This window comes from Bubalus kerabau, chromosome 10 (genome assembly GCF_029407905.1).
Source record: "Bubalus kerabau isolate K-KA32 ecotype Philippines breed swamp buffalo chromosome 10, PCC_UOA_SB_1v2, whole genome shotgun sequence".
NCBI lineage: Eukaryota > Metazoa > Chordata > Mammalia > Artiodactyla > Bovidae > Bubalus > Bubalus kerabau.
The window spans coordinates 5,529,674-5,818,031 of NC_073633.1; the positions used below are offsets into that span (position 1 = coordinate 5,529,674).

The 288,358-nt window shown below is 40.3% G+C and overlaps 3 protein-coding genes and 3 long non-coding RNA genes across 16 annotated transcripts; 1 reads left to right on the forward strand and 5 right to left on the reverse strand.

The window, feature by feature from the left end:
• Positions 1-1,693: 1,693 nt before the first annotated feature.
• Positions 1,694-3,562, reverse strand: LOC129620381 (uncharacterized). The gene is made up of 2 exons (XR_008698500.1): positions 3,421-3,562; positions 1,694-2,042 (listed from the first exon to the last, which is right to left on the reverse strand). It is a non-coding gene; the product is annotated as an uncharacterized LOC129620381 (long non-coding RNA).
• Positions 3,563-6,327: 2,765 nt separating this feature from the next.
• On the forward strand, positions 6,328-48,112 carry REEP5 (receptor accessory protein 5). Its single transcript, XM_055536488.1, has 5 exons — positions 6,328-6,569; positions 7,231-7,324; positions 27,143-27,281; positions 44,068-44,236; positions 47,915-48,112. Exons 1-5 carry the CDS (start codon positions 6,452-6,454, stop codon positions 47,962-47,964), a joined length of 570 nt encoding a protein of 189 aa, XP_055392463.1. The 5' UTR covers positions 6,328-6,451; the 3' UTR covers positions 47,965-48,112.
• On the reverse strand, positions 35,575-53,154 carry LOC129620784 (uncharacterized). Of its 2 annotated transcripts, XR_008698694.1 has the most exons (4): positions 52,457-53,154; positions 51,980-52,083; positions 42,005-42,135; positions 35,575-35,709 (listed from the first exon to the last, which is right to left on the reverse strand). It is a non-coding gene; the product is annotated as an uncharacterized LOC129620784 (long non-coding RNA). The 2 variants fall into 2 exon arrangements; XR_008698693.1 differs by lacking the exon at positions 35,575-35,709 and having other exon boundaries at positions 41,912-42,135; positions 52,457-53,147.
• A 4,763-nt stretch (positions 53,155-57,917) lies between these two features.
• Positions 57,918-66,098, reverse strand: SRP19 (signal recognition particle 19). Its single transcript, XM_055536489.1, has 5 exons — positions 65,934-66,098; positions 65,197-65,272; positions 63,159-63,230; positions 62,956-63,067; positions 57,918-58,462 (listed from the first exon to the last, which is right to left on the reverse strand). Exons 1-5 carry the CDS (start codon positions 65,972-65,974, stop codon positions 58,329-58,331), a joined length of 435 nt encoding a protein of 144 aa, XP_055392464.1. The 5' UTR covers positions 65,975-66,098; the 3' UTR covers positions 57,918-58,328.
• A 7,134-nt stretch (positions 66,099-73,232) lies between these two features.
• APC (APC regulator of WNT signaling pathway) lies at positions 73,233-205,881 on the reverse strand. 10 transcript variants are annotated; one of them, XM_055536492.1, is made up of 17 exons: positions 205,514-205,651; positions 148,103-148,255; positions 139,685-139,769; positions 138,317-138,518; positions 131,754-131,862; positions 129,041-129,154; positions 116,843-116,926; positions 110,503-110,607; positions 99,437-99,535; positions 96,900-97,278; positions 95,159-95,254; positions 93,804-93,857; positions 90,106-90,245; positions 89,371-89,448; positions 88,723-88,839; positions 82,402-82,616; positions 73,233-80,836 (listed from the first exon to the last, which is right to left on the reverse strand). In XM_055536492.1, the coding sequence occupies exons 2-17, from the start codon at positions 148,235-148,237 to the stop codon at positions 74,239-74,241; spliced, it is 8,610 nt and encodes a 2,869-aa protein (XP_055392467.1). In that variant the 5' UTR covers positions 148,238-148,255; positions 205,514-205,651; the 3' UTR covers positions 73,233-74,238. The 10 variants fall into 10 exon arrangements, with proteins under 10 accessions (XP_055392467.1, XP_055392466.1, XP_055392473.1 ...); XM_055536491.1 differs by lacking the exon at positions 205,514-205,651 and adding an exon at positions 169,968-170,076; XM_055536498.1 differs by lacking the exon at positions 205,514-205,651 and adding an exon at positions 169,968-170,075 and having other exon boundaries at positions 96,900-96,975.
• On the reverse strand, positions 192,160-205,504 carry LOC129620787 (uncharacterized). The gene is made up of 2 exons (XR_008698695.1): positions 205,229-205,504; positions 192,160-192,341 (listed from the first exon to the last, which is right to left on the reverse strand). It is a non-coding gene; the product is annotated as an uncharacterized LOC129620787 (long non-coding RNA).
• Positions 205,882-288,358: the final 82,477 nt, after the last annotated feature.

The window sequence follows — 288,358 nt, forward strand, 5'->3', positions numbered from 1 at the left end:
CTACATGGAAAGAAAAGTGAAAAAATGCACACCACCCTGCAGGCTATGAGGTAAATCTGGATTGCTCTCTATGGTTGGAAACAGACCCCAGGGTCAGTGGACAATCTCAATATGGAATCCAAATGCCATGGTTTGTCCAGAACTGGCCTAACTGGTCTTGAACATAGAGAAACAACTTACCAGTGACTTATTTTCTATTTATCTCCTGTGCAGGCATTATGAGAGAACTGGAGGGGTGAAATGGACTGCACATTTTATACCTAGTGAAAATCTCTAGATTCATATGCAATACCAATGACACATGATATTCAATTTCAGACTATAAGTGTTTTGATGAACAAAAGGATATGCCTAGGTTGACTTATTTTCGCTTGTGAGAAGTTATTTTCTAGAATTCAACTTTTTGTATATTGTCACTCTGCTTATTTAATGTATATGCAGAGTACATTATGTGAAATGCTGGACTGGATGAAGCACAAGCTGGAATCAAGATTGCCGGGAGAAATATCAATAACCTCAGATATGCAGATGACACCACCCTTATGGCAGAAAGTGAAGAGGAACTGAAGAGCCTCTAGATGAAAGTTAAAGAGGAGAATGAAAAAGTTGGCTTAAAGCTCAACATTCAGAAAACTAAGATGATGGCATCCAGTCCCATCATTCCATGGCAAATAGATGGAGAAACAATGGGAACAGTGAGAGATTTTATCTTTTGGGGCACCAAAATCACTGCAGATGGTGACTGCAGCCATGAAATTAAAAGACGCTTACTCCTTGGAAGAAAAGCTATGACCAACCCAGACAGCATATTAAATAGCAGAGACATTACTTTGCCAACAAAGGTCCATCTAGCCAAAGCTACGGTTTTTCCAGTAGTCATGTATGGATGTGAAAGTTGGACTATAAAGAAAGCTGAGAGCCAAAAAATTGATGCTTTTGAGCTGTGGTGTTGGATAAGACTCTTGAGAGTCCCCTGGACTGCAAGGAGATCCAACCAGTCCATCCTAAAGGAAACCAGTCCTAAATATTCATTGGAAGGACTGATGCTGAAGCCAAACCTCCAATACTTTGGCCACCTGATGTGAAGAACTGACTCATTGGCAAAGACCCTGATGCTGGGAAAGATTGAAGACGGGAGGAGAAGGGGATGACAGAGGATGAGATGGTTGGATGGCATTACAGACTCAAGTCTGAGCAAACTCCGGGAGTTGATGATGGACAGAGAAGCCTGGCGTGCTTCAGTCCATGGGGTTGCAAAGAGTCGGACACGACTGAGAGACTGAACTGACTGAATTTCTTGTTTGATAAATGGGAACACATAATACTTTCAGTAGAAAGTGTTGAAGATTAAGATAAATGGATTTCTTTGGAAGGAATGATGCTAAAGCTGAACCTCCAGTACTTTGGCCATCTCATGCCAAGAGTTGACTTGTCAAGAGTTGACTCATTGGAAAAGACTCTGATGCTGGGAGGGATTGGGGGCAGGAGGAGAAGGGGACGACTGAGGATGAGATGGCTGGATGGCGTCACTGACTCTATGGACGTGAGTCTGAGTGAACCCCGGGAGTTGGTGATGGACAGGGAGGCCTGGCGTGCTGCGATTCATGGGGTCAGGAAGAGTTGGACATGACTGAGCGACTGAACTGAACTGAAGACAAATGAAGCAAATAAAATGTAATTCGAATGTATTCAATGAAGGACAATAATCTTCACTTTTTATTTCTTTCAATAATCTTTCTTAAATTCTACTAAACCTCTGCATTTTCCTCCTGTCATCTGGAAAGTCTGTGCCTCAGGTTTTGTTTCCTTTGTCTTTTGCTCTTTTTATTTTGATGATGTCACCACTAACCTCCTCCAGCAGAGGGATGGGGGTTGTGAGCAAACAGGGCTGTGTCCACAGGGTCGGAGGGTCTCCTGACTGAGAAGGCTAGCCACCGCCTGGGTGGCAGGATCCAGGAACATGCAGGGTTCCGCCTCCATATTTGCGGTGGAGGGAGGGTAACAAAGAGATTACGAGGCAAACTATGCACTGCAACTTCTTCCTAACATATATGAGAGGTAGAACAGAAATATATTAATAACTTCAAGCAGTTAAGAAGTTATCTTAACCTGAAGATACAGCTCGTGGAGAACTAAAGTGACCTGATTATAGGTCTCTGGCTGAATTTTGTGCTGTAGCTCAGAAAAGGGTGGAGTAACATCATTTGCATCATCCCAGGTTAGCCTGACTTCCTTCTTAGGAACTGCCAAAGTCAACCTGCTTCAGGCCAGCCTGCTCCATGGCCTTCCAGACAGAGACCTGGTCTGTCTGGTTCTCAGGTCTGTCAGCATCGGGCATCCAGGATATACTCCATGAATATGAGTAGGTGAATGGTCTGAGACCTAAGGCTGAGTTCTTATCTTCTGCATCTCTTTTCTTATCCCCGAAAGAGTCTAAGCTTTGTGGTGATGACTGAAAGAGCTAAGGGTCCCACATTGCCTAACTTGACTGTAACTTCCTAAAGGCAAGAACTATGAACTCCTTTATCTCAATTTTAGCATCAGGTTATGTTTGTCCTTCTTTCTTTCTTAAATTACTTAAGAAGGACTACCAGTGGTCCAGTGGTCAAGACTCCATACTTCCCCTGCAGTGGGTATGGGTTCGATCCCTGGTCAGGGAACTAGAGACCCTGCATGCCACGCAGTGCAGCCAAAAAATATTTATATATATTTAAGAAACACTTATTTTGGCATCAGGAACTCTTCCCAAAATTCTAGAAATAGCAGCTCATTCAATCATCATGACAACCCTGTGAAATAGATTCTAATGTCACCCCTAGAGGCACTGAAAGCTTATGTAACTTGACCAAAGTCACACAGCTAAATGATACACTGGGATTTCACCCATATAGGCCACGTCCAGAGGCTGTGCTACACACACACACACACACACACTATGCCTTACTATGCTGACTCATCTTGCCAGTGTTATAATGAAAGAGAGAAAAACTTGCAATCTAACTTCATAGAAAATTGGGAAAAATTTTAGAATTTTAGAAAATTGTAGAAAAATTTCTACAAAAGAATTCTAAATGAATACTATGCTTCTAGATACGTCATGCATAACTGATATACTACAAATGTTGACACAATATGAAAAGTTGAGATAAAAATATAGGTTGATTTGAACACTTAAAGGACATTGCTCCTTGGCTTAAAAAATAATAATACTATCAAATTGTGAATCATTTGAAGTTCTCAAAAACATGACCTTGACTTCCAGACAAATGAGTAATTACTGTATTTACTTAGGAAATTAAATTCACAACTGGCTAAAAACTTAAAATTCAGTTAATCTGGTAGCCAGTTGTATCGGTTAGGGCTGCTGTAACAAAGTCCCAGAAACTGCCTGTCTTCAATGAAAGACATGTATTGTCTCACAGTTCGGACGCCAGATGGCCAGGATCAGGTGTTGGTAGAGCTGGTTTCCTTCGAGATCTATGAGGGCAGGTCTCTCTTTGTGGCTTGTAGAAGTCTGGCTTCTCCCCATGTGTCTTCACCTTGTATTTCCTCTGTCGATGTCTGTCTCTATCTCATCCAAATTTCCTCATTTTATAAGTACACTAGTCATACTGGATTAGAGCTCACCCAGATAAACTCATCTTAATTTACTACCTTTATAAAGATCTTACCTCCAAATGAGAAGGAGATTATCACTCCAGCTTATCTTTTTTGAAGACACTATCTGACCCATATCAGCAGTACATTGGATGAATCACAAGCTGGAATCAAGGGAGAAATATCAACAACCTCAGCTATGCAGATGATACCACTCTAATAATGGCAGTGAAGTGGTATGGTATGCCTCATTTCCCTCCTTTAAATGAGGATAAAACAGTATCTACCCTATGCTGTCATGAGAATTATGTGAATCCGTGCATGAAACACTTAGAATACTTAGTAGCACAATGCATGTTAGATATTCATTAATTCAACAAATTGTTACTGAACACCTATTAAGTATCAGGTACTATTCTAGGGGTCTGAGATACAGACATAAAGAAAACAGCCCAAAACACCCCATTTTGTGGATCTCATAATTTAGAGGGGGAAGAAAAAAAATACAAAAAGTAGAACATAGAATGTCAGAGAGTAGTCAGTCTTGTAGAACAAAAAAGCAAAAGCAAGACACAGGTTAGAGAGTGTTAGGGCTGCAATTCTGGATCAGAGGGGACCTTATAGATTCATCATTTGAGCAAGGACCTGATGAATGGGAGAAGACATAAGCGCTTATCTGGAGGTTTTAGATAGAGAAGGGCTTCCCCACTTCAGCACTACTGACATTTGGGGCTGGATTTTTCTTTATGGGGGCCTGACCTGTGCATTGCAGGATGTTTAGCAGCATCCCTGCTAGATGCTTTTTGCAATTGAGTAGCATCTGCCACCCTAGTTGTGACCACCTGTCTTACAAGCAAAGATGTCTCCAGACATTGTCACATGTCCTGGGGGAACAGAATCACTGCTGGTTGAGGACCACTGAGGTAGAAGGAAAGTGAGAGCTCCGGGGCGGGAGAGTGCTCAGCTTGTTTGAAGCACAGCTAGGAAGCACACAATACGAGATGAGATCAGAAGGGAGAAGGATGAACCATACACATACCACCTGTAACTTTGAGGCCATTCTTTCCATCAACAGAAACTACTGGAGGGTTAAGAGCAAAAAGACAGCACAAATTGACCCACAATTTAGAAAGACCCGAGTAGCTGCCACACTGAGAATTGTCCATAGGTAGAAAGACAGAAATGGACACCTCAGCAGGATGGTAATCACAGTAATCTTATTATATATTTGCTTTTTGTTTGTTTAATTTGGTCACTGATTTGGCTGGGTAGTGATGGGACTAGTGAGAGAACTGAGCTAAGATCTGGGGAAGAAAAGAGGAAGGAGAATTAGCATAAAAGGAAAAGCCTAAGAATGGGCAAGGGAGCTTTTCGTGGAAGTGGAAGGCAGTTTGAAAGAGGGTGAAGAGAGAATGTTGGGGGCCGGTGAATGCTTTCCTAAGGAATCGTAGCTCTGGTCTGTAAGGGATGGGGAAACGTTGAAGCTTAAGCAACAAGGAAAACTCTGCAGCAGGGTACAGGTCACAGGAGTCAGAAAGACTACTTTCCAAGGGAGTTTCCTGAATTAACATGCTACTGCTGCTGTTAAGTCGCTTCAGTTGTGTCCGACTCTGTGCGACTCCATAGAAGGCAGCCCATCAGGCTCCACCGTCCCTGGGATTCTCCAGGCAAGAACACTGGAGTGGGTTGCCATTTCCTTCTCCAATGCATGAAAGTGAAAGTGAAAGTGAAGTCGCTCAGTCGTGTCAGACCCTTAGCGACCCCATGGACTGCAGCCTACCAGGCTCCTCCGTCCATGGGATTTTCCAGGCAAGAGTACTGGAGTGGGGTGCCATTGCCTCCTTGTCACCATTCCTAGGGGTGCCATAGGAGCCATAAAAAGAGCTTATATTTAGGTGGATGAAGAGCAGGAGCCGGACCTTCTGAAGGAAGAAAAGCGAAGTCCTGCCCTAAGACTTGGACCTATTTTCTCCAGAGTAATTTTGCTTCTAGGCAAGAACGGGGCTTCCCTGATGGCTCAGGAGTTTAATGCTTGAGTCAGGAAGATCCCTTGGAGTAGGAAATCACAACTCACTCTGGTATTCTTGCCTGGCAAATTCCTGTGGACAGAGTAGCCTGGCGGGCTACAGTCCATAGGGTCGCAAAGAGTCGGACAATGACTGAGCGACTAGACAACCACAAGGCAAGCAAACGTTACTGTCTCTGAGGCTAGAAACATTTCCGTGGTATCAGAGATCGAGCGAATGCCAAGCCCACCATGAAATGGTTTAAGTTGTGCAGTACTTTTCTTGGAAATGGTGTCCCCAGAGTAGGGTGTCTTGTTTCTTCAAGGGTTTTTTCAAAAAGACTGTTATCTGTAAGTAAGAAAAGCTATGCCGAGTACCGGCCATGAAAGAAAAAGCAGGTCTGCAATCAAACAGTTCTTGGGGGTTGGTCGTGCATTTCAATTTTTAAGTGGAAAATGTGTTAGTAGATATAACACAGCAGTGTAGGTCCATCAAACCAGTCCTCCTACTTTGTAGGTGGCAGCAACAAGGCCGCCTGCCTCCACTTTCCTTCTGTCCTTCTGTCCAGTCCGATTTCTGAAAGGGGCTCACTCAGTTAACAGAGGTGGGGGCGGAGGGGCGGCCGCCGGGCAGGGAGCCGCGGGCGCCCGGCCGCAGCCCAGGGTGTGGCGCCGGGCGCGGCGCCCGGGCGCGAGAGGGGCGGGCAGCGGGCGGGCGGGGCCGGAGCGGGGCTGCGCAGAACCGCCGGGGACGCGTCAGTCGCCCGCCCCGCCGCCCCGGCGCAGTCACCTCGCTCTGCGGCCACCGGCACCAGGAACAGCACCAGGCGGAGCGCGACGGTCCCCGCCATGTCTGCAGCCATGAGGCAGAGGTTCGACCAGTTCCTGCACCAGAAGAACTGCATGACTGACCTCCTGGCCAAGATCGAGGCCAAGACCGGCGTGAACCGGAGCTTCATCGCGCTCGGTGAGTGCAGGGCCGGTGCCCGCGGGGTCCTGCCCCGCCTGGACCGGGGGCAGCTGTCTCATCCGCTGCCGGGAAGGCCCACGGGGACCGCGGGGTCGGTGACAGATGGGGGCGAGCGGCGGGCACCTTCAGGGACGGGACTGGCTGCCTGGACAGGCCAGAGCCGCCCGGCGAAGGGGCGCCCAGGGCGCCGGGCGCAGGGACCGCTGACGCTGACGTGTCTGCCCCGCGGCCAGACGCCAAGCGCAGTGGCGGAGCGCAGGGCTGGCGCGGAGCGGCGCAGCCCCTACGGGAGGGCGCGCGGTGCCCGTGGCGGAACACCGGGTACTCGCCAGGCTCGGGGCCGGGAAGGGGTGTCCCCGCGGGAGCGGAGGGGCTGCGGGCCGGCCAGGGAATCCCGACTTCTCTAGACCCTCGGGGAAGGAAAGAAACGGCTCCTCCAGCTGGTGTGCCCCTTGAGGGGAGGATAGTGGAAGGAAGGGCACAGATAGGAGGCCTGCCGGGTATCCTCAGACCCGAGGCAAAGCCCTGCGAAGGCGCAGGCCCTGCAGTGGTGCGGTTTGTTTTTCTCCATCGCCTAGAACGAGCCAAGCAGTGCGCTGTGGGCGGGGGCTGCGGCTGCAGCGTGCCACCCGACCCACTTCTGTCCTCGCGTCTCCAGGTGTCATCGGGCTGCTGGCGTTGTACCTGGTGTTCGGTTATGGAGCCTCTCTCCTCTGCAACCTGATAGGATTTGGTTACCCAGCCTACGTCTCGTAAGTGACTCTCCCTGCAACTGTCCCTTCCTCCCCTTCCCCCATCCAGAGTGGTCCTAGTTACTTCACATCCCCATTTTCCAGGAAGAGTGGTCAAAGGACCAGAGAGGAGTAACTCACCGCTTAAGGTTACACATTTTAGAGGCTTAACTTGACATCTGATTTCCTGATGACTAGCCAAAATGTATGTTTCATCAGCTTATAGTGGCAGGGTGTGTGCCTTCTAACAGCTCCATAAGTGAAAGGTAGAACATAGTGGACCTTTACTTTTGCAGAGATCTCACCGGGTACAGAGAGTGGATTATTGTTGTATTAGTTGCTAAGTCATGTCTGGTTCTTTGCAACCCCATGGACTGTAACCCACCACCCTTTTCTGTCTTTGGGGTTCTCCAGGCAAGAATACTGGAGTGGGTTGCCATTTCCTTCTCCAGGGGATCTTCCCTTACCAGGGATGGAACCCACCTCTCCTACATTGGCAGGCAAATTCTTTACCATTGAGCCTCCAGGGAAACTCATACAGAGAGTGGATTCCTTCTCCCTAATAGTTATTTAAATGTGCATTTCACCTTATATTTATGTACATAGTAAAACCCCATCATTTGGAGCTGGAGAAGGAAATGGCAACCCACTCCAGTATTCTTGCCTGGAGAATCCCATGGACGGAGGAGCTTGGTGGGCTACAGTCCACAGGTCGCAGAGTCAGACACGACTGAGCGACTTCACTTTCACTTAATTCAGATTTACTCTACAGTGTGTTTAATTTTAAAATATTGTCCAATTTCATTTTTCCCCATTCATTGAAATAGGAATTATTCTTTCCCTTAAATGAATTTTGTTTTACTCTACAGCTGTTCCTGAGAACTCTGATGGGTTTTACTTTCATTGAGTTGGTCTCTACAACTTTCCTCAACCATAAAGATAAAAATAAAGGAAAAAAATTTCAGCTGGAAGACTAAGACACCAATAATACATGATTACACCTTGTCTATCATAGACCTGGCTAGAATTTAATATGTGACTAGAAAGTGGAAATGTGTTTTAGGAAAATGTTAGTTCTGACTTGAACAGTTAAATCGAAAGTGCCTAAGTAGTAGTTACTGAATTAGTCAGGTACAGACTCTTAGTGGCTCCAGAAAATCTAGCTACAGATAGGCTACTACTTGGTTTTGAATTTGGAGATCCTCCCCAGCATTGGAGAAGGAAATGGCAACCCACTCAAGTGTTCTTGCCTGGAGAATCCCGTGGACGGAGGAGCCTGGTAGGCTGCCGTCTATGGGGTTGCACAGAGTCGGACACGACTGAAACGACTTAGCAGCAGCAGCAGCAGCCCCAGCATTATGTGCTAAAGTACCATACATATTGTTTGTGTATGCCAAATGGTGAAGACCGACCAGAAAAACTGGATTGACTTTCAGATCAATGAAAAATTATCTCCTGTGCATGCTCAGTCCTGCTCTTTGTGACCCCATGGACTGTAGCCTGCCAGCCTCCTCTATCCGTGGAATTTTTCCAGGCAAGAATACTGGAAACATTTGCCATTTCTTCCTCCAGGGGTTCTTCCCGACTCAGGGACCAAACGCTTGTCTCTGGGGAACACTTTTGTAAGGTTTAAAAAAGCTGCTTGAATTGTTTTAAACTAGCAGAGACTATGGCTCTTTAAAAATACCGCAGAGCTTAAAAAATGTTTTCTCCACATCAGTGCCATTTGATGTATAATCTTGTGAGAACCATAACCTTGTCTGTTGGTGTGATTAGATCTTTGGTATAGGCTTTAGAAAAGTAAAAATCTGTTTCTCGGTAGGGTGTGTAGACCTGTGTATATGGAAGTGGATGTGACTAAAGGCAGACAGAGCTTGGACAAGCTTTTCCTTGGCCTACTGAATTAATTCTAGCCATTTTTAAAGTCATATTTTAAAGTAATTTCAAGTGAGTCAATTTAAGTTTTATCATTTGTTTAAAGTCATTTTTTAATTCATTTTCTACATAGTCCATTGAATATTATTGGCTGTTTTTATTTAGAAGAAGCTAAATGTCCCTAGGAATTCTTTGAAATGGTAGACATGATCATATTTCTGAGGTAAATGGGCTTTATATATTTTAGAATTTCTCTATTCATCAAGTAGACACACTTTATTTTCTTTTCTATCTGAGTACTCTGAGGCAAAGTGACATTTGTAGTACATTTTAACAGGAGTGATGAGTATTAGAAATCTAATAAAAGGGTTTTAATGACTTAAATAAAAATTCAGGGAATAATTGATGAGTACCTACATCTATTAGTATTTGTTCATAGGGTGTTTCCTTTTGGTAGATCCAACTCTTACTTTTAAAATGAACATGGTTGTTCAGTCACTAAATTGGTATATGACTCTTTGTGACCCCGTGGACTACAGCACATCAGGCCTCCCTGTCCTTCACTATCTCACAGAATTCGCTCAAAGTCATGTTCATTGAGTTGGTGACGCCATCCAACCATCTCATCCTCTGTCACCCCCTTCTCTTCCTGCCTTCAATCTTTCCTGGCTCCAGGGTCTTTTCCAATGAGTCAGCTCTTTGCATCAGGTGGCCAAAGTATTGGAGGTTCAGCATCAGTCCTTCCAGTGAATATTCAGGGTTGATTTCCTTTAGGATTGACTGATTTGATCTTGCTGTCCAAGGGACTCTCATTTAAAATGAATACAGGATTCTGTATCATTAAGTGAAGGTTGGTCTCTGTGGGTGCTTAGATTCTTCCCTAAGACTGCCCACTGGAAGTATCTGAGGAGCCTTAAAAATGACTGATTCCTGGGCCCTGCCCCTGAAGATTATGATGTAATTACTCTCAGGTGCAACATGGGTTTTGGAATTTTTAAAGGAGTCTCATTTTTAAAGGTCATGCTGAGAAGCCCCAGTATAAAGCAGCAGTGTAGCTTGTGCTTAATATACTTGAAGAGGGGGATTGAAGGGGTGGAAGAATGGCCCGCAGACCCTGGGGAGGGTCTAGAGGCCCACCTGGCCTCTGCTTTATGAAAGAGATTCAAGGAGACTGTAAGCACAATAAAGCATACAGACCCCCAGTTAGGAAACACTTGAGGCAATCACTGTTACATTAGCCTAATAAGTCTGTTCATTGCTTAACCAATGTGACGGTGTAATTGTCAGAAAGAAAGTCCTTGCAAATGGTGCTATTCGTAGCACCTAAATCAGCGTTACTCAAGATGTGATCTGCCATCACTCTAATTGTTCTCGTCCGATGGAATTCTTGCCAGCCAGAGTGTTGTTTTTTTTTTAAATACAGGTTCATCTAGTAATATTAAGCAAACACCAAATGCTACCCATGCACCGTGGCAGCATCTCAGATACACAGGGACTAAGGCGGACATAGTCCCCATCTGTGCACGGATAGACCACATAGTAAACTGCAGTAAATAATGAAATAGTGACCGTGCGGTGAGTCCTCCACAGAGCACCCACAGGGAGCTGTGGGAGAGGCTAACAGCAGGGACCCCTGCAGATTACTCATCTGAGCTACTATTGGAGTTAAGACTTGATGGATGGGAAGGTGCCAGCTGAGAGCAGACCCTGGAGGGGGAAGCAATGTGCGCCAGGCCCTGGAGGCACTGGTGCACTGGGAGCTCTGAGAGGGAAGAGGGGCGAAGGAGGGCCAGAGGGGGCACGTGTCAGCCAGCCACGGCTACTGGCTGACACGTCCAGTGTGCAGGTTATTTCAGGTAGTTGTGGGGAATTTGCATGTTTTCTGACTGCCTTGGATGGGTTCGAAATAAGAGGTGACGTGAAGATTTACATTCTTAAGGTCATTCTGGCTGCTGTGATCTCTGGAAGGAATTAGTGATCCCGCCAAACTATTGCTAATCCCTTTCTTTCTCACCTTTCCGTGTTCACTCCTGCCGCTTCATCTCCTTGGGCCATCAGATTGTGCTATTTAATGGTCCCTGTTGGGTGGCCAACAATGGTCAAGCTTGGTTGACCAAGAGGCTGCAGGGTGCAGAAATAAAATTTGGGAAAGCTCGTCTGTCTTCCCAGCTTTTCTCATGGCTCACTACCTTGGGAAATATGTGGGTGGGGCTGAGGTGCTCCTGGCTTCCTGCCAGGTCTTGGCGGCGTGTTGGAGCCAAAGACAGCTAGAGGCCTGGCCAGCCCTCCATGCAGTGGAACCAGCTTGTTATCAGGAGGCCCCTTCCTACTGGTTACTCTTATTTTCTGTGCAGATAATTTCCCTTTGAGAGCAGGACCTTTATCCTCTTCCTCTACGTTTCCAGACTTTTTGGCCACCCTGTATAGGCAGTTTGAAATGTCATCCCAGCCTTCTCATTATCAAGAGCTGTTGACAGAAAGACTTTAATCTCCCTACTTCCTTCTATTACTGATAAGAGAAAGCAGACTACTGGATAGTCATAGGAAACTTTATTACCACAGTGGACCTGCCCTTCCCCCATTTTTTGCTGAGATAGAAGTCTCATGCAACCCTTTTAAAGTATACAGATTTAGCAGTTAATATATTTATAAAGTTTTGCAACCATCTTTGTTTCTGGGGTGGCCCTGCATTTATTAACAAGTCTTTCTGAGAGACCTCTCAGGAGTGTATACTACACTAAAGCATCAGAGTTGGAGCTGAGACCCAAGACAACCTCCTCCCAGTGGTCCTGGAATGTGGTGGCTGTTCTTGACTGCTTTTTTATTCAAGTGGAATAGGAGGGAAAGCCTAATGGCTTTGTTTTCTCTTTTTGTCTTTGTCCTGAAGATAAGGGAAAGGAGGAGGGCTTGCTTTCTGTACAACCCAGCAACCTATTTGTTTGAAATTCTATTAAAACATCTATTACTTTTTCTCCTTTTTATTTCATATTTTTCTTAGGGATCAGGTGGCCACCTTCCTGGGACTATCAGAGTTGGGCCTTAGCGTTCAAACGGGTAGTCTGATCATCAACGCTTTTCAAAAGATCCAGAGAGAGTTTAGAAGGTTTTCCAAGGTCACACAGAGGCTAGGCTTGGTCTGGAGCCTCAGTTAAGTGCGCAGGAATGTTAAAGCACGTTCAGGAGTATTTTAGCGCCAAGCTTGAGAAGATACTGGATGCTCTGAGTCCAGCATTTTAATGTCTATATTTAATCTAATGTTTGGCAGCATTTTTCAGATCTCATACCCACTGGGTGATGCGTCATTTTATCTTCTGTGTGTCCTCACCAGCCCGATTTAAGCTTTTGCTATCAGTACAAGCAGTGTGACTGCTTTTAGCTCCTTGTGGAGCTGTTGAATAACTGTGTGGCACTTAATTTAATAAACACTTAAATATCTCTGTTTAAGTGCTTTACAAATATAGCTCATTTAATCCTCATGACAGCCCTGTGATGTAAGTATTATGATTATTCCTGTTTTACAGATGAGGAAACAGAGAAACAGAACTAATTTGATTATGGTCTCACAACAGTGGATGATTAAACTGATGTTTTAGCCTAGGGAGTCTGGCCGCAGAGTCCATGTTTTAAACTTCTGTTATATTGCTTCCCATATGGCTCTTTAAGTGTCCCACAGAGGCCAAAACTTTCCATAGGGATGAAAATTAATTGTTGATATAACTTTTTCTTTATCCATATGACACTGTCAATGCAAATACATCAACTTCATGCAGTATGTTTCTCAAGGTACTGCCATTCCAAATCATATCTGCACACACAATAATTTGCAGTGTGTTATAACTGTGGATTAGAATATATTACTAACAAGTTCTTTCTCTTGTCTGATGTGATGTAGCATTGATTTATGATGGCAGCGCTATACATCGTTATATGCAGAAACCTCTTTTTTAACTGTGCACAGCCAGATGGCACACTGCATTGGGTCTTCTAAGCAAATGCGGCTTGCCTTCAGTTCTTTGTCAGGAGGCAGCACATCTCAGGGAGGCGAGATGTTTGGGGATGATCTGTATGAAGTCTTATACTTCTCCATCAGAGGGCCGACAAACTGAAAAACACAGTCACAGAAAACTCACCAATCTAATCACATTGACCACAGCCTTGTCTAACTCCATGAAACTATGAGCCATGCCCATGGGGCCACCCAAGACAGGTGGGTCATGGTGGAGAGTTCTGACAGAATATGGTCCACTGGAGAAGGGAATGGCAAACCACTTCAGTATTCTTTCCTTGAGAACCCCAGGAACAGTATGAAAAGGCAAAAAGATAGGACACTGAAAGATGAACTCCCCAGGTTGGTAGGTGCCCAATATACTACTGGAGATAAGAGGAGAAATAACTTCAGAAAGAATGAAGGGATGGAGCCAAAGTAAAAACAACACCCAGTTGTGGATGTGACTGGTGATGGAAGCAAGGTCTGATGCTATAAAGAGCAATATTGCATAGGAACCTGGAATGTTAGGTCCATGAATCAAGGCAAATTGGAAGTGGTCAAAAAGGAGATAGCAAGAGTGAACGTCAACATTTTAGGAATCAGCGAACTAAAATGGACGGGAATGGGTGAATTTAACTCAGATGACCATGATATCTACTACTGTGGGCAAGAATCCCTTAGAAGAAATGTCGTAGTCAACAAGAGTCCAAAATGCAGTACTTCGGTGCAGTCTTAAAAACAAAGGCATGATCTCTGTTCATTTCCATGGCAAACCATTCAAATTCACGGTAATCCAAATCTATGCCCCAACCAGTAAAGCTGATGAAGCTGAAGTTGAACAATTCTATGAAGACCTACAAGACCTTCTAGAATTGACACCCCAAAAAACTGTCCATTTCACTATAAGGGACTGGAATGCAAAAGTAGGAAGTCAAGAAACACCCAGAGGAACAGGCAAATTTGGCCTTGGAGTACGGAACGAAGCAGGGAGAAGGCTAATAGAGTTTTGCCAAGAGAACATACTGATCATTGCAAACACCCTCTTCCAGCAACACAAGAGACGACTCTATGCATGGACATCACCAGATGGTCAATACCAAAATCAGATTGATTATATTCTTTTATCAGCAAAAACAAGACTGGGAGCTGGCTTTGGCTCAGATCATGAACTCTTTATTGCCAAATTCAGACTTAAATTGAAGAAAGTAGGGAAAACCACTAGATCATTCAAGTATGACCTAAATCAAATCCCTAATGGTTATACAGTGGAAGTGAGAAATAGATTTAAGGGACTAGATCTAATAGACAGAGAGCCTGATGAACTATGGACAGAGGTTTGTGACATTGTACAGGAGACAGGGATCAAGACTATACCCAAGAAAAAGAAATGCAAAAAAGCAAAATAGCTGTCTGAGGAGGCTTACAAATAGCTGTGAAAAGAAGAGAAGCAAAAAGCAAAGGAGAAAAGGAAAGATACACCCATTTGAATGCAGAGTTCCAAAGAATAGCAAGGAGAGATAAGAAATCCTTCCTCAGCGATCAATGCAAAGAAACAGAGGAAAACAATAGACTGGGAAAAACTAGAGATCTCTTCAAGAAATTAGAGATACCAAGGGAACATTTCATGCAAAGATGGGCTCAATAAAGGACACAAATGGTATGGACCTAACAGAGGCAGAAGATCTTAAGAACAGGTGGCAAGAAGACACAGAAGAACTGTACAAAAAAGATCTTCACGACCCAGATAATTATGATGTGATCACTCACCTAGAGCCAGACATCCTGGAATGTGAAGTCAAGTGGGCCTTAGTAAGCATCACTATGAACAAAGCTAGTGGATGTGATGGAATTCCAGTTGAGCTATTTCAAATCCTAAAAAGATGATGCTGTGAAAGTGTTGCACTCAATATACCAGCAACTTTGGAAAACTCAGCGGTGGCCACAGGACTGGAAAAGGTCTGTTTTCATTTCAGTCCCTAAGAAAGGCAATACCAAAGACTGCTCAAACTACCGCACAACTGCACTCATCTCACATGCTAGTAAAGTAATGCTCAAAATTCTCCAAGTGAGTCTTCAACAGTATGTAAACCATAAACTTCCAGATGTTCAAGCTGGATTTAGAAAAGGCAGAGGAACCAGAGATCAAATTGCCAACATCTGCTGGATCATGGAAAAAGCAAGAGAGTTCCAGAAAAACATCTATTTCTGCTTTATTGACTATGCCAAAGCTTTCAACTGTGTGGATCACAACAAACTGTGGAAAATTCTGAAAGAGATGGGAATACCAGACCACCTGACCTGCCTGTTGAGAAATCTGTATGCAGGTCAGGAAGCAACAGTTAGAACTGGATGTGGAACAACAGACTGGTTCCAAATAGGGAAAGGAGTATGTCAAGGCTGTATCTTGTCACCCTGCTTATTTAACTTAAATGAAGAGTACATCATGAGAAACACTGGGCTGGATGATGCACAAGCTGGAATCAAGATTGCCGGGAGAAATATCAATAACCTCCAACATGCAGATGATACCACCCTTATGGTAGAAAGTGAAGAAGAACTAAAGAACCTCTTGATGAGTATGAAAGAGGAGAGTGAAAAAGTTGGCTTAACGCTCAACATTCAGAAAACAAAGATCATGGCATCTGGTCCCATCACTTCATGGCAAATAGATGGGGAAACAGTGTAAACGGTGTCAGACTTTATTTTGGGGGGCTCCAAAATCACTGCAGATGGTGACTGCAGCCATGAAATTAAAAGATGCTTACTCCTTGGGAGAAAAATTATGACCAACCTAGACAGCATATTAAAAAGCAAATACATTACTTTGCCAACAAAGGTCTGTCTAGTCGAAGCTATGATTTTTCCAGTTGTCATGTAGGGATGTGAGAGTTGGACTATAAAAAAAACTGAGCACCGAAGAATTGATGGTTTTGAACTGTGGTGTTGGAGAAGACTCTTGAGAGTCCCTTGGACTGCAAGGAGATCCAACCAGTCCATCCTAAAGGAGAGCAGTCCTGAATATTCATTGGAAGGACTGGTGTTGAAACTGAAACTCCAATCCTTTGGCCACCTCATGCGAAGAGCTGACTCATTTGAAGAGACCCTGATGCTGGGAAAGATTGAAGGCGGGAGGAGAAGGGGACGACAAAGGATGAGATGGTTGGATGGCATCATTGACTCAATGGACATGAGTTTGAGTGAACTCTGGGAGTTGTTGATGGACAGGGAGGCCTGGCGTGCTGCAGTCCATGGGGTCACAAAGAGTTGGCACGACTGAGGGACTGAACTGAATTGAGCTGTATGAAGTCAGATTGGAAAAGGGGATGGTGAAGGGGAATACAGTCAGAATAACTACAAGGGTTGTACTACAGTCAATCACAAGTGAAAGCTATAGCATTTTAGCAGACAGTACACAGCAGATAACACGAGGAAAGGTAGGCTAAAAAGGGTTGAAATCTAGCTAGTTACAGTCTGCAGTGGCAGACCCCTGAACAGAGGTTCACCACCCAGAGGGGAGTTTAGGAAGGTCGCCGTGGTGTGACTGACAGTTCTGAATCACTTTCCGTCTCACGAGAGCAAGTCTTGTGAACCAGAGCTAGGCTTCCCTAATGGTGCTGGAGGATGTGTATTTGTGTTTCTCTCATAGACTTATTAGTAAGGAATGTGTTTGTTTTCTTGTGTTTTTTATATAACTTGTAATTATCTTTTTTCTTTTACATTCATGAGCACATGGGAGCAGATATATTTTCCACTCAGCTGCTTATGTCCCCATTACACCCGGTTTTCTCTCTGCAACTGTGTGTTCCTTGTTAGGAGAGCTGCAGGGCAGGGCGGCGCATGCCCACACTTTCCTTCTCTGGCCTACTGGGTACTTGGACCAAAAATACAACTGACAGTCTGTAAATGTTGCCTTAAGCACCACTGAGGTCGTAAAATTTACATTTGTCAGCTGTTTGCTGGTTGTTTTCACTTTGTATTATGGTTAGTATTACTGAACTATTTTAAGATGAAGGAGTTATGGAGAAAACTGTAACACTAATAAGTTATCCTTATAGGCACCTGTGACTATTTTGTAGATAATTACAGCCAGTACTTTGGTTATGTTTTTGCTTTTTTCCTTTCGCCTGTGTCATAGAGAAAAGAAAGTTTTGAGGAGCGAATAAGATGAATGATTTGAGTGATTTATTCATAATGTAGTTTCTGGGCTCTGAAGCAGTTGTAGAGGGAGACTTCATTCCAGACTCTGTTCTGGAGTGTTCCCTGTGAACTTTATTTTTTTTTTTCTTTTTTTTTTTTTTTTTTTTTTTTTTTTTTTCCCTGTGAACTTTAATGAACTGTTTTTTTGTTCTCTTCATGGAGGCCCTGGAGATAAGATCTATTTGTTCTTCCGAGCTGCCTTCCTCTTCCCCCTGTCCTAGAGCTTTCTTTTTTTAGGACTTTGAATGAGGACTCCATTTTTCAAGTTAATATCCTTGAATAGTATTTAAAACAAGTATAGAGACTTTGCTGATGGTCCAGAGGCTAAGACTCCACACTCCCAATTCGAGGGGCCCAGATGCATTTCCTAGACGGGGAAGTAGATACCACATGCCATGACTAAAAGACCCTGCATGCTATAACTAAAGATCAAAGCTCCCCATGCCACACTAAGAGCCAGGACAGCCAAATAGATAAAAAAATATATTAAAAAATAAAATCAAACAAATATATTTATGGGACACTTTTAAGATATTTAATGCCTATCAATAATATTACCAAGTTTTGAGAATAAATCAGTATAGCAGAAGTTTAAAAATAGTTTCAAAAATTGCTAATGAAATTACTTTTCTAGCAGTTGAAATCTAAGCAGGGGCTGCAGAAACCTACGTTGACTTCATACTAGCACTTCCTGGTTCTTGGGAGTGGGGCTGCCATCTGTCCCTCTCACAAGGCCACTATATATATCCTACAACTTCTGCTGGTGTGGCCAGGTGACCTAGTGAAGGGATCACTTACATGGCAGAGGTAACTCTAGATTGCTCTCTGCATCTTGATGTGGCCCTCTTTCATCTGGGGAAGGTCAGTTCAGGTTGTTCCTGCAGAGGTTGTAAGGGTGCATGAGTGTAAGTTAAATTTTCCAGTACATACCTGACATAGATATTATATTTACAGAGCCATCAGTTTTATCAGCAGAGGGTTGTCCCAGTAGAATCTGCATCTGCTGGTGTTTTCTGTTTGTTTATTGAAGTATAGTTGGTTTACATTGCTATGTTAGCTTCTAGTGTACAGAAGGTGATTCAGTTTTACATATATATATTTTTTCCATTATGGATTATTACAAAATACTGAATATAATTCCCTGTGCCATATAGTAGGACCTGGTTGTTTGCATCTGCTGTTTTATTGCTTCGGGCATTCATCTTTTAATATTGCCTAGTGAATAGTCTAATGCTTTCTGTTTGGAATTATAAAATGTGGTCCATGGGGTTGCTAGGAGTCGGACACGACTGAGCGACTTCACTTTCACTTTTCACTTTCATGCATTGGAGAAGGAAATGGCAACCCACTCCAGTGTTCTTGCCTGGAGAATCCCAGGGACAGGGGAGCCTGGTGGGCTGCCATCTCTGGGGTCACACAGAGTCGGACACGACTGAAGCGACTTAGCAGCAGCAGCAGCAGCAGCCAGAAGAGGTCTTAGAGATCAAGCTGCTGGAACTGTAGCTACCTTTAACATATTTGGAGACTAAAGTGACAAAATCAGGTTTTACGACTTAGTTCACAAGTCTGTTGAGGCAAAGTCAGGTGTAGGGAAAGGGTATCTGACTCCCCTGGCCTGCCCACTGCCAACATTCCTTATGCTTTATATTCAGCCATTACTGACACTTCCATTTTGCATTTAAAAAAAAGCAAACAGTTGGCAGATATGATCACCATAATTAAACACCAAAATATTTGACCACTAAAAGACTGCTTTTGGCTTTTTTGTATTTCAACTTCCATTAGAGTTGTTTTATAGAGTCATCTTGATATACATTTGCCTGCAAATTTAGCTTATATTATATTAAGTAGTTCATTAAGTCGGTCATTTTGTACTATAGGGGAACACTATTAAAAATTAAAGGAACATGGTATATTTTTTCGTTGTTCTTGTATAGTCATCTTAGAAGACAGTTTCTACATATTTAAGAAGCAGATTTACTGTAGTGATTGTATCCTTCTTTGGGGTAGGGAGGAGGATTGGGTACGACACAAACAGTAAAGAAGCAAATTGCTCCTTTACTTCTTTACTTGTTTAGTTTTTTCTTTGTTTATCTCTTTCTCTGTTGGTGTTCTCTCTTGTTTTGAAAGTACACCTACTCGGCAGCAAAACAACAAGTACTTTTCTGAGTGTCCATAGTTTCTGATCTTTATTTCCATGAACAAAAATCTCTTCTTTCAGTTCACTTCAGTTCAGTTCAGTTGCTCAGTCATGTCCGACTCTTTGTGACCCCATGAATCGCAGCATGCCAGGCCTCCCTGTCCATCACCAACTCCCAAGTCCACTCAAACTCACTTCCATCGAGTCAGTGATGCCATCCAGCCATCTCATCCTCTGTCGTCCCCTTCTCCTCCTGCCCCCAATCCCTCCCAGCATCAGAGTCTTTTCCAATGAGTCAACCCTTCACATGAGGTGGCCAAAGTACTGGAGTTTCAGCTTCAGCATCATTCCTTCCAAAGAAATCCCAGGACTGATCTCCTTTAGAATGGACTGGTTGGATCTCCTTGCAGTCCAAGGGACTCTCAAGAGTCTTCTCCAACACCACAGTTCAAAAGCATCAATTCTTCGGTGCTCAGCCTTCTTCACAGTCCAACTCTCACATCCATACGTGACCACTGGAAAAACCATAGCCTTGACTAGATGGACCTTTGTTGGCAGAGTAATGTCTCTGCTTTTCAATATGCTATCTGGGTTGGTCATAACTTTCCTTCCAAGGAGTCAGCGTCTTTTAGTTTCATGGCTGCAATCACCATCTGCAGTGATTTTGGAGCCCCCCAAAATAAAGTCTGACACTGTTTCCACTCTTTCCCCATCTATTTGCCATGAAGTGATGGGACCAGATGCCATGATCTTCGTTTTCTGAATGTTGAGCATTAAGCCAACTTTTTCACTCTCCTCTTTCACTTTCATCAAGAAGCTCTTTAGTTCTTCACTTTCTGCCATAAAGGTAGTGTCATCTGCATATCTGAGATTATTGATATTTCTCCCAGCAGTCTTGATTCCAGCTTGTGCTTCTTCCAGCCTAGCATTTCTCATGATGTACTCAGCATAGAAGTTAAATAAGCAGGGTGACAATATACAGCCTTGACGAACTCCTTTCCCTATTTGGAACCAGTCTGTTGTTCCATGTCCAGTTCTAACTGTTGCTTCCTGACCTGCATACAGGTTTCTCAAGAGGCAGGTCAGGTGGTCTGGTATTCCCATCTCTTTCAGAATTTTCCACAGTTTATTGTTATCCACACAGTCAAAGGCTTTGGCATAGTCAATAACGCAGAAGTAGATGGTTTTCTGGAACTCTTTTGTTTTTTTGATGATTCAGTGGATGTTGGCAATTTGATTTCTGGTTCCTCTGCCTTTTCTAAAACCAGCTTGAACATCAGGAAGTTCACGGTTCACGTATTGCTGAAGCCTGGCTTGGAGAATTTTGAGCATTCCTTTACTAGCGTGTGAGATGAGTGCAATTGTGCCATAGTTTGAGCATTCTTTGGCATTGCCTTTCTTTGGGATTGGAATGAAAACTGACCTTTTCCAGTCCTGTGGCCACTGCTGAGTTTTCCAAATTTGCTGGCATATTGAGTGCAGCACTTTCACAGCATCATCTTTCAGGATTTGAAATAGTTCAACTAGGATTCCATCACCTCCACTAGCTTTGTTCATAGTGATGCTTTCCAAGGCCCATTTGACTTGGCATTCCAGGATGTCTGGCTCTAGGTAAGTGATCACACCATCGTGATTATGTTGGTTGTGAAGATCTTTTTTGTACAGTTCTTCTGTGTCTTCTTGCCACTTCTTAATATCTTCTGCTTCTGTTAGGTCCATACCATTTCTGTCCTTTATTGAGCCCATCTTTGCATGAAATGTTCCCTTGGTATCCCTAATTTACTGGCATGTAATTTAATCTCTTCTTTACTGGCATGGAAATAAATACTGTTCATGTCTTAAAATGTGTGTTTTTTTCCTTCTAATTTGTATGTGTGAAATAATATTTGAAATGACAGACTCCTAAACAGAGGTAATAGGAAATAGGAAAAACATTTTGAGCTGTCAGGAATTCCTACTTCACATTCTCTGATAAATTCTGGCATAGGAGTGCCAGAAGCACTGCTGTGCATAGTGGTCATAGTGCGTGTCTGCTGTATCGGAAAGGATATTAACATTCTGGTCCATATTCTTCATATTCATGCTTCAAATAATACACCTTAAACTCTGGAATATTTGTTTTTAAATGTAACTTACCACATTTGAAATAGAACAAAGCAAATGGACCAGAAGTAGATTCCTTCCTGTTCCTTACAAACAGCACATCTCAAAGCTTTTTATTGTTATAGGCCTTTTTCACGAATGGTTTTTTTTTTTTTTTGATGTCCTGTCAGTCTGGAAATATAATCAACTTATTAAAATTAAAATCCTATTGATGAGCACAACTAGTTTCAGTAGTAAAGCCAGTGCTCTGAAGACATTTAATATTAATACTTAATTTTACATCATTTGGCTAGTGTGAACTATAGTGACTAAGTTACATGTGAACCACATAGAGTCTGGGTAGTGTGTACACAGGTTTCTTTCGTGTGAGTGATCAGAAGCATATATAATGCACCTGATAATTACTAGCTGAATTAACCTTGGGCAAATAAATTAACTTTTATAATATTCAATTTTCTCTATGTAAAAGGAGGGGATAATTTAAGTTAAACACTAACAGAATCAACATTTTAGGAACTTCTTAATTAAGGGTGGTTACTTTTAATTAACCACCCTTATGGCAGAAAGTGAAGAGGAACTAAAAAGCCTCATAATGAAAGTCAAAGAGGAGAGTGAAAAAGTTGGCTTAATGCTCAACATTCAGAAAATGAAGATCATGGCATCTGGTCCCATCACTTCTTGGGAAATAGATGGGGAAACAGTGTCAGACTTTATTTTGGGGGGCTCCAAAATCACTGCAGATGGTGACTGCAGCCAAGAAATTAAAAGACACTTACTCCTTGGAAGGAAAGATATGACCAACCTAGACAGCATATTCAAAAGCAGAGACATTACTTTGCCAACAAAGGTCCATCTAGTCAAGGCTATGGTTTTTCCAGTGGTCACGTATGGATGTGAGAGTTGGACTGTGAAGAAAGCTGAGCACCAAGGAATTGATGCTTTGAACTGTGGTGTTGGAGATGACTCTTGAGAGTCCCTTGGACTGCAAGGAGATCCAACCAGTCCATCCTAAAGGAGATCAGCCCTGGGTGTTCATTGGAAGGACTGATGCTGAGCCTGAAACTCCAGTACTTTGGCCACCTCATGCTAAGAGTTGACTCATTAGAAAAGACCGTGATGCTGGGAGGGATTGGGGGCAGGAGGAGGAGGGGATGACAGAGGATGAGATGGATGGATGGCATCACCAACTCAATGGACATGAGTTTGAGTAAACTCCGGGATTTGGTGATGGACAGGAAGGCCTGGTGTACTGCAGTTCATGGGGTCACAAAGAGTCGGATACGACTGAGCGACTGAACTGAACTGAACTGAACTTTTAATTAACATACAGGGGAAAACTTACTTAATCATAGTCATGGTTCTCTTACTCATGTCATTGAACTTAAATGATTAAGGAAAAACCTCTCAAGTCATATTTTAACTTATTTTTGCTACTGATTGTTTTTTGTTCCTTGTGTTATTTTTTCCTGTACTTAGATATCAGCAGCTTAAGACATCATTGTTTAAGGAGCAATAAGGTACAATAAGGTTTTGTTTTTCCAAGTTATGAATATGTGTTATGGCTAGTGATTGTCTTCTGTTTTGGTACAGTAGTATACTTGTTCCTAAGCACTGGGCATAATTTTTACTAACAGTTTTTAAATATTAAATCTATTTTTTACTTTGTTTTGCTTCCAGTGACGTTTCTAGTTTGTCTTAACTCATTCAGTGGACCGTTCCCCAAGCACACCTGTGCTGCTTACTTAAGAATGGAAGTATCACTTGACTGTTTTTGATTTTCGGCCCTGGAGCGTCACTGTTTTGGCCCCAGAGCTCAGTACAGCGTCATGCATGGTCAGTGCTCCGCATATGCATGCATTTGAACAGGTCTGTCACTGGTAGTCATGGTGGATTACCTAGACAGGGCCTCTCTGGCCATTTTACCACCAAGAATTGAGTGGAGAAAAGTAATGCTGGTTTGGTTTGGTTTGGTTTGTACTGATGGTAAAGAATCTTATGTATTTTTTCATTGCCTTTTTATCTTAAGAAAAATTACAACAAAGAAGATTAAGCCAGACAGTCTTATTCCCTCTTAGAAGTTACTTTTAAAGTAGCTCATTTAAAATATAGAACATAGGAATAAATAATTGCAAAATGGCTTAACTGGCTTTTTGCATTTATCATCTATATTATGCTTCCCCTTCATTGTAGACATATGCATATATAATACTAAATATAATGTACACACAGCTTATACTCCATACTATTGTAGAAAATGGACATTTTTAACTTAATGACTTGAATGTATTGAAATACTCATTAACCAGGAATAAACTTTGAGTCTGAAAAAGTTATTATAGTGTAAAAAATGCTTAACTTGCAGGGGCTACCTGGATAGCTCAAACGGTGAAGAATCTGCCTGCAGTGTGGGAGACCTGGGTTCGACCCCTGGGTTGGGAACATCCCCGGGAGAAGGGCATGGCAACCCACTCCAGTATTCTTGCCTGGAGAATTCCATGGACAGAGGAGCCTGGTGGGCTACAGTCCATGCGGTCTCAAAGAGTTGGGCACAACTGAGTGACTTTCAATTTCACATCAACTGTCTTTAGTTTACATGATTTCTTTCTAATGAAGTACTTAGGGAATTTACAGTTTACTCATGTCTGTGGGTCACAGAATACTTAGATTCTCTGAATGTAAGTATTTGGAGGGAGAGTCTTAATTTGGAGGGAGAAAATGCTGATAGACCGTATCTACTCGAACTTTGGTTTTTTTACATCTGTTTAATGCTGTGCTTTGGCTGGTTTTGGTTCCTGATCTTACTTTCAGAAGCAGCAGCAAAGCCACAGACGATTCAACAAGGTGGAGGCAGCCAGCGCAGGCACCAGGGCTGCGTGGTCCGGATGAGGGCGGGCCGGTGGCTGCATCTCTGTCCGTGCCAGTCCAATACCAGTGTCAAGACTTTCGGCCAGTCTCCATGTAGACCTGAAAAATGCTTTAAGCAGCGTCCAGGTTTATTACATTGACCTGCAAATAGGATTTTTGGATTTCACCCAACCCTGTACTTTCTGTAGCCTTTTGGATTTGGAGAGTGAAGTACAATTAAAATCCCTGAGTAATTCTCTAATCTCCTCTTTCCTGAATTAACAATGCTATTAATCCTTTATGCTCTGCTTAGCCAGAAGGACTGGAGTGTTCTTATTGCTTTCTTTCTTTTTAATCCTTTGCCTCCTATGATAATAATAAATTATCACCATATTATAATTACTACCTAATAAAGCAATATTTCTGAGTGCTTACCCTGTTTAAGTGCTTAACATGTATTAACTAAGTTAATCTTCATAGCAACACAGTGAGGCTTATCATCCCTACTTGACAGATGAGCTCACTAAGGCCCAGAAAAACTAGCCCAAGGTCACGTATCTAGTAAGTGGTAACACCAGGATACAAGGCTATAAGCCAAGAATAGTAAAATAATGTAAAGACAGATGAGCATTGGGAAGAAATGAAGGGGAAAGCCTGGCTATTTCATAATTCAATGAAATTAATCATCTTTTACTAGTTTTCTTTTTATAGTAGGAAATTCAGTTCAGTTTAGTTTGGTTGCGCAATTGTGTCTGACTCTTCGCCATCCCATGGACAGCAGCACACCAGGCCTCCCTGTCCATCACCAACAGCCGGAGTTTATTCAAACTCATGTCCATTGAGTTGGTCCCATCCAACTATCTCATCCTCTGTCATCCCCTTCTCCTCCTGCCTTCAATCTTTCCCAGCATCAGGGTCTTTTCCAATGAGTCAGTTCTTCGCATCAGGTGGCCAAAGTATTGGAGTTTCAGCATCAGTCTTTCCAATGAATATTCAGGATTGATTTCTTTTAGGATGGACTGGTTGGATATCCTTGGAGTCCAGGGGACTCTCAAGAGTCTTCAACACCACAGTTCAAAATCATCAATTCTTTGGTGCTCAGCTTTCTTTATAGTCCAACTCTCACATCCATACATGACCACTGGAAAAACCATAGTCTTGATTAGATGGACCTTTGTTGGCAAAGTAATGTTTTTGCTTTTTAATATGTTGTCTAGGGTGTTCATAACTTTTCTTCCAAGAAGCAAGCATCTTTCAATTACATGGCTGCAATCACCATCTGTAGTGATTTTGGAGCCCAGAAAAATAAAGTCTGACACTATTTCCACTGTTTCCCCATCTATTTCCCATAAAGTGGTGGTACCAGATGCCATGATCTTCGTTTTCTGAATGATGAGCTTTAAAGCATAGCAGGAATTAAAAAACCTCCCATGTAACGGATGTACATTTGTTAGCTCTTTGGTTCACATGCTTGCCTACTTTTTCCTTTGACTTCCTATTACATCAGCTAGTTTCTACCTGAGGAAAGCTAAAACACAGACACAGTCTACATGTGACAAGCCATTATTTTATAATTAGCTCTCTTCAATTTATTTTGTGATTCTGTATTTACTCTTGATGTTCAAAACACGTTCACTTCATCGTCCTCTCCTCGCCTTTTCCCCATGTCATTAGCAGTCATTGCAGTCAGCTATAATTTTCCCCCACTTGGTCATTTTCTTAAAACACACATGTAGGCAGGCACACATACACCCATGGCTGCTTCTGATTAATTCAGAGGCTTTCTTAGGGGATGATTCAGCATGATTCATCAGACTGTTTCTTTGGCGAACCCCTGTTACCAAGTAGCCAATGTATTTTCAGTAGTTAACTCATTGCATAAGCTAAACAAGATTCATATTTCTTCTAGTTTACTGATGCAGTCCAGCTCAGTTATAAGTATCCAGACATGTCAGGATAGGATAAAAAATTATGGAATCGGGTCTTAGAATGAAGGGATTTTTAGGACTAGAAGAAATTCCTCTGATTCAGAACTAAAAGAAGGTTATTCTAAATTTAGTTCTATTTATTTACATAATGAATTTTGTTTAAGAAGGTAGTTGATACTGAGAAGGTCCTAGTGTTAACTGATGAGGGGAGGAAAGTTCACCGCCTGAGGATCACGTGATGACAGTCAGAACCAATGTTAGTTTTCACCTGTTTGTTACGAAGTATGTTATGAACTCTGGAAAGCGTTCTGGAACTGTGTTTCCCAAGATATTGTCTATCGAAATGCCTACTCACTCATGATGTACTTCAGTTAAAGTGCATAAGAACTGAAGTACATGAGTGAATTCTTAATACGTCCCTAGCGGCAGGACCCCACTTGAAAATGGGGATCACTCTAGTTTCCAGTCATTAGTGCTATTTCCTGGAGCTGTGGTGGAGGCTCAGGCAAGGTGGAGACTCATGGGACAGCTGGTGCTGGCATCTCTGGTGACCAGAGGACTGGTAACAAGTGGTTATAATAGCTTGTCTTGATATTTCTACTTTGCTGTCTGTTTTCATGTTGAATTCACGCATCTACTGTCATGGTACATATATTGCCTGAGTTTTTCAGTTGGTATTAGAGGGCAGCGTGAAAGTATAATGATCAAAATTGTCTCATTGAGATCTTACTACATAATACACTTGCTTTTGTATTGCCTTTCAGAATTAAAGCCATAGAAAGCCCCAACAAAGAAGATGATACCCAGTGGCTGACCTACTGGGTAGTATATGGTGTGTTCAGCATTGTTGAATTCTTCTCTGACCTCTTCCTGTCCTGGTTCCCCTTCTACTACATGCTGAAGGTACGTTGGCTTTTCCTGAACTGCCGTGTTTTCTTTCATCTGTTTTAGTTTTGCTCCCTACCACTAGAATAAACTCGATCTCAGGACCTCTATACAATGAATAGGAACAGATGCTTGAATGTTAGACATCTCTGGCTCTGCCTCAGATTATGTAAACAGGAAGAAAGAACTCAATATAGCTAACTATTTTGTGTATTACCTTGGAAATAGCCAAAGCAATTATGTCTGTAACATGTGTTTGATAATACTGAAAGATGGAAATACTGTGAACTAGCAAAGCATTGCTCTTTGCCAAAATCCTATCTTCATGTGCTCTTGTCTGTGTTTGATGCATAAACATTGCAAATTTTATCAATCCATCAGTTATTCACAGTTGTGGGCTGGAGTCTTTATATCTGGACAAAAAATACTCATTTCTTATATAGGTTTGGAAAAAGAAGATGTGAAATCAGCTGAGGAAGTCATGTTAATAACTCTGGCAGGTCCATTAGTCTGGCATCAGCCCTGCCACACCTTGTGTTTGGCAGAGGACTCACTTTCGTTACAGCTGTGTGAGGAAAGGCAGTAGGAAGTTGAACTTTTTCCTAATGGGGTCTGTGTCAACTCTGGACTTGCATCAGAGGCAAATGACAATGAAGAAGTTCACACCTTTTAATAGAGTAGTTGCTTCTTTCTCTCTAAATGGTGAGTCCTCGAATGTCTTCTGTGGAAGAGGCTCTGCTTCCCATGAACGTCATAGGATGCAGTGCCTCGGGCTCACTGAGCCAGGCTGCCAAGCTGCAGGGGCTTTAAGTCCAGCTCTTACGAATTATGGGTTCTCTTCTTTCCCTTCATACTCTTTAAGTATTTGTTTTAGTAAGAGTTACAAGTGAAAAAGTTTAAAGACTCAAGTAAGAGTACACGTGAAGTTACACAAGAAATAGTTTGAGTTACATATGAAATAGTTTAAAGACTCAAGTAATTCTCTAAGAATTTTGAAGATCTGCATTCCTGCCCCCTATACTGCCTCTCTTAAAAGTTATTTTAGTTTCCCTCAAATCTAATTGTTTCCTTTGTATATTTAGACCTGTTTTGAGTGTCCTTGTTATTTTAACTTGTCCTAAATGTCTTCATTTTTTTTACTTTCTTTTTAGACTTTTTTTCCTTCCTACAATTTTTTCTTATATATATATATTTTTAATTAATTTATTTTTTATTGAAGGATAATTGCTTCACAGAATATTGCTGTTTTCTGTCAAACCTCAAAATTAATCAGACCTAAGTATACATATATCCCCTCCCTTTTGCAACTCCCACCCCTCTAGGTTGATACAGAGCTCCTGTTTGAGTTTCTTGAGCCATACAGCAAATTCCCATTGGCAGTCTATTTTACACATGGTAATGTAAGTCTCCATGTTACTCCTTCCATACATCTCACCTGCTCCTCCCCTCTCCCCATGTCCATAAGTCTATTCTCCATGTCTGTTTCTCCACTGTTGCCCTATAAATAAAATCTTCAGTACCATTTTTCTAGATTCTGTATATATGTGTTCAGTTAAGATCAGTTCAGTTGTTCGGTCGTGTCCGACTTTTTGTGACCCCTTGAACGCAGCATATCAGGTCTCCCTGTCTGTCATCAACTCCCGGAGTTTACCCAGACTCATGTCCATTGAGTCGGTGATGCTATCCAACAATCTCATCCTCTGTCGTCCCCTTCTCCTCCTGCCCTCAATCTTTCCCAGCATCGGGGTCTTTTCAAATGAGTCAGCTGTTCGTATCAGACAGCCAAAGGATTGGAGTTTCAGCTTCAGTCCTTCCAATGAAAATTCAGGACTGATCTCCTTTAGGATGGATGGTTGGATCTCCTTGCAGTCCAAGGGACTCTCAAGAGTCTTCTCCAACACCACAGTTCAAAAGCATCAATTCTTTGGCGTTCAGCCTTCTTTATAGTCCAACTCTCACATCTATACATGACCACTATACATACCAAAAGCCATAGCCTTGACTAGATGGACCTTTGGTGACAAAGTAATGTCTCTGCTTTTGAATATGCTGTCTAGGTTGGTTATGATTTCCCTGGTGGCTCAGACGGTAAAGTGTGTGCCTACAATGCAGAAGACCCGGATCAATCCCTGGGTCGGGAAGATCCTCTGGAGAAGGAAATGGCAACCCACTCCAGTACTCTTGCCTACAAAATCCCATGGATGGAGCAGGTTGGTCATAGCTTTTCTTCCAAGGAGTAAGTGTCTTTTAATTTCATGGCCGCAGTCACCATCTGCAGTGATTTTGGAGCCCCCAAAAATAAAGTCTGACACTGTTTCCACTGTTTCCCCATCTATTTCCCATGAAGTGATGGGACCAGGTGCCATGATCTTAGTTTTCTGAATGTTGAGCTTTAAGCCAACTTTTTCACTCTCCTCTTTCACTTTCATCAAGAAGCTCTTTAGTTCTTCACTTTCTGCCATAAAGGTGGTGTCATCTGCATATCTGAGGTTATTGATATTTCTCCCGGCAATTTTGATTCCAGCTAGTGCTTCATCCAGCCCAGCGTTTCTCATGATGTAGTCTGCATATAAGTTAAATAAGCAGGGTGACAATATACAGCCTCGACGTACTCCTTTCCCTATTTGGAAGTAGTCCGTTGTTCCATGTCCAGTTCTAACTGTTGCTTCCAGACCTGCATACAAATTTCTCAAGAGGCAGGTCAGGTGGTCAGGTATTCCCATCTCTTTTAGAATTTTCCCCAGTTTATTGTGAACCACAAAGTCACAGGCTTTGGCATAGTCAATAAAGCAGAAGTAGATGGTTGTCTGGAACTCTCTTGCTTTTTTGATGACCAGCAGATGTTGGCAATTTGATCTCTGGTTCCTCTGCCTTTTCTAAAACCAGCTTAACATTTGGAAGTTCACAGTTCACGTGTTGCTGAAGCCTGGCTTGGAGAATTTTGAGCGTTACTTTATTAGTATGTGAGACGAGTGCAATTGTGCAGTAGTTTGAGCATTCTTTGGCATTGCCTTTCTTAGGGATTGGAATGAAAACTGACCTTTTCCAGTCCTGTGGCCACTGCTGAGTTTTCTAAATTTGCTGGCATATTGAGTGCAGCACTTTCACAGCATCATCTTTTAGGATTTGAAATAGCTCAACTTGAATTCCATTACCTCCACTAGCTTTGTTTGTAGTGATGCTTCCTAAGGCCCAGTTGACTTCACATTCCAGGATGTCTGGCTCTAGGTGAGTGATCACACTGTGATTATCTGGGTTGTGAAGATCTTTTTTGTACAGTTCTTCTGTGTCTTCTTGCCAGCTCTTCTGAATATCTTCTGCTTCTGTTAGGTCCATACCATTTCTGTCCTTTATTGAGCCCATCTTTGCTTGAAATATTCCCTTAGTATCTCTAATTTTCTTGAAGAGATCTCTAGTCTTTCCCATTCTATTGTTTTCCTCTGTTTCTTTGCACTGATTGCTGAGGAAGGCTTTCGTATCTCTCCTTGCTATTCTTTGGAACTCTGCATTCACATGGGTGTATCTTTCCTTTACTCCTTTGCTTTTTGCTTCTCTTCTTTTCACAGCTATTTGTAAGGCCTCCTCAGATAGCCATTTTGCTTTTTTGCATTTCTTTTTCTTGGGGATGGTCTTGCTCCCTGTCTCCTGTACAAAGTCACAGATCTCCGTCCCATAGTTCATCAGGCACTCTATCAGATTTAGTCCCTTAAATCTATTTCTCACTTCCACTGTATAATCATAAGGGATTTGATTTAGGTCATACAAAGCCTTTGACTGTGTGGATCACAATAAACTGTGGAAAATTCTGAAAGAGATGGGAATACCAGACCACCTGACCTGCCTCTTGAGAAACCTGTATGCAGGTCAGGAAGCAACAGTTAGAACTGGACATGGAACAACAGACTGGTTCCAAATAGGAAAAGGAGTACATCAAGGCTGTATATTGTCACGCTGCTTATTTAACTTATATGCAGACTACATCATGAGAAACGCTGGTCTGGAAGAAGCACAAGCTGAAATCAAGATTGCCAGGAAAAATATCAATACCTTCAGATATGCAGATGATACCACTCTTATGGCAGAAAGTGAAGAGGAACTAAAAAGCCTCTTGATGAAAGTAAAAGAGGAGAGTGAAAAAGGTGGCTTAAAACTCAACATTCAGAAAACGAAGATCATGGCATCTGGTCCCATCACTTCATGGGAAATAGGTGGGGAAACAGTGAAAACAGTGTCAGACTTTATTTTTTGGGGCTCCAAAATCACTGCAGATGGTGATTGCAGCCATGAATTTAAAAGATGCTTACTCCTTGGAAGGAAAGTTATGACCAACCTAGATAGCATATTCAAAAGCAGAGACATTACTTTGCCAACAAAGGTCTGTCTAGTCAAGGCTATGGTTTTTCCAGTGGTCATGTATGGATGTGAGAGTTGAACTGTGAAGAAAGCTGAGTGCCAAAGAATTGATGCTTTTAAACTGTGGTGTTGGAGAAGACTCTTGAGAGTCCCTTGGACTGCAAGGAGATCCAACCAGTCCATCCTAAAGGAGATCAGTCCTGGGTGTTCTTTGGAAGGACTGATGCTGAAGCTGAAACTCTAATACTTTGGCCACCTGATGGGAAGAGTTGACTCATTGGAAAAGACTCTGATGCTGGGAGGGATTGGGGGCAGGAGGAGAAGGCGTTGACAGAGGATGAGATGGCTGGATGGCATCACTGACTCGATGGACGTGAGTTTGAGTGGACTCTGGGAGTTGGTGATGGACAGGGAGGCCTGGCATGCTGCAGTTCATGGGGTCGCAAAGAGTCAGACATGACTGAACAACTGAACTGAACTGAATGGTCTAGTGGTTTTCCCCACTTTCTTCAATTTCACTCTGAATTTCGCAAAAAGGAGTTCATGGTCTGAGCCACAGTCAGCTCCCAGTCTTGTTTTTGGTGACTGTATAGAGCATCTCCATCTCTGGCTGCAAAGAATATAATCAATCTGATTTTGGTGTTGACCATCTGATGATATCCATGATAGAGTCTTCTCTTGTGCTGTTGGAAGAGGGTGTTTGCTATGACTAGTGCGTTCTCTTGGCAGAACTTTATTAGCTTTTGCCCTGCTTCATCCTGTACTCCAAGGCCAAATTTACCTGTTACTCCAGGTGTTTCTTGACCTGCTTTTGCATTCCAGTCCCCTATAATGAAATGGACATCTTTTTTGGGGTGTTAGTTCTAAAAGTTCTTGTAGGTCTTCATAGATTCTTTCAACTTCAGCTTTTCAGCGTTACTGGTTGGGGCATAGACTGGATTACCATGATATTGAATGGTTTGCCTTGGAAACGAACAGAGATCATTTTGTCATTTTTGAGATTGCATCCAAGTACTGCATTTTGGACTCTTTTGTTGACAATGATGGCTAATCCATTTCTTCTGAGGGATTCCTGCCCACAGTAGTAGATATAACGGTCATCTGAGTTAAATTCACCCATTCCAGTCCATTTTAGTTCACTGATTCCTAGAATGTTGATGTTCACTCTTGCCATCTACTGTTTGACCGCTTCCAATTTGCCTTGATTCATGGACCTAACATTCCAGGTTCCCATGCAATATATGTGTTAGAATATGGTATTTATCTTTCTCGTTCTGACTTACTTCACTCTGTATAATAGGTTTTAGGTTCATTCCCCTCATTAGGACTGACCCAGTGCATTCCTTTGTATGGCTAATATTCCATTGTGTTTATATACCACAACTTCTTTACCCATTCATCTGTCGAATGACATCTAGGTTGCTTCCATGTTCTATCTTTTTTAAATAGTGCTGCAGAAAACAATGGGATACATGTGTCTTTTTCAGTTTTGGTTTTCTCAGGGTATATGTGTAGGAGTGGAATTGCTGGGTCATAAGGAATCTCCATACCATCTTCCATAGTGGCTGTATCAATTTACATTCCCACCAACTGTGCAAGAGCATTCCCTTTTCTCCACACCCTCTCCAGCATTTATTTTTTGTAGACTTTTTGATGAGGGCCATTCTTACTGGTGTGAGGTGATATCTCATTGTAGTTTTGATTTACATTTCTCTAATAATGAGTGATGTTGAGCATCTTTTCATGTGTTTGCTAGCCATCTGTATGTCTTCTTTGGAGAAATGCCTGTTTAGGTCTTTTTTTCGCTTTCTGATTGGGTTGTTTGTTTTTCTGGCATTGAGTTGTATGAGTTCCTTGTATATCTTGGAAATTGATCCTTTGTCAGTTGTTTCAGTTGCTATTATTTTCTCCCATTCTGAGGCTTGTCTTTTCACCTTGCTTATAGTTTCCTTTGCTGTGCAAAAGCTTTTAAGTTTACTCAGGTTCCACTTGTTTACTGTTGTTTTTACTTACATTACTCTAGGTGGTGGGTCATCCAATTGGGGAATAAAGCAATAATAAAACTAACAAATATTTTGAGAGGAAAGGAGATTAAGAAAAGAAAGAATAGATATGCCAAGTTAAATAGAAGTAGATAAAGAAGATTTACATATGTTAAAGATTAACAGCAAGGGGGAAAGAACAGTAGGAAAAGCAAACAAAGGAATAAATGTAGAAAAAATAATAATAGGTTTAAAAAATTAAAATTAAAAAGAGAAGAAATAAAAGAGGAAAACTCCACAGAACTGTAAAAGGCCAGCATAGAGGCAGCAGTTTATGACAATGAAAATGTGACTGAGGAAATAAAAAGAGGCTCAAAAGCTTAATTGGATTTCTCAGTGTCAATAAAATCGAGAACTACAACAGAGGAGGAAAAAAAAGGAAAAAAGAAAAAAAATCCAAGTGAATGTACAGAACAAGTCAAAACCTGAAAATAATAAAGGTTTATCTTGAATCACTGCTGTCAGAGTCCTTTCCTGCCCTGGGAATCCCAGTCCACCTTGCCTCCCTAGGATGCCCTCCAACACTGCTGATCATGGACCTGCTGTGGGGCAGCTCAGATTCTCATCTGGCCCTACTCCTGGGTTTTCTTGCCTCCAGTGTCCACAGCTATCAGAGCTGGTGCGTTTTCTTTTGTGGGCGCTCTCAGTGGCCTTTTATATATTCCATAGACACAGAGTCTGCCTAGTTGATTGTGTGGATGTAATCTGCAGCTTGTACAGCTGGTGGGAAGGTTTTGGGTCTTCTTCCTTAGCCACACTGCCCCTGGGTTTCACCTGTGGTGTTATTTCTACCTCTGCACGGGGGTTTAGGTCCTGAGGCTGCCCTGGAGGACTCGGGTTTGCCCCTGTGGGGACCAGGTGTGGAGGTGGTGCAGCTGCTTGGGTCGCAGGGGTTCTGGCAGCACCAGGCACCCAGGGGGGTTGGTGGCTAGGGCAGCAGGAAATATAGCGCTCTAGGAGGGTACAGCAACCAGTATTGGCCAATACGTTCCAGTATTCCTGTCTGGAGAACCCCCTCTCTGACAGAGGAGCCTGGCAGGCCACAGTCTACAGGGTCGCAAAGAGTCGGACAGGACCAAAGAGATCCTGTGCGCATGACACATGACATTTTTTTTTTGCCTGTGGCAGCTCTGTCCCAGTGAGGGTTGAGCGTGAAGGTGGTGCAGCTGCCTGGATTGGGGAGACCGTGGCGGCGCCAAGTGTGCAGGGACACAGACTGCCTCCGCGGCAGGAGTTATGGCCCGATCAGAGGCTTTTTTCCAGCCTCTTGTAGCTGGTGCTCAGGGGGCCTCTTTGGCCAGTCTTTCTTCGTATCTCCGCCCGTTCAGGCACTTAGAGGGATCCCTTGCCTGGGGTCCTTCTCTGTTGTTCAGGCTTCAGGCACTTAGAGGGCCACCCTGGGTGGGGTCCTGCTCTGTAGTTTGGTACATCAATCACTGAAGGGGGCACCCTGGGTGGGGTCCTGCTCTGTGAAAGTGAAGTCGCTCAGTCGTGTCCGACTCTTTGTGACCCTGTGGACTGTAGCCTACCAGGCTTCTCCATCCATGGGGATCCTCCAGGCCAGAATACTGGAGTGGGTTACCATTTCCTTCTCCAGGGGATCTTCCTGACCCAGATATCGAACCCGGATCAAACCTTCCAGTAGATCTCCATTCCTGTCCGGCATATGTATGGTTGCGGCAGGGACTGTCTGATTCTCACTCCATTTAGGCTGCCACAGATCAGCTGTTTCACTCTCAGCCTTAAATGCTTCTCGACAGTTGCCCCGCTGTGGGGATCGGACCCCCGCTTCATTTCCCCCACCCGCCCAGGGCATGTCCAGTCCTGCTAACACTCCTGTTTTTCCCCCTAGTTCCTTCGTCCTACTGAGTTTTGCATGGTTCTGTGTGTTCTTTTCCACTGGTCAGGTCCTCCTGTCCTCTCTCCGCTGGTGTGCTGCATGCACTTCTGTGTCTGAAGGTGTATTCCTGGTGTATCCGTGGAGAGAGATGTACTCCACGTCCACCTACTCCTCCGCCATCTTGTTCTCTCTCTCTCTTTAGATTTTTTATCTAAAAAATAGATACAGGAAATTGGATACCAGAAACTCGCTCATTCTTTGATTTCCCTTGCTGTAACCACCACTACATTGATATTATCTTGATTTTTAATTCTGGGTAATTTGTATGTATTTTTTCTTTTCCTCTGGCCTTACCTATTTTTCAAATATATTTATTTGTGTTTTCCTGCTTTCTGGGAGTTTTTCTCAATCTGATCTTCCAGTTTCAATTTTGTTCCATTTGATCTTTATGCTATACATTGTGTTTACTTCAACTATTTTATTTTTCATTCCCAGTAATTTTGCTTGGTTCTTTCCTATGTTTTTTTGTTCTTTCATGTCACTGTATTTCTTTTAGTACGCTGCTACTGCTGCTAAGTCACTTCAGTCGTGTCTGACTCTGTGAAACCCCAGAGACGGCAGCCCACCAGGCTCCCCTGTCCCTGGGATTCTCCAGGCAAGAACACTGGAGTGGGTTGCCATTTCCTTTTAGTGTAATTTAAAATTCTTGGTCAGTCACTTCTAATATTTCTGCTGCTGATAGGTCTGTAGTTGACTGTGCTGTCTTTGTTTTGAACTGGTTGTACTCTCAAATACCTTATTACTTTGGCCTGTAAGTTCGTTTTTCTCCAGGCATATCAGCTGTTCCATTGGGTGCTGGAATGGAGGTGGCCACACCCCGATCCATGCTAGTTCTGGTAGACTCAGGATAGGGGGCAGGTGGGGAGCCTGCCCACCCTAAACTAGGGTGGGGAGCCCCAGGCAGCAGAGGAGCCACAGTTAATCACCCTTCCCTCCCCAGAATAGCTCCTCGGGTGCAGGCATCAGCCTTTGGCTGCCCCAGCAGCACTCGAAGCAGGTGCTCCTGGGCGGTCATTCACAGCTCTAGGGCTTGGAGCAGGGGCGTGAGGAGAAACCGCCCTGGATACTCAGTCCGCGGCTGTTTTCCTCAGTCCCTCCCAAGGCAGGACTTCTACACCAAAACCTCTGCTTTAGAAAAAGTATAGGAGAATGTTTTTTAACTTGGAGGAATAGAAATTAGACAAAAATTTCTATATAACAGTGGGCAGCATAAACAAAGGAAAAATAATGACAGGTGAGGAGGATGTATTTACATTCCTACCAGATATGGAATTAATATCCAGAATATATAGAAAAACTTACAGGGAAGAAAAAGAGAAAAATGAAACAAGTCATATAGAGATATTTCACCTAAGAGAAAAAATATGAGTAGTCAGCAATCTGGGAAGTGTGAGTTAAAATACTCAAATAGTGTAGCTTCCTCATTAAATTGGCAGTTATTTAAAATGTCTACATTTCTGTTTACTTTCTTTTTAGACTTTTTATCTAAAGAAATGTAGATACAGGAAATTAGATACCAGAAGCTCTCTCATTATGGTAATTACAAAAAAACCCTGAAGGGTCCATCAACAGGTAAATGATTAAATGAATTAATAGTATTGTACATCCATCCAGGCTTCCCACTATTAAAAGAAATACTTCATTTATTGAGATACAGAAGTTTTGCATAATTCATTATTTATAAAAATTATAGATTATATACAGTATGAAACCATTTATGGTAAAAAAAAAAGAGCTAGATAGTTAAAAATTTAAATGAAAAAGTGAATATTCTTTTTAAAAAGCAATTCTTTGTTTATTTGGCTGCAGTGGGTCTTAGGTGTGACATGTGGGATATAGTTCCCTAACCAGGGATTGAACCCAGGCTCCCTGCATTGGGAGCACAGAGTCTTAGCCACTAGACCACCAGAAAAGGCCCTGGATATTCTTTTAAGTTTGAATGATGTTACCACAGAATGCCTTGTAACACAGCTGAAAAATTTTCCTTTCAAAAGAAATGGGAAAAAAATTGGTCTATCAGAAGATTTAGATTTCATAGGCTGCTGGATTTTTCATGGTTTTGTTATCCAAAGATATTTCAGATCAGGTCAGATCAGTCGCTCAGTCGTGTCCGACTCTTTGCGACCCCATGAATCGCAGCACGCCAGGCCTCCCTGTCCATCACCAACTCCCGGAGTTCACTGAGACTCACGTCCATCGAGTCAGTGATGCCATCCAGCCATCTCATCCTCTGTCGTCCCCTTCTCCTCCTACCCCCAATCCCTCCCAGCATCAGAGTCTTTTCCAATGAGTTAACTTTTCACATGAGGTGGCCAAAGTACTGGAGTTTCAGCTTTAGCATCATTCCTTCCAAAGAAATCCCAGGGCTGATCTCTTTCAGAATGGACTGATTGGATCTCCTTGCAGTCCAAGGGACTCTCAACAGTCTTCTCCAACACCACAGTTCAAAAGCATCAATTCTTCGGTGCTCAGCCTTCTTCACAGTCCAACTCTCACATCCATACATGACCACAGGAAAAACCATAGCCTTGACTAGACAGACCTTTCTTGGCAAAGTAATGTCTCTGCTTTTGAATATGCTATCAAAGATATTTAGCATTTATAAAAATAGCTTTATAGTCTTTGATGTGGATGTCCATACTTTAAACTTCAAATACTTCTGAATCCTTTAAGACCCGTCTAGTGGCGGTGATGTCACACTGCAGCCTCTAACAGCAGGCAGCCGGGCTTTTGCCTCGGGCCCGCTGCTTGCCCCCAGCTCTGCTGTCAGCAGAACCACTACACCAGCACCTGACCTCAGACTTCTGAAATGTGAGTGGTCTGACGGCAGCCTGCTCGTGATCACCTCTGCTAATGGAGGCCCCTTGAGTCAGAAAGGCTCCAAAATACAAGATAATCAGCAAGTCATTTATATTTGAAGTACATTAGAAAAATTGCTGTGCAGCAAGTTTTCCTCCCTAATAGTGAAATGAACGTGCATCCATTAGTAGTGAGCGCCCAGCTGTATGATGGCATGGCATCCAGAAAGAGGGAATTTATCCCGTATGTTCCAAATAGATAATATACTTGAGATGATTAAAAATTGATCACGCTGTCAATAAAAATGCTTTCTTTCTGTATTAGTGGTGAATTCTGAGTGGCTTCAGTGAAGGTCTCTGAGTTGCAGGGAACTGTACGTGAGAGCCCATTTTAAGGACTAGCTGGGTCCTCCCTGTGCTACTGCTACAAATCACACGGTAATTGTTTGGGAGGATGAAGAAAAGACCTGCAACTAAGGCCAGGTTTACTATTTTATCTTTTGCAGAGTTAATATTGTTGACCTGTTTCCCCCATTTTTCTAAAGTAGCCTCTTAGATTTAAGGAATGTACGAGGAACTAATGATTATGCATCGAAAGTTGGTTGAGAAGATACTGTTCCATGTATTGAGCTAGAAAAAGTGGATCCTGCCTGTTTAGAGCTTTGATCTGAGCTCTGCCTTGGAACAGGAAGGTTTAAAAATAAATGTATTCATTTAAAAATAATTTCTCTGTTTGTGAAAGTAGTATATCTTCTTTACTCAGCAGATATTTATTTAGAACCTCTGTGTGCCAGAATGTGTTTTAGGTCAGGGGGATTTTGGTGAATTAATCCTTGCTGTTATACTGTGTGCATCTGTGGTTGTGTGTATGTGTGCCTGTGTGTTGGGGCATGTTTTATGTAGAAAATAAAATAGTATTTTAAGACTCCCACTGTTATCATCTTAGGGTAGTCTTCCTATTTTTTAATGTGCAAATAAATTTCTTGATACAGTGTATACACACAGAGAATTGTGTATGTTATTGCTTTACCCAACTATGTATGGTTGAGACCATATATATCATATATGATTCTATGTCTCACTTTTTTGACTACAATACTATGAGTATTTTCTCATGTTATTCAATATTCTTTGACCTAAATGTCTGATCCATTATAGGTAAGAATTCACTCATTCCTCAGTTACTAGACATTTAGGACATTTATCTTGCTGTTATAACTAATGCTGCAATGAATACCTTTGCACCTCATCGTTATTCTCATTTAAATAAGTTTCTAGATTTTTCAAACAAGGTTGAATAAACTTTGGCAAGTTTAAGTCCTGATCCAGACTGTTACCTGTACTGCTGGACCCACTGATAGAGAGCATAGCATTTTTCTTCTTAACTTTGTAGAAGGAAAAGAAGATAGAAAAGTCTTGCCCTTCACAAGTTTGCTTTCAGCTTTTATTAGTGCATGCCGAGCATTACTGTTCTTGTGGCTGTGTCGCAAAGGCTTCCCAAAACTTGTTTCTGATCAAGTGATTGCAGCACACCAGAAGCTAGTGTTGAAATACATTGTTTTCAGACATTAACTCTCAGGTCTCACCAGGCTAGTGCCCAACTGTGCATATTAAATATATCCCTACCTTGGAAGCGTTTCTACAGGGAAGCTGAATAGTGGCAGCATTAGAATCACAGACACAACTCTGGCCTGTTGTAATTTGAGGATTTAGTATGTGAGTGCTGCTAGCGCTGAGAGTTAAACTGAAATAGCACAGACTCTTCATCTGCACTGCGGGTAAGAGTGGGCTTATGTTTGTTCTTGGGAACACCGTGAGCTGCCCCGATTAAAAGGATGGTCAGATCTGTGTATTTCTGGGCTCTTGAGTAGGTACATAGGTTGAGAAAAGGGAGTTGTAAAAGCTGGCAGCTGAATATCACCCTTGAGAGCTGAACTGTAATTAACTTTATTTTTAATACAAGAAAGTTATTTCATTTGAGAACTGGAAAATGCTCAGGATGTAGGTAAAGAGCAGTAATGACTTTACAGTCTCAAGACAATACCTAGAGGGAACTGGGAAGAACTAAATGAACAGTCTGGAGTTTAGCATATAAACTTAATCACATTGGAGAGGTACAAAAATGCAGGCTCTTGGCTCTGGCCCTGTCTGGTAGCCATGCTTAAATCATCCACAAAAGGTGAACAAGTCAACTTCTCTGGGTTGCTTAGGGTTGTTAGATGTAAAGGCAGATAACATTTCAGAGATTTTCAACACCAGTAAGAACTGTAAGACTTGGTAATATTAGCTGTATCTTGTGTACTTTCTTCATGTATATGTTTTAATTTCTGAGTTTCCTAAAAAATCCTGAAGAGAAAATTGACTCTTTGAGAGGTTGTTTGATTTACTTACAGTCATGAAATAGATACCAACTCTCCTCTGATTCTTTTTTTTTTTTTTTTTTAAATATTTGGAATACCTCTTTTACATGCCTTAGGAGTGGTGGTTTAGTTGCTAATTCGTGTCTGACTCTCACAACCCCATGGACTGTAGCCAGCCAGGCTCCTCTGTCCAGTCGATTCTCTAGGCAAGAATACTGGAGTGGGCTGCCATTTCCTTCTCCCCAACTCTCCTGATTCTTAACCCAGTGAGTCCTTTCCACTTCACTTTGAGGCTATGTCTACATCAGTAATATTCCTGACAATCAGATATTCTACATAGGAATACCAGCCAGGAGACTATTTTCTACAATTTTAAATAGTAAAAATTAAAATGTATCACATGCCAATTTAAAACTTTATGCCAATTTCCTAAATATTAATTGTTGAGTCGCACAATTGTGTCTGACTCCTTGCAACCCCATGGACTGCAGCACACCAGGCTTCCTTGTCCTCCACTATTTCCTGCAGCTTGCTCAAACTCAACCATCTCATCCTCTGTCGCCCCTTCTCCTCCTAAATAATAAATACAGCAAAATGCCTGGATGTAAATAACAAGTATATTGGATGTTAGATGCTAAAAACTAAATCCAAATAGTTCTTCTCTTCAAATAGTTAATATAGTTGGTAGGAAACTTGCTTTGTATGCAGTAGTACATGGCACATTCCCTTGGCCACCACACTGCATTCTCTTCAAAATGTTCACATAGAATTCTGATGTTCTGTCAAGAATGTAACTTTTCTTGCACATCACTTTGATTAAATTGCTCTATTGACTTTTAGGTGTGTATGTGGTTATATTAGCATTATCTTTATAAGCAACTGATGGAAAATATGAATGTTTGGGTATCAAAAAAGCATAGGCTCTAGGCGCCAGGCCTCAGTAGTTGCAGCTCGCCGGCCTTAGCGTGTGGGCTCGGTAGCTGTGGTGCGTGGGCTTAGCTACTCCACGGCAGGTGGAATTTTCCCAGACCAGGGATTGAACCAGTGGCCCCTGCATGGCAGGAAGATTCTTATTCTCTGCACCACCAGGGAAGTCCAAAATACATTTTCTAAATAAAGCACTTTTACTTTATTCTTTCTTCATATTCCAGTTAGAAACCTTTTTTTCCCATAATTGTATGTGTAAGCATCTCATGACTTTGAATTTCATTTCAGGCAGTGAAAGGAGAGGTAAGAACAAAATAATTGTTTAAAAAGGGTGTATGTTGGTCCTGAGATCTGATTTTACCTGACTTAAAACTCTAATAGGCAGCCTGCTTCTGTCTCATGGATGTTGGTAGAAGACACAGTATTCTTGGGACAGGGACAGAGCCCCTGCTAGGCTAGATGCTCCAGATGTTTCTTATTTTCTTACAAAACCTGTATGAAATAGATTTAAAAATTTTTTCCATTTATACTTTTTTTTATAGAGTCAGAACAGGCTTAAGCAAATAAGTAACTTGCATAAGTTTTGCCCAGCCAGTAAGTGGCAGAGCCGAGACTGGAACCAGTGTCTCTGAGCTCCGTTCTTTTACCTCTATGTTTTGTAGTATACAAATCTCTTAGGTCTCAGGTTGTTGGGTGGAGAGATCTGTATATATCTTTAGATTAAGATTTTAAATTTTGTGTATTTTCCTATGTATTCTTACTAATTTCTAGTTTTTTAATATATCAGTTTCTGATGGAAATATTAAAAAGCAATTGATCATGGATTTTGTCCATTGATCTATATAATTCTGACTTTCAAGTTTATACAGTTCGAAACTATTATGTATTTAGAAACTACATATAATTATAAATTACATAATTATAAAACTAAAATTATATAAGTATCAAAACAAAAAGAAAGTGAAGTTGCTCATTCGTGTCCTACTCTGTGACCCCATGGACTATAGCCTGTCAGACTCCTCCGTCCATGGCAAGAATACTGGAGTGGGTTGCCATTTCCTCCTCTAGGGGATCTTCCTGACCCAAGAATCGAACCTGGGTCTCCTGTACTGCAGTTAGACTCTACCATTTGAGCCACCAGGGAAGACAAAAACAAAAGTATATATAATTTACATAGGTCCAAGATACATAGGTTCAGGCCAGTTATTCTTCCTAACAAGTTGTTTTCCTTCCTTATCATTTTGTTCACTTATTTTTCCTTGTGTTTATGTACTATTATTATATGAGCTATTTTGAGAGTTGGTATCTGTCAGATACATCTTTTTTTTTCATCTTATTTTCAGTGTTCCTGATTGGTTTTGTCTTAGGTGTGTTTCTTGCAAGAACTATATAGCCATAGTTTGGGATTTTCTTTTTTTTTTAAATCCAGCCTCGTTCAGTTCAGTTCAGTCGCTCAGTCGTGTCCAACTCTTCGTGACCCCATGAATCGCAGCATGCCAGGCCTCCCTGTCCATCACCAACTCCTGGAGTTCACTCAGACTCACATCCATCAAGTCAATGATGCCATCCAGCCATCTCATCCTCTGTCGTCCCCTTCTCCTGCCCTCAATCCCTCCCCACATCAGAGTCTTTTCCAATGCCTGGTAATTCCTGTCTTTTAAAAACTCGCCCCCTATAATCCGTTTAGAACCTGCATTTTGTTATGTATTTTGAATGTCACAGAAGGGCACTCAGTATCGGTGCTCTGTGTGCGTTTTAACTCAAGCTCTGTCATTAGAAGTAGCCCCTTAGCAGGTTTGCATTTCTAGAGCTCTCGTGACTCACAACTAAAAAGTGGTCCAAGTTAGCAAGGAAGTTAAGCGCTGGACTTGGTGTATTTTGCCTTTGTCAGTCTGTTTTTCCTTCTGTGCTTAGTTGCTGAGTCATATCCGACTCTTTGCGACCCCATGGACCGTAGCCCACCAGGCTCCTCTGTCCATGGGGATTCTCCAGGCAAGAACACTGCAGTAGGTTGCCATGCCCTCCTCCAGGGGATCTTTGCAACTCAGGGATTGAACCCAAGTCTCCTCCATTGCAGGTGGATTCTTTACCAGCTGAGCCACCAGGGAAGCCCAAGAATACTGGAGTGGGTAGCCTATCCCTTCTCCAGGGGAACTTCCCGACCCAGGAATCGAAGTGGGGTCTCCTGCCTTGCAGGCAGAGTCTTTGCCAGCTGAGCCACCAGGGACGCCCTGGCAGCCTTTCCTTACTAAGTCATTATTTGTCATGTTTTCTCCACCAAGAAAAGTGCACCTAACATCCTGCAGAAACACCGGTGATGCTGCTGGAGCACGCAGCAGAGGCGGCGCTGTCCTCGGATAGAGGCGGCAGTGCGTGTGGTCCGTGTCACCCCCTCTGTAACCATGCTGCTTCTCCTCCATGCAGTGTGGCTTCCTGCTGTGGTGCATGGCTCCCAGCCCCGCCAACGGAGCGGACCTGCTCTACAAGCGCATCATCCGGCCTTTCTTCCTGAAGCACGAGTCCCAAGTAGACAATGTGGTGAATGACCTGAAGGACAAAGCCAAAGAAACTGCAGACACCATCTCCAAGGAAGGTATGGCTTGGGGGCAGCCTGGCTCAGTGTGCGAGGAGCCATGGGTCATACTGGCCCAGATAGCAGGCTTCCTCACTTCACGTCCTGTTGGCTTTCCTCAGCCATGTGCCAAGGCTGTTCTGGGATTTCTCCACCAAGGCTTTGTCTGTTGCCTTTACTGTTCCCAACATTCTTCTGCCATGCCACGAATAACACATCATTCACTCAGCACATTAGGAAAAGTGACTTTCCTGTGGTGGGTGGAGATTTTAGGGGTCATCTGTATTTGTATACAAGTCCAGTCTCTCTAATTCATTTCAGGTTGAACTGCTTGTTATGCTGCTGTTCAAATGGCTTTTGTGAGAGGTGCAAGAGAACGCCCTCTCTCTCAGCCTTTCTCATCCATTCATTCAACAAATACTTATTTATTGAGGTAACTTAATTATGTGCCAAGCATGTTCATAGCACTGGGCATGAGCCAGGGAACCAAACAGACCAGCAGACCATACTGCATGAACCCATGAAGCTTACAGTCTTGTTGAGAGAGAGAGAGAGAGAATACAATGAAAAAGCAAGTTACATGGTATAGTTAGCACCTGATACAGAGAAAAATAAAACACATCGAAAGATAGGGAGTGCTCAGGGGCTGAAGGGAAGGTGACAGTTTTAAAGAGTAATTTAGGAAATCCTCACAAAGGAGGCAATACTGCATCACATTTGAAAGTGTTAAGGGAAGGAACCATGGGGAAGAAAGCCCCCGTGGGAGAACTAGCATGTGCAAAAGCCGAGAGCGGGGAACGTATGACTGGAAGGTAGTGGCCCAGAGGGGGAGCTGAAGGAGACCAGGCTGCAGAGCAGCTAGAATGGAACATCCTGGTTACTGGAGTGGAGGACCCAAGCGCCCAGGATACTGGAAGAATACTGAAATCAGTGATAATTCAAGGAACAGCAGTGCTCAAAAGTGATTTTAAGTTTGGAGCTAAAATCTTAAAGAAATGAGGCAGCACAGCCCAAGGGTCAGAGAGAATTGGAAAAAAGATGGGCGGCTGGGAAAGGTCATCTGATGCCATGAGATTCTGAACACAGCCATGAAGATCAAAGACAATGCTTCCTGGACCTCCAGACCCGGAAGTACCAGGGTCATGGAAGGAAAACGCATAGGACACTTGAGAAGGCAGTATCCTGGGGGGCAGGCAGGTCTCTGTAAGAGCAACAGGAAGAAGGATTCATTCGGAGAAATGGGTGAGGATAGAGGTCTTCCTGATGATGGGTCGGTAGTTCCAGAGGGCACAGTAAGGGTTTTAGCCGATGGACAGTGGGCATAGAACTAGGGAATTAAAATAAAAAAAGGGTTCTACACTCTTGAGGAAGTGGGAGACGAGAGGTGAGCTGGCCTCTGGGGAAGGAGGACCCCCAGATGGCCCGCTGCAGCCCTGATGCCCCAGCTGGTGTGTGTTCTCCTCCTCCTCGCAGACTGCGTCCTCCCCAAGCCCTGCTCCCGGACACAGCTCCAGTCTCTTTCAGTGCGTTCCTACGTTTCTTCACATCCTCCCACTCTGGGATCGCCAGTTCCTTTTTTTTTTTTTTTTTCACTTTCACATGCGGATATTATTTAAAAAAAAAATGTGGTAACAGATCTAGAACCTTTGGCAAGCTAACGAATGAGAAATCTAAATATGAATAATAAACTTTGCCCTGCATGGTGATTACCGTCCGGTATTTGCTGTGAGAGCAGTTGAACTCCTCATTGTTAAAGAGAAATAATCCTTTCCTCTCTGAAACATTTGTGAACCATTCAGTTGGGTGTGGTGAATAAAATACTTAAGGATCTAATACATAAAAATGCAATAGGCAAAGCACATTATTTTTTCGCTCCCTTTCTCAAAGGATGGAATATTTTGTATTTGCCCTGATTTTATGTCTTGACTTCATGCACCATTGTATAGTGACATTTTTAGTTGAAATACAGTAGGACTAAAAATATTGATAGAATACTAATAAATCATGTTGGTGTGTGTGGTTGTCACATAGGATTCACAGGAGATTTAAATTCACAGTTGTCAATGTAAAGGATTCATGCTATTTAGCTTCTTCATGAATCTATACCACAAAGGAAGAGCTTTTCGCAACATATTTCACTGAGGGAACTACAAGGATGATAGGCGTAATACTATGTGTCAACTCATGGATTTCTAAGCATTGCTCACAATACAGATCTGATTTTCAACATCAGGGTTCTTTCAGTGTCCTTGAACAGCATTTGTTTTTCTGTTCAGTTCAGTTCAGTTCAGTCGCTCAGTCGTGTCTGACTCTTTGCGACCCCCATTGAACCGCAGCACGCCAGACCTCCCTGTCCATCACCAACTCCCAGAGTTTACCCAAACTCGTGACCATTGGGTCGCTGGTGCCATCTAACCATCTCATCCGCTGTCATCCCCTTCTCCTCCTGTCTTCAATCTTTCCCAACATCAGGGTCTTTTCAAATGAGTCAGCTCTCCAAAAACTGGAGTTTCAGCTTCAACATCAGTCCTTCAATGAACACCCAGAACGGATTTCCTTTAGGATGGACTGGTTGGATTTCCTTTCAACCCAAGGGACTCTCAAGAGTCTTCTCCAACACCACAGTTCAAAAGCATCCATTCTTCTGCGCTCAGCTTTCTTTATAGTTCAGCTATATATTCGTCTGCTTTAAGTCCATCAAGTTTGTCCAAATCAACGTACATCTCCTTATCATTCCCAGGCGAAGTTCAAGGGAAGCTGTGATGCTCCACTGTCCTTGAAGGAGTCCACATGGAATGAAGAAGTACTGTGGGAAGTCTATTAGTAACCACTGTGCCTTGGGTCTAGGAGGGCCATGATATTCTATAGATCCAGCCACCAGTTCCTTTTGAAGAGGTTTCTTAACTGTTCCTCTCTGCTCTTAACCAAACCAGCAACCTCTGGTGATGTCATTTCTGTCTAGTTCACCCACATTTCTCGGCCTTTGATTCTCTTAGATCTCAGTCCTCTAAAATCCTGTTTTACTTTGATAGGATACATTCATAAACCGAGGTGTAAGAGTGAAAATAAGAGGGATTTTGAGGCTGACACATTTTAGACTCTGAGTTTCTGGATTCTCCAGGAAGTACATTTTTGCAAAGAGCTAGTTGAGAGCCTGCAGTGTCTTTGTAAACTTTAGTCCACAATTTTAAGTGAGTGAAGGGAGAGCCGCTGTCGGGCAGCTGGTGCATAAGGCGGGCAGCCTTGCCTGGCACCCGCTCAGGGCTCCGAGAACAGCTGCGGTCTGGACTCTCAGGAGGCGGCCCTCAGACACATCACACGAGTTCTTAGAGCACATTCCAAGCCAAGTGGTAATTAGGAAGGCCAGGGAGGACCTGGAATTTCTTGACTGTACAGAGGACACTATACACTCAAGGAACCTCTGCTGCTTACGATACTCGGAGGGGACAGGACACAGTGGCACAGGCAACGCGGTCACTCTAAGGGGCCAGGTCCTCAGTAACTTTGCTGCAGTGCTCAGGAGCTGCGTTTGAAGAGTTCTCAGGTCCATTTCCTGGAAACTCTGCTAGCCCTGCCCACAGACCTCCGTGTGTCCTCATCTGAGTGTGAGTCACCCATGGCATCACCCACAATAGATGCCACATCAGCACACAGCTGGGTTACAAACAGCTCTGATACAGTTTTCTCTCCTTATAACAGCCAGGAAAGCCGCCGTGAGTTTACTGGGCGAGGAGAAGAAGAGCACCTAGACCACTGTCTGGCCGGAGCCTCCCTGGCGCCTCTGCACCTCCCATTGGAGCTTGATACCGTATTAGGGGCTGTGGTGTATGATCGTTTTAATAATGTTGCCTTGGAAACATTTTTGATATATTAAACAAAGGAATGTGTTGTAAGGTTTTTTGCTTACTTTTACTGTTTATATACTTAGGGAGCATTTACATTTAATGCAATGGGCAGTGTCCAGGTTTTCAGAAAATATATTATGCCTCTGGGTAGGAAAAGACCTATGTTACCATCCTGTAGGAAATATAAACTTAAAATTATATATCCCACAGGCTTTGTACTGCAGTGGGCTCTCTCTGCATGCATTTTCTCTGTACTTACCCTGTACTTACATTTTAGGATACTCTTTAAGAAAATGTTTCAATGTTTTTAATGTATCTGTGCATACACACATGTAGGGAAATGTTACTGCCTATAGCCTGCATATTGCTTATGGGGAGCACCAGCCAGAGGCTGAAGGTTCCGTTGTGTTGGTGTGATCTGCTGAATAATACTTCAGAAAATTAATACAAATGAGCAGTGTTTCAAAGGAACAGTTAAGTGATAAATGAGGCAGAAGCGAGATTGGCCTTGTGGTTTCCTAACACTGTAGCAGCTGAATACCAGAACAGCTCTGTGAGGCAGTCAGCTAAGTGACAAATGGGGAAATGTACACACACATCACAGTTCCCAGTTCTGTTAGAACTAGCAATATTGTCTTGTAGCTTTTAAAAAACTGGCTGATACGCTTTGTTGTGGAAACCATCCCTGGTTTCACTTTCATAGCTGAGTAACATGTTGGTTTAGTCTTGTTTCTTTTCCAGTCTTTTGAAAAGCCTCTACTTTAAGGACTCTCCACTTGCCCACCTCTCATTACATGTATGTTCTTGTTTGTATCATTAGCACCTACATGCTCATGGTGACACCAGGCTCGAAGAGCAGTTCTCAGAGAAGTACGACATGCTGCACAGTCTAGTTGCTAGCGGTTAAGACAAACACCTTTACCTTCTTTCCCTAGACTTTAGGGTCAAACAACAGAGGCTTCCCTAGGTTACAAGTCACAATCATTTGCAGTCCATTTACATGCTTTCGTCTATATGCTTTGTTTTGATGATAAACTATGAGGTTATATGCAGTTTAAGTACAAAATAAAAAGTTAAAATTAATATTACTAGCTTGATTAGCCAAATGGCTTATAGGGACCTTGACAACTTGTCCATACTAAAGAATCTAAGCTTTGCACTGACCATACTGCTAGGATCCTTCTTCTAAAACAAAAACATTGCAAAACTAACAACCAGGCCTATAAAATATTTTAAGGCAAATAAAGATGATTAGTTCCCTTTTAGAAAACAATTAGGTAAAGTCATAAGGATGTGTCACAATGTAATACAAAAATATGTCAAAGGTATCAAAAATAAGGAACAATATCACCCCAATATAACAATATGGATCAGGGCCTTTTTGGGGAGAGAGGAATGTGATGATAATAAAGTACCTTATTAAGCTTATGTTAAACCATAAAATCTTTCAGAAAGCAAACAGCTACTTGTTATTGGAAGAAAATCAAGCCTTAGGTTAAAAAGTTTTAGAAGTACCTCTAGGAGTATTTAAATCCCTTTCCCTATAAATCAAGTATGCTTTCTTGGTGGTAAAAGAATGAAAATTAGCAACTTCTAGCATTCAGACTATATAATCAGACTGTTAGTATACAGAATATGTAACTTTTAGGGTACAAAATATCAGGCAAGATGGTGAAGCATGAAAGTTACTATTGCTTATAACTACTTACAGGCTAATATCAATTTAGACAGAAATTTCTGAATGCTAATTTTTTTTTTTGTTACTATAGGTTTCTCTTGCAGTACATTCTGTAAGAAATTTTAGTTACTCTTTTTGGCAGTCAACATGTACATATTAATGACAGGAGAAGCTATGAGTTGAGCAATTCTTGTCTCAGTTTAGATTTCCAAAAAAACATACTGCTGTGGCTAGAGTATTTGAAAAAGTAATTGAGCCTGTGTTCAGCTATAAGACAAATATTTATTTGTACATGAATGGTATTTTGGGGATATGTGAAGGCTAAGAATTCTTACAACAAGACAGTTACCTGGGGAGTCTTCCACCCACAGCCTGAAGAATATGAGCATAACCTTTAAATAAGTTACCATCTGTCCTGAAGATGTGATATATTAAATGGAAATAGATGTAAATAAAATTTTGTTATCTCATGGAGCTTTTATAGTCCATTTTCTTTTATGGGGCTTAAAATAAAATGTAAGAAGAACCTTAACACAGATAAATAACCCTTTACCACTGCTGTTCATGGACCATGTTTCTCACCTGGCCTGTGGTTTTCCCTGTGGTGGTGACTACCTGTCAGAGCAAAGACTGTCCCTAAAAACAAGCGAGGGGATATAAGTGTACATATAGCTGATTCACGTTGTTGTACAGCAGAAACTACACAACATTGTAAAGCAATTATACTTCAATTAAAAAAATAAAAAATATTTAAAAGCCAGAAAAAAAAATACCAGTCAAAAAGAGTTTCTACTAATTAGCAATAAATGGAGAGGAAACCCAAACTCTTCTTGACCTTTGAATAACACAGGTTTGAAGTGCATGGGCTCACTTACAGATTTTTTCCAATAAACACGCACTGCAGTACTACACAATCTGCGGCTGACTGAATACCCGGGTGCTGCAAAGTCATCACCGAGCGGTTGCCTGAGGAGTCAGCTCTAATGCTGGCGTAATGCGTTACACACAGTCTCACACGGCTACTAGTCGGTGCTACTATTTCATATATCTTAATACAGTAAACACACATATGCCTCCAAATCACTCTGTATTTTTAGACTAAGAAAAGAAGAACTGAGGATTTTATTAGAAACGCCTGCCTTTGGAGCGTGCACTTCGGTCAGCATCCGCTCCTGCGTCTGCCTTTACATGTCTGTATGTCTAGAATCATGGTGTTTAATTAGAGAGTAAGAGATACAGTTCACATCCTTAACCAAATATTAGTTGTGTATGATATAGCAGGAGAAAGTACATATATCTGAGAATGACCCTAAGTTTTTCAGGCTGCTTACTACAGTATTAGCTTATAAAATCTGTCACATACACGCCTCCGAGAATTAAGAGCAATAAAGAGGTTCTTTGCTCAAATCAGAGGCTCTCAAGTGTTAGTGTGCATCAGGATTTCCTTGGGGAGGGGAGGAATTGGTAAAAGATTGCTGGTCCCATCCCCGATTCAGGAAGTCTGGGGTGGGGCTGAAACATCTGTATTTGGAACAAGATCCCAGGTGATGCTAATGATACAGAAACCACACTTTGACAGGAAATCACTGAGTAAGGTTAATGGTGTCTTTATACTCAGTATAGAGGTTTTCAGGCCTGGCTGTACATCACCATCATCTGAGCAGCTTTCAGAAAATACTAGTGTCTGCCTCCACTACCAGACATTTTAACAATAACTATATACCCAGGTGCCAGTATTTTAAAACTCTTCCAATGTATAACCAGGATTAAGAAAGTAAATGAAATTCATGTTTTGGCAAGAAAAATTTAAACATAAAAATTCTTCTTTGCTGTTTGGCCTCCCCTGTCCCTCCAACTTCAGCTTCCCTGATAGCTCAGTTGGTAAAGAATCCGCCTACAATGCAGGAGACACTGGTTTGATCCCTGGCTCAAGAAGAGCCACTGGAGAAGGGATAGGCTGCCTGCTTCAATATTGTTGGGCTTCCCCTGTGGCTCAGCTGGTAAAGAATCCGCCCACAATGTGGGAGACCTGGGTTTGATCCCTGGGTTGGGAAGATGCCCTGGAGAAAGGAAAAGCTACCCACTCCAGTATTCTAGCCTGGAGAATTCCATGGACTACATAGTCCATGGGATCGCAAAGAGTTGGACATGACTGAGCAACTGGTACTCCCCCAATTGTGCATTGTATATCCACATTATGCATTGACCAAACCTCCCCCGTCAGCAGGAATACCTACTCACCATAACCAGCAACATTCTCTCAGCACAAAGACAGCCCTTTAAAAGACAACATTCCTTTTTGAGCTTGTAAAAAGTCACATGACCCACCATGATGGTGCTTACACCTGGATTATGAAAAATACGAATACATCATTTAACGTACTGCCCTCTGTCTCAAAAAACGTATATAAATTGTCTTGACTTTTAATGGGCAGAACAACTCTCTGAGCTTTCTGAGGTGCTCTTCCCAGGCTATAATCTTCAAATTTGGCTCGAATAAAATCTCCCAATTTTTCTTAGGTTGACTACTTTTTGATGACAGCTACTATTGGAGACTACTGCTTAGGTCAAGATGCCAAGGTCTGGACAGTTTCTCTTAGCTCATTAGTTCAGCTCGTGTGTGAGTTTCCTGTTATTGCTGTAACATATCACCACATATCATTAGTGGCTTAAACCAGCACAGATGCATTAGCTTATAGTTCTGAAGGACAGACATACCAAAGAGGTGGGCAGGGCTGCATTATTTCTGGAGATACAGGAGAACCCATTTTCTTGCTTTCAGCTTCCACACTCTGCCTGTATCCCCGTTTGTGGCCCGCTAGTACACTGAGCCCTGCTTCCCTTTTATAAGCTTGTCTGTGATTACACTGGGCCCACCTGGATAACCCAGGATACTCTCTCCAGCTCAAGATTCTTAATCTCACATGCAAAGCTTTTTGCCATGAAAGCAATATATTTACTGTTTTTTTTTTGCGAGGATGGATGTGGTCAGGAGAACAGCATATTCTGCCTACCCCACCTAGTCTCTCTTTGGGTACAGAAATTTTGTTATCATTACCACCAATATAAAAATAACTGCAAAGAGTATCTTAATGTTGGGAGGGAACTAAAAAAAGAGGAGGATTTAATGAAGAACTACCTTATTCACAACCATGTAGACTGGAGGTTTATCCTCTGGAAAGAGTGGGGGATCCTTGGAGAGGGGGCACGGGCAGAGTTAAGGGAGGGAAGTTGCATTAAAAGCATGACTGAGTGACCAAATGCTGAGACCCATTTGCCCACTCTGCCTTCTCCCACTAGGCGCCCAGATCTTTATCCTGGGAGCTTGTCAGCCTTCTCTCCGGGGAAGCAGATCAACCTTAGAGAAAACATCTACCTGATACGGACAAGCTTTTTGAAAGGACATTTTGACAACTGATAATTCATCAAATATTCATAAAACTAAGCAAATAAAATTAGCTCCAAGGAAAACAAAAATAACCATAGCATACTAGAGAGTGTTTCCGGAGATAAGCTAAATCTTCAAAACGCATCTGAATTCCAGGCTGGGGCCAGCGAGTGTGAAATTTTCACAAGCTCCTTGGGGAGTCCTGTACTGTTGCACACCAACCACACTATTTAGCAGCAAAGGTACTGCATGATTCAGCTATGAATGAAACACAGAACAACAATGTTCACTTTAAATTGTTGTTCAGTCGCTAAGTTGTGCCGGACTCTGTGACCCCATGGACTGCAGCACGCCAGTCTTCCCTGTTCTTCACTATCTCCCAGAACTTGCTGAAACTCATGTCCATTGAGTCAGTGATGCCATCCAACCAACTCGTCCTCTGTTGCCACCTTCTCCCACCTTCAATCTTCCCCAGCATCAGGGTCTTTTCCAATGAGTTGGCTCTTCGCATCACATGGCCAAAAGTACTGGAGCTTCAGCTTCAACATCAGTCCTTCCAATGAATATTCAGGGCTGATTTCCTTTAGGACTGACTGTGGTACTGACTCCAGCACCACAGCTCAAAAGCATCAATTCTTCAGCGCTCAGCTTTCTTTATGGTCCAGCTCTCACATCCATACCTGACCACTAGAAAAACCATAGCCTCGACTACACGGACCTTCGTTGGCAAAGTGATGTCTCTGCTTTTTAATATGCTATGTTTGTCATAGATTTTTCTTCCAAGGAGCAAGCATCTTTTGAATTCATGGCTGCAGTCACCATTTGCGATGATTTTGGAGCCCAAGAAAATAGTCTCTATTTCTATTGCTTCCCCATCTATTTGACATGAAGTGATGGGACCAGATACCATGATCTTTGCTTTTTCAATGTTGAGTTTTAAACCAGTTTTTTTCACGTTCCTCTTTCACCTTCATCAAGAGGCTCTTTAGTTACTCTTTGCTCTCTGCCTTTAGGGTGGTGTCATCTGCATACCTGAGATTATTGCTATTTCTGCCAGCACTCTTAATCCAGCTTGTTATTCATCCAGGCCACCATTTTGCATGGTATACTCTGCATGTAAGTTAAATAAGCAGGGTGACGTTATACTACAGCCTTGTCATACTCCTTTCCTAATTATGAGCCAGTCCATTATTCCATGTCTGGTTCTAACTGTTGCTTCTTGACCTGTATACAAGTTTCTCAGGAGTCAGGTAAGATGTGATTACAATGATGAAATACAGTGGTAGGAGGGAAGATGGGAAAGATGCATGCATGTCTTGGGAATAAAGAAAGGAAAATGAAATCATCCTCCTCTACAGAGAGAAGTTAATGCCTAAATGGAAACTATTAAAATTGGCTGCTGCTGCTGCCGCTGCTAAGTCACTTCAGTCGTGTCCGACTCTGTGCGACCCCATAGATGGCAGCCCACCAGGCTCCCCCGTCCCTGGGATTCTCCAGGCAAGAACACTGGAGTGGGTTGCCATTGCCTTCTCCAATGCATGAAAGTGAAAAAATAAAGTGAAGTCGCTCAGTCGTGTCCAACTCCTAGTGACCTCATGGACTGCATCCCACCAGGCCCCTCTGTCCATGGGATTTTCCAGGCAAGAGTACTGGATTGGGTTGCCATTACCTTCTCCGATTAAAATTGGCTAGCTCTTTCAATTATGTACAAGTATAAAACTCATAATAATATAGGCCTTTTAAAAAAGGCCAAAGAAGGTGAACATAATTCACTGAAATGACTGTTTTTCACTTGGCTGGCAAAGAAGTAAAGATAACTATTCACTGACTGCAACATGAACAAACAGCAACACGTACAGCAATAGTTGTGAAACCTTTCCTGGCAATCCTAGTGCCCTATCTCTAAAACAATTGTAGGTTCTAGGCATCTTTCTGTGACAAATCTTTTACACGGACCGCCCAGTATCCACTCTCAACTACTCACTTCCTTGTCTGCCACTCTATCAGGACTGAGAAGGTTGTATTTCACTTTGTGCCAGAGTTCTTGACAATGAAACAAGTGAAAGTTGGCCAGGACAGGTTTTGAGAAATCCCTGCCTTTCCTTTAACACACTTTCCAGGAAATTTTTGCAGAGACTAACACCTGTGGTCAGCAGTTTTTATTGTGATCGACCAAAACCTGTTATTTTTAACAATTAAACCTCAACATTCAGAAAACTTAGATCATGACATCCGGTCCCATCACTTCATGGCAGATAGATGGGCAAACAGTGGAAACAGTGGCAGACTTTATTTTGGGGGGCTCCAAAGTCACTGCAGATGGTGACTGCAGCCATGAAATTAAAAGACACTTGCTCCTTGGAAGAAAAGTTATGACCAACCTAGATGGCATATTAAAAAGCAGAGACATTACTTTGCTGACAAATGTCCATCTAGTCAAGGCTATGGTTTTTCCAGTAGTCACGTATGGATGTGAGAGCTGGACTATAAAGAAAGCTGAGTGCTGAAGAATTGATGCTTTTGAACTGTGGTGTTGGAGAAGACTCTTGAGAGTCCCTTGGACTGCAAGGGGATCCAACCAGTCTAAAGGACATCAGTCCTAACTATATATTGGAAGGACTGATGCTGAAGCTGAAACTCTTACTTTGGCCACCTGATGCGAAGAACTGACTCGTTTGAAAAGACCCTGATGCTGGGTAAGATTGAAGGTGGGAGAAGAGGACGACCGAGGATGAGATGATTGGATGGCATCACCGAATCAGTGGACATGAGTTTGAATAAACTCTGGAAGTTGGTGATGGACAGGGAAGCCTGGTGCAGTCCATGGGGTCGCAGTCAGACACGGAGTGACTGAACTGAACACCTGTGGCCGGCAATTTTTACTGTTGCTGGCCAAAAATTGTTATTTCACTAATACTTTGTGGGTTACTACATTCAACAATTATACCTAACACCCCTGTAAAGTCATTTTCGTGAAACACTATATTCAAAACACTCTTCTTTGGAAGCAAAGGAGCATTCTCCAGCATCATTTCATTTTCACTTCCCATTGCAGAATCAATCACTAAGGATTTTTGTCTTTTTGTTGGTCTGACATCATCATTTACACCATCTGAATCAGAACTATATTCTGAAGAACTATGATCTTCTGAGACACTAGTATTAATACATATGTCGCTCAGCCAGAGGAAGTATCTACGTAAGATTCACTGAAAAATTCTTCACTCAAAAATTTTGTGATGCTTCTTTCTTGAAAGTTTTACAGTAATAAAGGTGTGTTTATAATATACACAATGTTGCAACAAAAACCTGACCCAGTGAAATGAGGATGATAACGACAATCTAAGTTGTCTGATGAACCCTTGATCACCCTGAAGCTCTGTGAACTTCACACGGTGATGTCAGGGGGACAGATGTGGAACTCTGACATGGTGTCGGGTCTGCACCAGTCCTCTTACAAGTTTGTAACAACTTAAGGACGCTGGAAACATGCCACAGATAGTGGAGTACAGAGGTAGGAGGGCATCACTGAGCAACTGGATCAGCACCTACAATAACCTTTGAGTTTCATGTTATTTAAAAATTTAATTCCTGTTTAAGTCCCTCATTCTTTTCTGTTACACAGCCATATTCCTAAGCGATACGTTTTTCCAAAGAGGGCTTTTCTGAATCATGTTTTGCACCCCTGTATTTATTTGTCAGTCTGATATATAAACTACTATACAATTATGCTCACTATAGGACATAGTAAAAACAGAAACTGTTGGAGAGAAAACCTAAGGTGGATCATCTCATACAGCCTGGGTGTATAATCCCTTTTAGAGTTCTGAAACTCTGGCTACGTTTATTCTGTAATCACTTGGAATTGTTCGATCTCTAGCAATAAAACAGGAATTGGGATTTAAAGAAGGCTATGAATTCACTCACAGGATTCACAGAAGAGTGGCACTAGGCCTCAGGAAGATGTGAATCACATCTTAGCTCCTATCACCATCTGTACTTGTGTTTCTACTCCATACATAAAACTGAGAGCAACACTCCACTGGCCTGGCCTTGGTCACATCCTGCGGTCAGGGTGCAGTCCTGTGATTGACAGCTCTTCCAGAAGCACACTGAGTCAGAGAAGGCAGTCCCCCAGGAGATGCTCAGTAGACAAAAACAAAAGGCCAGAGAAGGAGTCTCAAATTTTACATAAAGTCACCACTTTTAGAACAGTGCTTTGGAATAAAGTCAGAATTATCAATCCACTTTACTTTCTTGGAAAAAAGTTTATCTCAAGGTGCTAAAGCATAGACAATTTTAGAACTCCAATCTACAGAATAAGCAAATCTAAAGCTTAAATTTCCACACGTCAACAAACTAGTAATTGATGAAACAGATCCACAGACTGCATGTTCATAGACCTCCAAAAGGATTTAACTACCTTCTGGTTTTAGGTTCACACAATGGCACCCCACTCCAGTACTCTTGCCTGGAAAATCCCATGGACGGAGGGGCCTGGTAGGCTGCAGTCCATGGGGTCGCTAAGAGTCGGACACGACTGAGCGACTTCACTTTCACTTTTCACTTTCATGCATTGGAGAAGGAAATGGCAACCCACTCCAGTGTTCTTGCCTGGAGAATCCCAGGGATGGGGGAGCCTGGTAGGCTACCGTCTATGGGGTAGACAGAGTCGGACACGACTGAAGTGACTTAGCATAGCATAGCATAGCATAAGCTTCCACTCCCCATTTTATTCCCTTTATCTCCTCTACTGGCATTAATCAGTTCATAAGCAAAAGCTACAAAAAGTCAAGTTTCAAATTTTATTTCACTAAAATTAAAAAGAAACAAAATGTGTATTTCAAATCTTATTAAACTCATTTATTTGAAACATGTTTACATAGAGGACAAACAGATACAGGATTTCAAGTAACTTATGGTAGAGCCCACTGTCCATTTAAGAATATGCTTCTTTCTTTCACAAAAACTGTATTAAGAGGCAAAAAAGAAAAATTTCTCTTATACTGCATAAGAGCTGGATGAAAACTTCTGATGTATATTTATTTCATTATCAACTCTGATGTTGAAGCTGGGAGGCACAAATGTTCACAGCTCAGTTAAATGATGCAAAGAAAAAGCTTCTGTTTCTCTCAGATACAAGTGAGAAGCCTCCATTCATGTCTCTTACAGTAGTATCACATCCTTGATTCTCAGACCAGATCACTTCTTCTTCTTTCCTTTCCCTTTCTTACTTCCCTCTCCTTGCTGAAGACTTTGGTCCCCACCTCCTGTTTTTTGTGTCCGTGTTTTCAGTTTAGGTATCATTTCTGCAGCATACAACATTACTGACTTACCTAGGAACCAGAAGTTAGGCTTAGTACATAAACTGAGAAACATGATGTAAAAGGTCATCATACTTGAAAATCATAAAGTTCATGAAGTCATCACCACATCAAGAAAATAAGAATTTAAAAAGAAAAAATTAAATAACTAGGAAGACAATGCTTTGCAGAAGTGGGGACCTTTCCAGGAGAAAATGTATTAAGAACAATGCTGAAATTAAATTTAAATGAACAAAACAAAAATTTAGAACACTTTATCTGAAATAAAAATTTTTACCTTGATCCTAGTAATAGACTTGAAGATCAAAGAAAATATCTAAACATAACAAGCTGGCAACAGAATCAGGCTGTTATTGTATCTTAAGCTAGGAAGCACAGGCTTCCGAGTCTTCTAACAAAAATTCAATGTCATTAAGCTGTAGAAGATTTTTTTAAGGAATAAAATGCTAGAGATAATGCAACAGTCTTCCTCACCGCCTTGCTTGCATTAGGGTAAGCAGGTGTTAAAACTGGTGTTTTCTTCCAGTCCATTTCAAATATACACACATGGAGAAGGCGATGGCACCCCACTCCAGCCCTCTTGCCTGGAAAATCCCATGGATGGGGGAGCCTGGTAGGCTGCAGTCCATGGGGTCGCTAAGAGTTGGACACGACTGAGTGACTTCACTTTTACTTATCACTTTCATGCATTGGAGAAGGACATGGCAACCCACTCCAGTGTTCTTGCCTGGAGAAGCCCAGGAATGGGAGAGCCTGATGGGCTGCCGTCTCTGGGGTCACAGAGTCGGACATGACTGAAGCGACTTAGCAGCAGCAGCATATACACACACGGAGCCAAAGCAAAAACAACACCCAGTTGTCGATGTGACTGGTGATGGAAGCAAGGTCCGATGCTGTAAAGAGCAATACTGCATAGGAGCCTGGAATGTTAGGTCCACCAATCAAGGCAAATTGGAAGTGGTCAAACAGGAGATGGCAAGAGTGAACATCAACATTCTAGGAATCAGCGAACTAAAATGGACTGGAATGGGTGAATTTAACTCAGATGACCATTATATCTATTACTGTGGGCAAGAATCCCTTAGAAGAAATGGAGTAGCCATCATAGTCAACAAAAGAGTCCAAAATGCAGTATCTGGATGCAATCTCAAAAATGACAGAATGATCTCTATTCGTTTCCAAGGGAAACCATTCAGTATCACGGTAAGCCAAGTCTATGCCCCAAGTAATGCTGAAGGAGCTGAAGTTGAACGGTTCTATGAAGACCTACAAGACCTTTTAGAACTAAAACCCCAAAACGATGTCCTTTTCATTATAGGGGACTGGAATGCAAAAGTAGGAAGTCAAGAGACACCTGGAGTAACAGGCAAATTTGGCCTTGGAGTGCAGAATGAAGCAGGGAAAAGTCTAATAGAGTGCTGCCAAGAGAAAGCACTGGTCAGAGCAAACACCCTCTTCTCATGGACATCGCCAGATAGTCAACACTGAAATCAGGTTGATTATATTCTTTGCATCCAAAGATGGAGAAGCTCTATACAGTCAGCAAAAACAAGAACGGGAGCTGACTGTGGCTCAGATCCTTATTGCCAAATTCAGACTTAAATTGAAGAAAGTAGGGAAAACCACTAGACCATTCAAGTATGACCTAAATCAAATCCCTAATGGTTATACAGTAGAAGTGAGAAACAGATATAAGGTACTAGATCTGATAGACAGAGTGCCTGATGAACTATGGACAGAGGTTTGTGACACTGTACAGGAGACAGGGAACAAGACCAACCCCAAGAAAAAGAAATGCAAAAAAGCAGAATGGCTGTCTGAGGAGTCTTTACAAATAGCTATGAAAAGAAGACAAGCAAAAAGCAAAGGAGAAAGGAAAGATATACCCATTTGAATGCAGAGTTCCAAAGAACAGCAAGGAGAGGTAAGAAAGCCTTCTTCAGTGATCAATGCAAAGAAATAGAGGAAAACAATAGACTGGGCAAGACTAGAGATCTCAAGAAAATTAGAGATACCAAGGGAACATTTCATGCAAAGATGGGCACAACAAAGGACAGAGACAGTATGGACCTAACAGAAGCACAAGATATTAAGATGAGATGGCAAGAAAACACAGAAGAACTGTACAAGAAAGATCTTCACAATGCAGATAACCATGACTGTGTGATCACTGACCTAGAGCCAGACATCCTGGAATGTGAAGTCAAGTGGGCCTTAAGAAGCATCACTATGAACAAAGCTAGTGGATGTGATGGAATTCCAGTTGAGCTATTTCAAATCCTAGAAGATGATGCTTTGAAAGTGCTGCACTCTGCATGCCTGCAAATTTGGAAAACTCAGCAGTGGCTGCAGGACTGGAAAAGGTCCCGAATTTCATTCCAATTCCTAAGAAAGGTAATGCCAAAGAATGCTCAAACTACTGCACAACTGCACTCATCTCACATGCTAGTAAAGTAATGCTCAAAATTCTCCAAGCCAGGCTTCAGCAATATGTGAACTGTGAACTTCCAGATGTTTAAGCTGGTTTTAGAAAAGACAGAGGAACCAGAGATCAAATTGCCAATATCTGCTTGATCATTGAAAAGGCAAGAGAGTTCCAGAAAATATCTATTTCTGCTTTATTGACTATGCCAAAGCCTTTGACTATGTAGACCACAATAAACTGTGGAAAATTCTGAAAGAGATGGGAATACCAGACCACCTGACCTGCTTCTTGAAAAACCTGTATGCAGGTCAGGAAGCAACAGTTAGAACTGGACATGGAACCACAGACTGGTTCCAAATAGGAAAAGGAGTATGTCAAGGCTGTATATTGTCACCCTGCTTATTTAACTTCTATGCAGAGTACATCATGAGAAACACCTGGCTGGAGGAAGCACAAGCTGGAATCAAGATTGCCGGAAGAAATATCAATAACCTCAGATATGCAGATGACGGCATCCTTATGGCAGAAAGTGAAGAAGAAATAAAGAGCCTCTTGATGAAAGTGAAAGAGGAGAGTGAAAAAGTTGGCTTAAAGTTCAACATTCAGAAAACAAAGATCATGGCATCCGGTCCCATCACTTCATGGCAAACATATGGAGAAACAGTGGCAGACTTAATTTTTTGGGGCTCCAAAAATCACTGCTGATGGTTACTGCAGACATGAAATTAAAAGACGTTTATTCCTTGGGAGAAAAGTTATGATCAACCTAGAAAGCATACTAAAAAGCTGAGATGTTACTTTGCCAACAAAGACCTATCTAGTCATGGCTATGTTTTTTTCCAGTAGTCATGTATGGATGTGAAAGTTGGAGTATAAAGAAAGCTGAGCACCGAAGATTGATGCTTTTAACTTTTAACTGTGGTGTTGGAGAAGACTCTTGAGAGCCCCTTGGACTGCAAGGAGATCCAACTAGTCCATCCTAAAGGAAATCAGTCCTGAATATTCATTGAAAGGACTGATGTTGAAACTGAAACTCCAAAACTTTGGCCACCTGATGCAAAGAGCTGACTCATTTGAAAAGACCTTGATGCTGGGAAAGTTTGAAGGCAGGACAGAAGGGGACGACAGAGGATGAGATGGCTGGATGGCATCTCCTACTCAATGCAGATGAGTTTGAGTAAACTTTGGGAGTTGGTGATAGACAGGGAGGCCTGGCGTGCTGTGGTCCATGGGGTCGCAAAGAGCAGACACAACTGAGCGACTGAACTGATACACACACACATATATATAAAATCAATAAATAACACTGCACCCATATCTATCAATAAATAGTAATATTCTATATTTAAATTTACACTTTAGTAGCACCACACTGCATACTTCTTGCTTTTTTTCACTCAATACAGTTTTTTAGATTTATCAGTATTAGAAATTAGTAACAGATCCCAAGTGTTTCTACATGTGAAATAGCAATAATATCTGACAATTTAATAATTTCTCATTCTTAACCTGGGAACAACAATGGACTTCCATAGGTTCATAAAATGTTCATTGAACAATTTTTTTTTTTTGGAGAAATGATTACTAGGTTTCATCAAATTCTCAAATGTCCTAACATAAAAGAAATTAAAAGCAGTTTCTCTCTCTCCATCAGCAGTAGTCCTTTTTCTAAATTAATTCACAGAATGCAAATTACTTTTCTGACTTGTCAAAATGTCAGTTTTAGAATATTTTTGGCAGTGTAGAGGAATGCTGCTGCTGCTGCTAAGTTGCTTCAGTCGTGTCCGACTCTGTGCGACCCCATAGACGGCAGCCCATCAGGCTCCCCCGTCCCTGGGATTCTCCAGGCAAGAACACTGGAGCGGGTTGCCACTTCCTTCTCCAATGCATGAAAGTGAAAAGTCCAAGTGAAGTCGCTTAGTCATTCCCGAGTCTTAGCGACCCCATGGACTGGAGCCTACCAGGCTCCTCCGTCTATGGGATTTTCCAGGCAAGAGTACTGGAGTGGGGTGCCATTGCCTTCTCCGATGTAGAGGAATAACCTATCCCAAAATTCATTCTTTCATTAAAAAAAGCTTACGTGATGGGAACTGTACAAGACAGAGGCTGCCATCTTCCTGTTTGAGCTGGACCCGGACTCTGCCCCTGTACTGAAGATCACGATTCCATTCTCTAGAGTACATTTTATTTTTCTTAACAGAAAGAAATAAAAACAAAATTTATGAAAGTTATCACATCAATGAAATGAGTATGGAAGTTAGTGAATGAAGAACTATATCATACCTCAAGAAATACATTAAGTCCAACTGCTGCACATACATCTTGAATCTCTGTAGCTGTAGGATTTTCAACAGCCTGAAAAGTTAATTAAAGATGAAAACAGTAAATAGCTCAGCTTTAAGTGGATACTGCTACACTGTTGTATAAATCATTTCAAACACTATGAATAAAACACATACCAAGACCCTTGGTTTCCTTTAAAAAAAAAACAAAGAACAAACTAGGTACAGTTGTTTCAACTGTAATTTTTAAATTCTTGGGACTCACATATTCAGACTTTTGTGTCGATTTCCCTTCCATGAGAACATAAACTTCACAAGGTTAAGGACTGCTTTGTTCACCAATATATTCATCTGGCATAATGCTTGGAATACAGTAGTGTTCAATGAATATTGGTTAAACAACTATTACAGATACAACAACTTTAGAAAATTGTTTGGCAGAATCTATAGAAGTAAAATAAAATAAATGCATTCCTTATGGCCATGCAGTTCCACTGCAAGGTATATACCGCCCCCCCTCCCAAAATACAAAATAGACGATCTCAAGAAGCACTATTTATAACAGCCTCAAACTAGAAACAACCCAACTATCTGTCAATAGTAAAATGGACTGTGGTACATTCACACAATGCAATACTACAGAGCAGTAGTTTTCAGCAAGGTAATCTTGCACCCTGACACTTATCAGTGCTTGGAGACATTTTTGATCATCACAACTAGGGTGGGGTAGGGCACTGGCTTCCAGTGGGTAGATGCCAAGGAAGCTGCTAAGCAATCCAGACAGCACAGGACAGCACTCACAACCATGAACTATCTGGCTCAAAATGTCAACAGTGCTGCTGTTGGGAAACCCTATGACAGAGAGATGAGATTTAACAAACTATACTCAAAAGTTCAGGTAAACCTCATAAGCTTAACATTCATTAAAATAAGACAGACATAAAGCACATAGTGTATGATGCCATTTAAATAAAATTAAAAAACAAGCAATAGCAATCTATGGTATTCGAAGTCAGGACAGTGGTCATCCTTTGTTATGACTATATGTGCAGGGGACACTGGGGGTGGCGGGGACATAAAGGAATCTTTGTGGGTGCTAGTAATGTTTTTTTTTGATTGGATACTTGGTTAACCATGTGTACTCACTTCATGAAAATTAATCAAGAAAAACACTTAAGATTTACGTATGTTTCTGTATGAAAGCTATCAATAAACTTAAAAGTAATTCAATCATTCTCCAAATTATCTGAGAGCCTGCTACCAGAGGCCTCTGTCAAAGTGGCTTGATGTTAGGCATTTTTCTCAATTAGTGCTTTGGCATCTTCTCCTTTATGCTGTAGCAGCAAAGCAGACTTCACATATTTAAGCAGCAAAATGGGAGATATTAAACAACTCAAAAATAATGTATTGCTTCCGGCCAAGTTCCTTAAATCCATTAGATTACAAAATGTAAATCAGCCTTAAAAAATAGGATGTAACATTAATTGTGAAAATACAAAGCTACAAAGATCCCTTCACTTGGCTCTAGGCTCTTTCTAAACTTAAGCCACTAGGCCAACTAAGAACTTGGGTTTTTCTATTGAAACAGCACAAGGGAGAAATCATTTCTTTTAAGACTATAAACACCTACTTTAAAAAAGTGTTAATTTTAAAGTAATTTAATCCAAGTCAAAAGGATGATGATGATAAGGGGCCTAAAACTGTAAAATTCAACACATCTGAATTTTCTGCAAGTCTTGTTTAAAATAAAAAACTCAACTACATTCTGGACATGATATTGTACAGTGCCATAATTTGGGTTTCCTTTATTAAGGAGAAGATTGTCATAACATTGGTTTAAAAAAGAAAAAAATGTGCAAACCCTACAACATCCCACCCCCAAACTGTTTCAAACAAAGGCTCATGAAGAATCACTTAAAAAGCAGCCTAGTCGTTGGCTGCTCGTTCTCCCTGGGCCTCAAAATATGCAGCAGAGTAAAAGAAGCCTTTGTGGCCTAACAGGACAACCTGCCCAGGTCCCCATTGCAAAACATGCTTACCTTACTTATGGGGATTCGCCGTCCCTCCGCGATGGTCTTCTTGTTATTTAAATAAGCAGGATAAATACAAATGAACCTGCCACAGGAAAAGCACAGCTGGTATCATTAGAGCAATATTTCCCCAAATTCATTCATTCTTTCACCATCATCAAGATTGCCGGTGCACCTATACAATTATTCAGTTCAGTTCAGTCGCTCAGTCGTGTCCGACTCTGCGACCCCATGGACCGCAGCACGCTAGGCTTCTCCGTCTACCACCAACTCCCGAAGCCTGCTCAAACTCATGTCCATCGAGTCGGTGATGCTCCCCTCTATTTAAAAAACGAACTTTAACTTATTACCTTAGATGAAAAAAAATCACTTGCTAGACAAAGCTTTTTTTTTTAAAAGAAAAGAAAACAATACCGGAACTGTTCATTTACTTACAACAGCCTGTCAAAAGCTTCTGAGGGCGGGCTCTGCTCTCACACGTCAACGATCGAAAGAAAAGAGTTGTCACTTAATTACTACTTTCCGTCACCCACGGAGCTCCCAATATCCTCTGTCTCAAGTACAGGTAAACATCGAGCTACGTAAAGTTGGAATCTAGGGTCCTGCGAACAGCGGCCTCCGGGAGGTACAGACGCCCGAGAACAGGGCCAGGGCCTAGCTCCCTCTGAGGAGCCTTCCTTGGGGTTGGGGAAGGAGGCGCAGAGCCGGCGGGCTTGCCCCAAGTTGCTTCCTGTTTCCGGACTCACCTGTCCTGGTCGGCCGGGGACCGCGCCGCGGCGCAAGCCATCTTCAACCCGGGTCCAGACAGCGTCCACGCCCAGAGAGCACCCGGGCTGGGCCTGCAGGTAAAAAAGCCGGCCGGAGACCTCTGAGAGGTCCCAGACCACACCGTTTCCGGCGGAAGTCCCGCCCTTTGGAACGTCTACTCGTCTGGGCTCTCTGACTCCTGATGTGGCGTTGAAATCCCTTCCTCTCGCGAGAGGGTGACACGAACGTGACTAATTCCTTCCTTGCTGTGAGCTTGCAGAAACCAGCCTTTGGAACGGTCGCGCCGTCGCTACAATTGGTTTACTCTTTCACGCCCCCCCCCCCCTTTTTTTTTTAGCTACTTTCGGTTTGACTGTGGATGATGCATGTTTCTCTCATCCTTAGAGTACGGCTCAACACCGCGGGTTATCTGTGAGTTCTGAGCAAGTTGTTAGAGTAGGCAAGGAAATGCCCTGTTTGTTTAATCTTTAACCGCTCCTGGGCCCTGCAGCTTGCTTTCAACTTGGCAAAAATGGATTTTTATAGTGGTGGAACTAGCAAAATTACTGGCATTGTTTCAGTGTTCCGTGTAAATGTTAGGAATTCGACTATGCACTTTAAAGAATCTCTCCCTAAAATTAAACTCAGTGGTAAAGAATCTCCTTGCACATGGTTTGGATCCGTGGGTTACGATGATTGATCCCGTGAAGTAGGAAATAGCAATACACTTCAGTACTCTTGAAGACTTCCCTGGTGGCTCAGACGGTAAAGCGTCTGTCTACAATGCGGGAGACCCAGGTTCGATCCCTAGTTCGGGAAGATCCGCTGGAGAAAGAACAAGGCAATTCATTCCAGTACTATATTGCCTGGAAAGTCCCATGGACAGAGGCGCCTGGTAGGCTACAACCCATGGGGTCGCATAGAGTCAGAAACGACTGAGCGACTTCACTTACTTATTTCAGTATTCTTCAGATCTTTATCTTGGTGTGGGAGGGTAGACTGTAAGTAAAATTTCTTGTAGTGAAACTGTTTCACTACAAATCCTTTAAGGCATTTGAACACAAGCAGTACTGCTTTGGTATTCTGAGGGGAAGTGTTACACTAAATCCCAAAGTGGAGGACAAGTGTTCTTCCCACTTCTATAGGGACGGAGTGCAGCTTTTGGACACCAAGAACTGACAGGATGGCACCCACCACCAAGCTTCTGGCTGGTGTCTAATGGAGAGCAGTGTTTTGGTAGCTCTGGTTGGTTTATAAAGAGTAAGGCGAGAACGTTCAATGAACTGAAGACTCAAGATTGAAAAGACTCAGTATTAAAAGGGCTGTGGAAAAAAAGACACAGAGCTGGGTTTATGCTAGTAAAATTGCTTTATTTCAAGGATTAAAAACAAAACCCTAAGAACACCAGGCAGGAAATAAGTTTTCTATAGGGGAAACAGAACTCAGCCTGATATCTGAACTTTTTAGCCACAGTAAACATTAGAAAAGTTTTGAAGAAAATGAATTCTGACTAAAGTTGTGAATCAAATTATCCTTTGTGTGAGGGCAAAAGAAAAACAATTTTAAGCAAGCAAGGATTGAGAAAGTATATTTCCAACCTAGCTTTTCTGGAAAACAAACACTATTTAAGGACATACTCCAGTCAAACCAAATTATATTATCATAAAGAAGAAAGTGTTTCTGCTATGCAATATAGAGGAAACTGAACACTTACATGTAATATAAGTAAATTCAAATAATTTAATAATTTATATAAAGTGATGGTGAAGATAACTGCGATTGTCAAAAAGATTCTGAAAATTAAGTGAATACATTATTACCGAACAAAGATTTTATAAAGGACTTAGATTTCAACTGAAGTAATGTATGTCTCTATTTCTAAAACCATTGCCTGTCGCATCACCAGGGTTTTCATAGGACCCTGGCTTCCTGCCATTTTTTCTGTTCTGTCTCTCCTCTTGTGCTCACATCTCTGCTCCTCAACCCCCCATTCCTGGGTACCCCCCAAACCCTGAGTTCTTTCCTCTCTTAAGCACACCTATGCGATTTTCTCTAACCCTCCTCCCACTAAACTCCAGGCTTGGCTTTACTGATCCCAAACCCATCAAGGTCCTCAGCTAAAGAAAAGGACTTTTCAAAAATTTAATCTTGGCAAGAGTCACCCTTTCTGGAAGGAGTGATTTTAACTAAGAAGTGATTTTAAGTAAGAAGTTGTGGTTTTAAGTAATAACCCTCCTTTGGTTGTGTGTAGACTATCATCTGTCAAACACTGACCCTGTCACTGGCTCCACAGTTTTTATCAATCTCTTTGTGTTTGTAATTTTGTTTCATACACTTGATGCTTTATCATTTGATGTTCAAATAAAGTCATAACTGTTGTTCATCTTCTTTTCATTGTTTGATGCCTTTCATCCAGAATTATACTTTGACATAAATTTACCTATACTGCTTTCTTTGCATTTGCCTGTGTGTAGTTGAGCTTTTAGTTTTGTCCAGTCTGGATCATTTTAGGTGTATCTTTTACTAATGGTGTATAGGTAAAGGATTTTTTTTTTTAACTTGACTCCAACTTTACCGTATGTGATTAATCCAATCATTATTTGTTATTACTGTCATTTTATGCTTTGTTGTGGCTAATTCTCCCTCTCCCCTTTTCCCTATTCTTTGATATCCTGTTTAAGTGTTCTTATATTCATAGTTATTTTGACTAATGATTTGGATGGAAAGCTTTCTTTTTAACATTCGTTAGCACTAAATAGAAAAGTTGAACTTGTATTTTTCCAAGTTAAAAGTAAAATAGTATCTTTTGACACTGCCTATTCTTAAAAGAGGAGAAATTTAGCATGCTTTTATGTCTTCTCTCCCTCATTTCCCAGTTTGGGGTGGAATAATATGGAATTTAAATTAAGCATTTCATCTTTTCAGTTCTGAGTTACGTGCACATTCACATTGAGATTCAGTATCAGATTAACCACAATTACTTACACGTTTATTTAGTTTAAAGGTTTTATTGCTCAAACTGTTTCCTTAATAAGTTCCCATTTAATTGCTCAGGCAGCAGGAGTACTATGGTAGGAGGTATGTCATGGATTCTGGTTTCCCAATGGTGCCTTTGAAACGCCCCCTGTAGGTTTGGAGAATTCATGTCCTAGGCATCCAGCTTCCTCAATGGAGAAACCAAACCACTGAGCTTTCCCCGGCTCTACAGGCATATGACAACAGCTTCTGCCAAGTATCCTTTCAGCAAGACTGCAGTCCAGAATTGAGCGATGTGATGAGGCAAGTGCTGAATATATTCTTAATTTATGAGGAGGGTGGTGTCAGAGGGCTCCAGAGTTGACAGGTAACAACCGGGTCTTTTTGAAGCAGCCTCACAGTATCGTTTGGGTATTGTTTCTGTGGTGGTTTCCAAGCCTGATTTTCTGGCCCTCATACAGCTCCTGTGAGCTATCTGATTCCTTAAATGAGTGTCTCCTCTTTTAGAAAAAGTCTTGTTAACAACTGTAACAAGAATCCTGAATGATACAAGTGTTTCAGATATATTAAGTGCTAGTTTGGCAGGTTTCAGAATTCGTAGGTAATATTTCCATTTGCTTCCAAATGGTATATATATTGTCCTACTGCTTTTTTTTTTTTTTTTTTGGCATTCAGTATTTCAGAGAAGAAATCTGATGCCAATCTATTTTTTTTTTCTTTGTAGGCAGCCTATTCCTCTTTCCCCACAGATGATTTCAAGAAAGATTTAAAGACTTAAAGCAAGAAAGCTTTCTTTATATTTAAAAAAAAAACTCACTAAACTGTCTAAATAGTTTTGTTTGAAGTTACTTCAGGAACAAAGTGGGTTTGAAAGTTCACAAATGTTCCAAACACAAGGAAAAGTAGAACTAGCCCCCAGAATCAGCAAGAACTGTGGTAACGCCAGGAGCTAGCCATTCTTGTATGTCTCGCACTTGCTTTCTATGCCTCCCTCTCATACCTGTTCCTTCTCTCTAGCGACTGACTTTCTCTTATTTTAGCTTCATGATGCCAATCAGAGCACCTTCAGTCTTAACTCTACAAGATCTTTCAGTTCTAGCACTCAATCTCCAACCGGAAATTTCATGACTCTTTTATTTAAAATTGACCTAATCTTTTTTTTTTTAAAGACAAGCCATACAAGTCTTTGGTAACTAGTTTCCTCTAGGTCAGGTACCCCCTCTGGTGGAAACAGCCATGGCCGGGGGAAACACTGAGTGAGTACAAGGTTCAGTGATCAACAGTGAGACTAATGTCAGGATTCCAGAAGGTTGTGTAGGTGAGGCAGGTAATGTCTGCAACAATAGCTATTAACAATAGCTAATTTTTGCAACATTCACTAATGTTGCTTTATATTCAGTGGTCACCTTCACTAGCAAAAGGTTGAGTACTTTTAAAAAAAAGGAACAACCTCATAATGTCAAGAAAATAAGCAAATAGTCACAATTGTAGAGTTATCCTGAATATCAGAAGTGTATTTAGCACCGAGAACAATATTATACACACACAAAACATACAGGTTGAAAGAAGGATCGATGGTCTAACAAAAACCAGAATATAGTTTTATAGACCACAGAAGAGAGAAGAAGGGCAGAAAAAAGACCTGGAGTTTGTAGGAGTCAAAGTCCTAGGTTTCAACACTATGTAGTAGTATTTGAAAGTCAGCATTAATATGAAGGAATTAGAAACTAAAATATAATTTATATACTCTATTTCAACCCTTGTGACTCTTGAAAAATTATTTTTGTTTGGTTAAGTGTGAATGATCTGACTACTCAAGTATTCTTCAGCTCTTGGCAATTTTCTTTTTGCATTTCTGGCACTCAGTTCTTTTTCTATTTAGATACAAGGAAACATGTATTCATGAATTCATGTTTCACAGAATACATGAATACATGTTTCACAGAAACATGTTTTCTGTGAAAACATGAATTCAGATACAGTGCAACTAGCTTCCATCTTCAGCAAGACTCATCCCTTCAGTTCATTAACCTTGTGGGAACAATCCACAGTTTATGGGGAAAAAAGTTTTTTGACTATTCTTACAATGCAGTTGGATTCTTTGGGGCTTATTTTTTATTTCATTATTTCCCTCTCATTAACTTTGCTGTCAGTGCAAAGTAACTTGTAAAGTTTATTCTCAAATACCGCATTTGCCATTAGTTGTTGTTTGTATACCAACTGGGCACATTTTTCTTTCACCTGAAGTCCATTTTCCCTCTCTTTAAAGTTCTCTTCTTTGCCCTGTTCTTGGTGTGTCTCTTTTGATATTATTGTAAATCCAAATTAGATATTTGCTGCAATTTTGCCTTTTTGATAACTGTTCCAAAGGGAATATGAGTCAATCCCTCAGATACAGAATTACCTGTTCATTCATGTCTGGTAAACTTGTGGACTATTGGGAGTTGAGATGGGCTGTATCAGATTGTAACTCAATATTAACATCTTTTCATGCCTGAAGGAGAGGGCAGCTTGGTGTACTCTCTCAGATGCTGAGTCCAGTGGTTGAGAAGAATAGCTGGAACTGAAGGCAGTCCCTCGAGGAGCTTTACTGCAGTCACGCACGGCAGTAACTCTGAATGGTCCCAGACCAGCAGCATCAGCATCGCCTGCTAGTTCCCAGGCCTGACTCAGAGTCAGGAAGGATGGGGATGTGTTTTAACATTTTTGGTGATCTGCATGCACTCAAGTTGGAAAACCACTGCCTCGGTTCTGTCTGCTGCAGTGCAAAGATAACAGGGCACTGCCCTACTTTTCTTAACAGGCGTTGCAACTCAACTAACCCCCAGTGTTGGCTCAGTGTGCATTTGTAACATACAAGTGTAAACTGGGGGCTATTGGGGTTGTTATCAGTTATGGGAGCACTCCCTGAACTTCTAAAATTAGAACTCAGATTTTCTCCTTTACTAATTCAGAGCCATTATCTCTAACTAGAGGGTCTCATACAGAACCTTTTCCTCAATGGCAATATATACTGTACCTTCTCCCAGTAGGCACTGCTTACTGGAATTCCTGAGTTTCCTGGGATATAGAGGGCATCCTTTTTTCATTTTCAGCACTGTTTTGTTTTTTTTTTTCCCCCCTTCCTTGAGAAAGGCAATTTTATTATAATTGACTTATATCCCATTTTTTTCTACAAAAGTATTTGAAGTGGTTTATAAAAATTGTCATGCAGTAGTAACTAAAAAAAATAAGAAAATCAGGACTAAACAGGAAAGAAATATGACCTCTATTCATATATCCCTGCTGGATAAGGCATCCTTTGAGAAAAACAGAATAGTCTTATGACTTACCAATGATTTCACTCAGATAAAACTTGATGAAAGTTTAAATGTAGGTATATTCCAAAGGTGAGCAGTAGAAAGAGTATGGGCTTTGGAGTCATGCCTTTCTTCAAATCACAGCACTTATTTACTGGCATTTTAGTAAATGACTTAAAAAAAAAAAGTCCTTACCTGTAAATAATAAACACAGGTAAGCGGTAGATAACTAACTCTATGATGTGATTTCAAAGACAGCAGGTAGATATGCTTACTCCTCACCACCTTTCCCCAGTGTCCTGCCATATTTAAATATCTTTTCCCTTCCCCAAATGCAGAGTGCATGAATTTATCATTAAAAAATAAAATTTCATTTATTCAATAAATACGTGAACATTTATCATCATCCTTACTCTCTGATTATTTAGAACAAATTCTGGAAAGATATATTAGCTTTTTAAATAAATCTTATCAGTCTATCTTCCTTCATGAAGGAGGATCCTCTCCTTGCTGTGTGAGGAAGGGGGCATTTGAACACACACCCCACAACCCTACTCATCAAAAACAAAGTTTTCATTAACAGGCAGTGGTTTCTTAAGAGTCTCTTGAATGTCTTAGCATTTTCTGAACATGGCAAGGTACTGATTGTATTTGGCTGCTGAAATTTTGCTGTAACACAAAAGGTGATGAAAGGTGTTCATTTCAGACCCAGGAGCAACAGGAGGGACAAGACAGTGACATTCCAAGACGGGCTTGGAAGAGACTACTTCTACCTCAGAAGAATTAATTTCTCAAGGACAGAATTCTATTAAGAAAAAAGAAATGTTCTTTGTGGGCCTATTGTGTTCAACGCCCATATGCAAGGCAGTTCACATTGCTATTATATGAATTTAGAAAATCAACTCCAGCAGAGTAAGAAAAAAAGTAAACAGAAAAATACTAAACAGGAAGTGCTAATCACACATTAAAAAAATTTTCAGGAATGGTTAAGTGCCAATGCATGGAATGGTTAAATGCCAACAATCAGCTTCAATTGTTTTTTATTACAGTAAGAGGAAGTTTACTCTTAAATGCATAGAATTTGAAGAAAAAATTTATATAAGCTTTTAAAAGAGGCCCTTTTTGACAGTTATTAATACAAATGTGAAATAAGACCCTTCAAACAAATACCAATTTCAGTAACAGTTTACATACAGCAATAATTTATTCTGAAATGTTCATTTAGTTTCTGTTGAGACACGATTCATGTCTCAATAATAAAAGAGCAGCCATCTCACCTCAAATACCAGAATATACAACAAGTTACAGCATAGCAAAAATTCTACCTACTTTCAGATGTTCAGGTAAAATAGTATCATTCAATGTTTTACAGTTACACAGATTTTTTTGTTTTGCGCACAAAATAGTGTAAGTTGTTACACTATAGCTATCTATATGCACATCATGTGACCACAGAACTGTTAATCATTACTTCTGAAATTGAACCATCATTTTCATTCATGCAGTAAAGCAAAGCAGGCTGGGTAAACTTGTTCACTGGGAACCATATTACTGTGAATTTCACAGCCACATGATTAATAATGATGTTAGATGGACTCTCAAGGACTAAAACAGAATGTTTTTTTGCATAAATACCAATTTCTCCCTGATGTAAGTTTAGTCAGTTTATTATCTAGAAATGATTGATAACAGCAATATATCATATCTTCTATCTGTAGTGTTATTTTAATACAAGCAATAATTAAAGGATGCTGGGATGGGATGCTACTTAAATACATGAAAAACATACTGTACAAATATACTTGGCTTTACCATTTTCTTCCTAACTATCAAGAGTGCCTCCCAAAATATGACCAGTGAAGACGAAGTATACTATCAAATATGGCTTCCAGAACAAAAACCCTCTAACAAGAATCAAACCTATTTACAAAATTTTTCAGTCTTTTACAGTTTCACTTGAAACAAAATTTCTACATAGCAGTTGTGAGGAACACGTATCACATTCTCGGTTTCATCCTTCCAGCTCTTTTCACACAGATGTCACAAGGTAAGACCCAGAATGGCGTTTAGGACTTTGAGTCCCGCTGGGTTCCGTGCTGTCGGGTTTTGAGTCGCGTTTCTTTGTGTTGTTGCTCACTGGCGTTGGGATCTGAGACGGTCGGGCTGAAGTGCCGTCTGTGCTGCTCTTCCTTGGGCTTGGGTTGTAGTTAAAAGGACTCACCCTGGCGGCGACAGTCCCACTTGGTGAACTGTGCTTGCTTGAGCTGCTAGAACTAAACGGGGTACGCTCAGCTATAGAACTTTCACTAGTCTCGGATGCAGGGACAGGGTTATTACTGTGTCCCGGTTTTGTCTCCGTTCCTTTTTGGTCTGGGGGATCTACCTGAATAAAGGAATTCAGGCGGTTTTCCAGACCCATGGTGCGTGTAGGGGCACTACCATTGCTCACATTTTGTTTTCCCTGATTATCTTTTGAATCTTTAGGGTTTGGGTTTCCCTTTTCTGAAACAGTGTCAATCACAGGGGGAGTATTTCCTGTTGGAGATCTTCCAGATCTAGGGTTGTTAATGGGGCAATCCTCAATTCTCACCCAAACATCCTCTGTTTTAGAAACAGCAGGTGCCATTTGATAAATCAGAGTCTTTGATTCAGCACCATTTGCAGCACCTGAAGAAGTGGTCTGAGAAGTAGTATTTGTGGGAGAAATTTCACTTTCTTTTATTTTTCTCCATGTTCCTTTTGTGGATACCTGGTTTTCTTTAGTTTGTTTGCTTCCTGAAATAGAGTTCACTTGTTTTTCGTCCTCACTTTTTGCCTTTTCACTAGATTCTGATGAAGCAGAAAGAATTGAGGATGAACTTCCAGTTCTTCTCCAAGTGCTTACTCGAGGAAGTGATGATGAGTGTTTGCTGTGCTCACGTTTCCAGGTCCCTGACCTATTGATGGGAAGTCTGGAAGGACTTTCGGAATGAGAGCGTGCTATATCATGGCGCTTTACTGGTCTTCCATCATTATACTCTATGGTGGGACTGAGGTTAGGCGGGAGTTTTCGCCATCCACCAGACTGAACAGACGAATGTGTAGATAGAGACATATCAGGAAGGGAAGGACTTAAAACTGGAGTATGAGCCTGGGACCGTGTGGGAGAATCGGGTCTGGAAGATGGAGAAAGAGATTCAAATGAAGCAGATTCCTCCAGTTTTCTCCTTAGGGTTGGGCTTGGAGCTTCTTTGATGAAAGTTGATTGGCGTACTAATACAGGTCTCTCTGACCTATCGGATTCACTTCCACTTGACTTTGTTGAAGACATTCTAGAAAGTTCTACTTTTTTATTGGATCCATTACTACTACTCATTTGATTTAGCCCTTTGGAGGCAGATTCACTTCTTGGGATACCACTGCCATTCTTGGATAAGCCCGTTTGTTTGGTGAGGTTCTGCTGGCTCATCTGTCTGCCAGGAGATGTGTAAGACATTTTCCCAGAACCTGAGGACTTAGTTGAAGCAGTACTAGGGGATGACGTCCTTGGTAGTTGAGATAATTTGTTAGGGGGACTTATTCCATTTCTACCAGGAGAGATTGAGTTTCGCCCTGGAGACTGCATTGGTCTACTTAATGGTTGCTGGGCAGGTCTTGAAGGAGTGGAATCTCTAGATCCTGATCTAGAAGGTGCTTTGTTTGATCCCACTGTCTGGGATGCCTGCCTTGTAACAGGGCTTAATTCTGACTTCACTGATGGCTTGGTTCCTCTGGGAGAGGTGGTAGCCGGCTGACCTTCACTAGGGCTTTTGGAGGCTGGAGTCTTGAGGGGCGGGCCTTTTTTAGACACTGGACTTGTACTTGAAGAGCTATTCCGAACTCCTGGAATATGAATCATTGTCCTACCTCGAGAGATTGAAGGCATGTTTGTTTGAAGCGGTTGTTTCATTTGGCTCGAAATTTCCGAGTTAGATCGAACTTTTCCAGTAATCAAACTTTTATAAACCTTTTTGCCTCCTTTTATTCCTTTATTTTCAGATTCTATTTTTTTAGTTTCCAATGTACTTTTCTCCCCAGGTTTTAGAATTCGTGGGCCTTTATTACTTGTAAAGGGTTTTTCTTCTTGATCAGGTGTAAGATGAAATGGTGATCCCAGAGAGATGCCCGATTTCAGTGAAAGGATGGAATCTGAATCAGATGAAGCTTGTCGAGATAAACATGCAGCGGCAGCAGCTTGATGTAAACTACTTACTATGGAATTTGCACCTTCCTGAATAGCTTTCCAATCAAAATTTTCTGAATCTGGGGATAAACCATGTTCTGAATCTGGTCTCTGTATATCTTTCAAATCGAGTGTCAAATCTTCTGCTAATATGCCACCCATATTTCTGGGACTATGCTTTTCATTATCAGGCTTGAGCCTGGAAGGCTTTTTCTTTTTTGGCATTGCAGAACTTATACATTCCTGCAACAGGTCATCTTCAGAATCAATACTAAGAGAACTGAGAGAACTGTTTCTTGAGAAACAAACAGGGGTGTCTTCCACGTGAAATGATTTAGGAGCATAACCTGAGGCCTGGGGTTTACCTGGTTCTCCCTGTGAGGCAGGGGGCTCTGTCTCTTTGATAGGTTCATTTTCCTTGTTGTTGTTGTTTTCTTGATCAATGTCACTAAGAGAGCTTAGAGAGGAATTTCGAGAAAAGCAAACTGGAGTATTTTCAATAGCGAAATTCTGTAATTTCTCATCTGTTGCTGCCCCTCTGTCTGGTATATCTTTGGAAGACTGGGGAAAAGTGGACTGCTTCTGCAGCATGGGTTTAGACTGACCTCTATTTATTGGCTGCTTTGTAACAGCTGGTGTCTTACTAGCTGATTGTTGGTTTGAGGTTAGTTCTGTGTGGTTGGTCACTTTAGCTTCTGATTCTTTATTTTCCTTCCCCTTTCTTAATTCAGCCTTTTCCCTAGAAAGGTCAACATCATCATCATCAAAATCTAGAGAACTCAAAGAGTCATTTCGTGAAAAACAGTATGGAGTGCCTTCAATGGGCGTGTAATGATGAGGTGAATCAAAAGTAAAACTTCCTCTGACTCTGTCTTCATTATTTGGCAGTTTATCATTGAAGTCCTTGGAATTATTTTTCAAGTGCTGTTTCTTTGAGTCTTTGTTTTCCGAGAAATTTCTTTCGGCATTTAAATTATTTTTTGAGTCTGTATTTTTTCTTACACGTGTCCTATACTCAGTATTTTGTGGTATAGGTTTTACTGGTGAAGTAGGTTTCTTTGTCTTACCATCTAATTGATTTTTGTTAATTCCAGATGAAGACATAGATGCTTGCTGGACCTGGTCCATAATCTTTTTCACACGGAAAGGCTTGTGACTTTTTCCTTTGGGCATGGCAGAATTAATGCATTCTGCAAGAATATCACCTTCTTCTGTTTTGTTGTCATCCAGTTCAGGTACAGTGACGGATGAGGCTTTCCCTCGTTGAGCCTCATCTGTACTTCTGCCTTCAGTAGGAATGGTATCTCTTTTTTCAAATTCACTTGACTGTGCCCCTGCTCTAACCCCTTCTCCAGCAGCTAACTCATTTGGAGGGGATTCTATCGTTAGATCACTCAGAGATGTAGCTGTGGAAAAGTTTATAGGTGTCCCTTCTACACAATACACCCGTGGCATATCATCTCCTTGTGTAAAACTAACATGCTTTTGTGCCTGTAACCTGTTTTGCGATGGCAGAAGTTTGTATACAGGGAGCTGACTTGGTTTCCTTGCCACAGGTGGAGGTAATTTCGAAGTAGTCTGGGCTGGTTTTTTGGCTTTGCGTGAAGATTTTGTTGGCATGGCAGAAATTATACACTCTTCTAGTATTTCAATATCATCATCATCTGACTCATCTAAAAGATCTTTTTCAGAATCAGTGGGTTTTTCTGCCTCTTTTTCCTGGTTTTCATTTGATTCTTCAGGCTGCTCACTTTCTGTTTCATTCCCATTGTCATTTTCCTGAACTGGAGGCATTATTCTTAGTTCTACATCTTTCTGAATAAATGGCTCATCAAGGCTCAGAGCGCTCAGGCTAGATGAACAAGAAAATCCATCAGGAGTACTCTCTGTGGCAAAATGTAACAGAGTATCAGCCTCTGGAAGAACCTGGACCCTTTGTACTGCAGCATTTACAGCAGCTTGCTTGGGTCCACTTTCTCTCTTTTCAGCACTAGGTGCTTTATTTTTAGGTACTTCCTGCTTCGTTTGAACTGTCTGAGGAGGAGGCGGAGGCGGCGGTGGCGGGGTTTTGCTTCTGCTTGGCGGCATGGTTTGTCCAGGGCTATCTGGGAGGTCACTGGGGCTTATGATGCCGCTTACCATTCCACTGCAGGGTTCACTCTGAACAGAGCTGGCAATCGAGCGACTCTCAAAACTGTCGAGTGAACTGACCGAAGTACATCTGCTAAACATGAGTGGGGTCTCCTGAACGTAGTGCTCTGGTGGACTTTTGGGTGTCTGAGCACCGCTCTTGGAAGGAGATTTGGCCCCTGAAGAAAATTCAACAGCTTTGTGCCTGGCTGACTCTGAAGACAGACCAGAAGCCTGGAGTCTGCTGGATTTGGTTCTAATGTGCTGTGACCCTGCTGGAACTTTACTCACAGAATCTTCATTTGACCTAGGTCCGCTGTTGTCCTTGATTTCGGCTATTTGCAGAGTGTTAGCAGACTCTGCTTCTTGTGTTGTCTGATCACACCCTACTTCATCTTCAGCAGATGACAAAGACGATAATGAACTGCATCTTGAAAAGCATATTGGGGTATCTTCTACACAGTAAGTCTGTATTGTTTCTTGGTTGATAGAGGGGACTTTGCAAGAAGAAGAGGTGGCTTTTGGGGTCTGACCACTTCTGCTCTGTGCTGAGCTTGGATGCAGCTGATTCTGCCTCTTGGCATTAGATGAAGTTGTGGACGTATTCTCGCTGCTTGAAGAGATGTGTTCAGTTTTTGTGCTCTGTCCAGATGAATTCTTTGAGAATGAAAATGCTGGTTTCTGTGAAGAAGAAATGTCTGTGGTGTATTTTAAACTATAATCAATAGGCTGATCCACGTGATGTTTTTCTTCACTGTATTTTATGCTGTAATTGGTTGGCCTCTCTTCTTCCTCGTGCTGCCCTTCCTCAGAGTAACGTTCACTATAGTTGGTTGGTTTATCGTCTTCATAGTCATCTTCTTGACACAAAGACTGGTTCACATTTTGACTAATTCCATGATTAGAGCCTACTCGATTTGTTTCAGATCCATTGGCTGCTCTTGACCTGTATGGGGAAACACATTCTTGCTGCCCAAAGTGTGGTTGGAACTTGAGGTGTTTATCGTCAGTGCTCTCAGGATACACGGGATAAGCTGTGCTTTGACTCCTTGATTGTCTCTGCTCATTTGGTTTTATTTCATCTTCTAGTATATGTTTGGGTCTTGCCCATCTTTCATTCTGTGAAGGGCTCTGCCTCCCAGAGTTCAACTGTTCATCGGAATATTTAAGACTGTAATTTATTGGTGTATCTAGTTCTCCATCATTATCATCCATATGATTTGCACTGTGTATTTTATGGGCTAGGTCAGCTGGATACTGACCATAGCTGCAAAATTTACTTTCATCATCTTCAGAATAGGATTCAATTGAAGGCTTCATCTGACCTCTTTTACCATAACCATCACTACTGCTGACACTATTTAAACTATCATTTGAAGATCTCTTATATTCTACTTTGGCATATGGTATCGGACATGTTCTGTTTGAGTTTTCTGACTTGGTAAAGTTGTACGTGTTTGCATGTGTGTGGGTGGTAGAGCTTCTTCTTAGTGCATTCCTCTCATCTGTCCCACAGTGTAGTTCTGTGGTAGACCCAGAACTTCTGTCTTCCTGAGAGGTATGAATAGCTGATACTTCTTCCATGACTTTGGCAATCTGGGCTGCAGTGGTAGAAATCTGCAAACCTCGCTTTGAAGAGGTTCCTGGATTTTCTGTTGCTGGGTGATAGTTGCCTAGGCTAATACCTCGTTCTCTCTCCAAACTTCTATCTTTCTCAGAACGAGAGCTGTCTAAACTTCCCCTTGATGAAGAAGAGCTGGGCAATACTGTAGTGTTTAAGTATGGTGATAGGACAGTCATGTTTCCAGTATTAAAATTCTCTGACCTGTTATCATCATGTCGATTGGTGTCAAAAACATAGTCACCATAGAGATTTTGCTTGTGTCTCTGCTTACTACGATGAGAGGCCTTGGGACTTAAATTGTCAATATTGTCAAAAGTTTCTGATAAATGCTGAGCATCTAATTCTGCTTCCAGGGCCTTTTGTTTCCTGACATGTAGAGAAGGCAAACTTGAACCAGGAGACATGATATTGGCATCTTTATACTTTGCAGGTCTATTTGCCATGAGATTCCTTAAAGCTGCAGCACTTCCCATAGCAATCATCTTGTGCTTTGAATGAATGAGGTTCTTGAGCATGCTGACCGCTCCCATGTCCCACAATGCTTCCTGGTCTTTAGGGTTTCTTGCTGAGAGATTCCACAAGGTTCCGCATGCATTGCTGACTATTGTCAAACTGTGAGATTTCAAGTGTTGTAATAAGGTCTGTAAGCAATTATTCTCTCTTAGGATTTGCCTGAAATAAAAACAAGATATTACAAAAGTAAGGTAAATATCTGTTTGCAGTACAAATAAAAGGAAAGAGAACAAATTTAAATCTAAAGGTAACCGCTAAAACTTGTAACAACTGGCAAAATAAAACTACACCGAATTATATTATAAATTTCAAGCACTGCCCATCTCCTTTTGTTCTACCTTAGTTCATTTAATGTTTATTGTTTTACAGGACTCATCTATCAGACTAAAAGGTAAAAATGTTCAGTTTCATCAATTCTGCATTTCCTATTCTGACCTAACAGCTTTAAAAATTTTTCTTGAGCAAATATATATTTACTTTACATAGTGACAGAGTTTCTCAGTTTACTGAGTATAAATATATTATGAAAGCTGAACAGGGACTCTGTGGTAATTTAACATCTGGGTGGGTTCCACAATCTTGACAACAGAGACATCTCAGAAGAGGTAGAGAGAAGAATGAATTAATAGATCTTTACAAAGTCAGGGAACACACTGTAAGCTCAGGGCAGCAAAATGACTTTTAGATAATCTCTCTCTGGTTTGAATTTGTAATACTGATATTCCCCCTTGTAAGTGGTCTTGGGAAAATTGTGTGTGTAGTTTTTCTAAAAATAAAGTGAAAGTTTTCAAAACATTTAAAAGTAAGTATAAAAACAAGAGTTGAGAGCGTAATGAATGTTAGGATCGGAAGAGCTACGGCTTATTTAATGCATGGTAAAATGAAGTTTAATGAGAGCATAGTCAACTCTAGTGGGCTTTAAAACTGATAGGCAAAAAGGTACAATAAGCTTTAGCAATGGCAGCTCTCTCAGCAGTCCAGTAGACACCTGAGTGCTTACTGAGTTTAAGAGTTCTTCCATGAGAAGAGGAAAGGGCGGTAAGCCTTGTAGTTTGTGCATCAAAAACTTACAGAAAAGATGTTTACATTCTTTACAAAGCCCTTTTACTACAAGTACCCCATAGTTTTTTTTTTTTTGAAATGAGACAGGAACAATACAGGATAAAATAAATAAATACACTGTGAAAGATACTGTATTTTTGTTGAGATAATACAAAGCTCAAGTTGTGAAAAGGTATGCCTTGCATCGGAGGTGCTCTGTTAGGTTTCACAGTTCTAATAAATTGGATGAATGGCTGCTGGCTGAAAAACATTTTGATTACTGATGTTATGGCTCCACTAGAAAAATGTGAATCATTGTACTTTCTGGATCATAACCACAGTTTTTTTTTTTGTTTTTTTTTTTATAACCTCATATTCCCTTAATCCATACTACATATAGGAAAGGATTTTGTTCTCTGTTGTATTTATGGCTTTCATTTTTTATTCTACACATGGGTTATATCTCTCAAGTATCACTGGTTTATTTTTAGACATCTTTGTGATACTATGAACTTTTATTAGCATAAATGTTAATGAATAAATCAGGTATTAATAGTTTCATTGTCGTAAGTGTAATTTGGGTCAGAACTTGCATAATTACACAAAACACTGCTCAGTTAAGTCTTTCTGAAGATATGAATCTTACAAATTCATTTAAAAGTAACAATAAACTCTGTATTTACCTGTGGTCCTCATTTGTAGCTATCAAGCTGGAAACATTCCGTAATATCCCACCTCCACTTTCAATAATGGCTAAAGTATTGGTCTGGCTGCGATAAGTGAGAGTGCCAACCAAAAATGCAAGCGCACCATCCACAGCACATATGTCAGCTTTATTCTCAGTGCAGTGTGCTGACAAGTTCCATAAGGCACTCAATACACTTTTGAGGGTTGATTCCTATCAAGAGACAGAGTATATGTCATCAAGAGTTCTAACTATAACTCTTAGAATGTCTATGCTTACTTCTTTTTTTTTTTTTTTTTTTTTTTTTCTTTTTTTTTTTTTTTTTAAATTTTATTTTATTTTTAAACTTTACATAACTGTATTAGATTTGCCAAATATCAAAATGAATCCGCCACAGGTTTACATGTGTTCCCCATCCTGAACCCTCCTCCCTCCTCCCTCCCCATTCCATCCCTCTGGGTCGTCCCAGTGCACCAGCCCCAAGCATCCAGTATCGTGCATCGGACCTGGACTGGCAACTCATTTCATACATGATATTTTACATGTTTCAATGCCATTCTCCCAAATCTTCCCACCCTCTCCCTCTCCCACAGAGTCCATAAGACTGTTCTATACATCAGTGTCTCTTTTGCTGTCTCGTACACAGGGTTATTGTTACCATCTTTCTAAATTCCATATATATGCGTTAGTATACTGTATTGGTGTTTTTCTTTCTGGCTTACTTCACTCTGTATAATTCTATAGAGAAATCTGTCTCTCTTTTTTAAAAATATCCCCTGGCTACCCATCCTTTACTGGTAAAGCATTAGGAACGCCTCACTTAAAAAAACTTTCATAAAATACCAAACAGAACTTAAGACAGTGATACCCCATGAAACAAGCAGAACACAACATTAAAACAATGACTATCACATTCATCTGAACAATGAACGTGAAATGTTAGATGGTACACACTTATCTCACAGAAGCTTATATTAGAAAATGAAACAACTGATGTGCATTCTGAAAAGATAACATTTTCAGGATAATATAAACTAGAAAAGACCCTCTAAATGGTGATTTGAAAAGATATCCAGACCTATTATTAAATGAAAAGAGCCAGTTGCAGAGAAGTATGTACAATATTCTGTTTGTATAAAAATACACATCCATATTTATGTGTGGTTGATGCAAAAATAACAATTTATTAAAATGGAAGCAGACTGGAAATACTCCAATTTCTTAAAATCCTCAAAGAAACAAAGTCATTATAAAAATGAGAACTCCCTGATGTACAGGATCATAGTAAACTGTCAAATTATAACTGCCAGAGAAAACACTTTGAGTATACAATTAAGGATGTTTGGTTAAAACTTGCCATGCTCCTGACAACAGTCTTCTTACTAAAAATCAATCAGGGAACAAACGAACATTCATTAGAAACCTACCCTGTGCCTATCACAGTTACAGGTACTCTAGAGGATACAAACAGAGCAACTGACACTTGTTTTGAAGGTGCTGTTTACTTTGGGGAAAAAAGACAGTAACACTGTACTTAAAACCAAGGGCTCTAATGAAAAGACTACTGCCATGGGAACTTAAGTCAAATAAATGAAATAATTTTTGGAGGAGAGCACCTCTGCAGATAAAAAGATGTACATTCAGAGGAGGCAGGGGAAGTAGAATGAGTAAAGGCATGGAAGTGGGAATAAGCAAGGGAGGACTAAATAACAGAAAGAAGACACAGAAGAAGTCAAAGTCCACGTTGGGACATTGTGCGAAGTAACGTCAGACAGGGAAAAGAGGGCCCTGAATGTCATGGCAAACATTTTGGGCTCAACCCAATTAAGAGCCATTGTATTCTCTTCTTCAGGATATTAAATGAATAAAATAGATACTATTTACCTTGAGGCAGAGAAGAAATGCTTTCACCACTGAAGATGTGAAAAGGACAATAGCTCAATTTTAATTATAATGTGATTTAGGAAATGGGACAAAGTATCTTGAGATCAGAAAAAATGGGAACAGTTTACAGGAGTAAGCTAAACTTACAACTGACCTAGAGATGAGAGTTGAAGGTAGGAAAACAGAAGTTGCTCTCTTTGGGACTACATGTAGGTGGCCAAGGGTTTTGTTTCAAAGAAGCTTTATAGTTAGAGGAGACAAGATGAAACGATTAGATGTGGGAGGTATAGGTGGTAAAAACAAAGGGAGGAGATTCAGTAAGGTATGTGATCAAAGGTATAAAATACAGGTACAGGTAGAAAAGTGATATCCTAGTTAAGCTATAAATCTAGATTTTTTTGTTAGGAGCAAATTTAGAAAGGACTGAGGAAGATATGGCCAGTTAGGAAATGAAGGGAGTGACTACTTGACTACTTGTTCAGGGCTTTGGTTGTCACAGGAGACTCTCTGAAGAAGTTGGAAGAAGCAATGAAAATGAACATTTTTGTTTTTATTTTCAAAATATTGGGCTTCTTACAGATAAGTGAAACATTAAAAAAGCCTCCTTCTCTATAAGCAGTAGAGAAAGTATAGCGGAGAAGAGTAAGGGAGAACAGTTTTGAGTAACAGCAATGCCCAGAGCACAGGGTGCAGGTGAAGGCAAAGACTGTTGTGTAGAAGAGAAGGGCCAGTGAATGAGGTGAAAAGAATGCAGTACCCTGGGGATATGGAAGGGAGTTTTGGTTCTTGTGGTTGTGAGGAGTAAATGAAGTTGAGAACGAAGAGCTGACAAGTTAAGAAGAGAAGGAATGTTCATATTGGCTGTTGCACTGAATGTAGAAAAAGATGGAAAAAATAAATTCTAATACCATTAACCAGAGCAAGACCAAACGAGAACTGGATAGTATAACTTTCTGATGGGCTAGTTTTTCCAAGATTGGGCTTACATTAAAAAAAAAATTTTTTTAATTAATTTTAATTGGAGGCTAATTACTTTACATGATTGTAGTGGTTTCTGCCATACATTGACATGAATCAGCCATGGGGGTACATGTGTTCCCCATTCTGAACCAACCTCCTACCTCCCTCCCCATCCCATCCCTCAGGGTCATCCCAGTGCACCAGCCCCGAGCACCCTGTCTTATGCATCGAACCTGGACTGGCGATCTGTTTCACATATGATATTATACATGTTTCAATGCCATTCTCTCAGATCATCCCACTCTTGCCTTCTCCCACAGAGTCCAAAAGTCTGTTCTTTACATCCGTGTCTCTTTTGCTGTCTCTCATATAGAGTCATCATCACCATCTTTCTAAATTCCATATATATGTGTTAATATACTGTATTGGTATATATACTGTTAATGGTTAATATACTGTATTGGTGTTTTTCTTTCTGACTTACTTCACTCTGTATAATAGGCTCCAGTTTCATCCACCTCATTAGAATTGATTCAAATGCATTCTTTTTAATAGCTGAGTAAATACACACATTCCATTGTGTGTATGTACCACAGCTTTCTTATCCATTCATCTGCTGATAGACATCTAGGTTGCTTCCATGTCCTGGCTATTATAAACAGTGCTGTGATGAACACTGGGGTACATGTGTCTCTTTCAATTCTGGTTTTCTTGGTGTGGGCTTACATTAAAAATTTATAGATGAATTTAGGGAGAAATGATCTTTAATGATCTCTCTCTCATCTATGACAGAGAAATGATCTATTCTTCCTTTACAAGACAGGCTATGTCTTGACATTTATTAAAATCCTCTTTTACACTTTTCAGTAGGCTGTGTCTGTTAATCTAACTTTCTTGGTACGTAGCAATTGGTTTGTATGTAGATCTTTGAGGTCCCTGAGTGATAATACAATGAGCTGCTGCTGCTGCTGCTGCGTCGCTTCAGTTGTGTCTGACTCTGTGTGACCCCACAGACGGCAGCCCACCAGGCTCCCCCGTCCCTGGGATTCTCCAGGCAAGAACACCGGAGTGGGTTGCCATTGCCTTCTCCAATGCATGGAAGTGAAAAGTGAAAGTGAAGTCACTCAGTTGTGTCCGACTCTTAGTGACCCTATGGACTGCAGCCCGCGAGGCTCCTCAGTCCATGGGATTTTCCAGGCAAGAGTACTGGAGTGGGGTGCCATTGCCTTCTCCGATACAATGAGCTATTCAATAGCAATACAAGGTCCAATAATCTATACAAAAACATTAAATCTTTCTGAAAATACACAAGGTTGATTAGAAAGAAGTCTTAAAGTGTACATGGCACTAATTTTTTTGTATAATTTTAGTAAGGTATTAAGGCGACCAATAAACTGTACTTTGATCCTCCTCCAATTTCCTCATACTCCTTGTAATCCACCCCCAAACCCAGGCAACTACTGTTCTGATTTCTGACATAACAGATTATTGCAGGTATCAATAGTTCATTCTTTTTTTTTTTTAATATAGCCAAATAGTATTCCACAGTTTATTTACCCATTTATCCACTGATGGTCATTAGAATTTTTTTCCTAGGTTTTGGCTATCACAAATAATCTTTATGTGAATAACTGTGTGTCTTTGTGTAAATTTAAGTTTTTGTTCCTCATGGGTGGCCAGGTTGTATGGCAGGTAAATGGTAGTTTGAAAACACTGCCAAAAGTTCTCTCAAGTGGGACAGACAGACCTCAGAGACATTGCAGGTATGGTTCCAGACCACTCCAATAAAGCAAATATTGCAATAAAGCAAGTCACACCATTTTTTTGGTTTCGCAGTGCATATAAAGTTACATTTACATTATACTGTAGTCTGTTAACTGTCCAAAAGCATTGTGTATAAAGATGTACATACCTTAACAGAAAAATAACGCTGTTGGGAAAATGGCACTAAAAGACTTGCTTAGTGCAGGGTTGCCACAGACTTTCAATTTACCAAAAATGCAGTATCTGCGAACTGCAATAGTGAGGTATGCTTGTATACCATTTAACTTTTCTGCCAGCACTGCATAAGAATTTCAGCTGTTTAACATCTTTGACAACACACAGTCAATTTTAAAGATTATAACCAATATAATACGTGTAACAGTATCTCACAGTTGTAATCCGTATTTCCCTGATGACTAATGATGCTGAGTATATTTTCAAGTGCTTACTGGCCATTCATAACCTTTTTTTCTAGAGCGTGAGTGTTCTGCTGATTCAGTAGTGTTCTAAAGGTATCTTTATGCAAATCCTGAGTATATTTGAACAGTATTGTTTTCTCCCAGTTTTGAGACATAATTGACATGTAACACTATTTAAGGTAAACAGCATAATGATTTACCTTACATACATCATGAAATGATCACCACAGTGAGTTCAGTGAACATCTATTATCTCATATATATATATATATACATGTATATACACATACACAAAAATTAAAGAAACAGCAAACTTTTTCCTTGTGATGAGCACTCACGACTTACTCTCTTAAAAATTTTCATATATAATGATATGGTAGTGTTAACAACATTTATCATATTGTATATTACATTCTATTATGTATTTATCTTATAACTGGAAGTTTGTACCTCTTGACCACCTTTGAACATTATCTTTATAGTCACTTACTTAACTGAATATTTTTCTTATTTCTAATAATTTTCCAGTTGATTTTCTTGGAGTTTCCAGGTATAAAACAATGTAATTTAGAAAAAAATACATAAATTAAAAAAACAGCCCCAGACTGAAAAGGAAATTCTGAAGAGAAAAATGTAGGCTCTGGGTCAAGGAGGGCTGGTTGGGTGAAAGGAAGCTCAGATTAGCTAAAAAGACTAGCTTAGCTTAGTTCTTCACAAATTTCAATTAAAAAAAAAAAAATCAGCTTAGTTTCTAAAGTAGATATCCCATCTGGACATTACTTCCTTTTGTAAACAAATTATTATTTGATGGATTTTTCATCTTTGGGTCTGATTACCTCTATAAGGTGACTATTAAAATCTGGGGACTCTGGGAGATTGGGATTTGGGCAGCAAGGAATCATCTGGGGGTGATTCTGTCCCTTTTCTCTTACAGGGACATCTGGTAATAAATGGAGACATTTCTGATTATTATGACTGAGGGGAAGGTATGTCAGCATTTAGTAGGTAAAGGCCAGGAATGCTGCTAAACATTCTACAAGGCACAGATCAGTACCCCCAAACAAAGACTTATCTGTCCAAGATGTCAACAGAGCTGCAACACCCCTGTTTACACTAGGTCACCTTGTACAGTCTTGTCTGCCTTAATACTTGCAGAGTTTGGAGCAGTCTAAGTCTTGGGATTGGTAAGCTAAGAGGGTCAGAAATTAGTGAGTCTCAGAGGTGGGAGAGGGCAGTGAAAAAGTATCCAAATATGAAATGCATATGGTAATACCAAATGTTCTCAAAGGTACCTTTTTTACTTCCAAAGCACATTCCATCAATGCTTTCACACTTCCAACTTCACGCAAAGTCTTTTTACTATTTACATCTGCTCTCCAAGACAGATTCCTCAAAACACTCGCAATAACCTGCAAATGGATCAATTTTAGAATAGTTTGTTTATAAAATTATTTATACTAGTTGCTTTCTTGCTCTTAATGTTAAAAGTAAGAGTGCATGCATGTGTGTTAAGCTGTTTCAGTCATGTCTGACTCTTTGCAACCCTATAGACTGTAGCCCACCAGGCTCCTCTGTCCATGGGACTGTGCAGGCAAGAATACTGGAATGGATTGCCATGCTCTCCTCTAGGGGATCTTCCTGACCCAGAGATCAAACCCGTGTCTCTTACGTCTCCTGCATTGGCAGGTGGGTTCTTTACCACAGGCATCACCTGGGAAGCCCAAAAGTAAGAGTAGAAATCTATCAACAAATACATTTCTTCTTAAAGCTAATATAAGCCAAAAGGAAGTCTAGAATAAAATTCTTTGCCTCTATTCTGGTGTTAAGGCAGCCACAATTTAAACACGAGATGCTGAATACTGAGTCACAGCTTACATTAACCTAAGTCAGGGTGTTAAGCCACTGATATCCAAGAAAACCACGAAGAATCTGAGGAGTACCTGCTGCAAGTCCTCGCTCTCAGACTGGAGCTGAGCCACGAGTGCTCTCATGCAGCCTTTCATAGAGCAGAGAGTAGCCTGGAAAGTCAAGGGTTACACAGGGTTAGTAACAAGGCAACCTGCAGCCACCCATAAAAGAACTAGAACCATCAATTACATAAATGAAAGACAAATACCCTCCTAATCCTTTGCAATATTCATTCCTTTCTTGGCAAACTGGAAAAATAAAGTGAATAAATAATAAGAAATGATAAGAAAAGGGTTTGAACGTAAAGTCTTTTATTTGGATGGAACTAATATGTGTTTGACACTTTCACCAATCATCAAGATTTCCAGATTTTTGCCATCATTCCCAAGAACAGTATTTTTTTTCTTTAATTACTTTTTAGCTTCACTAGGTGGTATATGGGATCCTAGTTCCCCAATCAGGGATTGAACCTGTGCTCCCTACAGTGGAAGAGTGGAGTCTGAACTGCGGGACCATCAGGGAAGTCTGCCCAGGAACAGATTTTTAAATGTGATTACATAAGTTCACGTCTGTGTTCCATCTTTTGCCTTTGTTTAGGCATTAGAAATCAAATGAGTACAGATATGCAGTGGAATATAAAGTACACGTTTTTATTAGTCAGTGTTTAATGACGAAAGTCACAAAAAAGAAAGTCAGTGAAAAGTAGTCTGTATGAAAAAAAAGCTCATACCAGAGCCATCTTAAGAAATGGATCTTATAAAACATACCTTGTTGGCTACATCTCCGAAAGTCAAGTTTGTCAAAGCCATTCCTGCATAGCGTCTTAAAGTAATACTGTAGTGGTCATTAGTAAGCCCATACATTTCACAGTCCACTTGCAATAATTCTGCAATGGCCTGTAGTCCCCCTAATTTAAAAAGGGCAAGACGAAAAAGTCAATAATCTAAAATAACACAAATGGGTACCAAGTTTATAAATTACTAGAGAAAAATCTCAAAGAATGAATTTAATTCTGTCTTCAGAATTACAAGCTACAAAAAATGTTATAAAGCACTAGTGTAATACACTTATCAAGTACAAGTGACAACTATTTCATTTCCTGCCAGTTTCTCCACCCTCCACCCCCCCTGTCTTACTGAGTAAGATGAATATTATACTCTATTTAATGCAATACACTGTATCCTGTCAAGGAAGTAGAAGACTATATTCTACTATTAGGTCCTCCTGAATGTAAGCAGAAAAAGGTAACTTTATTACTAGGACTTTATAAAGACATTCTTCACTGTCACACACTATGGCCTAATTACTTTAATATATTTTTAGCTCCAAAATAATTTTTAGTATCATTAGGAATACTAAAACTTCTAAGTGAAATAGTGCATGAAGCAAAGCTTATTTCTTTTTTATGAAAAAGAATTACCTGTTCAACTTATTACTAAGCTGAATAGAACCATTTTTATGGTTTTTCTCTTTAAATTCTTACTTTTCTTTGATATACACAAAAAGTGTCAAATACCAATACTAGGATTTAGTATCTTCTCTCCCCTTGATTCCCACCACTGCGTATACTTAACAATGCCCACAGTGGTCAACAGTAGGAAGGTAAGGAGAAAAATGAAGGGAGAGGAAAAGACATAAAGGAAGGGGTAGCAGAAAGACAACACAAAACAGAAGGACAAAAGGTGAAGCAAAATGGTGAGGGAATGAATAAAAAGAAAAAGAAAAATGCATATGGAAGTTATTCAAAATATTCATCATCATCAATATTAATCATTATGAAACTGGAGATACTGTTAGCTAAGACAGAAAAAGAGATGATGAATATAAACACGTAGTTCTTGGATACTGGAGGTCTAAACTGTCAGGTCATTAATCTGAAAGAGGATCTGTACATTCATCATTTTTGTAAATGATCTAGAAGGATCAGTATGCAGAGCAATCAGCAAGTTTGCCAAACAGACCAAGTTCAATTCTGGGTCAAGAATGCCAAGCCAGGGATTTAACTCTTGGAACATTTGTGTAAATCTTTATAACTGGCACCAATGACAGATAAGTCTGAGTGTAGGTAAATAAAAATTAATTTGGTTAAGGAAAATCCAAACCATATTTAGGAAGATTTTCCTCCATCCACCCATGATGATGGGAAAGATAAACAGCCCATGAACAAAACAGCCAATGAACAAAACAACCAATGTCTTTATGGAGCTTACAGATTAGCACAGACAGCCATCGAACAATTAACGTAAATGTCATGACTGTGTAGAAGCACGGGGCATGATAACAGGTAAACCTAACGTAGACTGGAAGGATCCAGAAAATGGCTGAGGTACTAAGGTTTAACTTGAGACTTAAAGGATGAATGACCATCTAAAAGGGGTAGAGAAGAAACAATAAGGAAGCATTTCAAGCAGATAAAATAGCACGTGTAAGGGCCGCTGGGCCTGAAACATTAATCCACAGCAACAAGGAGGGGCTACAAAAATGCCAGGTAATACAAGACTTTGTGTACCTCACCAATGATCTAATGCAGGAGAAAAGAATAATTAGATGTATATTCTAAACAGATTCCTATGATTAAGGCTATAGAAACGATTATGATTGGAAGTGGGAAGCCAAGTAAGACAAAGTGGGGAGCCAAGTAAGATGAACTACGGGAGACCAGGAGTGAAGAAAGAGGCTTTGCTTGTGCTGGGGATAAAAAGAAGAGCAGTGGGGTAAGATACATTTGAGAACCAGAATTAAAGCAGTTAGCAGATATAGGGGACAGGAATAGAGTCCAAGACGTCTTCTAAGATAGCAGCTTCAGCAAGTGGGTTGACGGGAAGGCTACTGTCTGAGAAAAGGAACCCTGGTCAAGAGACAGTTTTGGGGATGGGGGAGACAGACTCAGTTTCTGTCAACTGAGTCAGAAATGTCTGAAAAATCATCTGGGTGAAAATGCTGGAGGAGCAGTATGAAAATGTGTGTAAATCTCAGGAGAGAGAATGTGGATTAAGATGTGAGTTTGAAAAACATTGTCAGGGAAGACATGTAGTAGAGCATATAGCCTAGGGAGAGTGGAAGAAAGCCGAGTACAGAGCTTCAGAAAATTCCACCATTTAATCCTTCAGCAAAGGAGGAGGAACTAGAGTCTTGACTAGGAAACAGACCTGGGAGTCACTGTTGACTTAAAGACAGTAGCCTTGTGTACTGATCAGATCACCAAATGTTGAGGATTATAAACCGGACCATCAAAGCCATGCCTACATAAAATCCTGCCTGGCACAGCAGCATCTGTGACACTGTTCTAACAAAGTAACATGTGAAATAATCTCAAGAACCTCCCAAGAAGGCCCTTGACTACTTTTGTATGGGAAGACCAAAAATCTTAGGACTTGATTCTGAAAAAGAACAACATGATTAATGCCAATGATGAAGAACGTGCTAATGAAAAAAGAACATTCAAGAAAACTTAGCGTATTAGATAGAAGAGAGAGACCCTTTATGATTTCCAGGAGTTAAAAAAAAACCTTCCAGTGAACTGTAAGGCAAAGAATCTATACACTTTAAAAATGGATTTACAAAATATGATGTGAATTCATGACAGATAGGAAAAAAACTGGCTGCCCTAAGAAATACTAGGATGTTTCAAGGTAATTTAAAGGTCATGAGCACATCCTTCCACATTTTCTTGGTGTCTGTGTTAGAGAATAGTGGTCCAGATGAACCAAATATTATCGTGTATGGTATCTCATAACCTTATTGATAGTAGACGATCAATGTCTTCAGATGACATTTACCAAAATCCTTAAACTTATCAAAACAAGAGAGTAGAAAGATGACAGAATTTTTAAAAAGTATGTTACTTTTCTTTTACTTGGTTTAGATAGTCACCATTAGCATGCAATACCTCATTCTAAAATAACTAGGGCTCAGCAACAATATTCTATATATTGGTAGTTTCACAAAATTTCCTGATTCTAAGAATCACCTGGGCCACTTACTAGATTTGACTCCTAGGTCCCCTGCTCTGGAGATTCTATTTTCCTAAGCTTGCTTACCATGGGCCAGAGAAGTACACGTTCTGACCACTGCCCCTGGTGATCATTATCATCTAGTCTGGGAAACACCAATGCATATGTTTGGAAATTAATAAATGTGAACATTCCTGGTATTATAGTCTAAAACTTGCAACACTAATAGATGCAAACTTAAATGACCCTAACAGTTGTAGAATTTTCTTGCATCTACAAAAGACAGTCCTAGCTGACTGGGCTTAGGAATTTTTCTTCATCTGCTTGGGACTTCTTTCCTCCTATCCCTCGCTGTCAGATCCCTTGTGCTACCTGACTGTATCTATCCACAGTCTACACACCTTGTTCCTTCTTTGGCTCCAACGCAAAGTCAGAGGCTAGGAGTGAGAAGGTAATCGCCTGTGGCTACATCCCCACAGTCACACCCCCAGAGGCCCCGTCCTGCTCCTCACCTGAAAGCCCCTGCCCTAGCTCCTGGGATGAAATGCCCCGGGTAGCCTTCCTACCTGAAGAAGGAAGAGGAACAAACACTGAGTCTAGATTTTACTTGGAAATTCAGATGATTAATGTGGGTCAGTCCTAGTCTACAGTTCATTGGAACACAGGGACATTTAGAAAAAACATTTGTGGGAGCTTAAAACTGGATTAGTTTTCCTGTTTGTTCATATTTTCCCCATTATTATGAGTGTTAAAAAAAAAAAAAAAAACCCACCCAAACTTGAAATTTCACCAGTGCTGGATTGTATTGAGGAGGGGAGAACTCACAAGTGCATACTCAATTTCACAGGAACCTGGGGAATAAGGAAATAGATTCAAGTGGCCTACGGCCTGTGGGGAGAAAAGTACAGCTGGGGGGCAGGTGGAGACCAAGTATACACAGCATCCCAAAATGACGATCTGAAGGAGACAGCACTCATTTTCAGCCATTCAGGTTCTCTGTGTTTTAAGAGACTCACGACTTTGTCACTTTTAAGATAAATGATGAATGAAAATGGCAAGGGTGGCAGGGATACAAAGTGGGGGCTGGAATGAAAGGTAACGTAAACAGCACAAAAAGCAAGGGCACAGCTACACTAAGATGCAGACTCAGTGCCTGCTTCTCGCTTGTGGCACAACTAGAGCGATCCAGGTTCACATGAGATGGCTCAGCATGACGCAACTTATAAATACCACATGTGCAAAATGAACCTAGAAATCAAAGAGAAACCATCACATGAAAAATGTGGGCCACAGAGGCAGGTTTTATAAGGTTCAGAGTATGTGAGAACACATCCTAAGAGTAATCCTTCCAAAATTAATGGAATTATTTTCTAACATAAATTAGAGAATAATGCTTTTCCATTATTAATGAGTTTCAGAGATACCAACCACGCTGCTTATCAGGAAAACCCAGTAAAGTACGGACAACCATGAAGATAAATGAGAATCTTAATAATAATTCCTTCCTGTGTCCATCAGAAGTGACTGAGTTCAAGAATAATTACAAAGCTCCACATCATCACATCTCAAAACGATTCAAATTACCCTCCCACCAACTGTCACCCAGGGTCTACCTTGACAATATTGGCAAGAGTGGCCCGTTTATTTATTTTTGCCCATCTCTGGCTAAGATTTTAAAGACCCAAGTTAGGTTATAAAAGGGTAGCAGTTTCTGTCACTTAGGACATTGTCGTCTCTGGAAACCAGAGTCACTTGCTACAAGGAGGAAGCAGATGGTAATAGAAGTTAGTGGCCTTATATACTAATTCAACAATGACGAAAAGTCTTCAGGATTCTCCTATGGCATTAAGAAACATTTTTATCTTACCAAGCTCATTCATGGCATGTCTATGCTCTTCATCAAATGAAAGCTTCATTAGAACACAGACAGCAGGGCAGATCTGATGTTCAACAGGAGCTGGCACTGAAAAGTAAAATGGACATAAGCCATGATGCTTTGTTTTCTCAAAGTAGTGACGTTCATTATACCTAAAAAATACTCAGTTTGCTGATATACTTCTCATGCATGGTAGCTTAGTGAATCAACAAGTATTTGCTGAAGAGATGAATAAATACTACACACACGGAAAGGAAAATATAGGTAAAGTGCTTTCTTGGTTCCATAAAAATGTTTACCTCTCATCAGCCTTTGACCAAGTCTGTTGGACTAACTCCCATGTAGGTTTATGCTATAATTCAACTAATAACTTAAAAATTATATTAGTTATTTGAAATAATAAAAACATTTTGGTATAAAACTATTTATAATCTCTATTTTCAACTGAAAGGCACATGGCTGTATAGAAATGTATAGAGAAACCTGGTGCAACTCTAGTAGCGAAAGCTTATTATATAGACACCAGATAGTAAATAAAAATTTAAAGGGAAAGTGTCTATGAAAATGTACTTGCACATTTAATATTATGCATAAAGTTTCAAAACTGTTACTTGAAATAAAAATTTAAAAACTGATCTATTTTTCAGAAGTAATAATATTTATTCTATTTAACTTTTCTAAGAACAGGTATTAAGAGCATACAATACAAGTCATTACATAATTGTGGACAGCCAAAGAAAACAATCCAGAAAGATGTTTTCCTCAGAAAGCAACTTATTAATTCTCCCTAGCCCTAGGACAAACAGAAAGGACATTTCTGCTATATTCTTATTGTTGAAAAATTTTTAATTTTTAATAAATTCACCTTTATACCTAACCCTAAGAGAAATCTACTAAATCTTTATAGATCAAGTTCTCATCATCAGTCTTTCTCCTGCTCCCCCAGTCAAGATATTGATTCGATGGTCCTTTGTTGTGTGTATGTCTATGTGTGGGTTCTTATCAGGTGAAAGGAGCTCTTACCTTCTATACTTACTGCTTTTGGTTCTTCCTATAGGAATGAAGTAAGTTATCTCCCCAAGGGTCCCAACTCCCATGATCCCTGCTCCTGGGGGAGAGGGTTTCTCCCTGAGAAAAGAGCTGGGTGGCTGATCACCCAAGCAACTGGGGCCCCAAGGCCTGAAGACAGGTGGTGCAGTGGGAAGAACACTGAGCTGAAAGTCAGGAGGTCTGGCCTCTGATCCTAGATCCACCACCCACCACCTATCTGTGAAGCCACAGGCAAGTCTTTTAGCCTCTCTGAACCTCAGTCTCTTCATCTATAAAATGAAGATGATAATCTCTCCCCTTCCTACTTCACAAGCTTGTTGTAAGGATCAAATAACGGATATAACACAGCTCTGCATCCACTAAGTGATGTGCGAATGTGAGAGAACGGCTTGGTCACTCACAGCTGAAGGAACTTATGTAAAAGTTCTTTCTAGATCAACTATGCTATGACTGCTTAAGTCTACTTTGATTTTCTGTTCTTTTCTGGTTGCATTGTAGTACACACAACATTTTCCTTTGCTAATTTCTTTTCTAGGGAAATTAAGCTTTAAACTATGTGAGCAGTGTAGGTAGCTAATATGAATTTCCCACTCTGATTCATAAAGACACCATCCTAATTAAAAAACTTTTCATTTCAAAAACGTTTACATTTGCTTTGTCACATGCACCATAGGGAACATACTTGGATTTTTGTCCTGGTCCATGCCTTGTTCATGGGCTTCCTGCCACTCCCAACAGGTTTCACAGTAAGCTCGTATCTGTTCCAAAAGATGAAGGACTCGGATTTCACGCCTGCCTCTCTTGTCATCAGGCTGTGAGTGAATGATGTTGTGGAGTGCTGCACTGGCCCTGGCCCGAGCCTCTTTACTGCCCCGGGAATTTCCCAACAACACAGAGTCTTTGTCATTGCCATGTAAAAGCTGGATGAGGAGAGGAAGACATCCAGACTGTCGCATGGATATACAGCTGTCTTGGGAGCTAGACATAGCTAGCAAAGTTCGCGACATATCATCCTTATCATGAGTACCAAGCATTGACAACAATGAATACACCATTTCCACCTGTGGGCCAAATGAGTTTAGAAACAAAATTATGACTTTAATAGCCAAAAGCCAACATCAATGAAGTGATGAATGGGATATTAATTGTAACTCAAACAAAAACAGAAACAAAAACAAAAATCTCTTTCTAGGATGAAGTAATGAGCATTATTTCAAAATCCATATGCTATAATCATCATCACCGTCTTGTTTATAAGTAAATATTAGTAGTGGTAGTATATAGTCATAAGGAGACAGTAGGTTCTTGCATACCTAAACTGCTATTGTCTAAATCAGTGGGTGATAATCCGTTATTATAATGAAAGACAATCAACTGATTTCTTTCTCTCACATCTCCCCCACCCACCACACACATACCTACCAACACACACAGAGTAAGAAATGTGGTTTATCTAAAATTCTTTACACAATTAAAAATTTTACTTTTTAAAATCTACAACCATAATCAATAAAGAGAAAATATTTTTTAGCAATTACTATTTACTAAGTACTAGTTCTCAGCAATTGCTAACCCTCACCAGATTATAATATTCTTAAAATTATGATGTCTCCCTTATACATGTAAAAGTATTTTGTCATAAAAAGAATGCCCTGATCATATAGGGATACAAAGTCACTATTCTTATTCAATTTTTTTTGAAGCAGCTGGTAAGCATCATCACTCCCTTACTGTAAACTTAAGAACTGACTCAGAAGCAGACTAGAAATAGGAAACAGCACCCAGTCATCCTGTCCTGTGATCAACAGCAGTTTCTTAAAGCAAGAGCTACTGCATAAAAGTTGAACATCTTATCTATATCTATCAATCATATCTATAAATTAGCGGTTCCAAACCAGGAGCAACTTTAGCCACCTTGAGACTCTTCTGGCAATATCTTGGAGAAATTTTTGGCCATCATACTTTAGGAGGAAACACTTTGGGTCTTCAGTGGGTGAAGACCAGGGATGCTGCTAAACACCCTACAATGCAATGAGGAATTATCCAGCCAATAATGCTGAGGCTGAGAACTGTACTCTAAATGTGTATACACACTACTCTTAGATTTGTAAGTTTTATTAGGAAGGCAGTACAGGACTGCCTTCCTAATGGGAAAAAAAAAAAAAAGGCTTTCAAATTCTGACTCCACTATTTGCAAGTGAGCTGTGTGACACAACCAAGTTATCTGAGTTCTCTGAGGTCCAGCTGTCTCAGTTGCAAAATGGAATAATTTACCTAATAGGGTTTTCTTTGTGAGGATTAAATAAAGTAACACATGTATAGGACAGTAACTGGCATTCAAAAATGTAGTAAGGTCTTAATATTATCGTGCATAAATCACTCCAAAAGGAAATGGTATTCAAGCTGCCAGTTTTCAAGTAACAGAACTCTTAAATATTAGTTTTCTTTATAGTAAAAATTACTCATTGATGTTGGACAGATTGGGGTGGAATTATAATTTAATTACCATCTTTTTGGCTTCAGTCTTCTCATTCAAAAGAGGGGCAAGAATAAAATACATTCAAAGGGTTTTTGAAGAAATCAGAGATAGTAAACGTACAACTCTTAGCAGTTACTGGCATACTAGTGATCCTAAGCAGTAACCATTGCGAGTTACTAAAAGGATTAAGCTTTATATTAATAATATCACTGCTACTCTAAAATTCGTTTCTTAAATCGACATTTGTCATGTAATGCTTTTCCTCAGAGCCATTACTAAAGTAAAGAAAGAGTATGTAGAATATGCTATGAAAACAAGGAAGTATTTAGATGTAACGGAAAATATACTGTTTAAAAAACAGTCCCTGTGCTCCAAATGTACTGATTCAAAGGAGGCAGACACAGACTGCATGGGTAGGCAAGAGGGCCCTGGAAATCAGAAAACGTTTTGTAAAGAAGGAAAGCCCAAGAAGAGTTCTGAAGGCTGGCGAGGACTCCTGATGGTCATCTTGCAGTGGGGTGGGAAGTGAAGGGGCAGAAAGTAATGGGAGGGGAGGGCTTGGGGGAGTAAGTCAACTTCTGGGCTGGACCTTAGCATACTTGCAGAGAACTGGCTGTCATTTCTTTAAGAGACTGTGATGATGGAAACAAAAGAATTCTTTAGCTAAATTTTAAAGAAGAATGAAGAATGTTTTAATAAAGTACTTAGAGTTCTAGCAACAAGACTTTATAATCTATTACCTTGGTTCCCAGATGACTCGTCAGCCTTCGAGGAGCAGAATGTGTGCTACTAGAACTCAAAACACTGGCTGTTTCATGATCTATTCGTGTAGTTGAACCCTAGAAATTAAGCAAATTATAGACAGTATAATTTAGATTATAGATATATGTAGCTAGCTTCATGTTAAGATACTCCAAATGAACTGTCTTTAGGGTAAATAGCTAAATATACCATTAAAGTGTGAACATTTATAACTGCTCAAAATGAGTATTTTTATATATAAACTTGAGTAGAATTTAGAGAAACACTGAAGAAAAAAAAAAAAAATGTTGCAAAAGACAAAGTACCAAACACTGAAGAAATTCTAAGAGTAATATTCTTTCCCAAATCAAAAGGCATGAAACCACATTCAGTCAAATATAAATTGGTTGGTAGAAAGCTCCACTGAGTGATGAAATGCTCTGAATTACCACAAAACTAAGTGAATTGGGTACAGTCCAAGTTCTCCAGGAGCTGAGAGCAGAGAGAAGACTGCTTGAAACTTCTATTGGAGAAAGACATGAAAAAATAAATAACTGCACTGAGATGTCTAAAGGGACTAATATGAGGAGCAAGTTAGAAGATAATATAGGCAGAACACTCTTTGACATAAATAGTAGCAATATTTTTTTGGATCTGTCTCCTAAGACAAGAGAAATAAAAGTAAAAATAAACAAATGGAACCCAACTAAACTTAAAAGCTGCTGCATGGCAATGGAAACCACAGACAAAACAAAAAGACAAACTAGAGAATGGGAGAAAATATTTGCAAATGATGTGAACAACAAGGAATTAAAATCCAAAGTATTTAAATAGCTTATAAGACTCAATATCAAAAAAACGAAAAACCCAATCAAAAAATGTGCAGAAGACCTGAATAGACATTTCTCCAAAGAAGACATATAGGCACAAGAAAAGATGCTCAATATCACCATTTATTACAAAAATACAAATTGAAACGAGATACCATTCTCATAGCTGCCAGAATGGCTATTATTAAAAAAAAGTTTTAAGAGAAAAATACATTTATAAATATAACTGTAGGAAAAAACTGTAAATGTGAAACTCACGTAACTGTATATTTAAAATAGGTACATTTTACTGTATGTTACTCTTTACTCAATAAAGTTTATTTTTAAGAAGTCATAACTTGAGAGGTCTCTTTTATGTCTCCCCAGATAAAAGGATGAAGACCTACCTATTCATACACACACTGGGAAATCTAGGGTTTAATAAGGAAACTAGCAGAGTCCCAGACAGGCTACCCTTTCTGGACTCCACTCCTTCTGCAGGTCTGGATGCTTTATGTTGATTAATCTTCTAGGGTTATTTCTCAATTAGAAGCAGCAGGGTAGCACCCTCTGGGCAGGAGAAGGGGTAGAACAGAAAGACATCTCCTTCCACTGTCACCAGCTACCGTGTGCTTCTGAAACGGTATTTCAGTTCACATGCATGCAAACAACAAACATTTACTGAGCTCCTGCTCCTTTCTTCAGTTCAGTTCAGTTCAATTGCTCAATCATGTCTGACTTTTTGCAACCCTGTGGACTGTAGCACGCCAGGCCTCCCTGTCCATCACCAACTCCCAGAGCTGGCTCAAACTCACGTTCTCAGTGATGCCATCCAACCATCTCATCCTCTGTCATCCCCTTCTCCTCCTGCCCTCAATCTTTCCCAGCATCAGGGTCTTTTCAAATGAGTCAGTTCTTCGCATCAGGTGGCCGAAGTATTGGAGTTTCAGCTTCAGCATCAGTCCTTCCAATGAATATTCAGGACTGATTTCCTTTAGGATAGACTGGTTTGATCTCCTTGCAGTCCAAGGGACTCTCAAGAGTCTTCTCCAACACCACAGTTCTAAAGCATCAATTCTTCAGTGCTCAGCTTTCTTTATAGTCCAACTCTCACATCCATACATGACTACTGGAAAAACCATAGCTTTGACTAGACGGACATTTGCTGGCAAAGCAATGTCTCTGCTTTTTAATATGCTGTCTAGGTTGGTCATAGCTTTTCTTACAAGGAGCAAGTGTCTTTTAATTTCATGGCTGCAGTCAACATCTGCAATGATTTTGGACCAATCCAAAATAAAGTCTCTCACTGTCTCCATTGTTTCCCCATCTTTTTGCCATGAAGTGATGGGACCGGATGCCATGATCTTAGTTTTCTGAATGTTGGGAGTTTTAAGCCAACTTTTTCACTCTCCTCTTTCACTTTCATCAAGAGGCTCTTTAGTTCTTCTTCGCTTTCTGCCATAAGGGTGGTGTCAGCTGCATATCTGAGGTTATTGATATTTCTCCCGGCAATCTTGATTCCAGCTTGTGCTTTATCCAGCCTGGCATTTCTCATGATGTACTCTGCATATAAGTTAAATAAGCAGGGTGACAATATACAGCCTTGACATGCTCCTTTCCTGATTTTGAACCAGTCTGTTGTTCCACGTCCAGTTCTAACTGTTACTCTTGACCTACATACAGATTTCTCAGGAGGCAGGTAAGGTGGTCTAGTATTCCCATCTCTTTCAGAATTTTCCACAGTTTGTTGTGATCCACACAGTCAAAGGCTTTGGTGTGGTCAATAAAGCAGATGTAGATGTTTTTCTGGAACTCTTTTGCTTTTTTGATGATCGAATGGATGTTGGCAATTTGATCTCTGGTTCCCCTGCCTTTTCTAAATCCAGCTTGAACATCTGGAAGTTCATGGTTCATGTCCTGTTGAAGACTGGCTTGGAGAATTTTGACCATTACTTTGCTAGCGTGTGAGATGAGTACAATTGTGTGGTAGTCTGAGCATTCTTTGGTAGTCTGAGCAATCCCTAAGAAAGGATTGCCTTTCTTAGGGATTGAAATGAAAACTGAACTTTTCCAACCCTGTTTGGCCACTGCTGAGTTTTCCAAATTTGCTCGCATATTGAGTGCAGCACTTTCACAACATCATCTTTTAGGATTTGAAATAGCTCAACTGGAATTCCATCACCTCCACTAGCTTTGTTTGTAGTGATGCTTCCTAAGGTCCACTTGACTTCTCATTCCAGGATGTCTGGCTCTAGGTGAGTGATCACACCATTGTGGTTACCTGGGTCATGAAGATCTTTTTTGTATAGTTCTTCTGTGTATTTTTGCCACCTATTCTTAGTATCTTCTGCTTCTGTTATGTCCATACCATTTCTGTCCTTTCTTGGTGCAATGCTAGTCTCTAGGAACATAAGGGAATAAAACATCCACACCCTCACTGCATATGGAGTCTAGACAGGTTGCTGAACATGTAAGTACACAGTGCTTTGACAGAGCCCAGGTGTACGCATAGGAATGGCGTGTACTCAGTTCGGGAAAGTGCTGTCTGATTTTGAACGACAAAGAGGTGTTTAGTTCAAAAAGAGGAAGGTTAGCTACATGGCAGCTCAGATGAGGCAGAGGCTATAAGCACAGGTCAGAAAGAATGTGTGTGTGTGTGTGTGTGTGTGTGAGAGAGAGAGAGAGAGAGAGAGAGAGAGAGAAACTGACTGACTGACTTGGAGATTAAGAGCTTCTTCTAATCGCATTAATGAAGATGGAGTTGATGGACTAAGATTCAAAATAAAGAAAGCAGGTGGGAGGCTTTTAAGGAAATTTTGGCAAAGGGCTGCTTTTGATCTACAGGAGGGAATGAATGACTCCTTATCCTGAAGCAAGCATACTGTAAGGATATCTAAATACTTTGACTGTTTCTGGTAGTGAGGATGTAACACAACCTGTAAGGATCCTCATCTTCTAGAATTCACCACCTTATGAACTATCCCTGTGTTTAAGTGTGGGCTAGATTTAGTAAAAGGCTTTTAGTGAACAGACTGCTATAGATATGATGAGAAGTCACTTTCAAGATAAGTTTACTAAGACTGTGGCTTCCAGCGTGGACACCCTCTCTTGTTCTTCTCTGAGGGATGCCAGATATTACACTATGAACTGCTCTTTGTAGAGGCCTTGGTGGCAAGAAATGATACTACTGGCCGACAGCCTGGAGACCTGAGGCCTGATAACAGTCATTTGGTGAGTTTAGAAGCAGATCCTCCCCTCATCAAATCTTGAAATGACTGTGGCCCCAGCCAACATGGTGACCGCAGCCTATGAGAGTCCCTGAACCAGAGGCACTCAGCTAAGCTGCACCAGGATTCCTGACCTACAAGAGACAATAAATGGTTGCCGATTTAAGCTGCTAAATTTGTCAGGCAGCAATAGATAACTAATATATTGTTTGAAACAGAAGAGAAACAAGAGGTTATATTATGAAGCAAGGAAAAACCCATGTCTACGTTGAAACATGTTCTGACATTCATTTCAGTGTAGACATCAAATCACCTTTAAGCTTCAGACTTACTTTCTTTCTATATAGATTCTTGATTTTGGGACACTCTCCACTCTGCTCTCCCAAACTCTCTAGCTAGAAACCCAGATGGATTTATTATAAGGAGATTCCAAGAGAACATTCCCATACCCATACTACCTGTAAGCCAGAACTCGAGTCTTGAGAATCTTTCCTGGGCCTTTTTATTATGATTAAGTCTGCACCAACATCCTTCAGAGGGACCAGAGAAGCAGTAACCTGTAAGAAATGGTTATTGTTGTTCAGTTGCTAAGTCATGTCTGACTCTTTGTGACCCATGGACTGCAGCATGCCAGGCTTCCCTGTACTTCAGTATCTCCTGGAGTTTACTCCAACTCATGTCCTTTGAGTTGGTGATGCCATCCAACATCTCATCCTCCTTCGTCCCCTTCTCCTCTTGCCCTCAGTCTTTCCCAGCATCAGGGTCTTTTTCAATGACTCGCCTATCTTTGCATCAGGTGGCCAAAGTATTGGAGCTTCCGGATCAGTTCTTCCAATGAATATTCAGGGTTGATTTCATTTATGATTGACTGGTTTGATCTCCCTGTAGTCCACGGGACTCTCAAGAGTCCTCTCCAACACCACAGTTCAAAAGCATCAATTCTTCAGTGCTCAGCCTTCTTTACGGTCCAACTCTCACATCCATATATGACTACTAGAAAAACCATAGCTTTGACTAGATGGACCTTTGTTGGCAAAGTGATGTCTCTGCTTTTTAATATGCTGTCTAGGTTGGTCATAGCTTTTCTTCCAAGGAGCATGTGTATTTTAATTTCATGGCTGCAGTCACCATCCACAGTGATTTTGGAGCCCAAGAAAATAACATCTGCCACTGTTTCCACTTTCCCCCCATCTATTTGCCATGAAATGACAAGACAGGATGCCATGATCTTCATTTTTTTAATGTTGAATTTTAAGCCAGCTTTTTCACTCTCTTCCCTCATCAAGCGGTTCTTTAGTTCCTCTTCACTTTTTGCCACTAGAGTGGTATCATTTGCATATCTGAGGTTGCTGATATTCCTTCCAACAATCTTGATTCCAGCTTGTGAGTCTTCTAGCCTGGGATTTCACATGATGTACTCTGCATATAAGTTAAATAAGCAGGGTGACAATATACAGCATTGATGTACTCCTTTCCAGATTTTGAACCAGTCTGTTGTTCCATGTCTGGTTCTAACTGTTGCTTCTGACCTGCACCTCCTTTTTGCACACATTAGAATCAAGCACCTTTCTATTTTCTGGTCCTGCTCTATCCACCCTTCAATAACCACTGCCATCATGGGCACTCAAATGTGTGCCGAGGGGCCCAAGAAGGACTATGCCTGGCAGCTCAATCAGCACAGCTGGGACACGGTCAATTTCAACTACATCTGCTGAGTACAAACCTCTCTTCTATCATGCTCACTTTAGGAAGTGACTCAAAAATCGTATTTTTCTGAGAAAACAAAACAAAGTGACTCTAAAAAGTTCTTCATAGAGGTAGCAACAGTCTCCAATTCACTGTGAAACTGTGTAAGAGGGGGAAGAAGCAAAAGAAGCAAGCACCCTCCTCATCTTGCCTTTTTTCATACAGATGGTACATGGAAGTGGTCCAACAGTAGATAAGGAGAAGTTTCTCTTTATTAAAGTCCTACAGCTAATTCTATAACCCTTAGTGAATTAGTGAACCTAGACATTAAGTATAAATGCTGTTAATATCACAAAAAGAGAGCCCACCAGACGTTATGTGCTTCCTGGTGGAAGACCACTATGCTACCTACGAAAGTCTCGGCCATAGAATCAGGGCCTGAGACCAAATCTGATCACATCTCTAGACCCAAATACCAATTTACAGGGAATACAGAAGACAAACAGAGAGGTCAAACCTCACCATGCAGATGTTCCTAGCAAAATTCAGACTATGGAAAACTTGAGAAGACAAATAACTTTGGTTATTCAACAAATACATAGCAAAAATCTAAGAGACAAAGAAGAAACCTATAGATTAAAAGAAACTTCAAAGACACATTAACCAATCTCTGTGCATGAACTTTACCTGGCCCTTGTGTCAAATAAATTTAAAAATTATGACATTTATGAAACAACTGCAAATTTGAATACTGACTAGTTATCTGATGCTACCAAGGAATTACTGTTAGTTTCTTTGGGAGCGTAATAATGGCACAATAGTTATGTATTCTATAGGTGTCCTCTGTCCACAGGATTGCTTTAGCAATTCTGGGCCTTTTGTGGTTCCATATAAATTTTAGTATTATTTGTTCTAGTTCTGTGAAAAATGTCATAGGCATTTGGACAGGAATTGCATTAAATCTGCAGACTGCTTTGGGACTTCAGACACTACTACTAAGCTACAGTAATCAAAACAGCATGGTACTTGTACAAAAACATGACAGACAGACACACAGACCAAAAGTGCAGCATAAAGAGCACAGAACTAAACCCACATACCTACAGTCAGTTAATCCTTGACAAAGGAGGTAAGAACACACAATGGAGAAAAGAAGGTCTTTTCAGCAAGTGGACACTAGGAAAGTGGGACAGCTACATGTAAATCAATGATGTTAGAACACACCCTCACACCATAAACAAACAAGTAAAAAAAAAAAAAAAAACAACAAAAACCCTCTCAAATTGTTTTAAAGACCTATATATAAGACATGATACCATAAAACTTCTGGAAGAAAACATAGGCAAAATAGTCTCATAGTCTCAAATTATAGCAATATTTTCTTACATCAGTCTCCCAAGGGAAAACAAATAAAAGCAAAAATAAACAAATGGGACCTAGTCAAACTTAAAAAGATTTTTTACCACAAAGAAAACTATCAACAAAACAGAAACACAGCCTACAGACTGGGAGAAAATATTTGCAAGTGATGTGACTGACAGTCAATATCCAAAATGTACAAACAGCTCAAACAACTCAGTATCAAAGGAGGGACAGAAGACCTAAACAGACATTCCTTCAAAAAAGACATACAGATAGCCAACAAATCATGAAAAGACGCTCAACATCACTGATTACTGAGAAATTCAAATTAAAAATGGCCACCATCAAAACAAAAAGTCTGGAGATAATGTGGAGAAAAGGAAACCCTCCTACACTGTTAGTGGGAATATAAACTGGTACAGCCACAATGAAAAACAGTATGGAGGTTTCTTAAAAAACTAAAAATACAGTTACCACATGATCCAGCAATCACACTCCTGGGCATAAATCCAAAAAAGATGAAAACTCTAATCTGAAAAGATAAATGCACCCCAATGTTCACAGCAACGTATTTACAATAACCAAGACATGGAGAGAACCCAAGTACCCATCAATAGATGATGGTTTAAGAAGATACAATGGTCTAAGAAGTCACAAAAAAGAATGAAATATTGCCACTTGCAGCAACATGGATGGAGCTAGAGAATGTCATACTAAGTGAGGGAAGTCAGATAAAGACAGATACTATATGATATCACTTATATGTGGAATCTAAAAAATAATACAAATTTATCTATGTACAAAACAGAAATAGACTCACAGACACAGAAAACAAACTTATGGTTACCACAGGGGACAGGGAAGGACAAATTAAAGGTATGGGATTAACAAATACAAATAATCCAAAAAATATGTATATATTACTGAATCACTTTGCTGTAGAGCTAAAACTAACACAATAATGTAAATCAATTGTATTTCAATTTAAAAGAAAGTATTCTTAGACACAGAAAACAAACTTATGGTTATCAAAGGGGAAATGGGAGGAGGGATAAATTAGGAGTATGGGATTAACAGATATATACACTTTGATATATATAAAATAAACAACAAGGATTTACTTTATAGTACGTGCATGTGTGCATGCTAAGTCACTTCAGTCATGTCCAACTCTTTGCGACCCTATGGACCATAGCCTGCCGGGCTCCTCTGTCCATGGGATTCTCTAGGCAACAACACTGAAGTGGGTTGCCACACCCTCCTCCAGGGGATGGTCCCAACCCAGGGATCAAACCTGCATCTCTAACGTCTCTTGCACTGGCAGGCAAGTTCTTTACCACTAGCACCACCTGGGAAGCCCTAGGGAATTATATTCAATATCTTGTAATAACCTAAAATGGAAAAGAATTGGAAAAATACAATATAACTGAATCACTCTGCTGTATACCTGAAACTAACAATATTATGAATCAACCACATTTCAATTAAAAAAATGTTATATTCTGGAAATATACAGTGAAATATTTAAGCAAAAAATGATGATGTCTGGGATCTTTTGCAAAAATAAAACCAGAGGACAAAGTATATAGGGTACCTGGAGATTACTATATTGCTCTGTTTGCCTCTGTATATATTTGAAATTTTAGCTAGAAATAAATTATATTAGCTAGATCCCTACTTGCTTAGTATATAACTTTACATGTAATTCATTTATGAATCGATTCTTAGCTTTTCCATTTAATGTTTAGAACCAGATCTCTAGTGATACAACCACTAAGTAGTGATGAAGTTCAAACAAGAGTGGGAAAGGGATGAAATGGTAGGAGAACCTTTTCCACTGCCAATAAAATGTTTTTAAACCTATTATGGAAAATTTCAAATATGGTGGTGGTTTAGTCGCTAAAGTAGCTAAAATTTCAAATATATACAAGAGGGTGATTTACTTGTGAAAGATCATCCTGGCAGAGTGGTTGTGGGCAGGAAAGCAGGCGAGGTACAGTGAGCTTCCTTCCACACAGCAGTAGAGAGAAGGGCACTAGGGTAGGAGCTTTGATGGATCATCTTACTGCGATCCCGAGAAAGTCAGAGAGAGTATTTTCATTTTTGTTAGTGTTAATTGTTTTTGTCTCTGGAGCAAATAACTAAAGAACAAACCCCAAGAGTCTGTCATGTGTCAATCCTATTAAGACAGGTAAAGGGATTTTGGCATAACTAAATCACAGTCTCACAGACACCACTTATCTACATTAGGATCTGGGAGTCGCTGTAGTGTCATTAATGTGATCTTGGTTTTTGTCTTCTAAGTTTGTTATGATTTTATGGCACACTAAAGTCTTACATTTTTAGATGAAAGCTATCGTTCTTTTAGGGTTTCCTACTCACTTCATGATTATAAAAATTCTATCCCCATTTTCTTACCTTTTAATATTTTTCATTTGGGGGACTTCCCTGGTGGTTCAGTGATTTAAGAATCTGCCTTCTAATGCAGCTTCTTAAATCTGCATTAGATTTGACCCCTGGGGGTTATGAGTTTGACCCCTGGTCTGGGAACTAAGGTCCCACATGCTGCAAGGCAACTAAGCCCAAGGGCCGCAGCCACTGGGCCAGCGAAGCAACAGAAGATCCCGTGCGGCGCAGTGAAGGCCTCACGTGCCTCGACTAGGACACGACACAGGCAAATGAGTACATTGTTTTTTAAAGTTTTCATTTTTGACATTAAATCTAATATATTTAGAGTTAAATTTTGATGTAAGAAGTGACATAGGAATTCAATTAAAAAAATAAATATCCAGCTTATTGGCTAGGTGAGGCTTTGAAGGATATAATAATTGAAATATGACCCAAAGCATTAATAGTGGGTCTTAATCCTAAAGCAAAAAAAAAAAAAGTTTTTGTCAAGAAGACAGAACTTCTTTCTACATATGTGTAGGAACACATGATATTCCCAAAGAATTCCCTAAATAGTAGACAAAGAACCCAAATGTACTATTTAAATATAATTTCTTTTGCCCTAATTTACCCTTCTGTAGAGTATTACCCAGTACAATGTGGACCAGTAATATTAAAATGAAGTATATTTTTGTTTAAACGTGGTAAATTTAAATATTAAGTATGAGACATTTTAAGCTTTAAATTTTAATGAACTAATAGATCCGTGTTCTTTCTAAATAAATAGTATCATTAAAAGTAACCTATAGACACTAAAGGAATATTTTATATCAACAGTAAGAAAATTTCCTTAAAATCAACTTAGTTGAAACTGCATTTTAAAAAATCATTCATTTAAAACATAAAATATTGCTTAAAAAAATGTGGAGGATACAGAACACTCCAAGGAAAAATACTGTCATATCAGGATGCATTCCAGTCAAACTCTAATGGAAAACTGATGGCACACAACAAGATAATGTTCTACCTTAAAAAAAATTATCTTCCACAATTTTGCTAAAGATGATAATAGTAAATATGACTAGGGTATGTATTTACTTTTTAAATGGGCATTAGAATCATTTACTTCAATGCTGGGTTTATATAATCTTGAAATACAATTGAAGATGAGAATATTAACTCTTTATGATTAAAAAAAAAAAACATAAAAATGTCTTATAAAGAATGCCACAGAGAAAGAGCAAATCTATTCAATGCATGCAATAATAACTAGGTCAAATCACATATGACCAAAATGCAGCTTAGTATTTATTTTTCAAAGAAACTCTACTCACATTAATCATTTTAGGCTAAAACAGAGACACATAATTTAGAGCTATAAAATATACTTGGAAATTTTGAAAGCATCATTGTTAAATATAATAAAGAAAAATGACATAGCATTTTAGTACTGAATTCTTCTGGAGATATCCATTTAGGACTAAGGAAACAGATAAGATTTACAGATTGTTGTGAGAATCATCTCACTCAGTATTTCTTTTTAAATATTTAAACAGTTAACTAGAAAAAAAATTAATAAAATAATTTATTTACCTGACCACTACCCGAGGTTGCCATGTTGATTTCTGCCACTCCTTGACCTTCATTCTGCCGTTCAGCTTCATGTGAGCCCGCTTCATGCTTGCTCTGAGATGACCTCTGTTAACATGGAGTTAACATCAGTACATACAAAAATGGTGCATGCTTTCTTAGCCCACAGCTTTCCTTCGTTCTTGCTTTAAAGCTCTGAATGCATATATAAATACAGGTTACAAAAGCATGGAACTGCACTTCATATTTTATAACCTCCAGCAGGGTTGTCAGTTGACTATTTCGGTAAAAGGAAAGTGAAGTGTGTCCCTCGAGCAATAGAGCTGCACAAGACAAAGGATTTTCTGAGACTCACAGAAACACCATCCTCCACCAGCTGTGCTCACATCACTATCAGGGACATAACCCAACTAGAACAAATAACTGTCTTTTCTGCAAGGTCACATGGTTCTGGTATTTAATAGAGCTGCAAATATAACAGTTACTACCTAAGCTTATAAATGCCTTCTATGTAAGTATATTTATACACACATATATATTTCTATATACATCTGCTAATAAAAGTCACATGAAACCAACAGATAAGCTCTTAGGTTCTAATATGAATAAAACCAAAACCTTTTCTAATGTAACCACCATCTGTTATGTAAAGTGAAAGGGCAAGATTATATCCAGTAAAAGCAGTCATTTCAAGACAGATTACATCCAATACAAAGCAGTCATTTTGAAAAATATCACCACAGAATCAAAGAAATAAAATAATTATCAATCATCTTTTATAGAAACAATTACCAGTGTGCCTCCTCTAGGAAAATTATAGACAAAATTAAAAATCACACATTAAAAAGTGTGACATAATAATGGAAAACTGTATTACCAAGTGGCTTCCACTGGAATTTCTTTAAACATAAAGCTTTCCTAGACCATTTAAAATGGGACTTAAAAATAATTTACATATACTATTTCCATCAATAAACAACTGTAAGTTATACATAGGCAAAAGAGAGGTAGTCCCAATAATTCAGAAACAAGAAAAAACAGTACCACGGGAAAGTGACACTATAAAATTCAACAAAATCATCTAAAGTAGAGAATACAAAGTCACTGAAGAGAAAAAAATGAATCAACGAGCACTAAATCCACAAAGATTTGACACTAACATCACTGAAGATGTCAACATAAAAGCAATTCTTGAATATGTGCAACATTCGTTACTTGCAATAGGGCTGGAGAACACAGCACTGGCGGAACCAGGCGTTGTTCACTGCCCTCTTCAAGATTTAGTCTAGTCAGGGATACTACCAAATAATGAAAGAAACGACAATAAAGTTAAAAACTTCGACAAGTACTCTGAAAAAAGGGTACAGGGTGCTTATAAAGATACATAACAGAGGGACATCAGACACTGTGGGAGTCCGGGGAAGCGCTCTCTTAGCAAGTGTTGTTTGGACTGAGATCTAAAATATACACAGGAGATCTAGGAAATGGGATATGGCAGAGGATGAAGGAAACAGAGACCATCTGCAAAGATTTAGGGAAATAAGAGACCATATGCAAAGGAGCTGGGATGAGAGGAACATGGTTTGCTCTAGGATATCAAAGAATTACAGTGTGAAGAGTAGAACAGAGAGATGGTTAAAAAAAAGGAACTTAATGATTTTGTTGAATTTCAGTGTGATTCTCAGATGGCACTCATGCCCCCACATAACCAATACTAGTAATACTAAAGGAAAAAGGTGCATGTATTCTGATTGTTTAAACTCAAGTTTTAAATGGTCTAAGTAGTTGGGAAACAGAAGAGATCAACTTGCGACTATACATTAACGTAAGTGGGAGATGATGGTCCTTTACACCCAGGGAAGCACTGATGTAGGTAAAAGCAGTGGAGAGAGAGGTCAATCTGAAGGACTGCATGACAGACTGGATACAGTGAGTGGAAGAAGAGATCTGGGGTCACAAACTACTCTTCTGTTTCTCAGCTCACACAGCTGAATAATGGTGGTGCCATTCACAGAGACACATAATACTAAAGGAGAATGAGGATTGGGAGGATGTGGGGGTCCCAAGGAGGACTTAGGAGACCATCATTAATTATGTTTTGGGTATGCTGGATTTAAAATGCCTTTAAGACAATCCACTTTAAGTGTACAACTCAATGACTCTGAATAAACTTACCAAGAATCACCATACTTCAGTTTTAGACCATTTTCATCATTCTAAAAAGATCCTTCGTGCTCATTTATAGGTAATCCCCATTCCCACTCACAGCTCCAAGTAACTATGACTCTACTTTGTAAACTTGTCTTTTCTGTATATTTATTGTAAATGGAATATATGGACTTACATGTCTAGCTACTTTTACTCAGTACAATGTTTTTGTGGTTCACCTCTGTTATAGTGTGTGTCAACAATTTGTTCCTTTTAATTGCTGAATAGTATTACATTGTAATGGTATACATTTTGTTTATTGATTCACCAGTTGATACACTTTTGTGTTTTTCTACTTTTGGGCTACTGTGAGTAATACTGCCATGAATATTCAAATTAAAGTCTCTGTGTGGACAAATCTGCTCATTTCTCTTATATAGCTAGAAGTGGAACTGCTGGGTTATATGGTAACTGTACGTTTAATACTTCAGGTAACTGCCAAACTTCTAAGTGGCTGAACCATTTTACATTCCCAGCAGCAGCGTATGACAGCTTCTATCGATCCACATCCTTGCCAATGCTCAGTGGCACCCCACTCCAGTACTCTTGCCTGGAAAATCCCATGGACGGAGGAGCCTGGTGGGCTGCAGTCCATGGGGTCGCTAGGAGTCGGACACGACTGAGCGACTTCATTTTCACTTTTCACTTTCATGCATTGGAGAAGGAAATGGCAACCCACCCCAGTGTCCTTGCCTGGAGAACCCCAGGGACGGGGGGGCCAGGTGGGCTGCTGTCTATGGGGTCGCACGGAGTCGGACACGACTGAGGTGGCTTAGGAGCACAGCCATTCTAGTGAGTATAGAGTGATACACCGTTGTGGTTCTGACTTCCTTAACGACCAGTGATGTTGAGCGTTTTTTCATGTGCTTATTAGCCATTCCTATGTGTTTTTCTGGTGAAATGTATATTGAAATCTTTAGCCCATCTGTAAGTTGGGTTGTCTCTTTATTAATGAGTTATAAGAGTACTCTGCATGGGATTTTAAAAACTATTTCTCACTGGCTATTTTCTAGAGATTATTAAACCAGGCCACAATTTTCCTTATAGCTCCCATCTTTTGGGGCCCCTCTCCCCCATATGTATACACTTGTCAGTAAATAACCTATTGGAAAGAATACAAAAGAAAGTGGTAGTACCAGTTGCCTCATGTACCCTCTTGGAACTTCTGAGATTTGAATCATGTGCAATAGTTATATCATCTGAGTTATATCCTGCATCTAGACCCTAAACCAGAGTTGTTAGCAGGTAGGGCAAAGATAGTGTTATAAGATGCTTCAAGGTGGATAAAGTATTTGGCAGACATCTTTTCTTCTCTATACTGTATGTGAACTAATTTATGAGTATCTGATCCCCAGTTTTCTCCATTTTCTAGCTTCTCCATCTGATAGTAATAAAGAAACACCAAACAGCAAAATTAAAAAGTTTTCTTTCTTTCTTAAATAAGACATGACACCTTCTTTTAGTTTATATTCATTGAATAAATATAACCACTTAAGGCTATGAAAAATATGGCCATTTTTATAACAAAAAGAAACAAGAATAGACTAAGTTACAGTGGCAGACAGTTGGTCCCAAATCCAATGATATAAATGAAATCTTGAACATATAAAAAAACACAAACAAGCCCCCGACCTGCAATAAACTTATAATTGTGCGGACAATGAGAACTGTTATTAACAAATGACAATTTTTCTTAGGAATTTCTAGAGGCCAGAATGTTGGTAAAGTTTGGAAATGTACTGACAGTATATTATACCAGGCAAATGATGACCAAAAGAAGTCCCGTGCAGTAATACTAACAGCAAAGAAGGCTATTTCACACACATAAAAGAGTCAATCAAGTAGAAAAAAAAAATGTAAATATTGACTTAGAAATTTAAAAAAAAAAACAACCCTGTTGATGCAGCCAAACAGTAAAAATCGTAATATAAGAAAGATGGTGAATAAAAACTAACTGTAACTAAAGAAGCTAGAAAAACAACAGCAAAAACTCAAAAGTAGAAAAAATATATACAAAAAGAAAATATAAATGCAGTGCTGCTCCATAAAAAACAGAAGTTGCTTCTCTAAAAACAGCTTTAAAAATAGAGTATAGTATTTTTGATCGAGGAAAAAAAAAAAAAAAACACACAGATAAACTACCCTGGAAACCCTAAGGGGCCATAATAACCAGAATGCCACATACAGCAATGCCAATGACGTTGAAAAAGGAGTAAAGAGATAGTTTTATTTTGGAAGGAAAAAAACAGTCCTGAAGGGTTAATATTGCAAAAAGGACACGTTCTGTATATTACAAATATTTGGTTCATACTGACTTAAAACATCCAGGTTGAACTACTTTTAACCATATGACTATCACACTGAACTTGACTACTTAGCAAATACGTGTTTCCACATATTCCAGATTCCGGTGTGCTGAAGCCAAAACTGCTAAGACATTTAAAGAGCAAGGCATGGATGAAGAGAGCCTTAAAGACACTGTTTTCAAAAATTATACTTTTTAACATTAGAATTAGTTGTCTTCCCTGTGTATAAATGGGCCTGCACTAAGTTTCTGCCTCCAAACACAACTATTCATTATTTGATCAGATTTTCCATGGGTGGAAAATATGTGCTGGCGATGAGTGTTGTTGCTGTTGTTTAGCTGCTAAGTCATGTCCGACTCTTTTGCAACCCCACGGACGGGAGTCCACCACGTTTCTCTTTCTATAGGATTTCCCAGGCAAGAATACTGGAGTGGGAATCTTCCCGACCCAGTGATAGAACCTGCGTCTCCTGTGTTGGCAGGTGGATTCTTTACCACCGAGCTACCTGGGAAGCGTGCTGGTGATGATAGGACACGCCAAATTTGTTTCGCATACAAAAGTTTTCTCTCACTGTAAAAGCTGTACAGTTACTATAAAAACATTACAAAACTGGCCAAACTAAAAAAACAAGGAGGTATTAACAATGGTTATCTGCCTTTTCATACTATTTCTGATACACTATGTTTATTTGTACATATTAAAAAATGGGATCAAAGTGTACATACTATTTTGTATATCATAAACATTAAAAAATATCAACAAGCACTTCATCATGTTTTATGTAATTATATTTAGAATAAAGCAGTAGGTTGATGTTTCATTCTTTGCATTCTATTCTTTTTTCCTGTATGATCTGGAATGTGAGTCTTAATCTGGCTGCACATTAGAAACTTTGCATTGATGTATCCCCAAATACTGAGCCAATTTTTCCTAGCAACAATTCTGTATTGTTCAATGTGGACTTTTATTCAACACTTTTTGCTCTTATTGCATAGAGACAGGTCTTCCTGTAGGTGACTTAAGCAGCAAATACTTTATTTTCTCTGAGCCTCCCACATGCTGTTTCTCCCTATTCAGCAATAGTTCACTTAAGTTCCATGTAGGTTTTCCTTTTATTTGCCCATAAACAAGGTGAGAAGTGCCCAGATTCAGTGGCTATAAACAGACAGCTGAAGGGATGGTTTTTATACCCCATCCTTCTGTGTGGTGATCAAAACCAAATGTTAGCTGCAGAGCTGACAAACATGGTTTTAACCCCCTTTTTAATCCTCATGTCCAGAAGCACCTACTGTAACCAATTCTGGAAGCTTTCAGGACCACACAGTGTAAGATGAGCTGCTCTGTGACCTACTAGTGCTCACTGCAGGGTCAACTCTCTACCATCATCTAGAAGAATGGTTTGTCTGCTTCGCAGTTCTCCTAATTTTATAACTGTCACCTTCCCTGGTATCTGTGCTTTTTCATTCTGTCCTTTTACTGTCATTTGAATGAAGCTTGTGAAGTGAGCACAGATAAATGTATACAACCAATTTTTACTATGGATTACACAGGGAGAGAGCTTATTTACAAACTGTTAGTAGCCAAATTATATGTAAACAGATAACTGAAGTAAGGTATCTATTTATGGCTCTATAAGCTTTAATTGACTAAACGTTATGAAGAAATAGTAGTATAGGTTTTTGAAATCTACTTAATTTAATGAAAAAGCTTATCAAGTGTCTCAGTTCTCTAGAACATCTATTTCAATGACACTGCGCTAACTGCCCACATCTTCTCTTAGAATAACTGCCCATCATTACATCTGTGAACAAAAGAGACAATTTACTAACCTCTGCTTCTGTGGCTTGGGACTGTAAAAGCTGTCGTATACGAAGTATGTCCTTTTCTATTTGTTGAATTCTGGTTATTCTTCGCTAAAATAAAATAAGTAACCAAATTAGATCTATTTTTATTGAAAACATTAGTTTTTAATATTAATTTAACATTAACCATTCTACGGTTACCATTTAAAAGCTTAGGATTGTATAAAATCATTCTTTTTTTCTATACCAAATCATTCTTATGTGAAAATTAGATACATATATATACATATTCATATACTGAGGACATCAGTGGATCAGTTCAACTTTTTAACGTATCTAACTTTATAAAACAGATCTCTAGATTTAGGAAAACTGTACAAATGCAAGTCATGTATCTACTTGGACCATAAAGAAAGGTGAGAGCTGAAGAATTGATGCTTCTGAACTGTGGTGTTGGAGAAGACTCTTGAGAGTCCCTTGGACTGCAAGGAAATCCAACCAATCCATCCTAAAGGAAATCAGTCCTGAATATTCATTGGAAGGACTGAGGCTGAAGCTGAAACTCCAATACTTTGGCCATCTGATGCGAAGAGCCAACTCACTGGAAAAGACCCTGATGCTGGGAAAGATTGAAGGCAGAAGGAGAAGGGGATGACAGAGGATAAGATATGGTTAGATGGTATCATGAATTTCAATGGACATGAGTTTAAGCAAACTTAGGGAGATAGTAAAGGACAGGAAAGCCTGGCATGCTGCAGTTCACAGAGTAGCAAAGAGCTGGACATGACTGAGCAACTGAACAACACATGATATATAACAGTGTGAAACTGGTATTTAAAAGCTGTTCTCAAAAACTATTTCAAAAAGAAAATTGCATCTGAATCTAAACTTTTATATTATTTCAGAGTCAGTACAGTACAATGGGTTTATATAAAGTATGGCATCCTATAAAGAGAAAGAACATCTGATTTTTTTAAGAAGCAACAGTATGTAAAAAATAAGAATAATCTTCCCCAAAGTTATTCCTATTACAGGTCAGCAGTACCTTTCAGAGTTAGCTTTCCCAAATACTTACTGCAGCTAAACATTACTCCCAACACTAAAGATCACAATGATGGTAAGAGTTATTGCTTCCCCCATATACTGAGATCTTCAAGTGAACACAAAGCAGTAACTATAGATCAAACAATGTGGAATTGAAAAATGTGGGAAATGTTTTCAAGTATATATGTTTAAAAATAAGTACTGCTGACACTGTATCATCTTCTGCCATAATTCCATAGTTGACACTGTAACACTGGTATAAAAAACTGTATTGTAAGAGTAATTGTTTCAATGAGGAAAAAGTGTCAGAAACTAGATGAGTCATTTCCAAACTTTTTATGATTATGAAAGATTTTTGAAGCACGTATACTTCAATAGATAATTAAAGTATTATAACGAACAGCTTTAAGTATATATAGCTAAAAATCTTACATACAAAACTTACCCTTTGATCAAACATAGTTTTGTTTAAATAAATGTCCTTTTGATTTTGTTGCCATAGTAGGAATGATTACTGTTGCTGCTTCCATTATTATGATAAACAAACATGGAAAAGCTCAAAAAAGTTGTGCTCACCAAAAAAGAAAACTTCCTCCCTCTGTCCCTCCTTTGTAACACTACAACTATGCTAATTCTCTATCACGATTCTGAAAATAGTGAACTTAAGGTAAATAATATTCTCTAATTAAGACATTTACCATGTCTAATTTTCACCATGAAAATACACTGAAGAAGAAGTGCTTTTGGTAGCTCTCTAAAGATTCTGCAGAGATGAGTGATCACTTCTACATCAGATACTAAATACATCCTGACATTACAGAAACAACAAAACTATCTACACTTACTACTTTCATAATATTTCATTGTTTTCCTCTCTCTATATAACCAGCTCCCCCTCACCAATAAAGTCCCAAGTCAAAATTTTTAATATTTAGAGGATGAAAACAGCAAAATAGATCTAACATTCCTCTTCACAGAACTATATTTTGGTATTGCTATTAGGTCACTAAACCCTGAAATCAAGTCAACACCTTGATGACAGCTTCCACAATAACCTGTGTGCTTTTGTTACTCAACATAAAATGGAAGAAGCCAGTAGCATTTCTTTCCATTCTCTATATGACAATCTTGAATATTTATGAAATTAAATGCAAAACGCTTAACTGTTCAGGCATACAGAGATGGTATGACTTCTGACAAACTGATATAAAATTATATAGTAATATAGTTTGATATATATATTGAAATTGCATTTAGAATCAAACTCCATACCCACCAGAGACACTCAGAGGGCTGAAACGAACTTTATGTGCACCAGGACCAAGAGACCCCCACAGAGACTGAGAAAGAACTGTGTTTGAGCGTCTCCTGTGAACATACGGGTCAGCAGTAATCTGCCACAGAGGCAGGGGCTCTGGGTGCAGCAGACTTGGGTATCGCATAAGTCCTCTTGGAGGAGGTCGCCATTAACCCCACCACAGAGCAGCCAGAACTTACACAGGACTGGGGAAGTAAGACTCCTGGAGGAAACAAACCAAACCTTGTGTGCACCAGGACCCAGGAGAAAGAAGCACTGACCCCACCAGAGACTGATCCAGACTTGTCCGTGAGTGTCCAGGAGTCTCCGGTGGAGATATGGGTCGGTGGTGGCCTGCTGCAGGGTCAGGGGCACTGAGTGTAGCAGAGCATGCATGGGAACTTTTGAAGGAGGTCGCCACTATCTTCATTACCTCCACTATAGTTTGGCCTTAGGTAAACAGCAGGGAGGGAACACAGCCCCGCCAATCAACAGAAAATTGGATTAAAGATTTACTGATCCTGGTCCCACCCCTCAGAACAAGACCCAGTTTCCCCCTCAGTCAGTCTCTCCCATCAGAAAGCTTCCATAAGCCTCTTATCTTTCTCCATCAGAGGGCAGATAGACTGAAAACCAACCACAATCACAGAAAACTAACCATTCTAATCACATGAACCACAGCCTTGTCTAACTCAATTAAACTATGAGCCATGCCATGTAGGGCCACCCAAGATGTACAGGTCATGGTGGAGACTTCCGACAAAACATGGCCCACTGGAGAAGGGAATGGCAAACCACTTCAGTATTCTTGCTTTGAGAACCCCATGAACAGTATGAAAATGCAAAAAGATAGGACACTGAAAGATGAACTCCCAGGGTTGGTAGGTGACCACTATGCTACTGGATATAACTCCAGAAATACTGAAGAGATGGAGCCAAAGCAAAAACAACATCCAGTTGTGGATGTGACTGGTAATGGAAGTAAAGTCCAATGCTGTAAAGAGCAATACTGCATAGGAATATTAGATCCACGAATCAAGGCAAATTGGAAGTGGTCAAACAGGAGATGGCAAGAGTGAACGTCGACATTCTAGGAATCAGTGAATTAAAATGGACTGGAATGGGTGAATTTAGCTCAGATGACCATTATATCTACTACTGCGGGCAGGAATCCCTTAGAAGAAATGGAGTAGCCATCATGGTCAACAAGAGAGTCCGAAATGCAGTACTTGGATGCAATCTCAAAAACAATAGAATGATCTCTGTTCCTTTCCAAGGCAAACCATTCAATATCACGGTAATCCAAGTCTATGCCCTGACCAGTAATGCTGAAGAAGCTGAAGTTGAAAGGGTCTATGAAGACCTACAAGAACTTCTAGAACTAACACCCAAAAAAGCTGTCCTTTTCATTATAGGGGACTGGAATGCAAGAGTAGGAAGTCAAGAAACACCTGGAGTAACAGGCAAAATATGGCCTTGGAGTACAGAACGAAGCAGGACAAAGGCTAATAAGAGTTTTTTGAAGAGAACGCACTGGTCATAGCAAACATTCTCTTTCAACAACACAAGAGAAGACTCTACATATGGATATCACCAGATGGTCAACACCAAAATCAGACTGATTATGTTCTTTGCATCCAAAGATGGAGAAGCTCTATACAGTCAGCAAAAGCAAGACCAGGAGCTGACTGCGGCTCAGATCATGAACTCCTAATGCTAAATTCAGACTTAAACTGAAGAAAGTAGGGAAAAACCTCTAGACCAATCAGATATGACCTAAATCACATCCCTTACGATTATACAGTAGAAGTGATATATAGATTCAAGGGATTAGATCTGATAGACAGAGTGCCTGAAAAACTATGGATGCAGGTTCGTGATATTGTACAGGAGGGAGGGATCAAGATTACCCCCAAGAAAAAGAAGTGCAAAAAGGCAAAACAGTTGTCTGAGGAGGCTTTACAAATAGCTGTGAAAAGAAGAGAAGTGCAAGGCAAAGGAGAAAAGGAAATATATACCCATTTGAACGCAGAGTTCCAACAAATAGCACAGACAGATAAGAAAGCCTTCCTCAGTGATCAGTGCAAAGAAATAGAGGAAAACAACCAAAAGGGAAAGACTAGAGATCTCTTCAAGAAAATTAGAGATACCAAGGGAACATTTCATGCAAAGATGGGCTCGATAAAGGACAGGAATGGTATGGACCTAACAGAAGCAGAAGATATTAACAAGAGGTGGCAAGAATACACAGAAGAACTGTACAAAAAGATCTTCACAACCCAGATAATCATGATGATATGATCACTCACCTAGAGCCAGACATTCTGGAATGCGAAGTCAAGGGGGCCTTAGGAGTCATCACTACGAACAAAGCTAGTGGAGGTGATGGAATTCTAGTCAAGCTATTTCAAATCCTAAAAGATGATGCTGTGCAAGTGTTGCATTCAAAATGCCAGCAAATTTGGAAAACTCAGCAGTGGCCACAGGACTGGAAAAAGTCCCTTTTCATTACAATCCCAAAGAAAGGCAATGCTGAAGAATGCTCAAACTACCGCACAATTGCACTCATCTCACACGCTAGTAAAGTGATGCTCAAAATTCTCCAAGCCAGACTTCAACAGTATGCAAACCATGAACTTCCAAATGTTCAAGCTGGTTTTAGACAAGGCAGAGGAACCAGAGATCAAATTGCCAACACCCGTTGACTCACTGAAAAAGCAAGAGCGTTGCAGAAAATCATCTACTTCTGCTTTATTGACTATGCCAAAGCCTTTGATGGTGTGGATCACAACAAACTATGAAAAATTCTTAAAGAGATGGGAATACCAGACCAACTGACCTGCCTTTTGAGAAATTTGTATGCAGGTTAGGAGGCAGTTAGAACTGGACATGGAACAGACTGGTTCCAAATAGGGAAAGGAGTACGTCTAGGCTGTATCTTGTCTCCCTGTTTATTTAACTTATATGCAGAGTACTTCATGAGAAACACTGGTCTGGATGAAGCACAAGCTGGAATCAAGATTGTTGGGAGAAATATCAATAACCTCAGATATGCAGATGACACTTCCCTTATGGCAGAAAGCAAAGAAGAACTAAAGAGCCTGATGATGAAAGTGAAAGAGGAGAGTGAAAAAGCTGGCTTAAAACTCAACATTCAGAAAATTAAGATAATGGCATCTGGTCCTATTACTTCATGGCAAATAGATGGGAAACAGTGGAAACAGTGGTAGACCTTATGTTTTGGGCTCCAAAATCACTGCAGATGGTGAATGCAGCCATGAAATAAAAGATGCTTGCTCCTTGGAAGAAAATTTATGACCAACTTAGATAGCATATTAATAAGCAGAGACATCACTTTGCCAACAAAGGTCCATCTAGTCAAAGCTATCATTTTTCCAGTAGTCACATATGGATGTGAGAGTGGACTATAAAGAAAGCTGACTGCTGAAGCATAGATACTTTTGAACTGTGGCATTGGAGAAGACTCTTGAGAGTCCCTTGGACTGCAAGGAGATCCAACCAGTCTATCCTAAAGGAAATCAGTCCTGAATATTCACTGGAAGGACTGATGTTGAAGCTGAAACTCCAATCCTTTGGCCACCTGATGCGAAGAGCCAACTCACTGGAAAAGACCCTGATGCTGGGAAAGATTGAGGGTGGGAGGAGAAGGGGACAACAGGATGAGATGGTTGGGTGGCATCATCGACTCAATGGACGTGAGTCTGAGTGAACTCCAGGAGTTGGTGATGGACAGGGCGGCCTGGTGTGCTGCGGTTCATGGGGTCGCTAAGAGGCAGACACAACTGAGTGACTGAACTGACTGACTGACCTCTAAAACATATATAATAGTAAATTTGAGATAAATTAAAGATCTAATTGAAAAATAAAACATTAGATTTACTAGAAAAAAATATGAGGGTATATTTAAAGATAGGAAAAGATGTAAAAATAGGTCGAAGAAAGCACAAATATGACAATATAATTAATTTAGCATTACAATAAAAACTAATTTTTTGTTATCATTAAGCTAAAGTAGGTAACAGATTTGGCAGGGAAGGGCTGTGAAATACATCCTGTATAACCGACGGGTATTAAGAGTATATTAAAATATCTCTTAAGTATATATGAATAAGACATCTAATAATATGAAAAAAACAGCAAAAAGAAAATCTAAAAGTCTAATACATACATGAAAAGATATTCAACTTCAGTTACTCATGAAAGCATAAACTAAATGACAAGATAATTGTTTCATATGCCCCTTGACTATTAATTATAAAGTCTGACTCACAATTTCTGAAGGGAAAAAAAAAAACAACAGTCAAAGGAAACAGAATTCTCATATACTACTGGGAGGAACGTAAACTGATAAATCATTTTGAGTGCAATTTGGCAAACAATATTCAGAACACTCCTACCTTAGGGCCAGCAATTACGCTTTCAGGTATGTATACCAGAGCAGAGGTCAGCAAGTTAAAGCTTGCCAGTCATGTGTGCTTATGAATTAAGTTTTACTGAAATGCAGCCATGCTCATTTGCTCATATACTGTTGTCTATGGTTGCTCTCTTGCTACAAAAGCAGAGCTGAGTAGTTGCAACAGACCACATGGTCCACAAAGTCTAAAATACTTACCATACAGCCCTCTAAGAAAAAGATTCTTGACCTAGAAAAACTTTTGTGCACGTTTATAGGATATGGATAAGAATGTTTATCAGAGTTGTTTTAACAGTGAGAAATTATAAATAACCTAAGTATCTGTCAACCAGAAAACAGGTAAAGCTACACAGAACTATGTCATCCATGTATTTATAAAACATTACAGCAGTACAGAAGTATAAGTAACCTTCACCCTACCAATCCCCAACTCCCAGAAAAAGCTCTTATGAACAACTCGATGTACATTTATCCAACTTTTTCTTACACGCATAGAGGAGAGTAGGGAGCACCATACTAGGTGCCCAAATGTGTGCTGAACAAAGAAACAAATAAATAACCAAACTGTTAACGGAGATAGCTAGAGACTAATTCAAACAGGCATGGGCAAGAGTGGAGTTTGTTTCAATTTCCCCTGAACTGTTCAACAGTCATTTGCATGTGTTTTACTGGTCATCTGCATTTTCTTTTCAATAAACTGAATGACTACATCCTCTGCCCATATAAAAACAGTTGTCTTTTCCTTATTAGTTTGTAGAATTCTTACAGTACAGGGATATTAAACCTTTCTCCCTTGATGTGTCACAAACAGTTTCCCGTATGCTTTTTCCTGCAGGATGAATGCTTTAAAATTTTACAAAATAAATCCTGTGCCCTCCTATTGCTTTTGGGTTTCCATTCTTAATTAAGATCTCTCTTGTCCTGCATTTTCTTCTATTAATTTTATTTTTTACATTTAGATATTTAACTCACCTGTAACTGTTCATGTACAAGATGTGAGGTAGGGATCTAATTTAATTTCTGTACTACCAAATAGGGCTTCTCTGGTGGCTCAGTAGTAAAGAATCTGCCTGCCAATGCAGGAGATGTGGGTTCAATCCCTGGGTCAGGAATATCCCCTGGAGAAGGAAATGGCAACCCACTCCAGTATTCTTGCCTGAGAAATTCCATGGACAGAGAAGCCTGATGGCCTACAGTTCACGGGGTCACAAAAGAGTCGGACATGACTTAGTGACTAAAAGATAACTACCACCAAAAAGGTTCCTAGTTATTATCTATGCGTTCACTGAGTTATTTACCACTCCCCACCCCACCCCGCCCCAAACTTGCAACTTTTATCATTAAGAGATTCCAGATTTTCTTACATCTTTTTCTAGTCTCTATTCTGTTCTATTTGCCTACGTCTATTCCTGTGCTATTAATATCATACTGTGATTACTGCAACACCTTTACAGTAAATTTTACCAAATGGTAAGGTAAATCCTTACTCATTATAATTTTCTTAAATACTTTTGGAAATTCTTACTTTACAAACTTAAGAATCATTTTTCCGGGTTCTAAAAAAACTAAGATTATGACTGGAATCATATTATATTTCTATATCAACTTTTTAAAAAAAGACATTATTAGGATATTAAAATCTTCTCACCTAGGGATCTTATTTATTTTTAGCAACAGGGACATCAATGGTGTAATGGAAGGGGGATCTTACGCACCTGAAACAAGGTTCTGGAGTGATACCCTACCATGTGCGACGGATGACCAGCAGGACACGCAGCAGGCTCCCTCTCGGGTGGAAGGGGAGACTGCCAGTTATAGAGTGATGTCAGGTTGGCTCATTAGTTACCAGGGAAACCAGCAGGGGGAAAGCCCTTCACTGCCCCAGTGATAGGCACAGTCAATAGCTGGGGCCGGGCAAGTATGTGGGAAGGTCAGTCTTGTATGCAGGGTGCAGGGGAAGCAGGCACTCACAGGATGTACAGACAGCAAGAGAACAGCCAGCCTGAGTGGTCTGGCTACTCACTTCACTCCTCCATACCCTGCAGGACCCTTACAATCTTGGCCTCTCTTTTGAGATATCCCTGGCGTCGCTGCAACCAGATAACACAAACACAACGCAGACAGCCACACAGGCTTCTCTACTTTCAAGGCCACATAGCGTGTCCTTTAGCAATTTTATATTTTTCTTCATGTGGGTCTGTTTTTGGTATTTTAAAGTTTCCTGCCATTATGAAGAGATCCTTCTATCCAATTTCCATTTCTAAATGGTAGCCATTGCTAATAGAGAAACACTAATTTATCTTAACTCCAGCTACCTTACTGAGTTCTCTCATTAGCTGAAATACTTTTTGGCTCTTTGCCATGGCTTTTCTAGGTAGATAACTATATAATTCACAAATGACAATTATTTGGTCTCTTCCCTTCTAGTTGGAAAACAGTGCAGTAAACACTTGTTTTCTTTCTACCTGCATTAGTGGAGCCTCCAAACAAAGTTGAGTGATAGTGATGACAGCAAGCAGCAAACCACGTTACTGACCGCAACGGTAATAATCTAATTATTTCTCTATTTTCTCAATCGAATATAATGTTGGCTTCTGTTTCATAATTATTTTTTTAAAAACTTTTACTCCATTTTTATTTTTACTTGGAATTTTTATCCATCTCTTTTCCTTGCAAAGGAGGTACCACATTTTTTTCTCATGGCCTCAGGCCTTCTTGGAATTCACTTTCATGTTCATTAGCTGGCCATTCTAGTCTTACATGTTGAGTCACTCAAGCAGAGTTACAAGGCAAAGAATTACTATGGGCAATTATTTTCATTATTCCCATTACCTAATTATTAATATTTGTAACAGCTGCATACTACTAATTTAATAACTACCCAAATGATGGACACTGAAATTGTCTCTCTCTGTAAGTGTCTTACAAATAGTGTTGCAATGAATATCATAAAATCTATACTTATATTCTTGCTGCTTTAAGTAGACATTCGTGGAAGACATATTCTGAGAGTCTTACAGAATTACTAGGTCAGAGGGTAAAAACATTTTAACTTTGATAGGTAGTGCTACAGAGTCCTTCAGGACTGTACCAGTTTATTCTTACAACAGGCAGACGACAACGCTTCATATTACAATCTCTTACAATCTCACCAGTATTACATGACGCTAAACTTGAAAGCTTTTGCCAGTCTGATAGGCAGAAAATTAACCAACCAAACAATAAACCACCACCACTAACAAAAAACAACATTATTTTGTGTTACTTTTCCCTAATGACTAGTGATGTTTCAGTATCTTTTCACAATCATTTATTAACCACTTGTACTTTTGTGATGGGACTACTCATACCTTTTGATTATTTTCCTCTTTGGTTGTCTTGTTTTCAACTGATTTGTAGGTGCTCCCTGTATATTAGGGATATTAACTCCTCATATGTACTACAAATACTTCCATTTTTGCTTTGTGTACAATATTTCTTTAACCCTAACCTTAATATGGAGAAGGCAATGGCACCCCACTCCAGTACTCTTGCCTGGAAAATCCCATGGACGGAGGAGCCTGGTAGGTTGCAATCCATGGGGTCGCTAAGAGTCGGACACGACTGAGCGACTTCACTTTCACTTTTCACTTGCATGCATTGGAGAAGGAAATGGCAACCCACTCCAGTGTTCTTGCCTGGAGAATCCCAGGGATGGGGGAGACCAGTGGGCTGCCGTCTATGGGGTTGCACAGAGTCGGACACGACTGAAGAGACTTAGCAGCAGCAGCAGCAACCTTAATATATTTCCAGAATAAATGAATGTTTGCTGTACTTATAAAATATGGGCTAAAAATTCCTTAGAATATTAACTAGCAAAAAAAGAACACTATATTCCAGAACAAAATTAAAATGAATACATCTGCAAATATCTGGACAAAATGGCCAAGAAAGAATTCAAGTTAATCTGTTCTACAGTAAGCTGTCTGGAATATACTTATTTATATATATATATATTAGAGAAGGCAATGGCAACCCACTCCAGTACTCTTGCCTGGAAAATCCCATGGGTGGAGGAGCCTGATAGGCTGCAGTCCACGGGGTCGCACAGAGTTGGACACGACTGAGCGACTTCACTTTCACTTTTCACTTTCATGCATTGGAGAAGGAAATGGCAACCCATTCCAGTGTTCTTGCCTGGACAATCCCAGGGACGGGGGAGCCCATCCGTCTCTGGGGTCGCACAGTCGGACACGACTGAAGCGACCTAGCAGCAGTAGCAGCAGCATATTTATATATTAATACAGAAATTTTCGAATCTACATCTTATTTCTTAAGTACCTTTAAAAACAAACACAATAACAGATACAGAAAAACATGCATACAGTATTCCATAAATTCACATTCTAAAAACGTAAATTCATATAAACCAGAGTAAAATTTCTTAGTTTTTCTATAAAAAACAAAGAAAATCTGCCTGGTATTTTAAAATAATTTCATGAAAACATCAACTGTTACAAATACTAAATCTGTATTAATTGTATCATATAATTTAATTTACAGTATTTTTGGAAATTCATTATATATTCTTGATTCCTTGCCACTTATATGGTGATAAATACCTTCTCCCAATATGTAACTTATCTTTTCACCTTTTTTTCCTTTTGGCCATGCCACTTGGCTTGTGGGGTCTTAGTTCTCTGACCACAGCCGGAACTCAGGGCCTGGCAGTACAAGCACTGAGTCCAGACCGATGGACAGACAGGAAATTCCCAAACGTGTTTTTTCCCCTTTTCATTTTCTTTAAGGTGCCTAATAAAGATAAACTCTTAATTTTAAAGTAGTAGAATTTTACCAATCTTTACAATTAGTCTAATGTCTTAAATCCTTTCTTATCCCAATATTCTTTCTTTACATAGTTGAGAGTAGAAACACGGGAATGTTCTCCATCCAATTCGTTTCTCTTCCCAATGTTCTCTTTATATGTTTCTCTCCTTGAATGAGACTTTCCTTTTTTAATATTCTGGGTTTCATTACACAAACACAGAAGTAAAAATCTCAAAGGATAACTAAAGTTAGCTAGCAACTAATAAGATGACCAGAATCGAATTCTTTTTCCCTCTTATAATTCCAAGGCATAGCAGAACAGTACCAGAGAACTGAAATATGAGGGCAGAATTATGCGAATACTAGTTATGCTTCCAGCAGCCATAGTAAATTATTCTTATTTTGAACTAGTGCCAAAGTAAAGACAGACTTTAAAATATCTTTAATATTTTCATTTTGATTCATTTTGATATTTGGCAAATCTAATACAGTTATGTAAAGTTTAAAAATAAAATAAAATTAAAAAAATAAAATAAAATATCTTTAATAATAAAACTTAACCAAAGTTAACAGAGCTGTAATTCATTAGATTCTTCACAGAAATCTAGCTATTCCTGTTTCACAGTTTAATAATAAATGTTACCTGTGCTCGTTTTTCCATATCCTGGCAAGTACCTAGTTGTTCTTCCATCGCAACTCTGATTTGCCTTGCCTCATATTCCAACTGCCTTCTGGTCATATCTGTTTGTAAGGAAAACTAAAACACAAATAAAATGGAAATGTGAATATCTTGTGTTTATCAGTAAAAATAAAAAAGCATGTAAGTATCAATAAAGAAAATGAATAAACAAATACATAATTGTTACATATGAGAAAATTATTTTTTACTCTACGAAGTCCTAAAACTTGATGATCAGTGCGAGGCTCAGCCTGGGTTTCTGATATGAAGTGAAGAGTTGAAACACTTTTATTTCCCCACAGTCACAAATAGTTTTAATTAAATTGTACTAGCTCTTTAAAATATATATATATATATATATGTGTGTGTGTGTGTGTGTGTGTCCAGTTAAGGTAAGCCTATTTTTAGTTACCTTACAATTCTTCTGCCCTGAAGAAGCACTACTTTGAATTATTAAAAATTAGAATATTAATGTGGACAAAATAGAAAAACCAAGAATCAGGTCCATCATCCTTAAGTTGATACCTCACTTTAGGATTGTTATATACATATAGACTAAACTGAGAGAACTTTCCCGCATGTAAAATGAAGAAGATAGAATAAAGAAAAGCTTTTATATAATACAATCATAAATTGCGAGATAATACAAACTTTTTGGTAAAAATATAAATATGAACCAAAGTTGAAACAAACCAAAAAAAGTACTTCTTCATGGAGTGGGTGTTAGTACATTCAAAACTTTATTAGCCCTCTAACTACAATTCCAGACGCTGTGGTAACTGCTAGGTATAAAAAATGAGGGAAAGGAGAAGGCAAAGAAACTTACAAAGACATGCTCCAAGGCTAAAAAACGACCAGGCAAAATGACAGGTGACAGTTATAATGGACCATGAAGGGAATAATCAAGTGCTGTAGATTTTTCATGCTCTATAAGTCCAATAAAAAGCTGCATGTGGACAATTCCCTGCAGGTCCAGGAGTTAGGACTCCAAGCGCTCACTGTCAAGGGCACAGGTCTGACCCCTGATCAAGAAACTAAGACCCTACATACATATACACACATACTCACACACACACACACACACACACACACAAGCTGCATGTGTATGTGTCTGACTCAGAATAGCATTCTGTAGGCCTAAGAATCCCAAACTGTGTTGTCAGGTAAGTTAGAGGACCTTTCACCCTTTTCTCTTGCAATATACAGATGACACACGCAGAATGTGTTCCTATAGGCATATCCACATTATGTGTTGTAATACAGTTGAAACAGTCTGCATGCTGTGAGTCATGTTATAACTACAGTGAGTCAGTTATAACTACACTTATTTGTCCTCCACTTCTAAAAATCCCTTGCACGAAAGGCTGAAGATGACACACTATGCTACAATAATGTGGTTTATATCTGATGTTTTAAGCAATGCCTAGTAACCTGATAAGTATTTCCATATGAAATAAATCTTAACCTGCCTTCCCAATATAAAATAAAAATTTTGTGAATTTAAAAATATTTATGAAATATACGCAATTTACATTTGCTAATGTTGCCTAATGGTCTATAATGTCTTACATATCCTCTTAAATAAATGTGACTGACTATATGGTAAATTAATATGGGAATGATTTGACAACTGATCTTTGTTTCAGGTATTAATCGATTGCTCTTGAACTGTTTCATATACAACTGCATGCAGACAGCTGGACTCTAAATATTGTACATTTTAATCACCAAAGTGAATGTTAAGCAAAACACCACTTTAACATTAAGAGCAAATATCCCTCCAAACCCTCCTGAGCTCCTAATCCTCAGGCGTCAACACTCCCTATGAACTGTTCTTTCATTTGTGGTGTCTCCTGAGCTCCCAAAAGGATGTTAAAGACGTTGTCAGGAAGGGAGATTCTTTCCCTCTCACAAACCTGGATAAGTTTGTGCTCAGGAGGCTGAGCACTAGTTCTAGCTCCTGCCAGACAATGCCCACGCAGGAAACTGATTAACTGTGTGTTTTGGAAAAGGTTTTTCCTTCGTTGTACTTTTTCTTTTACTATGTCCTCTCAAAACTTTATTAGAAAATAAAAAATCTAAGCTAAGAGTGGAAGATTAATTTTAATTGGTCTATTAAATTGTTTTAAAATTTATGGGTGACAGTTAAAGTCTTATTTAAAATTATTAATGTCCTTCAGAAATGTTCTTATACGTGTCACCCCATAAATAAAACAGTTAACTTGGAGAGGCTGGGTGGGGAGGGAGAGGCTGACAGAATTAAGTTATTTTTTACATAGTTATATTAGCAAAACAAACAACTTTTAGTGCTTGCAAAAAGCCCTAACATCTGTGCCAACAGCTACTGTCATTTATAATAACTAGAATAGGACTCAAGTTATTTCAAAGATACTTTCATTGCAAAAACCATCTGGCACGAGTCCTGTAATATAGTTCAAAAAAACAGACAGATGGTGAAAAACATTTCTACAGAGTATCTTTGGTAATTCAACACATCTAATAAAAAACCTGGTTGAATCCTTAATCTTTTAGTTGTATCATCTTTATATACAAAATTCACTGACTATATATTTATGTTGAAGTTGGATAAAACATATTACAGTTTACAAATAACTATATAGTTATAAACAGATATACTTTCAGATATAAAAATAAGTTATTTTGTCAAGTTACTTACATTTTCAGTTAAAGGAAGGCTATCTATTCTTTTAGTGAGATTCTGAAGTTGAGCATAATACCAGTCTTTTTCCTTTTCTTCTTTGTCAAGGTCAGCAAGAAGCAATGATCTGTTTTTCAAAAAAAATTTAAGTTTACACAATGCTAATACAGAGCACGTAACAGCAACTCTCATAAGCTATAACTGTAATGTTTTCTATTTAAAGTAATATAATGAATAAGTAAGAATTTTACTAATTTGAGATTTCTGAAGGTAGGACTAAGATTATAGTCATTAAAATTTGAATATTAAAAGTTTTAAACTTTTTCAGCTAAATAAGATGGCAACCATTCTTACTAGAATATTTACATTCTAACCAAATGCTTTCGTCACATTTATTTACAATCTAAGAATTTGATGTTGGTATACAGTAAAAAGTACAGATTTAATAAAACTCAGATACAAGAATAAAAAGTATAATAAAGAAGCAAAGAAAAGCAGTAATTATGCAAAAAATAAATCTAGAGTATAGGGAACTATTGCATGTAGCTTTCAGCTTCTTATTGATCAAAATAAGAAATATATTATCACTGTGTAATAAGAGGAGGTTGTTCTGAGGGAGAGAAACATTTTCTTAGGCTTGGAATCTGAAGATGAACTTGTTACATAATTTCTGACAACCCAATCGATGATGTCCTCAATAACAACCTATATCAATACTCTATACCTGATCAATATACACATAAATTCAAAATAAAGTGTTAAGAGGAAAAAATCAGTAGGTACAAGAAGTATTAAAGATCCTGCATGGCTCAGAGGGTAAAGCGTCTGCTTGCAATGCAGGAGACATGGGTTCGATCCCTGGGTTGGGAAGAGCCCCTGGAGAAGGAAATGGCAACCCACTCCAGTACTCTTGCCTAGAAAATCCCATGGACAGAGAAGCCTGGTAGACTACAGTCCATGGGATCGCAAAAAGTTGGACACAACTGAGTGACTTCACTTTCACTTTCACAAGAAGTATATGATCTATGTCCTTTTGTGTGACTCCTTCCCTAAGCGACCACTAGTATTCTCTTATATTTATTTCCAGAGACATTCTATAAAAATGAAAGAATATGTGTGTATATGTACACGTACATTTTAAAACATAAATAATAGCATATTATTAGCTGTGTTGTCTTATAACTTTTTACCACTTAAAGTCTATCTTGGAGATCATTCTTGTATCAGAATATAAAAAGGTTCTATGTGTTTTTCTGCTAGCTGCAAAGATATTTATGAATCCATACAAGAGTAAATAGTAACTGGTTCTACGTTAGAGGGCATTTAGGGTCTTTTTTTTTTTTCCATTTAGGGTCTTTCTAATCTTTTGCTATTATAAATAGTGCTCCACTGAATATCCTTATATGTAACTTCATTGTACAAATATGCAAGCATGTATAGACGACAAATTCCTAGGATATGTAAATTTTTAACTTACTGTCCTTACTAGATATTGTACCAACTTATGCTTCTGCCACCTTTGACAATCTAAATGCTTTATCAAACTTTTAAGACTCTTTTACATTTCTAGGGTTTAAAAAATGGTGTATCATTATGGACTTCCTTGTTTTTGGCCATGCTGCACAGCTTGTGGGATCTTAGTTTCCAGACCACGGATGGAACCCCAGCTCGCGGCATTAGACGTGCAGAGTCCTAACCACTAGACCAAAAGGGAATTCCCTATTACTAAGGTTTTAATTTGATTTCTTTTAGTATGGGTAAGGGTAAACATTTTTCCAAGTTTAAAATCCATTTTTATTTCCTTTTCTGTGGCTTTTTCTTATTTACAGGACCTCTTCTGCATTAGGAACAATAGTACTCTGTCAGTTATAAATGTTATTTTCTCAGTTAATCACTTGAATATGAAGATATTTTTTATTATAGCTTCTGGGCTTTGCTCTTACTTGAGTCATTCCCCACTCTGACTCTGTTATTAACACTTTAAAATTCTATTTGATTATATTTTCTTGATGAGTATGTATGCATGTATGTGGAAAGTTCTACTGTTGCTAAACTTTCCTTTCTTTACTGAGAAGCAACTTGAAAAATAAGAAATAAGCCTTCGCTTTTTGCTGTGGCAACCTCAGTAGTGGGGGAATTCATGGGAAGAAGCCAGATCTTGGTTACGATGTACCAACCTGAGGCAGAGGTGCTGACCAATGAGAAGCTGCCCTCTTCCCTCCATTTTTGACAACAGGAGCAGGAGAAAGCAGTCCAGAAATCCTGAACCCCTTTCACAGGCTGGGTATTACAACTAGCAAAAAAAATGAGATCTGACCCTATTTTTAAATGATCCCTGATGAGCACCTGCAGGACCTACCAGGACTAAGGCAAGGAAACAAGGGATAGAGGGAGATGCTATTTCTTCTGATTCAGTTCAGTTCAGTAGCTCAGTCTGACTCTTCGCAACCCCATGAATCGCAGCACACCAGGCCTCCCTGTCCATCACCAACTCCCGGAGTTCACTCAAACTCACTTCCATCGAGTCGGTGATGCCATCTAACCATCTCATCCTCTGTCGTCCCCTTCCCCTCCTGCCCCCAATCCCTCCCAGCATCAGAGTCTTTTCCAATGAGTCAACTCTTCGCATGAGGTGGCCAAAGTACTGGAGTTTCAGCTTTAGCATCATTCCTTCCAAAGAACACCCAGGGCTGATCTCCTTCAGAATGGACTGGTTGGATCTCCTTGCAGTCCAAGGGACTCTCAAGAGTCTTCTCCAACACCACAGTTCAAAAGCATCAATTCTTTGGTGCTCAGCCTTCTTCACAGTCCAACTCTCATATCCATACATCACCACTGGAAAAATCATAGCCTTGACTAGACGGACATTTGTTGGCAAAGTCATGTCTCTGCTTTTCAATGTGCTATCTAGGTTGGTCATAACTTTCCTTCCAAGGAGTAAGCGTCTTTTAATCTCATGGCTGCAGTCACCATCTGCAGTGATTTTGGAGCCCCCCAAAATAAAGTCTGACACTGTTTCCACTGTTTCCCCATCTATTTCCCATGAAGTGATGGGACCGGATGCCATGATCTTAGTTTTCTGAATGTTGAGCTTTAAGTCATCTTTTTCACTCTCCTCTTTCACCTTCATCAAGAGGCTTTTTAGTTCCTCTTCACTTTCTGCCATAAGGGTGGTGTCATCTGCATATCTGAGGTTATTGATATTTCTCCCAGCAATCTTGATTCCAGCTTGTGCTTCTCCAGCCCAGCGTTTGGCATGATGTACTCTGCATATAAGTTAAATAAGCAGTGACAATATACAGCCTTGATGTACTTCTTTTCCTATCTGGAACCAGTCTGTTGTTCCATGTCCAGTTCTAACTGTTGCTTCCTGACCTGCATATAGGTTTGTCAAGAGGCAGGTCAGGTGGTCTAGCATTCCCATCTCCTTCAGAATTTTCCACAGTTTATTGTGATCCACACAGTCAAAGGTTTTGGAATAGTCAATAAAGCAGAAATAGATGTTTTTCTGGAACTCTCTTGCTTTTTCTGATCAGTCTTCAATAAATTGACTTATTTAATCAAGATCTGGGTGCTAAAAGTGCTCAAATGAATAAGCTAATTTTAGCTATGGTATTGGAGAAGGAAATGGCAACCCACTCCAGTGTTCTTGCCTGGAGAATCCCAGGGACGGGGGAGCCTGGTGGGCTGCTGTCTATGGGGTCGCACAGAGTCGGACACGACTGAAGCGACTTAGCAGCAGCAGCAGCAGCGATGGTATTGGAGTGAGAAAAATGTTAAGGAGAATAGGGCCAAGTTGTTGCTATCAAGTTTAAGACTGAACTCTGGCAAAATGCTCTTGCTTGCGAAGCCAAAGTCAAGAGCCAACATGGTAACAAGTGGTTAACTGACAGGAGTTGATCTTATGACTCATACCACAGTATTTAAGGCTCAAAACTGAAAGGAAGCTGGTGGGTCTTTATCATTTAGCAGATTAAAGGCTTGTTTAGTGACTGTCAACAGTCTTCTTTAAAATGTAAATGTTAGCTAGGAAGTTAGACAGGAACAAGGGGAGGCCTGGCTGAAAGGGATGCAAGCTGATCTCTGAACATCCCAGACACACCCATGAGAGCCCACAGATGTTACAAAATAAGCACAGAGACTTTTCAACTACTGCACATGGGCCCTGGGCACACAGTGGATGCAAACCACCAGGGGGCTTCTCCAAGTAGACTTAGGCAGTTAGGAGGCCTTTAAGGGCTTATGAATATTCTACATCTAATTATAAGATGGACTTAGGGGAAGACATATGGTAAGGCATAACAACACAGCCTGCTGTTACATAACTTGAAATTGTCAACTGGCCTTGAGTGTATGACCATTTGCATTCCTCTCATTGATTGGTGGTGGGTACAAGCCCTACTCTGCACCAGGTGTAACCAAAAGGAAGAGACTGGACCTATAATAAAAGGGGAGCCAAGAGGGATCAACAGGAAAGATGGGAGGGCTCCTTTGGGAGTATCTTACTAAGAAAAGATCTGTCTGCTTGAGCTGAACTGAGCTGTAACTTGTCTGATGTTCTACACCTTTTGGTCCATTGCTCCAAATTTTTATTGCGATGAGACAAGAACCAAGGAAGATAAATAAACTGACCTGACATAAATTTCATGTCTTCTTAGTCCTCTAGCTAACTCAGGATCATCTAGAAGAACATGGCACATGTATCAGGCATTTAAATATTTGTTAAAAAGTATTAATGGCTAATGTGACAATAACTATTTGATTGTATCAGACATAGAGTGCTAAGCAGTTTTTTAAAAGTATCTAATTTCATCCTCACAACATATTTTAACTGGAAAACTGAGGTTCAAAAAGGTCATGGAGCTTCCCTGGCGGTACAGTGGTTAAGAATCCTCCTGCCAATGCAGGGACACGGGTTTGACCCCTGGTCCTGGAAGATCCCACATGCCCAGAGGTAACTAAGCCCACGCGTCACAACTACTGAAGCCTGTGCTCCCTACAGCCCGAGTGGCAGAACAAGCCCCCATTCTCTGCAACCAAAGAAAGCACCTGTGCAGCAAGGAATACCCAACACAGTCAAAAATAAAAGTAAATTAAGAAAAAAAAAAAGGGTATGGATCTGGGCTTCAGTTCTGGCTTCTATTTTCTAACACCTACCTCACTTAAACTTACTGTATCTATAGGTAATACAGAGAACAAGAGAAAAATGATACAGAGATAGTTTCTATGACTTAAGGGATGTCTGGAAAGAAAGAGTAGAAAAACAGAGGGGGTAAAATCATCAAAGAAATAACAGAATTTTCAAAAGTTGAAGAAAATAAATCCTAGACCTATTCACACAATCAATCAAGTACGAGAGCAAAATACAGCTTTTGTCACATAAACAAGGGCTAAATTTACCTTCAAACAATGGTGAGAACCAGGAGGCCACAAGATATTGAGAACTACACACACATACACACACACACTCTTTGTGAATAAAATCAGGCCTTTGTCACATAAAGCAAAGTAAGTTCCTAGGAAAATTGGCACTCTCATATGCCTCTTAACAGCTCAAAGGGGACAAAGTGGTGGAAGAATGGGTACTCCAGTTAGCTTCTGATTGTTTCCTAGACTCTCAGAAACAGTCCTGGTTCAAGATATGAAACAGAGATTCATTTAAACTCAAGAGATTAAAGAAAGCTTAACACTATTTCTGGTCCATGATTATTGTTATTTTTAGAGATGGTCACATCTAAAACCAGAGAGAAAGTAGTAAAAGGTCTTTTGCCTCTCAATGAGATATGCTGGGTATTTTCCATATGTTAATATCCATTGTTCATAACTCCACAAGGTAGAACCATATTCCTATTTTACAGAAGGAAATGACACAAAAATTTAAAGACTTGACCAAGGTCCCAGAGAATTTATACATTTGTACATTTATGCAAATTAAGATTTATAAATTTGAGTATTTCTTGAAAGTCCAATAGAACTTTTAGGAATATAAATATGGTATCAATCATGTATAAAGGAATTTATAATTTTATAGGAGGTACAAAAATACTTGACAAAGTTCTTGGCAACTATATATTCTGATACTTGTGAGATGATTTTAAGTTCAAGAAGAAAAGAATTAACATAGTAGCTCTTAGAAACAAGAATTGATTCTGTGCCAAGCAACATTTTTTTAAGAAACCGAAACTGATAAATTGTTTCATTTGTTTAATAATGGAAACCAGTCAGCTTATACTGAATCTGGTAGCTACTTAATTCATTTGAAAAGATAATGGAAAAGTCAATCAAAACTCAGTTACATATTTTAGCCACTGTGATTATGTATACTATTTGTACATGATTCAATGTACAGAGCATTTGAGCATTAGAATCCCAAGAAACTGTCTCCTTCACATTTTTAGATGTAAGATAAGGACAATCAGTAATACACTGCTTTGAGACAATAAATGGAAAATGCTCTCTAAGTGCTGCTTGTGATCACCCACCACACACACTTCATAATTCCTGTTTTGTATTGTCACAAAATGACAAAATCTAGCAAAAATTGGAGCATAAAAGTTTACCACTTAATGAAGAAAAGTTACCTCTCTTTTTCAAGTTCTTCTAAATAACCGGTATTTTCTCTGCTTCCATTTACAAACCCTCTTCTTGGAAATGAACCCATAGGAACAGGACTGCACTCTCCTGAGCGACTAGATACAGATCCTTCTCGGCTTCCGTAAGAACGGAGGGACATTTTGGACCGTAGTTTCACTCCAGGGAAATTACTGCTATCTAAGTTAAGTTCTAAATAAAATACAGACAAGTTTTTATAAAACAACTGCTTTAAGTGATCTAAAATATTGCTAATGTAATTATATTACCTTTTAATAATGAAACCTTAGGTTCACATTTCAACCCTCAAATTTTACACCATTTTATATATATATAAATACATTATATATATATATCACATAAAGTATGCAGAGTACTAAATTATGGCAGTTATTGAGCAGCAGATCTATACAGGGACAGAGGGAATCCATATCACAAATGCTGATGCTCAGAGAAATTCACTCACTACTGGTTCTATAAAAGAAACGTCCTGAAAAAAACCCAGGCCAAAGCACATATAAAAGGGTACGCTTGTGGTGGTGACCTCTGCAATATACACAAATACGGGTCATTAATAAAGAAAAGTTCACCTTTTGGTTTAGAGACCTGTGACTTTAGATTTCTATCAGAGAAAGCCACAAATGTATATGAGTGAATGAACAATTATTTAGGAACAGAACAGCTAAACTTTCCCTCCAAGATAGCTTGAATCAGTCCGGTGGAAAAAAAGTATGTTAAAGAAAAATTAGACAGAATGTCCTTTCTTAGATTCCTACTAGGTAATAATATACTTGGGGATCCAAAGGTAATTTCTCTGCCCACCTTCAATTACAATTAAAACTTAGCTAATTTGACATTTGAATTTTTAAGTAATAAAACAAGAAAGACATTCTTTCAAAATTCTATTAAAAATGGGTTAAAATCAGTGTGTGTGTGTGTGTGTGTGTGTGTGTGTGTGTGTGTGTATGCACTAAGATAAAGCACTTCTATTCTGAATGGAACAAAGAAAGGCACTGACTCCTTCAAATGAAGCAATGGGTCCAGTCTATAGCATAAAGCTTAATAAAGGCCTACTTAATGACTGGCAGAAGAGCAATGCATTTTAGAAAGAGCTGAAAATTGTCAAGAAAGGTATCTAAAATAGTTTATTTAAAGGCAGTTAAATGTTTTAACTGAAAAAATGACAAGCAAATAGACTTTTTACATATTTGTACTTAAAAAATTACATCCTAATGCATTAGGCTAAGAAAATCCAACACCAACATTCTAATCAAGAGAAGCGTTATTTGGATACATACTCCTAAAGTTGACAACTGGAGCTTTAAAAAATTACTTTAAAACATTTAAAAAAAATTTACCTTTAAGACGTTCTAATAAATCAATCTGTCCAGAAGAAGCCATAGCTTCATCTTCAATACTTCCTTGTAGTTGTTTAAGTACTTCCTATAAAAAAGAACACAGTATCTCAATATGACAAAATTCTAAATAACTTTTTGAAGAATGATTTTAAGTTTCTTGGCATTTAGGTCTGCTGGGGGAAAAAGTTATTTCAGATCTATCTGAAAACATATAAAATGCAAAGTACTTTACAGATACCATCTATTACTAATTATAAATAATAAGTTACAGCCCAATGACAACACTGATCCTTTGTGACAATGGTGATTACAAGCAGTCTCCACACAGTATACACAGGCTAGTTAAGATATGTTATTTGTAACTTCCGAAATAACATAACAAGGAGGATTACTCTCATTTTTCAGATAGACCAACTGAGACTCAAAGATTTGCTGAAGACACAAAAACTAAACTTGTACCAACATGGCCATGAAAGACAGCAAATTAACACATTATGCTGTTTTATTTAACACCCCAATAGATACCAAGCATTTATATACTAAATTTATATACATTCTACTAGTACCCTGATTTATAGTCAGCAGATGGTTAAATGACTGTATGCTGTCTCCCAACTTCTGATCCATTACGTCCTTTCCCATCTAAAGCCTTCTCTTAACAAATTTTTGTCAGAGAACGTTAAAAACTTTCACTTCCTACTAGTTTTTCTGTATGTTCTTTAACAATAATTTATATGTATTTTTACATTCTACATATTCTGAGGCATCCCATTCTAGTTCATAACAAAATCTTTGCTGGCCAAGTAGGATTCCAAATGCAAAACAATGTATTTGAACAGTTACAATCCTACAGCTATGGGCAGTGTTCCTCTATGTGAAAAAGGATCCATAAATAGACTGAAAAGGACACCTGTCAAGAAGAGTAAATATAGTAAAGACTATGTCAGTGGTTTCGGAGAAGGCAATGGCACCCCACTCCAGTACTCTTGCCTGGAAAATCCCATGGACAGAGGAGCCTGGTAGGCTGCAGTCCATGGGGTCGCCAAGAGTTGGACATGACTGAGCGACTTCACTTTCACTTTTCACTTTCATGCATTGGAGAAGGAAATGGCAACCCACTCCAGTGTTCTTGCCTGGAGAATCCCAGGGACGGGGGAGCCTGGTGGGCTGCTGTCTATGGGGTCGCACAGAGTTGGACACGACTGAAGTGACTTAGCATGTCAGTGGTTTACCTTGACAGTCACATTAGAAGCATTAAGAAAAGAATTCCTATGTTAACAATAAGAAATAGCCTGTGACCTTAACGATCTGCCCTTCAAATAAAGACCATGTTGGAAGTTAAGACGCTTAGATAAGTAGATGTGGGAACGTGGAGGTGACTGTTATTTACAGTCAGAAATTATGTCAGTGTATCACAACCACGAGATAGGACATAAATTTGCACAGGCATGTCTTTCTTGAATGAATGTAGATTACTATAAACATCAGGACACAATTCTCTTCCATAACATTTGAGAATTACCATTGGAGGCTACCTGCAGTTTTCAGGATCCTGAGTCTCCTTCCATCCACTGCTGCTTGCAATTCAATGATCTTTTAATCTTATTTCTTATAATCCCTTGGAGAAGGAAATGGCAACCCACTCCAGCATTCTGGAGAATCCCATGGACGGAGGAGCCTCGTAGGCTACAGTCCACGGGGTCGCAAAGAGTAGGACACGACTGACCGACTTCACTTTCACATAATCCCTAGTTTCACAATTCAACACTTACCTTTTTCAAGGAACTATCAATGATATGTCTGTAATCCTAACCTCACAACTTCAGAATCATTTTCCCAGTATGACTGATAGATGCTTTACATTCAATGTGTCTGGATGATATGCACTGTATATGTAAATGTCCAAGCTATCACCCTGTGCCATTAAATCCTGTTCCTTGCCTTGTATCTGTTCAGTTAAATAGCAGTAGCCTTCTTTTCCCTTTCGGCTCTAATCTTCAGCCTCGCGTCTTTCATCTCCCTGATCAGTTATCAATTCTGTATTTTAGGCTTAATATCTCTTATTAGCCATCTCTTTTCTATTCTTATGTCATTATCCTGGCTGTTGACCCCCCCAAAACTACTAAAATAATCTCCTAAATGGTCCTACCTTGCACAGAACTAACAGATTAATAAAACTTTTAAAGCACAGCTCTAATCAGGTCTTTCTTTATACATGATCCTTCTCTAGAGCCTATCATCAGGTGTTAACGGTGAGTATTCTATAGAAGTTGGGATTACAAGCAATTTTTGTTTTTGGTTTCCTCATTTTAAAACAACAGATATTATCAAAACAAATATTGTTTTCAGAAAAAGTACAAGCATTTAAGAATTCAAAAGCAACAATTAAAAGAAATCCCTGGCATGTCATAGGACATATACTTAATTTTTGAAAATTAATGGCATATTACTGGTTTTTAAAAAACATATTAAAAATAATAAGGAAAAATTAAAATAACACCAACAGAAATGAAAAGGCCATGTAAATCTGCATGCTCAACAATGAAGGATTAAATAAATTTATGGCATTAGCCAAACAACAGAATATTATACAACTACAAAAATAGTATGAAATACTTAATGACATGAAAAGATGGCTCTATTAAATTAAAAAGCATGCTGCAAAATATGATCCCATTGAATGCATGCCTGCATAAAATGCACAGAGAGAAAAATATACACATTATCAAAGGTTCAGTTCAGTCGCTCAGTTGTGTCTGACTCTTTGCAACCCCATGAATCGCAGCACGCCAGGCCTCCCTGTCCATCACCTACCAACATTAAAAAAATTTTTTTAAATGGGTGTTTGATCTCTTTTTGTCTGTATTTCCTAAATTTAAAAAATAGTGAATATACATAACTTGTAAGTTTTAAGTTTCTGTGCATATGGCTAGAAGTCTATTGGTAAAGGCAATAACCATAAAGTAAATAAAATTATTGAAATTTAAAGCTAAAAAAATTAAAATTTCAAAACAGCTATCTTGAAAAGCTACTTATTCCAATGTGTTCTCTTAAATTATTCTTGTAAATTCTGAGTTATGAATCTCAAAAAAATGCAGTTAATTTATAGATCCGGTTACTCTGTCTCAAGATGACACTATCCAGCATGACTACATTCCTACTTTCTTGTGAACAGTTTGTGTCTATTCCATAATAAAAATTAAGCTCATTTCTTTTCTGTTTTACTGAGATAGAATATACATATGAAAAGCACACCAATCTTAAATTTCTTATATAATCCAAGTATCCATGTAATCGCCACCCAGGGAAGACACAGAACATTTCCAGTATCTCAGAAGGTTCCCTTTTGCCCCTTACCAATCAATATTCATTCTCCAGAAGTAACTAGTACTCTGATTTTTGTTACCAGTTAGTTAGCATGCTTGTGAATTGCATATAAATGAAATCACACAGTATAGTCTTTTGTGTCTTGTGTTTTTTGCTCACCAAAGTCTCTATGACACTCATCCCATGCTACTGTATGCATCAGTTATTTAATACTGTGCAGTTGTCCGCTGTATGACTAGATCTCCACTGATACATCCCTTATCCTTTTGATGGGCACTTGGGTTGCTGCCAGGTTGGAAGCTATTATGAAGAATGCTACTACGTACATTCCTGCACTTATCTCCAGGTGGACACATGTACTCACTTCTCTTGAATATGTATCTGGAGGTTTAAATGCTTAGTCACAGTGATTAACTTTAAAAGAAACTGCTGAATGGTTTTTCAAAGTGTTTGTGCTATTTTATACTCCCACCAGCAAGGTTTAAGTTTGATTCTTCCTAATTATAGATTCCAATTCTCTGTTGAGATTTTCTGACTCTTTATCCATTTAATCCATCATTTTTTCCAAATCATTTAAAATAATTATGTTAAAATCCTTGACTCTTACTTACAATATGTGGATCATCTTGGGATTTGTTTCTATTACCTATTTGCTCTGTTGGTTATCAGTCATTTTCCTATTTCTTTGTATTTCTTGTAACTTTTAACTGTATGCCAGTCATTATGTATACAAGAACAAGAAAGACTTGAGATTAGAGTTTCCCTTAGAGAGTTTGCCCTTTCCACCACTGGGGTCTGATTTCCTTCAACCAATAACTGAAAATGGGTTGCAGATGCAGTTTAAGTGAAATTCATATGGGATTTCCTAATAGCTCAGTTGGTAAAGAATTCATCTGCAATGCAGGAGACCTGGGTTCAATCCCTGGGTTTGGAAGATCCTCTGGGGAAGGGAAAGGCTACCCACTCCAGTATTGTGGCCTGGAGAATTCCATGGAATGTATAGTCCATGGGGTTGCAAAGGGTTGGACACAACTGAGTGACTTTCCCTTTCGCATCTGATTTGGTTTGCTGAGTTCTTTCAATGTATCTCTTCTCTTAAATTTAGACTGAGGAGACCTGCTATGTGAAAGTATTCCTTTAGCAGGACATTCCTCCTAACATTCTGCTTCCTAGTCCACCCCAGCATCTTTCCCCTCAACAAGACTCAGCTAACATCCCATGTATTTGGAGAAAATGTGAGAAACTAGTCATACACTTGGAGCTCTTCTAAACGTCAATACTTCACATATGCCTGTGTGTGTGTCAAGACCTCCAACAGTGGAGTCTTGATGCCTGTGCCAATGATTATCAGTCTGTCCCCAGAATCAGCAAACACCCCTGGGAATAAAATTACTGGTGATCTCAGCTCATCTAGAAAGGGCTCTTTCCTCTTAGGAATTTTAGTTAATATAGTCCTTGATGATTTTACAGTTCTCCAATGTCTTTAAAAGAATGGTTTTTGTTTTTATCCAGTGTTTTCTAGTTGCTGTGGTAGGGCTGATTAATTGCTTGGAGCTGCATACTGAATACAGCCTAAAAAGAAGTCCTTAATTTCAAAGAGGTTTTTAAAAGAAAATGCTACACAACTACAAAGCAATTTCAAACAAAATATTTCACAAGAATGTTTTGAGAAATGATGGTTTTTTAAATTAATATGTAATTTTAAAGGAGAGAATACTCACTTGTATTTATAAATTCTTGAAGTTTGGTTTTACAAAATCATATAATCAAACATTATTTTAAAAACATGTTAAGATTTTAAAACCATGAGAGAATTAATTATTACAGACAAATTACTGTGGTCATATAGGTGAATAGAAAATATCAATGAGTAACTGTGTCATTTCAAGGGAGTTTTAACTTGACCCACTTCTGTTTTTCTCGCTATGTCATAGTTACTGATATCTTTTATTACTAGATAAAAGTATACTTGGTAATTAAATCTTCAAAATAAATTATGAACTATGCCAATTTGAATTTTTACTTCTCATTTTTTTTCTTACACTCTGAAAATAAAAGATACTCTCCATGTAGATGGTTTTACAGTTAAAAAACAATTTATAAATACTTCATTTTACTAAAATGCAAGAGATATAAACAGTTGGTTAAAATTTTGCCTAGATATATTTTTCTACACCATGCCATCTTTCAATTTAAATGCTTCATACTTCACTATATTTTGGAGAAGGAAATGGCAACCAATCCAGTACTCCTGCCTGGAGAATTCCATGGACAGAGGAGAGGGACAGGCTGCAATCCAAGGAATCGCAGAGTTGGACATCACTGTGCAACTAACTTAACTTTTCACCATATTTATCATGCTGTGATACTCAGTATTTTAAAGTAAATCACATTGACTTCCTGCCCTGGAGTAAAAAGTATAGTATATCATTTCCCTTAAGTTTAGCTATAATTGCTGCATTCTTATTCTAAATCCCACAAAATCTGTAGTTTATTTTAATTACAGAAGCATCAAGTATATACATAACTGTATATGTATGAGAATAATGTAACGAACTCCCATGTATCCTCACATTAGTTCAATAATTACCAGCCCATGGGCTTCTTTCATTATACTTATACCCACTTCCTCCATTCCCCCTCAACCCAAATTTATTTGAAAAACAAATCTCAGTCATCATACTGCTTTTTCTCTAAAAAAAATTCTACATATATATTTAAAAAGGGATTCTTTCTAAACACAACCACAATGCCATCATTAGACCTAAAAAATAACATTTTCTTAATATTCTCAAATACAGTCAATGCTCACATTTCCTTAACTGCTGTACACATATTTCCCTGACTGTCACACACACAGAGAATATTTTTATACTATCAATGACATGTAATCAATAGCAAAGCAGTATTCTCTTTTGCCACTAGATGGTACTACTGTATAAATTTCAGAAATCCTGGAATTATCTAGTTGGAAGAGACACACCTTGCCGGAATGATCAGTAAACTTAATACAAGATCATATGATGTATTACAAAGTCTAAAAAGTGATTTTTTTTGAGAAATAACCATTGTTTCGGATTAACTTTAATCCAATGTAGTAAGTTCCAGTGTTTCCAAGTGTCTTTTCACACATCGATATTTTAAGACAAAACAAACAGAGCATGGTTTCCTGTTAATACCATAAAGCTGCTGCTTTTTTTTTTTTTTTCAAAAAGCTTCTTGAAAGGAGAGATACATAAATAATTTCAGTAAAAAGGCATAACTGCTATGATACCATACTCTAAATCCTGAAGAAATATGTGGATGGCTTTGCAAGGATGTCTGTAAAAACACTCACTGAGCAGTAATCAATTCATGGTTGAATTCAGACATATCTTAAATACTAATATTCATGATGTATATTATACCCCATTGCTAAGAGGTCAACCTGGTATTCCATTGCAGAAATTTAAGGACCTGACATATTGTTACTCTGAGAGCCATTCCACACTTCAGCATTCCCATCCATTGAGATGGATCTAAAGGTATATTAAAATGTTTCACCAAAAAGAAGTTTCAATTTGCTCTAGTTAAAAAAAAAGATAAAATTTTAAAAGAGGACTCAGAATTCTGCACAAGAGACATTCAGACAGGTGTGCTAGGAAGAATTCTCTACAAAATATACTTCTGAAGCAGATAAACGATTAGTCCTGCTGGGGAGTTTAAATTTTGTATCTTTAAACTTTTAAAACCACATGTCATGTACAATAATTTTAGATACATTATGTTGATCAGTGTTAAAATACCAAACTACTCTTTTTTAACCTAGTAAGTAATTGATTCAGCTGTTTTCATGGTTTGTGGTGAGAAAAAAAATGTTTCTTTATAGTCTATAGAAAAAAAGATTTCTTTATGAAGGACTTGAGATAGGTATCTTGGAGATCTGTCATTGCTACTGCCACAAAAATAGGCAACAGAGTAGAAAAGATTTATGGATAGAAGAGAAAGAAAGGGAGAAAGAGAAAAAGAAAGAAAGGTTCATATGAGTAAAAGGCTACACTGCTATGATATTGAATAAAAAGGTAAAAGAGGAGCAGCTCAATAGTTCAGTTAATACACAGAAGCTTGAAGAATAAGAGAGACCTCAAAATGCATGGAAAAAGAAATAGAAGAGATTAATAAATGAATAAGGAATAAGAGTGGTGAGCAGACAGGGAGAAGAGGGTCAGAAACCCAGATGGTAAAATAGCCAAGGTGCAGAAAAAACATGTAGCAAGAAGGATTTTTTTTTTTTTTAAAGAGAAGGAGGTAACAGTTTTGTTGATGACCTCCAGTTCTAGTCAATTCAGTGAGAGGAAAATCTGCCTAACTGGAAATTCAAACAGTTAAAGTTTTAACTGGAATTATTTTGAAATAAGAACGTATTTTCCCAGTGCACACTGAATATTTTATAACTTTTCATAGAGGTTATCACAGCTTTTCAATGCTATATAGAAAACCAATTTCAGGGCTTGAAGGTGTCATGGACATCATCTGTTAGTGCAACGACTACTTTTCAAATAAAGCAATTTAAGTCTAGAAGGGCACCCTACAGTCTGTAGCTCAGCTTATGGCAAAACCAGCAACAGAATCAGGCACTAATCTCACTTCAGGACTCTTCTCATTAGGTCGCCCCACACTTCCTGATGGTCTGTCACTGCAGCACGTAAGTGACGACAGGATCTGAGGGGTTGGGGATGTGACTGTGATCTGTTTTAATCCTTATGATAAATCCTACAGCTGCGAGGCTAGCTTCTAAGAGTCACACAGGACCCCCAGCCTCACTATAGCGATGGTGAAGTTGGTCTCTCATTTTTAAGCTTAAAAATAACTAAGGACTAACTACTTAGTTACTGTGGTTTTATAATCATTTTCTTTATATGATTTCCTGGATGAATTAAAAACATTTGGACTGAAAATATCAATGTTAACTTTTGCAAGGAAGAGTTTAAAAATTACTGCTTAACTTAAAAAATACACTTCTAAGTAAGTGAAGTGTCTAACCCCAAGTTTACAGGAAGAAACATGGAATAAAAACGGATAAACTACAATTTAAAGTCACAGTCTTGATACCTTCATATTAGATGCCTCAGTTTCCAGTTTTGTAAGATGATTGGAATTATCTTCTAGCTCTTGTCGAAGATTTGAGTTCTCCATCTTCAGGGCCTCAACTTGCTTTAACAACTGATCATATGAAGCTGCAGCCATCCTTGGCTACCCCTGGACCTATAAGGTTAAAAAGGATTTTGAAATTCACTACTGAAAAATAGAGTGGCTGCTTGTTACAAAGAAAGGGATAAAGAAACAAAACCTCCAGACATTTAATAAGAGCTGTGTTAATGTAGCGGTTTCAGTCTCAAAACAACATTGTGCCAGCGGCAGCATCTTTCTGAGAAGATGAAACACCGAGGTTTTAAAGACAAATAAGATTTAAAACAGAAGAGAGCTTCAGTAGTGTTTGAAAAACACCTGCCTTTTCACAGGCGGGTAAGATTTCTATCAGGTTAGAATTTTTTCGAGGTTTCAGAGATACTTTTAATGGTCTTACAGACAGGATTTAGGAAATGCAGTTATTGATAAGAAATATATTTATATTGGTCATATTAATTTACTTCTGGATTTTGTCCAATAGTCACACAATTTTATAGCCCAAATGGATTAATGAGATTAGGTATATGCAGTCTACCACTTTTCATTTGATAAAAGGCTAGTCTTAAAACATTATCCATGGGGAAATACGAAGTTCCAAGAAGGCCTCATTAAAAAGGTGGTCATTTAACAAAATAGACACAAGGGAGAAGACTGGATTGAGACTTCAAATCTTTTGGAAAGAAAGATGATAATAATTGCTAATATAAAATTCTATAACATTTATCCAAAAGGATGAATATAATAGGCCATGCTATGGCATATGTATCACAGGACCCACTGTGCGCACATTGAGGCTGAAAGACACTTGAAAAAAACGGATGATTTTAGGAGACTGTCAAAGAGAAGTGAAGCAGAGGCTGGCTATTAATAACATTACCATGAAAGAAGAGGGGAGAAAAGAAAGATATAGAGGACAGTCAGGTAATAAGAGGTCCTTGGCCTGAACAATTAGAGAATGCTAGAAGTTATGTTCAGACTAACGAAGTTCCAAAGACCCAGATCCTCTTTGTAGTTTAATTTCTATGGAATAAATAAAATTCTACCTATCTCTAAGAGTTAAAAAGTATAACAGAGTTTGTACTCAAACAATACTTAATAGATCTGGACATTAAAAAAATGTTTCTGCAGTAAAAATCCATGATACGAAATAAGGCAGACAAATTACAACACTGGCCAGTCATGACAATACTGTAGTTCAGCAACTGGAAGGGATTCCCTAACAAGGGAAATCAAGTGACACAGGTCTCGTCTGTTCTCCAACAGCTAGGGACGATAAACCTGGTGCAACCCACTGTCAACTGAGGAGGAAACAGAGTCCTGGGTGGTGGAGATCACCCTGGAAAATCCTCATGACTGAAAAGAATGAGCACTAGACTTGTATTTGGAGACACGGGTCTTAATTTCAGTCTCGGTCACGCCTTTACCTTTGCCCCTGAATTTTAATTCATTTCACCATTTGTAAAATGGACATTTACTACCTTTTCTAATATAATTTACCAGAATATTGTTAGAATTGAGAAACAAAAGGATGGTCTAAAGATAAAAGTCCTGTGTAAGTTATATGATGAAAATACACTTGAAACGTAACTTCTTTAGTAAGACCTAAGGTTAATCTACTGTTATAAGCCTCAGTCCTCTGACCAACGGACAAGAGGTGAACTCTTTTGAAAAAGGACTGAGAAGGTATATCAGAAACAAAGGAGAAATTCACAGGTGGGATCACTTATCTGTTTTGTGTGCATGCATGCTCAGCTGTGCCTGACTCTTGGCCACTCCATGGACAGCAGCCCACCAGGCTCCTCTGTCCCTGGGATGATCCAGGCAAAAATACTGGGGTGGGTTGTCATTTCCTCCTCCAGGGTATCTTCCTGACCCAGGGATTGAACCCCAGTCTCCTGCATCTCCTGCATTGGCAAGTGGTTTCTCTACTACTGAGCCACCTGGGAAGCCTTATCTATTTTATACCGTACCACTAATAAGCATCTCTACAAAGACACAGCACATTAAAAATCACGTGACAAAGGTGGGAATCTGACAGCATTTAGTAACATAAGCCCTAAAATTCCTCATTCCAAATAAAATCCTAACAGGCAATTTTCCACTAAAATAGTATGAATAAGAGAAAAAGTAATAATACAGGGAAAGAGAAAATTACCGGAATTATGTTAAGACACAGAGGTTATAACCATACACAATCACAAAAAAAGCCAGATGGGCAAAATGAGCAAGAGACTACTACAAGTGCTCTTTATTGGAACAAAAAAGAATTCAACCCTTTAGGTGGACAATTAAAACATTCCATCATTTTTTTTTTCTCTCCCTCCAGAATCAAAACATTTAAGTCATTTCTGCTTTAGAAAGCAGGATGTTTTCATATAATTTTATGAGAAAAATAAGATGTTTCGAGGTAATACTTTGCCTTATGTCCTTTTAATATGTTGCAGCCATACCTAAGACAAAATTGCTTAATGCAAAATTTAAAAAAATCATAAATAGAAAGCCTTTTAAACAATCACAAGAATTTCATACAAAATATATCGTAAATGCAAACCACTCAGCATCATTAAAAAAAAAAAAAAAAAAAAACCTCAAAATTTATCTGATGAAATGGAAAAAATCTCTGACTCTTTCACATTACTGAGAATACACAGAGATCTAAATATGCTTTTCAGTAAGTGAAAGGGTTAGTTGCTCAGTCCTGTCCAACTCTTTGGGAGCCCATGGATTGTAGCACGCCAGGCTCCTGTTGATGGAATTCTCCAGGCAAGGATACTGGAGAAGGGAGTCATTCCCTTTTTCAGGAGATATTCCTGATCCAGGGATCAAACTCAGGTCTCCTGCATTGCAGGTGGATTCTTTCTGAGTCACCGGGAGTCAGGGTATGCACTAAAGAGATTCTCATCCCTTAAGAGTAGGGTAGGGGAGAAGAAAGTAAAAGGACTGTTATTTAGACTTGTATCCACATGTTCACTGGAAACAAATTCACAAGGATCCTAAGAAATTAATGCAAGGAGGCAGAAAAATTTAGGTAGGTAAGGGATACTCAATTAGAATTAAATCTGAAAGATTCTTTATTATAAATTAAGAAGTTTGGGATTTTAAAAAAAATTAGCTAAACTGCTTTTATTCTTTTGATTTAATGAATTTTAAAAAAAGATGTATCTGTCAGTACTGTTAGATGGTAATGAAAAAAGAAGAAAACATCAATACAAAAAGAAACCAAAAGAATCATAAAAGACTACTTTGCTCAAGTCTATATAAACAAACTTGAAAACTAAATGAAATAGATAATTTACTAGAAAGTGTATTTTATCAAAACTAACCACAAGAGAAGGAAAATCTAAAATTTACAACAAAAATCACTGTTGTAAAATTGATATCATTCAGCACATTAATAGAACTACACAGAAGAAAAACATGCCAAAGTGATGAAAAGACACTTTAAAAATTCAATGCCCATTCTTGTTGAAAATATTGGATATAAAAACACACTTTTTTAACACAATATATTTCAGCCCCACAATAAGCCAGCACCACCCAATGAGGAAATACTAGATACACTATATTACTAAAGTCAGGGAAAGCCCCATTTTTACCACTATTACTCGTTTTATCAGTCAACACAGAGAATGAAATTAGAAAGGAATACTACTGGCAGGGGTACAATGAAATAACTAGAATATCCAAAAGAACCAACTGAATATTACTACAACAAGATAATCTAGTAATTTAGTGAAGTATAAAACATATAGAAATCCTTCCTTTACATGTACAAAGAGAAACCAGATAAAAGATAAAATGGAAGAAAAGATCTTATCTATAATTTAAAAAAACAGGCATAAACTGAATAAAGAGTTCAAAACACGTGTGAGGAAAACTATGGAACATTTCTGAGAGACACAAAGGTAGATTTCAACAAATGGAAAGACATATGTTGTTTGCGTACTAAAGATTCAGTATCATAATGATGTCATTTCTCCCTGAGTTAATTTTGCATGGTCCTAATATAAATACTATATAAAATTTTTTTATTTTGTTTTCTACAGCTAGACAACTGAAAAAAAAAAAAAAAAAGCAACAAAAGGGAAAATATGAAAGGAAGAGCAAGAGTATACCTGCTGCTTCTGCTGCTGAGTCGCTTCAGTGGTGTCTGACTCTGTGCGACCCCATAGATGGCAGCCCACCAGGCTCCCCCGTCCCTGGGATTCTCTAGGTAAGAACACTGGAGTGGGTTGCCATTTCCTTCTCCAATGCATGAAAGTGAAAAGTGAAAGTGAAGTCGCTCAGTCGTGTCCGACTCTTAGCGACCCCATGGACTGCAGCCTACCAGGCTCCTCCGTCCATGGGATTCTCCAGGCAAGAGTACTGGAGTGGGCTGCCATCGCCTTCTCCGAAGAGTATACCTACATCATATTAAATTAATGCTGCAAAGCCATTACAAGTAAAACAGTATGAAATTAACTGTACTGTATCAGTAAGCTAATTTCTTAGTTCTTATCATTATACTATGGATATGTAAGATGTTAACATTAGGAGAAACTAACTGAAGAGTACATAGGGACTCTCTTATTTTTCTAACTTTTATAAGTACAAAGTTATTTAAAAATAAAAAGGCTTTAAAAAGCTATGAAACTGGCAGATGAAGAGATCAACCAAAGGAACGCATTTAATTCCAGTAGTATATGTGAAGTTAGTCATAATAAAGGCAGCATCTCAAAGACAGGTCAGAAGATGGACTTTACACAAGCGGCCAGGGCAGCAGGACAGCCACGAGGACACATGCAGTGGCGTCCACTCCTCCCCTACACGTTAGGGCGGGCTACAGGAGGACAGGGGCGCAAATGCTGAAGGACACCATACAGCATTTAGATGAGAGAAAAGAGCTGTGCTTTCAATTAAAAATGCTGAAATGGAATACACCCTCTTCCAAGGAGGCTATTATAGAGCAATGGACATTTTAATTTTAACTTATTTGTGAAAGGGTAAGGCACATGGAAGGCCTGCTGGACCTCTGAAATGATTGTCTATTACTAGAATAGGGGTAATAAATCAAGTTCTTAGGTTACATCAAACAAACGGGTTAGGTTTTTACTGGGTATAAAAGTATAACTACTTTTAATTAAACAGGATACATCCATGCAGTGGAATATTACACTGGCATTAAAAAAATGAGGTTGATGTAAAAACAAACAAAAAGAAGAGAGAAAACAAGAGAGTATAGATCACTATGTCTCATACTGTTCATTCTTTTCTAGTAAAAAATAAAAGGGTTGTAAAAAGATAAAGGCAGAGGAAGCAGAGATCAAATTGCCAACATCCGCTGGATCGTCGAAAAAGCAAGAGAGTTCCAGGAAAACATCTCTTTCTGCTTTATTGACTATGCAAAGCCTTTGACTGTGTGGATCACAATAAACTGTGAAAATTCTGAGAGATGGGAATACCAGATCACCTGACCTGCCTCTTGAGAAACCTATTTGCAGGTCAGGAAGCAACAGTTAGAACTGGACATGGAACAACAGACTGGTTCCAAATAGGAAAAGGAGCACGTCAAGGCTGTATATTGTCACCCTGCTTATTTAACTTATATGGAGAATACATCATGAGAAACGCTGGGCTGGAAGAAGCACAAGCTGGAATCAAGATTGCTGGGAGAAATATCAATAACCTCAGATATGCAGATGACACCACCCTTATGGCAGAAAGTGAAGAGGAACTCAAAAGCCTCTTGATGAAAGTGCAAGTGGAGAGTGAAAAAGTTGGCTTAAAGCTCAACATTCAGAAAACGAAGATCATGGCATCTGTTCCCATCACTTCATGGGAAATAGATGGGGAAACAGTGGAAACAGTGTCAGACTTTAATTTTTTGGGCTCCAAAATCACTGCAGATGATGACTGCAGCCATGAAATTAAAAGACGCTTACTCCTTGGAAGGAAAGTTATGACCAACCTAGATAGCATATTCAAAAGCAGAGACATTACTTTGCCAACAAAGGTCTGTCTCGTCAAGGCTATGGTTTTTCCAGTGGTCATGTATGGATGTGAGAGTGGACTGTGAGGAAGGCTGAGTGCCAAAGAACTGACGGTTTTGAACTGTGGTGTTGGAGAAGACTCTTGAGAGTCCCTTGGACTGCAAGGAGATCCAACCAGGCCATTCTAAAGGAGATCAGTCCTGGGTGTTCTTTGGAAGGACTGATGCTGAAGCTGAAACTCCAATACTTTGGCCACCTCATGCAAAGAGTTGACCCACTGGAAAAGACTCTGATGCTGGGAGGGATTGGGGGCAGGAGGAGAAGGGGACACAGAGGATGAGATGGCTGGAGGGCATCACCGACTCGACGGACATGAGTTTGAGTGAACTCCGGGAGTTGGCGATGGACAGGGAGGCCTGGCGTGCTGCGATTCATGGGGTCGCAAAGAGCTAGACACGACTGAGCAACTGAACTGAAAAAGATAAAAATGTCATTGAAAGGATATACAAAAGTACACTGACGGCCTCTGGAAAAGTCTCAGCTCTGCTGAGAAGATGCCTTCCTTTTCATTGTATACCTTTTTGTAAAGTTTGAAGATCAGAGCAAAAGGTTGGTTTTTTGAAAAGACTGAATGTTAGAGACAGACAAGATCTCAAACATATAAAGTGAACAACATTCAAAGGTGGGGGGAATTGACTCAAGAAGAAATAGATAATCTTAATAGTTCCAAAACTATTGAAAGCTGGAGGAGGTAAATGTTTCCCCTTTCCTCTGTCCAACACAAAAAATTACCAGATTCAAATGGTTTTATAAACACCTTCTACCAAACATTTGAGAAATGTATCATTCTAAACTTATGCAAACTTTTCCAAGAATAAAAATCAAGGAAATACTCCCCAACCCATTCTATGAGGCTAATATAGTCATGATATAAAAGTCAAAGGTACTGTGAAAAAGATAATCATAGGCTAATATCACTTATGAATACTGACACAAATACCCTAAACAAAGTGTCAGGAAATAAAACACAAAAGTATAAAGAAACTATAGCAGAATCAAGCTGAGTTTACTCCAAGAATGCAAAGATGGTTTAGCACTGGATGATTTATATGTGTCATTCACTTCATTAAAACATCAAAGAAGAAAAACCATACGATCATCTCAAAAAAGAACAAACATTTGGAAAAAGTCATTATCTACTTAACTCAATGAACTGGAAACAGAGAAGCTGTCAAAAACATTAAATGTCATTCTTAATATTGAAATACTAGAGGCATTATCTTTAAAATCAAAAGCATGATAAGGATTCTCTACTGTTACATCATAATCCTGGAAGTTCTAATTAGGACAGGAAATTTTTTAAAAGGAAATAATAATTGAAAATGAAGAAATAAAACAAAAATCTCAAGAAATATGAAACTTTAACAACTCAGATTAAAAAAAGTAATTCTGTACCTCACCTATTTTTAATTCTTTTCTCTTTATTTAACAACCAATAGAGGTATTTATTCTCCATTCTACTTCTCTTCCTCTTTTCTACTAAAGCCAGGTAGATAGCGATAATCAGTCTCCTATCTGCTCTCTTCTTTCCCCACCCCTTCCTTTCCTCTGCATTCTGTAAACGGCTACATTCATTGGCCGGACTCTGTTATTAGTCCGTTCCAAGTGAGGGCAATTCCAAGATGGCGACCAAAATTACCTGGAACAGAGGTTGCATAATTTTCTGCAAGGGCTGGATAATAAGTCTTTGTAAATGATATGATTTCTGTCGCAACTACTTGACTTTGTTGCTGTAGCACAAAAGCAGCCACAGACAATACACAAATAAATGCACATGACTGTGTTCCAATAACACTGTTTTCAAAAACAGCAGCAATTTGCTAACTCCTGGCCCAAAGCATTAATTCACAATTCTGGTTTCCAAGCTCCTTAAGGTAGCCCACATAATTTCAAAGGCTATTGAGAAATTTCAAAATTAGTATTTTACTATTTATTTATTGGCTGTACTATGCAGTCTGCAGAATCTTAATTCTCAAACCAGGGATTGAACACGGGCCCACGGCAGTGAAAGCACCAAGTGCTCATCACTGGACTAGTAGAGAATTGCCTAGTATTTTTTTCTTAAAGAAGAAGTAATCTGAAAAGAGACCTAGGAAGTCTTAAGGACTTTATGTTTCAGTAATCATTTTTAATTTCCATGATTTCTTCCTCTTCCAGAACTTTGTTACAATATTGATCCGGATCCCTTCATTCTGCGACACTGTCAGCATGTACTCTTTTAATTGTTTTTTTAGTATCACTTCACAATGAGGTCTTAAGAGAAAGAAGTGATAAACTCAAGTGATTTTTAACTCACTAGCTTGTATCAGAAATTACTTTTTACATTAAGATTTTTAATTCGTTTAGAATTTTTATTTTATACTATGAGTGGTTTAACTGAATTGACTCTCATACAAATAACCAATTACAGAATGATTAAAACATTTCTTTTTCACTGAACTATGTTAAATTCTCATATATATATAGAAAGGTAACTGTATTACATTTATATTAATTTGAAATAGATTAAAAAATCTTACCTCAGTCAAGAATAATTCGATCAAATTTTCTTTTTTTTTCCCCAAGAAAAGGCCCTGTGCATTTTGTATCAAATTGATTTCCAGCTTTTTTGTTATTTGATTTGCCATGAGTGAAACACCAATATTGCTAGTACCAGTATTATTTTATATAATACATACCTTTTATGGAACCACCTTATCCAATTATCCTATGAATTCTAACAGTCTTTTCCTATAAATTTTCTGGGTATGTAATCATATAATCTATAAGTAGTGATAATTTTGTCTTTTCTTTCCTAATAATTAGACCTCATTTCTTTTTATCTTATTGTTAGCTTGAATCAACTTCAAAATAATATTTTAACAACACTGGTCTTATTCCTGATTTTAATAGGAATGATTTCATAATTCACCATTTAAAAATCTTACTCTTAAGATTTCAGTAAATATTTTTAACAAATATTTTTAACATTCAGCCATCTTCCTTTTATTTAAAAAAATTTTTAGGAGTGGCTTCTAAATGACTTTATAGCACGTTTTGATAATGCACCAGTCAGTTCAGTCGCTCAGTTATGTCTGACTCTTTGCGACCCCATGAACTGCAGCATGCCAGGCTTCCCTGTCAATTACCAACTCCCAGAGCTTACTCAAACTCATGTCCATTGAATCGGTGATGAAATCCAACCATCTCATCCTCTGTCTATCCCCTTCTCCTCCTGCCTTCAATCTTTCCTAGAACTGGGGTCTTTTCCAAGTAGTCAGGTCTTCATATTAGGCGGCCAAAGTACTGGAGCTTCAGCTTCATCATCAGTCCTTCCAATGAATATTCAGGACCGATTTCCTTTAGGATGTCTCCTTGCATCTCCTTGCAGTCCAAGAGACTCTCAAGTCTTCTCCAACACCACAGTTCAAAAGCATCAATTCTCTGGTGCTCAGCTTTCTTTATAGTCCAACTCTCATATCCATACATGACCACTGAAAAAACCATAGTTTTGACTAGACAGACCTTTGTTGGCAAAGTAATGTCTCTGCTTTTGAATATGCTGTTTAGGTTGGTCACAGCTTTTCTTCCAAGGAGCAAGTGTCTTTTAATTTCATGGCAGCAGTCAACATTTGCAGTGATTTTGGAGCCCAAGAAAATAGTGTCTCTCACTCTTTCCATTGCTTCCCCATCTATTTGCCATGCAGGGATGGGATAGGATGCCATGTTCTTAGTTTTCTGAATGTTGATCTTTAAGCCAACTTTTTCACTCTCCTCTTTCACCTTCATCAAGAGGCTCTTCAGTTTCTCTTCACTTTCTGCCATGAGGGTGGTGTCAACCACATATCTGAGGTTATTGATATTTCTCCTGGCAATCTTGATTCCAGCTTGGCATTTCTCATGATGTACTCTGCATATAAGTTAAATAACCAGGGTGACAATATACAGCCTTGACGTACTCCTTTTCCTATCTGGAACCAGTCTCTTGTTCCATGTCCAGTTCTAACTGTTGCTTCCTGACCTGCATATAGGTTTCTCAAGAGGCAGGTCAGGTGGTCTGGTATTCCCATCTCTTGAAGAATTTTCCAGTTTGTTGTGATCCACACAGTCAAAGCCTTTGGCATAGTCAATAAAACAGAAGTAGATTTTTTCTGGAACTCTCTAGCTTTTTCGATGAGCCAGCAGATGTTGGCAATTTGATCTCTGGTTCCTCTGCCTTTTCTAAATCTAGCCTGAACATCTGGAAGTTCTTGGTTCACATACTATTGAAGCCTGGCTTGGAGAATTTTGAGCATTACTTGGCTGGTGTGTGAGATGAGTGCAATTGTGCGGTAGTTTGAGCATTCTTTGGCATTGCCTTTCTTAAGGATTGGAATGAAAAGGGACCTTTTCCAGTCCTGTGGCCACTGCTGAGTTTTCTAAATTCGCTGGCATATTGAGTGCAGCACTTTCACAGCATCATCTTTTAGGATTTGAAATAGCTCAACTGGAATTCCATCACCTCCACTAGCTTTGTAGTCATGCTTCCAAAGGCCCATTTGACTTCAGACTCCAGGATATCTGGCTCTAGGTGAGTAATCACACCATCGTAGTTATCTGGGTAATGAAGATCTTTTTTCTATAGTTCTTCTATGTATTCTTGCCATCTTTTCTTAATATCTTCTGCTTCTGTTAGTTTCATACTGTTTCTGTCGTTTATTGTGCCCATCTTTGCATGAAATGTTCCCTTGGTATCTCTAATTTTCTTGAAGAGATCTCTAGTCTTTCCCATTCTACTGCTTTCCTCTATTTATGATAAGACATAACTATACGGTTTTCCTTTTAATTTGCTGATGCTGTCAGTTACCATATTTTCTCATTTTGATCCATCCTCCATTCCTGCAATAAACCCTACCTGTTCATATTTTATTAATTTTACTACTTTGTTCATTGCTCAGTATTTCATGTGGAATTTTTATGAAAGAAGTCACAATATGACTGAAAATTTTCCACTAGTTTAAATTACGGATTTAAATTAACTTTATGGTAATTGTATATGGTCTAGAATAGTTTGAAAAACAGCTTATCTAGTCTTTGAAAGTCAGCTAGAATTCAGATCACCAGGTGCTTGTTTAGATGAAAGATTTTTGAGTATTTAAAATTTTCTTCTGTTGTTAAGCCTTTTCATTCCTTCTTCATCTTCCTGTATCAATTTGATTCATTAACAGTTCACCCATAAATTATCCATTTCCTCTAGATTTTCAAGCATAAGCAAAGCGCTGTATATAGTCTCTTTAAAATTTGTCTCCTTTCCCATTCATGCTTTTTATCTTTTGTTCCTTTAACCCGGCTTTACAGGGTTTCATCTATTTTACTCATCTTTAACTCCTCCCCAATCCACTTTTAGTGTTATATATTCTTTCCACTATTTTGTATTCTATTTTATTCATTTCTGAATTTATCTTTACTAATTATATCCTCTTATTTTCCACTGTCTTATTTGTTCTTTATTGTTATTTAAATTGAGCAGTAATTAACTTACTGTCTTTATTTCCATGTTCATTTGTCAGTTTTTTCTTTAATAATAATAATTTAAGGTATAATACTAACTTTCTTCTCAGTATAGCTTTAGCCATATTTCATAGGTTTTAGTATTAAGTATTTCCCTCTTTATTTCTTGATAATTTATAATTCCAATATTGACTTCTTCTTTGACTCAAGGGTACTTAAGATTTTTCTCAATTATTAGCTATATAAAATGACCTGTGAGTCATCTTTTTCTTGCCACTGATTTATTGTTTATTAGACTGACTGGAGACTGCTGCCTACAAATGCTATTATTTTGAATTTTTAAAAGTTTGCCTTGTAATCAAGAACATGACTAATTTTCATAAATATCTGACTGAAATTTTTAAAAAAGGAAAAAGTGTATAAAGTTGTAAAACAGGTATATAATATGCTAATACCTGTTTATATTATTCAGATCCTCTGTATATCTGCTAATCTTTCTACTGGATGAAATGTAGAAAGTCTACCGTTTATTGCATATTTACAATAGGTCATATAAGTGCCATATACATATCTATGTGTGTATGTGTGTGTGTAGTTTAATCTTCACCAACTGTGACGTAGGTATCACTTCCTATTTTAGAGTTAAGGAAGATGGGACTTCAAAAATGGCAAGTAACTTTCCTAAAAACACAGATCAAATGGCTGAGTCAGAATTTAAAGTCATATTTGTTCTCAATGCTCAAGCTCCTAAGACCATGCTCCTACCTCTATGTAGCTTTCACGATCTAGTGTACTTAATACCAGTCTTCGTTCCACACTTATTTTCTATTAAGTTCCAAAATAACCCCTCTCTTTAACTAATTCCCTCTTCACTCTTCCATACAAACTATTTTGTACTTCTGCTCAGAATTCATCTCCTTTTTGAATGCCCCATCCTTTCCCCCCTCTGCTTTGGTATACCTTAAAGCCCAATTCTGTTTCCTCACATAAAAACCTTCCTAAATTTGTATCACAAGTCATAGGGGAAAACAATCTTACTTAAAACTGGCAAAAAAAAAAAAAAAAAAAAAAGGGCAAAAAATGAATGTACTCAGGAATTATTGTATGCTTAAAGAATCATATTGGCTATGACTATGACATCAGCTACTAATGTTTAAATGTCACTTTAAATTGCTATTTTTTTTAAACAATAAAAATATCTGTTTCCCACAAGCCATTAATGAGTCTTCCTGCTAATTGTTCAGTAAATACAACTTGGTTTAACTGTTTTCTAATTATTCCATTTTACTTTGGCAAGTTTTGTTTCCCACCTTTACTTTTTTTTGGTATTACTTTTAAAAAATTTTTATTTTTTTAATTTATTAATTTTAATTGGAGGCTAATTACAATATCATATTGGTTCTGCCATACACTGACATGAATCTGCCATGTTGTTTTCCACCTTTAAGACAAGGTTTGTATCTAATAGTTTTGTGATTCCTGAAATACTCAGTGCAAGTCAGAAAAAGATAAATACATGCAAGAATAAACAGCCACAGAGAGCAAAGAAGAGTAAAAAGAGGGCACAAATTCAGAGACTGTCCAAGATGACTTTCCCATTAAAAAAGTAAGATGATAGGTTTCTTTCTGTACAATTCAAATCAAGAAATATTTGAAAACTAATTATTCCCAAGACACCATGCAAATATTACAGGGAAGTTTTATGGGGTGAATCAGGTTTCGCAAAATATGTTGAGTCACAAGTAGCTATTCCCTGGACCTTGTGAAAAATGGCCTCACTTGGAAACAGGATCTTTGCAGATATAATCAAATTAAGATAAGGTCCTATGGGATTAGGACTGGCCCTAAACCCAATGACTGGAATCCTTAAAAGTAGGCCACGTGAAGAAATGAACAGAGACACAGGGAAAATGCCAGGCGACAACGGGGGCACAGACTGGAGTGAGTCAGCTGCAACCCAAGGAACGCCAGAGAATGCCAGCAACCACCTCGAGCCAGGGAGAAAGGCGGGGAACAGAGTCTCACAGTCTCTAGAAGGTTTCAACTTGGCCGACACTGTGACTTTGTACTTCCAGCCCCAGTCCTGTGAGAGAGTCCATTTCTATGGTTCTAATCCACGAGTATGTGGAACTCTGTCACAGCAGCTCTATAGCACTAAAAAGATAAACTGACATGTTCCTTATTCTCAGTGTCTTCTGATCTAGCAAATGGATAATATGCCAGTAGAAAGGGGAAACAGGTTCCATATACAAATAAATCAGACATTCTTGTCTCATCTTACATTCCGTGGCTCATTTTAACTGCAGTCACTGCTGCACCCAGCAGCTCCCGGCAAGATAGAAACTCACAGTACACTGACTGCACCAGGCATCCTTTGCTTTTTGTTCCAGGATCTCTGTGACACCCCAGTGTGGGTCCCCAACATTCATGCATGTACAGCCTATGTACGACTGAACACGAGTTGGGACTGAAGGGGAACGGGAGCTAGTACGTATAATCCTTTTCCTTAGGCAAACAATTTTATACCGCTCCTCTGAAAGTCCTGGCTTTCCAAGTTGTCTTGGTGATCAACTTGAGAACACATACTGGCTGTACCTCTTCACTCTTTAACATTTTCTAAGCCACTATTCTTGTTCCTGGATCACTTCATAAAGCAAATATTTCACACAAGTCTTGTCTCAAGATTCCGACTCACAGGAGACTCAGGCACACAAATTGTTACTGTTGTTTAGTCATTAAGTCGTGTCCAACTCTTTTGCAGTCCCATGAACTGTAGCCTGCCAGGCTCCTCTGTCCATGGGATTTCCAGGCAAGAATACTCGAGTGGGTTGCCATTTCCTTCTCCAGGACATCTTCCCGACCCAAGGATCGAATCTGTGTCTCCTGCTTGGCAGGTGGATTCTTCACCACTGAGCCACCTGGGAAGCCCCAAGATACAAATAACTGACAATTCAAAGGCAAGTTTGGGTTCAAGAGACTGACAGAGTTTATGAGAGTCACACCTTGCTTAGACAATTGGAGGTAATTGCATAAATGTGGCCTGGAACCACACTGTGGCTAAGTAACATCACAGTGTGAGGAAGAAGAGGTTCGGATAGAGAGTACCCACAGAAATGGTGTAACAAGACTCAAAGGTACAGCCACACTGCTTTAATGTTTCTCAGCTTCTATTCTAAACAATGTCAGAAGTAGCTAATATACCAGCATAAATCAAATGATAATAAAACCAAGACCCTAAAAATAGCTAGTGGAACATATATTTCAATATTCTTCAATGGATATCTGGTTACCATCTTAGTCATTATTATATACCATACTATAAACCAATTTGGTGAATGAAATGTGAATTTACTCAAAAAAGTAACATTCATTCACAAAAATAAAACTTAAAAAAAAAAAAAAAAAAACCACTTCAGAATTACATGTGTACATCTGAAAAAAGAAAAAGAACTGTATGTGTATGCCCACAGTACAGCAGTCCCACAAACATGTCCATGTCCTAATCCCAGAAAGCACGGCTAAGGGGACTTTGTGGATGTGAACAAGAAAAGTTTCTTAATATTGGGAAAATTTCCTGAATAATGTGGGGAGACCTGCTGTAATCACAAGGGTTCTTATAAGAAGCAAAGAGAAAGTCTGAGTCAGAGGAGATATGAAGACAGAAACAGAGGGTCAGACAGAGGTTTACTATGTTGCTTGCATAAAGATGGAGAAGAGGCCATGAACCAAGCAACGCAGCTGGACTCTAGAAGCTGAAAAGAGCAGGTAAATGGACTCACCAAACAGACTCTGGAGAAAGCACAGCACTGCTGCTATCATGATTTTGGTCCAAGAAAACCATTCCAGACTTCTGATCCCCAAGGTTCTAAGATAATAAATTTGGGCTGTTTTAAACACTAAGTTTGTGATAATTTGTTACAAAAACAATATGAAAAATATCCTATAATCCAGTGATCCCTCTTCCAAGGATAAATTCCAGTGAAATCTCACCAGACATCAAGTGATCTTGAAATACATCCACAATTTCTTTGGCCTTATACCTTCAAACACTGGAGCTTAATCCATCTCCTCTTGGGTGGTCTAGACTAAGTGACTCACTGCTAATGAAGAGAATATGGCAGAAGTGATGGAGCATGACTTTCAAGACTATGTTGTGAAAGGCTTCCTTCCTGCTCTTTCTCTCTGGGATCACTGGGGGAAGCCAGTCGCAGTGTCATGGAGACTCTCAGGCAGGCCCTTAGAGCAGCTCATGGCAAAGAAGTGAGGCCTTCTGCCAAAAGTCAGGAGCAACAGACTATGAGTGAGCCGTCTAGAAGTGACTCCTCCAGTCTAGTCAAACCTCCGGACAACTGCAAGCCTGACTAACAGCTCAACTAACTTTATGAGAGACTGTGAGCCATATAACCAATTATGACATTCCTGAATTTCTACCCCAGAGAAACTCTGAAGTATTAAGGATTTCTTGTTTAAGTCACTAAGATTCGGGGTAATTTATTATATACTGATACGTTACTAAAATAATCTATAAGAAGTCCCATACAAGGATGCACACCATAGCAAAGTTTGTGGTAAGAGATTTGGGAAAAAAAAACCTTAAGGACCTTTCCATCTGACAGATATTACAGAACATTATATAGCAGACTTAGTACCACAAACTAGATGGACAGAAAGTAAAATAGATCTTAAAAACAGCATGGAGGGACTTGGCTGGCAGTCCAGTGGTTAAGACTCCACGCTTCTAATGCAGGGGACATATGTTCACTCCCTGGCAGAGAAACTAAGATTACACATGCTGTGTGCGTGCGCGTGGGCTAAGTGACTTCAGTCGTGTTCGACTCTTTGCGACGCTATGGACTGTAGCCCACTAGGCCCCTGTGTCCATGGGATTTCCCAGGCAAGAATAGTGGAGTCGGTTGCCATGCTCTCCTCCAGGGAATCTTCCCAACTCAGGGATATAACCCACGTCTCCTGCAGTGCAGGCAGATTCCTTACCAATGAGCCACCGGGGGAAGCCCCATGTTGCATGTGGTAGCCCCCCCCAAATATTTTTTTAAATAGTATTAAGATTACTATTTTTTAAAATAGTATTAAGAAAATAAAAAAGAGTATTGAGTTAAAAATGTTAAAAAGTTATACAAATTAAAAACATAAATTTGGTACAATACCCCAAAGAAGCAAAAGTAGGAACCCAAAGAGGTATTTCCACATCCGTGTTCAGAGCAGCATTATTCATAAAAACCAAAAGATGAAAGCAACCCAAGTGTCCATCAAAAAATGAATGGATAAACAAATGTGGTATACACACACTGGAATATTCAGTTCAGTTCAGTTGCTCAGTTGTGTCCAACTCTTTGCGACCCCATGAATTGCAGCACGCCAGGCCTCCCTGTCCATCACCAACTCCCGGAGTTCACCCAAACTCATGTCCATTGAGTCGGTGATGCCATCCAGCCAGCTCATCCTCTGTCATCCCCTTCTCTTCCTGCCCGCAATCCCTCCCAGCATCAGAGTCTTTTCCAATGAGTCAACTCTTCACATGAGGTGGCCAAAGTACTGGAGTTTCAGCTTTAGCATCAGTCCTTCCAAAGAACATCCAGGACTGATCTCCTTCAGAATGGACTGGTTGGATCTCCTTGCAGTCCAAGGGACTCTCAAAAGAGTCTTCTCCAACACCACAGTTCAAAACCATCAATTCTTTGGTGCTCAGCTCTCTTCACAGTCCAACTCTCACATCCATACATGACCACTGGAAAAACCATAGCCTTGACTAGACAGACCTTTGTTGGCAAAGTAATGTCTCTGCTTTTCAATATGCTATCTAGGTTGGTCATAAATTTCCTTCCAAGGAGTAAGCATCTTTTAATTTCATGGCTACAATCACCATCTGCAGTGATTTTGAAGCCCCCCAAAATAAAGTCTGATACTGTTTTCACTGTTTCCCCATCTATTTCCCAGGAAGTGATGGGACTGGATGCCATGATCTTAGTTTTCTGACTGTTGAGCTTTAAGCGAACTTTTTCACTCTCCTCTTTCACTTTCATCAAGAGGCTTTTTAGTTCCTCTTCACTTTCTGCCATTAGGGTGGTGTCACTGGAATATTATTCAGCCTCAAAAAAGGTGGAAATTCTGACAGATGCGACAACATAGATGAACCCTGAAGACTTATCTTATACAAGGTTCTAAGGGAAGTCAAATTCATAGGGAAAGAAAATGGAATGGTGGTTGCCAGGAACTGGGGAGGAGGAAATGGAGAATCAGTGCTTACTCAGTGGAGTTTCAGTTTGGGAATGTGAAAAAGAACTAGAGATGAGTTGTGTGATACATTCACAACAATAGTTAATGCCCCAGTACTTTACATACACCTAAAAATGGTTGAGCAGGTAAATTTTATGTATGTATATTTTACCACAATTAAAAAAACCCTCATTAACTACAAAAAAGACACAAAATGCTGAACATTTCACAAGAATTAATGCATATTTAAGGACACATGTGAATGAGTGCCTATAAGGGGAGTGGGAATAAAGGGGTGCAAGCTTGCCTTGTGGGACTGATGATGTCATGATTTGATTTACAAAAATAATTTTCAAGAACATACCTAATACTTAACAAGTGAGATGTCACCTATACCAAAACAAGAAACGATCTGTGTAACTTTCCTTCTAACGTTACAGAAACCAAGAACCACAAATTGTTGACTATTACAGCTAGAAGATCTAGATATCACTGCATCTTTTACATTCAAGGCACTTAATACTTCAAAAGAAATTTAATTTCAGAATTATCTGCTATTCCAAGCAGATTTTACAAGGCATTGTGTTTCAAACAGCAAACTACCACATTTCTTGACGTTAGAAGACATTTTAGATAATATAAATCTTTAAAGATTGTAGGAGTAGCCAAAGCAGTGTTTTCAATGCAGTAGCAATAATATTTCAAATAGTTCTACTGTAAGTTTCTTGGAGGTTAGTTTCCATGTCTTGTACCTTTATACTGTCTGGCATTTAGTAGGTACTTAACTACGTAGTCGGAGAAGGCAATGGAACCCCACTCCAGTACTCTTGCCTGGAAAATCCCATGGACGGAGGAGCCTGGTAGGCTGCAGTCCATGGGGTCGCTAGGAGTCGGACACGACTGAGCAACTTCACTTTCACTTTTCACTATCATGCATTGGAGAAGGAAATGGCAACCCACTCCAGTGTTCTTGCCTGGAGAATCCCAGGGACGGGGGAGCCTGGTGGGCTGCTGTCTATGGGATCGCACAGAGTTGGACACGACTGAAGCGACTTAGCAGCAGCAACTACGTAGTGACTGTATTTCCTCAAGTCATCTTCTCTACATCATATTACCCTCTCCTATCCTGTGTACTAGGAAATTACACTTGGAGATTAGTAAAAAAACAAAGTGGGGGAAGTCAAAATTAAAGAAAACATTTAATATAAGAAGACTGCTAAATTATGTGAGATTACTTTTAAAAATAAGAGAAATGGCAAAAATCGAAAGAGCAAGGCATGAAAGACCGCATTAACAGCTTTGATTCACTTCACAGACATACTTAGGAACTCAATAGCTCAATTCTGACTATATCAATTGTTAAAGTGTTAGATGCTCAGTTGTGTCCAACACTGACACAACCCCATGGACTGTAGCCTGCCAGGCTCCTCTGTCCATGGAATTCTTCAGGCAAGAATACTAGAATGAGTAGCCATTTCTTTCTCCAGGGGATTTTTCCAACCCAGGGATCAAACCCAGGTCTCCTGCATTGCAGGCAGATTCCTTACCATCTGAGCCACCCATATTAATTAACAATGAATAATTTCAAAGACCACTAAAGCCAACAGTATAGTCTTATATTAGGTATTTCATAATGAATATAAAGGGAAAGAAATCAACTTTTCGTACTTTAGCTCTTTCTTATTTAATCCCCCTAAAATCTCAATCTAATACTATTCTGTTTAGCACAAGTATTAATTTGATTAATAAGACGATCTTTAAAAAGTATGTTATGAATGTCATTATGAAAACTGCTGCATCTCCACTTGCTTAGCTACCACGTATTTTACAAATTCACGTATTTTACACCATAGCTAAAAACTCAAAACCGAGATTTCTTTTTCATTCAATGAATGATTTGTTGATTTATATTGCTTTTCAAGTAATTTCTGTTACATACTATTTTGTATGTTATGCACCAAGCGACATTATAAAATAGTTTTACAGAGTTAGAACAAAACAGAAGACTTACATTCTTTATGTCCTTATATACAATACATGACCTTGTATGAAGTCACAATATACGTAATTAGGAATAATCTATCATTTAAAATGAAAATCATGCTACACCGAGCTGTTTAGTAAAACAAAATAATTTATATAAAAATAAGAACCATAAACTCTCAAAAACTATACCAGAGTTCAAAGATATGAATGGCATTAGCTATTAAATTTCACTTAAATTTTTCTTTAACTTATTGGAAAAATATATCAAAGGATCTTCTAGAAAATTTAGATATACTACAAAAAACAAACAAATTTCATTTAAAATTTTAATATAACATCTTTAATTCTAAGTACAATTTTCATCAGATTTTAAAAAGAGATTCTAAGGACTACTAACCCTGATATACATGATTAATAATTCTTAGAGCAAAAATAGTTTTAAAAATAAAGAATAAAATTGCTTATTTATCAGTGAAAACCAGGCTAGTTTTATTCAAGTTCAATTCCTTATCTTGAAAAAAAATTTCTAAAACAAAAATTAAAGGTTCTTTCAAGACTTTCTAATACATAATAAACACTACTTAAGATACATTGACCCTGGGGCGCTTTACAAAGCCACTGCCATCCTGATCAGAGAGTAGGGAGGTGTGACAAGCTGGCTACCATAAATATGCATAAAGATAAGACAGCATTTAAAACTATACTCAATCTGAAAACATGTTTTTAGACGTTTAATGAAAGGAACAAAAAACAGTGCAATGAAAACACTTGATATCAAGAGTATATCTTATGAGTATTCACTAGACAGAAATATATCTAAAAGAAAAATCATGGTGCTTTAATTTGAAATATTTGCCTATAGACTTTATTCAATGATATCTAAAAGTGACCAAAGAGTAATATAAATACTTAATACAGATCTTAAATATTAAGCCTATGAAAAAATTTATCACAATAATTTTTCCCAAAGTAATTTACATTATAAAGTGATTTACTCTTGAATAACCTAATTAATAGCAGAAAGCTATGTTAACAAAGGAAAAGATCCACTGCTTCATACATAATTTATTAAGATTTCCTAAAGGATTTATCTGAAGCAAAGAATTTGAACATCTCTTCTGTGATACAGAATCCAAGTGTCTGATACATTCCACTGTCAAAACATTCATAGTCAGATATTCTTCCTACTTTTAAAAATCTAAATAATTTCTTCTATACAGGTTGTAATTATAAACTATGGTTTTTTATAAAAAGACTTCTACTAACAGCACTGCTGCAAGGGTTCTTACTCCTCTGCAGTTATCATTTCAGCCTGGGTGGGAGAAAGCATTGCTGCAGTCATTTGCAAAAAGGCACTAGGGTTGTGACTTCAAAGTAACAAAGGCACTGGTATCTTTTTGCCACCCTATTCACAGGCAGTTCACTCAGACCGTTTGCAAAGGCAGGCTCTTTGGTAACCAAAATTTCACCAATCAACCAAAGCCACCACTCAAGCTCTGCAGTACCTGCCTCCACTTCTTCCTCCTCTCCCAAGCTGCCCTTTCCACAAGGTTCACATCAGCCATCAGCAGCAGCTTTGTATCCCCTCTCTTGGCTACCACTGCATGTGTCCCTGTGGCCAGGGAGGAAAAGAAGCCTTTCAATGGGCTAGAGCTTTCGCCCCTGCCATGAATATGCTCATTCTTTGTTGTCCTCTACCCGTTTCCTTAGATACTGTTATTCCACTCTACTCTGTCAACAGGCATTATAAAAACAAAACCTCTTTCTAGCTTCAAAAACAGCTCTCTCTCACCAGTCTCCCCTTAACACTCGTACCCCTCCCCCTTCTCCCTCTTCTGTCAAAAACCCAGGATCAGAAGCACAGGAAATCCATCTCCGGTGCTGCAGTAGGGGGAGGTGGGGGGAGACGCCCCTGCCTTTTCGCTTGGCGTGTAGACCCTGTGCCAAGGTAAGGCCATCGGCTTTAGACAGTGCAAGGAAAAATCGCCTCCCCCTCGCTCCCCCCCGCCCCCCCTCCGCCCGCTCTCAACCCAGGCAGCAAGCTGGGCCAGCGCAGCTCCAGCACCTACCCCATTTCCGAGCCCAGCAGCACCTCCATCCCGTCTCCAGTGACACCCAGGCGGGCTGCGCCAATACAGCCACATGTCGGTCACGTGTGCGCGCGCGCAGCCAATCGGCAGGTCCCCGACGGGAACGGGAGCGCCCTGGTCCGCATCCAGCGATTACACAGCGGCTCCACGCGCCTCTTTCCGACTCGCACTCTGAACTCAAAGGGCAGCAGAGCAAGGGCCCCGCCCCGCCACACGGCTCCGAGCCCGGGCCGGCACCTAGCGCCCCTCGACTCTACCTCCGGGCCACCCACTGCAGCCGACGGAAGCTGACAAGCAGTAACAGTGGGGTGGGGGAGGTCCATGGGGCAGAAAAATTATTAGCACGAGATACTAGAGGTGGGTGGGTAACAAATTACATCTCATTCGTTACTTGCTAAGATTTACAGCTTTGCACCACAGAGAAAAAGAATTCTACTGAATGTATCAAAACAAATAATGTTACACTGCAAATCACCGATTTGCTAGGTAAATCACTGGAACTATGAATTAAAAACACAAGTTTCCAGAAAAGCTATGATGGCAGTACAGAAGAGTAGTTGAGACCAAAATCATGAAGTCACACAGTCTGGATTAAATCTTCTGCTCCTGTGATTTACTAGCTGTGTGACTTTAGTCACTTAAAGGCTCAGTGCTTTTAATTTCCCCCACAAAATGGGAATAGAAACGTTGGATAGAGGAGTAAATATATATGAAGCAGTATTCAGAACACATCCTGACACAGTAAATGCTATAAGTCACTACTACTCTGTGACTTGAATATTTCAATGCAAATTCCACATTTCACTTAAATTTAACCAAGTAAAGCTTGAATTATTTTTTATTAGTTAGAAGGACAAAATCCAAATTGCCAAGGATTTAAACTGGATTTAAAATCTGGTTTAAAATGTGGGGGGTGGGGGGAATCAGTTTTCATGATCTATTTCAAATTTAAAAGAATATTTAACATTAGGTCTTTAAATGAAATATATTTATTATGATCTTAATTTTTCAAATTAATAGCAAGAAAAGCACTGAGCAAGCCATCAAACAGTGTATTTGGAGCAATTTCATTTTAATAAAAATGGTATAAATTAGAAAAGTAATGGACAAATAGCAAAATGCCCACAGATATACATAGAGTGGATATTCACGGCAGTTATCCATGGAAGGTGGATTACGGAGTAATTTCTGCTTTTCCTTTCTGCTTTTGGATACTTTTTTCTTTTGTCTCTGTATTATAATGCTTATATAGCAAATACTCCCTAAATATTTGTTGAATGAACAAATGAAACACATATTATTAGTAATTAAGAAAAGTATATATAATAAATGAAAAGTTTAAATATATTTAGAAACACCTTCCCTTGATATTTGAAGTAAAAGAAACATTAATCAATTTGGTTCTGTCCTAAATATCTCTTTTGTCAAGATGACTTAGTTTTACAAAAGGCTTTCAAGACTCTCTTACTGAAAGTGCATGATTCATTGACTAGGACTTAGTCATCAACTATTTGTGACAAATTCAGAATAGATAATTCCTCATAAGGCCTAAAGCTTCTAGAAAGAAAAAGTACCCTTCTAAACACAGAATTTAAAAAGCTTTTAAAATAACTTCTTAGTACCCTAAGAAACAACTCCTGACTCTGACTATGAGTCAAGCTACTATTTAGTACACCAGTTTGTAGCCAAAGTATTTGTCTAAGTTTTTATTACATGTGTTATAAAAGTGCTTCAAATGAAAAAATTTTACAGAAAGCTATGACCATTATACATTCATCAGTCAATATAATTCAAATCAAAAAACAAGCCAATCTTAACACTTTACAATGTTTTCAACTGAGTTTTTTTCAGTAAGATTTGCAAACCAGTTTTCTCAGCAATTCCACAAAAGTTTGATTTGCATTTTGTATAACAATATATTTAGCTATTTTTAAAAATTATTTATTTTTTTAACTGAAGGATAATTGCTTTACAATATTGTGTTGGTTTCTGCCATACATCAGCATGTATCAGCCATAGGTATGTTGGGGAAAGCACACTGACTGAAACCGCCCACCCTGGCCAGGCACCATAGTAACCATTTGCATGAGTTGTTTTATGACAGGAGATCCTGATAAGGAATAGGGAACTAATAAGCCACCACCAACCCGAAGAGTTCGGGAAAGGCCAAAAGGAGACACCGCGTGTCCATCCACTTCCCAGAATCCCTCTCGCTAGCATCCATCTTGGTTGAGCAACGCGTGCGCCACCAGGAAAGACTCTGAATTAGAATGACTGGCAAAAGACCACCTGGAAACTAATCCCATCACCATAAAACCCAAGACTGCAAGCCACGTGGCAGAGCAGTTAGTTCTCCTGGGTTCCCTTACCCTGTGGAGACCTGGGTGCCCTTTTCCAATAAAATCTCTTGCTTTGTCAGCACACGTGTCTCCTCGGACAATTCATTTCCGAGTGTTAGACAAGAGCCCAGTTTTGGGCCCTGGAAGGGGTCCCCCTTCCTGCAACAGGTATACATATGAATACCTATATGTACATAGGGATACTCCCTCTCGAGTTTCCCTCCCACCTCCCATCCCATCCTAAGCTCCCTGAATCATACAGCAGATTCCCACTGGCTATCTATTTTACACATGGTAGTGTATATGTTTCCGTATACTTAGTTATTTTTAAAACTACAATTAAAAACATATACAATCAAAATGTATTGGCACAAATTTGGAAACAATGGAGGTCACTGAAACATTAATTTGTGCTGCTGCTGCTAAGTCACTTCAGTCGTGTCCGACTCTGTGCAATCCCATACAGGGCAGCCCACCAGGCTCCGCCGATCCTGGGATTCTCCCGGCAAGAGTACTGGAGTGGGTTGCCATTTCCTTCTCCATGATTTGAGCTACTAGGTTTACATGTATCTCAGAATAAAGCTCCTGCCATCCCTATTTATATACAAATTTCATATTCAGGCTACATATATCTGTATGCATTAAAAATATTTTCTGATTAAAATGTACTACAGAAATAAGTTACAAATTTCATATTCAGGCTACATGTATCTGTATGCATTAAAAATATTTTCTGATTAAAATTTACTACAGAAATAAGTTGTATATTAAGGCTATTATAAGACTATACCAATAAACAGTCACTGACTTCAAATGATCTGTGCTCATCAGGATTAGCTCGTCTGTTTTTAATAAATATTCATAAGTAAATGTTGAGGGCTTCCCTGGTGGCTCAGACAGTAAAGAATCTGCCAGGGGGTTGCAAAGGGTTGGATACGACTGAGTGAGAAGGCAATGGCACCCCACTCCAGTACTCTTGCCTGGAAAATCCCATGGATGGAGGAGCCTGGTAGGCTGTAGTCCATGGGGTCGCTAAGAGTCAAACACGACTGAGCGACTTCCCTTTCACTTTTCACTTTCATGCATTGGAGAAGGAAATGGCAACCCACTCGTGTTCTTGCCTGGAGAATCCCAGGGACGGGGGAGCCTGATGGGCTGCCGTCTATGGGGTCGCAAAGAGTTGGACATGACTGAAGCAACTTAGCAGCAGCAGCAGAGTGACCAACACTTTCACTTTTCAAATAAATGTTATAAATACGAATGCATGCATGCTAAGTCACTTCAGTTGTGTCCAACTCCTAGCGACCCCATGGACTGCAGCCAACCAGGCCCCTCCGTCCATGGGCAACAATATCAGCTAGTATAAAATGAGTTAAAACCAGTGAACTATAGTTTACGTTAAAAAAAACAGAAAAACCCTCTGAACCTTCCGTAACTTAAAAAAAAAAAAAAAAATAGAATAGAAAGAATAGGATTCTATTCTGAATAGAAATAATAGGATTCTTAATATCTTAAACTTTGCATTCCACTTTGACATGAGCATGTTAGGCCCAGTTTAACACTTGTGATTTCAAAAACCGACAAGAATACGGGCAACAATATCAGCTAGTATAAAATGAGTTAAAACCAGTGCTCTGAATTCAGCTATTTCGACTCCTGCATTTTGTTAATACTCAACTCTTTCTTTACTGGAGACCTCAAATAGAATAGACTAGATTAATGCCTACAAAGAGATCAATGAAAGTTGTTTTCTTTAAAAGTAATAATTATGTATTGAAAAGGCGTGTACTAGTATAGGTTCTCCAGGGGCTAAGGAATCAAATAAACCTCAAATCCATCTAACCACCTTCCAGTCTTTAGATCTGTACTGGGCTAGGGTATGACAAAAAAGCATAAGGAGAAAATAAAGTCAGTCACATTTCAAAGACCAGCTGGTTCTGAAGACCAATTCTCTTCTCTCTTCTAGTTTTTATGGGACACGAGAAGGAGCTGAAATGTTGTACAGGCAATGGGAGTTTAGGTGATGTATAGACTAAGTGGTAAAAAAAAAAAATAGACCAAGTGGGAGGTACATAACACAGTCCTCATATAATATATATGTGTTCTGTGTTACTTCAAAAAGCAAGTTCCAAAATTGGTCTCACTGAGCTAAAATCACGGTGTCTGCAGGGCTTTACTTCTTTCAGGAGGCTCCAGGGAGAATCTGTTCTCTTGCCCTTTCCTGGGTCTAGAGACCAGTTGCAGTCCCGGCCAAGGGCTCTCTCCTGCATCCTGGAAACCAGCAGTGGGGGACTGTGCTTCTCAGGTCTCAGCTGTCACTTTGCTTCCACGGGCATTAGCCTTTTCTCTGACTCGTGCTCTTCTCGTTTACATTCTCAAGGACTTACTTGAAAGACTGTTCTTACATTGGCCCACCTCCACAATCTGACAATCCAGGGTATCTCCTTAGCAACTTTAATCTATCTTCAACCTTAATTCCCTTTTGCAACATAATCCAACATATTCACAGGTTCTGGGGATTAGAAAGTGGACATCTTTAGGGAGCCATTATTCTGCCTAAACTGCACTAAAGTTTTATCTTCAACTATTCTAAAATTTGCATCCTAATACCAGTCCAATCAAACTAATCACTTGAAAGTGAAAGTGAAGTCACTCAGTCCCGTCCGACTCTTTGCAACCCCAGGAACAGAAGCCTACCAGGTTCCTCCATCCATGGGATTTTTCAGGCAAGAATACTAGAGTGGGTTGCCATTTCCTTCTCCAGATATTCCCGACCCGGGATTGAACCCGGGTCTCCCGCATTGTAGGGCAGACGCTTTACCATCTGAGCCACCGAACTAGTCACTTAGCCAATTCTAAAACTCACCTTAAATACAGAACTTTCTGCCTTTACTGTAATGTGGTACAGTAGAAGGCTCCAGCATACACAGACTGAAGAATCAGGTTTCAAGTTCTGAATCTTTCATTTCATAGCGCTATGGACTCCGGATGTCACAACTATTCTACTCGATTCTACCTGACTCCTCTTTCATCTGTAAAATGAGAATAACTGTTTGGCTTATTTCATAGAGCTGTTATAAGGATCAAATGTGTAAGTATAGACAAATTTTATAAACTATGAAACACTTTTTACAAGTAAAGGACTATTAATTGCTCTATTGGTTCGAATCAAGGTTCAGCTTAAACACATATTGGTTCGAATCAAGGTTCAGCTTAAACACAGATTTCCATGAAATAATCGACCATTCCACCTAGACTCAATCCACCCTCATCTTCCCTCCATCGTTCCTGCCTCTTTTATGGTACAGACATATTGGTACCTCTGTGTACATCTCCTTTCCTAGTCCTGACTGTAAGAATTCTAGGGGAGAGCCACACCGGATTGTATGTTGAACGTCTCATGGTGTACACCATAATATGCTGTTTATTAAGTCCTATTAGTATAAGGAATGATTTGAAATTAATCTCCAAAGGGCATGCAATGCAGATCCCGCAAGGCATAATAGTAATGCAAATGCTGAATAATGAATATTACTGTAAAATATAACCATCTACAGATGAAATAGAATGCTTTAAATAAAAACCCTGGGCCCTCTAGGTTAAAAAAATGTGATGCAGCCTTGGGGTTAAGTTTCTGAGGTTGGGTGGCTGCACAATAAAATCGCTTTAGGAGCTTGAGAAGTTTGAAAAACGTCATTAAGTCAGAATCTCTGAAGACGAGGTCCAGGCACAGGTGTGTACTGTCAGAACTGCAGAGCACCGTGCGTCACTCCAGCTTCTGCTATCAAAGCTCCTAATGCACTACAATAGGGAGCCTGTTTTGAAATATTTTTAAATTCAGAGGGCTATACAGCCTAATGCATCTGCCTACAGAGGAAAAAAACAAACTTCTTTTTTCCTGTCAAAAAGCTTCCTAGTCATGTATCAGCAATTAACATGAGAAAAACAATAGGGACTAATATACAGAAAATGTTCCACTACAATAAGGAATCAAAGAAATAAAAACAAAAGAATATCATTTTCACCTATTAAGTAGAAAATGGTATTTTAAAATAATATTGTGGGTCAGTGAGGATACATTAAAAAAAAATAAGCAGTAGCTTTTGAAAGTCCTTCAAATGCTTATACTGGACTTTCCTGGTGGTAGAGTGAATAAGAATCTGCCTGCCAGTGCAGGGGACATGGCTTGATCCCTGTTCTGGGAAGATTCCACAAGCTGCAGAGCAAGGAAACCCGTTCGCTACAACTACTGAGCCCCCACGTTCTAGAGTCCACAAGCCACAGCTACTGAAGCCTGTGTGCCTAGAGCCCCTGCTCCACAACAAGAAAAGCCACAATGAGAAGCCCCTGCACCACAGCAGAGTAGCCCCAACAGGCTGCAACTAGAGAAAGCCTACGTGCAGCAATGAAGACCCAGCACAACCAAAAATAAATGAATAAATGCATAAAAATAAAATGGTTATCCCAGTGCACCAGCCCCAACCAATACAATATTATAAAGTTTAAATAAAAATAAAATAAAATAAAATAAAATGGTTATACTGAAGTAAGTACAGTTAAAGAAATGATCTTACATACAATCAGATACAAATATTAATATTCAAAGATACTCAGTATTGTCTCCACAAAGGAAATTCTAGAAACAAACTCAATGATTGATAACAACAGCTAGGTTGATTATACTTTTGGCACACTTAAAGATAGTTAAAGTTATGCCAAATGTAAAAGGATAAAATACATAGGAATACATTTCAACCAAGGAAGTGAAAGATCTGTACAGTGAAAATTATAAGTCAGTGATGAAAGAAACTGAAGACATAAATAAAGGGAAAGATATTCCAAGCTCACTGATTGGAAAAATTAACATTGTTAAAATGTCCATACTATCCAAAGTGATCTACAGATTCAACGTTATCCCTTTCAAACCTCCAATAGCATTTTTTACAGAAACAGAACAAACAATCCTAAAATGTCTATGGAACCACAAAAGACCCAAGATAGCCAAAGGAATCTTGGGGGAAAAAAAAAAGCTGGAGGCATCCCATGTCCTGATTTCCAACTATATTATAAAACTATAGTGATCAAAACAGTATGGTAGTTGCAAATCAATTATGCTCCAAAAAAAAAAAAACCCAAAAAAGACACTAATATAAAAACAGACATCAGATCAAGGAAGACAATAATGCCCAGAAATAAGCCTATGCAAATATGGTAAATTAATTTATAACAAAGGATCTAAGCATATACAATGGTGACAAGACAGTCTCTTCAATAAATGGCATTGGGAAAACCGGACAGCCACATGTAAAAGAATGAACTGGACCTCTATCTTACAACGTGCACAAAAATCAACAAAAAATGGATTAGAAACTTATATTTAATACCTGAAACTGTAAAATTCCTAAAACATAGAGTGTAAGCTCCTTGATATCAGTCTCAGCAATGATTTTTCTTATGTGACACCAAAAAACAAAGGCAATAGAAGCAGAAACAAACAAGTAGAACAACATCAAACTAAAAAGCTTCTACACAGAGACAGAAACCATCAACAAAATGAAAAAGCAACTTATCAAATTGAAGAAAACATTTCTAACTCATATATCTAATGAGTTAATATCCAAAATATTGATTACATTTAAAAAACCACAACTAAATAGCCAAAAAACCAAACAACTGGATTAAAAAGTGGGCAGAGGAACTGAATAAACATTTTCCCAAAGAAGATATCCACAAGACCAGCAAATACATAAAAAGATGTTCAACATCACTCATCATCAGGGAAATGAAAATCAAAACCAGAACGGTATTGCCTCACATCTGTTCCAATGGCTATCATCAAAAGTCTGAAATAACAAATACCGAGGAGGATGTGGAGGAAAGGAAACCCTAGTGGACTGTTAGTGCGGATGTAAATTGGTGCAGCCACTATGGAAAACAGCATGGAGGTTCTTCAAGAAATTAAAATTCAACTACCATATGATTCTGCAACCCTACTGCTGGGTATGTATCCCCAAAAATGAAAGCAGGGTATGGACCAGAGTTCTGCACTCCCATGTTTACTGCAGCATATCGTTAACCAAGAAATGGAAAAGTGTCTATCAATGGGTGAGTAAATGAAAATGATGACACACACACACACAATGGAATATTATTCAGTCATGAGAACGAAGGAAACCCTACTTATTTGGGACAACACGGATGGACCTTGAAGGCGTTATGCTCAGTGAAATATGCCAGGCAGAAAAAACAAATACTGCATGGGATCACTTATATGAGGAATCTTATTAAAAAGTCAATCTCATAGAAAAAAATAAAATTATGTCATGGAAGATAATTAGATACAATTGTATTATATAATTCATGTGACATTAAGTGAAAATGGGGAATTATCAAATTATTAACTCATAAATATTTATAAATATTATTTATAACACTTATTATAATTTAATAATTAAATGTATTAATTATAAAAATAAATTATAATAATTATATATTAAAGTGAAATACATAATTTGTAATATGATACTAACTAGCCAACTAGCTTTGTCTTTTTTTTTTAATGAACTATGTATGTGCACAGAGAAGACTGAAAAGAGATCACTAAAATATCAAGTGTCTTCCCTGGGTGTAGAAATTATAAAGACCGTAATTTTTCTTAATCTTATAAAATTTCTACCAACACACATTATTTTTTTATTTTTTCCTTCAATAGTTAAGTACCTCTAAGTTGGACACAATTTGAAATCATCACATTTGAAGGAGAAAAAAATTAAGGTAACCAAAGGTAGATCCAGGTACATATATAAATTGTGGGGGAGCCTTTCTTAAGGAAAATACAAATTAATTCAAAATTGGTACTGCTCTGGGCTTACCTGGTGGTTCAGAGGTTAAAGCATCTGCCTGCAATGCAGGAGACCTGGGTTCGATCCCTGGGTTGGGAAGATCCCCTGGAGAAGGAAATGGCAACCCATTCCAGTATTCTTGCCTGGAGAATCCCATGGACAGAGGAGCCTGGTGGGCTACAGTCCACGGGGTCGCAAAGAGTCGGACATGACTGAGCGACTTCACTCACTTTCACTGCCAAAGGGCGTAGGAACTGCAATTAAAGATTACTATTCACACACGTAGAAAACTGAGGCTCAAAGAAATTTCAGAATTAATTCAGGTCCACCCACAGTGAAGTGGCAGTCTGACTCCTAAGCCAGTGTTGGTCAAACTACTTCATCCTCATAAGCACTTCATGTTAGATCATCTACCTAGATCTAAGTACAGGAGGTGCTCTATATCCTTGGATTCTACATTTAACCATTGTGGATTCAACCAGCCATGGATCAAAAATATATAGCAAAGATTTGGGGAAAGTTCCAAAAGACAAAACTTGCATTTGCCAAGCAGCCTGGCAACTACTTACATAGCACTGCCAAGGTATTATAAGAAACCTAGAGACGATTTAAAGTATAAGGGGAGGGATATGTGTACGTTATATGTAAATACTATGCTGTTTTATATTAATATAAGGGACTTGAGCATCTCCGGGTTTTGATATTCTCCAAGGTCCCAGAACCAACCCCTCACAAATACTAAAGGATGACTGTGTTATCTCCCAGAGCAGCTTGTTTCTCCTTCAGAGTCTCATGCTTCATAAACAGTTATGTGTTCAGTTTGCATTCCCAACCAACAGTGTAAGAGGGTTCCCTTTTCTCCACACCCTCTCCAGCATTTATTTTTTGTAGACTTTTTGATAGCAGCCATTCTGACCTGTGTGAGATGGTATGCTCACTGTGGTTTTAATTTGAATTTCTCTGATAATGAGTGATATTGAGCATCTTTTCATGTGTTTGTTAGCCATCTGTATGTCTTCTTCGGAGAAATGTCTGTTTAGTTCTTTGGCCCATTTTTTGATTGGGTCATTTATTTTTCTGGAATTGAGCTGCAGGAGTTGCTTGTATATTTTTGAGATTAATTCTTTGTGAGTTGCTTCGTTTGCTATTATTTTCTCCCATTCTGAGGGCTGTCTTTTCACTGTTGGTGGGAATGCAAACTAGTACAGCCACTATGAAGAACAGTGTGGAGAGTCCTTAAAAACCTGGAAATAGAACTGCCATACAACCCAGCAATCCCACTGCTGGGCATACACACCAAGGAAACCAGAATTGAAAGAGACACGTGTACCCCAGTGTTCATCACAGCACTGTTTACAATAGCCAGGACATGGAAGCAACCTAGATGTGCACCAGCAGATGAATGGATAAGAAAGCTGTGGTACGTATAGACAATGGAGTATTATCCAACCATTAAAAAGAACACATTTGAATCAGTTCTAATGAGGTGGATGGAACTGGAGCCTATTATACAGAGTGAAGTTAGTCAGAAAGAAAAATACCAATACAGTATATTAATGCATATATATGGAATTTAGAAAGATGGTAACGATGACCCTATAGGCGAGACAGCAAAAGAGACACAGATGTAAAGAACAGACTTTTGGACTCTGTGGGAGAAGGGCAGGGTGGGATGATTTGAGAGAATAGCACTGAAACATGTATACTACCATACATGAAATAGATCGCCAGTCCAGGTTCGATGCACGAGACAGGGCGCCCAGGGCCTGTGCACCGGGATGACCCTGAGGGATGGGATGAGGAGGGAAGTGGGAGGGGGGGTTCAGGGTGGGGAATACATGTACACCCGTGGCTGAGTCATGTCAATGTACAGCAAAACCCACTACAACAGTGTAATTAGCTTCCAATTAAAATAAATTACCAAAATACAGTTACGTGTTCAGCTATTATCATCCTAGCACCTAGCTCTGCAGCAGCAGATGCTCAATAAACATTTATTGAGTGAATACATTTTTTAAATAATAGAATAAGTGGAAACAAAAAATCTCAAACAGCTTAGACAATGTCAATTTGGAATCCATAAAAAATTCTCTTGACCCACAAATTTTTATCAATGGGTAATCACAGCTTTCTCTGGAAGATATCTAGAACAAAATCTCTTTAAATACAAGAGGCATTTCCACATATTTATGTTCATTTAGTTAAATAACTAAAACTAAACAGTTTGGGGTTGTCTTATGGGAGTATGGCAAATCTATCAGGCATCACTATCAAGGTAATCCTTGAAGGTGGGCATATAAGCAAAGGCCAAAGAAATAAGAACAATGGAATGACTCAAAAATTAACTCTGTCTGAGTTAATTCTGCTTCACTGCTCTTATAAGATATTAAATATGTTAAACATGTATTAGGTTAAATATGCCCTGGTGTTACAGTACTGAATATGCTATATTACATGGTAAGAAGGACTTGGCAGATGTAACTAAAATTATTAATTAGCAGACTTTAAAACAGGGAGACAAGATTCACTGTCACTCGTTTGGCACTTTCTCTGCATGCCATATGGTAGCCTGCAACCTTAAGGAAGGAACACACTCTGAAGAATGAGCTTATACGGGGAAGATGAGCCCCAGAGCACTGTGACCCTTGCCCTAAAGTTCAGAACAATGGCAAAATTTGTTTTGGCTTTGTTTGGCTGACATTTATCCAACAATGGTATTGCAAATATCTGCTTTAGTTAAGACCAGCACAGATGCAATAAAGAACAATGTAGAGACATGAGAAAAAAGATCTTCATACAAAAAAGACCTTCATGACCCAGAAAATCATGATTGTGTGATCACTCACCTAGAGCCAGACATCCTAGAATGTGAAGTCAAGTGGGCCTTAGGAAGCATCACTATGAACAAAGCTAGTGGAGGTGATGGAATTCCAGTTGAGCTATTTCAAATCCTAAAAGATGATGCTGTGAAAGTGCTGCACTCAATATGCCAGCAAATTCGGAAAACTCAGCAGTGGCCACAGGACTGGAAAGGTCCCTTTTCATTCCAATTCCTAAGAAAGGCAATGCCAAAGAATGCTCAAACTACCGCACAATTGCACTCATCTCACATGCTAGTAATGCTCAAAATTCTCCAAGCCTGGCTTCATCAATACATGAACCGTGAACTTCCAGATGTTCAAGCTAGTTCTAGAAAAGGCAGAGGAACCAGAGATCAAATTGCCAACATCCGATGGATCATCAAAAAAGCAAGAGAGTTCCAGAAAAACATCTATTTCTGCTTTATTGACTATGCCAAAGCCTCTGACTGTGTGGATCACAACAAACTGTGGAAAATTCTTCAAGAGATGAGAATACTAGATAACCTGACCTGCCTCTTGAGAAACCTGTATGCAGGTCAGGAAGCAACAGTTAGAACTGGACATGGAACAACAGACTGGTTCCAAATAGGAAAAGGAGTACGTCAAGGCTGTATATTGTCACCCTGCTCATTTAACTTATATGCAGACTACATCATGAGAAACGCTGGGCTGGAAGAAGCACAAGCTGGAATCAAGATTCCCGGGAGAAATATCAATAACCTGAGATATGCAGATGACACCACCCTTATGGCAGAAAGTGAAGAGAAACTAAAGAGCCTCTTGATGAAAGTGAAAGAGGAGAGTGAAAAAGTTGGCTTAAAGCTCAACATTCAGAAAACGAAGATCATGGCATCTGGTCCCATCACTTCATGGCAAATAGATGGGGAAACAGTGGCTGACTTTATTTTGGGGGGCTCCAAAATCACTGCAGATGGTGATTACAGCCATGAAATTAAAAGACGCTTACTCCTTGGAAGGAAAGTTATGACCAACCTAGATAGTACATTAAAAAGCAGAGACATTATTTTGTCAACAAAGGTCTGTCTAGTCAAGGCTATGGTTTTTCCAGTGGTCATGTATGGATGCGAGAGTTGGACTATAAAGAAAGCTGAGCGCCGAAGAATTGATGCTTTTGAACTGTGGTGTTGGAGAAGACTCTTGAGAGTCCCTTGGACTGCAAGGAGATCCAACCAGTCCAACCTAAAGGAGATCAGTCCTGGGTGTTCACTGGAAGGACTGATGTTGAAGCCGAAACTCTGATACTTTGGCCACCTGATGCAAAGAGCTGACTCATTTGAAAAGACCCTGATGCTGGGAAAGATTGAGGGCAGGAGAAGGGGATGACAGAGGATGAGACCGTTGGATGGCATCACTGATTCGATGGACATGGGTTTGGGTGGACTCTGGGAGTTGGCGATAGACAGCGAGGCCTGGTGTGCTGCAGTTCATGGGGTCGCAAAGAGTCAGATACAACTGAGCGACTGAACTGAACTGAACTGAACTGAGAGACATGAGAAAGTTAACTTGTAACTTGTAAGGAATAACTCTTACAACCACAGTCAAACTCCTGTGATTCAAGCAGGCCAGTTCCAGAGCACTGTGGTCCTGGACCTTTTGACATGGACTTTCCTTGAGAATGTAGGTCACTTCTGCCTTGTTTTTACGTGGCTTCTGGATTAAAATCTTTGCTTGCTCAAGAATACACATCAGTGCCTAATACTGTGCTGGTTGTACAGTGCACTCGCAATAAAGGAGGGGAGGGTGACCTGGGGTGCGCCCAATGTAATCACATGAACCCTTAAAAGCTGGGCTTCCCTGCTGGCTCACTGGTAAAGAATTCGCCTGCCAATGCAGGAGATGCAGGTTTGATCCCTGTGTGGGGAAGATCCCCTTGAGAAGGAAATGGCAAGCCACTTCAGTATTCTTGCCTGGGAAATCCCACAGAGGAGCCTGGTGGGCTACAGTCTATGGGGCTGCACAGTCAAACACAACTTATCGACTAAACAACAACAATTCACGGGCTTCAAAATTAAATTAGAATAAATTCCAAATCCCTTACCTCTGCTTACAAGACCCTGTAAAACCTACCTCCTACTTCCATTTCCACCCTCCCCCCCACCTCCCCCCTTCTTTCCTCTCTCTAATGCCTCTGCATTGTCTGTCTTTCAGTTTGAGAACCCTGCTCCCAAATCTTCAGATGACTGTTGCACCCTTATCATTCAGCTTTGGTGTAAACATCACATTTTCAAAGAAATCTTCCATCACCACCAAATCAACACTGGTACTGTCCTTAAACTTTCTATCATGTATACTGTTTTCTCCTCAAAACAATTAAGATCTAAAAGGCTCTATGCTTCTATCTGTTTATTTAATTTTTTTTCTCCCTCATCATTATTTCCAAACTAGAATATAAATTTCATGAGGATAGGAACCTAGATTCTCATGCACTGATGCTGGCTTCACACCTAGAACAGTGTTTGGTGCAGAGCAGATATCCAATAACACTGTTGAATGTATGAATGCAGATGACACAAAGAAGAGTAAGATATCAACTTACAAATGTGCACAAGAGAAGTTTTAATACAAGGTAACATCTGTATCAAAGGATGAGAAATCTGATAATTTCTGGCTAGGCAATCAAGAAGGAGTTCAGATAGAAAGTAGCAAGAGAACTAGCCTTCAAAGAGATTGAGGAATATTTTAGGGCAGTTTTATATTTTGTCTGGTAGGTTAAAGATTTTAGACATCTTCTTATAGGCAATGAAAAATACAGATGTTTCAAATAAGGAAGGATACATGATTATGGCAAGATTTACAAAAATTAACAGAACCAGTTGGTATTTCCTACTCTAGAGAAGAAATAACCAGGCGTTATATGCATATACTACTAATTTATAGTTAAAATTAATGACCAAAGACTTTTTCAATTGAAAAACATAGTAACAGGAAAAAAACACAAAATTTTACACTCTTTAAGAAATTTAACTGTGTTTTAATTAGTCTTATTTTGACAATTTTGACAGCATACTTACTAATTTATGTTGTTAATAAGACAAAAAACTAAAAAATCACCTTTGACAATCATTTTACCCAATTAACAAATATTCAAACATCTCCTCCTTAGTAAAGGAAACTTTTTTCTAAATTCTTAATGTGCTCTAATCTGATGAAATTCCAGTTTCTGGTCATCCAATGTTTTAAGCTATCCTTCGTCTGGGGAAAAAAAATTCTGATTAATTTTTTAAAAACTAAATGTTTAAAGCAGAATTTTATGTTTGCCCATGTGTCTTTTTAAAATTATGTCTTGTTTAATGTTTTTAGCTTTGATCTTTTCTAAAAACCTAGAACAGCTATAACATTGCTCCCAAAGGTACAATTTACAACACAAACTTATAAACCCTCCTCCATAAAGATGAGATTTCAACACTGAGTTCAGGGACTTAAATTACCAAAACAGCACCGAATGTTTATGGTATCACTGTGAATTCAAGAAAAAGGAGCACAGAGAATGAGTTTTTTAAAAACTGCCTGTTTTCCAAAACATAATTAAAACTACCATCACCTTAACATTTAAAATAAAATACTTAGATCACTTGGCCAATCATGTATCAATTTATAACACACAAATGAGCCCTCGAAATACATTTGATTTGATAATAAAAAATCCAATTTTTAAATTGACATTAAAAATAAAACCTACTGTATATGCAAGAATACATTTATGGCCTGATAATGATGTTTATTTATTAGAAGCTCAAACCAAATACGTGGGTCAAGACTTTTATTCTTACACGGTATCCTCAAGTTCTTACCTTGGATGAGAAAACAATGACTTTTTCAATACCTTATATACTCACTGCAGATAGCACTGCCTAATTCTATTCTACCATTTCCTGCTTTTTTAATATCATCCCTCCCTCCTGCTTTATGCTGAAGTTTAGCATGTAAGGCAATGCTAAACATGTAAGGCAATGCACAGACTATAAAATCATTTCACTTCTGAATATCTGAAGATAAATGTTTTCTATTACAGGGTAAACAATCCAAATTTACTCTTAAGTAAAATGACGAAACAAAATCTACCTGGCATTACTGGATTGTGTTAATCAAATCAGAAACCTCTGGGTCACTTGGACTACTCACAACAGATCTAATATACAGATTCATTTTAAAGATTAAGAGAATGAATCACAATAAGAGTTCAACATGAACACTTAACATTATACTCTAAAAGTGAAAGAGAGAAAGGAAAATCAAGGCAAACTAATAAATTTAATTCCTTCTTTCAATATAGATCAATGTTTTAAAAACTAAAACTTTATATTTACTTCATAAATCTTTTAAAAAACTTTCTTGGCCAAGTCCTGTAAGATTGGTAGAACTGCAGTGCTTCTACACTGCTTCTCTTCTATTAAAATGGAAAAAGCAGCACTACTTCTATCAAAGATCAATACCCTAACGTGGGCATGGAGTCCAGCTATTCTTGTCTTTTCAAGAAAACCACTGACTAACCCCTCTCTCTCCTGTAGTCAGTTTCTCCTCTTCTACTGGACCATTATTGTGAACAAACGTGCTCTATTATATAATTCTTATTATATTATTAAGAAATTCCTTGGGACTTCCCTATAGCTCAGATGGTAAAGAATCTGCCTGCAATGCAGGAGACCTGGGTTCAATTCCTGGGTCAGGAAATCCCTCTCTTGACCTTAGCTCCCCTTCACCTCCACCCCCCACCCCCCACCAACTAGATATGACCATTTCTTTGTTCTACTCACAGCAAAACTTCTTGATCTAGTGGCCTTCATTTCCTATCCCTATTTTCTCACCTTTAATTCACTCTTTAACCTGCCCTAATCCTAATCAATCTCCTGAAGCTCAATTGTCAAGGTCACTAATGACTACCCAGTGGCCTAATTCCATTGCCCTCATCTTAGAACAGTAACCGCCTGGGAATTAGGCCAGGCAGACTACTCTCTTCTACTTGAAGTAGATGTTGTCTCTTGTCCTCTACGACATGCTCTCCTGGTTTTCCTCTTCCCTCTGATTTCCTCTATTGATTTGTCTTTTCAAGCGCCTCCTAAAACATGAGTGCCTGAGGACTTGTACCAGGACTGCTTTCTCTCCTCACTGTTTTCTCACCTACTCCCAAGGCTTTTAACGTCATCTAATGATGTTAAATCTCAAATTTAAATCCTAACCCTCTTCTGTGAATATCCAACTATCTATTTTTCACTTGGATATCTGATACATTTAAAATAAACAGATACTTGATTCACACATTTCCTGGCCCTCTCCCTACCAGACTTAAATCTTCAAATTCTTACTCCTCTGAAGATTTCTCTCACAAGAATACATGGACAGTTTTTTTTTTTTTTCCTCTTACAGTGGCAGCCTTGTTCGTCCATACTATTACAGCAGCCTAAGTATGTATGTGCTAAGTCGCTTCAGTTGTGTCTGACTCTTTTGACTCCATGGACTGTAGCCCACCAGGCTCCTCTGTCCATTGGATCCTCCAGGCAAGAATACTGGAGTGGGTTGCCATGCCCTCCTCCAGGGGATCTTCCCGACCCAGGGATGGAACCTACGTATCTTACATATCCTACATTGGCAGGTGGGTTCTTTACCACTCGCACCTCCTTATTTTGTGAACAGTACAGTTGGAATTCCGGAGAAGGCAATGGCACCCCACTCCAGTACTCTTGCCTGGAGAATCCCATGGACGGAGGAGCCTGGTAGGCTGCAGTCCATGGGGTCGCTAAGAGTCGGACACGACTGAGCGACTTCACTTTCACTTTTCACTTTCATACATTGGAGAAGGAAATGGCAACCCACTCCAGTGTTCTTGCCTGGAGAATCCCAGGGACGGGGGAGCCTGGTGGGCTGCTGTCTATGGGATCGCACAGAGTTGGACACGACTGAAGTGACTTAGCATAGCATAGCATAGTTGGAATTCATTATTTTCTGAATGAAAATGCCCATATACAGTCAAAGTTCTGAATGACATCTGGATCCAATGGCTAGATTAAAGTAACATCAATAGATAAGGCAGGCAAGATTTCAGCACCATATTAAAGCTCGAGGATGTATGCTACAATTTCTAAGAGGAAGCCAGAATACTAATTCTTTAGATATTCCCAGATTATGTGAATTTTGTTCTTATCAGGCATCAATTACAACAAAAAATAAATCACTGTGAAAATGTTGGCAATCAAACAGGCATTTTCCTGAGCAATGCATAAATAACAGAAAAGTATGCAGCATCCTAAAAGTGTTAGACTTTTTTGAATAAATTCACCTTGAGATTACCATAAAGACCAAATATAAGATTGCTGATCCTATCCTTATTTAAATGGGGAGTGATACTATAGCCACTTTCAAAGACTATCCTTAATAATCTTTAAATTCTGATATTCAAGCTTTTGCATAGTGATCTCCGATGCTGAATAGAGCTGACCCGAGTGACCAATGGCTTCCCAGGTGGCTCAGTGGTAAAGCATCCACCTGCCAATGCAGGAGACTCAAATTTGATCCCTGGGTCAGAAGATCCCCTGGAAGAGGACATGGCAACCCACTCCACTATTCTTGCCTGGAAAATCCCAAGGGCAAAGGAGCCTGCTGGGCTACCGTTCACAGGGTCACCAAGAACTGGACATGACTGAGCACACGCATGAGTGACCAACAGAACGCTGCAGAAGCGTGTGACTCCTGAGGCTAGGTCACTGTCAGGCACTGCAGCCTCTACCCTGGTCTCTTAGACTGCTTACTGTGGAGCCAGCCTCTGTGGTATAAGGACACTCAGGAAACCTCACGCAAAGGTCAACATCTGGGTCCCAGGATGGCCTTTCCATAAGGTTACCTGAGTGTCCTTACAATGACTACTAACTTGCCAGCCAAATGAGTGAATGACCCCGGAAGCAGATCCTCTAGCCCTACTCAGCATTTGTTGCTCATGTAGACAGAAGAAAAGCAAAATACACATATTCTTTCACCTTACTGTAATCCGTAACAGAAATTCCTCAGAGCCACCCCCTTGAGCAACTAGCAAATGAGCCATCCTTGTCAGATTTTTCCCAATTATCTTTAACCATGGGACCACTTCTGTTAAAGTCCAAACTGAAGGACTGGGTAATCAGATTTAAGCAGAAAGCTGTTTATCCTCTTCCAGTATCTGCTTTGTAACTTTTGAAGTAAAAAACTGTTCTGGAGCTTGAATGAGAGTTATCATTATAATTTAAAATTCATAAGTATGTCATGTTCCAGAATGCTACCTTTTGACGAAAACACAAATTAGAATTTACCACTGCTGCTGCTGCTAAGTCGCTTCAGTCGTGTCCGAGTCTGTGCGACCCCATAGACGGCAGCCCACCAGGCTCCGCTGTCCCTGGGATTCTCCGGCAAGAACACTGGAGTGGGTTGCCATTTCCTTCTCCAATGCATGAAAGTGAAAAGTAAAGTGAAGTCGCTCAGTCGTGTCCGACTCTTAAGCGACCCCATGGACTGCAGCCCACCAGGCTCCTCTATCCATGGGATTTTCCAGGCAAGAGTGCTGGAGTGGGTGCCACTGCCCTCTCCAAGAGTTTACCACAGTAGTATATATATTTGCCCATCTAACAAGCTGTATTTGCGAAATTTGGGTTTCTGTGGACTACAGTTTGAAAAACTAAACAAGAAACTGGTCACAGTGCTTACACTGTTGCCTGTGTTAATCACACAGTGGTCGCCTGTGTGGAGGGGACATGTGTAACTAAGAGACAGGGGTGCGAAGTCAAACTGTGAGTTGCTCAGTGGTGTCCGATTCTTTGTGACCCCATGGACTATAGCCCACCAGGCTCCTCTGTGCAGGAAATTCTCCAGACAAGAATACTGGAGTGGGTTGCCATTCCTTTTCCAGGGTGTTTTCCCAACCCAGGGACTGAACCAGGGTCTCCTGCATTGCAGGCAGATTCTTTTCCGTCTAAGCCACCAGGGAAGAGACAGGGTAGCAGATTTATTTTCATTTTGTTTTCTCTTGCAGTTTTTGATATGTATACTGCATGCTGGTAATATCTGCTCAAGGATATAAATCTTAAAGTCTCTTTTCCTGACAAAACTATATTTTTTAATGTTTAAAATAAGAGAAACCTAAAACAACTTCAGTACTTATTCAAAATCATGCTCATTACTTTTTAAATTCAACCAAGTAAGACATTATCTTAGTATCTTATTAGTGCCTACATTTGAAGCAAGTTACATGCTACAATGCTAGAAACAGCCAAGATGATATGACAAGAAACAATCTGGCTTTGATAACATAAAAGCAGAATATGATTTTTTTAAACCGTGTAGGTAGATCAGCCTTAGAAAACAATAAAAAGAAAACTAGTGTTGTTGTATCAATCCCAGACAAACTAGACCTTAATGCAAAAAGCACTTTCAGAATAAAAGTGGAATACTTCATAACAGTAAGTCATTAAGCAGATATAACTATTACACATCCATCTACTAGGCTTCCCTGATGGCTCAGCAGGGGAAGAATCTGCTGGCAACTCATGAGACACAGGAGATGTGGGTTCGATCCCTGGGTCGAAAAGATCCCCTGGAGAAGGAAACGGCAACCCACTCCAGTATTCTTGCCTGAAAAATCCCATGGACAGGGGAGTCCGGAGGGCTACAGTCTAAAGGGTTGCAAAGAGTCAGACATGACTGAGCAACTAAGCACAGTGTATACATATATTCATCTACCAGCACTGTCTCAAATAAATAAAGCAAAAGCTGAGAGAATACAAGGGGAAATATCTACAGTGGTAAATGGGATATTTTAATACACCCTTGTCTGTGTATTTGATACAAGCAAACAAAAGGTCACTTAAGATCCTGAAGATGTGAAATACGGGATAAACAAGCAAGACCTAATGTAAATATATACAACACCACATTCAATAGCTGTAGAGAAAAGACAGTATACTGGGGCCACAGAGCAGATCTCAAATTTTAAAGGTCTGAAATCACAGACCTTTGAAACACTGAGATTGTTCTCTACTGACACTGTTATGTTGTTAGAGTTCTCTGATGACATTCTTATGTTGTTAGAAATAAAAACATTCAAAAATAACTAGAAAATCTCCATGTGTTCAGAAATTGAGAAATATAATACATCCAACTTATCCAAAAGTTAAAGTAGGTACCAGTGAAAATTAGAAAACATTTTAAAGTGAATTATAAAAGTACTACATATTAAAATTTGAGTAATTTAGCTAGCTAAAACAGTACTTAGAGGGAAATGCTTAGCCTTAAATGCATATATTTAAAAGGGAGAAATGCTGAAAAGTAGTGAACTACAAGACGTTAGCAAAAGAACAAAAAAGTAAATCCCAAAAATAGAAGGAAGTAAATAAAGAACAGAAATCAATGCAATAGAGAACAAATATAAAAAAAGGAATCAACAAGATTCAAAATTTGGTTCCTTTGAGTGACTACTCAATTCCCAGGGAGACTGAATGAGGAAAAACAGAAGGTAGTTTTAGCCTATAACAGACACAAAAAGATAATTCTTTACTGCAACCATTAAATGGATACTAATACTTATTATAAATAATTTTATGCTAGTAAATTTAAAAGTTTAGATGAAAAAGACAACTTCTTAGGGGGAAAACTACCAAAATAATCAACAGATAGAAAATCTGAGAAGGCTGAAAAATTAGAAATCAAAGTAGTAATTAAAAATCTTTCTACAAAGAAAATTACCAGCCCAGATGGCTTCTCGGCCAGATTCTCAGAGAAATTTAATGGAACAATTCAGTCCTACTTAAACTTTTTCAGAATAGAAATGACGGTCAGCTCATTTTATAAGGCTAGTATGAGATAACCGTTGATTTCAAATTCTGACAAGGACAATATAGGCCACCTCACTGATACAAAACTATTAACAGACTATCAAACTGAATCCAGAAATACATAAAAAGAGTAATACTGTAAAACAAAATTAGGTTTATCTCAGAAATCAGGTTAGGTTTAAGATTTTAAATAACATATAATTCAATATATTAATATAGTGAAGGAGAAAATTCATATGGTAATAAAAAGCTGCAACAACAACAAAAAAAGCATTAAATTCAAACAGAACAAAACACAAAATTCTTAGTAAACCAGGTACAGAAGGGAACTTCTTTAATATGATAAAGGTTTTCACACACACACAAAAAAAAAACAAACAAAATAAAACGGAACAAGCTTTTAGCAAACAGACTTGGAGTGAAATGCTGAAAGCTTTCTCTTGAAGACCAGGAACCGGAAGGCCGCTCTGGGATGACGGCAGCGTTGTACATCTTTGACCTGAGGAATAACTTCATGTGTGTTTGCAGTAACATGTTAAGTTCTTCATGTTATTTTTTATATACACCTTGAAATATATATTAAAGATAAGAAAGAAATATTTGGAAATAAAAGTCTAACCTTGCCTATCACTCAAGCTTGGCAACTCCGTAGGTCCTAACCTCCCCCCCACCCCCACCCCCGCACCCAGTTAGGATTACTTTCAAACCAATTAACATTTATTGGGCTTACAAGACATTGTACAATGTGGCAACATGTATCATGAACCTTAAAAATGTTTAAGATGAAACATTATTTAGTAACTCCATTGCCTATCATCCTATTCTAAGGAAAAAGACAAAGAGAAAAAAAATCCACATGTCAAGACATTCACTGCCCACATGATAATAAAATAGAAAACCTAAACTAAATAACCAATTCCAGGAAACAATTAAGAAAAATAATTTTTACAATGGGATTATACAGTCAATAAAAATAAGATTTATCAAATATTCCAAGAAATGAATATAACCTAATTAAAAAAAAATTAGATATATACACATGTTTACACTGTAACAGGGAAAAAGCCCTAGGCACAAAGAAGAAAGTGAGAGACAGAGGGAAGAAGAGAGGGACGGAGGGTAATGAAAGCGGGAGGGAAGGGTTGGGAGAGACGAAAACTACACTGGTTTTCTTCATGTGATGAGCTTATGAATGTCACCCGTACTATTGTAGTTCCTGAATTTTCTTTAATGACTACAGAAAACTTGAGTAATGGGGTATATAAGAACTGAAGAAAGTAATCACAAACCTAAATAAAGTATCCTAAATATTTTAAAAAGTTCCTTCAAAGAGTAACTTTAAAATTTCAACTTGTATCTCAGTACCATTTTATTCAGATAAATTATTTTTTAACATTTAAATTGTGTTAAGTCTATCATATGCTAATTAGCACAGAGAGAACTTCTAATCATAATTAGTATTTAAAATAATATAACTTAAAAATAATAATTAGATTTCCAAAGATACATCATCTCCAATTTTCTAGCTAGAAAGTGAAAAGTGAAAGTGAAGTTGCTCAGGCGTGTCCAGCTCTTTTGCGACCCCATGAACTGTAGCCTACAAGGCTCCTCCATCCATGGAATTTTCTAGGCACGAGTACTGGAGAGGGTTGCCATTTTCTTCTCCAGAAGATCTTCCCCACCCAGGGATCAAAGCCGGGTCTCCCCACGTTGCAAGCAGACGCTTTTACCATCTGAGCCACCAGGGAAGTTCCCTTGTGGCTCAGCTGGTAAAGAATCCGCCTGCAATGTGGGAGACCTGGGTTCAATCCCTGGGTGGGGAAGATCCCCTGGAGAAAGGGTGGCTACCCACTCCAGTATTCTGACCTAGAGAATTCCATGGACTGTACAGTCCATGGGGTCACAAAGGTCAGACATGACTGAGTGACTTTCTAGCTAGCTGCTGCTGCTGCTAAGCCACTTCAGTCGTGTCCAACTCTGTGCGACCCCATGGACTGCAGCCCACCTGGCTCCTTCGTCCATGGGATTTTCCAGGCAAGAGTACTGGAGTGGGGTGCCACTGCTTTCTCCAGACTTTCTAGCTAACGCCCCCATAATTCTAAACCAGTTTGCTCCTTGACAGCTAAAGGAGAAAATGATCAACAAATAGGCTTCAGGCAATTATCTTTATAAAAACAAAATAATCGTTTGTCTCTTAACATAAAACCGCTAGTGGCTCCTCAGTTTTTGAAAGCCTCTTTCATCCTCGGGGCTGCTATCTCTGGTATTTTCTGACTGGTTATGAGAGATGTCACAAGTAATTTTATATCAATAATAAAGTATAACTTTTTAAAGCTTATCATTAGAAATAATAATTTTATTGTTGTTGCTGCTATTCTGTCACTAAGTTGTGTCCGACTCTTTTCCGACTCCCTGAACTATAGCCTGCCAATCCATAGGATTTCCCAGGCGAGAGTACTGGAGTGGGTTGCCATTGCCTTCTCCAGGCGATCCTCCCAACCCAGGGATCGAACCCATGTCTCCTGTGTCTCCTGCTTTGGCAGGCGAATTCTTTACCAGTGAGCCGCCACAGAAGCCACTCAGTATTGACTGAGCGTTTGTTAGGAGGCCAAGAACTAAAGGTATTGTGCTAACGAATGAAACAGTTGAAAATCATTAGATCACAGAGTTAAACACAACTGGCATTTTAACATTTAAAGCCTTGAATAGACCAACCCAATCCTACTTGGGACTACTTTCCATAACATGTTACAGAAAAACCCGAACAAACTTTGGCCAACCCAATACCTTCTCTAGGTCTCTGACTTTCTTTTAAAACACTCCAGGCTTTGCCTGCTGCCATACCTCTGGCTCAAGCTGTTCCCTTTTTTCTTCATTCATCAGCACCTGTAGAATGCTCACCGCAAGCCAGGCACTGTGCCTGGCATGAGAGAAGGAAAAAGTCTTTTCTATTCTTTGTATCCTTTTGAAGTCCAGGTCAAGTTGCACTTCTTTCTCCAAGGGTTACTCACTATCTTCTCCATACTCGGAATGCTATTATTGTCCCAAACAGTAGCTCCCAATCTTCAATATAGGAAGCCATTTTCAACATCCAAGTGTTTCATGAATTCTGTTCTCACTCCTCAGGTGATTTCATCTGGTCCCATGGACCGAAACACCATCTAGGTGTTTGATAATTTCCGAACATTTATCTCTAGCTCTACCTCTCTCTTAAACTCCTAGCTAATATATATATACCTCTGTGTGTGTGTGTGTGTGTGTGTGTGTGTGTGTGTGTATACTCAATGTCTCCAGTTGAGTATCTGATAGGCATTTCAAACAAAGCCACATCCAAAATAAATCTGATTTAATCCTCCAAACCTGCTTCCCGCTAACCCGTACCCCTTGCCCTGCAGTTTCTATTCGGTAACATATACCACCTTTCACCCAGTTGCTCACATCAAACAACTCAAAGCCATCCCTTATTTCTATTTGCCTCACACCCCACATCAATTCCATCAATAAACTGTTTTTTTTTGTTTTTTTTTTTTACTTCACCTTCTAAATAGATCACAAATCCGATCACTTCTTTGGTCCTCCACCACTACCACCTTGCCCAAGCACATTTCCAACCTAGATTACTCTAAGAGTTTCCTAACTGATTTTCCTACTTCCATTCTTACCTCGATACAAATCGATTTTCCATACAGCCAGAGTAATCCTCTAAAAATCAAGTCAAACCTGGATATTCCCATGCTTCACACCCTTCAATGGTTTCCATCTCATAATAAAATCAAGCCTTTAAATGACCTCCAGGACTCTCCTTGGTCTCCCCTCCCCACACGTGCCCCCAACCTGTCCTGCCACCTCTCCTGCCACACTCCCCTTTCTCTCACTCTGCTTCAGCCATGGCCTCCCACATGCTGTTCTTCCAACATGCCAAGGACACTTCCACGTCAGAAGCTGCTGCTTCCTCTACCCGAACAGTTTCTTCCAGATAGTTCCATGCCTTAATCCACTTCACTCAGAAAAGGGCTTCTCAAAAAGCCTTTTCTCACCAAACTACCTGAAGTATTATAGTATCCTGTTACTTTTCAATCCCCTGAATCTTATTCTGCTTCAAAACCTGTTAGCTTCCTGACGTGCGTGAGACTGAGTGCGCACACATGAACAATGTCTATGTCCCTCACTGATATTGAAGCTCCGAGAAAACATAGCTCTATTTTGTTTACCATTGTTGTTACATTATGTGCCAACAGCAGGCTTTCAAAAATACTTGTTGAAAGAACAAAAGACGGTAACTGGTTTTAGTTTTGCTGAGAAAATAATGATGGAACACTACTAGAATTCAGTAAAGCTTTCAAATTAATTCATTCTCAATCACAACAGCATTATACACATACTTTGGTGGTAGGAGTACAACGTTCATAATTCAGGGTTCAGTAACAGGAAGGAATGGGGACTTCTTATGTTTCTCTGCTGCTGCTGCTGCTGCTGCTAAGTCGCTTCAGTCGTGTCCGACTCTGTGCGACCCCAGAGACGGCAGCCCACCAGGCTCCCCCGTCCCTGGGATTCTCCAGGCAAGAACACTGGAGTGGGTTGCCATTTCCTTCTCCGCCCCTTCCCATATCCTTCCTTCCTGTCTCACTCATCCATAAATGGTTACTGTCTACCACTAAGTCAGAGAGTATTCTACACATTAAGAATACATAGACAATTAAGACAAGTTAATGCATGAGACATATAAACATAATAACCATAGAATATGGCATGTAATAGAGTTTTGTAAAGTTGTAACATAACAGAGAAAGTAATCAACTTTTAGGGGTAGGTGCTCAGGGAAGTTTCAACAGTGATGACACTCAACAAATACTTGCAAAATCAAATAACAAAAGATATACTTCATTTTACTTTACATACAAAATGAGAGTATTGAGTTTGAAAGTGCTCCAGTAATTTGCTACCATGAGATAAGCCAGCTTGAGAATGAAACCAAAACAAGAGGAATGACAGAGCAGAACAAATCACAGAAACAGAGCCAAGTCCTTGATGGTCTCAGACTGGAAGAAGCCCTAGCTGACATTCAAGGACAAGATCTAATCATGCCCTTTACTGTCTGAATTTGGTTTTCTGTCACTTGCAATATAAGTATACAAATGAATCTCAGTGAATTCTTTAAAAACCCAAAGCACTTGTTATTTCAGTGTATAGGGGCTCTACTGGTATTTTGGAAGGGACAATTCTTGTTTTGTGGGCAAACATCACAGGACACTTGGTATATCTCATCTCTACCAGTAATTGGACAGACCTCACAATCACTGTGACAACCAAAAGAACCAAACTCATAGATTTCCAAATACCTCTCATCTCTAAGAACCACAAACCTATTCCCTAATAGTTGCTACATGTATCCATTTCTCACAGTGCATGCGTAAATGTACTTAACAACAACCTTAAAAGAAGTGGGATATAACACTCAAATATACTAATTTTATATAATAATCCAATTTTAATTAGTCATTCATGACTATATAAATGACTGATCCAGCCCTAAGTATAGCTTATATCAGCTCTTGAGATAAGCAGTGCTTTAAGTCTGCTACTACTATCTGAAAATTCTCATTCATTTAAGCTTACTTCTCCACACAATACTATCAATATATGCTGTGGACAATGTTGGTTACCTTCCCTGTAGCCATTCATCTAATTTCTTCCTAGACTGAAATGCCAGACATTGTTTTTTCCAGTCCCCTTGCAACTAGGGCATAAGTAATAGCCTCTTGAGAAACCTATATGCAGGTCAGAAAGCAACAGTTAGAACTGGATATGGAACAACAGACTGGTTCCAAATAGGAAAAGGAGTACGTCAAGGCTGTATATTGTCACCCTGCTTATTTAACTTACATGCAGAGTACATCATGAGAAACGCTGGGCTGGAAGAAGCACAAGCTGGAATCAAGATTGCCAGGAGAACTATCAATAACCTCAGATATGCAGATGACACCACCCTTATGGCAGAAAGTGAAAAGGAACTAAAAAGCCTCTTGATGAAAGTGAAAGAGGAGAGTGAAAAAGTTGGCTTAAAGCTCAACATTCAGAAAACTAAGATCATGGCATCTGGTCCCATCACTTCATGGCAGATAGAAACAGTGGAAACAGTGTCAGACTTTAATTTTTAAGGCTCCAAAATCACTGCAGATGGTGATTGCAGCCATGAAATTAAAAGATGCTTACTCCTCGGAAGAAAAGTTATGCCCAACCTAGATAGCATATTCAAAAGCAGAGACATTACTTTGCCAACAAAGGTTCGTCCAGACAAGGCTATGGTTTTTCCTATGGTCATGTATGGATGTGAGAGTTGGACTGTGAAGAAAGCTGAGCACCGAAGAATTGATGCTTTTGAACTGTGGTGTTGGAGAAGACTCTTGAGAGTCCCTTGGACTGAAAGGAGGTCCAACCAGTCCATTCTGAAGGAGATCAGCCCTGGGATTTCTTTGGAAGGAATAATGCTAAAGCTGAAACTCCAATACTTTGGCCACCTTATGTGAAGAGTTGACTCATTGGAAAAGACTCTGATGCTGGGAGGGATTGGGGGCAGGAGGGGAAGGGGAAGACAGAAGATGAGATGGCTGGATGGCATCACCGACTCGATGGACATGAGTTTGAGTGAACTCCGGGAGTTGGTGATGGACAGGGAGGCCTGGCGTGCTGCGATTCATGGGGTCTTAAAGAGTTGGACATGACTGAGCAACTGAACTGAATAAGGGCAAAATGAAATCTGATACAGGATTTCTGTGAAAGGTTTCATCAAGAGAGGAGAGGGCAAACTTCCTCCTGTCTTTGGTGGTTGTGTCAGAATGTGCTGCCTGGAGCAGAAAGAGAAACATGCAACTATGAAAGGATAAACCTGAGCGCAAAGGTCACCACACTACAGAGAAAGACGGAAAGCACTTGGATTTAATCTAGGAGGGAAGCCAGTTTGAGCATGAAACCCAAATGGGAGGACAAAGTTTAGAGGAAAACAGAAAAACAGAGCTTCAGTCCTGACTAAGGACTGAGGACTAAAGAACTAAAAAGCTAAGTTTATGAACCAACCACCCTTTAAACTAATCCCACCTAAGGACCTGCCAATTACCTGAGCTAATACACTTCTTTTGTTTTTAAATCCTATTTGCATCTGATACAGGAAACAGCTATATTTAGGGGGAAGAGCAAAATCAAGACGCTGCAGGAAATGTAAAGAAACTTTCAGAGACATAAGAGAATCAGGAACTATAAAGCTAAGAAACAAGAAATCAGATCATTTCATTCCTATAGAGTATATTTCAAAAGTGGTCTAAGAAAACCAAGGATGATTGAAATAAGGCCATTAGATTTGGTAATTAGATTGTCAAGATGACTTTTTAAAAAGCAATTTCAGTGCTGCAATGGTAAAAGAAGTCAGAGTGCAAAGGAAAGAATAATTTATACTTTTAAGAACTCCACAATGGACCAAACCCTTGGAAAAACATGTAACGTGTGTTAAACTCCGTTGATTACAACTCTGTGAGGTAAGTATAACATTCTGTGCTGTGCTTAGTTGCTCAGTCTTGTCAGATTCTTTGTGACCCCATGGACTATAGCCCACCAAGCTCCTCTGTCCATGGTGATTCTCCAACAAGAATACTGCATTGGGTTGCCATGCCCTCCTCGTATAACATTCTACTTTATAGATAAAGAATACAGCCTGAGCAGTAACTTGCCCACAGCCATACAGACAGTAATTGGTTTCAGTAGACTTTAAAATCAGATCTTTGAAGCTTAAAAGTAAATGTTCTTCCTACTATACCCCTTCATGGATCACAGCCTTGTCGTAGCAAAGGGGCTTGTGTAACTCAATGAAGCTATGAGCCATGCTGTGCAGGGCCACCCAAGACAGACGGGTCACAGTGAAGAGTTCTGACAAAACGCAGTCCACTGGAGGAGGAAATAGCAAACCACTCCAGTATTCCTGCCGTGAGAACCCCATGAACAGTGTGAGGCAAAAAAACATGACACCAGAAGATGAGCACCACAATCAAAAGGTGTCCAACATGCTCCTGGGGAAGAGTGGAGGGCAGTCGTTACTAGTTCCAGAAGGAATGCAGTGGCTGGGCCAAAGCGGGTATGACGCTCAGTTGTGCGGATGTGGCTGATGGTTAAAGTCAAGTCTGACGCTGTAAAGAGCAATATTGCATAAGAACCTGGAATGTTAGGTCCATGAATCTAGGCAAACTGGATGTGGTGAAGCAGGAGGTGGCAAGAATGAACATCTTAGGAATCACTGAACTAATATGGATGGGAATGGGCGAATTTAATTCAGATGACCATTATATCTACTACTGTGGGCTAGAATCCCTTAGGAGAAAGGGAGTAGTCCTTATAGTCAACAAGAGTTCTAAATGCAGTACTTGGGTGCAATCTCAAAAACAAAACAAAACAAAATAATCTCAGTTCGTTTCCAAGGCAAACTGTTCAATATCACAGTTATCTTAAGTCTATGCCCCAAACACTAATGCCAAAGAAGCTGAAGTTGAACAGCTCTGTGAAGTAGAACTGCTGTAGTTCTCGAACTACACCTTCTAGAACAAACACCAAACAAAGATGTCCTTTTCATCACAGGGGATTGGAATACAAAGTAGGAAGTCAAGAGACACCCAGAATTAACAGGCAAGTTTTGCCTTGGAGTGCAAAAACAGGGCAAAGGCTAATGGAGTTTTGTCAAAAGAACATGCGGGTCATAGCAAACACCCTTTTCCAACAACCAAGAGACAACTATACACATGGATATCACCAGATGGTCAATACCAAAATCAGATTGATTATGTTCTTTGCAGCTGAAGATGGAAAAGCTCCATACAGTCAGCAAAAACAAGACCTGGAGCTGACTGTGGCTCAGATCATGAGCTCCTAATAGCAAAATTCAGGTCTAAAGTGAAGAATGTAGGGAAAACAACTAGGTCATTTAGATATGACCTAAATTAAATCCCTTATGATTATACAGTGGAGGTGACAAATGGAGTCAAGAGATGAGATCTGGTAGAGAAAGCGTCTACCAGATTCATAACACCAAAAGAGGTTCATATGTTTGTATATGAGTTTATATAAAAAGTTCATCACCATAAAGAGGTTCATAACACTGTATAGGAGGCAGTGACCAAACTACTCCAAAGAAAAAGAAATGCAAGAAGGTAAAGTGATTGTCTGAGGAGACTTTACAAAGAGCTGAGGAAAGGAGAGAAGGGAAAGGCAAAGGAGAAAGGGAAAGATAGACTCAACTGAATGCAGAGATCCAGAGAATACCAAGGAGAGATAAGAAGCCCTTCTTAAATGAACAATGCAAAGAAATAGAGGAAACCAACACAATGGCAAAGACTAGCGATCTCTTCAAGAAAACTGGAGACATCAAGGGAACATTTCATGCAAGAATGGGCACCATAAAGGACAGATATGGTGGGCACCATAAAGGACAGATATGGTAAGCACCTAATAGAAGGAGAAGATATTAAGAAGAGGTGGCACAAATACACAGAACAGTACACCAGTTGGTGTGGTCACTCACCTAGAGCCAGACATCCTGGAGTGTGAAGTCAAGGGGGCCTTAGGAAACATTACTACCAACAAAGCTAGTGGAGGTGATGGAATTCCAGTTGAGCTATTTAAAATTCTAAAAGATGATGCTGTTAAAGTGCTGTGCTCAATATGTCAACAAATTTGGAAAACTCAGTAGTGGCTACAAGACTGGAAAAGGTCACAGTTTTCATTCCAATCCCAAAGAAAGGTAATGTCAAAGAAATGTTCAAACCACCATACAACTGAACTCATTTCACATGCTAACAAGGTTACGCTCAGAATCCTTAAAGGTAGGCTTCAAAAGAAAGTGAACCTAGAACTTTCAGATGTACAAGCTAGGTTTTGAAAAGGCAGAGGAACCAGGGAGCAAACTGCCAACATTTGTTGGATCATAGAGAAAGCAACAGAATTTCAGAAAAACGTCTGCTTCTGCTTCACTGATTGTGCAAAAGCCTTTGAATGTGTGGATCATAACAAACTGTGGAAAATTCTTAAAGAAATAGCAGTACCAGACCATTTTACCTGCCTCCTGAGAAACCTATATGCAGGTCAAGAAGCAACAGTTAGAACCGGACATTGAACAACTGACTGGTTGCAAACTGGGAAAGAATACAATAAAACTGTATATTGTCACCCTACTTATTTAACTTATATGCAAAGTACATCTTGAGAAACGCTGGGCTGGAGGAAGCACAAGCTGGAATCAAGATTGATGGGAGAAATATCAACAAACTCAGATATGGAGATGATACCACTCTAAGGGCAGAAAGTGAAGAGGAACTAAAGAGCCTCTTGATAAGGGTTAAAGAAGAGCATGAAAAAGTTAGCTTGAAACTCAACATACAAGAAACTAAGATCATGGCATCTGGTCCCATCTCTTCATGGCAAATAGAAGGGAAAAAACTGGAGGCAGTGATAGATTTTATATTCTTGGGCTCCAAAATCACTGTGGATGGTGAATGCAGCCATGGAATTAAAAGATGCTTGCTCCTTGGAAGAAATTCTATGACAAACCTCAACAGCATACTAAAAAGGAGAGACATCACTTTGCTGACAACAGTGCATATAGTCAAAGCTATGGTCTTTCTAGTAGTCACGGACGGATGTGAGAGTTGGACCATAAAGAAGACTGAGTGTCGAAGAATTGAGAATTGTGGTGCTGGAGAAGGCTCTTAAGAGTCCCGGGACTGCAAGGAGATCAACCAATCCTAAAGCAAATCTACCCTGAATATTCATTAGAAGGATTGATGCTGAAGCTGAAGCTCCAATACTTTGGCCACCTGATGCGAAAAGCCAACTCACTGGAAAAGACCCTGATGCTAGGAAAGACTGAAGACAAAAGGAGAAGGAGGTGACAGAGGATGAGATGGCTAGGTAGTGTCACCGACTCAATGAACATAAATTTGAGCAAACCCCGGGAGATAATGGAGGACAGAGGAGTCTGCCATGCTGCAGTCCATGGGGTTGAAAACAGTTGGACCCCACTGAGCAACTGAACAACGATACCAGGCTCCTAGGATTAAAGAATAAAAATACAGTGGCACAGCAGGCTCAAAATTCAGACTGGCTTCTGTGAGTTGCACGGCACACAGCACTGTGTTTGGCAGCCCTGGCAAAGATATATTTAAGCATGTATGTAGGCTAGAGAGAACAAGACTTAAAAAGGAGTGTTAATGGATAATTACTGAGAAAGAAAGATAGAGAGGGATATCATGGACACATCTGGAGAAGGTTGCTCTTGAAGAAAAGAAAGAAGAATTCCTTCTTTTCAGATAAGGGTAAATAAAGAAATGATATCAGGATAGAAAAGATTATACCTCAGATTTTTCAGATTTTTCTCAGGAAAGGAAAAGATAAAGTTATATGCTATAAAAACTTTCATGAAGTAAGACAAAAAAAAAAAACAAAAAAAAAAAACACAACCGACATTAAAGATTTGGAAGATAACAGAACACTAATTGGTATGAAAACAAACCAAAATCCTCACACAACTGTCTCCTGTATCCTTCACGGATCAAAAAGTGATGACACCTGTTCAGAACTGGGCACTAAAAAGATAAACTGACATAAAGTTAAGTATTCTAAGGTATCAATGGCAGGCTGGTAAAAACTGATGACCATGGGACCCTGGTGACAAGGGGAGGCAAATGAAAAGAGTAGAAGGCTAACAAATTGAATGAATAGAGACACAAAGATGGGAGGGCTCCTAAAGAGAGGAAGAGGGGAAGAGAGAGAAAACAGGTTCTGTAAGTGTGGAAGAGTGGATTGTTTGTGGTCAGACAGGTCTTGACACAATGCCTCAGGCAATGAGCTACTGACTAGGGCTCAGCACTATCCTTTCAGCTAAAAGCACAGAATTGAGAGACAATCACCTCTAAAGACACGCAGTCCTTGGGTGCAGGAAACCAACAGCCTTCCCCGGTGGCTCTAGTCGTAAAGAACACACCTGCCGGTGCAGGAGACGTGAGAGGTGCGGCCCGGCCCCTGGGTCGGGAATACCCTGTGGAGGAGGAAATGGCAACCCACTCCAATACTCTTGCCTGAAGAATTCCCATGGACAGAGGAGTCCAGCTGTCCACAGGGTCCCAAAGAGACGGACATGACTGAAGCGACTCAGCACAGCACACCAACAAACAAGTGAATGAGTCTGCCCGTACAGGAATCAAACATTTAAAATATCTCCTCTCCTTTTAAAACGAACAATTCTATCTCCAAATTTAAGAAATTCATCAAGAGGACAAAAGTCTACGATAAAGGTTAAAGCAGATGTGTGTCAGGAGGTAGAATGAGAAGTTAAATCTGTCAGGCCAATTGAAACCGACCTGTTAAAAGATTTTTTAGCACAGAATTCCAATAAGGCAACAACAGTTTGTGCTTTGGTAACTCTGGAGAGCACCTAGCATGGCTTCAAAAAAAGGATATCACTCAATTTAATTTTAAAAGGTCCACCCATTGCAATCTCAATGGACAAGTTATCATTTGTATTCATAATCTCATGTTTTACCATTCTGCTGCTCTTGACACATTATCCAATTACAGGAAAAAATGGGAAAAATCAGACATGGCAACTTCCTCCACTACTACATCCCTCCTTCACTTTGCACTTTTTACACCATTAATTCTGACTACTCTTGCCCTAGTAATAAAAGAAGAAATGACACTGGCACAACCTAAATTTTGCAGAAAATATCAAGTACAATAAGGATCATCAAGTAGTACTAATAACAATTGAGAATCCAAGAAATCTGAGAAGTTTCAAGTTTAAAAGGCGTTTTCTCCATTTTAGTCCTTTCCAAATAAAACAAAGGGCTCGGACAACACAAGATTTTGAAGCTTCAGTGGACAATTTAGACTAACAGTGAATAAAATAATCACTAAAATCACTGATCCTTTCTTGGGCTATTACATTTCTTACCTTCATAAAGCCTTCTTTTAAAACAGGACCACTTCTCAATTCTTTCCCTGGATCTAGTATACATATGTCCCCCCGCCCCCCCACCAAAGTTTAGAGACCAAAGACTTGCTGTAGTCAGAAAAGGATTAATTTAGATGAAGAATCACTTGCCGTCACTGGCACCATTCCTCAACTTTGCAGGAGTTCGATGGTCAAATTCCCAAAACCATCCCAGTCTCCTGGGGCCTGGATTCCCCCAAGAAGATGAACAAAATCCACTGGCGTTTGGATAGCAAGCTTTTCTTTGTAAGTCTATAAGCCAGGGTAAGCTTTCCAGACAGTTAAAAGACTTCTCAAGGAAGCAAGAAGGTCGAAACCAGGAAGATGGGGAGGTGACTAAAACAGGCAGACGACCCACCCACCTAACGCAAAGGAGAGACCGCTTGCAAGGGCTGACGCTTCAGCAGGAGCCAGCAAAGGTTGCAGAGGGAGGCCGGCGCCGCGACCCCCGGCCCCTGGGTGGGAATGGAGGGCATGCAAAGCCAGGGGCCAGCCGGAGGCCTGGAGCGGGGCGCGGAGAGGGGGCGGGACGTGGACAAGGGAGCGGCAGAGTCCGGCTGAGCACCACCAGGGTCTGAGCCACGGCGGGGCAAAGCCGAGAAAGCTTTGCCCAAAGAGGAGACACCGAAGCCTGCATCTTCACCCACCTGCCAGACGCTCGCCCCGCGGACAGAAGCACGGACGCAGCCTGGGCGCTTCCTCTCCTGCCGGACACAGCCCCTGCCGCCGCCGGAGCTCCGGGACCCGACAGCACAGGGCGGTACCGGAGCAGGCAAAGCGGCGACCGCACTCGAGCAGAGGGGGGTGTACATAGGGGTCGCTGGGGGCTCGGGAAGGCAGCTCTGTGCTTGACCTTCCTCACCGGTGGCCAACGGCGCTTCCTGGGAACAGCATCCCGCCTCGGCCCGCTGCGCCCGGGCCTTCGCCCGCGGCTCCCCCCGGCAGCGGCCGGGCTTCCGGCGGCCACACCCCGCCCCCGCGCTACTCGGCCGCCGCCATCTTGTCGGAGGCGGGAAGACCGCACTGCGCAGGCGCGCGCCGAGGCTGCCGGCTCCCCGAGCCGCGCCGCGAGGGAACCGTACCGCGCAGGCGCGGGGACCGCTACCCGCTGCTGCCGAGGCCGGCTTCGGCACCGCCGTCTGCTCGCTTGCTCTGCTGCTGCCAGGCTTAGTAGCCAGTCTCAAACTGTACTGCAACCGAGTTAATAGACCCTTCTGCGCACCCCACAGCCAGTCATTGTGTAAAAACCTATCTATATGCCAGGTCCCGAGACAGGCGCTGGGGAAAGATTAGTAAAACGCGGCTTCAGCGCTAAAGGTGTTCCTAAGCTAGTGAAAAAGGACGGGGATGAACGAGAGATTTCCACAGTTCTTGTTTTTACCTGCACGCCACCTTCGCTCTCTTGCCCCTGCAATTTTAACTGAAAACACCTTTTCCAGGAAGTCCTCGCTCACACAACTGGGCCAGTTCTAACATCTTGCGTTACCTCTTTAAGCTTTATTTCATTCAACATAAATTCAACAAGTAATATTTGAGTTTGCTTTATATTCTAGATATGATTCTGGTTATAGCGATAAGGAAAATAAACTCATGGGACTTATATTTTAGGGGAGAGTATAAAACAAACAAAGAACTTTTAGAAATCAACAAAATAACGTTTGATAGTGATGAGGGATGGGAAGAGAAAAAAACCACCAGAAGTTAATGTTGGGTGAGGGGTGGTACTTAGAGATCTCTCTCCAAAGATGACACTTGATCCGAGGCCTGACTGACCACAGGGACCAGAAGTCATGAGAATCATCTGGGCAGAGCGTTCTAGACAGAAGGACAGCAAACGCAGCAAACTTCTCATTCTTGAGGTGGGAATGAGTTCAGGTTAGTTCAGTTCAGTCCCTCAGTCGTGTCCGACTCTTTGCGACCCCGTGAATCGCAGCACGCCAGGCCTCCCTGTCCATCACACCACATAAAGGACAGAAGGGATAGGTGATATGGACGCCTGGGGAGGATATGAGGTTGGGGCAGGGGGGACAGGGGCAATTTAGGTAGGGCGTTGAGCCCATGATAAGAGTTGGATTTTTACTTCATGGTGGCCCCTCTATCTTGCTGACACTGCCAGAACTACTCCTCAAACACTTCTGGCTCCTGACTGCCTCACTGCACATGCTGATTCCACTGTCTTGAAGACAGTTGCTCTTGTTCTTTACACATCTAGCTTCTCATCTTTCAGGTTTCAGTTTAAATGTCCCCTAAGAAAGGCCATCCTTCCTAAACGAAGTATCCCACCTGCCCTTGCATTAGTCTCCACATTGCACCTGATCCTTTCTTTTAGGGCACTGAACATATTTCTCAATTATCTATTCATTGCTTCTTCACCATTCAGTTCACTAAACTGAATGCCACCAGGGAGGGCAGATGTTTCACTTACTCCATGCCTAGCACCATGCCTGGCATGAGTGATCACTCAATATGTGTGCTGTTTTTAGGAAAGTCCAGTTTGTCAGCACTTAAGGCAATGGCACCCCACTCCAGTGCTCTTGCCTGGAGAGTCCCATGGACGGGGGAGCCTGGTGGGCTGCAGTCCATGGGGTCGCTGGGGGTCGGACATGGCTGAGCGACTTCACTTTCACTTTTCACTTTCATGTATTGGAGAAGGAAATGGCAACCCACTCCAGTGTTCTTGCCTGGAGAATCCCAGGGACAGGGGAGCCTGGTGGGCTGCTGTCTTTGGGGTCGCTCAGAGTTGGACACGACTGAAGTGACATAGCAGCAGCAGCAGCAGCAAGTAGTCAGTGGTATACTACATTGTTTTACACTGGTTTTTAAAAATAAATGCAAGTCATTTCCTGTTTATATACCCTTTGCTAGATTATAAATAAGAACTTTGGCAAAAGAGAGAGAGAGGAAGAGAATGAGATGAAGAGGAGGTGACGGGGTAGTGGGCAAAGATTGTATTTTGCATATATTTGCAGGACTGGGAATGGAAGTCTTCAATTTAGTGAAGTACCTATTATATGTGTCCTGCATTCAGCTAGATACTTAATTCTTACTACAGCCTTGCTAGGTAGTTATCCTTAGTTTTATACATAGCAAACGAGAGAGATTAAGTCACTTGCCCAAGGTCCTACATTAAGAGACAGTGCCAACCGTAAAGTTCATGCCCTTCCCTTCTAGAGAAACTGGATTTTGAGATGGGTTTGTTTGGTGATTTGATTCTGTGTCATATGTAGGCTTTTATTAGCCATTTCAGCCACTGCCATTTAAGAATTCCAGTCATACTGCTGTTTTTGTATAGGATCTCAACAAAGGGCCTGATTTGAGATTGCTGTGATTTTTTTTTTCCTTTTGGACTAGGGCAGAGCTCATTTTACCATTTCCTTTTCATGTCTTTTTAAAATTTGTATTTTTTTATTAATAATGTGTACACGTTTGATCAAAGGAAAGGAGATACAGAAAAATGGGTGCATTTCCTAAATGCTAGCTGCATCCCCTTGGTTAGGCTTGTTACTGTATGACTAACTCTTTCATCTAGGTCCCAAGTAGTACTTTAGACATCAAAGACAGTTCTCTGGCAAAGAGTGACATCCTCACCACAACAATCACTTATCCCATTTACTCATCAAAATTATACACCATCATTTCCCTCTAAACAGGATAGCTGGGGAAAGCTACAAGAAAGGATAGGGCCGCTATCCTGTATCCAGGGCCATTCAGTCTTTATATGAAGGCATTCAGTTTTTTTAAAATCATTAACTCATGATAGCATACACTTGTCAATCAAACCCGGTTAGTCTATAAGCTAACCAAATAGTAGGTGGGAATACATACTTAAAAAGATTCTTCGATCTTCTACCCCACTGAAGTAGGACTCCTTCTTGGAATAAATTTGGAATCAAGGCAATATCTTTGGTTTCTCTGGTATGCTTTCCTCATGGTTACCATCTGTTATTGGTTGATCATTCCCCCACTCCTCAAAAGATATGTTGAATTCCTAACCTCAAGTACTCAACAATATGAACTTATTTGGGAATAGGATAATTACACATGTAATTAAGTTCAAATGAGGTCATACTGGAGTAGGTGGACCCCTAATTCAATAACTAGTGTCCTTATAAGAAGACAGCCAAATGAAGAAAGAAACACACAGGGAGAAGGCTGTTTGATGGCAAAGGCAAAGACTGGAGTCGTGCACCTGCAAGCCAAGAACACCAAAGACTGCTCGCCAGCCACCAACACTGAGAAACAGGCAAGTGAGGATTTCTCTACAGATTTCAGGGGAAATGCAGTCCTGCCGAAACCTCACTCTCAGATGTATAGCCTCCAGAACTGTGAGACAATAAACATCCATTGTTTTAAGCTACCCAGTTCGTGGCACTTTGTTATAGCAGCCTTAGAAACTAATACACCCCACTCTCTCTTCATATGTGTGTGTGTGTGAGGACTTGAAGTAGAGGAAAGACACTGTCAGGGCTTGAAGCAGAGGAAAGAGATGGGGATGGGCTGCCCACTATAGTACTCTTTCCTGGAAGATCCCATGGGCAGAGGAGCCTGGTGGGCAACAGTTCACGGCATCACAAAGAGTCAGACATGACTTAGCATGCACACATGCATCCAAAATATCATTTCAACCTGTGGCGCTAAAATGCAGCTAGTGATGCGTTACTGGAGTGGGTTACCATGCCCTCCTCCAAGGGATCTTCCCAACCCAGGGAACGAACCCAGGTCTCTTGCACTACAGGAGGATTCTTTACCATCTGAGCCACCAAGGAAGCTCTCAGTTCAGTTTAGTTGCTCAGTCATTCTGACTCTTTGTGACCCCATGGTCTGCAGCATGCCAGGCCTCCCTGTCCATCACCAACTCCTGAAGATTACTCAAACTCATGTCCACTGAGTCGGTGATGCCATCCAACCATCTCATCCTCTGTTGTCCCCTTCTCCTCCTGCCTTCAATCTTGACCAGCATCAGGGTCTTTTCAAATGAGTCAGCTCTTCACATCAGATGGCCAAAATATTGAAGTTTCAGCATCAGCATCAGTCCTTCCAATGAATATTCATGCCTGATTTCCTTTAGGGTGGACTGGTTGGATCTCCTTGCAGTCTAAGGGACTCTCAAGAGTCTTCTCCAAAACCACAGTTCAAAAGCATAAATTCTTTGGTGCTCAGCTTTCTTCACAGTCCAACTCTCACATCCATACCTGACCACTGGAAAAACCATAGCCTTGACTAGATGGACCTTTGCTGGCAAAGTAATGTCTCTCCTTTTTAATATGCTATCTAGGTTGGTCATAACTTTTCTTCCAAGGAGTAAGCGTCTTTTAATTTCATGGCTGCAGTCACCATCTGCAGTGATTTTGGAGCCCCAAAAAATAAGGTCTGTAACTGTTTCCACTGTTTCCCCATCTATTTCCCATGAAGTGATGGGACCAGATGCCATGTTCTTCATCTTCTGACTGTTGAGCTTTAAGCGAACTTTTTCACTCTCCTCTTTCACTTTCATCAAGAGGCTCTTTAGTTCTTCTTCACTGACCTCCACAGTCAGTCGCTCCCATCAGGAAGCTTCCATAAGCCTCTTATCCTTCTCCATCATAGGGCAAGCAGAATGAAAACCACATTCACAGGAAAGTAACCAATCTAATCACATGGACCACAGCCTTGTCTAACTCAATGAAATTATGAGCTGTGCCATGTAGGGCCACCCAAGACGGACAGTTCTGGTGGAGAGTTCTGACAAAACATGGTCCACGGGAGAAGAGAATGGCAAACCACTTCAGTATTCTTGCCTTGAGAACCCCAGGAACAGTATGAAAAGGCAAAAAGTTAGGACACTGAAAGATGAACTCCCCAGGTCAGTAGGTGCCCAATATGCTACTGGAGATCAGTGGAGAAATAACTCCAGAAAGAAGAGATGGAGTCAAAGCAAAAACAACACCCAGTTGTAGATGTGACTGGTGATGGAAGCAAGGTCTGATGCTGTAAAGAACAATATTGCATAGGAACCTGGAATGTTAGGTCCATGAATCAAGGCAAATTGGAAGTGGTCAAGCAGGAGATGGCAAGAGTGAACATCAACATTTTAGGAATCAGAGAACTAAAATGAAGTGGAATGGGTGAATTTAACTCAGATGACAATGATATCTACTACTGTGGGCAGAATCCCTTAGAAGAAATGTCATAGTCAACAAAAGAGTCCAAAATGCAGTACTTGGGCGCAGTCTCAAAAACGACAGAATGATCTCTATTCGTTTCCAAGGCAAACCATTCAATACCACATAATCCACGCCTATGCCCAGACCAGTAATGCTGAAGAAGCTGAAGTTGAACGGTTCTATGAAGGCCTACAAGACCTTCTAGAACTAACACCCAAAAAAGCTGTCTTTTTCATTATAGGAGACTGGGATGCAAAAGTAGGAAGTCAAGAAACACCTGGACAAGCAAATTTGGCCTTGGAGTACATAATGAAGCAGGACAAAGGCTAATAAATTTTTCCAAGAGAACGCACTGGTCATAGCAAACACCCTCTTCCAACAACACAAGAGAAGACTCTACACATGGACATCACCAAATGGGCAACACCAAGCTCAGACTGATTATATTCTTTGCAGCCAAAGATGGAGAAGCTCTACAGAGTCAGCAAAAACAAGACTGGGAGCTGACTGTGGCTCAGATCATGAACTCCTTATTGCCAAATTCAGATTTAAACTGAAGATATAGGGAAAACCACTAGACCATTCAGTTCAATTCAGTTCAGTCGCTCATTCGTATATGACTCTTTGCAACCCCGTGGACTGCAGCACACCAAGGCTCCCTGTCCATCACCAAACCCAGAGATTACTCAAACTCATGTCCATTGAGTCGGTGATGCCATCCAACCACCTCATTCTCTGTCATCCCCTTCTCATCTCGCCTTTAATCTTTCCCAGCATCAGGGTCTTTTCAAATGACGAAGCTCTTCGCATCAGGTGACCAAAGTGTTGGAGTTTCAGCTTCAGCATCAGTCCTTCCAATGAACATTCATGACTGATTTCCTTTAGGATGGTTGGTTGGATCTTGCAGTCCAAGGGGCTCTCAAGAGTCTTCTCCAACACCACAGTTCAAAAGCATCAATTCCTTGGCACTCAGGGTTCTTTGTACTCCAACTCTCACATCCATACATAACTACTGGTAAAACCATAGCCTTGACTAGATGGACCTTTGATGGCAAAGTAATGTCTCTGCATTTTAATATGCTATCTAGATTGGTTATAACTTTTCTTCTAAGGAGTAAGCATCTTTTAATTTCATGGCTACAGTCACCATCTGCAGTGATTTTGGACCTCCCAAAAATAAAGTCTGTCACTGTTTCCACTGTTTCTCCATCTATTTGCCACGAAATAATGGGAATGGATGCCATGATCTTTGTTTTCTGAATGTTGAGCTTTAAGCCAACTTTTTTACTCTAATCTTTCACTTTCATCAAGAGGATCTTTAGTTCCTCTTCACTTTCTGCCATAAGGGTGGTGTCATCTGCATATCTGAGGTTATTGATATTTCTCCCGGCTGTCTTGATTTCAGCTTGTGCTTCATCCAGCCCAGCGTTTCTCATGATGTACTCTGCATATAAGTTAAATAAGCAGGGTGACAATATACAGCCTCGACGTACTCGTTTCCCTATTTGGAACCAGTCTGTTGTTCCATATCCAGTTTTAACTGTTGCTTTTAACTGACCTGCATACAGATTTCTCAACAGGCAGGTCAGGTGGTCTGGTATTCCCATCTCTTGAAGAATTTTCCACAGTTTGTTGTGGTCCACACAGACAAAGGCTTTGGGATAGTCAATAAAGCAGAAATAGATGTTTCTCTGGAACTCTCTTGCTTTTTCGATGATCCAGCAGATGTTGGCAATTTGATCTCTGGTTCCTCTGCCTTTTCTAAATCTAGCTTGAACATCTGGAAGTTCATGGTTCACATACTGCTGAAGCCTGGATTGGAGAATTTTGAGCATTACTTTGCTAGCGTGTGAAATGAGTGCAATTGTGAGGTAGTTTGAGCATTTTTGGCATTGCCTTTCTTAGGGATTGGAATGAAAACTGACCTTTCCCAGTCCTGTGGCCACTGCTGAGTTTTCCAAATTTGCTGGCATGTTGAGTGCAGCACTTTCACAGCATCATCTTTTAGGATTTGAAATAGCTCAACTGGAATTCCATTACCTCCACTAGCTTTGTTCATGATGCTTCCTAAGACCCACTTGACTTTGCATTCCAGGATGTCCGGCTCTAGGTGAGTGATCACACCATCGTGATTATCGGCGTCATGAAGATCTTTTTTGTACAGTCCTTCTGTGTATTTTTGCCACCTCTTCTTAGTATCTTCTGCCTCTGTTAGGTCCATACCATTTCTGTCCTTTACTGTGCCCGTTTTTGCATGAAATGTTCCCTTGGTATCTGTAATTTTCTTGAAGACATCTCTAGTCTTTCCCATTCTATTGTTTTCTTCTATTTCTTTGCACTGACCATTGAGGAAGACTGTCTTATCTCTCCTTGCTATTCTTTAGAACTCTGCATTCAAATGGGTATATCTTTCCTTTTCTCCTTTGCCTTTCACTTCTCTTCTATTCACAGCTATTTGTAAGGCCTCCTCAGACAACCATTTTGCCTTTTTGCATTTCTTTTTCTTGGGGATGGTCTTGCTCCCTGCCTCCTGTATAATGTTATGAACCTCCATCCATAGTTCATCAGGCACTCTGTCTATCAGATCTAGTACCTTAAGTCTATTTCTCAGTTCCACTGTATAATCGTTAGGGATTTTATTTAGGTCATACCTGAATAGTCCAGTGGTTTTCCCTACTTTCTTCAGCTTAAGACTGAATTTGGCAATAAGGAGTTCGTGATCTGAGCCACAGTCAGCTCCTCGTCTTGTTTTTGCTGACTCTATAGAGATTCTCCATCTTTGGCTGCAAAGAATATAATCAATCTGATTTCGGTGTCACCCATCTGGTGATGTCCATGTGTAGAGTCTTTTCTTGTGTTGTTGGAAGAGGGTGTTTGCTATGACCAGTATGTTCTCTTGGCAAAACCCTATTAGCCTTTGCCTGCTTCATTCCATACTCCAAGGCCAAATTTGCCTGTTCCTCTGGGTGTTTCTTGCCTTCCTATGTTTGCATTCCAGTCCCCTATAATGAAATGGACAGTTTTTTGGGTGTTATTTCTAGAAGGTCTTGTAGGCCTTCATAGAACCTTTCAACTTCAGCTTCTTCAGCATTACTGGTTGGGGCATAGATTTGCATTACCGTGATATTGAACAGTTTGCCGTGAAATGAACGGAGATCATGCCTTCGTTTTTGAGACTGCGCCCAAGTACTGCATTTTGGACTCTTTTGTTGACTATGACATTTCTTCTAAGGGATTCTTGCCCACAGTAGTAGATATCATGGTCATCTGAGTTAAATTTATCAACCACTCCATTTTAGTTCTCTGATTCCTAAAATGTTCACTCTTGCCATCTCCTGTTTGACCACTTCCAATTTGCCTCGATTCATGGGCCTAACATTCCAGGTTCCTATGCAATATTGCTCTTTACAGCATCAGACCTTGCTTCCATCACCAGTCACATCCACAACTGGGTGTTGTTTTTGCTTTGGCTCCATCTCTACATTCTTTCTGGAGTTATTTCTCCACTAATCTCCAGTAGCATATTAGGCACCTACAAACCTGGGGAGTTCATCTTTCAGTGTCCTATCTTTTTGCATTTTCATACTGTTCATGGGGTTCTCAAGCCAGGAATGCTAAAGTGGTTTGCCATTCCCTTTTCTAGTGGGCAACATTTTGTCAGAACTCTCCACCATGACCCGTATCTTGGGTGGCCCTCATGACTCATAATCTCATTGAGTTAGACAAGGCTGTGGTCCATGTGATTAGATTGGTTAGTTTCCTGTGATTGTGGCTTTCGGTCTGTCTGCTCTCTGATGGAGAAGCATAAAAGGCTTATGAAAGCTTCCTGATGGGACAGACTGACCGAGGGGGATACTGGGTCTTGTTCTGCTGGGCAGGACCATGCTCAGTAAATCTTTAATCCAATTTTCTGTTGATGGGTGGAGCTGTGTTCCCTCCCTGCTATTTACCTGGGGCCAAACTATGGTGGATGTAATGAAGATAATGGTGACCTCCCTCAAAAGGTCCCATGCATGTACTGCTACAGTCCGTGCCCCCAGCCCTGCAGCAGGCCACCACCGAGCCATGCCTTCTCCAGAGACTCCTGGACACCCACAGGCAAGTCTCCTGTGGGGTCGCTGTTCCTTCCTCCCTGGTCCTAGTGCATAAGGCTCTGTTGTGCCCTCCAAAAGTTCATTTCCCAGTCCTGTGTAAGTTCTGGCGGCTCTGTGGTAGATAATGGTGACCTCCTCCAAGAGGGCTTATGCCATCCCCACACCCAGAGCCCCTGTCCCTGCGGCAGACCACTGCCGACCCGTACCTCCACAGGAGATGCTCAAACACAATTCTGTCCCAGTCTCTGTGGGGTCCCTGGGTCCCTGGGTCTCACAAGGTTTGTTTAAGCCCTCTGAGCGACTCTGGTGGACATCGGGTTTGATTCTAAATGTGAATTCGCCCCTCCTACCGTCTTGCTGGGGCGTCTCCTTTGCCCCTGGACGTGGGGTATCTCCTCACAGCCGCTCCAGCGCCTACCATCTTGCTGGGTTTTCTCTGACTGTGATCGTGGGGTGTCTCCATACCACCATCCAGCGAAGTGCAGCTGCCGTGCTTGACCTTGGACGTGGGGTATCTATTCACAGCTGCTCCAGCGAAGTGCAGCCAGCGCTTCTGACCTTGGACGCGCGGTATCTCCTCTTAGCAGCTTGCTGTTCCAGCTCTGTGCAGCCACCGCTTGCAGCTCCCGTGACCTAAATAAAATCCCTTATGACTATACAGTAGAAGTGAGAAATAGATTTAAGGTACTAGATCTGATAGACAGAGTGCCTGATGAACTATGGATGGAGGTTCATAACATTGTACAGGAGGCAGGGAGCAAGACCATCCCCAAGAAAAAGAAATGCAAAAAGGCAAAATGGTTGTCTGAGGAGGCCTTACAAATAGCTGTGAATAGAAGAGAAGTGAAAGGCAAAGGAGAAAAGGAAAGATATACCCATTTGAATGCAGAGTTCTAAAGAATAGCAAGGAGAGATAAGACAGTCTTCCTCAATGATCAGTGCAAAGAAATAGAGGAAAACAATAGAATGGGAAAGACTAGAGATGTCTTCAAGAAAATTACAGATACCAAGGGAATATTTCATGCAAAGATGGGCACAATAAAGGACGGAAATGGTATGGACCTAACAGAGGCAGAAGATACTAAGAAGAGGTGGCAAAAATACACAGAAGGACTGTACAAAAAAGATCTTCATGACGCCGATAATCACGATGGTGTGATCACTCATCTAGAGCCAGACATCCTGGAATGCAAAGTCAAGTGGGCCTTAGGAAGCATCATGAACAAAGCTAGTGGAGGTAATGGAATTCCAATTGAGCTATTTCAAATCCTAAAAGATGATGCTGTGAAAGTGCTGCACTCAACATGCCAGCAAATTTGGAAAACTCAGCAGTGGCCACAGGACTGGAAAAGGTCAGTTTTCATTCCAATCCCTAAGAAAGGCAATGCCAAAAATGCTCAAACTACCTCACAATTGCACTCATCTCACACGCTAGCAAAGTAATGCTCAAAATTCTCCAATCCAGGCTTCAGCAGTATGTGAACCATGAACTTCCAGATGTTCAAGCTAGATTTGGAAAAGGCAGAGGAACCAGAGATCAAATTGCCAACATCAGCTGGATCATCGAAAAAGCAAGAGAGTTCCAGAGAAACATCTATTTCTGCTTTATTGACTATCCCAAAGCCTTTGTCTGTGTGGACCACAACAAACTGTGGAAAATTCTTCAAGAGATGGGAATACCAGACCACCTGACCTGCTGTTGAGAAATCTGTATGCAGGTCAGGAAGCAACAGTTAAAACTGGATATGCAACAACAGACTGGTTCCAAATAGGGAAACGATTACGTCGAGGCTGTATATTGTCACCCTGCTTATTTAACTTATATGCAAAGTACATCATGAGAACGCTGGGCTGGATGAAGCACAAGCTGAAATCAAGACAGCCGGGAGAAATATCAATAACCTCAGATATGCAGATGACACCACCCTTATGGCAGAAAGTGAAGAAGAACAAAAGAGCCTCTTGATGAAAGTGAAAGGGAAGTCATACATCTGAATAAATTTGAGTATTAAATATTTAGGTAAATAGCAAAGAGATTGAACTATTTCTCCAAAGCTGAGAGGAACATTCTAGAGTGAAAACCAGAATATGTATTTCAGATATTTCAATTCTGTTTCAGCTTGGACAAGTTAAAATAGGTACTTGTTTTCTAAAATAGGTACTTATTTCCTCCTCGAAGCCATTACTGGTCATTCCTTGTTGATGGTGTTCTATCCTTTAAACCCAAGTTCTCCCATGGGCAGTGTGACAGGGTTTGCTGGACTCACACCACATCTTCCTCATCAGATACAGACATGAGGGCAGAGCCCATGACTCATTCTTTGTATCTATCTCCTACAAATTTCTTGAACTGGAAGCACCCAAATAAACAAGATCAGCCAAATTTGATCATTTTAGAACTTGATGAAAACCATGAATATCCATTATACCATTCTCACTGCTTTGGTGTATAATTGGAAATTTTCATAATAAAAAGTTTTAAAAAAGACATCCAAGAAACTTCTGCTTCAAGATAGCTGACTAAGTACAAGTGTTTACGTCTTTGTCTCTGAATCCCAGTAAAACGTCAGCAGCAAGGCTTAATTTTCAATTAAACTAAGGAGGGTTAAGCTTCAAAGGCCCCCTTTTACACACGCCCTTTCCAAGGTCCTGGAAGGTGCCTTAGCAATATGTTCATGTGTTTGTATTTTTTCTCCTCTATCACAGTTCTCCTTGTGTCTGGTAGTATTAGAGTGGTTGGAGTAATTTTGAGCTCCAGTTAAAGGGAAGTGGAGTTTGAGATACAAGTTGTTAGAATTGAGTGGGAGGATATTTATATGATTCACAGTCACTTCTGTGAGTAGCATTTTATTGTTAACCATCGCTGTAGAAGAATAGCTTCCAGCTATCTGCCTCCAGCCCACTGTCTGCTCTCCCAGGATTGTAACACCAAGGTTCAGGGCCAGAGGCTGTGTGGCAATACGAACACAGCCTATGTCATCTGTACCAGAAGTATGTATGGAGCCAGAAGCTAGTTTGTGGGAAAGTATTCCAAATTTTATAATTCCTATAAATGAAACCTAATAGAAGCATCCCCAAATGTGACTACAGTCTTAAATGACAAGTTGTAAAGCTGGGGAAAAAAAAGAAAACTGTCAGCAGTAAATTTTTTTTTGATCAACCATACTTAGAAAGACTGAATGATCTGTTAAGTTGATACAAATATGATAAAACAACTGTCACATGCCAAAAAAAGAAAAGAGCATCTACACAAAAAGTGTAAGGAAAAAGTATTATAGAAATTATATCAGGTGGTAAAATAATAAACCTATTATGTTGTTTCTTGGATTTTGTGATGTTTGTTGATTTTATGTTAGCATTCCAAAATGTGTAATTTGTTGTGGTTCTTTTCTCATTCTAAATAAATACTTACTTTCATACTTAAATTGTATTCACATTTTATATTTTTTCTCTTACACAGGGACAGAAAAATTCATCTCCCATAAGACATGGATCCCTGAAATTATAACTGGGGACTTCAACATCCCTCTCTCAGCAATTGATAGAAGTAAAAATTATAAAATGAGCAAAGATAATAGAAGACCTAAACAGTACAATCAAATAGGATCTAAATGACATTTATAGAACACTCTACCCACAACAGCAGAATGCACATGTTTTTTTCTTCAAGCACCAATAATAGACCAAATGCTAGGTCAGAAAACAAATGTTAACACATTTAAGGATTGACATAAGTATGTTCTCTGACCTTTATGGAATTGAATTAAAAAGCAATGAAAGGCAACAGGAAATTTTCCAAATACTTGGAAATTAAACATCACACTTTAAAATCATACCTTGTTTGAATTCCCGGGCAGTCCATTGGTTAGGACTCCACTTTCACTGCCAAGGGCCTAGGTGCAATCCTTGGTTGGGGAATTAAGATCCCGCAAGCCACACCAAACACACACACACACACACACACACACACCTTGTCAAAGAAGATCCAAAGAAAATTTAAAAAAATAAACAAAAAATAAAAAACCACAGAACTGAATGTAAACAAAAATACAGCATATCAAAATTTCTGGGTTACAGCTAAAGTAGTACTAAGAAGGTAATTTACACATTAAATATCACTCAGAAAAATGTGACATATTACTTTAGGAAAGTCTCATATCAATAACCTCAAGAAGTTAGAAAAAAAGAAAGAGCAGAAATCAAACATTGGAAAACAAAATAAAACAAGAAATGCAGCAAAACACTAGTTAAAAGAGTGCAAAATAATAAGGGAGAAGACATAAATCGTCAATATCAGTAATGAAACGGCTTATCATTATAATTTCTACAATCTTTAATAAGGAAATATCACAAACTTATAATTCAACAACTTAGAATAGACCTATTCTACAAACTACCAAAGCTCAAACAAGATGCAATAGAGTAGTCCTATAACCATTAAAGAAATTGAACTTGTCACTGTAATTCCCTGGAAAATGAAATGGAGAAGACTTCTCTGGTGGTCCAGTAGTTATGAATCCGCCTGCCAATGCAGGGGACAGAGGTTTGATCCCTGGTGCAGGAAGATCCCACATGTGTGGAGCAACTAAGCCCGTGTGCCAGAACTACTGAAGCCTGTGAGCCCTGGAGCCTGTGCTCTGCAACGAGAGGAACCACAGCAGCGAGGAGCCCGCACAGCACAGTGGCGAGAAGCCCCTGCTGACTGCAACTAGATAAAGCCCGGGGCCAATTGCTGTTGTTGCTAAGTCACTTCAGTCGTGTCCGACTCCGTGCGACCCCATAGACGGCAGCCCACCAGGCTCCCCCATCCCTGGTATTCTCCAGGCAAGATCACTGGAGTGGGTTGCCATTTCCTTCTCCAACGCATGAAAGTGAAAAGTGAAAGTGAAGTCGCTCAGCTGTGTCCAACTCTTAGCGACCCCATGGACTGCAGCCCACCAGGCTCTTCCGTCCATGGGATTTTCTAGGCAACAGTACTGGAGTGGGGTGCCATTGCCCGGGGCCAGTAAGTGTTCATAAAAGGGAAGGCATCCGTGAATGTTAAGAATGGGAGAGTGTTCCATCAGTTTGTGAGAGGGAGGACGACTGCAGTGAAGGATCACAGCAGAGGTAGTTGCTAGTACTTTCTGGAGAAGTCTAGCAAAGATACAGGTTAGCTAGTCGTAGTTACAAGCAGAAATGGGAACTGGAGCACTGTCGACACTAGTGTTTCCCAACCATTTTTTCCCCCCAACCATTTTTATGTCATGGCACATGTGGGAAATAATAGTATGTGTAAGGAATGGTTTTAAGAAAGTAATTCTCAGATCACCAAATTTCATGACTTTCTCTCTAAAACTGATTTAGCTGAGAAGGCATCCTGTCTTATACATACTGGTTCTTTGTCAACTCCATTTTCACAATAGCTCTCCCACCACTTTACCAAAGAGAAACAAGCATTTCTCAGAGATTCATTGCCCTGAATGCCAAGCAAAAGAATAATTTAACATTTATTAATGCTCTATTAATGTCCCCAGTCTGTCTCATTAGGACATTGATTTCTAACAAATTTTACTTTTTGTGCTAGTAATTTTTCTTTAATCAATAAGAATAATTTTAAAACACATTACCTTATGCTTATAAAAATAAAAGTATAAGAAATAATTAAATTTGTTTCTAGCAGAGAAATATGATAGAATTATTAGTGATTTTCAGACACTTCCACTTCTAGATAAGATGAAGTAACATGTACCAGGCACACCCTCAAGCGTTAAACAACCCCAAGCTGGGAAAAATATATGAAGCAATGGTTTTGTCTTTTTGTTTGTTTTGAGGTGCTGGACACCTGGCAGTAGAGAACAATGAGCCCTGAAAGGCAGGAAGCAAGTACCTTAGATGTTTCTCGTGCTTGTTTGCTCTGAGGAGGCCAACTGCCACGCTGTGAGAGGCTCTATGCAGAGGTCTAGATGGCAAAGAACAGAGGAGGCTCCTGCCCAAAAGCTAGCAAAGTACTGAGGTTCTTAGTGCAACAGGTCACAAGGAAGGTAATCCCTCCAGCAATCATGTGAGTGAGCCTGGAACTGGATCTTCTCTCATCAAGCCTTCAGATGCTACCACAGCCCTGGCTAACAGCTTCACAGAAAGACCCTGAATAATAGTGAAAGGAAAGTTGTGCCCGACTCTTTGTGACCCTATAGACTATATAGTCCATGGAATTCTCCAGGCCAGAATACTGGAGTGCGTAGCCTTTCCCTTCTCCAGGGGATCTTCCCAACCCAGGGATCGAACCCAGGTTTACCACATTGCAGGCAAATTTTTCACCAGCTGAGCCACAAGGGAAGCCCCCTGAGTCAACTAATTTATAAACCACGCTCAACTTCCTGACCTATAGAAACTGTGAAATAATAGCTATTGTTTTTAGCTGCTAATCTTAAGAACAATTTGTTACACAGCAATAGATAAATTCAGGAAGACCAACCCCAAAAGAGATGGGATCAATTTCATTTCTAACACTGCTGGAATTGGTCAAAGAGCAAGCTTAAAATTCTTTATCACATAACTAATTACACATTTTAATTATTTTCCTTCTATTTCTTGTACCTGTTTCAACTTTTCATTCATGATAGAATAAACTGCCCTTTTTCTAAGCTGCATCTATTCTTTAAAGTTTTCCAACTAAAGTGATTAAATATAATAAAGTAAGCAGCCAGAGATACTTGCTTTTCCATCTAATGATAGAAAAAAAAGAAAACACTCCATCTGGGTAGAATTTGATAATTAGCCATATCCTATTCCTGGACATCTGGCTTTCAAATGAAACTGAACATGGTAATGTCTGTTTCCCAGGGCATTCTTTTTACTGAAAATGCAACTTATTGTTTTGGTCTTTAAAAAGATAACATCAGTGCACTTTAACATATCAAGTTAACAAAGATTTGTTTCAGTTCTTTTTACATATTACCATCGTGTTACCTATTTATTATAGAATATTTGAAAACTACAGAAAATTACAAGGAAAAAAAATCTCACAATTCAAGATAACTGTTCATATTTTTATGAAAATCTTTTCAGATTTGGCTTTAAAAATAAAAGGAATTTCAGAATAATAATATTTTCCCTCAACAACAAATTCTCATTAAGGGCACAATATTTTAATGGATGAAATTTAATGAAGAATGTCAAGCCATTTATTACACTGAAATTCATATCCATTTTCTCATACAGTTTAAAGTGTGGCTTATGACAATGGATATTTTAGCCCTGACAATCAGTCTGAGTAGCTCAGGAAAATATCTCATAAGGCTAGAGCAGCCCTGGAAGCATATTGAGGGTAGCGGGGCTCAGAGAAACAACACATGTCTCACCCGCTCTCCCCTCATGCTGCCTCTGCTGCTACAAAATCTGTGGAAGAGGGGAAGGGCTCGTGGCCTTGCACTTGAATCCTTAATGGACTGGAACCAACTCAAAGAAGTGCCAGAGAACTGACTGTTAAATTTCAGGAGTTTTGTGAGCTAGCTCTAAAACAAAGTCATTATTAAAAATTAAAGAACGTAAGCTTTCAATTAAATAAATTCTATTCAAAGCTAAGGTCATAAATACATACAAGTCATCATTTTTAATCATTTACGTTTTGCTGGTGCCTGTGCAAAATCACTGCTGATGGTGATTGTAGCCATGAAATTAAAAGATGCTTACTCCTTGGAAGAAAAGTTATGACCAACCCAGATAGCATATTCAAAAGCAGAGACATTACTTTGCCAACAAAGGTCCGTCTAGTCAAGGCTATGGTTTTTCCAGTGGTCATGTATGGATGTGAGAGTTGGACTGTGAAGAAAGCTGAGCACCGAAGAATTGATGCTTTTGAACTGTGGTGTTGGAGGAGACTCTTGAGAGTCCCTTGGACTGCAAGGAGGTCCAACCAGTCCATCCTAAAGGAGATCAGTCTTGGGTTTTCATTGGAAGGACTGATGCTAAAGCTGAAACTCCAATCCTTTGGCCACCTCATGTGAAAAGTTGACTCATTGGAAAAGACCCTGATGCTGGGAGGGATTGGGGGCAGGAGGAGAAGGGGATGACAGAGGATGAGATGGCTGGATGGCATCACTGACTCAATGGACAAGAGTTTGAGTAGACTCTGGGAGTTGGTGATGGACAGGGAGGTCTGGCATGCTGTGATTCATGGGGTCGCAAAGAGTTGGACATGACTGAGCAACTAAACTGAACTGAACTGTATTCCTGATGCTGTTTCTATCTACTGCATCTACATTGTGGAAATAGGGTATAATGGTGTGCTGGAGGATGTCTCTTCATCCAGTGTTTTCACCTTGGTAGTTTGGAATCCTTCAGGGTGAGAGTATTTAAACCATGGAAATAGAAGAAAGCTCCAAATTTGGGCTCACATATTTTTGTTGGTTGTATAGTGACAGAGAAAACGTTAACAATGTAGAATAAAAAATTTTAAATGTTGTGTCTATAACTGTTATATTGTGACTAGCACAAAGTTCAAGGAACAATTCCTCCAGTACTCAAGAACTATCAAATTAATCCAAGTCACTCAGGTCCTTGATTAATGAGTCAAGATCCAACACATATCTCTGTTGTTTCACTTTCATCTCAATCATTACTGTTAATGAAAATATCAGCCAAGATTCTTGCAAAACTACATTGGTTTATTATTTACAATGGCATTTTGGCTACAGATAAGAAAGGGAAAGTCGCTCAGTCATGTTCAACTCTTTGCAACCCTATGGACTATACAGTCCATGGAATTCTCTAGGGCAGAATACTGGAGTGGGTAGCCTATCCCTTCTCCAGCAGATCTTTCCAACCCAGGAATCAAACCAGGATCTCTTGCATTGCAGGCGGATTCTTTACCAAATGAGCTACTAGGGAAGCCTACAGGATACCAAAGTTCAGCAAAAGTCAGTGAAACATTTGATGGAAATCAACTGGCTATATGGAATTGACATTAAAGAATGATGTAAATTTTATTAGTATTTGCAAACTATGTGTTCTATACCCTTTATATCAGTAGTTCGTTTCAGTTCAGTCACTCAGTCGTGTCCGACTCTTTGCGACCCCATGAATCGTAGCATGCCAGGCCTCTCTGTCCATAACCAACTCCTGGAGTTCACTCAAACTCACGTCCATCGAGTTGGTGATGCCATCCAGCCATCTGATCCTCTGTTGTCCCCTTCTCCTCCTGCCCCCAATCCCTCCCAGCATCAGAGTCTTTTCCAATGAGTCAACTCTTCGCATGAGATGGCCAAGTATTGGAGTTTCAGCTTTAGCATCATTCCTTCCAAAGAACACCCAGGGCTGATCTCCTTCAGAATGGACTGGTTGGATCTCCTTGCAGTCCAAGGGACTCTCAAGAGTCTTCTCCAACACGACAGTTCAAAAGCATCAATTCTTTGGCGCTCAGCTTTCTTCACAGTCCAACTCTCACATCCATATGTGACCACTGGAAAAACCATAGCCTTGACTAGACAGACCTTTGTTGGCAAAGTAATGTCTCTGCTTTTGAATATGCTATCTAGGTTGGTCATAACTTTCGAGTTTAAAATAAATCTGCATGTGTGTTAATATGTGTGCTTCACAAAGCTGGCTGTTAATCATTTACTAATACACTACTGATCAGAGCAAATGCTTCCCTTTGCCCCACTCACCATAGCCTCTAGCAGATCCCTTTCAGCTACACAGACTGATAAATAGGGAAAAGAAGTGAAGGAAAAGAGCTGGTGGAAAGCAGAAAATGGAGGAAGAAAAAGAAGAGAAAGAATGGAAAAAGAAAGTTCTCCCTGTCTTGTCTTTCATCATCAGTCAGCAGCTGTTTGCAAGATAAGAGACAAACCATTGCACAACTATTGGGACCTGGAGTCACAAATATTCATGGGGTTAGCTGGTGACCTTACTTTTAGAGAGCTAAGGGGCCAGCGGTCTCCAGCAACAGTGACCATGCTGACGCTTGGTCAGAGGTCGTTTTAGGTTTTTTTGCTTGTTTTTCACATTAAAAAAATAAAGGTATAATTTATATACAGTAAAAGTCACCATAGAGTACAGTTCTATGAGTTTTGATAAATGCATACAGTCACACAATTACCACTGCGTTGAAGACATAGAACATTTCCATCATCTCCCCAAATTCACCTGAGCCTGTTTGTGACCAACCCCTCTCCCCATCTCTAGCCACTTTCCTATCCTCTGGTTTTGTTTTCCAGAACGACACTGAGACGGACTCACACAGCATGTAGCCTGTTGAGGCTAGCTACTTTCACTTAACATAGTGTATTAGAGAGCAGAGTTGGGTTCACAACCAAATTAAGAGGACGGTACAGAGATTTTCCATATACCCTCAAGTACTCCCTACATGAATCGCCTTGCCCATTATTAGCATCACTCATGAAAATGTTACATGTTTGTTACCAAGTATGAATCTAGAGTGACACAGTACAATCACCGAAAGTTCACATTTATCTTAGGGTTCATTCTTGGTGTTGTACATTCTGTGGATTTGGACAAATATATAGTGACATACAGCCATAATTAGAATATCAAATGGAGCATTTTCACGGACATTAAAACTCAGTGCTTTGCCTATACCTCCACCATGGGCTGTCCTGGTGGCTTAAATGGTCAAGAATTTGCCTGTAATGTGGGAGACCTTTGTTTGACCCCTGAGTTGGGCAGATCCCCTGGAGGAGGCATTGGCTACCCGCTCCAGTATTCATAACTGGAGAATTCCATGGACAGAAGAACCAAACAGGCTATACAGTCCATGGAGTCGAAAAGACTCAGACATGACTGAGTGGCTAACACACACACACACACACCCCTTCACCGCCCCTCAAGAAACAATGATATTTCTCCATAGAGTTGCCTTTTCTAGAATGTCATATAGCTAGAATTACATAGTATGAAGCTCTTCCAGATTGTCTTCTCTTACTTCAGTTCAGTTCAGTCGCTCAGTCGTGTCCGATTCTTTGTGACCCCATGAACTGCAGCACACCAAGCCTCCCTGTCCATCAGCAACTGCCAGAGTCTACCCAAACCCATGTCCATTGAGTCGATGATGCCATCCAACCATCTCATCTCCTACTTAGTTATAGGCATAATGTTTCCTTCATGTCTTTTAATGATTTGGTAGTTTATTCCTTTTAGTCCTAAATAATCAGAGAAGGCAATGGCAAACCACTCCAGTACTCTTGCCTGGAAAATCCCATGGATGGAGCAGCCTGGTAGGCTGCAGTCCATGGGGTCGCTACCAGTCTGACACGAATGAGTGACTTCACTTTCACTTTTACGCATTGGAGAAGGAAATGGCAACCCACTCCAGTGTTCTTGCCTGGAGAATCCCAGGGATGGGGGAGTCTGATGGGCTTCCGTCTATGGGGTTGCACAGAGTTGGACACGACTGAAGATTTAGCGGCAGCAGCTGAATAGTATTCCGTTATATGAATTATTACAGTTAATTTATTCATTCATTTACTGAAGTACCTCTTGGTTGCTTCCAAGCTTTGGCAACTATGAATAAAACTGCTATAAACATCTGTGTGTAAGTTTTTCCATGGATTTACGTTTTCAACTCTGTTGAGTAAATACCAACATGATTGATGGATTGTATAGTAAGAGTATGTTTAGTTTTGTAGGAAACTGCCAACTGTCTTCCAAAGTGGCTGTACCATTTTGTATTCCCATCAGGAATGAATGCGAGTTCCTATTGTTCTACATCCTTGCCAGAATTTGGGGTTGTCAGTGTTCCATATTTGGTCCTTCTAATAGCTATATGGTGGCACTTGTATCTTTTGTTTTTAAGTTTAGAGAATTCTTTACACATTCTGGATACAAATCTTTTAATTGATGTGCATTTTACAAATATTTTCTCCCAGTCTGTATCTTGTATTTTCACTTTAACAGTCTCTTTTGAAGAGAAGTTTAACATTTTCAGTCTAAATGATCAGTTGTTGGTTTTTTTTAAATAAAATATGCTTTTGGTGCTCTATCTAAAAAAACTTGCTGGTGAAAAGACAGTCTTCAGAATGGGAGAAAATAATAGCAAATGAAGCAACTCACGAAGAATTAATCTCAAAAATATTCAAGCAGCTCCTGCAGCTCAATTCCAGAAAAATAAATGACCCAATCAAAAAATAGGCCAAAGAACTAAACAGACATTTCTCCAAAGAAGACCTACAGATGGCAATCAAACACATGAAAAGATGCTCAACATCATTCTTTATCAGAGAAATGCAAGTCAAAACCACAATGAGGTACCATCTCACACCAGTCAGAATGGCTGCTATCCAAAAGTCTACAAACAATAAATGCTGAAGAGGGTGTGGAGAAAAGGGAACCCTCTTACACTATTGGTGGGAATGAAAACTAGTTCAGCCACTATGGAGAACAGTGTGGAGATTCCTTAAAAAACTGGAACTAGAACTGCCATATGACCCGGCAATCCCACTGCTGGGCATACACACCGAGGAAACCAGAAGGGAAAGAGACACGTGTACCCCATTGCTCATCACAGCACTGTTTATAATAGCCAGGACATGGAAGCAACCTAGATGTCCATCAGCAGACGAATGGATAAGAAAGCTGTGGTACATATACACAATGAAATATTACTCAACCATTAAAAAGAATACATTTGAATCAGTTCTAATGAGGTGGATGAAACTGGAGCCTATCATACAGAGTGAAGTAAGTCAGAAAGAAAAACACCAATACAGTATACTAACGCATATATATGGAATTTAGAAAGATGGTAACGATGACCCTATATGCAAGACAGCAAAAGAGACACAGATGTATAGAACAGTCTTTTGGACTCTGTGGGAGAAGGCGAGGGTGGGATGATCTGAGAGAATAGCATTGAAACATGTATATTATTGTATGTGAAACAGATCGCCAGTCCAGTAAATGCATGAGACAGGATGCTTGGGGCTGGTGCACTGGGACGACCCTGAGGGATGGGATGGGGAGGGAGGTGGGAGGGGGGTTCAGGATGGGGAACAACAGGTACACCCATGGCTGATTCATGTGAATGTGTGGCAAAAACCACCACAATAGTGTAAAGTAATTAGCCTCCAATTAAATTAATAATTGGAAAAAATTAAAAAACTTGCCTCACTCAAGGTCACAAAATGTTTTTCCTATGAATTCTTCTAGAAGTTTTATAGTTTATAAGTTGTATAACACATTTATGTCTACGATCTATTTTTGCACATAGGAAAAGAGAAGACTAGAGTTTCCTTTTTTGTTATTGTTATTCGATGTGGATGTTGTAAATTACTCACTAGTTCCCAGGGTTTAGTAAATCCCTGAGGCAAGAAGCTTGGAGGAAGGCTCAGGTCTAGCCTTGTTCGATCTTGAACTGGAGGGAATGGGAAGGCAAGCGGATGCTAAGGAAGAGAGGCATTGTTTCCTTCCATTCTAGTTGCAGGAATAAAAGGCTTTAAGAAAATTATTAAAGCAAGAAAAGTCTTCTATAACAGGACTCTGTCTTTCCTCCTACACTAGTTCACGCTCCCCACTTTTAATGATTTGGTAGTGTATTTCTTTTAGCGCTGAATACTAAACTAACACACACACACACACACACACACACAAAACCAAGTGTTACTAATCTAGTATTCTGAGGCGGAAGAGAGATCAATTATCTTTGTCAAACCATTTTATCCTGGGACATAGAATGGAGGCCACTTTGAAAAACAATAGCTTCGTCTCTTCTTTTGTGTGCAGTTTCATTTCCCAAGTAATAGGTTTTTTCCTTTTTAACAGAATTTTCTTTGACCTAATCCTTTAGATTGTCCCTGCAACCAACCAGTATGTGAGTACAAAGGTGAGCACATATTAATTAATTCTAAAATTGATTCCATTCATTGAATGTTTCACTTTCCTCAAATGCTTACTATAGTTTATTGTTTATGTTTCAAACCCCTTTACTGATCCATGCTGTCTCAGTAAAACATTGAGAGCATAGCATTACATTAATTTCCACAGCAACTAATATCATAAACCCCAGATTATGGCTTTGTTACTAAATGTAGCAGATGGGAGATGGAGCTGAGAAAAACAAAGCTCCCTTCCAAACATGGTGTTTTAAAAACAGTTATTAAAACTGATAGATGAGGGAGTACAGTAGTAGCTTCAAAGCAACTTGCATAATCTTTACCTAAATTTCTTATTTACTTCTAAGAAATGTGCTTAGGGCCAAAATCTTATTTCACAAATTAGCTCACAGGAGTTACAAACGAATGAAGTAGAACATTTTGGCAAAATCTCACCATAAGGAATTACTCAGATATATTGTTTCTATGTGTGTTACCTGTAAATCACTATCACAAACTGGCTTTTCAGGTATTAAACAAAGAAGATGCTGGACTTGCCTTTAGTAAAAGAACAAAACGGCGCCTTTGGGTAGCAGAATGTAATGTGTTTCTTGCTGAGTTTGGAGAAACACAATGCTCACCATTTTTTCCTGTTGGAGGAGGCAGAGAGTTGTAGGCAAGGAGAAGAGGGGTGAAGGCTCCATTACTTAGAACCATCAGATCCTGATGCTAGAATTTAGGAAAAGCAGTCCTAGAGAGCATGGAGCTAAAACCAAGAAAACAGGCCAGATCTCGGATGCACTCTTGTCCTGGACTGCGAAACTTGCAGAGGGGAGGATGGCAGCGAGGTTTAGTCTCCACTTCTGCCTCACTAGCCCCTTGACTGAAAGCCTCTAGATTTAGGGGACCAAAGACTTCTGGGTCCTTAAGGTCCCCAGGGAACCATATGGGTGGGGTCATCCCAAGCAGCATGTGACTGAAACTACCAGAGTGATAGCTGGACAAAGTGATTCTGAAAATCAAGGCAAATAACCTAAATGATTTTGTTCAAACATATAGCAAAAAGTGATCTTTTTTGGCTTATCTTAGATAACAATAAAAATTACTTACATCATTTGGTAGGTATAGATGAGAATTAAAATACTTTTTTTGAAAAACATATATTAATGTGGTTGAAGCTTATAGAATATAATTATCCACAGCATTTAATAAAAGCAGATGACAATGTGTAAAAGACAGACTCTGATGGCAAAATTACAAAGTGTGAAATCTACACATACCTTTATCTCAGGGGTAATAGTCAAAATGGTGACTTCCTCCAGTGGGTTGTTAGGAAGCATGTACTATTCTGTGTCAAACGGGGCTCTTTGAGGCAAGTGGCGGTTCTACTATACCCAGAATCCCACAACACCTTTCTTTAATTTTCTATCTTTAGTTTATTAAGCTGACATTGGTGTCGAAGCAAGGGTTTTCTAATTAATGTTATTCTAATCAATATGAAAAGAGTTTATAATTCATGGGCTCACAGAGCTCATGCTGATGCAAATTCCATCTTGTCATTCCACTATGTACTCGAGTGATGTGAGCTTTGCACTGGGCAAAGCTTCAAAGAGTTGGCAAGAAAATGAAGGGCATGCCCCAAAGAATGTTCTGCTTCAGTCTCCACAGAGGACAAATTCTTCAGTGGAGCACACCAGCTGCCACAGGGAAGCAGAAGCACGGAGTCCCCACCAGGGAGCCTGGAACCCACACTGCACGACTCGAAACTGCATTGGGAACTTGTGAAAGCTCGCAGAAGAGCTACTATCAAGTTCTCGTGGTGAAAGACAAGCAGAATCTCTTTTCATTAGAAAGAAATGTTCATTTATATATATATACACATATATATATAATTTAAATTTGGATTTTATTGTGAAGATAGACTAGATTTTTAAGATTAGTACTATCTTAATTTAAATATCTATAAAATGAACTTCTTCCTTTGAACATTCAATGACTCTAGCTTATTTTCCCAAAGTATACCACATAGTCAAACATTCCCACCAGGCTAAGAATAGGAACAAGCTGTTAGTAACAGGGAGTGATAGATGAAAACTAGACCTGCCAAGACTGAATGATTATAAATGATCCTAAGTTTAAAAAGGCAGAGATTCCCCCCTCCCCCCATTCCACTGTGTCATATTATCTTGTAATTGTAACACAAATGCTTCTCTGATTTACAGCGAAAATGGCAGAATTCCTTAGGTCTGGGGACTTAGAAATTCTCCCCTTACCTCCTCCCATAGTGGGGTCACCAACAGATGCAGCTCTCTCGCCCTCTTTTTCCAAAGCAGATAATTGATTTTTAAAAATATCATGCTTTTCTTGTTTCTGATTAAGCACAATGAAATTTTATTACAGAGGGCATGTTGACCGCTATTCCTCAAGTCTGGTGAAGATGGCGAGCTGGGAATAGGGCTCAACTTTGTTAGAAGCAGTTAAGAATTTTAAGCAGGAAATTGAAGAATTTCCTGAATCCAGGAGTTATGAGTCACAGAGCAGAGACACTGAATGTGCTCCTCCTGCCCTTGGAGAACTTGCAGGGACAGCACGGCATACGTTTTGGGGGAAGCAGGAGGTGCTAACAGTAGTAATGGAATCAGGAATGCAAAATATTAGTTACAGAATAACAGGCTGCTCAGTTGCTAAGGAATCCTAAAAATAGGGCTGAGTGACTGGCTGAGAGGAGTGGGGAGGAGCAGATAGTTCTGTGGGTTTCATCGAGCAGCCCGGGCCTGACAAAAGCCCTGCAGAGCTGCCGCTGCAGCTGCGGTAACAGAGCAGCAATGAGCATGCGCAGCTGCCTGACCACCAGCTACCTGGCAGAGGAGCTCTTGCCAGAGGCCGCACTTCTTCCCACGCAGGCCGACCTGACGGACACAGACCTCAGACTCACAGTAAGGGCTGGAGGCTCAGGTCCTGTAGAACAGAGGTCCAGACCTAGTCCAGGAATCTTGACCATTTACATATCCCCAGTCCCACTCTCATCTACTTTTCAGACGAATTCATCAGCTTGGAAATAGTTTGGGTAACAGACTCACACCCGTCTTTCCACAGTGTGTAAAGCTGACTACTGAGGAATTGATAAAGGAATCTAAGGTTGGGTTCCCCAGGTGGTACAGTGGTAAAAAATCTGCCTCCAATGCAGGAGATGCAAGAGATGCAGGTTCAATCCCTGGGTTGGGAAGATCCCCTGGAGTAGAAAATGGCAACCCACTTCAGTATTCTCGCCTGGAAAATTCCATGGACAGAGGAGCCTGGCCTCTGTCCATGGGGTCACAAAGTATGAGGAGCAGGGTGAGAGATTTCATTTTAGAGGAAAGTAGGTTTTGTTTTCATCCTTTACAGTTGACCTTTCCAGTCTGATGATTTTGAGTCTGATGATTCCCTAAAAATTTTTTAAATAAAATATCTCACTGCATATCAAATAAATGGAGAAACTCCCTAGGGAATCTGCCTGCACATTTGTCACATCCTATAACTGATAGCCTATCAATATGGTGCTATTGTTTTTCACTAAGAGAAGTCCCATTAGAGATTGTGACTTTCAACGGTTATTTCCTGCTTGATAAAGTTAAAAAAAATTCTAATGTTGCCATAAGGAAGGACTTTGCTCACCAGTTTATTTTTCTTTTTTGGTGGTAAAACATGGTGGGAATGCTATTTGGTTGCTGTGTGGACACTGGGCACATGGCAGGGAAATGGAGAGGGTGGGGTGGGGGGACGAGTAGAGGACACCAACTGAGAAACAGAAGCCTAGCTCTCCTGCCCTGAGCAGGTGCTGCTAGAGAACACAGCAGGTTGGGTTCATGTTTTCAGAATTCCTTTGATGTCTTTGTCTGTTCTTTAAAAAAAAAACTGGCCCCCTTGGAAGAAAGCTCAGGGCTGTTTCCACAGATTTCTACTTTAACCTTGATAGCAATATAATTAGTTCATGGACTTGGAGGCTCAGTTAGTGACTTTCTGTTTGTGGGGTTACACAAAGGACATCCTAACCCACAAAGAAAAAAAAAAAAACTTTCCCTAAACTTTCACTGAGATTCATTGCTTTAGTTAAGTCACTATCTTTCCCTGAAAGGCTCTGTTAAATTTAAAAACAAAAAAAATAAGAAATCCTTGGTAGAAAGAACTATTATATTAGTATCAGACAGTATTACCTTATAATATGATGACAAGTTGATAGGGTATAGGATACAGAATACGTGTTTTTTTTTTTTTTCATTTTTAAAACTAAATATAATTTAGATTGAACAAATTTCAGCCCTTTTAATATTCAGTTTTGTAAGTGTTTATAAATACACACAACCATGCAACCACACCATAACCAACATGATATGGAATACTTCCATCACAGCAAAAAAAAAAATTCCTCTATATCCCTTGTGTCAAACCCTTCTCCATTCCTTATAACCACTGATCTGTTTTCTGATCTGATAGATTTGTCTTTTCCAGAATGTCATGTAAATGGGTACATACAGTATATAGCCTTTCAAATCTGGCTTTATTATTTGGAGACTCAGGGTAAAGAGGAGACTCAGCGGTAAAGAACCCATCTGCCAATGCAGGAGACCCAAGAGAGGTGGGTTCGATCCCTGGGTTGGGAAGATGCCCTGGAGAAGGGCATGGCGATCCACTCCAGTATTCTTGCCTGCCATGGACAGAGGAGCTTGGTGGGCTACTGCTGGGAGCCAGCGTGAGGAACTCCGCCCGTGGCAAAGGTCATGAAGAAGGAGGCTCGGCATACACAAAGGCGGGATAGAGCCTCAGGACTCCCCCTGGAAATTCTCAAGCATCTACCCCCAAAACCAGAGTCTGCCTACTTTACTGCTTTGTGCTCTCACCTACACCTCTGACTTTACAGGGGGCTGTCCCCCACCACCTCTCTCTGAAAGAGTTAACTTACAGCTCCAGTTGATAAAGTTCATGGGCGTGACAAGAGTGTTTCAGCCTAAACTCCTCTGAAGGTTATTCCGGCCACATGTGATTGTTCACAGCCTCCCAACTGTGAGAGGCATGAGATGTTCTAAACTGTCTAAATACAGATTCCTTTGAGCAGTTAGAAGATTGATTAGAAATTGTATTGGTGAAGGGTTTTTCACTTGTTGGGCCAATGTTTGCTGCTAAGTTTCCATATCCCTTACCTCCTGTGTCCCTGGCAGTGTATTGATTAATATAATTGGTGTATAGGAATGTAAGTAGTACCTTTAATGTTTGTAACCTTGGGCCCTTGAGTTAATTCTTTTCTTGTTATAGCCCACCACACTTTTGCCCTATAGGAATGCAACTTTATCTAATGCTTTTGGAGGGTGGCACCTGACTTTAGAATAATCACCTTTAGAGAAAAATAAGTTTTCTGAAGAAAGGGTCATAAAATGTTAACAGGTCTCTTGGCCAGAAGAGGATGTAATTCACTTAAACTTTTGCATATGATAAGTTTGCAGGAAGAAAGCCTGGCTTACTGCTGACTCTACCCCTTCCCCCATTATCCTCTAAGCACAACTTAAGGTATAAAAACTACTTTGGAAAATAAAGTGCGGGCCCTGTTCACCGAAACTTGGTCTCCCCATGTCGTTCTTTCTCTCACCTTCTGGCTGAATTCCCATCTGGAATGTGGAGGCTCGTCAAGACTACTAATTTTGCCTGGGCTTCTAAGATCTGACCGGGGAGGCCATAGTGTCTCCTCTCCTTCGGGAGAACGGGAGGACGCCTGCGGCCTATGTAGGTGACGTAAATTCCTTATTTTGGAATTTTATTAGCTTTCCACGTAAACCAAGTTATTCAGCCTCTTTTCTCCACTGAATTTTCTCACTGAGCTATCCTTATTTAACCACTCTTTATATCTTTAATTCTATCATATCCTGATCGTCGATGCCATCTCCCCTTCGAAACCCCTGACTCCACCAGGGCTGGACCCTGGTAAGTGGTGGCCGAACAGGCACCAGCCCTGGTGGTCCAGACCTGGTGGAGTCAGGGGTTTCGGCGATCAGGATACAATAGAATTAAAGATATAAAGAGTGGTTAAATAAGGATAGCTCAGTGAGTATTTTCTTTTTATCACTATTATGTTGACTACTTTTTGGTAAACATTTAATCATTTCATCCATTTGGAATTTATCTTGGTATAAGGGAAAGATATAGGAGTCGAGTCTCCATGGATAGCTCATGTTTCTGGGCATCTTATGACAGTTTTTGTTCCAAACTATCTTTTCAAGGATGTTTGTATCGTGATCAGCCATGTGTATGTTAATCGCTCAGTCATGTCCAACTCTGCAACCTCATGGACTGTAGCTTATCAGGCTCCTCTGTCCATGGAATTTTCCAGGCAAGAATACTGGAGTGGGTTGACATTTCCTTCTCCAGAGGATCTTCTTCCTGAACCAAGGGTCAAACCCAGGTCTCTTGCATTGTAGGCAGATTCTTTACCATCTGAGCTACAAATCAGTTCAGCCTCAGGAGATAGAAATAGTGTCTCCATGTCAAAGGCCAGATTTGTTTGCTTTCCAGGATGATAAATATAATGTTTCCCTCTGGGTTAGATTTTCTAGCAATCCCCTTATGAGGTAGAGACTTTCCTAAACTCAGAGTTCCTCAACCGTGACCCAAACCCACTGCGTATGTAGCTTCCATCTGGATCAAGCCTCTGCATTACTTAGGGAGCAAGACAAACGCAATTGTGAAGCTCATGCTTCTTGCTGTTCCATGAACACAAAAGACTTTTGTCTCGACCTAGGGGTTTCATATCTTCTGAAAGCATCTATGAAAACCTGGTAGGCTAGCTTGCTAGCTTACGAGGAGGAGAAAACCTCAGGCTCACCACAGTTCTTGACAGGAATTGCCTCCATTTTTTTCAAATGGCTGGTTTCCTATTACTATTTTTTGTTTTGGAAGTGGGGAATAGTTCCCCTTTTGCCGCCTGATTCTTGGTGACAACTGTATACTGGATTTTTGTATGAGTCCAGGTTCGTTTCTGAGCTCAGATTCTAGTCTCAATCTGCCTATGTTTAACATCTGGCAGAATAAATTATCACTTATACTCTTCTTTCCCAGAATTTCCCTGGAACTTTCCCAATGAGTATTCTGCTTATGAAATTTAGAGTCAATTTATCCAGTGTTTTAAAAATTCCTTATATTTTATTAATGACAGTGTCAAGCTTATAATTTAATTTAGAGAGGATTAACATCCTTACAATGTTGAGTCTTCCTACACAGGAACAGTCTATGCCTTCTTTTCATTCAAGTTTTCTTCATATATATGAGCTCTGTTGATTTCTGTACAAGAATTTTATACCCTGCTATTTAGAGAATTTTCTTATTATCTGTCATAGTTTTTCAGTAGTCTTTCTGGATTTTCAAGTTTTACAATTATAGTAACTAAACTACAGATAATCTTCTCTCTTAGCACCTCTAAATCCCTTCTTTCTGTTTGGTCTAGTACTTCAAAAATAATGTTAAATAATAACAATGGTAGCTAATATTTGTCAAACACTTCGATGAACCTATCAATTACTTTATACCTATCAAGCTATTAATACCTCATGGCAAGGAACCTTATGATTTAAGTATTATAATTATGCCTATTTACAGAAAGTGAAACTCAGCAGAGAAATATTAAACAAATTGCAAGGTTGGGATTTGAACCTTGATAGTGGTAGTTGAATACCAAAGTCTACAAACTTTACCATTTACTAACATACCTCTTACAACAAGTGTAGTTGAATAAGTATCCTTTGTTTGTTTCTGACTTTGATGGGAATATTTCTGGTGGTTTCCCATTAAGTATGATGTGGGCTTCAGGTTAAGGCAGACCTACTCAATCATGCTAAGGACTGAGAAGTTTTATGAAGAATAGATGTATTTTTTTTCAAGAGCTCTTCCAGCATCAATGTAGGTAATATTAGATGACTTTTCTTATAAGATCTATTAAAATGAATTCAGTTAATGGAGTTCCTAAAGTGGACTTACCCTTGCATCTCTGGAATGAAACCCACTTGACCTTGGTAATTTAGTCCTTTGATGTGCTGCTGGATTCTGTTTGATAATCTTTATGATTTCTGCATTGATTTTAATAAGTGAATAGGCACGGTTTGATAGTAGAACAAATTCTGGTGTACAGAAAGAAGGGAAAGTTTTAGTTGGAGGTCCCTTAGTGAAGATGAGGCGCACTTGGGTGATGGCATGCAGAGGAGTAGGGCAGCTGTGTGTTCTCATCAAAGGAACTGATGAGGAGATGCGGGGATTCCAAAGCAGTAAAAAGAAAGCATTAAGTAGTTACTCTACCTACTTCATACAAGTTTCTTAAGAAATGGTTTCAAATCATTCAAAGAGTATGTTCCTATACCTCTAATATTCTCCTATACCTCCTATTGTATGCTTTCTATTAAAAATATTTAAGTGGGCAGCAGGGAAAATCCAGCTAGGATTCTAGTCATATTATTAGTTATTAATACACAGATCATCATTTGATAACTGAATCAGCCCCAAAACACAGTGGCCATGGTCCATACCCCTCTGCTCTTTAGTGAGTTACAAAAGTATAAATGAGAATAACTGAGGGTCCTTGACTAGACCACAAAGGCTCATATCATCATGGAGAAAAACTGAAGAAAATACCAGAATGAGAAAAGATGATGGAGTTGACAGATGTCCAAGTAATGCTATTAACTGCCCTTACTTCCTTTTCATAACTAGTTCTGCCTAAAATAATTCGGTAGCATAAATGTTCAGGTCCTTCCTGTTACCAAGAGGAGGAGAGAGAGCTCAGTTCCCCCAAGGGAACGCTCCGCTGTTTCCCCAGGGTGGTGTTTGTTAGACAAGAGATTACGGGGCCATGTGCATCAGAATGCCCTAGGTGTTTGCCAAAAAGCAGGTGCCCACACCTTACTTGGGGTGAAACTCTGAAATATGAAGATATTAAAGTCAGATAATTCTGATGCAGACAGTCCTAGGACCTCGTTTTCAAAAACAGTTCCTTAGAGATGGTTGATGTGTCCACTTTACCCTTTGTAGAATGAAAGCAAAATCTCACTTTTTAAATTTATCATGACTCAGATCCAAGTAGACAGCCTTGGATTACAGACAGCCTATGATACATTTATGCACACAATACATATATGTACTGTGATCATTTCGGTATTTTTATGCAGAGAAAACCAGACAAGTTGAGTTTACTGAAACAAATTCATCTAAAGGTAGACAACTGACCTCCCAGGACCCATGCACTTCTCTGCATAAAATGCTCGCATCTAATCCTAGATGTCAGGGATGCTAAATGATTGCACATCTCTTCACACATTTTAGCGGGTTGAACACTGAAGGGAAAAGTTCTGTGGGTGTCACTGTGGGCCATTACAGGAAGACAGCTGTCCCTGGCTTCTGGTCAACAATCTGCAATGAAAAATGAATGTTTCAGTACTTCTGAATAGTCCACTTAATAATTTGGAAAGCAGAACCCATCTATCTGATGCTTACTAAGCATGTCTGGCTAGTAATTTGGACACATTTATTTTCTTTGACATTGCCTAATGGAGCTGTCTACTCCCCTCATGCACACTGATAGTGACTGGCTAGAGTGTGTGCATTCTGAACTCTGCAGTGAGGTGCATGTGCCCCACAGGTGGGAGCAGACCGCCGTGGGCAGCCAGCCTGAAAAGTCAAACCGACCAGTTCTCCAGGAGCTACTCAGTGGGCATAGTTGTATTTTAACCTCTTAAGTTAAATCTCAGATCTTTCAGGGCTGGTCACTAGGAGTTAAAAAAAAAAAGTTTTTTTTCCAGACTGTCAGTTTAAAAAAAATATTCAATCTTTAACTGAGTCGGAAAGCAAAAACAAAAAGTCAGTTAAAAGGAACACTGCGATTGCTTTACGTAGGTTTCAATTTCTGAACCTGGAGAAAGTGGTGTTAGCAGAAAAATGTGACATAATTAAGACAACATAAATAGTTTGAAAACTGGAATAAGAATCGATGATAACGATGATGGTAAAGGAGGAGGTGGGGAAGAAGAAGGAGAAAAACGTGGGAGAATTTTTGTCTCTAACATTGTCAGTAACTGATAAGAAACGCACGGTCCCTAAATAAGGAAAAGTGAAAAGGGGGCGGGTGGCACACAGCCAGAGAAAGGAAGAATCCAAGATCCGTGCTTATGTTTCATCAGTCCTTAAATTCATCCAAGAAGTGGCACAAATGTTGTAAAAGGAAAGGCGAAACAGTGGATTTTCATTGGTGTAATCAAGTATGTACAGGCTCCTTCTAACTACCTGAGGACGGTAATTCTAGGAGACAGGCTGCTTTCACTGTAGGGGCATGTTCGCTACTCTGATTATAAACTTTGGCACAGCAAGTCTTCCCAAACCTGTCTTTACCAATTCATGCCTCCAGTTCAACATTTGACACTGTCAGCTTAGTTTTTCATTCCAAGAAAGGTGATAAAGTCAAATACGACTAAAATGGCTCTTCATATTTAGGAAAACAGCTATGGGAATTTTATCCAGTTTCACAGAATCTCTGAACAGCTATTGAAAACAGAGTAACTAAAAGTTGCAGATGGCTATAAATATTTCAATTATCCACTGTAATAAGTGTAGCTAATAAATATTCTTATTGCTTTGGGACTTTTATTTCAAGAAAAATTCCAAATGTTAAATGCTACATTTTAAAGTTAGGGTCCAGTTCAGTCACTCAGTCATGTCCGACTCTTTGCGACCCCATGGACTGCAGCATACCAGGCCTCCCTGTCCATCAACAACTACCGGAGATTACTCAAACTCATGTCCATTGAGTCAGTGATGTCATCCAACCATCTCATCCTCTGTTGTCCCCTTCTCCTCTCACCTTCAATCTTTCCCAGCATCAGGGTCTTTTCAAATGAGTCAGCTCTTTGCATCAGGTGGCCAAAGTATTGACATTTCACCTTCAACATCAGTCCTTCCAATGAATACTCAGGACTGATTTCCTTTAAGGATGGACTGGTTGGATCTCCTTGCAGTCCAAGGGACTCTCAAGAGTCTTCTCCAACACCACAACTCAAAAGCATCAATTCTTCGGTCAATTCTTCGGTGCTTAGCTTTCTTTATAGTCCAACTCTCCCATCCATACATGACTACTGGAAAAACCATAGCTTTAACTAGATGGACCTTTGTTGGCAAATTAATATCTCTACTTTTTAATATGCTGTCTAGGTTGGCCATAACTTTTCTTCCAAGGAGTAAGTGTCTTTTAATTTCATGGCTGCAGTCACCATCTGCAGTGATTTTGGAGCCCCCCAAAATAAAGTCTGACACTGTTTCTACTGTTTCTCTATCCATTTGCCATAAAGTGATGGGACCGGATGCCATGATCTTTGTTTTCTGAATGTTGAGCTTTAAGCCAACTTTTTCATTCTCATCTTTCACTTTCATCACGAGGCTCTTTAGTTCTTCACTTTCTGCCATAAGGGTGGTGTCATCTGCATATCTGAGGTTATTGATATTTCTCCTGGCAATCTTGATTCCAGCTTGTGCTTCCTCCAGGCAAGCATTTCTCATGATGTACTCTGCATATAAGTTAAATAAGTACGGTGACAATATACAGCCTTGACATACTCCTTTTCCTATTTGGAACCAGTCTCTTGTTCCATGTCCTGTTCTAACTGTTGCTTCCAGACCTGCATACAGATTTCTCAAGAGGCAGGTCAGGTGGTCTGGTATTCCCATCTCTTGAAGAATTTTCCATAGTTTGTTATGATGCACACAGTCAAAGGCTTTGGCATAGTCAATAAAGCAGAAGTAGACATTTTTCTGGAACTCTTGCTTTTTCAATGATCCAGTGGATGTTGGCAAATTTGATCTCTGGTTCCTCTGCCTTTTCTAAAACCAGCTTGAACATCAGGAAGTTCATGGTTCACATATTGCTGAAGCCTGGCTTGGAGAATTTTGAGCATTACATTACTAGCGTGTGAGATGAGTGCAATTGTGTGGTAGTTTGAGCATTCTTTGGCATTAGCCTTTCTTAGGGATTGGAATGAAAACTGACCTTTTCAGCCCTGTGGCCACTGCTGAGTTTTCCAAATTTGCTGGCACATTGAGCGCAGCACTTTCACAGCATTGTAATTTTCTGGGTTGTGAAGATCTTTTTTTGTACAGTTCTTCTGTGTATTCTTGCCACCTCTTAATATCTTCTGCTTCTGTTAGGTCCATACCATTTCTGTCCTTTATTGACCCCATCTTTGCATGTAATGTTCCCTTGGTATCTCTAATTTTCTTGAAGAGATCTCTAGTCTTTTCCATTCTATTGTTTTCCTCTATTTCTTTGCACTGATCGCTGAGGAAGGCTTTCTTATCTCTCCTTGCTATTCTTTGGAACCCTGCATTCAAATGGGTATATCTTTCCTTTTCTCCTTTGCTTTTTGCTTCTCTTCTATTCACAGCTATTTGTAAGGCCTCCTCAGAAAACCATTTTGCTTTTTTGTATTTCTTTTTCTTGGGGATGGTCTTGCTCCCTGTCTCCTATACAATGTCACAAACCTCCATCCATAGTTCATCTGGCACTGTATTAGATCTAGTCCCTTAAATCTATTTCTTACTTTCACAGTATAATCGTTAGGGATTTGATTTAGGTCATACATGAATGGTCTAGTTGTTTACCCTACTTTCTTCAATTAAAGTCTGAATTTGGCAATAAGTAGTTCATGATCTGAGCCACAGTCAGCTGCCGGTCAGAGATAGCACTGGTAGATTTTCTTAATTTTTGACTACTTTCATTTGAGCAGTAAGAGAGTTTCCCAAGAAGAATCTCTAAATCTCTTGCTTTCAATTTGCTAAGAAGGATTTGTTTTTGCTACTTCATGAAATTAAAAAACCCTACTGTTCTTCCCCCTTCTAGATAGAGTTCACTATTGATATAGCTTCCTCAGAATCTGCTGAAATGACTATATGACAACATGGAAAAGAAATCAGTTCAGTTCAGTTTGGTCACTCAGTCATGTCTGACTCTTTGTGACCCCGTGGACTGCAGCACTCCAGGCCTCCCTGTCCATCACCAACTCCTGGAGTTTACTCAAACTCATGTCCATTGAGTCAGTGATGCCACCCAACCATCTCATCCTCTGTCGTCCCCTTCTCCTCCCACTTTGAATCTTTCCCAGCATCAGGGTCTTTTCAAATGAGTCAGTTCTTCGCATCAGGTGGCCAAAGTATTTGAGTTTCAGCTTCAGCATCAGTCCTTTTAATGAATATTCAGGACTGATTTCCTTTAGGATGGACTGGTTGGATCTCCTTGCAGTCCAAGGGACTCGCAAGAGTCTTCTCCATCACCACAGTTCAAAAGCATCAATTCTTCGTCACGCAGCTTTCTTTATAGTCCAACTTTCACATCCATACATGACTACATGACTATATGGAAAATGAATAGGGTATAGTAATAAGTAAATAAACCAGGGTTCAAAACTGGATTCACGAAATGACTGCTTTACAATGATATCATATATATAATATATGCAGGTAAGATGATAAGAAAATGGGTGAAAATGAAGCCAAATGGTTTCTTGTGAAGTGAGATTTAGAATGAATAATTTCTAGTTTAAAATTTCCATCACCATTATTATATTGTTTGAAAAAATAACTTCTTTTACAAAGAATCAATTGACTTCTACTGTGAAAACTATAAAATGTTGTTGAAAGAAATTAAAGAAGACACAAGTAAATGAAAAGCCATCCAGTATACATCGATTGGAAGGTGTGATATTGTTAAGACATTAGTACTACTCAAAGTGGTATCCCAGATTCAACACAATCTCTATCAAGATTCCAACTACATTATTTTCACAAATAGAAAAATTCATCCTAAAATTCATGTGGGATTTCAAGAGACTCCAAATAGTTAAATGATCTTGAAAAAAAAGAAAAAAGTTGGAAGTCTCACATTTCCTGATTTCAAAATTTTCTACAAAATCCCAGTAATCAAAACAGTGTGATTATTGGAATCATGACAGACATATAAACCAATGAAACAGAATACAGAACTCAGAAATAAATCCTCTCATATATAGTCAAACGATTTTCAACAAGGATGCCAAGACCAAGGATGCTGAATGGGGAAAGGACAGATTTTTCAATCAGTGGTGTTGTTAAACTAGACATCCATATGCAAAAGAATGAAACTGAACCCTTATCTTACACCGTATATAAAAATTCACTCAAAATGAATCAAAGACCTAAACATAAGAGCTAAAACCACAAAACTGTTAGAAAAAAACTGAGAAAAATTTCCATGACATAGAATTTGACAATGTAAAACTAAAAACACAAGCAACAAAAGAAAAAATATAAATAAACTGAACTTCTTCAAAATTAAAAACATTTGTGCATCAGAGGACTCTATCAACAGAGTGAAAAGGCAACCCACAGAATGGCAGAAAATATCTGCAAATTGTGTATCTGATAAGGGATTGATATCTAAATTATATAAAGAACTCTTATAATTCAACAACAACAAAATAAAGAACCTGATTTAAAAATGGGGAAAGGATTTGCACAGACACTTGTCCAAGAAAATATACAAATGGTCAGTTAAGCATATGCAAGAATGTTCAACATCATTAGTGATTAGGGAAGTGCAAAGCAAAACCACAATAAGATAATCATCACACTCGTTAAGATGGTTATTAAAAAATGAAACAAAACAGAAAAGAATACATGTTGTGAAGGATGTAGAGAAACTGAAACCCTTGTGCATTGTTTCGGGGAATGTCGAATGGTGCAGCCACTGTGAAAAACAGTATGGCAATCCCTCAAAAAATTAAAAATAGCATTACCACGTGATCTAGCAATTTCATTTCTGAGTATATACCCAAAAGAAATGAAAGCAGAGACTTGAACAGATTTTTATGTATCTATGTTCATAGCAGCTTTATTCCCAATGTGAAAGTCACTCAGTTATGTCTGACTCTTTGCGACCCCATGGACTATAGCCTGCCAGGCTCCTCTGTCCATGGAATTCTCCAGGCAAGAATATTAGATTGGGGTGCTATTTCCTTCTCCAGGGGATCTTCCTGGATTAGGGATGGAACCAGCGTCTTCTGCATTGGTAGGTGGGTTATTTACCACTGAGCCACCAGGGAAGCCCTTATTCCTTTGACAATGGTAGAAGCAACCCAAGTGTTCACTGATGGATGATGGATCAACAACATGTGGTAAAAAATGGAAGGGCATCTCTGGTGGCTCAGCTGGTGAAGAATCTTCCTGCAATGCCAGAGATCTGGGTTTGATCCCTGGGTTGGGAAAATCCCCTGGAGAAGGGAAAGGCTACCCACTCTAGTATTATGGCCTAGAGAATTCCATGGACTTTATAGTCCATGGCGTAGCAAAGAGTTGGACACTACTGAGCGACTTTCACTTCATTCCCATACAATGGAAAATTATTCAGCCTTTAAAAAGTAAGAAATTTTGACACATGCTACAACATGGATGAACCTTGAAGATATTATGCTAAGTGAAATAAGCCAGTCACGAAAGGACAAATCTTGCAAATTTCCTCTTATGGGCTACCTACAGTAGTCAAATTTATAGAGACAGAAAATAGAATAATGGTTGCTAGGGAGTGGAGAAAAGAAGAAAAGGGAGTTTTTGGTTTTTTTTTAATGCATTTCTATTTTTTATAGAGTTTAAGTTTTGCAAGAGGAAAAGAGTTCTGGGGAATACCCTGGTGATTCAGGGGTTAGGACTCCAGCTTTCATTGCCAAGGGAGGACCTAGATTTAATTCCTGGTAGGGAACTAAGATCCCGCAGGCAGTGTGGAGAGGCAAAACGAAACAAAACGAAAAGAGCTCTGGAGATGGTTGGTGGTGATGGTTGCACAGCAATATGAAAGTGTTTATATCACTGAACTTCACACTTAATTCTGGTTAAAATGGAGGAACTAAGTAGAATGGGGACCAGTGACTTGCAGCGGCAACACCCTGACAAGACGGGTACAAGGGACATAGAGCACTATCTCCAAAGGAAAACGGTACACACACAGGAAATGCTCCAGGCCAGAAGTCCTGCAGGAATTCAGGGAGGGAACTGGGAGAGACGGAATTGAAGTAAGCTTTGGAGACTGAGTAGGAGTGGACTACATGGAGCTGGCGGCATTGAGCTGAGGGAACAGGTAATGAATTAGCTATTAACATGGGCACCGCGGACACTCGGTATTGCACTGTTTCTGTCTGAGGGAGCTGTCCCGGACATTGTGGGACACTTGGCACCATCCCGGGCCTCTACATACTGGATGACAGTATCCTCTTTCTCCACCCCAGTTGGAACAATCAAAAATGACTGGTATTTAAGAACCACTGATATATGCTAAGGCCCCCCCAGACAGCCATTTTGCTTTTTTGCATTTCTTTTCCATGAGAATGGAGTTGATCCCTGTCTCCTTGTCAATGTCACGAACCTCATTCCATAGTTCATCAGGCACTCTATCTATCAGATCTAGGCTCTTAAATCTATTTCTCACTTCCACTGTATAATCATAGGGGATTTGATTTAGGTCATACCTGAATGGTCTAGTGGTTTTCCCTACTTTCTTCAATTTCAGTCTGAATTTGGCAATAAGGAGTTCATGGTCTGAGCCACAGTCAGCTCCTGGTCTTGTTTTTGCTGACTGTATAGAGCTTCTCCATCTTTGGCTGCAAAGAATATAATCAATCTGATTTCGGTGTTGACCATCTGGTGATGTCCATGTGTAGAGTCTTCTCTTGTGTTGTTGGAAGAGGGTGTTTGTTATGACCAGTGCATTTTCTTGGCAAAACTCTATTAGTCTTTGCCCTGCTTCATTCTGTATTCCAAGGCCAAATTTGTCTGTTACTCCAGGTGTTTCTTGATTTCCTACTTTTGCATTCCAGTCTCCTATTATGAAAAGGACATCTTTTTTGGGTGTTAGTTCTAAAAGGTCTTGTAGGTCTTCATAGAACCGTTCAACTTCAGCTTCTTCAGCGTTACTGGTTGGGGCATAGACTTGGATTACTGTGATACTGAATGGTTTGCCTTGGAAACGAACAGAGATCATTCTGTTGTTTTTGAGATTGCATCCAAGTACTGCATTTCGGACTCTTTTGTTGACCATGATGGCCACTCCATTTCTTCTGAGGGATTTCTGCCCGCAGTAGTAGATATAATGGTCATCTGAGTTAAATTCACCCATTCCAGTCCATTTCAGTTCGCTGATTCCTAGAATGTCGACATTCACTCTTGCCATCTCTTGTTTGACCACTTCCAATTTGCCTTGATTCATGGACCTGACATTCCAGGTTCCTATGCAATATTGCCCTTTACAGCATCAGACCTTGCTTCTATCACCAGTCACACCCACAGCTGGGTATTCTTTTTGCTTTGGGTCCATCCCTTCATTCTTTCTGGAGTTATTTCTCCACTGATCTCCAGTAGCATATTGGGCACCTACTGACCTGGGGAGTTCCTCTTTCAGTATCCTATCATTTTGCCTTTTCATACTGTTCATGGGGTTCTCAAGACAAGAATACTGAAGTGGTTTGCCATTCTTTTCTCCAGCAGACCACATTCTGTCAGATCTCTCCACCATGACCCGCCCGTCTTGGGTGGCCCCACGGGCATGGCTTAGTTTCATTGAGTTAGACAAGGCTGTGGTCCTAGTGTGATTACATTGACTAGTTTTCTGTGAGTATGGTTTCAGTGTGTTTGCCCTCTGATGCCCTCTTGCAACACCTACCGTCTTACTTCGGTTTCTCTTACCTTGGGCGTGGGGTATCTCTTCACGGCTGCTCCAGCAAAGCGCAGCCATTGGTCCTTACCTTGGACAAGGGGTATCTCCTCACTGTCGCCCTTCCTGACCTTCAACGTGGGACAGCTCCTCTAGGCCCTCCTGTGCCCGCGAAGCCACGTGCAGGCTGTGTGGGCGCAGGAGGGCCAAAAGGAGGCCCGTCTTTGCTTTTCAGAGAAGTGAAAAGCAAAGGAGAAAAGGAAAGATATAAACATCTGCATGCAGAGTTCCAAAGAATAGCAAGAAGAGATAAGAAAGCCTTCCTCAGCGATCAGTGTAAAGAAATCGAGGAAAACAACAGAATGGGAAAGACTAGGGATCTCTTCAAGAAAATCAGAGATACCAAAGGAACATTTCATGCAAAGATGGGGCTCGATAAAGGACAGAAATGGTATGGACCTAACAAAAGCAGAAGATATTAAGAAGAGCTGGCAAGAAGACACAGAAGAACTGTACAAAAAAGATCTTCACGACCCAGATAATCACGATGGTGTGATCACTGACCTAGAGCCAGACAGCCTGGAATGTGAAGTCAAGTGGGCCATAGAAAGCATCACTACGAACAAAGCTAGAGGAGGTGATGGAATTCCAGTTGAGCTATTCCAAATCCTGAAAGATGATGCTGTGAAAGTGCTGCACTCAATATGCCAGCAAATTTGGAAAACTCAGCAGTGGCCACAGGAAAAGGTCAGTTTTCATTCCAATCCCAAAGAAAGGCAATGCCAAAGAATGCTCAAACTACCGCACAATTGCACTCATCTCACATGCTAGTAAAGTAATGCTCAAAATTCTCCAAGCCAGGCTTCAGCAATATGTGAACCGTGAACTTCCTGATGTTCAAGCTGGTTTTAGAAAAGGCAGAGGAACCAGAGATCAAATTGCCAACATCCGCTGGATCATGGAAAAAGCAAGAGAGTTCCAGAAAAGCATCTATTTCTGCTTTATTGACTATGTCAAAGCCTTTGACTGTGTGGATCACAATAAACTGTGGAAAATTCTGAAAGAGATGAGAATACTAGAACACCTGATCTGCCTCTTGAGAAATTTGTATGCAGGTCAAGAAGCAACAGTTAGAACAGGACATGGAACAACAGACTGGTTCCAAATAGGAAAAGGAGCACGTCAAGGCTGTATATTGTCACCCTGCTTATTTAACTTATATGCAGAGTACATCATGAGAAACGCTGGACTGGAAGAAGCACAAGCTGGAATCAAGATTGCCGGGAGAAATATCAATAACCTCAGATATGCAGATGACACCACCCTTATGGCAGAAAGTGAAGAGGAACTAAAAGCCTCTTGATGAAAGTGAAAGTGGAGAGTGAAAAAGTTGGCTTAAAGCTCAACATTCAGAAAATGAAGATCATGGCATCTGGTCCCATCACTTCATGGGAAATAGATGGGGAAACATGGAAACAGTGTCAGACTTTATTTTTCTGGGCTCCAAAATCACTACAGATGGTGACTGCAGCCATGAAATTAAAAGATGCTTACTCCTTGGAAGGAAAGTTATGACCAACCTAGATAGCATATTCAAAAGCAGAGACATTACTTTGCCAACAAAGGTCCGTCTAGTCAAGGCTATGGTTTTTCCTGTGGTCATGTATGGATGGGAGAGTTGGACTGTGAAGAAGGCTGAGCGCTGAAGAATTGATGCTTTTGAACTGTGGTGTTGGAGAAGACTTGAGAGTCCCTTGGATTGCAAGGAGATCCAACCAGTCCATTCTGAAGGAGATCAGCCCTGGGATTTCTTTGGAAGGACTGATGCTTAAGCTGAAACTCCAGTACTTTGGCCACCTCATGCGAAGAGTTAACTCATTGGAAAAGACTCTAATGCTGGGAGGGATTTGGGGCAAGAGGAGAAGGGGATGACAGAGGATGAGATAGCTGGATGGCATCACTGACTCGATGGACATGAGTCTCAGTGAACTCCGGGAGTTGGTGATGGACAGGGAGGCCTGGTGTCCTGCGATTCATGGGGTCGCAAAGAGTCGGACACGACTGAGCGACTGATCTAAGCTGATATATGGAGCCTGTCTCTGAGCTAGAAAAGATATCAGTTGGATCAGAACACAAAGTCCACTCATGATAGTATCTTTCACCTATGTATTCCAAGTGTCACTTTTGGCACCTGATACAAAATGGATGGTGTATGCCTTTTTTGTTCATTCCTCTTTGAATGGTGCTACCAAAAGTTTGATTTGAAACCTTTAAAAGTTGGATAGAGACAGCCTAGAAGTAGATGGACCATTTAGGATGCTTCTGTAATAAATGAGAAAAGAGATATAAAGACCTGAACTAAGGTTATTCTAAGTGAAATAGAAAAGGGATGAATGCAAGAGTTTGTGTGAAGGAAGACTGTATGGAACTTGGGGGCAGAGGACAATGCATCTGGGTGAGCTGTGTTCACCCAGGAGGGCCCTGCTCTTACTGAGAAGCAGGGAAATCAAAATATATATAAGCAGAAGTCTCTAAAGAGATAACTGAGTGTTGAGTGTGAATAGTTATTGGTTATCAAATCATCGAAAGAACTTCTACAGAAAATAAGTAAGCTGAATAAGAAAGCACCTTGCAGGTAAAGAAGGCAAGCAAAGTTAGACTTTCTTTAGTTTTCTTGCAAAAAGAAAAGAGAAATATAAGAGGAAGGACAAGGAGATAAGTACTACGAAATTCATTTTTCTGTTTTGTTGTGTTTGCTCTGAAATGTCAGTCTGAGATGTAAAGATGAATTCGATCTCTGATTTAGGATTCTGAAATCTGCATTTAAAGCTCAGTGTATCCCTTTAAAAAGCCCTAAGAGAATAAAAACTGCGCTTTTTATAATTCTAAACCATTTCCCCATTTTCATGGAGGAAATACAGACAAAGCAAGGGCAAAATTTCAGCATGAGGGCCTCCCCCTGGTGCATAGCCTTGGACTTCGCTAAGCTGGTGAGCATCCCATTGTCATTTGAGAAAGCCAGCTGCACAGTTAGATAGAGTGAGCCTGTCTCTGCAACTCCAAGACTGTAATTATGCTAAAATGGGATCCTGCAGCAGTGAATATAAAGAGAAGCTTTGGAATATCTCTCCTACACTAAACAACTTTATGGTTGAAAGGAAGCAATTACTGAGAACAAGATGAGGCTAAGTAAAAACAGCATAACTTTCCAACTTTTCTAACTTGGTTATTGATAGAATTGTGCTGACCTCAAACAGTTTTTGCTTTTTTTTTCCCCTGAAGCCATAATAATTCCAGTTTTCTAGCTTTATTTTTAGATTAAATAGAAAAAAAAATTTTTTTTTAAATTAACCATCTCCCTCACTCAATTTAAAGCAACTTTCTATACTGGCTTAACAGTATCAGTAAGTCTACCAAAGTCTTTAGGTTCAGTTATCCCTCCCACCAAAAGCTGGAGAGACACTAGTATCCAATTAAGTCCTCTACAACTTACTTGATGCAGCAACTCTACCTTCCCAAGTTATCACTGTCCAGCTAGGAGGAAAGTTTTCTGGGGACAGGACAGATATGAAAAAAGCAGAATATGAGGGTTCCTAATTATGTTTCTTCTCTGGTGACAGAAGTTAGCAAAAATAGGAAACTGCAGATAGAACAGGAATATGTCTGAGGCTGGAAACCATAAGTGAGTACCACCTGCAAAAGTGCATCCATCACCTTCTCACTCTGCCTCTGCTGTCTGCAGTTGAAAACGTCCACCTTGAATTCCATATCCCCTGGGTACATGAACAAGTTAAGAAACAGCAAGGGAGTGCTTGAACAGACAGACTTGATACATACAGGTTAATTAGTTAAATAATCCTAGAACCCAAAGATCAACTTTTACCTAAATTATAGGGATAGTTACCACTCAGTGATATTTATCACGTTTCTGGAGGTCTCAGCCAAGTATAGGACAACAGGAAGAAATTGGAAGAGAAATACTGAAAAGAAAGTGACAAAGGTGTCATGATCTCTTAATGACAGAGATATAAAATTTCAGACAATCAAAGGAAAAAACAATGAGGTCTACTGAGGGGTATGAGTAAGGAGGCCAGGTATAACTATAAGCAGGTCAAATCAGTAAGTTTCTTACATATCAGCAGTAATCAATTATAAAATATAATGTAAAAAAGATTAAATGAGAGGAATTTAAAAATAAATTAGCATATGTCCATCCAATATAATATAAATAGCCATTACAAAGAAGTGGAAGTGGATCTCCATAAAATGATATGAAAGATACTCAGTAATAGGAAATAGCAAGGTCCAAATAGTATGTAAAGTGAAGTGAAAGTGTGTCCAACTCTTAGCAACCCCATGGGGGTCCATGGAATTCTCTAGGCCAGAATACTGGAGTGGGTAACCTTTCCCTTCTCCAGGGGATCTTCCCAGCCCAGGGATTGGACCCAGGTCTCCCACATTGCAGGCAGAGCCTTTACTAGCTGAGCCACAAGGGAAGCCCAAGAACATTGGCATGAGTAGCCTATCCCTTCTCCAGCGGATCTTCCCTACCCAGGAATCAACCCGGGGTCTCCTGCATGGCAGGCAGATTCTTTACCAACTGAGCTATCAGGGAAGCCCCAGTATGTAAAGGATTAAAGTAAATAAAATAAAATTATATGTATATATATGTGTGTGTGTATATATAATCCATACATAAAATATTATATGTATGATTTATATGGGTGCATATATATATATATATATACACATCTATGAATAATCTGAAAAAACATAAACAAATACTTTAAGGTAGTTATCTTAGGGGTGGGGGGCAGAGCTGAAATTATGGGTAATTTTCTCTTTCTATATTCTGTATTTCTCTAATATTTTCCCATGACAATTATGTATCACATTTGCAATACAGAAAAAGCAACAAAGGTAAAAATTTAAGAAAACAAATCTAGACTCTTCTTGAGTTCTCCATTCATTAGAGCTGCGAAGTACTCTGGGTTCATCAGCTAGTCAAACACCTTCCTTTCCCCGAGAATTTGAAAGCTCATCTCCTTAAGTAAGATTGAAATTGAAGATGAAATAGCTCCAGAAATGGAATCAAATGTTCTAAGATACCCCACAAACCCCCAGTCCCGCCCAGCATCCTGGGTGCTGCTGACCCACCTCTCAGGAGTTCCCTGCCTGCTCAGAAAATGGGGCAGAAGGGCTCCTAAAGAGACACCGGCAGTGGGGCTGGGGGAAAAAAGTTCTAAGGTTTAATTCTTAAGTGAAAGAAATTGTGTATTAATATTAGTAAATCAAAATTTATTTGAAAAGACAGCATTGGAAAATTCCCATTTCCTCTGGTGTTTAAATGAACTTTAAAAATATTTCTTTTGGTTATGTCAGTAAATCACATTTATTCTAGAAATTTAGAAAATATTAAAAAGTATGAAGAAGAAATAAAAATAATCTATACTCATGTTTTCCAGAGATAATCAAGATTAGTATTTTTGTATACTGATATTTCATTTAGTCTTTTTATCAATGTATACAACATATATTTAATAAAAGTAACCTTAGCTATTTTCCTCTGACTACACCTGGTGAACAGTTTTCCATGCCATCTTTGAAATATTATTATATCAAAACATAAATAATCCATAATGATACACTAATATAAAATTTTTGAGTAAGAAAAATTAGTTCCACTAGCACAAAGAATTTTTCTGTGTTATTTACTGCTGTGTCCTCAGTGCGGAGAATGGAGCCCAATTCCTCATGGAACTCAATAAACGTTAGGGACTGACTCTCCTTTGCCCAGGCAAGTGGTGCTGAAGCTTCAAGGTATATAAGAATTATCAGGGGAACGTGGAAGTCTGCTCAGCATGATGTGGCAGCTTGGATGGGAGGGGAGTTTGGGGGAGAATGGATACATGTGAATATATGGCTTAGTCCTTCTGCTGTCCGTCTGAAACTATCCCAACATTGTTAATGGGCTATACCCAAATACAAATTAAAAAGTTAAAGATTTTAAAAAATGATATAAGAGAATAAAGAATTATTAGGGAGATTCCCTGGTGGTCCAATGGGTAAGACCCAGAGCTTTCACTGCGGTGACCTGGGTTCAATACTTGGTCAGAGAACTAAGATTTCACAAGTTGCCTCCCCTGCGAGGCTAAAAGGAAAAAAGAACTATCAGGAGACTTTGTGAACTCAAAATTCCCACATCTCAGTCTGAATCAAAGATGCTGATCCAGATATGTTCAAATATCTTTATTCCACCACCTTTGGGTAAGTCCAGGAGATTCTGATGCCAGGACCACGCTCTGGGAAACACTGCCTAGGACTAAATACACAAAAGCAGATTACTGGATCAAAAACATGTTTTTTAAGATAGATACTTTTTAAGACCTCTGCTTTATATTGTTAATTTACCTTCCTGAAAGGTTTGGCCAGTTTACCAGTGAACTACATTAAAGAAGAGTCCTCTCTGCCTTTTAATAAATAAAATTACCTACTTTGCTATTTTGCTATCTTTTACAAACAGCATGTATTTTCAGTTTAAAAACTCATTTCGTTTTGATGTTTGGCAAAACTAATACAGTGTTTCAGGTTTAAAAAACAAAACAAAACAAAAAAAACTCATTACTGATTTGATAGGGATGAGGAAGAGGAATTAATTTCTCGCAAAAGTTTAAAAACCTCACAAAAGAAAATCACAGTCATCTATAGTCACACTGTCTCATATAAACTATCCCTGCCTACCTCTTGGTTATCTGTTTCTGGTCTTTGTTGTTTAAAGGAAAAAAATCACTACTGTTTTCATTAAAATGGCATGTGCTAGTTATAAAGAACATACATACTATGGAAAAAGTTATATATAAAGGTAAAAAAAGCCCTGGGTTGCACCATCTAGAGATAATTAGAGTTAACATTATAAAAGCATGATTTTAGACATCTTTCTAAAATAATAAAGTGTCAGACTTTATTTTTTTGGGCTCCAAAATCGCTGCAGATGGTGACTGCAGCCATGAAATTAAAAGACGCTTACTCCTTGGAAGAAAAGTTATGACCAACCTAGATAGCATATTCAAAAGCAGAGACATTACTTTGCCAACAAAGGTCCATCTAGTCAAGGCTATGGTTTTTCCAGTGGTCATGTATGGATGTGAGAGTTGGACTGTGAAGAAAGCTGAGAGCCAAAGCTTTTGAACTGTGGTGTTGGAGAAGACTCTTGAGAGTCCCTTGGACTGCAAGGAGAGCCAACCAGTCCATTCTGAAGGAGATCAGTCCTGGGATTTCTTTGGAAGGAATGATGCTAAAGCTGAAACTCCAGTACTTTGGCCACCTCATGCGAAGAGTTGACTCATTGGAAAAGACTCTGATGCTGGGAGGGATTGGGGGTAGGAGGAGAAGGGGACGACAGAGGATGAGATGGCTGGATGGCATCACTGACTCGATGGACATGAGTCTCAGTGAACTCCGGGAGTTGGTGATGGACAGGGAGGCCTGGCGTGCTGCGATTCATGGGGTCGCAAAGAGTCAGACACAACTGAATGACTGAACTGAACTGAACTGAGACATCTTTCTATGCACGTCTATAGAATCAGGTGAATAAGAGAAGAAGGAATAGAGAGCTGGTTGGCTGGATGCAGAGCAAGGGTAAACTTGCATAAAGATGGAGTCATGCTATAGATAACAGTTGTTACACTGTCTTTGTCAGTACCTGGGTTCTCTTCTGGGATTCTGTCAACTGTTCTGTGCCAGGGTTCAAACTCTTCATTTCAGAGGATATTGCACTCTTTTCAGTGGTTTGTAGGTTGAGTTTCCACAGAAGCAGAACCTGAGGGGAGGAAATGAGTAGAAGTGGCTGCATTTGGGAGGTGATCCCAAGAAGCACCGGAGAAGGTAACGGCACCCCACTCCAGTAGTCCTGCCTGGAAAATCCCATGGGTGGAGCAGCCTGGTGGGCTGCAGTCCATGGGGTCGCTAAGAGTCGGACACGACTGAGCGACTTCACTTTCACTTTTCATTTTCATGCATTGGAGAAGGAAATGGCAACCCACTCCAGTGTTCTTGCCTGGAGAATCCCAGAGACGGGGGAGCCTGGTGGGCTGCCGTCTATGGGGTCGCACAGAGTTGGACACGACTGAAGCGACTTAGCAGCAGCAGCAGCCCAAGAAGCACTGGTCGGGGGAGAAAGAATGCAGGAGGGCAGGCAGGGGAAAGCAGAAAGTGGAGCTCTTACTGAGAGCTCAACAGGAACTCTGGCAGACAGCACGGAACACACAGCAGGGTCAGCATGCACGCACTAGGGAGGAGCCTCTGGTTGTCAGTCAGCTTTGCTGGGAGGAGGCATTCACTCCCCAGCACTGCCCCCTGCCCCACAAGAGGCCATGTGTATTCTGCTGGTCAGAAACAAACAAAACACTCCGAGCTTAGGTGCTTGCCACTGGCAACCTGAAAAGCAAACATGGTAACTATGAATACTGAGGAGGGGTGGACAAAGCCCCTACACTGTGGTTTGGGACTTTTTTCCTCAATTCACCCTGGAGCTCGAATCATTCATGTTTGACAGAGAGAGTTAACACTATTGCCCCCTTCTCTATTTTATCCATTTCTCCCCATATGCATTTCCACTCATCCTCAGTCAGAAGATGAAAGGCAGGTACATACGCACTCAACATATTTCTCTCCAGATTTGGGAGTGTTGTTGACACTCCTCAGGATTTGACTATCTTCAGTTTCTGGGAGTGGTAGTGAGGTTAGGAGCTGGGCTTTCCCGAATATCTAGCTTCTATGCTCTGTTCTAGAAGCTGGTATCGCCTCTGCAGCCCTTTATACCTCCAGCTGCCCCATTTTAAAAAGTTTATTGTACTCTAGTTTAAAAATATATCCACAGATTCTTTGATGTCCTTCCCCTAAAAGGGAGAGGTAAATTCTTCGCCCCTGGAGTGTGGGGCTGAATTGTGTTCTAACGAACAGAATATGGTGGAAGTGAAGCTATGTGATTAGGTCATGAAAGGATCCTAACTTTCTTGTCCCTCTCTCATCACTCACTCTAAGGGAAGCTAGCCACCAATTGTGAGCAAGCTCAGCAGCCCGATAGAGAGGTCCTGTAGGTCTGACTCTGTGAACAGCCAGCAAGGAACTGAAGCCTCCAGACAACAGCGCATGAGTGAGGCTGGAGAGGGTCCTTCAACCCCAGCAAGTCTTCTCATGGAAAACCTGGAGCCAGAACCACCCAGCGAAGCCGTCTCCAGATTCTTGACTCCCCCAAACCGAAAAGGAATGTCATTTTAAGCCACTAAATTTGGGGCTGATTTGTTAAGCAGCAATAGAGAAATTATAAAATTGGTTAGATTTTCCATTTCCTAGTTGGATTCTTTTGGGTAACCTTGGGGCTGGCTATCACTACATTTTGCTTTCCCTTTTTAAAATATGCAACTTAAATTCGCCATAATACACCTCTGAGGTTAATGCTTTTGTCTTGAACATGGCATAATGTGTTAAACTTTGCTTTTTACTCCTTTCTATTGCACGTAAGTCATAAGGGACCTGGGGGATCTTTCATCATTTTATTTCTTGGACAACAGTGAAGAGAGAAGGCATCCAGTCTGTCTTTTCCCTTCTCATTTTATCCTTAAAGAGAACAAGATGCAGGTTAACACTTTTAGTTGACAAGAGGTACTTTAACAAGTTCTAGACAAAGGAAGCCGCCGATGCCGCCTCCAGGAACCTCCTGCCTTCCTTCCGTCTGCTTCCAGAGTGCCTCTTGGATCCTCGGGATTGTCCAGGCTCTCAGCACCAGCACACTGCTGCTGTCTTCCCTCTGGTTCAAGCTGATGGGAATTGACTGCGCTTCTGGATCACAAGGCTCATAGTCTCCATTTCCTCTGAAATCTCTAAGAAATGTTTTCCTCTTATAAAGTTCACAGTAGCACATTATTCTTAGAAACAGCACACGAAGGATGTGGAGCAAAGGGCAGAATCAGACAAACAGGGAGATTATGACTTAATGAAATTATGGTAGAGGCTTCTCAGAAACTAAATTAACAGTTACTCCACTTGAAGCAACTCTTGCAACTCAGGTTTTTTTTTTTTCCTTTTTTGCAACTCAGCTTTTAAAAAATTTCTTGCAACTCAGTTTTTATAGTAACTTAAATCACTTTAAAATCAAAATCTTCTCTTTTGAAATGTAAGAATTAGAGAATAGGGTCTCAAGCCATCCTTGATGACTTGAAAAAAAAATCTCCATTAGAGACATGAAATCATACATACTCTATGATACGAATCATGTGAAAAGTATGTGTATATGTGGAAAAAGATTAGGAGAACTAAAGGAATGTAAACAGCTATTTCCTTTAGGCTGAGACATTATAGGTAAACTTTTTGAAACCATGAAATAGAAATCTTTCCGGAAGAAAGAAATATAACTACATATGCTTGGGTGGATTTCTGTAAACACGTCGTGCTACAGAATTTTAAAAAGTAAACTGGGCTGGGGTTATGAAGGAGAGAGAATAAGACTGTTCTTTCATTCTGGCTGAAGGAAGGCGTCTGGGCTGAGACTGCACTCGTGCTGGGGAAAAACTCCTTCTGCTTCCTTCCCTTTCCAGCTTAACCCCATTTCACTATAATCTGCTTTTCTTCTCTCTCGATAGAAAATCTCCAAATTAGCTGACGTTGAATTATTTTGTCTGAACAAAAATAATGATAATAAAATCTATAAAAAATGAAACCTGGTATGTATGTCCCAATTTAAAAATCAAACCAGCTTGGTGGCATCTCAGAGGCCGAGCTTGCTGTCACCTTTGGCTCTTAAGAAACGACAGCCTGCCGCCTCCTCCTCCCACATCTATAACTCTGTGTGGAAATGACCTAAGAGAGATAGCAAAGCAGGCTGTGGAGCCATCTTATGACTGGAAAGATAAGTGGGCCTGCTAATTAGGTCTGTCTGTAAAACTCTGATCTGTTACACCCCATTCATTAAAAAAGGTAATAAGCACCACAGGTTGCATTACAGATGTGCACGTGGTTAACTTTAAAAATGTGGCTATCTCCAGGAGGAATGACGCTTGGAGAAGGGCCAGTTGCTGGGCAAGGTCAAACTGTTTCCATCTGCCCTGGGAGCTGCTGAGCACTGATCTTTTATGCCAGATTTGAACACTGGGGTCAGCAAGGTCTTTGTCATCTCTTGGCTAGCAGAGAGGGGGTGGAGGTGAACGTCAGTCAGACCAGAGGCAATAGATCTCTACCCAGGGGACCCAGCCCTGACCTCAGTGCTTGAGCAGAGGTGATCTCACAGAGGCTACGTTTGTTTTTGTTTTTTGTCTTTTTCACTTTTTTACCTATTTTTTAAAAAATCAGTCTATCCCCCTCCTTCAGGATTCCCTGGTGGCTCAGAGGTAAAGAACCCACCTGCCAATGCAGGAGATATGGCTTTGATCCCTGCATCAGGAAGATCTCCTGGAGAAGAAAATGGCAACCCAGATCAGTATTCTTGCTTAGAAAACCCCATGGACAGAGGAGCCTGGCAGGCTGCAGTCCATGGGTTGCAAAGAGTTGGACGTTACTTAGTGATTGAGCACACACACTGCCTCCTCCAGAATGTGAGCTCCAAGAAGGCAGGGAATGTTTGTTCATTGCCGTATCCCCAGCACGAGTATCGTAGAAAGTGGTTCGGTCAGTGACTCATGCTGGGTATGGATGACTGGGGAGAGAAGGAGTTGAGGGTGGGAGAGGGGGGCAAAGTCTGGATCATAAGAATTAGATATTTTCCAAAGATTACCAGGGCCACGTGTCAGGAATCATAATCAAGAGAAGCCAGGGACAGAGCTGAGGATCTTGCTAACATGTAGGTTCTGATTCAGTAGGTTTGGGGTGAGGCCTGAGACTGCATTCCTAACAAGCTTCTGGATGTTGCTGTTGGTCCAGGGACCACACTTGGAAGAACTAGGTTCTAAATTCAGGTCTGCTATTGACTCCACGGAGGAGCCTGGGTACCCTGTGATGAGTGGGAGAGAGTGAAGAGTGAAGACCTGGGCAGGGTGATGGCCACAGTGCGTCTGTGAGCAGCTCGGGGTGAGCACAGCTGGTGAGCAGCCTCAGCTCTGGCTTTTTTAGAGCCCCTGGCTTTGGGAGAAGTAAGGTCTTTCATCTTTAAAAAAAGGAATAAATAAGTTGTGGCTCATTTTCTTACATCCCATTTCATGCTATGACCTGACTTACTACAAAGGTCAGAATATCTGTCTTTAAAAATGCAAGTGAAAATAATTAAAAATTAAAAAAACAGAAAAATAAACATGGTTTCAGTCTCAAAATTTCTGGAACTCATCTAACTTATCAACCCACCTCTCTTTTCACCTTCCACTCTTTTTTCCCCCATTTTTTTCTTACAAGTATCAATATCTCTATTCTGTTATTCCTGTCATTCTCAGATTTTAATTCCAAGTTTTACGATCCTTATCTCATTAGCCCTGGATACTTGATTTCTTAGATCAAATGTCTCCCTGCTTCAGTGTCTGTGGGCATATGCTCTACCCTTCTGAAAAATTCTTGAGAAATTCCACACTAGGAATCAGACTTTTCCTACCTGCAGGTCAACCATCATCTCTGCAGCTACTTATTGTGGAAGAGACTGGCTGCTTTTCCCATGTCAGTTTCAGTAGATGAAGATTTAATGGTATGACCATGGTAGGTGGTTTTTTTTTTTGTGCTCTAAATTTTTTCCCAAATATTCAGTAATAAACATTGATTATTTTTATTGACAGCTTCCCTGATAGCTCAGTTGGTAAAGAATTCACCTGCAATACAGGAGAACCTGGTTTGATTCCTGGGTCAGGCAGAAGGGATATGCTACCCACTCCAGTATTCTTGGGCTTCCCTTGTGGCTCAGCTGGTAAAGAATCCGCCTGCAATGTGGAAGAACTGGGTTCAATTCTTGGGTTGGGAAGATCCCCTGGAGAAGGGAAAGGCTGGCTACCCACTCCAGTATTATGACCTAGAGAATTCCATGGACTGTATAGTCCATGGGGTCACAAAGGTCAGACAGGACTGAGTGACTTTCAGTTTCACTTCACTTTTCACTTTTATTTACAATCTTAAAAGAGGATATTTGTTATAAACATCCTTGGCATCTTTTATAAATCACTATGGATATACTCTTATTTAAATCCTTTTAGAACTTACATATATTTCCTTTTTAACTTATAAGTTAAAGATTTTTATTAAAAAAAAACTTTGTAAATTGACCACCTATGATAAAAATGTAATAATGTCTTTAATTTAGTAAAGACAAACAACTAAGTTTGTCATTTTAGAAATTTGTGTTTGCTATGCTTCTTTAAAATACTGAATGTTAGTTATAATACTCATAAAGCTTGCAAATGAACATAAAACACCTAAGTACTGGCTTACTTAAATTTTTGTGTCTCAGTGTAAGTGGTGAAATGAATTATTCCAGAGAGACTGATGTCCATCTGGCGGCCGCTCCCTGGGCAAGGCCATGTGAGGGGCCGTCTGACCTGGTGGTGGTCAGCAAGGGCGTTGGAGTCAGTGAGACCTGGGTTTGTGTCCTTACTTATCACCTTCTATGTCACTTTATGTACAGTTTTCACCATTTTCTCACCGGCAAAATGGAGATAACAATAGTACTTAACTCAAAAGATGAATCGTATGATTGTTGTGAGGATTATGTAATATAGTCTACAACAGCCAGAGTGGAGGAAACTTTACAAGAGGAGTGACCCAGAGGAGAAAATGAGAAGAGAGGTCCGACTTAGGTGAAGGGGCTACACCCTAAAAGAGTACTAGCATCTGGCTTTGAGGAGTATCTAAGGGGCCCTGTTGAGGGGAGGGACCTGCAGAGAAAGCTCTCTGAAGTCCCCTGTCCACTTTGCCCTCCTGTCTTACCTTTCCCCAGCAGCCTCAGTGGACTTCACCAGCGGCTCAGATGGTAAAGAATCTGCTTGCAATGCAAGAGACTTGGATTTGATCCCTGGGTTGGGAAGATCCTCTAGAGAAGGGAATGACTACCCACTCCAGTATTCTTGCCTGGAGAATTCTGTAGCCTAGTGGGCTACAGTCCATGGGGTTGCAAAGAGTTGGACATGACTGAGCATCTACTTCTACAGCAACCTCGGTGTCCTGTTCAGAGTTCATAGCTCTAGGGCTGAGATGTAGTGAGGTGACCGGGAGAAGCCCTGAACTTGAGTCAAAAGACTGAGTTGAGTTCTGGCTCTGCTGTTTACGGAGTGACCTTGGATAAGTTGCATAATCACAGAGGCTTGCAATTTCCTCAACCAGAAAAAGGGGTTAGTAAGACCTGCCCTGGGTATCTCATGAGAGTATTGTGAGAATTGAGTTGATGTGTACGAAACATCAGTTATTACATCAGTGACTTTGCTTCCTTTGCCCTTGACTTTGGATATGTCTTGAAATGAACACTCAAGTGAGTGTTTCTACTGCTAGTCTTGACCAGGACGTATAACAGGTGACTTGTGTCTATGAAGGTCATTTACATTAGGAATGTTTTAAAAGTTTACTTCATTTATTTCTTCCCTCAGGGAAATCTCTGTGCTCTGCGTGATAGAATTTTTATTCATCTTTTAAAAACTGTACATAAATACTATAATCACTTTTAAGTCACTAGTAGGAAAAACAGGTTTCTTCAAGACTCCATCATTTGCTACTAAGGGTAAAAGGTGACCTTGTCTGAAATACAGGATATAATTATTTCAGCTTCTGAAAAAATTGTTCTTTGAACAGTCCCTGCCTCTCCTTTGCATGTTTCTTTTAAAAGAATGGCAAGCTCTGGTGAGAAGGATGCCACAAAAATAGAAATGCCAATCTCTAAAGATATCAAGGCACTTTCAAAATGATAAATAATTAATTTTCATAGCATCCTTGATATGATTAATCTTATTTTAGAGATGAAGCAAGGGACACCAAAAGAACTTAGAGGACCTGCCCAAGGTTATCAGCAGCTGTGCCTGGAACAGAAGCCAGAATGTAGCTTGGGGCTTCTTCTAACAAAAAGGTTTAGTTTAGTACACTCACTGAACATGATCTACTTCCTAGGTACCCTGGAGGCCTTACCATCTAGGAGCCCAGGATCTAGTGGGGAACACACACACATACACACACACACACACTCCCCTCACATAAAGCAAATAGAAATTAATACTATAATTAGATATCAAAATGTTATAAAAATAGAAGAGGAAAAAATTAATTATAACCATGCAGAGGGGGAATCAGGGAATGCTTTTATAGAGGAGATGGGATTGACCTGAGGCTTGGAGAATGGTCCGGCACTGATAGGAGCCATAGGAGGGGGAACAAAAGGACTCCCTCCAGGCAGGCCCTCAGGTCTGAGGTAATTCCCAGGTCTGGAAAGCAAAGGACACATTCTTACAAAATGGGGAGTAGAATTGTGGTCTATGCAGAGTAGAGATCAGATTGCCAAGGATCTTGAATTCTAAATTGAGGAGGATGGATTTTGTTAGTCACATCACCCATCAGCGGCATTTGGGTAGGGGAGATAGAAAGTATCTGTTCTAACAGGAACGATGGCACCAATATGCACGGAATCAATGAGAAGAAACAGCAGGCAGGAAACCAGTAGTAGGTTCTTCTAATCACCCAACAAGTATTTGTGGGATATTTTACTGTTCTTGTATACCAGTTGTAATGCTGGGCACTGGGGTTACCAATATAAAGAAGACTACCTCTGCTGCTAAAATGAACTACTGTTTACAGAACAGGCCAAGAAATGCTGAGAGTGGTAGCAACAGGGTGCTTTGGAAGCACGGACGGGGTATCTAAATGAAGGAAGACTGCGGAGGGCTGGGGAGGTAAATTAGAAGGTTGGGATTAACAGGTACCCACTACTATACATAAAATAGGCAAACAACAGGATCTAAATGAACTATACTCAGTATCTTGCAGTAACCTATAATGGAAAAAAATCTAAAAACCTATATGTGTGTCTGTGTGTATGTTTGTGTAACTGAATCACTTTGCTCACTTGAAAAGTTGAAACTTTTCAACACTTGAAACTAATACAACATTGTAAATTAATGATACTTCAATTTTTAAAAACTTCAAAAAAAAAAAAAAAAGATTCTCTAAACTCAATAACTAAATAAATAAATGAGGGAAGACTTCCTGGAGGAGGTTTCACGCTGTGCCATGCTTAGTTGCTCAGTCGTGTCTGACTCTTTGTGACCCCATGGACTGTGGCCTGCCAAGCTCCTCTATCCATGGGATTCTCTGGGCAAGAAATATGGAGTGGGTTGCCATTCTCTCCTCCAGGGGATCTTTCCAACCCAGGGATCAAACTCAGGTCTCCTGCACTGCGGGTGGATTCTTTACCAGCTGAGCTACCAGGGAAGCCCAAGAACACTGGAGTGCGTAGCCTATCCCTTCTCCAGGGGAACTTCCTGACCTAGGAATCGAACCGGGGTCTCCTGCATTGCAGGCAGATTCTTTACCAGCTGAGCTATCAGGGAAGCTCAGGTTTCACTCTAGCTAAACTAACACACGAGTAGGGCTTGGTAGGTGAATGAGCTGTGGAAACACAATTAGGTAATGGCACGTGAGAGGCACAGACCAGCATGACAGTGTCAGGGAACAAGGGGCTCCGTGTGACTGGGGCCGAAGTTGTGTATGGTAGTAAGGGAGGAGAAAGCTGGGAGGTGAAGCCAGAAGGCCAGTGAGGCTGGAACATGAGAGGTTGTGTGTGCTGTTTAAGGGGATGAACTTCATCCTGCGATGAAGGACTTTTAAGTAGAGGAGGGACTCTATCAGACCAGTCAAGTGTTATTAAAGTCATTCTGGTGAGAGACTTTGGGGCTTGAACTATGCCAGTGCCAGGTCATGAAACAAGAGAAGACTTTATAATTTGGATGAAGAGTTCAGACTAGTGTACAGAATAAGATAAAAAATTCAGTTCAGTTCAGTCGCTCAGTCGTGTCCGACTCTTTGTGACCCCATGAATCGCAGCACGCCAGGCCTCCCTGTCCATCACCAACTCCCGGAGTTCACTCAGACTCACGTCCATCAAGTCAGCGATGCCATTCAGCCATCTCATTGTCTGTCATCCCCTTTTCCTCTTGCCCCCAATCCCTCCCAGCATCAGAATCTTTTCCAATGAGTCAACTCTTCGCATGAGGTGGCCAAAGTACTGGAGTTTCAGCTTTAGCATCATTCCTTCCGAAGAACACCCAGGGCCGATCTCCTTCAGAATGGACTGGTTGGATCTCCTTGCAGTCCAAGGGACTCTCAAGTCTTCTCCAGCACCACAGTTCAGAAGCATCAATTCTTCGGTGCTCAGCTTTCTTCACAGTTCAACTCTCACATCCATATATGACCACTGGAAAAACCATAGCCTTGACTAGACAGACCTTTTGTTGGCAAAGTAATGTCTCTGCTTTTGAATATGCTATCTAGGCTGGTCATAACTTTCCTTCTAAGGAGTAAGCGTCTTTTAATTTCATGGCTGCAGTCACCATCTGCAGTGATTTTGGAGCCCCAAAAAATAAAGTCTGATACTGTTTCCACTGTTTCCCCATCTATTTCCCATGAAGTGATGGCACCGGATGCCATGATCTTCATTTTCTGAATGTTGAGCTTTAAGCCAACATTTTCACTCTCCTCTTTCACTCTCATCAAGAGGATTTTTAGTTCCTCTTCACTTTCTGCCATAAGGGTGGTGTCATCTGCATATCTGAGGTTATTGATATTTCTCCTGGCAATCTTGATTCCAGCTTGTGGTTCTTCCAGCCCAGCGTTTCTCATGATGTGCTCTGCATATAAGTTAAATAAGCAGGGTGACAATATACAGCCTTGACGTACTCCTTTTCCTATTTGGAACCAGTCTGTTGTTCCATGTCCAGTTCTAACTGTTGCTTCCTGATCTGCATATAGGTTAAAAATTAAGGTGAGGTAAACTTAGTGAGGTAGGTCAGACAGAGAAGTGCAAGTCACTCAGTCGTGTCTGACTCTTTGCTACTCCATGGACTATACAGTCCACGGAATTCTCCAGACCAGAATACAGGAGTGGGTAGCATTTCCCTTCTCCAGGGAATCTTCCCAATCCAGGGATTGAACCCGGGTCTCCTGCATTGCAGGCGGATTCTTTACCAGCTGAGCCACAAGGGAAGCCCAAGAATACTGGAGTGGGTAGCCGATCCCTTCTCCAGGGGATCTTTCCGACCCAGGAATCAAACTAGGGTCTCCTGTATTGCAGGTGGATTCTTTACCAACTGAACTATCAGGGAAAGACAAAGAAAGACAGAGAAAGACAAATATTATATGTCACTTATATCTGGAATATAAAAAATAATACAAATTAATGTTATTAGTCAAACAGAAACAAACTCATAGACATTTGTTTGCTAACAAACTTATGGCTACCAAAGGGGAGAGGGAAAGGGACTCCATATTAACTCCATATTCAGTTCAGTTCAGTTGCTCAGTCATGTCCGACTCTTTGCGACCCCACAAATTGCAACACACCAGGCCTCCCTGTCCATCACCAATTCCCGGAGTTCACTCAGACTCACGTCCATCGAGTCAGTGATGCCATCCAGCCATCTCATCCTCTGTTGTCCCCTTCTCCTCCTGCCCCCAATCCCTCCCAGCATCAGAGTCTTTTCCAGTGAGTCCACTCTTCGCATGAGGTGGCCAAAGTATTGGAGTTTCAGCTTTAGCATCATTCCTTCCAAGAAATCCCAGGGCTGATCTCCTTCAGAATGGACTGGTTGGATCTCCTTGCAGTCCAGGGGACTCTCAAGAGTCTTCTTCAACACCACAGTTCAAAAGCATCAATTCTTCAGCGCTCAGCTTTCTTCACAGTCCATCTCTCACATCCATACATGACCACTGGAAAAACCATAGCCTTGACTAGATGGACCTTTGAGTATGGAATTAAGAGATAAAAACTACTGTATATGAAATAGATAAGCAACAAGGCTTTACTATAGAACACAGGGAACTATATTTAATATTTTATAATATAATAACTTATAAGAAATACATAATGAATAACCTATAGGTTACATTACAGTAACCTATAATGGAAAATAATCTGAATCAATAATCAGAATATATATATAACTGAATCATTTTGCTGTGTATCTAAAACTAACACAATATTGTAAATCAATTATAATTCAATAAAAAAGGGAAAGAAGGTAAGGTAAAAGGCTGAATTATGGATGGATATCAAGGCCTCTGGGATTTTGAAGAGAATAATGCGAAACCTGGCATATAGTGGCAGGCAGGGCTCCAGGAAGGGGTGAGGCCTGTGTGGAGGATGGTGTTCCGAGTGAGAACTACGGGACGGGGGGAAGAGGCAAGGTCAGCTTCCACAACCACGAGGAGAAAGGGCTGCATCCGTGGGGAGAAAGGGCTCCAGAAAGGGCTGCATTCTTTTATCATATGGATGGTAGACTGGTAGGGCTGGCTTACGAAAGGAGAAAAGCTCGAAGAAACAAGCAAGAAAGAGACACTGAAACCTTTGAATACAGGCGTGATCTAATACAAATGATATAACTTGAGGGAGTTAGGGGTGGTCGACTTTTGAAGGTACCTGGGGTGACTTGGGAGATGGAGAATATCTCTGATTATCCTGAAAATCTGGCTGCACAGTGTGAATCCTTTCAATTCTCTAATTGTATGATCATATATTCTCAGGGGATAGCCATGAAATAAATCTCCCCACCCCCAATAACAATCTTAGAGTATTAGCCATCACTGGCTAATCTGAACTGAAGAGCTGCTGGGAAAAAAGGACTACTTCTGGAAAGCTAACCTCCTAAGGCATAGAGCACTAAACTTCAGTGAAGAAAGGTCCTATACATCTCAGTGAATTTTCCTGGGACGAGTCTGTGTATTCCTGATGAATTACTGTGTACAGAGGCCAACGGTGTGGCAACTTTAAACCCGAGTGATTAAAGCAAGTCTCGACAGCCAAACAAAGCTAAAGGCTACGTGAAACAGCTGCAATCTGACATAAATCACAGCAATTTTTTTTTTTTTTGGATCTGTCTCCTAAAGTAAAGGAAATAAAAACAAAAATGAACAAACAGGACCTAATTAAACTTAAAAGCTTTTGCACAGCCAAGGAAACCATCAACAAATGAAAAGGCAGCCTACTGAACAGGAGAAAATATTTGCAAATGATATGACCGATAAGGGTCATAACCAACCGATAACCAACATATATAAACAGCTCATACAACTCAACATCCAAAAAATACCACGAACCTGATGAAATAAGAACTGAATAGAAATTTTTCCAAAGAAGAAATGCAGATGGCCAATAGTCACATGAAAAGATGTTCAACATTGGTAATCATCAGGAAAATACAAAACAGAACCACAAGGAAGTATGACTTCATACCTGTCAGAGTGGCCATTATCAAAAAGTCTACAAATACTAAACGTTGTCAAGGATGTGGGAGGGTGAGACTGTAAATGGGTGCGGCCACTGTGGCTCAAAAAACTGACAACAGAGTTGCCGTATGATCCACTTTGGACATATATCTGGATAAAACTATAACTGGAAAGGACACATGCATCCTTACATTCACAGCCGCGCTACTTACAGTTGCCAAGACATGAAAACAACCTCAGTGTCCATCAACAGGCAGATAGGTAAAGCAGGTACGGCTCTCACACACACACACACAATGAAATACTTGCTTGCTTGCTTGCTCAGTCATGTCAGACTCTGCGACCCCATGGACTGTAGCCCACCAGGCTCCTCTGTCCATGGGATTCTCCAGGCAAGAATACTGGAGTGGGTTGCCATGCCCTCCTCCAGGGGATCTTCCTGACCCAGGGATTGAACCCACATCTCTTTATGTCTCCTGAATTGGCTGGCAGGTTCTTTACCACTAGCACCACCTGGGAAGCCCCATACAATGAAATACTACTCAACCATAAAAAAGAACTAAATTGTGTCATTTGCAGCAACATGAATGGACTTGAAGGGCATTATGGTAATTGAAATAAGTCAGACAAGGGAAAATAAATATTGTATGGTATTGCTTGTATGTGGAACCTAAAAAAAATACAACAATCAAATGCATGTACCAGGAAAGAACCAGCTCACTGCAATAGGGAACAGACTGGTGGTTACCAGTGGGAAGGTAGGAGGGGCAACAGAAGGGTGAGAGAGTGGGTGAGATAAAGTATTGGGTGTAAGATAGGCTCAAGGATGTACTGCATAATATGGCGAACACAGCCAATATTTTGTGATAACTGTAAATGGAAAGTAACCTTTAAAACTATAGAAATTAAAAAAAAAAAGAATTTAAAAAAGCACTAAGTAAGAGAAAGATAGGAAGTCAAGAGGATCATTTAGAAATTGACTAAGTGAATGGATCTGAGACCTAGGATAGGTAGGCCTATTGCGGTAAGATTCTTAAATCATGTCTAAGACTTGAAGAAAGACTAATATATCAGTTATGGGCTGAACTGTGTCCCTCCAGTCATGTTAATGTCCTAATCCCTGGCACCTCAGAATTCAATCGCTAGCATGGGAGGAGAAGGGGACAACAGAGGATGAGATGGGTGGGTGGCATCACTGACTCAATGGACATGAGCTTGAGCAAACTCCGGGAGAGAGTGAAGGACAGGGAAGCCTGGCGTGCTGCAGTCCATGAGGCTGCAAAGAGTTGGCCATGACTTGGAACCACAACAGCAAGGTCAAACGAGGTCATTAAGGTGGGCCCTTGTCCAATATGACTGGTGTCCTTAAAAGAAGAGATTAGGACGCAGATGCATGCAGAAGGAAGGCCACACGAACACAAGGATGAAGATGGCCACCTACAAGGCCAGGAGAGGCCTCAGAACGAAGCCAGCTCGGCTGACACCTTGTGCTTGTACTTCTAACCTCCAGAGTGGTTTACATTTCTGCTGTGCAAGTCATCCAGTCGTAGAAAATTAATACAGTGCTCTATAAAACTCATACAATCATTTTTTGGGGGCTACAAGAACTCAAGGACTTGGATCAGATCTAGAAGTTCAGCAGCTTGGAAACTGAGGTAGGAAGAGAGAGACCAAGGCAGACGGGGGCACACAGATCTAAGGATCTCTGAGTGAGATGTCTCCTAAGCCAGACAAAGCCTTTAGTTTCTGCCTCGAGTCATCTGCTTATTTTTAAAAGTAGCTTGGTTGCACTTGGGACGCTTGGCCTAAGGGTGTGAGCCTTTTGTGACTAATGCTGATGAAAGATATGAGAGAAGATGATAGTTTTACATCCTCAAATTATCCCACTTCTGAGCAGCATTCAGAAGAGTTGACCACCCCTTCCTTCATGAAACTCTCTCCCCTCTAGGATTCTGTGATATTATAGTCTCTTCTATTTCTGCTGGCTACTTTTGAATTTAATTTACTGCCCTTTTGCCCCCTTTGTTGTTGCTCAGTTGCTCAGTCATGTCTGACTCTTTGCTACCCGAGGGACTGGAGCACACCAGGCTTCCCTGTACCTCACTATCTCCCGGAGCTTGCTCAAACTCACATCCACTGAGTTGGTACTGGCATCCAACCATCTCATCTCTGTCGTCCCCTTCTGCTCCTGCCTTCAGTCTCTCCCAGCATCAGGGTCTTTTCAAATTATAAATGATGGAGTTCCTCGGAGCTTCACTGTGAATCTTCTTGTCTTCTCTGCCTATCTAGTCCCTTGGTTTAAGCACTGTGCATAAACAGATGATCCCAGATCTACATTGCTGGCCACTCCCTTGAGCTCCTGACTCATATAAACAAATGCATAATTGATGTTTTCTCCCTGGATGTCACACAGACATCTTAGATTTTGTGAGTACTAAATTACATTCAATTTTCCTGCTCAATCTTGTTCCTTCGCCATCCTTCCATTTTCAGTTACACATTACCACCATCCACTCAGTAACCCAAGCAAAGGCATCCTTGATCCCTTCCTTTCTCTAACCCAACCCATCAGCAAGTGCAGATCATTCTACTTTTAAAACACACCCCAGGACTTTCCTGGGACGTGGTACAGTGGATAAGAACCTGCCTGCAAATGCAGGGGACAGGGGTTTGACCCCTGGTCTGGGAATATTCCACATGCTATGTGGGGCAACTAAGCCCATGCACCACAACTACCGAGGGCTGCACATTCTAGAGCCTGCACACTGCAGCTCCTGAGGCCTGTGTGCCTGCAGCCCGTGCTTTGGAACAAGAGAAGCCACTGCAGTGAGAAGCCCGTGCACCAAAACGAAGAGTAGCCCCCGCCTGCTGCCACGAAAGAAAGCCTGTGAGCATCAGTGAAGATGCAGTGCAACCAAACCCCCCCCCCCCCAAAACCGTATTCCAACCTTGTCTGTATCTCTTTTTTTGGCTGTGCTTGCTCTTTGTTGCTGTGTGAGGGCTTTCTCAAGTTGTGGTGAGCGGGGGCCGTTCTCCAGATGAGGTGCGTGGGCTTCTCTCTTTGCAGAGCACAGGCTCCCTGGCCTGTGGGCTCAGTAGTTGTGCCTCCCAAACTCGAGATCACGGGTTCAGGAGTTGTGGCACCTGGGCTTAGCTGCCTTGCAGCATGCATGATCTTCTCAGACTAGGGATTGAACCTGTGTTTCCTGCAATGGTAGCTGGATTCTTCTTCACTGGACCACCAGGGAATCCTGTCTGTATCTTTTTTATTACCTCTGCCGACATTACAGTGCATGTATGCATGCGTGCTAAATCACTTTAGTTGTATCTGACTCTTTACAACCTTGTGGACTGTAGCCCACCTGTGGACAGATCCTTCTGCCCATGAGGATTCTCCAGGCAAGAATACTAGAGTCAGTTGACCTGGATCCTCCTCCAAAGGATCTTCCCAACCCAGGGATCAAACCTGTGTCTCTTATGTCTCCTGCATTGGCAGGCAGGTTCTTTACCATTAGTGCTACCTGGGATGTCTAACATTATACTACAAGACAATATCTTCTGTTGTCTGGGCTACTGTTCGAGCCTTCTGCTTTGTTCAGCTACTACAACCCAGTCTGCACCCAGAACCATGGAGCCATAGAGTATAACATTCTCAGCTCTGCATAGCCTGCTCCACCCTACAATTCTAGCCTCACCCTGCTTTACTCTCCTCTTTGCCCACTCCCTTTAAGACCCTCTTCCAGCTCCTCTAATGTGTGTATATCCTAGATTTGAGTTTCTTTGAAATGATTCAGGGGCAAATTGGAAGTGGGGGGCAGATCAGGGATCTGAAAGGAGTGATGGCATGAGAAGAATAAGAAAAGAAGAGGCAAAAACACAGAGCGCCTTTTTTGGAGGTTGCTGTTCTAAGTAACATGTCTCTCTTCTGCTGAGAATACAGAACGCCTCCCAGTGATGTTCACTTAAAGGAGGGGAAGCTGGGTCACATGTGCACCAGCTTGTGTCCCCACTGCTGAGGGCTGCCTGGTGAGGGGTGGGATGGGGCAGCAGTAATATCCTGGCATTTCTAGGCTGCGCTTGTGCCATTGTCAGAGAAAGGAGAAAGATGCTCAGAGGCTTGGGGTGGGTGGCTGTCTGATGGATGCAAGTTTGAGCTGTCAGGGGAGTGTCCATCATAGCTGTGGTTGAAACAGAGGAGGGCTGAGGATATGTAACGTGGGGCACCAGAAGTCTCCTCCTCCAAACTCTGTCTTGCATTGGTGACTCTGTGCACGCGGTTCCCTACACTCCTTCTCCTCCCTCTTCTGTGAGTCCTGGATCCCTTCCATAGCCTTTGGTCTCAGTTTAAATTTCACTTCTTCAGAGTTGCCTTCCCTGACCTCCCAGTCTAGGTTATCCTTGCTTTGGTAGTCTCTCTCATGGTGCCTTCACTGCCCATGCCAGGAGTGGTGATTCTGTACTTCTGTGTTTCACGTTGAATTGGTCATTCACACAGAAGTTACCTCCGACAGAGCTGTTCATCTCTGTACACTGAGGCCCTGGCAGTAAACCTGGCCCACAGCAGGTACCTAAATGACAAATGAATGAAGAAAAATGATAAAGCTAAACCTGTCTCAAGTCTTTCTTTTGGCCGCAAAGCTAAGGAGCCTGGTTCTCCATCAAGCCTGCATTGCTGCTGGAAGAGCTCAGGCTTCCTAGGCAACAGTTGGATAATAGTGAGGGGAAATTTAAGGACAACCGAGAAACAGGGAAGGATACAGCCAAAACTTGTAGAGCCTCCATGCTGGGTCAAGTCCTGCCTGGGTGAAGGGCAAACAAAACTTGTGAAGACAAAGAACCTGCTCTCACAGTGTGGTCATGGGGGTCACAGAAAAACGTAAATGGCAAAATAATCGGAAGACAGTAAAGCATGAGGCAAATGTGAGGCCACATCATGGTGAAAGATGAAACTAGATGCTTCTAAGGAGCCTTCCAGTCTGTGAATCAAAGGCATTCAGAATCAAGTAAGGCCAGGGCCAGGGTGTTTGGAGGATCTATGGGAAATTCTTGAACTGTTTAAACTCAAGGGGTCCCTGAAAACAGTTTTGCTTACAACTCTTCAGGGCTGCCCAGCACTTTGGAAGCAGGTTTCAGATAGAGTACAGCTGTACCTTTCCCAAGCTGGGGGCAGAATGTTGGTTCCATGCTGCTTTCTCTGTGGTTAATGAGTAGCCATGTAGGATTAAATGGGGTGTACTCTCTTTAGTCTAAACTTTCATGATTTAATACATTTTTTATGGCAATTGCAAAAAAAAAAAGGGATAACATTGAATAAAATTTTACATAATGTATCTCTAAACTTGCAACTCAAAAAGTACATTTTTACATTAGAGATACTCTGTGGCAACATTTGCTTTAAGTATGTATCTACTAGTACAGGAGGAGAGTGGTAGAAAGACCCTGAGAATTGAACTCCTTCACCACAGTCCCAAGTCTCTTCTGAAACCACTTTTCCTAAACTACTTCTCAGTGTAGTCGCTCTATTCATGCCCAAAGTGTTCAGAAGCTCTCGGGAATCCAGAGAGAACATTCTGCAGGAGTGGCAGGGCATGACGGACAGTGAAGGAGCCAGGCTCTGGGAACCAGGAGACCTGGTCTCCAGTCCAGGCTCTGCCGCCACCTGGCTGAGCAGACTCTGCCCCTCTGGGCTCAATCTTTCCTGCTGTGAAGTGTGGCCTGGCTTTTCAGATCTAAATGCACAGGAAAAACACGAGAGGCAGGACACTGTGCTTAAGTCTTAGAGCCAGACTATCTAAATTCAAACGTGCAAATCAAAGCCACTTACTAGCTGTGTGACTGTGGGCAAATTACTTATCTTTGTGCCTATTTTGTCATCTTTAAATGAAGTAATGATAGTTTCTGTTATAGGACAGTTATGAGGATTAACTGACTTTCTGTACACGAAGAACACCAAGTAAGAACTATGTAAGTTTTTGCTAATATTGCTCATTGTAGCACTGTTTGTAATGGAAAACTCTATTTTCCGTTACAAAGAGTAGGGAACCAGTTACATAGACCATCAAATAAGAATGAGGCACAGCTCTGCATGTTCTTATTGAAGATCTCCAAGTCACTGGTTAATTAAAAGAGCAAGGCACAAACCAGGGAAGAGCCTGCTGCCATGTGTGTGACTTTATCTTTAAAGAGAACACATAGATTTGGGTTGGTATGTGTATCAGTTCAGTCGCTCAGTCGTGTCTGACTCTTTGCGACCCCATGGACAGTAGCACAACAGGCCTCCCTGTCCATCACCAACTCCCGGAGTTCACCCAAACTCATGTCCATTGAGTTGGTGATGCAATCCAACCATCTCATCCTCTGTTGTCCCCTTCTCCTCCCGCATGCAATCTTTCCGAGCATCAGGGTCTTTTCCAATGAGTCAGTTCTTCGCACCAGGAGGCCAAAGTATTGGATCTTCAGCGTCAGCATCAGTCCTTCCAATGAATACTCAGGACTGCTCTCCTTTGGGATGGACTGGTTGGATCTCCTTGCAGTCCAAGGGACTCTCAAGAGTCTTCTCCAACACCACAGTTCAAAAGCATCAATTCTTCGGTGCTCAGCTTTCTTGATAGTCCAACTCTCACATATACATGACTACTGGAAAAACCATAGCTTTGATTAGATGGGCATTTGCTGGCAAAGTAATATCTCTGGTTTTTCATATGCTGTCTAGTTTGGTCATAGCTTTTCTTCCAAGGAACAAGCGTCTTTTAATTTCATGGCTGCAGTCACCATCTGCAGTGATTTTGGAGCCCCCAAAATAAAGTCTGTCACTGTTTCCATTGTTTGCTGATCTATTTGCCATGAGGTGATGGGACCAGGTGCCATGATCTTAGTTTTCTGAATGTTGAGCTTTAAGCCAACTTTTTCACCCTCTTCTTTCACTTTCGTCAAGAGGCTCTTCAGTTCCTCTCTTTCTGCCATAAGGGTGCTGTCAGCTGTGTCATCTGTGTATCGGGCTTCCCTGGTGGTTCAGAGGTTAAAGCATCTGCCTGCTGACAGTCTGTTGTTCCATGTCCTGTTCTAACTGTTGCTTCTTCATCTGCATACAGATTTCTCAGGAGGCAGGTCAGGTGTTCTGGTATTCCCATCTCTAAGAATTTTCCATAGTTTGTTGTGATCCACACAGTCAAAGGCTTTGGCATAGTCAATAAAGCAAAAGTAGACATTTTTCTGGAACTCTCTTGCTTTTTCAATGATCCAACGGATGTTGGCAATTTGATCTCTGTTTCCTCTGCCTTTTCTAAATCCAGCTTGAACATCTGGAAGTTCATGGTTCATGTACTATTGAAGCCTGGCTTAGAAAGAATTTCTAAAAGGTCATAGAGAAACTCTTAACAGTAGTTATACCTCAGGAGGAGATGGGTGGGGACAGGTTAAGAGAGATTTAACTTTCTATTTGTGCTCTTCTACTTGAATTTGTTGCTGTGGGTGGGAGTGTATTTGTGAAGAAATAAGCTAGTTAAAAACAAAACAAAAAATGATAATTCTTGCTTTCAGAAGACTATTTTGAGAAATAGATGTGAGATAATTTATCTAAGAACATGTTGAAAATTGGAAAATGCTACATCAGTGTAATGCCTTATTAAAATAAGAGTGTTTGGGGCTTCCCAGGTAGCCCAGTGGTTAAGAATCTACCTGGCAATGCAGGGGACACCGGCTTAATCCCTGGTTCCTGGTGGCCTGCTGTGGAGCTACTAAGCCTGTGAGCCATAACTCCTGAGCCCCTGCACCCCGAGCCGTGCTCTGCAACAAGAGGAGCCGCCACAGTGAGAAGCCCCCGCACCACAACCAGAGTGGTCCCTGCTCACCACAGCTCGAGAAAGCCTGTGAGCAGCAACAAAGACCTAGCACAATCAAAAATAAAAATACATTTTAAAAATAAGTGTGTTTTGACAACCTAGAGGGGTGGCTTGGGGTGGGAGGTGAGAGGGAGGTTCAAGAGGGAGGGACATATGTATACCTATGGGTGGTTCATGTTGTTGTATGGCAGAAACCAACACATTATTGTAAAGCAATTATCTTTCAATTAAAAGTAAATAAAAAAATTTTAAATGAGTGTTTGGTTTTCATGATCTAGAGGTTTGAAATGTACATGGTTGCTGAAGTAAATCAGTATGGCTTTAGAGTATTTGCCTAACAATGGTAACGTTAACAATAGTATCGACTGAAGCTGCTGCTGCTGCTGCTAAGTTGCTTCAGTCGTGTCTGACTCTGTGCGACCCCATAGACGGCAGCCCACCAGGCTCCCCCATCCCTGGGATTCTCCAGGCAAGAACACTGGAGTGGGTTGCCATTTCCTTCTCCAATGCATGAAAGTGAAAAGTGAAAGGGAAGTCACTCAGTCTGACTCTTAGTGACCCCATGGACTGCAGCCTACCAGGCTCCTCTATCCATGGGATTTTCCAGGCAAGAGTACTGGAGTGGGGTGCCATCGACTGAAGCTAGGAAGTAGTATTGGAGTATTAGCGGCTCAGTTTGGTCTTCCCTGGTGGCTCAGATGGTAAAGAATCTGTCCACAATATGGGAGATCCTGGTTCAGTTCCTGGGTTGAGAAGATCCCCTGGGGGATGGAATGGCAACCCACTCCAGTATTCTGGCCTGGAAAGTCCCATGGACAGAGGAATCTGGCTGGCTACAGTCCATAGGAGTCCCAAAGAGCTGGACACAACTGAGCAACTCACATTTTCAGAGTAATTTTAGTAACACTGGTGGTTCCACAAAAATTAAAATCTCTCTTCTGGAAATTAATTTAATTTTTCCATTTAACTAAAGGGTAAGGATCCCTCTGGAGAAGGCAATGGCACCCCACTCCAGTACTCTTGCCTGGAAAATCCCATGGACGGAGGAGCCTGGTGGGCTGCAGTCCATGGGGTCGCACAGAGTCGGATAAGACTGAAGTGACTTTACTTTCACTTTTCACTTTTCACTTTCATGCATCGGAGAAGGAAATGGCAACCCACTCCAGTGTTCTTGCCTGGAGAATCCCAGGGACGGCGGAGCCTGGTGGGCTGCCGTCTCTGGGGTTGCACAGAGTTGGACACGACTGAAGCGACTTAGCAGCAGCAGCAAGGATCCCTCTCCAAGCCCCAAGACTTCTTTTTTTTTTTTTTTTTTTGCTTTGGAGTTCTAATTATTTGGCAGCTTTGGGAAAAAAATGTTAAATTCGCCAATATTTTAAGTATTTTCAACCTTCCTCCCAAGAGGTATAACCATTAAGAAAATGTTCCCAAATTAGACCCCCTACATCTTTCATTAGATATCCCATTGGTGAAAGAGATTTATCTAAATGGAAACTTAGAAAGAAAAAAAAAAAAGCAGTAAGAAATGAAAGTGGTGGTTTAGTCGCTCAGTTGTATCCGACTCTTGAGACTCCATGGACTGTAGCCCGCCAGGCTCTTCTGTCCATGGCATTCTCCAGGCAAGAATACTGGAGTGGGTTGCCATTTCCTTCTCCAGGGGATCTTCCTGACCCAGGAATCGAACCCAGGTCTCCTGCATTGCAGGCAGATTCTTGACCGAATGAGCTGTGAAGGAAGCCCCAAGAAATGAAAAGTAAGGTTAATTTCAAAGGTGAGGATTATATGTATGGGTTTTGAAACCAGGCCCAGAGAAGAAAAACCAGCTGGGGATGAAAATGATGACAAACTCTTGCTTCCCTCTCTCTCATTTCCCACAAACTGATAATTTTAAGAAAACACAGAGTTCCTGCCTTGTGACTCGATTGTGGAGAAGGAGGTTCTCTAATTGTGTGAAAGTTTGATTCCACACCTCATACACAAAACTGATCCACAAGACTTCTCTGCCCTGGCATTTGAGCCTGGACACACAGCTCAGGGTGCCTGCTCTGAAGGGACAGGCCCCTTGGCAGCAGTCCTCCCGTCGTGGCTGAGAATGCAGCACCTCTGTGGGCTTTCTCTTCCCGGTGCAATTCTGCAAGCAGGATCTGTCTCAGCACATTCCCCATCTCCCAGCTCTTCTGGTCTGTGGTTTCTAAGCACCTCCTAGGGTCCCTGACAACTCAGTTTCCATCTCTACAGTCACCGACCCCCGAATAGAAAGCTGCAGTGCGGGTTTGTGGACATTGCTGGTCGTATCTACGAGCAGTTTTTTTAATTTATTTTAATTGGAGGCTAATTACTTTACATTATTGTGGTGGTTTCTGCCATACATTCACATGAATCAGCCATGGGTGTACATGTGTTCCCCTTCCTGACCCTCCCTCCCACCTCCCTTCCCACCCGGAGCAGTTTCCAGTCTCGGGGGCATCCACTGAGAGACAGGCTGGAGGGCTGCTTGTTCCCTACTCCTCCCCACCTCCTGGACAAGGAGACGTGGGCCTAGGTGACTCCATTTTCCTCCCCACTGCAACCGTCTAAACTGGACTGCAAAGAGCTGCTTTCCCCCAGCAGGGGACTCTACCTGTCATTCTGATTTCTTAGGCTTGCCTGGAAAGCAAAGTGCAGAAATGCTGACAGTGTTTCCACATTTCCCATTTCCCTCAGAAAAGCTCTCTTGCAAGCAGTGGCTGGTGGGTGCAGGGACTCTGGTCCCCTAGCTGCTCTGGGCAGCCTCCCACCTCCTCTCCCTGCAAAGCCCCAACCATTTCTGCCTGCTATGTCACAGAAACCTCTCTCTCTCAAGATTTGGAGAGAAAACGAGATGCTTGAAGAAGAGTTATAAAGCATTCCTTCTCCAGTGACACAGAAATTCAACCACAGGAACCTGCTGGTGTTGGGAAGGGGGCTGTAAGAGAGGAGAGCACTTGGAAGGAGGCTGTCAGTCTAGGCACAAACGACTTCCCTGGAAAGACAAGGCAGAGCCATCAAAGAGATGCCCGAAGACCAAGAGTGGACACAAAGAAGCCTCTGCCCTGGAAAAACAACTGGCCATTGGGCTCTGATTTTCATGGGGTTCTTCATGACCCTGTGACCCCATGACCCCTGCCCCAGCCCCCCCCCCCACCCCCATCCCAGAGCAGACATTTCTGCAGCCTGGATACCTGGGCAAGGAGACTGCCAGTGAGACATAACAGGCAGCAGGGGACAAAGGTCTAACATTTAGCTCTGTTTTCCACGTTCGGGGTGCAAATTGTGAACCAGATTCAAAAATATATAACAAGGTCCACGTTTAGGCCTTGTGGTCACTGAGATTATGATAGCTGATACTTTATAGGGCTTTCCAGCACCAGACACTTTCCGTTTGTTAAGTAAGTCATTATATCATTAAAATAACCATTGAAAGTGGATGATTTTATTATCATCCTCATTTTATAATTGCAGAAACTAAGACTTGGAAAGATTAAACAGCTCATGTAGGATCACATTTGGTGAACTGTACCGAAGTGTAACTCAAACCCAGTTTCTACACTTGGAACCACCATGTTGCTCGCCTTTCCCAGGACTACTGCTGGTATAGGAATATCTAAGGTTTCTAACTTTTGTTCTAAGGGATAGACATATGAGTAGTTTGGAGGCAAAAGAGACTACTCCTAGCTTGACTGGGTTCTTTTGGGCTGTTGATGAAAAGAACCTAATATATAGAAGAGTTGAGATGAATTTTGGTTTTGATCTGGAAATAAAATGAATAGAGGAAAGCCAGAAAATACTGAGCAGGAAAGGAAGACAGAAAGGAGACAAAAGGGGAAGGTCAAGTAGGCTTCATCCATTCATTCAATAAACGAGTGTCTCCTATGTGTTAGGCAACATGCCAGACACTAGGAACCAGTGGTTAGCGAAAAAAGAAGACAAAATTTTTGCCACTGGGGAACTTGTAGTTTAATGGGGGAGAGTGACCTTTATCAAACAATCATATACGTAACTTTCACATGACAACCTCAATTTAGTGCTGTAAAGGAAAATGTCTTGAGGCACAAAACGGTATAATAGGGGAAAACGGAATATAGCCTAGTCTGTCTCCTGGGTGAGGAGACTAGAGCAAAGGTTTAATGCATTGCCCCTTTCAGGGGAAAGGTAGAGTTGATTCTAATGTTCTTGAATGAATAAATCTTGCAGATATGATAGTCATATCTGTTTTCCATTAGAGGAGCTTGAAAAGAGAACTACAATGGGCATGAATTTTTGCCTTTCAACCCTCCCCAGTCTGTTCTAGTTTTAACTTTACTTCTCCTGGTTCGGTGCCCCTTTCCCTGCACTGGGCACCCTAAATCACTTTCCTTTCTCTTCAGTAACAGGTTCTCACTGGGAATTGTCTACTGAAGCACTCATTTGTCAATGATGCTACTCTCCTTTAGCTTCACAAGACCACATGGCAGCCAGTTGACTAACCTCAAGTTCCCTTCAACCTTTGGCTTCCCCGGGAGGTTTACCTGAAACCAAGGCTCCGATATTCTCCATTGTTTCATTTATGAATACTGATTTGGCTTGCTGGTCTTAGCTAGAGCATGTGGGATCCAGTTCCCCGACCAGAGATCGAACCCAGGTCCCCTGCATTGGGGCGTGCAGTCTTAGCCACTGGACCACCCGGGAAGTCCTCTCCATTGCTTGCTAAACTCATTTTCTCTTTAAAATTATCTATAGACTGATCAGCATTATCTTTTTCACTGTATACAGAATATATAATTTCTTACAGAAAGAAAAGTATACAGTAAATCCTATTTCTTCTATTCTCCCTTCATTCTGTATAGGAAACATTGGAACAGTGGAAATTCTAAGATAATGATGTAAAACAACTAATTATATGACAATTGGAATATCTGATGTCATACTGAATTTGTGTGTCCAAGGTAACATTGATTTTCAAACTATTTTGTTAGAACAAAAAAATTGATTAGTTTATAGAACTTTAGCCATTAGGAGTTATATTTAGTTGACAACTGAGAGCATGATTGCTATTTTTACCACTATTATGCTGTCACTGCTCTTTGCCAAGGATATTCTTTGGGTAGATGTTGAATGGAGTCCAAAGTGGTGGGTCATTACCTCCTGACATGGACTTCTTGTGTTTGGATTTGGGGATTTACAGCCTCCATGGGAGTCAGCAGACACCAGGGGAAAAACACACATACTGAAAATATATTTCCATTTTCCCCTACACACAACCAGGGCATGAAAATAGACACCAGAAGCTGAGGCCGCATGTCCATTCTTTCCCTGCAGAACATACTGGGAGCTCCAGCATGAAGAAACCTCCTCACTACAGGCTGCCGAGCCCAGTGCCTCTCCAAACCCGAAAGGGCATTAAATACCTTGTTTTTAAAAGGACACGTTTCCCTCCTTTCTGGAAATGTCTCCCAGCTGGAGGTGGGCTGTGAGACTCTTTTTAGAATATCCTGCTGGAGGCACTTGAACAGCACTCTCGGTGGCTGTCCTGACCCCTTTCAACCTGAGCTTTCACTTGGGGTCACTGCCTCATCCTGCTTTAGCATCTTCTAGGAATCGTCTTATAGGGACTTCATTATGGAGTAATGTCAAGTGGAAAGCACTGTTCAGATAGAAAGTGATGCTTTCCTAAGCGTGTAAGTCAGAGCGAGTAGCACGCCTTCTGTCTCTCCTTCAGGCACCGTCATCAGGCAGCACTATTCACCTTTCTGGGGCAAGGGCTGGGGCAGCTATGTTGTTGGCTGTTCAGTTGCTCAGTCATGTCCAACTCTTTGCGACCCTATAGACTGCAGCATGCCAGGCTTCCCTGTCCTTCACTATGTCCTGGAGCTTGCTTAAACTCATGTTCATTGAGTTGATGATGCCATCCAACCATCTCATTCTCTGTTACCCTCTTCTCCTCCTACCCTCAATCTTTCCTAGCATCAGGGTCTTCTCCAGTGAGTCAGCTCTCTGCACCAGGTGGCCAAAGTACTGGAGCTTCAGCTTCAGCTTCAGCGCTTCCATTGAAAATTCAGGGGCATCTGTAGTGGGAAGCAAAAGAGTTCTGGACTCTGTCGTACTGGACCACACTATCTACCAGGGAAGAGAGAGATGGATCAAAATGATCTCACAAATAGATGAATACAACTGTGAGAAACGTTGAATGAAAGGCAGGGAGCCAGGAGAGTAGAGGTGGGCTGGGCAGGTCCATGGTGAGCTCAGACCCATGGACATCACTCTTCTGTGCCTTGCACTTAACTGGCCCCTGCTTATGTCCATGTAGCCTGCTCTGGAACATGGACACAGAGAGGGGCAGGGCCTTCATGGGGAGTAACTCATCCACACAGGCTGGTATAAGTCTTTGTTTAGCAAGTGGTGGATGATGCCTGACCAGCCTCTTGTATCTTATGGAAACAGAGCCTGGATGCTTAAAATAAGAGAAGTGTTCTGACAAATCTTTTTTGGCAGCATTTAAATGATTTCAACAGAGGATTTGACTAGAAAGTAGAACTAAGAATCATTTCACTTAACAGAGATTTTAACCACATCATCTCATCTGGTCCACATGCCTGCCCCCAGAGGTAGATATTCTTTTTATCATGCCCATTTTTCAGGTGGGGGAGTAGGCAGGATTGGTGTTTCAGCTATTCATCCCTTCACTTCCTTTACTGTAAAACTTAATACACTTTATTGTCATGACTTGATTGCATGCTTCCCTCACAAGACCTTAAGCTTTATTTATGAAGGCAGCTATAATCACTCCTATATCCTAAGAACTTAGCAAGTACTGTACATTGAAATAATTGTTTGTTGAAAGGATAAACAAGTGAATAAATGAACTGTTACAAAGAAAATCTGTGTCCTGGAGGAAGAAAAAGACATTGAACTAATTTTCCAGTGGGATGTAACCAAACAAGATGACTTTGTCCCAGATGGGCTGGAATTCAAGACAATAAACTTAAGTGTCAACCCAATTTTTCTCATGCCTAAACTGAAAATCTGCAAAAGACATGTAAAAACACACAACATTTATCTTAAGCCTCTCCCACAAAATTACTACCTCTACCTCTGACTGTTGTCAGCCCTGCTGCCAAGAGACACAATGAGAACTCCCTCCCCCACTTCAATTTCCTGCTCTGCTTCATGTCAAGATAATCTGAGTATGGCTGTTTTACATTTTGGAGCTGAAACCGGAAGTTCTGTGTGGCTGTTTTAGAAACATGACTTCAACAGGATGGAGGTAAAGTCAGAACAGTGTTAGCTGCACTGTGCCCCTACCCACCTCCCTTCTCCTTCCTCTTTCAAAAGAAAGAGGACTCCCTCCATGCTTTGATATCCAGTTGCTATGTATAACTCATACCCTGCTGGTCAGCACGGCCCTCCCCTTGCTTTTCTATTGGCAGGGGAAAGGCATTTAGGCCAGAAGATTAGCAAATAGCAAGACTTCAGGGGTCATTTGGTTATACTAATTAAACCGGGGGATGGGTGTCTCTGAATTTTACACTGAATCAGGTCTTCACCGTTCTAGGCTTTTTGCTCCTGGCTCCAAATCTGAGCAGTGGTGCTTTGAGAGTCAGACCCACAGCGCGTCTGCTTGTGGCTGGTGCTGCGATCCCCCAGCTGTTCCGCTACCACCTCTGTGATCACTGTTCTGGGGTGTTGAGTTTCCCACCCTAACAACTGTTCAAAGAACTTCGCTTGAGTCAATTGTGTGAAACCATTTCCTTGTTGCTAAGAAAGAGAGGATTTGGGGGTAGGGCTGGATATGACATACTAAATTAATGGTGCATTAAACAGAGTGAGGTTGGTGCTCTGGGTCTCATTTGGAGCACCCTCCCCCCGGCCCCCCGAAACATCGTCTCTGTTTGAATGGGAGTTATCAAGACAAGGCTAATGAAGTAGAGAGCCACAAACATTTTTCTAAGTCCTTAATAATCTTATTTTAAATAATGAATACTTCCAGGAAAAAAAATTGGGGTTAACATAGAAGAGGTTGTGAATGTATTTCTTCAAAGAAAAAACTAGCAAAACAAATACATGAATATTTTAAATGTATCTTCTTCAGATTATCCACTATAAAAAATCAACTTATACCAGAAGTGATCAAAATACTGTAAGTGGATTCAGAAATGAAATCATAGTCACTGAGCCTGTGAATAGACCAGGAATCAGGAGAGCAGCTGCTAACCTCACAGCAACTGCTTGTGTAACTGCAGGCAAGTAACTTCCCTCCTTTAAACCTCATTTTCCTCATTTGTAAAATGACAGGGCTGGGTTGGATAACTGGTGCTATTTAGAGCAATACAATTCTCTGGTTCACAGAAATATTGTAAATATCTAAAGGAAGCCAGTATAATCTGCTGTTTCCAGTGAAGCAAAGTTGGCTTCTGAGCTGTCACTTAGAAGGAATTCTTAAACCACAGACCAGTAAGTGGCAATTGCAGTGAAACAATCTGTAACTGAATTTAAATGACATTAAAAAAAAAAAATCAAATCCTACGGGAGTATGTCTGAGAATGTTGAAATGCATTGGCTATTTCAACATGACTTTTTAGTAGTTGTAATATCATAATAATATCATTGTAATATTAAAAAGAAAGATAACTCTAGTAGCATTACTGTACCACAAATAAAACATGAAACAATACGACCCATATTATTAGGCAACGTGGATTCTGCTATTTTCTAATGCCATTGCAAAATGTGTCATCAGGAAAAGAATATCTGCTTGAAAGACCCCTGGAAGAACTAAGGCAATTGGAATGTTGGAAACTGTCTCTAAGGATTCAGAAGGTAAGGCTTTTCTATAATTTTATAAAAAGAGTATTTCCCAGGTGAGGTCCCTGGTGTGCCTCAGAATCACCTGGGCTGTGAAAGTGTACATCCTCAGGCCCCATGAAGATGTATGGAATTAGAACTCTAGAAGCTGAACATTTTAACAAACCCCTCATATGCAGGAGATGAACCAAAGGTCTAGAAATGGACTTGGGTGGTGGGGTGGGGTGGGGTGGGTGGAGTTCTTTACAGAAAATACCATAGTGACCCTCAGAAGGAAGAGACTCATCCAGGTTCCTACAAATGAGAAAAGATGTTTTATATCAATTTCTGAGAATCCAATCAGGAATAAAACTCATTAGATCCCTTTAGAACAGAAGAGACCCCAGGCTTGGGCACCTGCATAGGACCTGGTCTGGTGAGGGTGGAGGAGGACAGCGTTAAGAGCACAGGCTTGTAAGAGGGACAGGTCTGGGCTTGGGGTCCTGCTTCTTCTGCTTCACTCTGGGCAAGAATGCAAGCTGGAATATCAGGACAGGCACTTACTTTTGTTACAACTATCCCAGCACCACGTGATAGGATCTCAATAGTTATTTATGAAATGTTTGTACTAGCTTCCTATTTCTGCTGTAAAAAATGACCATGAACTTAGTGGCTTAAAATAAGAGAAATTATTCCCTTACAACGCTAGGGGTCAGAAATCTAAAATGGGTCAGCAGGGCTACATCTGTTTTGGAGATTCTAGGGGAGAATCTGTTTCCTTGTTTTCCTGGCCCTAGCTCAGATAGTAAAGAATCCACCTGCAATGCAGAAGACCTGGGTTTGATCCCTAGGTCGGGAAGATCCCCTGGAGGAGGGCATGGCAACCCACTCCAGTATTCTTATCTGGAGAATCCCATGGGCAGAGGAACCTGGTGGGCTACAGTCCATGGGGTCACAAAGAGTCGGACATGACTGAGCGACCAACACAGTGGCAGCCACTGAACGATGGAGTTCAAGGACACACTGCTGAAGTGTGGCTCCAGAGACCAGGAAGCCCTGGCAGAGTGAACACAACTTCCTCTCCAGTCCCTTTAAGCTGGAGCCTAGAAATCCAAAGTCTGAGTTCAGCCACCACCTGCCCTCTTGACAGGTTGCCTGTGTGCCAGTAGAAAGTCACAGGAATATGGTCTCAGGTTCACTTCCATACTCCAAATCAAATCAAAGTGCATGCAGTCACCAGCACCAATGAGGCATCCAGAACTCTGGCATCAGGAGAGTCTGGAAAATGTAGATTTCAGTTTTCTAGCCTCTGCTGTGGGGAAGCACAGACAATGAGATTGAATGCATGGTGAGCAGCATTCAATCAGCTGTATCCATGTCAACCATATCCAAGCCAGTCTCTCTCCAGCACCTTGTTATTTGCTGTTTGAAATATGTCCCTTAGAAGGAATATCCCCTCCTATGATGTGCTGCACTGTAGAGCTCGAGAAACATTCTAAAACCCTTTCGATAAGAGCATCTAGATCACAGATATTCTTCTCTGTATTTAAAACAACTCCTTTGGAGAAATCCCCAACTTTCTTTTCTCAAAGTGTTATAGATTATGCAATATACTTTTTAACTAAACATTTTAAAATATGTAAATTTTTAAAATTAATTAATTTATTTTAACTGGAGGCTAATTACTTTACAATATTGTGGTGGTTTCTGCCATACACTGACATGAATCAGCCATGGGTGTACATGTGTTCCCCATCCCGAACCCCCCCCCACCTCCCTGCCCATCCCATCCCCCAGGGTCATCCCAGTGCACCAGCCCCGAGCATCCTGTCTCATGCATAGAACCTGGACTGGCGATTCGTTTCACATATGATAATACACATGTTTCAGTGCTATTCTCTCAAATCATCCCACCCTCGCCTTCTCCCACAGAATTTGAAACACTGAAAAGCTAATATGGTGGGCTAGGAATTGTGAACCACAGTTTTAAAACAGGTCTTAAACACAGTAGGTGCTCCGTGAATGTGTTTCCTTTCCTAAACAGGGGTTGGCCAAGCGACAGATTTCTCATGTTAGAACTGACTTTGATGAATCAGTTAACATGCATACAGCTAATTTAAATTGTGAGACTTAGTTCTCAAATCAGGATCTGGTGGGGGTTAAACTATGATCAAATGTCAAATACGCACCTTGTATTAAGCAGGTTCTCAATAAAGATTCTTTCTCTGTCCTTCTATCCCATATAGTTTCTGCCCAACAGAGCCAAAGATGGAGGGACCCCTTGGTTTGGGGCTATGCCAAACACATTTAGCCATACTTCAACCCCAAAGAACCACCAACTCTACTATGTCACATGGTTTTGGCCACATTAGCCTCTTTTGGTATAACTTTGAACATGTATAAACCCTGTATAATAATCTATCTAATGGTACGTGTGGTGTTCAGTCACTCAGTCATGTCTGACCCTTTGCAACACCATGGACTGTAGCCCGTCAGGTTCCTCTGTTCCTGGAGAATGGGATCTTCTCCAGGGGGTCTTCCTGACCCAGGGATCAAACCCGGGTCTCCTGCATTGCAGGCAGATTCATTACCAACTGAGCCACCAGCGAAGCCCCGACTAACACACTATCATAATCTTGTGTGCTGTGCGCTCAGTCATGTCTGACTCTTTGTGACCCCATGGACTGTAGCCCACCAGGCTCCTCTGTCCACAGGATTCTCCAGGAAGAATACTGGAGTGGGTTGCCATTTCCTTCTCCATCATAATCTTGGGACGTATCAAAACAAAATAAAACAACAACACAAGAGCAAACCATATAGGGTCCCTTGTCTTTGTTTTTCAAGGGAAGAAGGATCTGTTTTGACCTACAACACTGGAATTATATGATGTGAATTGGAAAATGATTATTCTTTGCTGAAACCAAAATGGCTTTTTTGGCACCTAAACACACTACAAAACATCAATTCAGTAACCCATGCCAAGCAAAGCAGGTTTTTATTTTTGGATTAAGAATATTACATTCTTAAACTAAGTCTTCCATTACACTAAACTTACATAGATGGATGTCACCTTTAATACTACGTAAAGTATAATTTCTATTTAATCATGTCCATTGCTTCATTGATTTAAACAGGTAAAGATGTCTTCTTAACCTCACACGTTGGGAAGACCTTAAACTGAACACAAAGCGCTGGGTTTTCAGCGTGAAGTGAAGCGCAAGTTGAGAGCATTGGACAGACTGCCCGAGCCCGCAGAGCACCCTGGGCTGCTTGGGCGGCGATGCGAACGGCCTCCATGGCTTCCTCACAGTGGTGTGCTTGGAAAGTCCTAGCAAATCTGGCTCTGTGCCAAGCAATTGAGGGGCACATTTTTTCCTGTGAATCAAATGAAACACCCCTCAGCACACCCACCCATGGAAGGCCCCAGGACAGCTGGGTGGAATTAAATGGCATTTATTCCTGTATTGGTTATGGCCACAAGCCAGGAATTCTATACCCAAGACGCACACAGCCTGCAGCACACATGAGCAGCGGTATTGATTGTGACTGGAGCCCCGCTCTCACTGTGGACAGGATGTGAATGATTCATTTTTCTATTAAAGAATTCCTGAAGGATATGGAGGAACTCTTTATTTATTTATTTATTTTGCTCTGGGCCTGGTTTTCTTGATACCCATGTAGTTCCCATGGGTCTACCCGAGAAAGGGGAGAAATGCACAATAATGCCATAGATTCAGATGACTCACACAACTAATCTGGTCAGAAATATCCTCAAGGATCTGGTCTTAGATTCATTAAGTAATTATCTAGTGATTTCATGTGACATTTTGAGCACTGGACTTACAGTCAGGACTCCATATTATAAAAATATATTTTCCTTCAAATTAATCTATACGTTCTTCTAATAGAGACTAAATGAGCTGTGATAGCTGAGAATTTTTTAGAAAAAAAAAAAACATAAACGACTTATGAGGTAGGTCTTATCAGATGAAAAACATGCTATAAAACTATAGTAAGTTAAATGTTGTGATACTGGGTGAGAAGAGATTTTCAGGTGAATAGAACATAATAGATAGGACAGGGACTTCTCTGGTGGTCCAGTCACTAAGACTCTGTGCTCCCAATGCAGGGTCCTGGGTTCAATCCTTGATCAGATCCCAAATGCCACAAGTTAAGACCTGGTGCATTAGTTTATATATATCTCCTCCCTCTTTGGCTAATTTGTATTGTTGTATGGCAAAGATGAACACACCATTGTAAAGCAATTATCCTCCAAATTAAAAAAAAAAAAAAAAGCTGATGCAGCCTAGCAAATAAAGTAAATAAATATTTAAAAAATTCCCATATGGCCTACGGGAATTCAGTATATAATAAATATTGTAATTCAAATCAGTGAAGAAGGTATAGATTGTACAGGAGGTTAAACTGGGACATTTGGGGAAAAAGAATCTTTCAAGACTGAACCAGGAAGAAATAGAAATTATGAACAACCCAATTATAAGCACTGAAATTGAAGCTGTGATCAAAAATCTCTCAAAAAACAAAAGCCCTGGACCAGATGGCTTCACAGGAGAATTCTATCAAACATTTAGAAAAGAGCTAATGCCTATCCTTCTAAAGCGCTTTCAAAAAATTGCAGAGGAAGGAACACTTCTAAAATAATTCTATGAGGCCACCATCACCCTGATACCAAAACCAGACAAAGATAACACAAAAAAAGA

What these genes read in the sequence shown, in the direction of transcription:
- APC (XM_055536490.1), bottom strand. Translation starts at nt 205,678, where the DNA reads ATGTACACCCCCCTCTGCTCGAGTGCGGTCGCCGCTTTGCCTGCTCCG. An exon ending in GCCTTCCTTTAACTGAAAAT is followed by an intron (nt 129,155 to 131,753) that starts GTAAGTAACTTG and finishes TTTGTGTTTTAG; the next exon opens with TTTTCCTTACAAACAGATAT. An exon ending in TCGGAGATGTAGCCAACAAG is followed by an intron (nt 89,449 to 90,105) that starts GTATGTTTTATA and finishes TTGACTTTCCAG; the next exon opens with GCTACTCTCTGCTCTATGAA.
- REEP5 (XM_055536488.1), top strand. Translation starts at nt 6,452, where the DNA reads ATGTCTGCAGCCATGAGGCAGAGGTTCGACCAGTTCCTGCACCAGAAG. An exon ending in CCTTCTACTACATGCTGAAG is followed by an intron (nt 27,282 to 44,067) that starts GTACGTTGGCTT and finishes TCCTCCATGCAG; the next exon opens with TGTGGCTTCCTGCTGTGGTG. An exon ending in AGACACCATCTCCAAGGAAG is followed by an intron (nt 44,237 to 47,914) that starts GTATGGCTTGGG and finishes TCCTTATAACAG; the next exon opens with CCAGGAAAGCCGCCGTGAGT.
- SRP19 (XM_055536489.1), bottom strand. Translation starts at nt 65,974, where the DNA reads ATGGCTTGCGCCGCGGCGCGGTCCCCGGCCGACCAGGACAG. An exon ending in TCCCCGGCCGACCAGGACAG is followed by an intron (nt 65,273 to 65,933) that starts GTGAGTCCGGAA and finishes TTCCTGTGGCAG; the next exon opens with GTTCATTTGTATTTATCCTG. An exon ending in GGCGAATCCCCATAAGTAAG is followed by an intron (nt 63,231 to 65,196) that starts GTAAGCATGTTT and finishes TTAACTTTTCAG; the next exon opens with GCTGTTGAAAATCCTACAGC.